The sequence below is a fragment of the Corvus hawaiiensis genome, chromosome 8 (assembly GCF_020740725.1).
Source record: "Corvus hawaiiensis isolate bCorHaw1 chromosome 8, bCorHaw1.pri.cur, whole genome shotgun sequence".
Taxonomy (NCBI): Eukaryota; Metazoa; Chordata; class Aves; order Passeriformes; family Corvidae; genus Corvus; species Corvus hawaiiensis.
This window is the reverse complement of record NC_063220.1, coordinates 4,757,737-5,029,015: the sequence shown is the minus strand read 5'-3', so window position 1 is coordinate 5,029,015 and position 271,279 is coordinate 4,757,737. Positions and strand designations below refer to the sequence as shown.

At 42.0% G+C, this 271,279-nt stretch overlaps 4 protein-coding genes across 21 annotated transcripts; 2 read left to right on the top strand and 2 right to left on the bottom strand.

The window, feature by feature from the left end:
* Window positions 1-39,104: 39,104 nt before the first annotated feature.
* ATE1 (arginyltransferase 1) lies at window positions 39,105-109,188 on the bottom strand. 6 transcript variants are annotated; one of them, XM_048310807.1, is made up of 12 exons: window positions 109,165-109,188; window positions 107,643-107,706; window positions 107,239-107,301; window positions 106,652-106,755; window positions 105,598-105,870; window positions 102,821-103,050; window positions 101,075-101,203; window positions 90,766-90,798; window positions 84,978-85,159; window positions 81,999-82,098; window positions 57,868-57,988; window positions 39,105-42,265 (listed from the first exon to the last, which is right to left on the bottom strand). In XM_048310807.1, exons 2-12 carry the CDS (start codon window positions 107,702-107,704, stop codon window positions 42,087-42,089), a joined length of 1,476 nt encoding a protein of 491 aa, XP_048166764.1. In that variant the 5' UTR covers window positions 107,705-107,706; window positions 109,165-109,188; the 3' UTR covers window positions 39,105-42,086. The 6 variants fall into 6 exon arrangements, with proteins under 6 accessions (XP_048166764.1, XP_048166760.1, XP_048166761.1 ...); XM_048310803.1 differs by lacking the exon at window positions 109,165-109,188 and adding an exon at window positions 108,935-109,157; XM_048310804.1 differs by lacking the exons at window positions 101,075-101,203; window positions 109,165-109,188 and adding exons at window positions 100,026-100,154; window positions 108,935-109,157.
* A 731-nt stretch (window positions 109,189-109,919) lies between these two features.
* NSMCE4A (NSE4 homolog A, SMC5-SMC6 complex component) lies at window positions 109,920-119,404 on the bottom strand. Of its 2 annotated transcripts, XM_048311646.1 has the most exons (11): window positions 118,794-119,403; window positions 117,516-117,596; window positions 116,850-116,980; window positions 115,692-115,840; window positions 115,271-115,370; window positions 113,296-113,386; window positions 112,738-112,832; window positions 111,911-111,959; window positions 111,158-111,249; window positions 110,515-110,606; window positions 109,920-110,014 (listed from the first exon to the last, which is right to left on the bottom strand). In XM_048311646.1, exons 1-10 carry the CDS (start codon window positions 118,984-118,986, stop codon window positions 110,523-110,525), a joined length of 1,065 nt encoding a protein of 354 aa, XP_048167603.1. In that variant the 5' UTR covers window positions 118,987-119,403; the 3' UTR covers window positions 109,920-110,014; window positions 110,515-110,522. The 2 variants fall into 2 exon arrangements, 1 of the variants encoding a protein (XP_048167603.1); XR_007205186.1 differs by lacking the exon at window positions 111,911-111,959 and having other exon boundaries at window positions 118,794-119,404.
* Window positions 119,405-123,397: 3,993 nt separating this feature from the next.
* TACC2 (transforming acidic coiled-coil containing protein 2) lies at window positions 123,398-253,140 on the top strand. Of its 12 annotated transcripts, none has more exons than XM_048311633.1 (24): window positions 123,398-123,828; window positions 137,554-137,631; window positions 148,821-148,993; window positions 156,589-162,282; window positions 177,801-177,926; window positions 183,496-183,627; window positions 213,193-213,359; window positions 219,931-221,239; window positions 224,748-224,783; window positions 226,253-226,313; window positions 227,333-227,540; window positions 231,313-231,374; window positions 232,191-232,306; window positions 233,086-233,257; window positions 233,381-233,521; window positions 234,432-234,512; window positions 240,415-240,558; window positions 240,957-241,033; window positions 245,116-245,159; window positions 247,744-247,752; window positions 250,326-250,486; window positions 250,842-250,948; window positions 251,681-251,801; window positions 252,582-253,140. In XM_048311633.1, exons 2-24 carry the CDS (start codon window positions 137,599-137,601, stop codon window positions 252,645-252,647), a joined length of 9,240 nt encoding a protein of 3,079 aa, XP_048167590.1. In that variant the 5' UTR covers window positions 123,398-123,828; window positions 137,554-137,598; the 3' UTR covers window positions 252,648-253,140. The 12 variants fall into 12 exon arrangements, with proteins under 12 accessions (XP_048167590.1, XP_048167595.1, XP_048167591.1 ...); XM_048311634.1 differs by lacking the exon at window positions 123,398-123,828 and adding an exon at window positions 134,764-134,889 and having other exon boundaries at window positions 232,194-232,306; XM_048311632.1 differs by lacking the exon at window positions 123,398-123,828 and adding an exon at window positions 134,765-134,889.
* A 361-nt stretch (window positions 253,141-253,501) lies between these two features.
* LOC125329518 (CD59 glycoprotein-like) lies at window positions 253,502-255,908 on the top strand. The gene is made up of 3 exons (XM_048311647.1): window positions 253,502-253,794; window positions 254,619-254,735; window positions 255,313-255,908. The coding sequence occupies exons 1-3, from the start codon at window positions 253,740-253,742 to the stop codon at window positions 255,516-255,518; spliced, it is 378 nt and encodes a 125-aa protein (XP_048167604.1). The 5' UTR covers window positions 253,502-253,739; the 3' UTR covers window positions 255,519-255,908.
* Window positions 255,909-271,279: the final 15,371 nt, after the last annotated feature.

The following is a 271,279-nucleotide window of genomic DNA, read 5'->3' as shown; positions in this document are numbered from 1 at the left end:
CCGGGTTGTATTTGTTTGAAATGTTAACTGTTTGATGAGACTTAACACCCAGCTAATGAGCTTTTAAAAGTAATTCCCACATGCAGCCACCTTCCTTTGCTCACAGAAGGGAAGCAGAGTGTCTGGCAATTGCCATGGCCATCAATCCAGGGCTAGCAGCTAATCCTATTTTATTACCACCATTAGCCAAATACATGGACCATCCACAGAGCAGCTACCTGCTCTTCCGCTTTCTCCCTCTCTTCCTCTCCCTGCTCTCCAACCTCTGCACCTCCACACACAAGATAATGCTGTCAGTTCACCCAGGTTACTTTCTCCAAGTGTTGCTTTTCTCCCCATTATCCATCCCACGGGAAAGGTGTTCAGCTAGCCTGGGTCCCTGCCTTCTGCTCCTGCACGTACACCTCCTCCACCTGGAGCTCCAGGAGGGGCTTTCCTACAGATGCATTTAGTTCTGAAGGCTAAACTCCATTTCCTGAGGCTGGATGTGGCCACTGTTCCCCCAAAACTGTTCCTCTGTGTCCAGCAGCTCCTACCTGGATTCACTCAGTCATCCTCGCTACTGCTCTTACACTTTGCCCTCTCCCAAATTCTCTGTGCAGATACCATTAAACTTGCACTAAAAGGGTGTAATATCAAAAAGTGCATATGAAAAAAATCCTCACAAAGTTTAAAATACAAAAGTCTAATAGAACCAAGAAGAGAGCATGTACAGCGTCTGCACTCAGGGGGAGTCCGTGGAGATTTGCAACACCTGAGAGGTGAAAATGTGCAAAGATCTATGCCAGGAAGCAAAACTGGGGAGAGTAATCCATGAACATTCATTTTAGGTTATTTCAGGGAGAGGTGAGGTGAATAAATGAAAACCATCGTTAGAGCCTTGCGTGAAACAGTCTGCAGATTTTATTTATTTAACTTTAGCTGGTCCTTGGACTTCTTTTTTTCCAAAAGGCATGTGTCCCTTCATTAAAAAAAGGTGGCTAAAGAATATTCTTCAGTACTGGAGTTATTTTACCTGCATGGCAAGGAGCAGGCAGGCTTCCTTCCAGCCTGCAGAAAGAAACAAAGACCGAGCTCACACCTGCGTCTCATGCCAAAGTAAGTAAACAAATGCACTGTGAGTTATGGGACCTTCATTCTCTCAGCTGCCTTTGCTTGTTTGCTTGCCCAGCTCCATTTCTTCATGGCAATGGGCCATTTAAAAAAAATTCTTTATCTGCTACTATTTACACTCAGATTTTGGTTTTACAAGGCGTGTCATGGAGAGCACAAACCAACATCTTCAAGCCCAGGTGCCTAATGCTGGGTTTCTCAGAGTATAAATCCTCATCAGGCCATTTTTTTCCTCAGGTGCGAGTTACCTTTCCTCCATTCTGAATGATTTAGGCCAGACCTCCAGTTTTGGATCCTTTCAAAGCCTGCCCAAGGTGAGCCACCCTGAAAATTTCTGGGTGTATTGATCCCTGGGCAATTGCCAGTTAACAGCTAACTGGGCCAGCACTGAGGCTGCTGTGGCAGGAATCCCACCATCCTCGTGCTGCCTGATAACCAGAAATATCACCAGATGAAAGGAGTAGAGTGGTCTTCTACCAGACTCTGGGGGCAGAAAAAGGGAACAGAGCAGAAAAAGCCATAAAATAACCTTACCACCATGATGTGCTAACTTAGCTGGCTACAAGCACTTTCTTTCTGCATTCTTCACCCGGCATCAAATGACAGAACCAATAACGTTATCATGTGCCAGCCTGCACAAGCCAAGCCTTGCTAATCTCTCCTCACTCATTCTCTCTGCGCCATGCCGCTGTATGCCATCCCAAAGAGCTGAACTGTCCCTTTGTCACATCAGGTACAGTCACTAGCCCTGGTACAAGCCCACCCCCCCCTCCCCAGAGTCCCCATTGTCCCTGGTTGTTTACTGTGGGTGCATTCGCTGTGGGACAGCTGGTGACTTGTGGCATTGGGCATTGTCCTGCTGCCCAGCATCCTCGGCAGGGCACCAAACAAAGGTCATCAGTGTCCCTTTGTACACCAGCATCTCAGATGAGGATGGACAAGATAAAGGAGGTTGCTGAAGCCGTGGCTTGTCTTGCATTTCCTTCATGGTATTGTAACCCCAGAGAGGAAAGCGCTGTCTCAGTGCAAGAAGTTCAGCTGCCTGCATCCTGCACTCCCCCAGGCACAAGAGATAAAGTGATGCTAATCCACGCAGCAGCTCTGAGCTCTGTTTGCAATATATATTCTCACGTCACATCGTGTAATTCAGTGATCCCAGGCCAAAACCCTAATTCAAAACAACCAGCGGGTGGGGGGGGTTGAATTAAAACAGAGTGGTGGGAAGAGTTTCAGACCCTCAGCAGTGGCTTCGATGCTGGTTGAGCCCCAGTTCCAGCACGAGGGTCTGTGATAAGGGACCAAGTACTTTGGAAATGTCCTACCAACCTTTCCTGCTTGGTGGAAAGATTTTCTGCAGCGCGTATTGTCCAATACGTAAAGAGGAGATGATGAAGGATCAAGGGAGAGACAGAGTATTTGGAGTTGCCAAGGAATGGGAGAAAGCAAAAGCAAATGAATAAACTGCTTTACTTTTACTTGCATGAGATAACTTTACAGACAGAGTTACAGGCATAGCCCTGAGGAGCAGCAGAACAAAACTCATGGCAGAGCAGGAAAAAGTATCAGGCAGAAAGGAAAATACTGAGAGATGAAAAGGTTAAAGAACTGGGTCGTTTCATCAGTAGGGCAAATCCATACCTTGAATTAACTGCATTTATGCAGTCTGTAGCAGTTTGTAATTATGTTTTGTAATTGTTTTATTCCTTATGGGTGGCATGATTGGAAACCACGTAGGAGTGACTGAGTCAGATCCATCCCACTTCCCATAGGACCAGCAGTGGATGCCTGGTCCTCCCAGCTCCTACCAACTGCCTGGGAGCTTTCTCAGCAGCTCTTTTCACCTGAGTCATTGCATTTCATAACAAGTGACAAATCCAGCCTTCATTCATTTTCTTAATTTAAAAAAATCATTTCTATTTCTGTCCTTCGCAATATCCTGCGGCAATGAGTCCCCATTAATTTTGTGGTGGGCTAAAATATTTTTTCCTTTACTTGCCTTGCCTGCTGCTTGATCTTTCTACTACTTATGTTTGTTTTTATTGTAGCAGTCAATAACCGTGGTCTAATTGCATCTGCCTTATGGATCTGATCAGGTTTTCCTCTCTCCTCCAGATCAGTAGGAGGGTTGTTCAGCAAACAGCTTTGGAGAGAGGATATTTCCTCAAGGAGTAGTCAGCAAGGAAGAAGGGGGGAAAAGAGACATTAAGAGCAACGTAACGGAAAGAGCAAGGCTGTGGGAATAGAAAAGGTGTGAGGCACGGCTTGGGGTTGAGTGATTGATGTGAGGTCTTAAAGCAAAGCCCAGAATGTGATGAGTTTCATTTTCATAAAAAACACTGCAGTCATTATGTGTGGCCAGGAGGCTGCACGGCACTAAATATTGCTGATGTTTAAGAGCTTCTTTTTAAGAGCTTGGACCTTAAAATATCACGGCACCAGCGAGCAGTTATTTGTGGTGAGTGGTTACCAATGGACAGAGAGCCCAGCTGCCATAAACATTGCAACTTTATTTTCTTCCTTTGTACTGCTATTCCCCAAAACGTGCCAAATAAAACACGTCCTCCCAAACAGACCCGCTCTTATTTTATGGTCTCGCCATGCTGGGTTGGAAATTGCAGTGTCATGAAAACATCCTTTAAATAAATAATAAAACATGATATTCCTAAGGCAGGGGATTTCATCTTGAAGGAGCCTGCACAGCCTCACAAACCCCCTGCTACATCCACTGCTGGGACAGGTAACAGCCTTCAGCAGCACTGCTCAGTGGTTCAGGCCAGCAAATGTGGAATAAATATTATATATGGCATTTAACAAGGCCTTTTCCAACCTAAATGATTCTATGAAGTACAAATTCCACTCCATTTCCATGCTCTGCCTTCATCTGCAGAAAAGGAGCTTTTCCCTGTGAGCACAGCAGTAGCCCATGAGAATACACGATGCGCCCTCTGCACCGTGGTTTGCTTATCACCATGGGTGTGTTTTTCTAGAAGTAAAGTTTCTGCCCCACAGGTTTCACAATCTGAATTGCAACAAGGCAAGGTAATGAAAACAAAAGGATGGAAAGAAGAAAATTGATCTCGAGATATAGAAATAAAAATGTGATTATGTCAAATGTACACGTGCTGCAGGTTCCAGAATGAAGGGCAAGATGGAGAGAACCAGAAGCATACCAAAAAGGATTCATGATAAGAGGTTTACAGAGTTTTTCCAGAGGAGGAAAAAGACTGCCCAACACAGTCAAATGAGTCAGGAAACAAAATAATAAAGCTCAATGCCCAGTTATATATAAAAAAAAAAAATCTAAATTTTTAGACTGGACACTGCATTAATCATGATCTAGACTAAGAAACGCCACTGAGAGCACAGCCCCAGAGCAAAATGCATCTCCCCCCCTGTGCCTGACTGTAAGTGATGCTTTCCTGGCATGGGCTGGCTTCTCTGGGGAAGTCTCCTGCCACCAGCCATGGTTGGTGTGTTTGGGTGTTGGGATCACTCCCAGACAACATTCACTTCCAGCTGGGAATCAGTCAGATCACTGAGATCACAGTCCCACAGGAGAGGGGAGAGGGCATCCAAAGCCTGATGAAGCATCAGTTGCTTCTGTGCAGAGACTTAATTTTTTCTTAATAAAATGAGACAGCACTTGTGAGAATCACAGACTTCAAGGTCCAATCATTTTGTTCCCCTGCACTTCATTCCATGAGTTAAATCCATCATTCTGTGGATGAAGTAGTTCAAATATGATGGGATCCAGCAGTAAACACAAATATCAGTGACTTACTGAAGGAGTAACCCAGCAAAAATACACCTTCTCCTTCCATACTTATTACATACACTTTGGAAAGAAAATGAAAAAGAAAACACATCTCTTTTTTTTTAGTTTTATTTCCCCGACTCTTTCTTTCAGCTGTGCAGTGACATTTCGGGTAAGGCAGCAAACCAGAGCACCATTTCCCCATCGTTATGCAGGGAACAGAGGGTGCAGTTTTAAAATTTATCTGCTTTTTTTGCACCAGTGACAACAAGAACAACCAGACCATGTCTTAAAGCTTCTCCATGCCCTCTTCCAAATTCTGCTGAAGCACAAATGCCAGTAAAAATAACAATTTTCTGCTGGGCTGTGAGGAGCAATGTTCTCCTGGAAGCGATGTTGAGGCTCTGGCTGCCCACAGGCACAGCTCCGAGCCATAGATGCTGCATGTGCTGCATACAAAATTTTCCTGAAGTTTGGATTTGGAAAATAAATAAATATGTTTTAAAGAATCCTCACTAAATGAAGTTGCGTTTTTGGAAGTGAGTGAGTTTGGGTGTTTTGTATAATGGTAACAACAACAATAATGCTAACAATAATTTCATTTGGAGCAGCATATCAGAGGACTTAATTTAGGAAAGCAGCCTATGATAAATGGGAAAGCTACAGGGAGCACTTTGAGATACCAAAGGAATGACCAGGAGATAAGGAGGACAGGAATCTGCTCACCCAGGATTTGTGCAGAGGACCCAATGCCTTTTAATGCTCTGCCCATAACTAGTGGTGGGAAAAGCTAAACACATTCAGACCTTTAATTACCTAACTGTTCTCTTGGACTGGGCAGGCAGCAAGCAAGAGGTGGTGTTAGTGCTGCAGCAGATGAGATCTGCAGGTCCCAGCTCACATCTGATTACGGGCTCAAATCTGTGGGTGCAAAATTAAAGGCTGAATTCCAACCAACTTTTAAAAGTTGCCTTTCAAGTGGTGAAACAAGAGCCTCCACCCATTCCCCAGCTGCCTGTGATTTATCTGGGCTGAAAGCTTGCCCAGCATCATTGGCAGGTAAAGAGGCCCTCAAGCCTGGTATTCGGGGCTAGAGAGAGTTAAGGGTACTTTTCCATGTAAAGTGGGTTTGGGAAAGGAATGCCTTGAATTTTGATGATATTGGCCTGGTTCTCAGCTCCAGGGCGGTAATGCAAAGCAGCACTACTGCATTCCAGTAGTGCTGAGGAGCAAGTGTTAACCACAAGTGAGCAGTGAAGGCAAGTGATTAAACAGCAGCGCTGCCCTCCTCGTCCCTCCCCAAGGAGGATGAACAATGATGCAAAAATGACAGGAAGGCTGCAACAGTCAGGCATAAGCTGAAACATTTTTTAAAAAATTATAAAATCACTTTTTTTTTTCTGGCCTAGGAGACTCAGGCAAAAACTGTTTCCTTCACACTGGATGAGCTCTGCAGGGTCATGTCCATAGCACGTATTTTCAGTGCCGTACTCCCATCAGTCAGCTTTTCCAAAACTGGGCCAGGACAATACCTGCCTATCCTAATCCTAACTGTGAGCTCCTTGCAGAAAGCAGGATGGCTTTGCACAATGTTCTGGGAAGGCTGGGCACAGCTGAGGGTCGGCAGAGGAGACTCAGCTTCTGGGCAGAAAGCTGTGAGGAGCTTTGCTCAGTGCTCAGTCTTTCCATTCAGAGGTCCAGGCCTGAATGCAGTGCCCAAATCCTCTCTCACCCTGCAGAGAGCCACTTGCTTGTTTTCCTGGGAAGGGATAACTCCAGAGGCTCTGGGATGGAAATGGTTCCTTAACTTAGCAGCTCAGATACTGCCTCATGGGCAGGGCTGGAGCTGGAGGAAGGTAGAAACTCTCTGTAATCAACTCCAAGGCTACATCCCAGGTTTTAAAACATAAGTAAGACCTAGAGGGAAGCCTGCCCCTGTCCCACATAATATCCTTGTGACTGTCAGCAGTTCTGCTGCTCAGTCCCCTCCTCTGCTGGCATTCACCCTGGATGAGTGCTGTGAGCTTGCTCACCACGTCAGGGGAAACCAAACCAGATAAACTGTTCATTCTGCCGAAAGGAGAGGAAACATCTCTCATCCCTTTGCCAGCAGCCAGCCATGCAGCTCCAGCAGACTTCTCCCACCAGCAGCCTCCACTGCAGCAAATCCAGCTCTGCTTCATCTCTGTAACCTGGCTCCACTCCATGGGAATAAGGCTTCTGCCCTGTTTGCTCTCCCAAGGAGATGGAGAGCACCTGGCAGAGGTCCCTGCAGCCATGTAAGGGACACTGTCGTCTGCAAGGTCTGCTCCATTACTGAGGACTATCTGAGATGCTGCTGAAAATCCCGAGGTAGCATTTGGCTCCACAGGCTTGAAACAGAACAACGAAAGCTGAGTGCCATTGACCCAGCACAGTCAGGAAATGCCTAATGTTTGGGGAGAAAAGGACTGGCCCATTCACTCCCTTCCCTGTGGAGAGATTCACCTGCTCACCCCCTAAATGCTTTTCAACCCTCTGACATCACCAATGAAGCCCTTATATAATCATAGAACCATGGAGTGGTTTGGATTGGGAGGGAAATTAAAGTCTATACAGTTCCAGCCCCCTGCCACGGGCAGTTATTTTCGTCTCCAAGTGATGAACACCAGAATAGACTTTTCCCTTTTCTCTTTCTCCTGTTGACATCACCACTTCAGACAAAGGCCAAGGTCTTTTGGGAACTAGCTCCTTTCCAGAGTTTAATCCTGATGACTCTTCAGTCTTCAGGAGCTTGAGACAGTCCCTGGAAAGCCTCACCCTCAAATCCTGCATTCTGATAATATTGTTCTCTTATATCAATACTCCTTCAGTTTTCCAGGTAGACACCTGTCCTGGGCTGCCAGCAGGCTGGGAATGCATCATCAGAGCTGGAGAGGAGAAGGCGATGACTGAGGCTGTGGGGAGAGAACCACGTCAGGACAGGACTCAGGAGGAGGAGTGGTCCCTCTGAGTCATTGCTTCCCCCTGGCAGGACGGATTTATCCCAAATCAGGCTCCAAAGACAACACTGCAGCCCAACACAAGCTCTCCTTCTGTTGTGCCCAATCCCTGTGCTACATCCCTCGCTGGACCTGTGCCATGCCCACATGGTCACATCACCTTTGCTTGTAGCCCAAAAGGAAGGAGGTGTCCTGGTGGCCACATTGGGGTGGCACTGAGCTGGCCCATGGCTGGCGATTTCACTGGCCACTTCCTTGATAGCCATTATGACTTGGATGACATTTCTCATTTCAAATCCTAATTTTAATTACATTTAATGACAGGTTTCTTTTTTCTCCCTGCTTTATGCCTAGTTACTCATGGTGAACTGAAGAGCCAAATTTCAAAATTAACTCCAGTTTCCAAATTGCCTTTCACACTTGCTGCTAATACCATTAGTACTTTACTTTTTTCCCAGAGATACATGACCAGGCAAACATACACAGTCCCTGCCCTGCAGAAATTTTGGTAGAGACTTGAGATGTGACAAGGAACAAGCCCTGACAGCGCGGGGGCTGGAGCGAATGAGGTAATGAGTCTGCAGGCACGTGCACAGCTCGGTGGATTTTTGCTGAGAGATTAAATAATTTTGTTGTTGTTGTTGTTGTTTATTTAATTATTAAACTCAGAAGAATTTCTAGCAATCTTCCAGGGGTCTGCAACCACGGTTTTGATTCAGATCTATTGCTTGTGTCTAAATTAAAAATGGAAAACAGATGGTGGGTTATTAGATGGCTGCAGCAGAAGCCGACAATCTGTTCTGTCCCTGCGTCGGCAGGGGAGTGAGTGCTACAATATGTGGAATCCATCCCTAGCTGTGTGTCACAGGTGTTGATCCAGTGTCTCTGCACAGAAAGGAAACAGCCAGACTTACATCCTCCAGCCAGACTGGCTCTGAAGGTTACTTACAAAGGAAAAGAAGATCAAAGGGTTTAGTTCATGTCCATCCTGAAGCTTCACCAAACCTAAAACCCCTCACTGCCGCCAGAATCAAAATCTGCTTTGTCTGTAGGAAATGGAAGCTGAGATATTTAATGTTTAAAACACCAATATATTAAAATGTTATCAAATCCTCTGTTTTGCTGTAACTGTGTTATCAACAGAACCAAAGAGGAGGCTGGTGATAAAAGACATAGGCTGAATGAAGAAATCAGTCTTCCAAGGAGCAACAAATAAATCAGGTTAACGCCCAGGAAAGGGCAGTATTGGACAATGCTTGTGAGAGGAGATGGTTACAACTTAGGTGTTCTTCTGCAGTGAAGGACAAGGAAAGGCTGAGCTACAAGGTTTTTTATACATGGATATGCAGTATCTCTTTAAACAGCTTAGGGAACAAAATATAGTGCCAAAATGATTTGTGAAATCATCCAGGTCACAGAAAATCAATATTGTACAATTCTGTTAAATACATGTACACACAACTCACCTTGGCAGCATTCATGCTTTGGGCTCCCTTTCAGACCAGTCACTCTTTTTGCAATCCCCATACCCCAGCTTCTCGTGTTGAGCATTTGACAGGTGCTTTAGATGTGACATAAATCCCTAGCCAGCACTGCATGGACAGCAATCCTTTGGGAAACCTCCCCCCAGCCTTCCCCCAGCCAGGCAGGAGCATTTCCTGGGCTAAGCAGACACAACTGCAAACCCTCAGGAGGATGTTGTCGATTTGGGTTTATTTAGCAGAAACCTTTGGAACAAGGGAAAGGAGTTATGATGCTGGTGAGGGTCTGGTAAGACCAAAGTTCAGAATTCATCTCTGCCCCACTGAGACACTGCACAAGACAATTAATTCTGCTTTTCAGGTCTTCTCTGTAAAAGAGGAGCAGTGGGATTCTTCCTCCCAAATGGAGGGAGATGCAACAGCCAGATCATCACCACATGGCAGATGCTGCACAAATGGGGACAGCAATTGCTACAGAGAAATGCTTTAAGGCATAAAGTCCAAAGACAAGAAGTTGAAGTCCTTCAAAGCTTTCTTAGCAAATGAAGGCTGAAATACACTGAAGGCTTGAGGAAATTTAATGCAGTATTTTCTAGAACTGTTTGTAGAGAGGGGTAGGATTGCAATCACCCCTTGCCCTCATCAGGGTAGAGCCTGCACCATGGATGCTGCAAAGCAGCAAAAGCTGCACATCCCTGTTCACTGCAGTGTGGAATTAAAAGAGATTTCTTGCACTTCAGGAATTGTGAACTTCAGCAGGCACTCCCTGCACTCTCAGCCTGCTGAATACCTGCCAAAAAAAGAAGCCTGTCATTTCTCTAACAGCATGCATCTTTTGTTTGCCATGGTATTTTTCAGGGGGAACATTGAATCTGCTTTAGTAAAAAATTAACATCTGGAGATTCTCAGTTTTGGAAGAGCAGGTGATGTGTTTGGCAAAGGACAAATCCATGACAAAGAATTTAATAAAAGAGGGAGACAGGATAGCTCATGGGACCATTACTTTAAAATTCCAACTGCAGTGTGAAATGGTGCTTACCTACAGTAAATGGTGGAGTACTGCTAAATGTTAATATCCTCTGCATCACACCAGTGTCCTCCTATTTACATATACATTAAAATGACCACGACTTCCCTGTTTGTGCTTCCTTGCTGGAAATGTTCTGGGGAAACAAGATTATTAATGGAAAATTCATAAAACCAAGGAATCATATGGAAATATTGGAGGGCATTTTTAAAATGTGAATTCCTGTCTCACAACCATTCCCATTTTGTCAGGAAATCTGTTCACAAGAGTTGCCTTTGTGACCAGTGTTGGGTGTTCACACAAATACACATGATATATCCACAGTGATCCATTGCCTGGCAGCACACAGGAGCCTGCAGGGAAGGGGAGTTCGAAAGTGTAAGCCTGCTGTAATAAATAAACAGCCAGCCAATCTAGAGATTTCTTTCCCTTAATGTATTCTTGCAAAAGGTATGACATATTCCATTTGCCTGCAGATAACATACATAGCAAATGAAAATTTCAGTTTTGAATTTCTGTTTTGTACTTGCTCTGGACAACTTAGTACCTTGGCCTTTTTAGCCACAGATTGTCTGGGACAACCCAAGAATCAGATCAGGCTCCTCCATCCCAAATACAGACAACTCCTTGTGCACTACAATGCCATAAATGTATTTTTACCACTCCTTTTGCAGATTCTTTGTGCTTTCAAAGGTTAGACTGGAGCAAAGCTTGTGTATTTAGGAGTCTTGAAAGCACCCGGGAGCTTAGGACATGCAATAAAGATTGTTTAAGGCTCATGGACCAAACTCATCCTGGCAGCTCCTGCCACAAGTCAGGAGATTTCCTTGGTGGATCCGTTTGGCTCCAGGTGCCTGCAGTCATTGCCATGTGCTGAAATGTGTCAAATCCACTCACACTCACCCATTTCCCATGGGCTCTTCCAACAGGACAATGGTCCAGTGGCCACCCTGCAAAGAGGCTGCTCATTTTCAGGGGCCATCACAGCAGAATCACACTTGCTGTTTGAAGGACAAGTGAAAGCAAAGAAATCAAAGTCAAGACTTCCCTTGTCAAAGGAAAAGGTAAGAACTACATTTTCTCTCTCCCCTTTTACCGGTTTGAGGGAGGAACAAATTAACTTGGGCTACAAAACTGCTCCTAAGCCTTGGAGACCATAGGGAAAGAGAAGGAACATGTTCTGTCATCTGAAAAACCAAATTAAGTGAAATGCTAAAACCACACGATTTGTTTACTACAGGAAGCACTTTCGTTTGCAGACCTGAGAGCAGTTTCTTCACAGCCCTGATTAAAATTACTCATCAAAACATTACACAGAATTAACTTCATTTCATACAGCGAACAATTATGCAGCTTGGGTGGAGTGGAAAATATCCAGCGTGTTATTAGTTGTGTTTAGCAGAAGCATGTGGTAAAATGTCTCCATTTTCCTGCCTTAGAGCTGTGTGCCAATGTAGACTTTTACCAAGAAAAGCAAAGGTGAGCGGGGATGGATAGGAGCTGGAAAAGCTCAGACTTTAAACCAGCAACACAGGAATGAAAAGCAGCAAAACAAAGAGTTTTTCAAAGACAAGTTTTGCTCCTTGTTCCTCCTATAAACCCATTTCAGAACCAAATCAGATAGAGAGAATAGGTTTTATAGTGCATGATAGAAATGGTTTATTACAGGACAAACAGCTCTTTTTTCACAAACACTCTTGGATGTTACAGAGCTGGTACAGGGTTTAGGTGAGCCCTTCTGTCCTCAGCTCCTGCCCATGGGATGATGAGCTTGTATGTGACAACCACATTTGAAAGAAAAACCACGGTTTTTGACTTTGATTAAGCTGATTAATGTGTCCTCCTCTAGCAAAGTCACAGGATGAGGTTCCTCACCATGCCTTTTAGTGGTGCTAAAGAAAGCTTGACAGGCAGCTCATTTGGGAAAGAAAAACACAGAAAATAGATCCAGTGCAAATTCAGCCATGGCTGGGACCTGACTGTTCTGGTGCTGCTTGTTTTAGTAGCACAGCTTGGACAGCTTGGGCACTACTTTTTGAGTGACTATTGAAATAGGGCACTATTTTTCTATTCTAGAGTGGATTAACATTTCACCTAAGGCATAAAGGCTTACTGTCATAAATCCATCACAAAATTACAGCAATTATAAATGAGAAATGCACTTCAAGAAAATGAACTTAGTTTAGGGGAGGAGGGAATATTTACTAGGGCACACAGCTGAAAAAACCTCATGCTGACAAAGCATGTTAAAGATTTCATGTAGAACTCTTATCATAGCCAGCTCATGTTTGCACAGCCTTTCAGTCAAATGGGTTTTACTAAAGGATATTTGAACAAGAAAAGAACCCTTGAATCGGGCAGACACCATGGATGAAAGACTCACAATTTTGACAAAGCTCACACATGCAAGCTTAAAACAAAAGCATGAAACTCCTCCAGCTTTATAGCCAACTTTATTCCTTTCATAGTACTGGCTTTCAAATACTTTGTGAAAAAATGTTGTCATAACAATAAAGCGTGAATAGGCAAATCCATGTATTCCCAGTTGTTGTCCCAAGCAAACAAGAAAAACATTTCACACTTCACGATTAATACAATGTCCCTTTGTCCCAACACATGAAAGAGCTATTTAAAACAAATAAATGAAGAGATAGCTACATTTTCAGGGAAGTCCGGAATTTTTAAAAATATTCAATGTATTTTCACATTTTGTTTTGCAATTGAATCCTTTCCACCAGCTCTGACCACACAATACCATCAGAAAATGCCAGAGGAGCTATAGCAGGGCAGTATGTTGTGTGCTGCAGTTGCTTGTCATCAACTGAGAATATATTAAGGCAATTAAAAACCCTGCTAGGAAACCCTGGGGCCTCTGCCCTCGAGTGGTGAAGACCAATGCCAATGCATTGACTGAAATAAAGCCCAGAATTTGCCCCAGGATGTCAATCTGTAAATAGTTATTGATATATGGCTTTATTGACAAACTGGTTCAGACAGGAACGGCTTCAGTCTCTTCCAGCTGGGCATTCCTGGTGCATCCACCACCACAACATCGCCCTAAGCAACACTTAAAAAGGTAATTTATGACTTCAGCTCGGTCTTTGGAAGACCAAGTGGTGACTGACATCCCTGAAATGCTTCCATCATTTCAGGCTGTGACCACCTGAGCTGCCACTTTCAGTGGTACTGAAAGCTGAACAAAGGAGATGGGAGCTGCAGTGGCTGAGGCTGGTGATGCCCAAAGGCTCTGCTGCAATCTCTGCTCTTGGCTGAACACAGAGATGGGCTCATCCCTGCGGGATTGGTGTGGGTTTTCCCTGGGCACCACCACAGGAATGCAGACCAAGATCCCCTTGTCTGAGGCAGCGCAGGGTGGTGGTGGGGATAGAAGTGGTCATGGTGGTGGTGGTGAATACCCTGGAAAAACGCAGCTCCTCTGTCCCAGGAGCAGCTGAAAACCTGTCAGGCAGCAGTTTGGAAACCTGAACATCCAAGTGCCCAACAAGGACAGACAGAGCTTGACTGGTTTCACAGGTGTTAGGCTTTTCTTCTTTCCACATACATTTAAATACAAGTTTTAGTGTTCCGTTAATAAATACACACTGTTCTTTTGTTATTACTCTGTAGCTAAGCCAAACATTGGAAGGTGGATTAGAAAAAAGGGATTCTGCATTTTTCTCCTACCTCTCCCTTTCTTTTGTGTCTTTGCAAAGCCAGTAGCAGTTTATACATAGTCACAGTGTAACTCACCTGAGTCACAACCAGTGCAGCCAGCTCTGTGTACAGAACACATCTCAATGCTGATTGTGTGCATTTCTCTGTCTGCTGTGTTGTTTCCTGATTTTAACATTTTAAGTATTCAGATTTTCTTCCTAAACTCACTCAGAATTTTGCAATAAAGATGATGTATGAGTACTGAGGAAAAAAAAAGGCTGCTTGATTTACTCATGTTCTCATTACCTGCCCCTATGGTCCTTACTTTTATGCTCTACTTTCATGCTTTATGCTGCCCAAAGTAGCCAGAAGTTACTATTGTGAAACTCCACAAGCAGGCAAAGATCAATATTGATACAAGTTTAGCCTGTATCAATTCTTCATTTTTCATCCATTATTTGCTTGCTTGATGCAACCATTTTCTTCCTGGGATATTACTCTTACTTTACTGTGTGGTTAGTGGCACACTGAGTCTTATAAGAATCCAGACTTTTCTCCTTGTTCCAACATTACATAACATTTAAAATAACTTGAGATTGCCCAGAGAAGCTGTCCCATCCCTGGAAGTGTCCAAGGCCAGGTTGGATGGGGTTTGGAGCAACCTGGGATGGTGGAAGTTGTCCTGCCCATGGGAGAGGGATGGAACAAGCTGACCTTTAAAAGGTCCCTTCCAACCCAAACCACCCTGTGATTCCATGATAACAAAAAACTCCATGAAGCAGCAGAGCTACAGCTTTTGGGACCATAAGACTTTATTATTATTATTCAACACATATTTCCCCCCCACCAATTCCAAGCACCACTCCACCTTCCCACAGCGTTCAGCTCTCCAGAGCTGCCTTAGGGGACTGACATTTGCACGGGGAGAAAGCATAAACTGAATTTTCAGTCTAGAACTCAGGGTCTGAGCCAGGGGGCTCTGCAGGAGGCAAAGCAAAGGTGCAATGGCTGTGGAAGCACAGGAAGATCCAGATGGAGGAGTTTAGTGCTAACATTGCTGTAGCTGGGATGAGCTGGCACTTTCTGCCCTGCCTGAGTCAGGTCTAAGGGCTTTTCTGTTCCTCCTATTTGAGACAGAAAGAGCATGAATTGCCAATTCTCTCCTCCTGCCCCTCAAGGAGCTGTTTATAGGATTACAGGCGCTTCCTCCAGACCCACTATCAGGCCCTCCTGCCCAGGCTGAAGCTTCTATGTGTTAATTAAGCCTCAGCACCCCAGAGCCCAGCCCCGATATGGGCAGCAGTGAAAGCCCAGCGCTCAATGAAGACACTGGGAGTTCTTAAGACATCTTTCGAAAGAGATTAAACAGACCCACATTGGATTAGAAAGATGATGCCTGACACATTTAGTTTCCGTTACCTTTTGTGTACCCGCTCAGTGCACAGACCTGTACCAAACACTGCATTATAATGCAGATTTCCCTGAATCTCTCTGGGATTTCACAGAATCCGTAAGACCTTCACAGCAGGAAACTCCATTCTTGCTCTCCCTGAACGTATCCTGCGTAAGCTGTGCCTAAGGGCCATCTAGAGGATGCTGAGCTACCAGAAAGCAGAGGGGTCAGGGGTTTGTGGTGAGAAAATGAACTTTAATCTCGGATGCCAGAAAGTGGGAGTGAGCAAAAGCGCCTCAGCATTCCTCAGTTTTCCCTATTCCTCCATCTGCTGAAGTATGTTGTGGAGTGAATTAGGAAAATTCCCAGGCTGAGTTGTGTGATTAGGAGAAGTTATTTGTTGCCAGAGGAATCACTTCATCTAAAAGTGACAAAGAATAGATAAGACTGAGCAAAACAACCCAATAAAATACTACAATGAAGTTCCCTTCAGCGAAAATATTTTAATATACTTCTTTTCTGCAGTGCAGGGAAAAGAAGGCTCTGGTGATATTTCCAAAAGAAATATGTATTTAATGGCTCTCATGCACTTCCTTGAAGGAAACCACTCAAAAATCTGAACCCTCTCTTTTAAAATGGGGCCGGGGAAAGAAATAATCACACTAATCATTTATCTCACATGTGCTGCGGAGAAGGAACAATTTCTGCCCTCAGCTCATGACCACAGAGTTATTTTGAGGGAGGTCTGCTATTCAAGCCATGCCGTTCTCTTATTTTTACTGGCACCAGGGAGGCAGGAGGTTGTGTGTGGAAGGGAAAGGCTTCTCTGCCTCGGCTGGAAGTGCCAGCGCTGCGGCTCGGCCGGGAGAGGAGACACGGCCGCCACGCAGGCTCCAGGCCCCGCTCCCACCCAGCCAGGCTGACATCCAGCCCTGGCCCAAGGAGCTGATCAAACTTCATTTTCTTCAACCAATACATGAAAAAGAAATAAATTAAAAGTCAACAGGCTGGCTAGATCCAAGCTTAACCCTCAGCATCCCCAAACTTTCTCCCCCAGGCCCCCTGCCCAGATGCTCCATAACCTTGCTGCTGAAGGTGCCAAAGCAAACAGGGAAGGGGGAGCTTTCAGGGCCCTCCCCACAAGCGTTGTGCAATGCAAACAGAAACAGGTCTTTCTACACACCTAAAAATCTTGCTTTTCAGACTTTCTACTATTCTTTCTTGCCCTTGATTCAGTTTCACGCTCCAAGAGACGCTGGCAGGTAGAAATGTTAGTTTAGCTGTCATGCCCTGCAGGAAAAAAAACAAAAAAAAAGAGGCAGAGTGGTTCCTTTTCTCTACTCAAGACGAAGAGACTTTGCCACAGACAAAACTTTAAAAATAAAGGAGTGGACAAAGCTTCATTTGTGTATTCAACTTTATTGACTACCATTAATTGAATTCAATGAGAAGTAGAGAAATTCATCTTTTAGAGCAAACCCTTCAAAGCCTAGGCAAAATCTGACAGAACAAAACAATCACAGATTTCAGTAGCTTTGTAAGGGACTCTCATTGCATCTTCATTTGTTGATCCTATTCCTTTTGTACACCTTCATACACCTATTCTGTGTTCCTCCTTGGCTACTTGGGTTTAGAGGCTCTTGACCCACTGAAACCTCAAATAAAACAAACAAAATTTAGGTGTAGTCTACAAGATGAATATAATCTCTTAGATAAGGCAGGGTTTGCATGCTGAGAAACAAAACATGCTGCGTCTCATACTTCTTGGCTGCCTTTAATAGGATGCCAATAAAATATAAAAAGATGGGAGGTAGAGAACGGAAGGTATTTCTGCTGAGCCAAAGAGGGACTGGAGGTCAGAAGACATCTATTACTGTATCTATAACCTCATGACCATGACCATTCCTGGAAGGAGATTCAGCACTGCCTTTGGTTGTACTGCCTTCCCATGCCCTCATAGAGTTCATGAAGGATCCTTGATGAAAAAGCATCATGCATTCACTTTATAATTGATACCAATATAGGTCCTGTGTAAAGATTTTCCTTTGATGTGTGTTTCTTTCTGGGTGACCGATCTTTGTGAATAACTCTTGTGAGACGTTGCCCTCCAAATGCGGATTTCGGTTTTTAAGCTATAGTACATTGCAAATTAACCCAGTGGAATTCACAAGGGGCTTACAGGAGGTGTCAAAAGCAGAGCTATTGTATCTGGGTTGATTTATGACCATCTTTAAGGCTCCACCTTGGCTGCACTCGGCTCAGGGAAACCTGCTGTAGCAGGGAATCAGACAAGGATGTGTGCAGAAACCAAAAAAACAAGAGTTGAGACCTAACCTTGATACACTTTACTCCCCACAAAATCAAATAACAAAATGTTCATGTGTGGAGGCTGGTTTTACTTGTAATTGCTGTGCAGGTACAGCAACAGCATCTGGGACTGAGTACAAAGCTTCTGCAGACAGCAAATCTTGCACTAAGCAGATACTGCCAAAAGGTACAAGTACTGGTATTTCATCCCCTCAAAGTGCTCAGTAGGATGGATAAATTATCCATATGAACATATCACCTGAACCATAAGTCACTTTTTCCATCAACATCCACAAGACCTTTCCAAGAGAAATCAAAATAAGCATCCACCTGTGACCTGCACGAAGAACCACTTGGCAAACCAGAAACGGAGGGTAGAGGACTCAGTAAGTGAGTCTGTGAAGTTCTCTGTGAAATTCAACAACACCACATCTCCCTTCCTACATTTAATTGAATCAGGGAAGCATAAGATGTTTCATACTGACTCCCTATGGAAGACTCCGTGTTCCTGAGCCCACACTCCAGGGCATCGTGGAGCTGTGCCAGGAGAGAGCAGAAGAGAGAGGGGAAGAGGAACAATGCCTTCCTGGGACAATGGCCAAGATTTATTTCTTACCCTGCCCAAAAGGCAGGAAGAAAACTCGCTGTAACCCAAGTGGGCAGTTCTGTGGGGACAAGGGACTTCTCCCTGTGGAGGGGACCAAACCAGGACGCCACAGTGTGCAACACAAATTCCAGTTTACCTGCTCAGTGATGCACATAACTACTGGTCAATTCACAGGGTTTACTATTTTCTCTTAAAAAACACTTTAAAATACAGTGACATCCGTCTGAATCCTATTTTAATTTTTAAATCCAAGCAGCGTGGTGGGAGAACAAAGGGCACCTTCATGGTCCAAGTACTGGGCAAACTGTCCCAGATCAATGGTCCAAGGAAGAATGTAGTTCCCTTTCTCTAACTATAACTCCATAGAAGACACCTACAGGAGCTCAAATTGGAGGGAAATGTTGCACTATCCATGCATTTTTAAGGCACATTTGTTTACTGCCAAGCTGGTCCTTTAAGGCACCATGTATGAAAGAAATACAAAGAAAGCTTTAGTCCAAATGGACTCTCGGGTTCACAGAATATGTCATATGTACATTACTATTTTAAGGCTTTTTTTTTCATAAATAAATTGCCCTGTGGGAAAGGCTGGCTGCAAGTCAACACCACAGAAACCTAATTTTAACTCCAATGAATACAACTATTTATAAGGCCCCCTTTCTGCAAAGGAAAAGCCCTGCCACTGCTGGCAGTTTTGATGTGATATGAACACATATTTCTAAGACATTCAGATGGACTGGCTTAACAAAATACAGTGTTTTTACTCATGCATCTTTAATGTTCAAACTGTTCTTGGCAGCTCCCAGTCAGAAGCACTGTCATTCAAAAGAAGAGAATGACAGACATTAATATGGAAACATTCAAGCTCTTAACTGAGCCGGAACAGTAATTATACCATCCAGTTTTATTCTGAAGAGTGTTGACCTCGGTCTCCATGAGCAGAAAAGATCCAAAAGACAAGAGATATAAAGAAGTGATTAGGAAGAGAGAAATAGAAGTTTTCTGAGCCTTGCAGAGCATCAGAACCCTTGTTTGAAGCTAAAAATATCATTTCAGGGGCTACCAGGGGATTCATGGCATGACACAACAGTGAATCAAGTCTTTACTACAGGAAACACTAAAGCTCTGAAAACACTGTGCTGACACGTCAAGGAAACAGCCATCGAGGGGGGAATTCAGCGTCGCACAACTTACACCACGCCTTCCCTAAACATAAATAAATTATGGGAACATATGCTCCCTACGCTGCTCCCAGATGCTGGAAGTGCAAAGACCAATAATGAGGAGCAATGCTAGCAGGGAAAATCTGTCCTGAAACACCACATTCAGGGAGCATGGAGGGGGAGCAGCCTTTAATGAAACAGCTAGGGCAGGTTGAGAAACGCCGACAGCAACAGCGAATGCTGGAGCTGAGGTGTCCAAATCTTCCCAGCCACGGGTAGAAGGAAAGGCCATAACCCCTTGCACACAATGAAACTGGGCTTTATAACACCTATAAAAGAGTGGAAGGTTTTTTTTCTGAGACAATAAACAGATGGTTGTCCTATGCTCAGAGGCAAATGGGATCAGGTTCTTTACTGCAGACATTGGATGCTGATGATATGATAAATTATGATGTATTTGTAGGAGGGTTTGGCCAGCCAGGGTTGTATCCCAGTGAAGAAGAACCTTGTGCAGCATCTGGGTGTCCCTCACACTCTCCTTCTCAAGAGGAAGAGGGAGAAGAAGGGGCAGGGGCATCCAACACGCAAAAGTAGCAAGGAAAAAAATATCAAAAACCATCAGAAAGATTATTTAAATTTGATTTTGATCACCTTTATGAAGATGATCTCCACTACACTTGCCTGGTCACACAGTCCAGTGAACTGTCTCAGCTTACCCCTACAATGCAGCCCTGAATGACAGCTGGTGGGTTTTTTAGCTAGTGCCAAGAGAGAAAAAAAGGCTTTCCATCAGCCTGAATTGGGCATTTGCAAACATCCTGCTACGTTTGTGGCCCTAGTGACCGACAGCCACCTTATAAACCATGAGGATAAATCCACGAGGTGAACCAAAGGGAATTTTCCCTCTGTGTGTGCATATGCTACTGCCTATGTGTGTGTACTTACACTGATGCAACAGAAATCTCTGTCAGGATCTGAATTCTATTTCCAAGTTGCAGCTCACATTAATTTGTCAGGATTTGGACGCAGGCACTCGTCTTGTCTAGACTAGACTATCGTAACTCTCTGACAAATGGCATTTTTTCCAGCTGCTTAAACAGCCTTCACAAAAGTCCTGTCTCCTCATGCTTTCCTCCATCTGAAACTTGAAAACACTTCTGTCTCTCCCCATTTCCTTCACTTTTAATCTTTTAATTTACAGACAGACACTTGAAATTGCCACACTAGCATATGTGTACAAGAAGATCACCAGGAGCCCTAATACTGAGTGTCTTTGTGCCTGGGCTTAACCTGCAGCACAGAAACAGCAGCATTTCCCTGAAGGACACTATTCATGCATTTAACATGATTAAGGATTTCCAGGATTGCAGCCTGAAGATGCAGCTTGTGCACAGGCTTTTATTTTTTTATCCACACACCCAAAAGAAACTCAGGAACTGCTGCTCAGAGAGGCTGTAGCAGAGCTGTCGTGGCACAGCAAGGCTGGGTGAGAAGAACCATAAAATCAAAGAAGGGACAGAATAATGACTGAGCCTTACTTGAGCTGACCTAAAATTTTTGGGAACCCCAGCCATGCCATGGTACAAGTTATCACTCTTTGGATCCACTCAGCTACCCCTGCTCTTTGCCAGCTCCCTGGAGAGTTGGTGGCATCCTCCAGGCGAGGCATTTCCAAGGCATCCTGGACAGGGTTTGGATGCAGGATGTGAGCAGAAGTCAATTTTCATGTCTGGAAGTCTCTCTGGAAAGGTTTCAAGTCACTGCCATTTTTTTCCCCAGACTGTCCTATCTCTAGGGAGTTTGAATAATTTCCTCATCATTTGCTAATTCAAATGCATTCTTTACCTTGATGTGCAGCCCCAGTGAAGTCTTCTCTGAATTCCTAAGTTCCTTTGAAGACATATCTCTGTAATCAGCCTAAAAAGTTTCCTGACTCCTCCATGAGATGACAAAGTTTTAAAATCAGCATTTCTGTCTGAGATCTCCATTGTAGCAAAGCTGGAAGGGAAAAGTCTTTGCAAACACCCCGGGAGCTTCCCATACCATAGGAATGCAGTCACCTTTTTAAATTTTTTTTCATTAGAAAAAACTTACCAGAGACAAACAAAACAGAGCTTCATCTTCTAGTAGGTGTGTAAAACAAGTACAAAACAAATACAGGCAGAAAAGGGGTTGAAGAGGAAGAAACAACATAGAAGAGTTTAGATTTGCAGGGTGGATAGCATTACTGCCTTTTGAGGAAAAAATCTGATTTTTTTGTCTGTAAGGTTGTACTCAACAATGCTATAGCAGTTTCTTCACAAAAGTTTTTCCCAAAAATCCCAGTTCTTAACGTGGTTTGGATTTGACCTGATTTGTTCATCAAATAATTCTTTATTACTGGCAAACAGCAGAAGCTGCAGGAGGTGGAGAGAAGCAGTATTTTTAAGGAATGGGCATCTAGCACCTCGCATAAAACCCTGCTAAAGCACCATTAAAGTTGTAATGCTGTGCAGAGCATCATAAAGTCGTGTGTTTGGAAGGGGCCTTAAAGATCACCCATTTTTCTGGGGATGGAGCAGCACAAACCCTTTGTCAGAGCCAGCTGTGTATCTGCCTTCCCTGCTGCTGAAAAGCACCCTGCTCCAGGAGAGGAAAGATCCTGCAGACATTCACAGATGGAAGTGCACAGAAAAAAAAACCCCTAACAAAACAAAAAACCAAAAAAAAGGTGCTTTAACACCTGCCTGTCTGTGCCAGTTTCTTTTTTCCCCTGGCCCCTCTGGCCTGCGTTTGGACACTTCCATTCTCCTGCGGGTGCCTGGATCCCTTGGCACGCATCCCGAGATAGGCAGCGAGGCCGCTTTCTGGGGAGGAGGACGGTAATTGGGGGAGATCCCGCTTTTGATGTGCAGGGCAATTAAATCCTCCGTGAATAGGGGAGAAAACGAGGCATTCGGTGTCACTTGAAAGCCGGGATGTGTGGTGCCATTTCTAGGCACCGGTGTGAAATACAGAGGGGCACAAGGGCAGCCCCGAGCCCTTTATGCGGCAGCCAGAGCCGCTCGCAGATGCCACGGCACAAGAGCCCATTCAGGGGGGAGGCTGCACAATAGGTCATGAGAAAAACCTGTTGCTGCTGATTAAGTTTGCAAATACTGTATCTGCAGGCATTCAGGGACGTGGCTGCACCAGATGAAAAGTCCCAACCGGAATTGGGGCGAGCAGCAATGCTGCGTCGCCACCGGGTCTGATTAAACTATTCCTTATATCCAGCAGCTCTCTTACTCCTCTGCACACATTATTCAATTACCATTCCGACAGGTTTTGGCTTACTTTTAAAGCAGCAGTTAAGAATATACCCTGAAACAATGTGTTCAATTAACTAAAAGAACACATTCACTCGAATATTCAAATTTTTTGCATCCAGTCTTATAAACGTTTCCAAGAAGAAAACAAACTACCTGGGATTCTTCCCACCTTCAAAAGATCTAATACGAAGGATTAGAGGAATGTTAGCAAATCTTGATGCTTTCTTAAATGCCACAGAAGCTTAGAGAACGGTGTTTAAGGAACAACTTACACAATGAACAGCAAGGAAAATGGGGGTGAAAATGGATAGGATTGTTACCCAGCTTCCACAACGTGGTATTTTAAGTTACTTGTCAAGCCCATGTGTGATTTGGCATCACAGGGCAGATGAGGTCTTTTGTAGGAAGTTATAATATGAAAGTCAGGATTATGCTACCTACAAAGAGGCCAAATTCAGGCTTAGGGCAAGCACAGTCTTTGGGAGGGAACATGGGACAGGTGAGGAGACCTGATTTTGGCATTTCTGATTTGAGTCTGATTTAAAAAAAAAGAAAGAAAAAACGAAACAAAAAATATTTTAAGTGTCTGACTGATTTAGGAGTGCAAATCCCATTCGTTTCCAACCACTGCATGCTTTCCCAAATCCTGCTCTGAACCATGAGCACTGCAGGAATATGAATGTGTCTCCCTGTAAGATCAGATTCCCAGTCAGATCCCCATAGTTCCAGCTATCCAGGTATACAAAGTTAAATGAATTTGCACTACCTGCCATGAAACACAGGATGTTGTAGCTCTCCTTTTGAAAACACTTCTCCAACACAGTCAGTTCTCACCGCACGACTCGTGCACAACTTGTTAACTCCATTTCTTTTTAAAGCTGCCTCCATCTGCATTGTTGGCTTTAGAAAAGCACCTGAATCTGTTTACAAGTCATGACAGAAAACCAGGCTGTGACTGTCACCTCACTGCAGTGGGAGCATCCTCATGGGGCAGGAACAGAGGACACTCAGCCCCATAGAAACACCTCTGGGAATCAGGGAACTGTTAAGGATTCATAAAGGTCATTTTAAATTGATGACTGTGTGACAGGAGAGCTGTGAAGGGTGAGGGGAGCAGAGGACACAGGTCCAGCCCGTCCTGCTCTCCCAGAGCAGAGATCCTCTTTGAGGGTCCATCGAAACCCGGGGCAGCTCCGAGGGGAGAGTCACAGGTGCCAAACTCCTGAGGTGGCTTTAAGTCAACACCAAACAAAGCTGCTTATATAGAAAGAGCCAATTCACTTAGCAGGAAGAAAAAAAGTATTTGTTCAATTCTATACAGATTGCAGAGTTTGGGCTTTTAAAGGTACATTAGCACTCTTACAGCAGCAAGTGTTTACTTTTCCTGTCCACCTCATTTTCGCTATTATTGAAGATCCCCAGAGTCTTATCTAGATCCCAGTGGGTTTATACATTAACTCTCAACATTCCATTTTAAGGCAGAGTTTTAAGAAGCCTCTCCACTCCTATACCAGACCCAGGGCCGTGAAGAAATGCAAGTGTAACTGCGTGAAAAAACATTGTGTCACAAAGACAACTTATTCCAGCTTCCTGGCCTATGAATTCGAATAAAATCCCATGTTGCATTTTGCTACAATAAACCACATTTCTTTATAACCTCTTGGGAAAAGGTTCCCTTTCTCTGAAGCATTGCTTTTCCAGTGCAGCCCAGGATTTTTCAGTCAAAAGCAATCAAGTAGTACTGTCCAAATCAGTTCCAATGCAAACTTCATGCTATGACTGTCATTCAGGAGCAGCACAACCTAAATTAAAATCAGTGCAATCAGACTGCTTGATTCATGTGCTATTGCATACCAGAAATGCAACATTCAATAATTTCATCTATGTACCACAATATTCAAGTAAAGCACATCATCCATGAGAACAGTGCCTAGAAAAATCACTGCAAATCCAGTATTTGGCAACATATTCTCCCCATTTCATATTTCCTTCCTTCCCTTATATCGTTCACAAGTGGTTCAATACTCAATAAACAGGAAATACAGATTGCAAAACCAGCTTGCTGTTCTCCATAACATTTTATCCATTAATCTGTTTAAAAACAGCAGAAAAATAATTCTTTATGATCTCATTTTCTACATCCAAAGTGACAGGCTTGTTGGCCTATTCCCTACAACCTACCTAAATTTTTCCTCTCAAGTATTGCCAAGGAGGTATTCATACTTTTCCAAGAGTGCACATCTCAGGCCTCTGACTGTATGGCTTCATGCACTGGTTGAATAAAATTAGAAACCCAGCTGAAAAGAAATCAAACATGTCACAGACATCTAGACATGATATTCCATTACAGAGATTACTTGGAAATGCTACAGTTTGATGCTATGGTTTCCTTCATTTAATTTAACATTACCTCAAGAATGTTAATCATCTCACAGCAGTAAATCCCAAGGGTTTTCCAGAAAACCTGGAACTCTTTGTTCATGCTGATTGGGATCTCCAGGGGATTAGGCGGTCTGTCAATAGAAAGGCAAAGGAGGGAGAACCATCCAAACCATTCTTTGAGGATCACAATGCCTCATAATCCATCATTAACAGCTTGAGGGGGAATCAGTAGTGAGGATTCACCCAGCATCACTTAGGCTGCTTTACCTGGATAGAGGTGTTGTAGTTATTGACTAGAAGTATCACCTGAGGGCTACAGCTGAGCCTGCCCCTCACAAGGTGCTGCACAAGCCTCTGGTAAAGCAGAGTCCCTGCCCTTGAGGGAGGGAACCCACCTTGCATGGGCGAGTTGGCCACGGTGGTCACGGAGTGGCCAAACTCCTCAGCTGCTGCTCGTGGTCAGCACTGGCTGGAGAAGGACATCCCACTGGATTGATAGAGCAGGACATCCCACTGGACTCCAGGGCATGATAACTCCCCACCAGCTGAGGTGCTACAGCTCATTGCACACGTATTTTATCCCACAGCAAAGGCAAAGTCATAAGCATGGGTGAAACACCTCTCAGTGCAGACCATGTCGAGAAGAATTGCACCGTTCCTGCAAGAGGTCAGGAGCAGAGGTGAGGCTTGTTCCCAACTCCCTGCTGACACAGGGAAATTGGATGGTGTGTTGGAGCTCTGGCTCTCCTGTGAGTCTGTGTGTTCAACTCTCAGTCTCTCTCTGGAGAAAAAGAAGCTGAAACTGGCCAAAAACTGACCGGGGAGCAGCAAGCTGGGGGCTTTCTCGCTCCCCTGCCACAGCTGGGAAACAAATTGCTATCTCTGTGTGACCTTGAACAAGCTGCAAACTGCTTTGAAAAAGTTTTGCTCAGTTTTTCCTTCCCCCTCTCAGGCTCAGTTTAGAGGCATAGAAAGGCACAAGAATTAATTTCTGGGCATAGGGCAGTGATATGGGATACACATCATAAAGTCACCCCAAGACATTGGTCTGTGAACGTGGACTTCCTTCTCACATCTGTCCCCCATCTCAGGGGTCACAGACACACAAGGATAGCAAAGGCTCCAACTATTTCATCTCATAAAGAAAACAGGTTTGGACTCAGCCATGTGGGCTCAGGCTGCCAAGGAACTGGAGTTTCCCGAGTAAAAACACTTGTGCAAGCAATGGAAGCAAGAATTGAGTCTGGCTTCACAGCTTACCAGGAGAGAAATAAAGAGGAGAAAAGGAAAGTAAAATTTCTTTCTATCTCACGAGGGAAAAGTGAAAAGAAGTGGATGATGTGCCACTGCCAGGATTAATGAGCTCTAGAACACCTAATAAAAGTGTTCAGGGACTTTTGCAATTTCAAACCGAAAGAGGCTGTAGAGAGATTTCACTCTTTTCACACATCCTACAGAAAAATCAGAAAGAAAAGAAGGGATGCATACTTGCACTGCAGAGCAAAACACTCTGGGGCTCCGTGTTTAATTTGGAAGACAAAACAGTTTGCCAAACAGGGGTGGGAGCATTCATAGGACACAGCTACAAACTGTCTTCAACGGAAGAGATTTTTAAGAGAAACTGTCCTAGGCTGAGAGAAAAGCTTCTGTACTGCAGTGGCAGCTGGGTGACACAGGAGGAGTGAGTGCCAGCAGCCGTCAGTGGGAACAAAGTATGGGGAGCTGGGATGGAGGTTTGTGGGATGGACACAGATGGAGCATGAGTATCATGTTCCAGTAGAAATAGTATTTCCAAAGTCACAGGAAGGGATATCCGACTTACAAAATCTGGTGGCTGCCAGAGCCATTTCACAGAATGAAGCACAGAGTGGTTTGGGATGGAAGGGACCTTAAAGCCCATCCAGTGCCACCCCTGCCATGGGCAGGGACACCTTCCACTATCCCAAATTGCTCCAAGCCCCAATGTCCAGCCTGGCCTTGGACACTGCCAGGGATCCAGGGGCAGCCCCAGCTGCTCTGGGCACCCTGTGCCAGGGCCTGCCCACCCTCACAGGGGGGAATTCCTTCCCAAAATCCCATCCCTGCCCTCTGGCAGTTTGAAGCCATTCCCCCTTGTCCTGTCACTCCATCCCTTGTCCCAAGTCCCTCTTCAGCTCTCTTGGAGCCCCTTTAGGCCCTGGAAGGGGCTCTGAAGTCTCCCCAGAGCCTTCTCTTCTCCAGGTGAACACACCCAGCTCTCCCCGAGCAGAGAGGTTTCAGCCCAAGGACTGGCTGCCTACTCCCATAACTGCACATCACAGGGGGAGGATCCAGGCAGCCCAACAGCACTTCACACTGAGCAGTAGAACAGTAAAGCATCTTCTGGATCCGGCCAAAATCCACCAAGTGCCACAAGAGGCATGAGGAGGGAGCAGCTGTACGTACGAGCCCAGATGTTGTTTGAAGGGATTTTACAGCAAGCTCAGCAGCTGAGAGAGCCAACCCCACGATGCAGAGACACCCCTCAAACCTGCAAGGAGCCAGAGGACTTGTCTGCTGGCCAAGCAGGTAAGAAGCAGAAAGTAGACGTGCAAAGGGCACCACGACTGACAGGAGGATGAGCCTGGGCAGCTTTAAAAAACGCAGCCCAAGGAAAAACCTGTTTGTTGGGATGGAGCCTGTTCATGCACTCATGACTCAAGGCAATGGCACAGGAGAACCAGCTGGAACATGAGTCACAGGAGACAGGTACCAACCCACAAAAACCAGTCAAGGCTGGCCAAAAGATGGCAGGAGGGGCAGGAGAGAAAAACCCAGCCCAGATGGCACAGAAGGAAAGAGTTAGAAGACACAGAGTGAGCTGCAGCTCCACAGGGAGTGGAGCTACACCATGGGAGCAAGGCCCACTGAGCAATCCAGGCAGCCCAGCCCAGCCAATTCTCCAGGAGAGGATAAAGAACTTTAAAAAAAAAATCATTTTCAATCCACTTCCAAAAAGTCCCTTTACATCTCAGTTAAAGCAAGTGCATCCCTCCTTGGCCCATAAGTTCTGGGAAATGAAAACAGCATTGTCATGTGAAATGGACTGTGTTTATATCTACATAACTGTGATGTTTTACATACAAAATGTCGAGAAAAATACAAGGGCTGAGAAAAACACATTGTCTACACTCCACCAATAGCAGGTGGCCACCTGACATTTCTGGAAATAATTTAATTGCACCTAATGCATTAAAAAAGCCTTGAGCTTGTTGTGCATCATGGCTGGGCCTCCCCTATAAAGAGGCATAAACCTCCCCAGTTTCCAGTTATTCAGCAGAAAAGAGCTACAGCGCGGCTAAACTGGCTTGTGTTCATTCCTGCCGACCTCACAGGGAGAATAAATACATTGAACATCAAGAGGAGTCCAGGTATTACTCTAAGCAGGCTCTATATAATTACTAAAAATAGATGCTATGGAAAATGCCTGTGCTTTAAGGCACTGCAGCTTTGGGCCAAATTCCAGAGGCTGTCACAGCTGACAATGTGCACGTTTGTTCAGCAGCAGCACAGGCCACATCAAGCTGATTGGGGACATTATAATGTATGTTTTACTAATGAGTTTTATGCCGGCCGTGCCAAATCAGCGAGTTTATTTGGGCACATTCCTGCAGATTGTACATCGACTTGGAGCAGAAAGGAAATTCTTCACTTTTCCAGCGCTGTGGAATAAAGGGGATGTGGTCTCCCAGTCGAGGAGCACATTTGGCACACTGAACAAGGGTCTTGAAGGCTTTGAGGAGGGTCTACTGCAGCATGATTAGAGTCTCTTGCATTTTGGAATGGACTTTTTGGGGGAGAAACTATTTTATCTGTCATATTTCCTATAAAATCGGGGGGGGGGGGGGCTGGTAAATAATAGAAAAATCATTTTTTCTCACAAGAAAATTAGTTTGGAGCCCAGTGTTGTGTTGTGTCCATTAAAGAAGCAGGAAAGAGAGTGCCTCCCACTGCTCCTGCCCGTCACTGCCCTCCTCTTCCAGCTGTGGCTGCAGGAGGTGAGTTCTCAGCACAGGATAAAAGGTGATTGTGTCAGTAAGGCTGCACTGGGAGCTCTGTATTGGGGCTCTCCTTAAAACTGGACAATGACCCTGCTCCCTTGGCTGCTTCCCATCTTTGCCCCTTTCCAAATATGCCTCTCCCTCTCCTGGATGGCTGCAGCCTTGCATTAAGCAAACCAGGGAAGCTCTCATTGCTCATCTCACCTGTGCTAGAGACAGGAAAATCCAGTAGTACCTGGGCGAGCAGAGATGAGCAGAGCAGGTATCTGCATTTACAGCTCTGCTCCATTCCCTCTCCGGGCTCTAAGAGCTTAGCCAAGAGAGAAAACACAAGTATTGTCAGGCTGGGAGAGGAGTCAGCATTTCCAAGTGGAAACTTGTCCCGTAGGCACAGTGCAAGCAGGGGAGAAAACCTCATTTCATACAATTTGTCACTCTCCTTTGATTAAGTCTTAAGTTTTCCACGTTTTCCACCCTCTGTGCTTCTCCATCCCTCTCTCCCCGCAAGCCGCCCAGTCGCCCCTCCACAATTCCCAGATTGTGCTTTAAACAACAATACCCCATCTGAAAGGCCATTATGCAGATCCATGAATACATAATTCAAAATCCAGCTACCACAACAGTCGCCCTTAACTTTTTTAACCCCATTGTGGGCCGGGTGGCGACGTTCAGCTGCGACAGCCGACGGGGGAAATATGACACACGCAGGTTTTCCCACAGCCTTTCGCCCCTTCTCCAGGCTAATCCCATTGAGAGCACAATCCATCCCCTGCACAATGCAGGGATCCCCGCCGCGGGCCGGGGACTGGCCGCAGCTCAGCCATCCTGTGCCAGGGGGATCCCCTGCCACGGCTTGGATTTGGGGTTTGGGGGGGCAGGAAGAGCCTCTGTGCAGGGATCCAAGCCTGGCTGTGGACAGTGGAGCCGCTGCGTGAGTTGGGGTGTGAGAAACATTCATTTGTGGCACGGCTGTGAGCAAAACTGTGACTCCAAAAGTGCTCGCTGTGAAATGAAACACCAGAAGAACCCTACTGAACGAACACCCCAGTGTTCACACTGCTTTGGTTCTGCCTGTTGCCTTCCTCCTGCCTTTCTAGAGAACGCTGAGAAACGAGCCTTTATAATCAGTGTCCACATGCCTCCAAACCAAAAGCAGCTCTTGTGGGGGTAACTGAGTGTATTTTGTCTTTGTAGCCCAGGTAGGCTGGCCCAGGGTGTCACTTGAAATCTGGCTCTGCACACTCTGCCACCCCATTAGCTTGCCCAACAGCCCAAACTCATCCTCAGTATCCATAGAACAGCCCCTCTAATTTAGCCCCTGAATGACCATTTCTGATTAATGCCAGCCCAGTTTAGTGTTCTCAGTGCTTTGCAGGGGTTTCCCAGGCAGCCCCATTCTCTGAAGAGCAAACAGTCTCCCCCAAGGTAATTTTGGCATTTAAATTAAACCACACAGTAGCTGTGAGGCATTTTTGCCTATTTGCAGACAACTGCAGTCAAAGCCAGTACAGCAACTCTGTGCCCTGTAAAGATCCCACACAAGAGAATGGGATAACCAACTCTTCAGCCAGTGGATTAACAGATTGTGAAAAGCCTGTCTCTAAAATTCACCACAAGCATTTCTAATGATCTATGGGCAATAGGCTGATCTTTATTGAGTTTCCCACAAAGGTGAATTAGTGTCTTTCACTATGGCAACGGCAATAAAAGGATATAGAATGAGTCCAAAAGGTCCTGGCTGCTGGGGAAATTGGTTGACATTCTGCAAGCCTATTCAACCAGGAAAGGGTTTCATTACATGCTCTTCCCTCACGTTGGTGGCTCCCATCATGTGTTCCCCTTCAGCCAACGGCTAGGAATGGGACAGGAAAGGTTCATCTTAGAATCTCAACCACAGAACTGGAGAATAATTGAGGTGGGAAGGGAGGACTTTCAGGGATCAGCTGGTCCAGGTGCCTGTTATCCAAACATTTCCATTCAACTGTGGTTTTCATTCATAAAAATTCTCTTGCAATTTGTCCTTGAGCTTCACTTTATCTGTCATTTGCTTGATGGAGCAACTCCTTGGTGGGCTTTACCCCACCCTGCAGCACTCTTTGCACTTACAGTCCCTTCATGGAATCACAGAATCATTGAGGCTGGAAAAGCCCTCTGAGATCATTGAGTCCATCCATCAAGCCAGCACTGCCAAGGCCACCACAAACCCATGTCCCCAGGTGCCACATCCACATGGCTTTTAAATCCCTCCAGGGATGAGGACTCCACCACTGCCCTAGGCAGATGTGTCAGAGCTGGACAACCTTTTCTGTGAAGAATTTTTTCCTAATATCCAATTGAAACCTCTCCTGACACAGCTTGAAGCTGTTTCTTCTTGTCCTGATCCTTGTGCCCTGGGAGGAGAGCCCAACCCCCCTGGCTGCCCCCTCCTGTCAGGGACTTGTGCAGAGCCACAAGGTCCCCCCTGAGCCTCCTTTGCTCCAGCCTGAGCCCCTTTCCCAGCTCCCTCAGCCACTCCTGGGGCTCCAGACCCTTCCCAGCTCCGTTCCCTTCCCTGGACATGAGCCCCTCAATGTCCTTGTCTGAGGATGTCCTGGCAAGGTTGATTAAATATCATCCTCTGTTTTTTCAGGAGGAGGAATGGTGCATCTGAATGATTTAGTGGCTCAGCACGTTCCTGTTGTCAGGCTTGGCCTGAACACAGCAAAATGGACCATCACAACAGCTCTGAGGAGCCTTCGCTGCCAAAGGGGAATCCAAGCTGCTTTGTCAGAGCAAACACCAGCAGTGAGGAGGGACCAAGGCAGGGAGAAGGAGCTGTAAGGAGTGCTTGAGGTCACAGTCTGAGAGCCCTAATCAATAAAAATAAATGGTAATCTTCCCCCAAGGAAATGTTCTGTACCTTTCAATCTCATTTCGTCTGGAGCTGATCTAAGCAGAGGGGAAAGGCATTGACTTCTGTTACTTTTATTTACCGAAATGCTCTGTACACTGACTGTCTCAGCTCTGACTCCACTGTCATCTTACCTTACTTCAAATTCTTCCAGCTTGATCAACGATTTGTGAAGTGGGCCGGTACCACTTCTTCCTTCTACAGCACCATCAATAGAATATGCTCTTAAAGCACAGATCCCCCAAACAGCAGGGGAAAAAAGCCTTTCAGGATAGCAGCTGCACACTGCATATGTTTATGAAAAGAGTAAACATGAAAAACAGACACATTTGGTTTCAATTCACTTTGACTGACCCAAGGAGTCCTCCCCAGAGATAATGCACAGGTCAGCACATAAATTTTCACGTAAAGTGTGCATGATTTTCGCTGTGTGTTAAAAAAGCCAGAAAGATGAGTGGGGAAGGATCTCTGAGTAAAGACACTGACACTAAACTGGTTTTATTCGTGGGCTAATTCAGAGCAGCCATCGTAGCAGTACTCACCATGGCACAGCTCAGCCCGTGGGAAACCTGCCCCTGGAGGAAGAAGTACCTCATATCACCAGAGGCAAGAGTCAGAGGCACAGACACAACACACGGAATAATCTCCTACCCTGCAAGGAGCCTCACTGCAGCCAACAGATGAAATCACGGGCTCAGATATCATTCAACACCGCTATCGCAACTTGATCCACGATTACAGCTTCTGGGAAAATGTTCCCACTTCTCCCATCCAGCCAATATTTAAGCGAGTTGAAGGAACTTTGTCACAGAAGAGCAAATTTTATATTAGTTTTATTTTATATTAGTCTTTTACAGCAACAAAAATCTGGAAGCTGATGCCAGAACACGGTCCTTTTAATTATAACCAAAATGCTGTAATGTTTTACGTCCTCTGCTGCAAGGCTGGACCACACTGTGGTGTCCTGGCTCTCGTGGAGTCCACCTCATCAAAACATTCCTTGAGGGCTTAGCCTTAAGCATCTGTTTATGTGTTGTGCTGAGCCCAAGCCCTGCAAGGCGACTGCTCCTTTTGTTGATAATGGTGATAATTTCAGTGCTTTTTAAAAAGAAGCTCAAGTGGCCCCCAATTCAATTCTCTTACACTGCTTTGAAATTTGTAAATCCCAAATTCACTTTCAACAGAGATGTAGCTGGAAGCACAGGAGGACAGCCCTGATGGCCACCAATTGATCTTAACTCTCCAAATTCAAGCCAACTGCTCTCAGCATTATTCCACTGAGGAGGTGATATTGATGAAACTCAGCCAAATATGAAGACAAAATCCCTTTTTTCAATTAGATTTTTTTTTTAACATCTCCAAAACAGAGTTCCACCATGTGACAACATCTTGAATTAATTGAGCTATGGGCAATCCTCGCTCTTTTTTGTGTACTATGAAATGTAGGAAACACAGATGCTGCCTGTTTAAACTGTCAAACAAGTTTCCTGATGGTAGCTCTCGTGTCTGCTACAAACTTGTTGGTTTAACAAACGTTGTGAATGCAAAGTTGGAACATGTGTGTAAAATATTCCAAGCTACAAACATCGGAACCATCAGAAACTCGGTGAAGGTTTGTACCAACTCTAACAGCTCCAAATTTTACCATTTTCTATTTCAAACACAACCACACTTAACTGTGAAAAACCTCGCCACCCAAAACAGACTTGCACAGAGCTGCAGGCAGCTAAGCAAATATTTGGCACACGAAAAGCCTTTCATTTTTCTTAGTTCAAGTTAACAACAAAAACAATACTGCAGGTAATTTATGGCCCTCCTTACCACTACAATCCTTGAAAAACAGGAGGATTAACTTGGTGAGACCATTGTGAAATCTCAGATAATGCACCTAATGGCCAGATACCATCTTTTCACACACATTTCCATAGGAAGAATTGCTGAGCAGTGTGCCAAGCATGAGCTCTTGATGGACCTGACACACCAAAGGGACCCGAGCAGGTGTGCAGCAGGAAAAGGGACAAGGCCACCGGTGAAAACTCTCAGAAAGGGGTGAAGTCACGAGAGATGTAGTTATTCTACTGAGCTTGTGATGTCAGAGGTAACACAATTAAGACAAACCATTGAGCTTATAAATTCATGTTCCACCCTAACTTCAACATTTTTTTGAAGGACAAGTGTTTACAGCTTGGCTATAGTACGTGGCTATGTCTCGATCCAGAGGATTTTTATTTCCAGTAAAAACAAGATGTATAAACAATCATTAGCTGTATTTTTAGTACCACCAGAAGGGTCAGGAGATTGTAAACCTGATTTTACTTACCATAAAATACAATAATGAACATTGGTACAGAGAGGTTTGAGAAGTATCCCAGATGTTGGCTGGGAGAGGAACTGGGGAACTGCTTTCTTCTTATGTCAGAGTCAAAATTATTAAATATCCAACTATTAATGTCAGAATTGAACTTTTTATTAAATACCCAGGTATTTCTACACATCACCAGTGATTGCAGGGCTTCTAATGAGGATGGACTGCTGACTTTTAAAGGCACCATGTCACTTGTGCTCGATGCAGAGTAAGAAAAAACGAACATGCTCACGGAGCCCATTCAGAAGCAGCTTGGTGAAGGCCAGATATGAGTGTATTTGACTTCCCCAGCCTCACTTTTAAGAAAAGTGGAGTTGCTTCTAAAGGCCTCAACAAATACAGAAGGAGAGGAAACCATTCCCACTCAGCTGCCTGGGTTTTAATCTCTTACCTGGCCCAGGGTTGCACTCAGGGACAGCGGTTCAGCCATGCTGGGAGACTTCAAAGTGCTCTCAAGAACCAGCAAATTAAAAAAGAAGGTTCCCATGGGGAGAGTCATGACATTGAGAAGCTGCAGCTCAGAGGCATTTTGGATCAATGTACAGTGTGCTGCTCATGGGGCTTAATGAAACAATTACAGCCCTGCTGCTGATTGCCTTTGTTTTGTCCCAGGAATCAATAGATTATCCACTGCAAATGTCAACGTGTTCCTGCTCTCCCAGGTCACTCTGCAAGGTAACGATGAACAGCACACAGCACTTGGCTACACTGCTTCTGAACTCCTGTTACAGATAAATGTATCCCTTTCTAAGAAGTCTAAAGAACTGAAAGATGCTCGAATGTGCAGAAGAAACACTGAGGGGACAGCAAAAACGCAAAGGGAGTGTGGATGGAAAAGCAGCTGTTAAAAAGTATCAGAATCTTCAGGCATACAAAGTGCATTCCTCTCTGCAAATGGGAGGTGTATTTTGACAACTTCACTCCTTTGGATTGATTGGGGGTTTTTTTAGGAGAGTTCTGTCTTTTCAGGAATGTCCATTTTTAATTTTAGCAAATCTCATTTTTCTATTTAATTGTTCTGCTTTTTCCCCACAGTGTAAATATGAACTATTTTTATTTTAAAATACAAGGCAATAAGAGAAAAAAAAAATTTAATGTATTAAAATCTGACCAAAAGAAGATGCAGAAGCTCCAATTTAATCATACTGCACTGGGTTCCTAGAATATCTCCATCCTATGAAACAGGGTGAATACAGGATTAAAACTTCCTGAATACAGGAGGTTTGAGAAGATCACCTGGATTGATTTGAGGTGAGGGGTGTCAGGAATGATCCAAGGCCAGGCTGGATAGGGCTTTGAGCAGCCTGGTCTAGTGGCAGATGTCCCTGCCCAGGAAAAGCAGTTTTTCACTCCCTTTACCACAGCCAGCTTAGTAAGGAGAATGTTCAAGACATCTCGGATTTTATGGACTGCAAAAATTTCAGGGATGAGGATAATTTTCAATTTGAGGACACACACAGCAGCTGCTGCAGCCAGGCCTCTTCCACGTTTCTGAGCACTGCAACAATGTATTTGTGTGAAAAAAAAAAAAATTAATTTAAATTTGGGAACCTTGCTTTTTCAGCTGATGTGCCTTTGTTTTCACCTTGAGCAACAGAGACAAATACATTCACAAAACAAATGGGTTGCAGTGCCTTTGGCAATGAAGTGTTGCAGTCTCCTGACCTCTTATTTCACTACTAGAAACTTTATTTCGACATCATTTTACTCCCTGCACAGGTGAGAAAGAAATCCTGGTATCAAAGTAAGGTTAAGGATGAAAGAGGGATAAGGAGAGAGCAGAAGAATAATGCACGTTAGACATTATGAATGCTCCAGCTGCACACAGTTTAGTTGGAACGTGGAAAGGAGCAGCACCAAAAGCATTTTGGGACTGGTAAATCTGCCAGCTGACCCCTCTGCAATTGTCCTATGGATCTTGATTTCAGTAACATACTGGTAGTATAACATATCTAATAAATTCAGTGTTATAAAAATCTAGATTATTTGTCTTGAAACAGCTTTTAATCCTGACTTTTAACGAAATTGTGCTTCAGTCAACTAAAACACCACTGAACTCTGTCAACCCCACCCGACAATTTTAATTTTTTTTTCTGGTAGACCCCAATTAAACGCAGACTAAAAAATTAAACTCAGAGTGAGACATTAAATAAAAGAGACTCAGAAAATTTGGATACCCAGACAAGAAATAACATTAATGCTACAATGACCTGCGCAGGCTGGAAATGCCATCTGGTGGTTGCAGGTTCAGAGCAGTTAAGGAGAGAAAAATTGTGTTTGCTGAGACAGTAAGGGTTGGTTCTCCACCATATTTTACTGAAGTGTGGTAGATACACAGCAAATAGAGATCTGTGTTAAACAGACAAATCAGTTAGGATAGTGACTGTAATTTGGAAACAATAACATTTATTTGCCAATGTGAAACACTGAAGTAATTATTGCTTCAATTACTGGAGCAGCTGGCACTAGGGCACTGCCCCAAAAAAGTGGATCAGTGGGGCAATACTTAAGAAAGCTCAATAAATCATCTTAAAACCACAAATTTTGGAAAGGTAATTGGGATCAATTTACAAAAAACACAGCAGGTTGAGCTGGCAACAGTCCCCCAAAAGGTCTGGTGCTGCTGCAAAGAGGAACCTCAGCGATGGCCCTGCACAGGCAGGACCAATCAAACCAGGGCCACTTGCAACCACAAGGATGAAAATTAGATAGAGGGTATTAAGAACTTTCAGTATTTACGTATTTGCTGCACAGAATCAGTCCAAGGAGCTTTGTTAGAGATGAATGCACACAGTGAGGGATCCTCTTGGGGTGGTGGATGTGTCCTTGCTCCGCTCCTGGAGGAGACAGGCGAGAAGCAACAAACACTTTCTGAAAGTCCCATGCAGCCTCCACTTTTTTCTTTGCAGACATGGAGTGAGAATTCCAACAAAATTCATGTGATTTCATTCCTTAACTCAAGCTTTCTGCCATAAACGCAGTGCACTGCCCTTAATTTATTTTTCTGTTCCACAATGCCCCATTGATTCTTCCTGCACAATGACAATCAGATGTCACAGACAAAGGGAAATGAATGAAATCTGACACATTTATTTAAGCCTGCAGCAGACTAAATTATAAATAAATCCTGCTTTTTCTGCAGCACAAAGGTTGCAGACTGAGTGTCCCTGTGGACTCTGCTCTCTTCTCACTACTTAACAGACTTTCCAACACTTTCTTTTGTCCTGATAGCAATCTCTCAGCAGGACTTTTGGCAGACACATGTATTATGTGTCAAAAACTGAAGTGGAAATAACTGATGGGAAGCACAAAAATCTGATGGGAATAGTTATAATAAGGAAATGAATAAACATCAAAACAGTAAAACATAACCAGAAAGAATACAGCCAGAAAGCTTCTGAGCTGCTACTTGTCTGAGATGAGCAGTAAGGCCATTTTCAGAGTTAAGATTGTTCTGTATTAATATAGCCAGCATTCATATATGCTGTACTTCGGTAGATATGTTAATTAATTTCATTTCCATTCTTGTTTTAATGCTGTTAGAAAACAAAGCTCTCACGAGATGAGCTTTAAATGTGCTATAAAATGCATATAGTAGATTAATTTCTAGAACACTTTCATTTAGAAACCCACTGAGCACAACTAGCTACACTGAGGATGAGTTACTATTGTACATCTGCTCCTATGGTCCATCACTTTAAATGACTTAAAAAACCCAAACCATGTGGCAAGTGGAAAAGTAATCCAGCTTTTTTACACTCAGTATTTAGGACTACATACAGGAGGCTCTGGAGGTGCAGCTTTATAAATATATTGGGTACAAGATGTGGCTACAATGCTTTGGGAAACGCTGATGATTCCCTGAAAAGTGATGATTTCTGCCCTAAAAATTGCCTCCACCCTTCCAAATGCAGACTCTTCTGTCCCTGTAGCAGGGCTGGGACAGAATGAGCAAGATTAGACATTAAGGCTTGAGTGGAGATGGAGAGTCTGATCAGGACAGCACTTAATACATGTCTGGAGGATTATCTGGGACAACCAGGATGAGAAGGAATTCTGAAATATGTGGCTGATCAGGCTGGAGCTTCAGAGCAATCACCTGGCAAAGACATTCACAGAACTTCAAAAAGATTGATGGATGTAGACTCCACAGGAGCAATGGAACAGAGAAAGTCCAACCAACATTTCAAGCCATGGTGGTGCTGGGCTGTGAGAAAAGTCTCATTCAGGAATCCAGAATTAGCTGGAATTCTGCCTCATTCAGTCAGAAAATGAAGCAATGTTTGGTTATCTTTATGCATACAATCCAAATTTCTGTGTTGCTGGTTTGGCTCTCTAATTCAGGACAGGTTTTTGTTCAACCAAGCTGAACTCAAATAAATAGCTACTCCTGTCTAGTCTCCATTTGTGAAAAGTCTCTTTATTTTATTTTATTCTACTCAGAAATTAATTATAAATTATATTTAATGCAATCTCTTCATTAACCTGGCTGGAACTAAAACTTAGTTCCAAAACAGGTCATGTGTGTTGAACATGATTTTAAACTTGCAGGTCCCCCTTCTAATCACTGCTACCCTTTGATGGATTCTTTGATTTTGCTGTTCACTGGACACTTGGTCAATCTCCAGGATAATGAAATTCCTACAGCCAAAGGCAGAAATCACATTCAGAGCTATTATTTCTTATAATAATTCACAGAGACTGGAAATAACTTTATTTTCTACACTTGCAAGTCAAACAGGCCTGCTAAAAAGCAATTACAAACTCAACATGCAGGTTCTTTTGCATTTACTGACATGTATTGATGCTGGAAATGTGTAAGCTTCTCATTTCTTTCCAATTAAAACAAAAAAATGGCATTTTTTTAGCACTGGTCACAACTCTGCATTCTCTTACCACCATCTTATGCTCATTTATCAACAGATGACAGAACAAGGCAACCTTACATTGGGGATTGACTCTCACAAACTAGCTACACTAAAAAAAAATCTTATAAAATAGTTTGTGCTAAGTTAAATATCTCTAAATTCAGTAATTGTCAATGACAATATATTAAACAAAACTGTAATAGTGGTGAATTTTCAGCTCCACTGAAGTCACAGGCAAAATTTACAGAACTTCATCCTCAGCCTCTGTCCCCCTTCTAAAAACAGGGATAGAGGTATCAGTCCACAAAAATACCGCACCAGTTTCCTTCAAAAATAACACTAAAGTGAGTCAGATCTCAGCAAACCACATCAGATGAACTCAGTCTTTGAGTTAATCTCAGTGTTGCCTGGTTTTGCATTTTAATATAAATCCATATTTGAGTTGAGTAAGAGCCAGGAGCCCAGTCTGCCGTGGTGCTGCAGCCCCAGTGGAGGTCAGAAAGTGAAAGCACCATTTCAGCCTCACAGGAAATGGTCATTTACCTCGAGTGCTCACACTAAGGACAACTTCAAGCTGTGCTCAGTTTTCAGGTTTATACTTCTCTCACTTTCCTTTAACTGCAGTCTTTAACAGCTCCCCAAGAGAAACAGAGCATCAGATAAAAGTCTAATCCAAGGCATATCAGTAACAAATACGGGCACAAGGAGATGGAGCTCTCCAGGAACTCTCAGTGGGGACATTAAGTCTGCTCCCTTGAAATTTAACAGAAACTTTAACTTCTCCAGGAGCTCAGCAAGGCCATCCTTAAATGGCTTTGATAACCTTTAAGGTTTTGCAATTCATAGTGAAATTCCTCAGTGCCTGTTAACTGATTTTATATCACATAAAGTTTTGCTCGTTTATTTTGGTTGCAAGCCATATGGACATCACCACTTTTCAGCATGTTGTGTGGGCAGAAAACTTTACACTGTTGGACAGAGGGGTACAAGCATTTTCTCCACAAAAAGGAACTCTTCATAATAATCTTCACAAGGATTATTTAGTGGTTCTCCCCATGGCAGCAGGCTGAGGTAAGGCATGGGCAAACTAGAAGGTACAGTGCAAAGAAACTTCTCAGTACCAGGCAACAGATAAACACACACCAGATATGATGCTGACATGAATGACCACTTCTGTTGCAGACTGGGAGTAGATCAATACTATACAGCCCAATTAGTAAAACATAAAATGACTTTTTAAAGTTGCTGTTGAAGCTGTGCTCTCTATCAATAATAGTACAATATTGCAGTAATTTCATATCAAACAGATATGAAAAAACAAAGTTAAATCTGCATTGCACTTGATTCCCCAAGTTCTTACATCTGCTCCACATTAAAATTAATGATTAATAATATTGGCCAAGTGTTTAAAATTAAATCAATGAACCCATGAATGATAGGAGATGTAACCCTCAGAAGGTAAAACTGAATTTGTTTCCTTTCTGGGGGAAAACCACCCATATATCCTTGAATGAGAATCTTTGTTCAAAGGCTAACAGGAAACTCCAAGTTGATTCAAGGTAAATACCAGCCCCTGTTATCCAAGGAGATAAGAAACACAAATGCATTGGTAATGTTACAATGCTGTAATACATTACTGAATTATACAACAGTGTTATTTCCCCAAATTCCTACAACTTGTATGACTTGATAGGGACACAGACAACGTTCATATAATAGATAGAGATAATAAAGTGCTTTCATAAAGGATCACAACTTCCTGTGTTTCCAACAGAAGTATTTACTAAAATGTTATTAAAGATGGTAACCCGTGAGCTGCTGCACCAGAAACAAAACAGTCAGTAAAAAAGCAGGAATATGATATTTAAGTCTTCCTGTAAAATTCTGCAGAAAAAAAGCACCTTCAACAAAACCCAGCAGTGGTACCTTATGTCTTTTTTTTGTTAGCATAGTTCTGAAATGTGCACTGAGAGCTCCAAGATAAACCTTCCGAGCTCTATTTCACATGAGCCATGTGCATTGAAATACCCACTCTTGTTAGACAAAGGATAAGGCTTATACCAAAAACCACTGTGCCACTTGGCTGCATATCTTTGGTATATTTATAGTGCAACTGTTCTGCTTCTTCTCTGAAGGGGAAAGTTTTCCAAAGCATTGCATCCCCTGCCACTGAGAACCTACCACGAACTCCTACACTCGCTAGGACCTCTGACACTGACTTGCTGCTTTAAACTAATGAAGAATGGGCAGTGAAAATTATTTCTTCCTGTTTTCTAACCATACTGCTGAAATAAAATTGTATCATGCCAGAAAGTAAGAGCAGGGTTCAGTTCTCTTGCAAGATTTTAGGAGTGTACAAATGCGAGCATGAATTTTACAGCAATTTTTAATGACAGATACCCAAGGTGCTATTTGAAAACATCTGTAATTTAATGATTGTTAATCTAGATTTAGTCAACCTTCGTCTCTACTGCAAAAAAAAAAAAAAAGACACCTGTTTTTCATTTTGCTTAGATACTTAGAATTATTCATAATGCATAGAAAGGCTAGAACTACTTAATTAAAATATACTGCAAGCGTGTTTCGCTAAACTTATATTGCTAAAGCCTTGCTGTACTGTAAGATTTACTGGAGTTGGCCTTTACACACAGTACCATGTATTGACATAAGCCTGGCTATACACCTGTGCTTCAGCCTGTCTGAGTGGGCACACCAGCACACGACTATGGTACAGATCATCCAGTGGCAGTGCAATGAAATGTGGCGCCATTGAAATGCCATTTCAGGGGCTCTCAACTCCTGAACAACAGCATTCTCTCTGAACACGTCTGTCCCACCAGACTTGCATATTGCTGAACGCTGGCTTCGTCACTTGGCCCCTTCCTCCTCTTCTTGTACACGTTGTAAGGCATCACGGTTCTCTTGTGGAGCACTCTCACCCTGCCCAGCTCCTTCAGGCGACCTTCATCGACTGCAGAGGCAATCAGAGAACACAAAAACCAGTTATTTATAGTGTCCACATCACCTTAATTTATGCCACTAACTCCAGTACGCATAATGAAAACCACATGAAGTGAGGAAAGTCATCTGCAGATGGAAGCAGAGCTGAGCTGCAGAGCGTTCTTGAATCGTGGCTGGAAACAAAACCCAGCCTGCAAAGGAACTGTGTTCACAATGAGTGAAAAGGTAAATTGTGCATCACACATTTCTAATGGTGATGGATGGCATTTCTAAAAACACCTCTACAGCTGTATTTAAAAATTCACATTCATTTAATGCTCCTAGAGCCAGAAGTCAAACTCTATCTGGGAAAGACTCAAACAGAACCGACCAGGAGAGACTTGTCATTACTGCACCCCTTGCAAAACCCACCAGCACCAACTGGAACAAACGTATTAAAACCAGCAAGAACCCTCCAGGCTGTTTCCTTAGCTAAGGCACCAGGCAATAAACCACCTTCCCAGGTGAAACTCCCTGGCCTTCCAGCCCCAATCTGTTTTTCCCTCATTCATAGTGGTTTCTGAGTTTCATTCTAGGAGTTACATGTCCCTACTTCAAGTCTGATCCCTGAGCTCTGCAGATCAACAGGGTGAGCAGTGTAAGCACTCCCTGGGTGGGTACAACACAATTCCTCTTCAAAGATACACACACCACAGTTAAACCTTATTACCTTCACATACACCTTGTGACTTAATTTATCCAGAGTCATACACATAAGAGTGTTGTTGAACAAGTTAAAACTTCCTTATTTTTATGAATCCCATTGATGTTCCTACTGCTGAATAATAATGTTATATAGCTGCTGTGTGTCAGAAAAATTTGCTCTACAGTGCTAGAAAACCCTTTAAAGAAACTCAGGGAATGTGCACATCTGAGGCCACTGCAGGATAAATTAATAAAATTATTACAAAACAGTAGGAAAAGAAATCTTGGACTTTTCTGAACTTTAGGTTCAAAAAGTCACCAAGAAGAGTAAACCCAGAATCTGAAACATAAGATTGGGAATAGAACCATATAAATTCCAGTAAGAATAGAGATGCTTACTGGAACACCAGTATTTTGGGACATAAACTATGCAAAGACTTACTTTTGGACCTTCTTTCTGCTTTTAATTAATGCTTCCTTATGTTTTAAGACAAAGGAGGTCATGAAATGCTTTTCTGTGCAAGACATTCTGAAGAATCTGCCCCCGTTCATGCAGAAATGGCCTATAAATTTTTTTCTGCTGATTGCAAGAATGTAGTATGTGAAACTTAACGAAGGCTGCTTTACCAAGTTTGGAATTACTTCATTACTTTTATCTGTGTTTTGGTTCCTGACATGAAAGCACAATGTGTTTCTTAAGACTTAACCAGGAAAACATGGTCTGAAGGAAGAAAATCTGAGTAGTACTTGCTAAGATTGTGCTCTCCACTAATTATGGTTGGCAATTGCTTTAGATAAACACCAAGTCAAAAATACTTTATGGCTTTCTCTCCCTCTTTGAAATCCATCAGGGTTTTGATGTGTGGCCAACACCTCCCTGATATCCCAATAGGTTGGTTTTACTACCAGCCCTTCTGCCTCTTCTGTTACATCCTCCTCCTTCCTGAGAGTTCACCAAGGAAAAAATTTGCAAGTTTAGCTTCTGGAGGTGACACAAGTGTAGTTATTTTAACTTCTTAAATTGGAAAGTTTCTATTTACTGCACCTCTAGGCTGACTCTCAGTCTGTGCCCCGAGAGGGATTTAGGCCAAGCTGAGCCCTCACAGCTCTGTGCCAAAAGCACTTTAGAGCTGTTCCCTACTCACTGTTTGATACTCATTGATTTCAAACGCTCCCAAAGCCTGATACTCTGGGTGAGTTCATCCTCTGGCTTGCAGTGCTGCTGGCCCCAGATTTGATTTTTTTGAGTGACTAAAGCTACTGTACCTTTGGTTTCACTGCAGCCTTCCTGGCTCAGCTGAAGTTCTTGCTGTTCTTGCTGCTCAGCATTTGTGCCCTTACTCCACTTTTCCTCGTTGCCTCCTTGCCATGAAAAATAACATTCCACATTTCTACAATGATTACCTGTTCTTCCACTGACTCCCCTCAAAATAAAAGCTTTAATAGCAAAAATAACCTTCTGTAAAGGTACTTAAATGTATGTAATTTAAACTCTATCTGAAAAAGAAACCTTTTACTGAGATCTTAAGTGTAAGTAAAATAATCTCAGGTACATAGTTAAGCTTTTAGACAAGGCAAATAGGAACTTGTGTCACCATCATAACAAATCTGAAAGTCAAAACTCAACCACCTTTCAGTTGCTTCTGGTCTGGAGGCAACACCATAGTAATTCAGGAAACTATTTCCTTTAAACACAATTTAAACATAAACAGAATAAATTTAAGATAATTTGATGGAAAATAAAAGCAGATTGGGCTCTGGAAAACTTTAACAAAGAAATTACTCTCCCAGTAAGAAAAATTAAGTATCTGCTCCTGTTGAGTGGCACGTGGTAAAATTTGCTTTCTATTCAAGATGATGCCAGTTGAATTCTAACAGGCCTTCCCCATGTGGCTGATGCTGGGATACAGCAGCAATCACAGTCCAAAATGAGACCAAATGCTTTATTAAATAAAGTTCCTTGCTGCAAATAAGAAAAAAACCATCCTATATTTCCAAGCTTTAGTAAAGAAATTTTATTTAGTGACTTCCATTTCTGGAAAGACCCTGACTGATCCGATAGTGGAACAGTGTGTTAGGGCAATTTTAGTCATTACTGTAATTACTGAATGCAGTACTTTTACCACTAAGAAGTTTTTTAAAAGGACTTATTTTTTCCTCCTCACATTTTCTCATTTTTCACCTCCTGAGCTGTTGATTTATTGTAGTCTACAGAAGAGACACTGTCATTTGACATAAAAAACATACAAGGTTTCATCCCTTAATTCAGTTACATCTATCAATATAGTCTGGATGTTAGATACACAAAATACAGAGCAATCAATTATATAGATTGGAAGTTCCTGTAATCTTAGGAAACTGGGCAACTGCAGCTGCCAACTGAAAAGAGAAATACTATCCTGTAAGTCTCAGAGCTAAAAATACAGGTGAATTCTTGTTGAATAAATTACCTGTCACTTCTTTCTTTTCTCCTCTATACTCCTAAAGCAGCGAATTATTTATGCTGCAGTTGTCTATTGAAATTTGAATATAGGAGAGATTTCACTCATAATTCAACCTTGCCACCTTGATCCCATAAAGACTGCACAGAGGTGTTAAAATGTTCTGTTCCCAGCCCCATACCACTGTTAAATGGAATTCACACATGGAGGATTTCCTTTCTGAAAACACAAAGCATATCAGATATGTTGCTAAGTACCAGCAGGAAACAAAGCAAGGAGTAGGAGTGATCCAAAGCCTCTCCACGCAATGGCGTGGCTTGGCAGGCACTGGTCTGGGTTCCTGACCCAGCTCACACATCCACCTTCACCAAAAGTGCTCAAAGGCAGCCTCAGCCTGCACTCACCCCAAAAAAGGCTTTTACACTCCAGGGATGAGGAGGAACGTGAGGAGCAGGAAGCCTGACAACCTCCTGTACAATCCAGTCCTTATTTCTTTGCACAACCCAAATCAACTTCCCCCTAAAACTACAAGCTCCCTCCTGAAACCAAAACATCATTTTCAAATGCTGATATGCATTCCTGCTGAAATGCCAGCACGAAACAAGGAGGAGTGATTTCACCTTTTTTATTCACAGCAACAGCAAGGTGGACAGCAGTGTGCTTTTTCAGAGAAATCCAGAATTTCATGGTCTGGATTTTTTTCTTACAGCTCAGGGGTGGATTAGCATTTTTCTAACATTATTTTGGGAAGCCCACATCCTAATATTTTTATTCTTCAAGTGCATTAACCTTTATTATTACTACCTAATATAATCTGAAGTGAAAACCAGCTCCATCTGGTCAGAAAGCTGGGTAAGCACATGCAAAGCTGGACAAGGGAGCCTTGGAGAGTGGAGAGTGAGCTCTGCAAGAGCCTGGGAGCCAACACCACGCTGAAAAAAGGGTGATGGCTCAAAGGTTTCTGTAGCAAATTATACTAAATCAGCTTTTTGGTGGTGGCTGTTGGGCCAAGCTGGTTTTGATCAACAGTAATGAGGAAGGGCAGCCTGAGCTGCAGCATCCTGTACTGCTCCTCTTCAGAGCCATGGTACCTCTTCCCTCCTCCCCTTGGAGAGACTCCTCACAAAAATGACATTTTAAGTTTTTCAGGGGTATAATCTAGAGAAGGAAGCAATCTAACTTTTTTTTTTAAAGTGCTTTTTTCCATTTACAGGAAAACAAGTGAAGAAATAATTAAAAACAAAGTGACAAATTTATTGACTTTCCTATTTTCTAAATAGGAGAAAGGACAACTGCCAATTTCCAAAACAACCCACATTAGTCACAGGAAAATATTTCTTACATTTTCTGTACTCAGAATGGACTCAGAATTAGTAAGAAGCCTTACTGAGGACTGGCATTTCTAACTCACAGAAAGAAATGTGGAACTCCTGCTAAACTCTGAAATGTTGCTGGTTTTGATCATAAGTTTCAGTTTCTTTATTTGCTCCTTCAACTCCCTGGAATAATGAAAGCATTTGGCCCTCTTCACTTTGTAATTCTGCATCCATACTAGGGATGGGCAAGAACCTGGATTTTTTTCCCCTACTATAGAAGGATAAAACAGTGAAAGAAAGAAAAGAAAAGGCAAAGAACCAACCCTAATTCAAAAATTAAAATGTTTAAACCTGTGCCATTAACTGAAACCTGTGATTCACTTTGAAAGCAGACACTGAAGGAAACTCACATTATAAATTAAGTTTTCATTTTGCTTAAAAATGGATTCTCAAAAGAATTATTTTTACCTCTAAGCATTAAATCCACAGAACAAGACGTATGAAGATAAACACTTGACAACTGCTGCATTTCCAGCCCATGGATGTGCTGGAGTTTTGATTTTGTTTCATGTTGCTTCTGGCTTTTAATTTTCAATTTTGAAGCAGTTAGGATTTGCACAGTTTTTAAAGATGAACAGAATGTTACCATTTTTATAACCAAAGAAAAAAAATAAAAATTCAATTTACAGGGAGATTAAAAGTTTCATGATACTCAAGCCTTCAAACTGAGGTGTAAAAATGATGAAAAGAAGCACCATCCCTTGCTGGTTGCACTATGGTGAAGTTAATTTATCTGAGAAACACTACAGCCTTGTCGAATTTTTTTTAAAGAAAAGCTACATCTGGTTTACATGACCTTGTCACAGTTAATGATCAATGATTTTAAAACAAAGAAACTGCAAAAGGAAGAAACACATTAACTTTTCAAATTTTATGACTGAAACATAGGAGATACTAATTACTGGAAATCGAAAATTATTCCACTGCAGTCAGAAGCCAGATCCTTCTGACCTTTGAATTTAAGCTCATTTCTTACTCAATTTAAAGCTTAATTTCTTTTGTTCACCAGCAAAGTATAGGATGTCATCCTCAAAAACAAAAGAGACAATCAGCAATACCCATGAATAGTCATATTTATATAAAACAGTGAGCTGAAATATGCTTTTTCTCATATTGCTTCTTTCAAACTAGACTCATACATTAAGGAATATTAAAGACCCCTATGCCTTGGGGTACAAAAATACTAACTCAAACCAAAATAAGAGTACAGTTAAAATGAAGCATAAACAACAACACACAAAAATTCAACGAAAAGAATTCTTAATTAAAACCAGAAAGCACAAGTCACAAAGGAAGTACAGTAAAATGCTCAGGATATTCTCAATCAGCCAAATCTTTGCAGTTACTCTAACAAAAAAAGGGAACTTTTGAAACCACTGTTCAAAAAGAACATGTTTGTAAGTGGAAAAAGGCACCTTGATCAAAACTTTACCGATGACCCTTAAAACAGGAGAATTGCAGTTTTACAGCTATGGGGATCCTTAAAATGGGCAAAGACAGGAAGTGGCAATGAGGGGAAATCCTGAAGGCATCTTCCAACCCAAAGCTTTGGGCTTTGTGCCTGGACTCCTACAACTGGTTTGTGATGTGCAGCTCCAGGCCGAGGAGCAGCAGCCGGATCGCGCGGCGGAACGCGCTCGCCCCGCTGCGCCGCGGAAACAATAACTCATTGTGCTGGGACTCCCGTTATTCCTGGAGTAAACATCAGCAGGGGCCAGTGGAAAACATTTCCTGTCAATGCAGCAACTCACAGCAGCTCGGGGGCTCAGCTGCAATTCACGGCTTCTGCCTTACCTGGAAACAATCCCTGACTGTGCTGCCCAGCACTAAAATCCAACTGGACACGTTTGGAAGAGATGCACATAAAACAGTATCTATAAAATTCCCAGTTTATTTGAGGAGCTCTCATAGAATGCAATTATTGTAGCCTACCTCAAAATATTATCCTGAAAAAAGGTGACTGGGAAATGGCTACTGAAGGGCAAGATTTAAATCATAGAATGACAGAATCATTCAAACTGGAAAAGCACTCTAAGACCATCAAGTCCATCCATTCCCCCAGCACTGCCAATCCCACCACTAATCCATGTTCCCAAATGCCACATCCACACAGCTTTTAAATCCCTCCAGGGATTGTGACTCCAGCACTGCCCTGGGCAGCTGTTTCAGTGCTGGACAACCCTTTCCATGAAGAAACTTCTCCTAATATCCAACCTGAACTTCCCTTGGCTCATGTTGGGGCCGTTTCCTCTTGTCCTGTCAAGGAGTGATAATGATGTTCCTCCAAGGACTTGCTTTTTAGGAATGCAGTGCAAGAAATCCTATTAATACCAGGGAAAATGTTAGTTAAATGAGACTGAACACTTCCCATGTGAAAACAGTATCCAGTGCCTCCAAAGCCAAAATACTATGACCAAAAAAAAAAAAAAAAAAAAAAAAATCTAGTTGATGGCAAGTTGACAAAGATAACTTTTTTACTTTTAGATGTTCTTCCAGAGGACAAAAGGAAGTTGTCACTTCAAAAGAAGTTGAACCTCTAACACTATTCTTGATGACTTCAGATACAAGAAATGAGAATGTGAACTGCCAATGAAGAATATTAACTGCACACCCAGGGCACTTTGGGGCTTCTTTTTCTTGTTTTTTTCCTGTTTTAACTACACTTTTTGCTTATCTAATCAACTTGCAGCCTTCAGCTTAAGTACACTGTGCAGACAAGGGCCAGAAGCAGAACCACAGCAGGTACAGCTCTGTTTTGAAGGAAGGGGCCCTGTGAGATGTTCTGTGATTCTCTCTCATTCCTGTGCACGCTCTCCCTACCCCAGGTTCCCTGACTGCAGCCTCCAGGCCCTCAGCAGTCTGCACAAGGCAGATTTGCAGATCAGAACTAGCAGAGTCAAAGCTTTACAGGCTCATTCATGACCTGACTCATTTCTGGTGGACCCCACAGGCATTTCTAACACCCAGCTCTGATTCTGGGGAGTTTTATTTGCTCAGAGTCAGCACTGGGGAGCCTGACCAAGCTTTCTGCTTCATCAGTGTGTGTCCTCCACATTTCTCAGAACCTTTGTTAGCTGAGCTTTCCTGTTCCTTGAAGTATCCCAGTTATTTAGAACAATACAGGAATGTTCTGCATTTTGAGTTATTCATTTCTCTTCAGAGACAGAAGGGGAAATCATGGTTAAAATCCAACAAGCACTTGGAAACAGCACATGAAAGCAACTCTAAGTTGCTGGCTAACAGGGAACAAAAACTGCACAGATATCTTTGAAGAGCCTTTAGCAAGGGACCTGTCATCTCAAGAACATAATCAGAAGTGACTCTGCTACTGGTGGGACAGAAACATCAAACACATTATTAAATCAGTGAATTAATGGTTGAAAATAGTAATGCACCTTACATGGGAAAGATCAGGGATGGTGACAGTGGTGGAGATGACAGGACAAGGGGGAATGGCTTAAAGCTGCAGGATGGTTGGATGTAGATGGGATTTTGGGAAGAAATTGTTCCCTGGGAGGGTGGGGAGGCCCTGGCACAGGGTGCCCAGAGAAGCTGTGGCTGCCCCTGGATCCCTGGAAGTGTCCAAGGCCAGGTTGGACAGGGCTTGGAAGAATCTGGGACAGTGGAAGATGTCCCTGCCCATGGCAGGGGGTGGCACTGGATGGGCTTTCAGATCTGTTCCAACCCAAACCATTCCATGATACCATTCTTCCATGAAATGCCAGTACAAAAGACAAAAGTCAGAGGTTATGCTTTAAGGAGTTACAGCTCCAAAACAATGGGAAGAAAACAGGAAAAAAAAATCTGAAGCAGCAAAAGAGTGAAATACTATTTATTAAAATATTTGAACTGCATAGAAGTGAACGTGGCAGAAAGTACCAAGAGGATCTTCCAGAAAGAAGGGCAAAGTCCTCATTAAGACTGATATGTGAGGAGGAAAAGAACCAGAGACGAGAGTCAAGCTGAGAATTACAAATGCAAACATTTCCACAGAATAGGAAAAATTGAAGCAATTGGCAGTAGCTTATCAGCTAAATAAATCAGATTACAGCAATCAATTTGCTGGCTAAAGTAATTAAAACATGGAATCAATTACGTTCTACGTGAGGAGCTGAGATGATGTCAGCAGAGCAGGGAGTGAACGAGGATCATTCCAGAAGGTCTGACCCTGGCACAGGTTTCCCTGGTGGATGTTGGAGTGTGGCTCAGCACATGCCTGTGGTGTCCCTTCCATGGCTGCTCTGTGCCTGTGCCTAATTACAGCTGTTAACTTTTATCACATTTGGAAACCAGTCCCACATGCTCATTGTCCTCAGCATGAAATAAAATCTGCATGATCGCTCTACTTGTCCCACATTACTGAACTTTTAATTCCTGCTCTTGTGCTCTTAACACCTTCTGAGCATGGAAAATGATTCCTACAAGACTTGGCAATCCTTGCCCTTCCCCACATTCCCCTGAATCTTCACCAAAAAGGAAAAAAAAAAAAAAAAGCAGAATTATTCTGCTAGAAAATCAAATATCACAACATTCAAAAGGTGAAAGAGTATCTTGAGCATAAACCCATCTAAGAGTCATCTCTTCAATGCAAAGAGAAATGAAGTATGCCAAGATATCTTCATTTTTCAAGCAAAGTCCTCAAAAAAAAAAAAAAGTAATTTCAAAACACATCCATTTTTTTCACAATCTCTATGATGGTCATCTTGGATTAACACATATTTTTGTGAATTTTCCAGTCCAAGCCACAGGTTTCATGAACCACACCAGATGTCAGACACTGGGTCAGTTGAGGGGCACTGGTTTAGTCTGCTACATGTATGTTATAAGCAGATATATTTAGAATATCAGTAAATACAAACTTTTAAATCACAAATATTTATTAAAGTTTGCTTTTACTAACCCACACACCAATTTATTCCATGGCTGTTGCTTAGAACCCACAAATTAAGAGAATAACATTTCCTTTTTATTACAGAAGCACTGCATATGAGGCTAAAACCCCACGCCCCAGTCATTTCAATTTAATCCAAACATACTAAAAAGTGAGGGGAAAATGTGCCTGGCTACACCTTATTGGCATTATCTTCATTGTTTAAACATCTTGTACAGTCAAGGATCACACTGGATTTAGAAATACGCATTCTGATGGCTCTAAGTCTTCAATAACTTAATGAGAAACAGAGAGAAACTTGCAAGATGTCTCCTCTAGAGGAGCTGCTAGAAAGAAGTGGTATATCTGTCTTTTTCTTGGTTACAGAACTCAAATTTATTACCTATGGCTCTGATAATAGTGGAAAGTTACCTCTTTAGAAGACTTTAGTTCATGATCTCTCAGTTTATTTAAACTGTTTCTGAACTCTCTGAAGGACACAACACTACCTTAAAAAATAAACCTAGAAGCAGCAGTTGTTTTAAAACAAAGCAGCAATTTCTCCCAAATCAGATGATTGCACAGTATTAAACAACTGGTTTAATGTTTTCCATCTGTGATAGTTTTGCGACCACATTTCATCGTCTCAAGAAGTTCAGTGCATTTATCCTTGTAAACATTAATCTGCATCACACCACCCTTACAAACATTAACATATCCTGGCCTTTGCATTAATCCCTCTGCCCACATCCAAATCCCTCTGCCTACATCCATCCTACACGGATACAGCCCTTTGCCAGGGATGTGAACTCTGAGATGGGACCAAATGGCAACCACAGTTCACTTTCAGGACATAAATATGTGATCGTGGCTTTTGTGTTCAAAACAGGAGGAGGATCAAGAGCAGTATCACACTAATTTACTAATTTTTTAAAATATACTGTAAAATTAAACACTCTCTGTACTGGATGGGGAAAAAAAAGTCAACAAAATACTTGTGTTCACAAACACAATAAATATAAAACGTTTGAATTACTCTTTAACAACAAAGTGCACTAAATTGTACATAAAATAAAATGTTTTAAAAACACAACATTAGAAATGATAGTTATTGAAATAATTGTGACAAATTATTTTTCTAGTGGAAGCATTACGCAAAAAAACATATATTTAAAATAAACAGAGTTTTGTATAACTGCACATGCCTGTAGATTTCTGGTTTTATTTAACTTTTATTTACTAGAACTAATAACACTCAGTTTCTTGCAAGAAGCATTAAGATACATAATGCAATCACTACTAAGAGGATTCAGAAGTTGTTAAATACTGGGATTGTTGTTTGCATTTTACTACTCTAGCTTACTATGAGCAGCAGCATAGATAAAAAATATATAGAAAGATGTATTTCTAAAGAAACAGTTTTTTCAGCTTATATTCCTATAAGTTTAAAAAAATCTGGTAAAAGCTTGTAATAAAAAGTTATAGGATTACCACAGAGAAAGACTGGAAATCTGAAGTAATTTTCTTTAGTTCAGTAAGTCAAAAACTAGTGATCTGCTATGAGGTGTTACATGGAATGGGTTTTTTAGTGTGATTCTTGTGAGTGTGAAGGGAGAGTTTTCTGACCTCTCCATAGCTTTGTGTAGTGTCCCAGGACTTTCTCCCAAGAAGGGAAGCTCAGGCACTGATTTTAGTGTTGTTTTGGGTCTATGTTTTGCTTTATTCTGATGGTTAAGGCTTACATGTGAGCACGAGGCAATTTTAAAGGCTTTTTGGATTTCTACATCTGTCCTTTGTGCAAGCACAGCCTTGCCCAGCTCCTGGGCAGCCACCGCCTGATCACTGGAAAGCCCAGAACAGACAAACCATCTCCTCTGGATTCCATTGCCTATCATCACTTAGGCTCACACCAGCTGGAAACAGTCTGAAGCCTGAGTTATTCTAAGGACTTCCACTCTGCTGGAAGAAGAAAGGCCTTTTCTGCTGTGCAGAGGTGGCAGATGCAAAGTCTGCTCTGCAGCAAGAACAAAGAGTGGAAGGTGGTTGCTGAATCATTTGGCTTTGTAATCTCTTTAGACGGTGTATCCAAATAACAGCCTCTTATTCACTGCTACAAATATCTACCAAGATGCTCAAGTTTGAATCCTACCACCACTTATTTCTACAGCTTGCTCTTGTCAAGTCCTCCTTCTCCTTGTTCTACCTCCATGAACTACTGGAAAATTCTTTCCCTGTCTTCCATCCACATCTCTGCCAGCTGCCCAAACCCTGATCACATCAGAGATCCCCACTTCTAAAGCTTCCCACACACTGCTTCACTCCATCTTCATTCCTAGCACCTGCAGGCAGTGAAGTTCTACCTCTGACTACAGGATCTTATCCCAGACAAATTTACTTCTTTTGAAGGAAACTGCTTTGTGTCTCCATATTCTTAATTTCTCCTACAACTCTCATACTGCAAAAGATTTCTCCAAAAACTCTGAAAGACACCTAAGATACTTCCTTAGATCCCTCTCTTTGAAACTCTCCTTCACAGTGATGTTTACAAAAGGGTCAGTTTAGTCTAATACTATTTAGTCTATTAATAGACTATAATTTAGTCTACTACTATAATTGACCAGGAAACCCAGAAGTGCCTCTCTCTCTCTTTATCCCACCCTTTTGCATCCATCATGGTTTGTGTTAACCATACCCTCTGGAGCAAAGAGTGTCTTGTCTCCAAGAACACACAAAGCAAAGGCAGAGGAGCCTCTGTTATGCCTTTGTTATGTGCAATTTTTCAACACTGAAGAAAATACTTTCATTTTAATTAATGTATTCCATTTGATGCCATTTTGATTTCACTCTATTATTAGATCTGCAGGAAGTTGAACAGATGTGTATTAGCTTAGCCAATTTATCAACTTCAGCAAATGAAATGGTTAAGACAGAAAAAGCACTGAAGTCCTTTTGAAGGGCAGCTCTAAAGCTCTGCTCACACAGCTTCTGCAGACACAGGAAGGTGGGAAGCAGCTTCCACCACTGGGATTGCTGTGGGCCATGCCTAAAAGTTTGGATAAAGCTTTTTCACTTGGGTAACAGCCCCATGTTCGCCCTGGCTGACACCATGTACACCCCGAATTATGTGACACAGTCATGTAACTATGAAGGTTTTGAAGCCACCACTCTTAGACTGGGATTGTATCTGTCCTCGTCTGAAGTTTCTTTTTAAAGGTCTTGGCAGTCCAGCACTGATAGAAAGATTTGAAGTTTCTCACTAACTTAATTACCATCCCAAAAGTAGATTTTCATAAAAATTTTGCTTCATGAAGACATTTTTCACAGACTTCTCCCAGAAGCAACAAACCGAAAACCTCAAGAGATGCTAGAAAGAGAGAAGACATGCCACTGAGTTAGTCTAGAAAATAGAAACTGGAAGGATAAGAATATTGCCAGGATATCAGTAAATTATTTATAATTCTTTCCATACTGCTCTTGTTTCATGGGTAAGGCTGCTAGTGAAGTTACCAATGGAGTAAAACCCTGAGGAGCAGTTTGGGAGGAGGAAGCTAATGAGTGCCCAGGAACATTTCAGCAAATGCTATCATGTGACTGACTTCTGCTCATCAGCTTGATGTGTTATCAAAGTCACTGACTGCAGAGCAACCTTTTAATTAACTTTGTCTTTCTTTAGCATATCTCCATCTGTACTTACAGCTAATGGCCATGAAATGAAGTTTAGCACTATCTCCATTTCCAGATTGCATCAGTATTCAAACCCTCTGTTAGTGCACCACCTCACTAACTACTTACTTAGCTCTGAATAAATGCCTGGCCACTGGTTAGTAATATCAGAATCTTCATAAATCTCTCTCATTTATAAGATGATGCCAGGTCGTCTACATTTTTCAAAGTGAACAGACAACAAAAATCAAGGATCTGTTTCAAGACATGAGTTATATAAATAAATATTTTCTTACACTTAAGAAAAAAAACAACCCACTTTTTATGAGCATCTTTTTATTTTTATTCCAGAAAAGTAAAAATAAATCTTATTTAGGAAGGAGCTCTGCAATGTAATGTGTATGAATACTCAAAAATCCTTTCCATATTACAGAGGTTTGAAAGGTCAAAGCACATAACACACTCTCCTGAACTGGAAATGGGTAAATTTACCTAATAAATTTTTAGATTTTTTTTTTCTAAAGGAGGGAAAACATGTTCAAAAACTCAGGAAAATTATGCACCCATGAGTTATGTCTCATACTAATTATGAAAAAGTTAGTATGAAATGATATTTCTGAAATTTTCTGACATTACACACAGTATTAGAAGATGACCATTGCCAGTGACTGCTTCATTGCCCCAGGCAGCAATGAAAGTCACATCATTTCTCCCAATTGTTTATTGGATCTGGTTATTGCTCTTGGTTTCAACGTTGGAAGTCCCACTCCTGATAAATCATGCCCTACTTAACCAACATAATTATGGACAGTGCTACAGAAAGCTGATTCAAGAGGAATAAAGCACACCATCATTTGTATTGCTTTTTAAAATTCACTGTAACGTCATTAAACTCGTATTAGTGACTGTTGGAGAACATAAAGAATGAGGAAGGGAACTGATTTCACTGGTGAGAAATGGCTTCCTTTGAGCAGCAACTCAAACCCCCGATGCCTACGAGCTCCCAGCAGGCCCAGAGCATCTCAACGTGCAGCTATGTTTTAATTTCCTTAAACCACAGGACACAAGTCACAGTTCCAGCAGTGTCTGGAGCGAGATATTCTGTGCTGATAACGACTCAAAGCTTTGTTTCCTGTGGTTTCCAAACGCCTGCTATGCCACAGGGATTTCACACCATCCAGAAGATGCTGCCCCTCTGCTTGCACGGGGTTAACACCTTCACAGGCACCAGTTTAGCACTCTCCTTTCTGAATACCAAGAGTATCCCAAATACCACTGGCCTCCAAAACCATTCCCTTCTTCCTTCTACTTTTGTAATTTTTTTCCAATTTCCCCTCATCAATCTAAGAACGATGTATTTACTTGAACCTTGCTTTGTAGTTCTTATAATTATTATTATTAGTAGTAGTAGTGTTCCTGTTGAGCAACCAAGTAACAGCCACAAGGTGAGGAAAAGCAAGGAACTCAACAGCATTTCCAGAACTCCACAGTCCTGCTTAAGCAGTCTTTTCAAATTCCTTTAATTTACCTACATCCTGCCCTTCAAACAGTTAACTGCCTAGGGAGTCCTACTAAACTACAGTAAAAAGTAAAAGGATCAAAAAGGAAAAATAAAGCAAAAAGTAAAAAGAGTAAAAAGAAAGAAGTAGTTGCTGAAGACTACTGAGACTCGGGTAAATCTGTGCTTTGGTGTCTAGAAACAGACCACAGTGTTACATGCTCTTGAGCTGAACAATACCACACACCTCTGAATAGTATCACAGCCACACTCATTTGTTACTCACAGGAGAAAGAAAACTTCAAGAAGAGGATATTCAACAAGTCGTAATTAATAACAAAAGTTATTCCCTTTCCCCCCAAGCACAACACCAAGCATCCTCTAACACAGCTCCCAGAGAGTCAGTAACTAAAGCAAATACATGGGGTTTTTTTTCCATTTGATTGCCTTGTTTTACATTAGCATCACTGTATTGTGTTCTGGTCAGTAATATTTTCAACCAGTCAATCCTGGTAAATCACTAAGTACCTATTTTACACAATGTGTAAAACTATGTCAAGATCTATGTCAAGATGTTTAAGGTGCTTCTGCTGTTTATTGTGTTCTTCACATCCACTGACTGTTAAACTGAATGTTTAACTGATTGTTAAACTAAATCTGACACTTTGTTTCTTAACAAAAGCACCTGACGCCTTTAAGCTTCTCCAGTTCTTCCACTTTCCTGTATTGATTCCAACTTAATTCCTTTATGCATTCACCCAACTGAAATGTAAGTGAGGAACAATTATTTGACTGGTTTTGTTCATGCCCAGAATAGCAAACATAATTTGAAAATAATCTGAAAGGCAGCAATATGTGTTAATTTTGAACTACTTATAGTCTACAGGACAGAATGTACTTAAAACGTGCATTGCTTAAAAGATAAAATTCTCTTTTACTAGTGTTTGCTGCAGGAGTTGTGGATTGTACCCTTTTCATCCTTTACAGGCAAGATTTCCATACTGCTTCAGCAGCAGATATAAAAGCAGCAGTTATAAAAAGACAGACAAATTACAGACACATCGTTCCTTGTAACCTTACCTGCTTTTCCATCCTGGTTGAAGCGGGAGTATTTGGAGTGCTCGAGCAAGGGCAGGCATTGCTCAATGGGTGTCCACACGTAGGTCTCTGGACACAGCAGGTCAGAGGGCCTGTACTGACCCTGGGAAGGGGAAAAGATGGAAAAAAAACCCAAAAAGAGAGCAGTCATATCAGTTGCACAAGAACACTCTGGCTACAATTTGATTTTCCAAAGAGCAAGGAATAGTTTTTAATCTAATCTACACCAAATGAGTGTTCAGTGAAATCACAGGCTTTAGTCATTTCAGCACCATCTCAGGAGCACAAACTCAACCTTGGCACGTGATGAAAATGTAAAATTAACATAACACACTTCCACGATATCCAAGATGAACTAGGAAAGTTTTGGCTTTGCTCACTGGAACTCTGTATTTAAGTTATCCTCTGGAGTTCTGCTGGGTTGGGGCCAACACTAAAAAACTCAGCACCTCCAAAAGCAGCTCATCTCAAGTGTTGGTAATTCTAGCAAATAAAGGAGACCAAAAAAAAAAAAAAATCTAATAAAAACCCCACTGAACAGTAAGCAGGAGGCTATTTTTATTACATTAGTGATGGAGCATTTCGTTCATTGCTGCTTAAATAGTAACACTTTAATTCATGGAGCTTTTCCTGGATTAGCTTACAGGTAATGATTGGTAAAATTCTACCAATTTTTTTTGCTGATTTATTAAGAAGATATTCTTTGCAGACATTCCCAGAAACTAAACAGCCTTAATTATTTTCCCTCCAGCTACACAGAAAGTCACCACCTCAGCAATAATAACCTCCCCTAATCAGATGTTCATTTGATTTAAAATAAGATTATTCAGCGGCCTATAACTTAAGTCAAAATTTTATCTTTGAGCCATTACTCATGCAACCCATACACTCTCAATGTTCAGAGCCATATGGTGGCAACAGCAAATTAATTTTTAACTTGCAAATTCATTACACATCTCAGCTTGAAAAACAGCCATACAGTAAAGAGAATGAAAAAATTTCAGGATACAAATTAAAAATTAAAAGACTGGGCATTATCAGAAGTCACACTGCAGTTGGTGCCATTAAGAGTCCTTCACATCAATTACATTAAATGGATAATTAAGATTATCATCTTGAGATGAAGCTGATTTACTGCCCAGTATCTGCTCTGATAAAAGGCAAAGAAGCCTAACATGAGGCTGAGCAACTGTTTGGGAAGGGACAATACCAAATTCCTGTGACTGCAGCCTAGAGATGAAGACATTCCTTTAGGGACACCCTTATGCAGTAACACCCAGTTTTGGAGAATCAGAACCACCAGGAATTCCCAATTCTTTTTATACTCTTACTGTTCAACTCTTCATATTTATGGAAAAATTAACTTTTTAAAATATATTTCCCAGCAACAGTAAATTGTTGAGAAGGAAATACAAGAATTATCTCTGATAAAAAGTCATCACTGTCCATGTAAAAGAGATAAAAATAACCAAGTTTCATATTGAACCTTGTCAAATACCTGAGGTACTTTTCTGAAAAGGTCTGTATGATTTATTTTCTCATTTGAAAAACAATTGGGATTGACTTGGAACTACCACTTTTGGTTTTGTTGGCTTTTTTTTTTAATTAAAGGCAAATTTTTGTATTAAATTAAAACAATATTCCTCCAATTCCATTTAGAAACTTAAACCTCAAGACCCCAGAAAACCCTCTAAAGCCAGAGGATGGAAGTGACATTTTTAAATAAACCACTTTGAAATGTTATGCTCGCTAAATAGAAATAGTTGAAAGCTGTGTGAAGGTAGTGTTTAGAGAACACTTTTAATCATCATTACTCAGATGAAACAGTTTAAGGACTTGGGGAAAAAATATGCCTTTTCAGTCATATTTTAAAAAAATTAGAACATAATTACTTGTTGATTTAAAGACATTTTCTCAACTGGCCAAGAAGGCAGAAATAGCCAAGGAACTGTCTTTCAGAGCTGTTGCTTAAGCACAGAAAATACAAGTGGCAAATTAATCTTTCCTAGTAGCATGAGCTTAACTCATGGTTGTAAGAAAAGACAGCCCTGACACTCAGTTTCCCTAGAAGACCCTGCTCCCACATCTTGAAATTTATCACATTTGTGAATCCCACACATGAAAATCACTATGCAGCCCTATTCCTACATTTCCCACTTACTTCTGTAACATTACAGTCTGTCATAAAATGGGATGTATAAAATTAACTGCATTGCAGCATTACTGGTTTGGTTATAATTAGAAGAACCCTTCTTTAGCACTGAGCAGCACAGCAAAGGGAAAAATTGATTATCCAACCCATCACTGTAGATTCAATATTTATTTTGGGCATCAAAATATCATAATTTGGAGAGGAAAGGGAAAAAATAGTTCTGACTTCCTTTAGATGTTTTCTTACCCCCCAATTTAGGAACTTGTTCATAAACTTCCCTGAAGGCACAGGAGGCTGCGGGGATGACACATCACTGACCCAGGACACTCAGTGGAATTAGAGGCAAAAATGAAAGAAGCCCTTGATTCTCTTTGATATCCTCCCTTCCCAGAAGTGTTTCCAAACACCCCAGAAGTAAGATAGCTCTCCTGTAAAGGTGTTTTATTTACACTGCTGGTCAAACCCACATCCCATGACTCACTCCACAGAGGAAGGGGGAACACAGGACGTACCCAGGTGAGCTTCCCAATGAACAGCATTTGCACTATGTCTATATTGACAGAATTAAAAAGGGAACCCACAGGACTTCATTAAATCAAATTAAATGATTTCTAAGGGCTTTTGCCTCCCCCCACCCTTTCCATAAGCACACACTCTCAATTTACTTACTTTCTTCAGAATATTTAAAACCTCAATATGAAAATAAACCACTATGAATCCACTTCCTACCTTTTTCCACTCTCCCTTTATTCCTGGACTGCAAAAACATCTAAACCTGAGAACCCACACAGACTATGCCTCATGTACACGAGCATCTGTACTTCAAGAAAAATGTTCAAATTTCATTACTCATTCTGAAATGATTACATCATCTAAATAAATTGCCTCTGAGCATACTATTTATATTCCTCCTTATTCTTAATACTGATTTACAGTATACACCCAACATAAATCCAAAATAGAAAGGGGATCTCCTAAAGGGAAGTGCTGCAGAGGGATTTATAACAGTAGAACTTAATCAGATTTGCAAAACTGATTTTGAAAATCATTTCTCTTTGGCTTCCGATTAAATCAGTATTCATTTCAGAAGTGATTCTGTCTACGGTAAGAGTTCACAACTGAAAATATTTTGCTTTCTCTTATCTCATTATACACAAGCTCTTGCACAGTAGAACTGTTTAAGTTGTCCAGACCATCTTGGGAATATTCAACTACAAGATTTTCAACAAAAAGTATCATCTTACAGACCATCCCTAAGCACTGTCTCAGGTTTCAGCTTCTCAAACCCAATACCACCTGCTGATGAAATGAATTCTGTCAATATCAAACAACTGCACATATTTCTCTCTCTGCATCTACATTTTGCCAAGAAATATCTGAGACATAAAATGTGGGTTTTTGGAAATGTTTTTGGGAATTAGGAAAAAAATGGTCGAGTGGAAGGTGTCCTTGCCCATGGCAGGGGGTGGGACTGGGTGATCTCTAAGGTCCTCTCCAGCCCAAACCATTCTGTGATTCCTCCATCAGACTGAAGGGAATTAAATTTTTTACAGCACCATGAGGTAAGGTATTCCATACCTTTAACCACCCCAGTCAACCCATCCTTTTTCCAATTTTGCTATTTCTTCTTTGAAAGAGGGGAAAGAGCCACGGCGGGGAAACCATTTAAATTGCATGGAGCAAGGAGTGTAACAGCCCAATGCATAATAAAGGTACAAATTAGATTAAAGATACAAATTAGATTAAAGATACAAACAGATTAGATAAACATACAAAAAAAGATAAATATCTGACTAATCTATCGAATGGCTTGACTAAAAAACAATACTGAAAATTAGTACGGCTAAGAAATTCCTGAGCACATGGTTCTTTCTACCAAGTCAACTCATTGCAACATAAATGTGACTGGTTTTTAATAAAAAATGATGTTTTTACTCAAGATGTTTTATTGTCACTAATGGTTGGGCCATTTTTCCTCCTATATCATATAAAAGAGAGAGCCTTCAAGGTGCTTTCCCTTATACAATTAGACATGCTGTATTTTAATTGGAAGCTTCTGGAAATAAATTTTACAGAGAGACTGCCGAGCCTAAATTAATACTTCACACCATGATGGTTTTTGTTTTACAGTTTTCGAATTACAATCAGCCAGAACTTCTCTGAACTTTTGTTCCACAGGAAGGGCACAGGTTTTAATGAGACTTTAGTCTGGAGATTACTTTTTAAATATTTTGCAAAATCTGAGGGATTTGTTAAGCACTTGAGATGAAAAACACCAGCAGAGTTTGTTTTTGTAGTCTAAGTAAATCTTAAAATGTAAAACTACCAGGAAAAACAATAGTCTCAAAAATGAAGGTCGAGCACCAGTAGCACTGAAAAAACAAAATAGGAAGGTTAAACTCACATTTAATTCTTTTATCAGGTACAGTTTACATCTGTATTCTATTTTTTCAAAATAAAACCATTGATCTTTTATTAAAAGTGAATTAAGACTGCCTTCATCTCCATTTCCAGCCAGCTGCTTAAAAAGAAGTGCTCTGGCTACACAAACAAAGCCACCCCAAATTGCCAACAGGGACCCATTAGAGCTGGGCAGCGCTGCCCGTGCAGCCAACCTCGGCTTTATTGAATTCAGCCTTTCCCCTGAAAGACAACCCCCTGGAATCCTCTCAGCAGAGTGCTGCAGCAGACCCCTGCTCCCTGATTTCATTACATAAACAGAAATAGAGTTTATGGATCCCCAGGAGAGCCCTTGGCCAGTAACTCGACCTGCCATGTTTTCCCAGGATGGCCATGCCAGCCCGGACAAAGAACTGCACATCCTAACCCTTCTGTTCTTCCAGACTCTCACAGGGCCTCCAGCTGTGCAAGGCCAAAAAGACTTCAGAAAAACAACAAAAAACCCCCCTGCCCCAAAACTACCTGCACAAATTCACTCCCACCTCGCAGTCACTGTTTTAAGCATCTTCTTAAACAAACAAAACCCCATAAGCAATAGGCAGAGAATGAAGCAAGCAGCTCTGTTTACCCAGGAGGGATGGCTGAAGACTTCACCTTTACCACCAAAAACTACTGAGCTTACAGCAAAGTATACACCAAAGAGGAGTTACATCACTGGGTCACTCAATTAACAACTTGGATTTCACCCGGCTGCCTGAAACTCCAGTGCCAGGATCAAACAAGCTGCTCTTGTCCAAGCTGCAAACTTTGAAATAATTATGGACTCCATACTTTTAGGATCCCAGAGTTGCATTCTTGAGAGCTTAGCCACCTTTCTGTTTCATTAAAGAATAATGTGTTGTAATCCTTAAATGATGTTATGAATAATAACCAAAATCTATTTGGTAACTCACAGAACTCAAGTACATGGAGTGCCAGTCCTTGCTCTTCAAAAAGATGTGTTTATTCTCATTTAATTACATCAGCACAGGCACAAAATCTGTGTTAAGGGAATTTTACAGGCAGCCAGGGAGCTGTAAGGTGCTTCCCAAGACACATCAAACATGGAAACTCAGAGCAAACACCCACCCTTCTCTCATATTCTTTGGTTTCCTGTAAGTGAAATGTAAATACAATTTGATGTTCTATTTCCAACAGAAATATGGACTCAGAGAATGGTTTGGGCTGGAAAGGACCTTTAAGGTCATCTAGTTCCAACCCTTATCTAGATCAGTTAATAATGTCATTACTTCTTTTAATTGTCTTTCTAAATATTCCTTAATGATGTTTAAACTGACTGTCCAAAGAAAATCTGTATATAATTTACCAACTTGCATCTCTTTTTTGTTTATTTCCCAAGTCCGTGTAATGTATTAAGAGAAATAACTAATGATAAACCCAAAGCAAAAATACTTCTGACACTTGTTTCTACATGTCAAACAAAATAATTTCCTACAAATACTGACTATATGTTCATACTTGGATGTACTTCACTAAATATAAAAAAAAAAAGCATTTCAGGAGGTTTTTATAGTGTCCCTCAGGTAAATAAAGTATTTCAGGTAAGCGTAAAACAGATTAAGACAATGAGTACAAGTCAAAAAGGAAAGCAGCCAAGTTTCCCATTCAATATCCTACAATTATCATGTAATTATTTGGCCATTAACTGCCTACATGCTCTTAACCCACTACAAAAGTGGAATTAAATTAAGTTTATCTTAAATTTCACTGAGATTTAAGGTAAATCTCAGTCCTTTATTTGCCTAGGGTGCTCTGCAAAGAAGTACTTTTAAAGAAATACTCCCCCTTCCCCTCAAAATACCTTCAGAAACTTTTACTGTTTCTCTGTTTTCCCAACACATGCTATTCCTAGCAATCCCCTGAATTTTTAGGATTCTGCTATCTTTGTAGCTTAGTGCACACTCCAAATAGCTGCTTTCCCCTTGTCCTCTTTCATAGAAATTATCTGAAATATTGAACACTTTCTAGCTTGTTTTTGATACTGGGAAACAGCCAACAGGTGTCTGAAAAGGCTCATGGGCTGCGAGAGAAAAAATTGCTTTCCTCTGAGGTGGAAAGGGAACATTTGGGACACATTTTGATTTTTTTTTTTCTTTTCCCCTTTAGTCTTCAAGTCTAAGCAGCTCCTCTTCCTCCTTTTTTATGCCAATGTTATCTTTCCCTCCCCTGACTGAATAGAACATGCCAAGGGAGGCTCTGGGTGTTTATGTTGAGCTTCAAGCTATGACCTGCTGCACATTAATATCTAAACACGCCATCCATAGGATCCAAGAAGCCAACAAAGCACTGCTTGAGATAAAGCACATCCATGACCACACTCCGACGGTTCTCCTCTCCAACACCACCGTATGAATCAATGAGATAATTCTGGTTTCAAGTTTTAAAGTCAGCACTAATTAGGACGGTTGAGAGCCTCAGAGAGGGCTGCTGCATCATCTCTGCCTTATCAGCTTGGGATGCAATTGTCCAGAGCTAAAGACAAGACACAGCCCTGGTCATCCTCTCACAGCCACTTTCAAGCACTGCTCTCTCCTCCAAGACTTCTTGCTAAGGGATTGTCCTTTCTCATTTATAAAGAGCAGTAAATGAGAGTTTTCCTTTTGATCTAACCAACTAAAGCCATTCTCTTTAGATAAAGTCACCATATCGAAGCCACTGTGTCTGCAATAAAGCCATGATCAGGATTGCACAAAAGAGGGAAAAAAAAAAAAGTGTATGTTCAGGAATTACATCATAAAAATTTGATGACTAGATAGACACACGCATATTAACATGAATACTTAGGAAAATTTAATTTAAAGATTTGCAGGGGGGCAGTTGTCAATCCTTTATATTCCTATTCTTTGCACTTAAGAGATTTACTCAAGCCAGTGGGTGTCCAGTGTAAGGTAACATCTCCAAACTCAGACACAGGACATGAAATATCTGTGCCTATTCCCACTCCATACCTCCTACTCTCAGCAAGAAAGATGGACAGATATATACATACAAATTCTACATTTGTGATTCTTAAGATTTCAGTAGCATTCACTGTTTAGATTAAACCTACCAGGCTGAATTTGCCCTGGAGATGGTGTTTCACACTGCAGAGCCAACAGTACCATTACAAAAAGGTCCCTTCAAGATCAATAAAGTGCATTATTTATCCTGAAATTGCTATTGTACCCTGGTTCCAGACCTTTGATGACAGCAACAGCAAATTTATGGATTCTGGACTGCCCCAGGGTGACTGTTTATCCAAAGCTGAAATAATAATATCCAAACGACAGACAAGCTTGAAGACAACTCTTGAAAATGAGAAACAAAGAGAAATACTACAGGTATGGAGCTTACAGAAAATTAGGACCACTTTTCAAGCGTATTTTCTAAGTAATTTTACACCACCAAACTATGATGTGTCTATTTTGCCTTCTTTACATTTCTCAAGGTTCCTTTCTCTTTTTTTCTTGTTTATATCTCCTAATCTGTGCATTTTATTAAAACAGACTACTGAAACCAAGATTGGCTTTCAGTGCTGTTACATAAACTTTGTGTTTGATGTACACAAAAAAAAGGAGATGCTGATATGAGATGGTACTTACAGGAAAACTCTACTGGATGGAATTCCAGAGACTGCCACCAGAATATTAAGAACATTAGAATATTAAGAACATTATTAAGAATACAAAAACTTTCCATATCTTCAAATATTGCCATTTTATCTCTCTCACATGCTAATATTTAGTATCAGTGACACTAAACTGGCAGAACAGCGACATCCACACGAGACTGAAATTCCAAGGAATGTTTCTAATTCAAAGCGTACTGGTGCACATTGAGAGACTGAGATCCCCTATGAACTCAAAGGGTTTGTGTGTTCAAAACATTTTACAGCAAAAATGGTTCTGTGATTGTAAATAAAATATATAAAATCAGCTAACATTTACTGGAAATTGCCACTTAAAATTCAGTTGGGAACAAGCTAATTAAAGATGGAACCACACAGTTGTTCTGGAGCTGGAAGCCAGTGTCTGTCTTGTCCATATAGAGGCTACTCAAGAATGCTAAAAAAACCAGCACAATTTGAGAAACTTAAGTGGAAAACAATAATAAAGAAGAGTTAAGCTTGTACATTTGAAGGCTATTAACTTACTTGAATTTTAGCCAATTTTTTCAACAACTTCATATTTTTAATTATATTACAGAAAAAAATATAATATGAATTTCCTTTTTACTGCAAAAAAATCAAAGAGTTTGGGGGAATAAAAATCATATGATTACTGAAATTGACCTTGTTTACTTTGAATCTGCAGCAGAAATTCTTAAGGAGACCCTAGCATTAAACTTGGAAAGGGAGATTAAAAAGAACTATGACAAAAAGATAAAACCCAAGTGGGGGCCTCGAGAGGAATTCTTCATTAGAGACACACCAACTCTGTTGACTTAGGTCTAGCTCAAAAGGAGTTTATTTTGGCAGCTGGGAGAAGCAAAAGAAGAGAAACAAAACAAAAAAAAAAAAAACCAAGAAAAAGAAGTGAGTGTTTCAATCATGTGGATCCCATATCTTTCTCTTGAAGGGTTGCCATAAACTGACAGTATTTTTTGAGTTCATTAAATTAAATGTATGAAATTAAAAGTTAAAGTTTGTTTTCTTATATTTTATGTAAGGTGAAATAATCACAGGAAAAATATGCACAGCCTAATAGATCATAGCCACGCTTTATCCTTCCAGACACAAAATTGTCACACTGATATCAAATAGCTTGAAACATTCATTAATACCTCACTAGCTGGAGTCACATCTAAAAGAACAGCTTTCATCTGTAGCTTATGGACATATGCCACACGAAAACTAAATTAATTCCCTGTCAAAGAGGCTTCTGCTATGTAGTTATCAAAGTAAAAACACCACACACCGTGTTTACTTAATAGAAAAAATAGATAAACAAAATTAAATTGAGAGAATTTAAATGAAAGTGAGCACGCTTTAATTTTTTTTTCTGTACAACTGCACAGTGAGAAGCAGAAAATTAAAATTCAACAGAATTAAAGCACCAGCATGATAGAAATGGGTGTCAGGGCAGAGTACACAATCTTTTATTTTCATTTTATAAAAGCATTGGCTGTGGTTATGATGTGCCAAACAGTGAACCAATGTAAATTAGTTTCTTCATCTTTTGCAATAACGACAAGAAATTATTTTGTGACATAAGACTCACTTCAAACTGGTTTTTCTCACCTTCTAAAGCAACAATCCTAAAGGACAACAAGAAGAAAGCAGGTATATTCTATATATCTTCTTTTCAGGTACCTATGAAGTCTCCATTTACTCATTTTATCCATGCACAACACACACATTGCTCTTGCAACTTAATACAACTGCACATCCCCAGCTCCTGGACAAAGTTGCTCAGACCTGTGCACCAACAGGCACATGGAAACCTGCTTTTCTTCCTGCCCAGTTTCTCTGGATTTCTGACATTTTTGACTCTTCTTTGCCTGCATGTCTACCTTCAGAGCTATTGTGTTCTGTGGTTACTTTCAAGCCCTTTTTCCCAGTGTCTATCAGTGTCCAAGCTTTCCCAGTGTCTCTGACTCTCTTCAGAGTGTTTTCCCCAGAGCCCCAAACCTTCCCTTCTCCCAGTTTTGGAGAAACTCAACCCTTCACCCCACTCAGAGCCCCTTTTCCAGCTCAGCTCTCCCTGTGTGACTGCCCAGACCATCACACACCACTGGGAACTCCTGTCCTGGACTTCCCCAATGTCCTGCTCCAGCCTCCAACAGGGTTCCAAAAAACCCAGCCAAAACCACACAGAACTTGCCAAAAATCCATCCAGACTCTGAGGGCAAGAAAATAAGACCTTCCCAAGGAAGTCTGGGCGAGGGTAGCCTTATACTGAATAAATAATTTCATGCTTCTCATGCCCAGCTACCGACTCAGCCTGTGGAATATTTCAAGACACAATAAATAACAGACTAATTGACAGCTTTGCCAGTTGTGGAACACTGATACTCACAAGTTGAAATATACCCCTAATTAAGAATTCAGATGCATGATGTTGGCTTTAGATTAAGATATGCTATGTGGGGTTTTCAAACTTTATGCAATTAGATCATGTTGAAAAACAAGGTCACTAAAATTTGTCAGTCTAGCTCTTTTCATTTCTAGTTGCTTTCATACATCTAAGAACAAGAAATAATATTCTGAAATCAGTAATTCAGAACAGTACAAGGTTTTTAACTTCAAGGCTTTCTACCAATACATGGTACACTAGACAAGTTTTTTTAAGACCAGCAATAAAAAATTTAGTAAAAGCCAAGTAATTTATCTTTAGTCATTCAACACTGAAATGGACACAGCCCAGTACTGAAGAAACAACCTCAAAACCAGCGGCACGTAAATGCAAATAGATGTTAACAGTAATTTTAGGGTAGAAGAAAAAGAGTAAAGTTGTAGGACAAAGGTAGACAACAGCACAGTCAAGTTCATAAGTACAAACTTCATTTTTGCAGGATCTTAAATAAGTAATATTGTGAAATTCATGGTAATGTATCCTTAATGCACACACAAAGATGTTATTCAGACTAAAAATCTGAAGGAGGAAAAAAGGCAGTGATAAATCTCAGTCTTTCAGTGTCTACAATTTGTATTACAAGGGTAGAGTAATGCACCTCTGCCAAAAAATCTAAACCCACTTGTCTCCCTTACATCTGCAGATTAAAAACTGAATAAATAAATAAAAAGGCTCACTTTACCAGTGTTCCAAGCATATGTTAGACCTTAAACCTTAACAGCAACCAAAGCAACAGCTATCTGCACAAAGGATCAACAAGTATCTGTACGAAAATTCTGGACCATCAAAACACGTGCGCTTTAGGAGAAGTTTCTTCTATTGTCCCTAAAAATGTTCATTTTCATAGTGAGTTTTCATTCATGAAACAAGCATTCTAATTTTAGGTCGGTTTTGTTTGTCGAGTGTTTGTTAAACAAGCCTGCTTTGTTTGCTGGGAGAGGGGAATTTGTAAACAAAGCCTCTGTGTTCTCCCAGGAGTCCCCTCTCAGCAGGAGAGCATCCGACCACCCTGGGACCATCCCGGCACGTGGAGCTCAAGCCACAGGCCTGAACTGCAGCCATCCCTGCAGCAGGCTCAGAACAGACAAAGCCTGTGGTGCAACAGCATCACCGTTTTGCCACCCCTGAAGAGATGGCTCGTGGTGTCCCAGGCTGGAAAACTGGGAAGTGAAGTGGGACCACATCCACCTCCAGCCCAAACATCTGTGAGAGGCAAGAGCCCCAATGCTGCAAGAAGCAGAATGTGAACTGCCACCACAGCCCCCACCAGCTTCCCATCATCTTGCAATCACAGGGCTATGGAATGGTTTGGGTTGGAAGCGACCTCAAAGCTCAGCTCATTCCACCCCCTGCCATGGGCAGGGACACCTTCCCCTGTCACAGGTTGCTCCAAGCCCCGTCCAGCCTGGCCTTGGGCACTGCCAGGGATCCAGGGGCAGCCCCAGCTGCACTGAGCAATCTGACAGCACCCTCACGGTAAAGAATTTCTTTCAATATCTCAAGTAACCCCACCCTCTGGCAGTGGGAAGCCATTCCCTGTGTCCAGTCCCTCCATCCCTTGTCCCAAGTCCCTCTCCAGTTCTCTTGGAGCCCTTTAGGCACTGGAAGGGCCTCTAAGGCCTCCCTAGAGCCCAGGACATGTTTGGTTTTCTTTTCTTCTCTTCTCTGCCTTAACACTCCAAACTGAAAACCAGGCTGCAGCTACATTAGCTGTCAGAAAAAACACTGAACTGAGAGAGCCCCAGGGCTTCAATGCACTCCCTCTGAGACCATGCTAAATAAAAGAAATTGATGAAAGAATACAAGAATAGGGACACTAAACAAATGTAGGAATAAGACACTGAAAACATGGCTAGACAGAGATGTATTGAATTTTTGTTAAGCTGTTTTGCAGGAAACAATAACTGCCTGAGGACACAATACAGTAAAAATAATTGTATCCTTTCAACATGTTCTTTTTACATTGACTTGTTTTCAAACTCCTCCTTACGTTATTAAACTCTGTCTCCTTAATTATAAACAAATATTAAACTTCTAATCCTGGAATTCTTGTCAAATAAGTTCATTTTTATCACACAAAGCTGAAAAAAATGAAATTATAGTGGGAGATTTTGTAGCAGTCATTCCTCATGCAGCTTTGCAGCCATTAAGCTCATGGCTCTGTAAAACTGCCCAACACTATTCTTTTAGTTGGGCAGAACATGTTCACCATTATGCTTCCATCTGAATTACTGCCATTTAAGGTACACAAATGTCTACTTGCATGTTTAGGAAAACAGACTGTTTAACATTATGTATCCCCAAAGTCTTTGAGCTGAAACATCAACACTTCAGTTTTCTCTTAATGCCAGATGTTTGGAAACTTTGCTTTATAAACACCTTCACATTAAAAAACAAGTTTGGCAGCAAATGGGCTGGAATTAGTAACTATACTATAGGCTGTATAAGTCCTGATCATTCCAAAACCTGGTAATTCAAGGGTGTATTAAACATCCACCCGAATATGGGATTAGGGGAGTATTAAATTAGAACTGCACTTACAGAAGTCTAGCACTTTGTTGCCATTCTAACAGTTTATAATCCCTGCTTTTCAAAATTAAAAATAATTAAAAATTGCCCAGGCAATCACCCTGCTTTATTTTAAAATCAATAAAGCTCCACCCAGTACTTATGTGCATGCATATCTTGAAACAAGAAGGCAGCTTCACACACTTCCCTGTACTTTTAACACACTTCTAAAATAGACAGCAAAGTGTTATAAACAGTTGTGTGCTTAGCATATATTATGTCAATATTTATTGCCATAATATAAGTTTAAATGACTAAAACTTTAATCAGTCTGAGTCAAACAAGTTTAGTTCAGATCTGCACATCTAAGGAACAGCAGCCAAAAATGTTTCTAAACATTTCTGTCTCTAAAAATATACTGTAACATCTCTACACCTTCCTCTTTTGCCCTGAATGGAAGGTAGTTAAAAGCAATTAACAACAAGCCACACAATGCCAACTGGTAAAGGCTAAAATGGAAAGAACATAAGAAAAAAAAAATCATTAAATAAATCATGGATATGTTGCCCATATAATCACTCAGCAGCCCTTGAGAGCACTAGCCCTAATAGCTGAAATAAATAAAAAAAAAGAAATCAATAGATCAGTGGAACAAAAAGCTCATCTTGTCTTCTGTCCATTCATAGAACAACAGTGCATTTGTGTTGGGACAAAGACAGATTTTGGGTCCTATGTACTTTTGCTCCACAGACCCATTCTTCTTCCATTAATTGACAATGGAGTCATTTTCATACCCTTTTTTTGTCACCCCATCTCAGTGTAATTTGTGAAAACGTTTTTATTCCAAACAAGAAAAGGGGAGGAAGCAAACAGTATCCCATGCTATTAAAAAAGACGATCTACTCCCTTGACACCTTTCTAGTAAGAATCTCCAAATTATCCAACACGTCTAACATTGCAAATAACTACTCTGAACAGTTTCAGTCCTTCCTTTTAGAACAACTGAACAAAGTTTTTGGCAGTGGTTAATTCTCACAGGACAAGCAGAAACCTCGGGGCAGTGTCTGAAAACACCAAGGGGGGCTTTGGGGTTGTTGATTTTTAGGGTTTTTTTTAATTTGTACTCAAAAAGACAACAACTCATCAAGCTCCCAGGTCTCCACAGTAAGGCAACCTTTGAAAGCCTTTGGGAACTGATTTTATTACATTAAGAAAAAACTTTAAAGAAGCTGTAACAATAATGTTTCACTTCTCCACTGACCCTCCTGCGTGGGGCCCTGCCCTGTGCAGCCTCTCAGAGCCCTCATGGATCTTTGGGAAAACTCAGCACCACCCAAGCGCCTGCCAAGCTCCACAAACTTCAACGACTGTCTCTAACACCAATTAAAGAGAGCACAGACTTGTTTTCAAATTACTTGCATCTAAATAATGGTGGTGGCTACCACAGGATAACATAAATTAATCTGCTCCCCTGCCAGGGACGTGCTGCTGGTGTGAAAATACAATTAATTACCATCATCTGAAACCCAGTACTATCATAGCCTTGCTCTAGGTTTTTATTCCTCATTTGTTACTTTGAGCTGTCACTTCAGGTATTTACCATAATACTATAAATAATAATTTACTACAATAAAGTAGTAAACTCATCCAGGAGATCTCCATAAGCACTGGAAGGGAAAACCATAAAACCCTCTCTGCCCTGTCAACTCACTTAATGCAATAGTCTTTCCTGAAAGAAAGAAAAATGCAAGTTTTAAAACAGATTTACCTAAAGCAGAATGGAGCACAGAGAAATTCAACAGCACACACACATTTGCTTTCACAGCCACATAGTCACAAACCCTGACACTAAAAATAACTCAGCCAACATCCCAATGCAGTCCATTCTGAAAACTTTGTAGTTGCACAATTCCCTTTTCCTCTCCTCCTTTCCACCCTTTCTCCTTGTCTCCAGAGGTTACTATCTTCTTTAGTACAATGAAGGCAGCAACTCATGTTATATAAACAAATGTTACAAGCTGACCTCAGCATCTGAGGGCCTAATTTTAGCCACCATTCTCTAGGACAAAAATACATTGGTTGACGAAAATCTTCTAGGATGGATAAAAAAAAATTACAAAAAAAGCTTAAATAATGAGACTTGGAGAGAAGAAGGAATTGAGGGGTATTTTTGGTGGATGGTTGATGGGGGTTTTTAGAGAAGCCCATGAAGAGAAATGTTGGTAGCCATCAGGTTTAAAAAGAAGGGTGCTGCAAAAAATCCTACAAAACCAAACACAACAACAAAAAGAAATAATACTTCTATTCTTTAGGAAGAAAAGCTTAGGTGAGACATGAAGAAAAAGAATTTCAGTGAGATGACCACTAAAGAACAAGAATATATAAGAATATATATTCTCATATACTCTCACCAAGGCAGAGAGAGGTGCATGAGTCTATCAAGGGAGGCCCTTGGCACGTATGTCCTACAGGTCTTAAAAGTTAACACAAATATAACTGAAGCTGTGTTGCAGTAAAGGGATGGACTACACCATCCATGATTCCACTTTTCCCTCCTGAAAATCCAAATCACTCACCTCTATAGGATTTTGGGACTCTCATTCCCATCCAAGTATTGATGTTGAACTTTTTGCAAACTAGACTGTTTAACATCAGGGTTGAGGATAAATAACAGAACCTCATTAATATACTTCTGCTCATTAATTACACTTTTACTTGCAGACTTGATACAGTTGGCAGCTAAACAAACTCAGACAAAGAAAATAATCATTCATAGTAATGAATTGTCCTCTAGATCACATGTAACACTTCAGAGAAGTGTACTGTGATACCCTGTAAAATTAATGAGGTCTTAGTTAAACCAGGCTTCATTAAAGTATCTCCCATTAAACCTTTCCTGGAAAATTGAAGAGAAAACATCTCTTGTGTTGATTAACTGGCTTGTCAGCCAGCTCCTACTGTAAAGGCCACAAGTGAAATATGGCAGAGCCAGGAAAAGCAGGAGTTGCAGGCTTTCAGACCAAATAAATTCCACTTGACAATATTGCCTAATTAAAGCTAATATAATCAGCAAAACAGCAAAAATAAGAGCAGCTGGATTTGGAGTTAAATGAGAGAGGCAATACTCCAAGTGTTGCCAGCTTCAATCAAAGTAGTGCACAGATAAAATTAACCAGTTTCAGTGACTCACACTTTGGTGACAGATTTGACTTTTCTGTAGGACACAAGAACTTTAATATTTTGCTCAACATCTGAAATCTGGCCTGGTTATGAACAGCTTCACACAGGGACTGTGTCAGGAAAAGTGAAGAGCATTATCTCAATACTTATGTTTTAACCTTTTCCACCACAGCACTGCACCATGTCCATCTCTGAATAGTCAAACCCAGTCACTTTTGGGAATTCCCACAAAGAGACATTTACAGAGACAAAATTCAGAAGGAAAGGGTGTTAAGTAGTGTTTGAGGACCGTCCAAAATGATTAAATCAACAAAAAATGAAGTGAAGCTGACGAAGCAGCACTGCATCAATTCATTTGCTCAATAGAAACCTTAAAAATACTCTTAATTCCATGCATTCTTACACTTACTAGCAAGGACTAATGGGTTTGTAGAACTACAATTGGAAAATTCTGAAATGGGAATTTTGACCTCATTCCTCAGATGAAGAAAAAAATTAAAGACACATGAATTGTGAAATATACTATTCCTCCTTAAAAAAATAATTAAAAACAAACAAACAAAAAACCCAAAAACACAAGAAAGCCACCCAAACAAAATCCACAGCTCTTTTGTCTCTGCAGTTCACAATTTACAGTTCTCACTTTAACTGCTAGTGGTTGCTATGGAGTCCCCAAATGAGCCTTCAACTAAAATTTAGTGTAAGTCAGAAATAAGCAGGGAATTTATGCTGAGCCATGAATTAGACATGATAAATTTCTACCAGCTACCATCATGCAGAAGATGGTTTGCCTCAGGTTTATTAACATGATCCTGCAAAAATCTTTTTAGCAGGTCCTTTTGACAGAGACAGGCAAGTTACCTCTAGTAACTCTGAAAACATCCACCAGTACAGAACTGGCCAACAATTTAACAAACTGTGCCTCTTACCCTTGGGTTTTTATGACAATAAGGTAGGATTTTCACTCACTTAAATCTTACACGAATTAGCAAAATCGTATTTATTGAAAAAAACCATTATAGTGAAGTGGTCCCAAACTAATAGAATTCCTGTAACAAGTAACAGGTGTAGAATGCATCCCTGCTGATGTGCAAATGTAGGTAGTTAATGCCACATTAATCACGTTTCTATGTTTATTCTTCACAACATCTGAACTGGGAATGCTGAACATACAGAATATTTTTAGGTTTTTTAAGGACCACATGAAAATAACTTGATCCAAACCCCGTTCATTTTCTCAAGGTGCAATAATGAAGAAGAAACTTGCTGACTTCAGAGGTCAGCTGAGACCTACAGAACAAACATCTTCTGCTCTGATAAAAGCTTAGAAATAATACAATCAAACACAAATACACATATGTCCATCTCATTTCTGCTACAAACTTCAGTCATTGTAAATTCCATAAACAACTAAAAAGTAACATGGATTTCTAACATTAGGAACATAAACATTTCTAACATTAGAAAAATAAATCCCCAGGGACATGTTCACTTCTCTCCCAAGGGAGTTCTAACTGACCAAAAAATTAAGTCCTCATTGAAAATATTTTACCAGGAAAAATAAAGTTAAGCAAAAAGACACAGCTGGGATCTGTGACTGTTTCTAGCAGAAAAATGGGATTGCAGAAAAATACTGTGTGAAATTCAGCACAGCTTCAACACCTGTACTGAGGAAAAACAGCAATAACTTACCAATCACATGCAGTAAAAACCAACAGTTTAGGGGGAAAAAAAAGTAATTGCATTCACTGTCTTTACCTGCAATGAAAACATGTAAATAAACATGGAAACTGATATCCTGCTGTAAACAATTATCCCCTGTCAGCATTCACTTATGGCTGTTGCTATCCAGAGTGGCGCATCTCTTTATTCCTGCCTGTTGATGCTCATAATAATGTGGTTTTCACAACCTCTCTACAAGTGTCTTAAAGAAAAAAAAACCTAGCAAGTGGCCTCAAACACTTTGTAAGAAGCTGTTAAAAGTAAATAAGAAAAGCTTTTAAATATTTATCACTAGCATGACATCAAGAACTAAAGAACGAATAATTTTTCACCCATGGTGTTTTTATTCTGTCCCACATTCCCATAGTTGTTTATCCCAACACGTTAAGTTCCATTTATTTGGTGCAGGCTTTCAGATAAGGAAAGGTGAAAGGACAAAGCTTTTATGGAAGGAAGAAGCAAAAGGAAAAAAGATTTTAAAAAGGGAGCAGCAAGCTGTAAGGGATTCTGCAGTCCTAAATAGAGCACCTGCCTTCTCACATCCAAAAACTAGACAGCCCTCCTAGTCAAAACACATTTGATAAAATACATGTTGAGAGATAAGGACTTTTGCACTAGGTACACCTTGAAGGAATATTAAAGCAGCTTGATTTCCAGAAGCATTTAACACATGTACATCAAATCAATCATCCAAAATCCTTTTGGAAGTCTTGGCCACTTTAAAAACTTCTCAAAACCGCTTTGGGTTTTAATGCCCAAACTGCAATAGAATTCAGAGTTGTCTTTCTCCTCAGGCACTAACCCAAACCATCAGAAAGAACAGCTGGGGTAAGCCCAGAGCTCTGAAGAAATCAATGTTCAAATTTAGCTGCTGATGCTCATGCAGAGGAGGATCCCAGCCAGTGGGGAAGTTCAGTGAGGACATGGAAGGAAGGCAGGAGGCAGATGAAAATGATGTTAATAAGACACACACAAAAGCAGGGATTACCTCCCAACTTGTGCAATTTATCATTCTCAGAGCTTTACTACTGTATGTTTTAGTCTTTATTATTTGCTGTTTGTTTTTAACAGTCTTGCAAAAAAACCCAAAACCACTGTGTTGCCGAAACTTTTATTGCCTTCTTAGAGTAAATAATGGTTTTACAATGCAGATACTTCATTTCTTTACTATCAAATGCTGCTGCAAGCAACAACTTGGCACTCTATAACAAGCACTGACTTTTCAGGATATTTAGTTGACTATTTATGACCTGTTCACATAAAAAGTTGTTTTGTACTAATTGCAATGCAGATTTATTCCTATAATCTAACAAAATTAATCCTGGAAAAGCCACTAGTTTTTTCAGGGCATCTCCAGTCCTCTAAACTACTCCCAGCTCATCATATTTTCCCATTTTAAGGTAAATAGTAATACCAGTGAGAAAAGGAGGCTGAATAAAAAGATGACATATGGATGTATAAAAGCACTAGCTCTTTTTGTGTGGAACTGGTGACACATTTAGCAAAACTTTTTGCTGCTCAGTGGCAGAACCATAACAAGCATGTGCTTACACCCCCAAAATCACAGAGGATTACATTAAGGCACGTCACATTAAATCTCCTTCTCCCACAAATTTCACTTTACACAGCAAATCCGAGCTTACTGAAAACATTAACTAAATTCCATAGTGAGACATGGTGAAAGAGTCTGGACAGGGGAAGATGAGCCAGACTCCTGTGGATCTTGTGGACGTGGACATGCAGGCTACCACTGGATGCATTTCACTGCTGCATGAGGAGTGATGCTGAAATTCCTGAAAGCAGCCAAAGAAATTGGCTCTCAAGTGCCATAAAATTCCAGGGGCACTGCTTACAACCACAGTCAGTCTGAGGTATTTAATTTAAGAATGATTAATCACAGTTGAATCAGCCTTTTGTTTCTTTTCTGACATTTCAGAGCCCTTTCTAGTATTCCATCTATCTGAAGTCTGGCCATGACTTGATACTGAAGGAGACTGTTTGAAATAATTCCATTTACTTTGGCCAGCATACAAGTCTGGATAAAGGTTTCAGTCAAAACACCTCTTCACATCATAGAATGGTCTTAAAATGGCACACAGAGATAACACGGCAAGAAGACATTAAATCTGCTGTGCACTTCAAAGTGCTCTGAGAGTTATTTACCAGCATCAGTGGGGTGGCCTCAGGGGAAGCACATCCTTGACCGAAACAAGTACTGATCCATGCTCCAACTGCAGCGTTTGCATGCAAACACCAACACTGAAAAAGCCTCACAAACCCCAGAACTAAGGAAACTCACGTAGAAAATGTCACCAACAAATCCCTCCCAACACGAGAACTTAGAGGAGAAAGGGATTTAAGGTCAACAGAGGCAAATGCAAGGCAGCAAATACACTTATTATTTATACCAGAAACACAACCTCAACATCTATTTAACGACCCTCACCACAGACTCAAAATCAGTATCAAAGGACTGCAATGGAAAGACAAGAAAGGACCTCAAAGAGTTCAGAAGTAATTGGAAAGTGGGAATTTAGTAAGGTAGAGCCACAGAGTGAATTTTACTTGAAGGATGCAGGATAAAACAGACAGAATATCAACACAGGAAGAAAATCCAAGGTCCTCTCAAGCATTCCTCTGATATGGCTGTTTGCTAAAGGTGCTTCTTTTGCTTCTGTAATTCCATAAATATGCTTGTTTATTACTGCATTTAACTGAAAACATTAACAAGTACACATGAGAAGCAACCCTGAGACCAACCTCATTTTCAAGTAAAATACTTTCTTATACTTAAAACTTTATCACATGCTCCAAAATGCATTTGGAAAAAGACTTTGCATTGCATGATTGTGGAAAATTTTCCAGGAGACTGCTTTCCAATGTGAGAACCACCACATCTAACAGAGCCTGAGAAGGTTTCCCACAAGGTCGTGAATTTCTTCAGAGAATCATTTTAAGCTTGTATTACCCTAACCTACCCAGAAAAAATGGAACAAAGCCATTGCTTAAGGATTTTCACTGGATTTTTCCATATTAACATAATAGGACTACAGGACTCCTTTTGTCTCAATTTAATGTAGATTTTATTTTACCAGTTTGTAAATATTAACCCATACATGGGAACAAATCTGAGAGAGACTGGGAACTAAAAGATATCCTAATATTGCAATTGAGTCCCTTCCCCCATTTTAAAGTAATTTCACTGGGACTCCACTGCTTTTAAATCACATTGCAATCAAATGTTGGCTGCTTGGGAACAAAAGGAATGGGAACAGTGAGTCAAAAGGGAGCTTTATTTTAAAAACCTCTGTAATTATGTCTGATCCATGGGTTAGTTGATACTCTAACCATTCATCTTCCTGCCTGAGAATCCAGAATTCTCCAACTCTGTTACTGTGCCAGAGGAATCCCAACTTCAGGATCTGCTTCCAGGACTTTCAGGCCTCCAGTCTTCCACTGGACTACACACTATCCATACACCAAATTGTACCATTTGTAGAACGAGAATCCTTCAGATGAAATGGCACACACTGACCCCCAATAACTGTTTCCCAAATCCTGTGCCTTCGGTGTAAATAAGTGCTTGTGTTCTCATAAAACACAGCTCATACAGAGAAGTGCTCCTGTGCTCAGTCTCCATTTCTGAACATCCCAGCACAAATAATGTGCAAAGAGAATGACAAGAAAAAGGCTAAAAACCCAGCAGAGAGCTTTCCAGCTCCTTCTCTTTCTTTCCTTCATTTAATTTCCTTACCTGACACCAGTTTAACAACAGTCACCCACAGCCTGTCACTCTTCCACAGCAATATCATTAAGGGAAGGGAGCCTCTAACATCTCTATTAAACTGCAATAAAGCAAAGTCTTCAACCTGTAATGCCTCTAAATCAACCAGGCATTACTGAAATTACTTAATCTGCAAAGTCAGGACTTCCCCACCCTACTTCACCACTCCCAATCACTTCACAAGAGCAGCAGCATTATCCAGATGCATTTCAGAGCTTAGTTTGATATTTTGGTTCCGGTGTTCTATTTCAGTGAGGGTAAAGTAGAACTACAGAATTAATGTCAACCTGATTTTCCATTCCATTACTTTTGTCTACTTCTGAAACAAATACACCCAGGAAAGAAATATAAAATAGAACAAAGGCCCTTGCAATTCATTTATTAGAATACTGCTGTCCCAACAGAGAGCATTGTGTGCATGTCTGTGTGTGTTCTAATCATACATGTACAGGCTTTCTTCTTATCCTCCCCAGTCCCTGCTCCAGCTTTAATTACCTAACACATTGACTTGTGTAGACTTCTGGAAGACTAGAATGTATATTCTACCAAACCACAGTCATATCAAATAGTCATTAATTCTAAGCAAGGGAAGAAAAAGAGCTTTTGTGAGCAAAACAAAATGTGAAATACTCCCACTACAATTTAATCAATTTCCATTATTTAAGAATGAAATCTAGGAGCATTGTGGAAGTTTTATATTCTTGATGCAATCATTTTCAAATTGCAGCACAGGCTCAACAGAACACAATAAATAATACAAAGAAATAGTGGTTCCTTTAATGCACTGCCTCATGTATAAGCTTTATTTAATCCGGGTACACAAAGTTCATGGTTTTAGTAAAACACTACAAGCAGCTGAACCAAAGTTTCTCATCCATGAAATCTTTCAGAACTGAGATGTTTTTTCCCTTATAGCCAGATTTGTTTCTTAAGTGCCCTGGTAAACTAAATCCATTCTTTTCACAAGTCTTGAACCATGCAGGTTGTAGAAGAGACAAGGGATGTTAAGTTGCAGTGTCTCAACACAAACAAATCACCCCAAACTTTTAAATCTCTCCAAAGAGTAGAAGAACTAATCAAAACCTTTGGTTCAACCTGGGGATGGGACAGCCTTTAAGATGATTCACATGACAGAGGGCAGTTTTTTCCAACTCACCCATTTGCTTGCCTCAAACTTAATATTCTCTTTGTTTGGCCAGCAGATGGACATGATAAATTCAAATTGGCAAAAGGGACACACACACACACACATCATCTAACAAAACAAGAGGGATTTGTTATTTTCAGAAGACTGAATCATCATGGTCACCTGTAGTGTAGGCCATAATTAAGATAAAATTCCTTCACAACCGTCACTTTAATGAGCCTCACAATTTTTTGGCTATTTGAAAACCAGCTGAAAACACTGCAGATTTTTTAACATATTTTGAGAGGGGGGGAAAAAAGGAAATGAAAACACCGCACCTCTTTCTCTAGGTTTTGTGAGCTTTTTATCCTTCCACATTATTAACAGATAAAAATGGCTATGTGTAAGTGTTCAGCAAATTGCTATCAAAGTTCAGTACTCTGAAACTGTATCATAATAATATCTGAAAGCAATGATACATTTAACGAGAAGAGGTAACACATTCACAAGATCTAAAAAACACAAGAGAAACACTCTTAGGCACTGAGGTCTCAACAAAGGTGAAGCCAACAGGGGTTACAAAGGAGTCAGAGCAGTTGCTGTAAATGTTCCGTGGATTCTCCTGATCCTCTCCTCAAAAATCTGCTCTGGCTCCAAATCGCTGCTCACCAAACTTCTCACTGGTTTCATGAGCAGAGCAAGTCCCCAAACTCTAACAAAAAATAAAGAGGAAAACCCAGCCAAGCCCAAGAAGACATGTTATCACTGCTTGGAGTCACTAAGCAACAGTTACAAATATGCCAACCTCAAAAAGGGAGAATTTTAGTGCATTGGAAGAGATACTGTAAACACGAGATAGCCAGGTAACCAAATGACAAACTACTATCTGACAGCCTTGGAAACCTCTCCTAAGCCAAGATGTAATAAATAGCACATGCAGCTAAATTGGAAAAAAAAAAAAAAAATAAAGCCCTAAGCCAAGTTAAATAGTAACCAACATTCAAATTTAACCATATAACGTCTACATTAAAATCCAAAATGACAATTACGAAATATTATATTACTATGAACACTGTCAAAAGCTTTGAATAATAGCACACTAAGGAAATAAGTGAAAACACACTTTACCTTGTATCTCATTTTGGGGCATGAATGAATGTAGAAACCCATATAATAAAAACAGAGATCAGGAGCTTTTTCATGAAGCTGTCTAGTAAAAGCAATTTCCCTGAGAGGGGAAAGAAAAGATTAATTACATTTGAATACAATTCTTACAGTCATTTTACCTCTTCATATTGAAATATTTTACAGTTACCTGGCTCTTGATCTATATAAAGGACTAGACTTCTATAATAAAGAATGAAGATCATAAACTCCAAACTAATCTTTTTAAAAATCTCAAACACAATAAACTGAAAATTAATACTTGGAAACCAAACAAACAAATCATCAAAATGCACAACACCATGTCAGGTGTAAAAGTACTTTCATTTTTGTGTTTTGGTCTGCCAACTGCCTGATTTGAAATTTTAATAAAAGGGACTAAGAGCCTCTACTTAATAGGTTTCTTGTTAATATTCATGTACATTGGAATTCTACAGAAACCTGGCCCAGCTATTGCATGCAGACTGGCTAACGTGGCTCAGGAAAACATCAGAGTGTTTTTAAAAAATAAGCTTCAAGGATAAGCCTCTTGTTTGTTCTATCATTTATGCTTCAGCGATTTGCATTGAAAAACATCCATCTTTATGCAACAGAAGGTATTTTTAACCATCCCATGATTGTTAGTATGATTTTCTCATTTATTCTGAAAGAAAAATGTCAATGTATTCCAAAAAAAGTTTGCTTTTTATTTTACTGGCACAAGGAAAGCACTGTTACTACAAAGACGCAGCCAGTGCTTCCTCTATAATGATCATTTTTACCGCATTTCTAACTGTGCAGATCACTTTTGTAACAAATCCCATAAAAAATGGATGCTGGTTCTTACTTTCTGTGTCAAAGGGATAAGAAGATGTCCCTGCTCACTGCAGGGGAGCTGGAATAGATGATCTTTAAAGGTCCCTTCCAACACAAACTATTCAAACTGTTCTCTGATCCAAGACACGACTATATACATATAGGAAGCATCTACAAATACTGGAGGTTCTTTATCACTTACAATTAAACTAGTATCACTCCGTATTTCTTGATTTTTTTTTTCCTTTGATAAAATTGGTATTTCCAAGCAGTTTCTTCCCCTCTTGTTCTCTACTTACATGCCTACATATCTCAAATGTTCCTCAAATCCCATCCTTTCTACAACTCAGCAGCAAAAATTCTCAGAGTGGCATGAAGTGGAAGTGACAGCAATGCAGTCCAACCTCCTTGGAGTAAAATTGGCAACAGCTTTGAAGGTATCAGATTCCTTTGCAACTTCCTAAGTCCTCCCTAACTCAACTTTTTTTTTTCCCTTTTTGAAAGAAGAACGAGGTTGGCTCCCTCCAGGACTGTTGGGAACTCATTTTTATTGCCGTAAATGCTGCAGAATTTACAAGCTGCTTTTTCACAAGTTGAGCCATGCACGCATGGTGCAGCGACAAAGCTTTAAATTTATTATGTAGAAAATTTAAAATAATTTAAAGAATTCGCAAGCATGGATTATGTCAATCTATTATTGCATAAAGTAATGTGATACATACAAATACTAAAAAACAGTTCTTAGGGGGACTTAGTGTTTTATGTTATATGTTCATCTTGCAAGGAAAAAATTAGGCTAATTCCAAGTATCCAGCATATGTAATGGAATAGTTCTAAAAATCTAGATCATTAGAGAAAAAAAGATCAATTCTAAGTCATAGGAGTGAGTTCCAACATTTTTCCACATTTGTTAATTCTGATTAATTCTATAAAATTGTCCGATCCTAATCAAAATCCAAACAAATTCAGATTAGACCTTTGAGATACTGAATTGCACATGGCTTATCACTTATAGCAAAAGTTTATTAACTAATTGTGCTAAGAATTTCCTAAAAGTGTTTGTGCTTCACACAGCTCAAGTCATGCCGTTTACCCACCCTGGTGGGTGACACTGAACCTGACACTGCAGCTGAGGAGCTGCACCTACAGAGAAGGTGCCTCTCACCAAGAGGCCTTGGAGAAAAGAGAAAGCTGGATCTCACAATTCCAGTGCTCCTTTTGCACCTGAGAGAGTGCAGTGAAAATCTCAACAGGTGAAAAGATTCATGCTACAGGCTTCTCAGACTCAAACTTGTAAACAGACATGTCTGGCATGAGGCTCCAACCCCGCTGCTTCATGAGCAGCTCCCTGGAAACATCACATTTGTCTGTGGCCAACGTACTTAATGCCAACAGAGAAGCGAAAAAGGTAAGAAAAAAATAGTTACACAAGTATTTCCACTCATTTGGGTGCAGGTTTTTTTCACTTATAATAACAATGGAATCATAAAATTGCCTATGGAAGAAAAACAGTAACTTGCAATTTCACATACAAGTTTCATTCACAGTGAAAAGCAATACCCACTATTCTTACTGTTTTGCAAGACCATGTTGGACAGTTAATTCAAGGCTTTAAAATTCATAGGATTACTCTCTCCATTAGCCTTTCTGAAAACTAAGATAATGAGATTAACATACCTGAAAAATATACTTAGTGCTAGTACAGCAGGAGACCACTAATTCAGAAGACAACGCTTTTTAGGTATTCTGTTATTTATGATCTCAATGTGCATAAAACTATAAAAGTGATTAATTTCATTTGGTGACTGGGCTAAGAAAAAGGTCAAAGGAAAAATTATTTCTATTCAAACAGAAAAGGGGCTTTTCCTGCTGGAACCAAGCAATACTAAATTATTTTCAGGGGCAATAAAAATGAGGCATTTTGTTTCTGAGTGTTATTTTATCTGTAAAAGTATTTAGCTAACTAGAAAGATACATCCCTAGTCAAGGATGACAATTAATTTATTTGGAAGGCAACCAACCCCACAGCTACTTTGCTAAAGGTAGTGTTACTAGTACATATTTAGACTAAAAATAAAAGCACAAGTTTAGAAACAAGTATCAATTCCTACCATTCCATCCAACCAGATAACAAAAACGTCCTCTTACCGTAATGCAGAGTAGACTCCCAAAGATAAGAAGGAAAAGTCTGGATCGTAGTACAGATAGACTGAGGACACACAGTAGGGCAGGATATCAATTACACCAACAGCAATTATCTTCCCATCCAGCCAATACTGCTGGTGGAAAGAGCCATAGCCACATTCCGGTCCGTTTGGGGCATGCTCTGCCTAAGCAAGAATAAGAGAGGGATTAACTCCCTGATGAACTTTCAGTACGAAAACAATTTTAAAGAGAATTTTAACACATAAGTAAGTACTGTAAAAATTTTTGCTGGCCATCTGTATTTAGAAAAAGGAAAAAAGGCATTTGAAAGGCAGGGAAAACGATGTTATTTACTGGATCTTTTGTGCCGTTTGCTGTACCCATGATGGGTATAACCCACATATTCACATCCCAAATGTGAATCTGATACAGCCTCTACCATCCAGCTCTTATGGTACTGACATGAAAACCAACGTGATTCATCAAGTTATTAATACATTAGCACATGCAAACAAATTCTGCAGACACCCTGTAACTTGTGGTCCAGCAAGAGGCAAAGCCGAGGGCAGGAAGCTGAATGCAGACACATCCCTGGGCTGGCCCTTCCCAAGGCTGGCAGTGGCTGCCTGGTGCCTCCAAAACTTCCAGCCACAGCAAGGACCCTCCAGATTCTCTCCTCCATGTCCCCAAGCACTGGAAGCACTTTATCCACAGAAACTGAGTTCCTCAGAGTGGCCATTAAATTTACATCACAGGAGCATTCATAAAAAAACCTGAACAGCTTATTCTTTATTTACGTGATGTTTACTCTCTGTAACTAACAAAACACCTTCTATCCAAGAACCTGAAACTGTGTGGCAACAAAATCTGTGGAACCTCTTCTCTGTCAGCCCACATCAGAGCAAATCCTGCAAAAACACCAAGGGACTGCCTATTGTTGTGTGCTGTGGTTTTGGATGTGCACTGAAGTTTGACTCTGGATGGGGTAAAGCACCTCGAGCCAGAAACTGATCCTTGAAGTTCAGAAGAAAATGATCTCCCTAATTTAAACTGTATTACACAACCAACTTTGGCATGCCATTTTCTCCCACGTCAAGTTTACTTTAATCCTGAATTCCACTGTGCTCAACTTAATTATCCATCTAGTCATGTTTTTCACTGCACTGCCAGGTCTTCAGAAAGCTGCTTCTCACTCAATAAATCTGACAATATTGCCTGCTATTACCAACTGTTCTGCATTACAACAGCAGAAGGTGGGTTTAATCAAGTATTTTGATACAGTAGCCCAGACTGAAGAGATGATAGGCAGAAGTTGCTCTAATTGGTACCACATGTGTCAAAAGAAATCAATCACGTGAACAAAAATAATTTCAACTGGCTTACCCAACCAGCAAGTCCCAAAATCAAGGCCACATAACAATATGTTTGCATTTTTATATAGTTACATAGCATAAAACTAGATGTGGAGCTACCAATACTCTAAAAGTGAAATGATAAAACATTTGAGAGCTCCATCTGCAGTATGTGAGGACATTAAACTCAGCTATAGTACACTAAAATGTGTTTCTCTTGTTCAAGTAAAGCACACTTATCCAACAGTTATGATTTCATTCAGCATCATCAACTTTTCAACAGACCCAAATGAAATCACATGGTCAGTGGTAAAATTTTAAGCAGGGACACAGTCAAGTAAAAGATGTTCTCTAAGGATTTCTCAGCACAGGTTAAGTTCCCTTCTCAGAGTGCAGTCAGTGACAGAAAAATGAAACATCTCAAAGCCACAGGGAAATGCGGTTGGTAACAGAACACAGACTTGCTTAAATAAGTTTCAGTTACAACAGATTTTCTCTTTGTCAAAAATTCATCACATAGGATTTAACGAATGTTAAAGAAGATAGTCTAAGCCACCATGGAAAACATTTTCACTCAAAGCAAAGTCTTCTGAAGTTAAACAAATGCTGTGTCTGTGTGTGACCCCAAACCTCCAAAGAGCAGCGCATGGGTTTGGTCACTGGACCTCTACAAAGTGAAGTATCAACATCAGTTAAAACTTCTGCCAAAGTACAACCTGCAGTTATTTCACTAATGCAATTACAGTGAAATGCCATGAACATAAGAGAGTCTATGTTCTGGAACAAACATAATGAGCACAGCACTGATTTCAGGCAGAACAGTCGGGGATCTCCATTACATTAAGCAAATAACATTTTAAAGAGAGCAAGACTTCCCTCCACCTTCAAAAATTCTCATACAATGTAATCCTTTGTAATGCTTGTCAGTATTACATTTTCTCCCATTTCTCAATGAATACTTGGCTCCTTTAACTTGATTTCCTGTGCACTATCCAGGCAATTTGACCTGAAACAGGTCTAGAATAAGAAACATTTTCCTGAAGCAGCTACACCATTTCACACCACTGACATCTCCATTGGAACCATGTTTGTCAAGGGTGATGCAAAATACACCAGTGACATCAGGGGAGCAAGCCCCACCAGAAAGGGCTTACCTTATCTACCCAAAATGATACATTAGCCCTGGAATCAATCTAGAGGGATTATTTAAAATATCAAGTTTATAGTCCTATTTCAATACAATGAATTATTATAATCTGATGATATTGAAAAAATCCAGGAAAAAATTGAAACCACAATTTTCAATGTTTAGACTGCCATGCATATGAAAATACAACATATTTCTTTACATGTTATTTCTCCCTGTCTTCATAACCTGCTAGCTAATGATTCCATGAACACATTTGACTGCTCACACTTTATAACCCATTATTAAAATTTAAATATTTAACAGAACTGGCATTACATATTGCCCAGTTAGTACCTCAGTGTACTAACTGCTTATGATTGAACTTCAATGATGGTGAGAGCACTCGAATTTCTTCAAAGCACATTGGTCTGTCTTTAATATTAAGAGATGTTTTGCTTATTATAATTAACAAAAATGGGTCCTGCCCATATGTACAATGCATGGTTATTTTTCTCTGGGAGGTTTAATGAAATTTCTTAGTTTCTACTTTTCCCTTTTACCCTCTGCTGTGCACGGAGGGAGGAGGAAGATATTAAATTTATGCTATCAAAGAAAAAAAAAAAAAAAAAGGCCAGGAAACCCATGACTTCTCCAGTCCAGTGGAAATTATTTGCAAAATAAGCAAAGTGATTAATTCCAGCAGTTCCTTTCCCGATGGCACACACACAAACCTGCCATATGGTAGATTTCTGTGTCTTGGTTAGCAACACATTTCCTTTCCAGAACTCCATCCTCCTTTCATTAGGGATTAGTAGGACACTCTTTACAGAGCCACATTCTGTGCTTGACTGGAAAAGTCTAGAATTTGAGCTACACTGTCAACTACTGAGTCAGGACAGGGACATTAAGCTTAAAATGCTGAAAGGATTAGTGAAGGCACAAGAGACTTCAGTCCCAAGAGGTGCTGAGTCCCATCATGGGGATGTCTACACGACTGCAAGGAAGAAAAAAGCAATTTGCCAAAGTCTCTAAATGTAATGAGTTTTGATTTAGTCCTGAGCAGTGCATCAAACGTGAGTAAAATACAAACCTTCTAAGAAGATGACCTGGGAGCTACAGACTTGTAATGATCTCACTTATTAGATCTCCTAAAAATTAAAGCTTATCAATAAACAAAATAATGCAAAGCAGAGGCTAATGTGCTTTTTAAAGCACAAAGGTCAAGATTCACAAACATCTTTCAGTTCTTTACAATTCAAAAGCATCTCAGCATGGTTAATAGGAGAAGAAATGATCATTTGCATAACAGAAAAAAGATCACTTTCCATCATGCTGCATCTATTACATTCTCCAGACTGGTAGGTGAATCAGTGAAGACTGAATGATCTGGCAGCAAACCAAGAAGATAATTCAGAAGTATTCAGGATGGTTAAAAAAGAACTGAATGTAAATAGCTCCAGAAAAATCCCATAATACTGAGTGATCAAAAAGGTAGAGGAGATACCAAATGTTCATAAATGCATGGAACGTAAATGCATGCTGGAAAACATATTGCTATAGGCACACCCAAAACAATGGGCATAAATCACCAGTTCTTTCAAAGAGATCATTTTGACAACAGTTTTATTAAATTGTCTGTTTTATGCCTAACATCAGTCAAGATGGGAAAAAAAAAGGCTAAGCAGCAATTAGACAATAATTTGAGAATAAAACAAAATTATCCCTCGACTGTGTAACGCCATGGCCCATCCGAGTGCTGAGGCTCAGTCCAGCTGCTGTTTCAGGACGACATGGAGCAACCTGGGCAGGACAAACACTGAGATGACCATCAGTGATGCTGACACAACTGGTCCACGACATCCCCCTCACTCACTGGGCACCAAAACCCAGGAATCACCCTCAGCAGTCTGGATTTTCCTTGGAACCTTCTTCCATGAGTCCTCCCACCTTGGCAAGAGCAGGGTCCCAGCCCACACTGTTCTGGCTGAGTCCTGCAGGCCATTCCCCTGTGCTGAACCATTACCACCATTCCACATCTGTCTGTGTGAACTGGCAAAATGGCAAATGGTTAAATGCAGCCTTGAAAAAGAAAGGATGAATAAAAAACCACCTCAAACAATTCACTTTACATTATGCTGTTGACTGCTAGAAAACTGCCTAGTTTTCTGCTACTACATACTGTATTTTTTTTTAAAGCATTCATTTTTTCTGTCAGAGCTCATAGCCAAAACAGAAACTAAACTGAATAATAAAATGAGGAAATAAAAAAGACAGGAAGAGTTTGGGTGTTCATACTATTTGCAGCTAATGATAACATTAAAAACTCTAAAAATTACGAATTGAAAACATGTAAGGTTTAAATTTTATTTTAAATTATTTTTGTTCAAAAGAGTAAACACACTACACACTGCTAGGTTTGCTTGTGGCAACTGTTTCAGAATAAAGAATTTCAAGAATCCCTTGGCCTCTGATATATAACCCCTTTTATTTAACTTCATCTAATTGAAGACATCTGTAGTGGTGCCACACAAAATTTAATTCAAGCTTCGAAATGTCAATAAAAAGTGTCTGTAAGAAACAATATGGGTATAAAGCTGGCAGGGTAGTGTGCATCAACATCTACACAGCCATACAAAATTAAGAATATAATGGCAGTCTGCTGCCCGAGCTGACAAGGTGATAAAAGCCCTTTTCCTATAAAGTCTAATGAGCTCTATTACTCTTCAGCTTTCAGGAATGCAAAGGCCAGTGGACTCAGCAGAGAAAAGCAACAAACTCTCCACACATGGATTCACTCAAACTGCGACATATCAAATTACCAGTGTAATTACTATAACCTGACAATTTCATTACAGTCACGCCGTCCTGAGCGCTTTAAGACGAACAAGAAAGACACTGCAAGGAATCCATGGCAGTTTGCTCACTTGAAATGAAGGAACAGCATCTCTCCTCAACTTTTACCTCAGATTGTAGTCAAATACAAGTTTAGCATGTTATTTAGTAATACATTCTTTTCTTTTCCTAGAAATAAATCAAAAACCAGGAAAGACATGGGGTTTTGTGCTTCTCTTAATGCAGTGCTATGAAATTCAGTGGTAGCTGATTATCTTGCAAAGAAGCCAACAGCCTCCTTTGGAAACAGAGCAGTATCTTCCTTACCAGTCAGTGGAGACAGAAGTTCTGTGCCAGCCACCTCCACCACCTCTAACAATGGTTGGCTGTGTACAGAGAGCGTAGAGGACACTCATACATTCATTAAATGAAATAAATTACATTAATTGCGAACTCCCCATCCTGAATGAATACATACCTCCAGAGGGGAATCACAGAGGAATCGTGTGAACTGCATCGAGGTGGGTTCATCAGGAACATGTGCCCAAGAAAACAGCCCAAATATGCAATGCAGAGAAAGAAAACTATTAGCAATGCTTTAGGATGCATTAGTAGTCAAATACACTCTTTCAAATCCATGTCTTTGAAAAGCATCACCAGACTTTGTTTATGGAAATTTCATTTAAACCTTAAACTCTCACATTCTGTTTAGTAGTACAAATAGATATAGTAATCAACTATGCAAAGTACTTGCTTTTCTATAAAACAGAAGATGGTTTTTAAAAATATGAAGTGAGGGAATTATCAGACCTGTAATACAGGTCTGTCTCTGGTGTCCTTTATTTTAAATCACGCATTACCCTCCTCTGTGGCTCCCTGCGACAGGGAGTCTTTTCCCACTGCTCCATTGGCACCTCCCCATCACCAAAGCAAATGGGCTGGGGCCCTCACACCGCTTAACAGAAATTAATTAATTTACATTCAAAAATCAAAAGCAAGCTCATTTTAAGTTTAAAGAAGAGGAAGGGAAAATAAAAGAATGAAAATCAACCTCCTGAAAGTGCAAGCATTTCAAACCTGGATTTTTGACTCAGTACAAAATGATGTGCTGCTGATAATTCGTCTAAAAGGCAATGTTTTAATGATCTGGAGCTTGCCCAAGATTCTTAGAGTAATGAAATACAATACTTATTTACTCACTATCATTTACTTACTTGATACAAATACTCCCTTATTAGTGGAGTCCACATTAAACACATTGCAAAGTTCTGGTATGTATTTAACCCCAAACATTCCCTTGTTAAATGAATAGTCTAATACACAGTTTAATTCCCCCTCTTGTAATGGCTGGGTGATTTAGAAATTCAGCAGTTCCCACACTGCAAAGTAATAGTAAATAGGAATTTTTAATTAAAAGTTAGATAAAAACAGTATATATAGACAGCTACAAAAACCTGACTGTTGTCAAGAATTTCATTAAGTTCTGAGATTAATTACAGGGGAATACAAAAAAATGGGGGGATTGTTTGTCAGCCATCCCATTTTTCCCAGGGAAGGGGAGGGGAGGAAGGCAGGCAACAATAAAAAGTGCCAACAGTGTAAGTTGCTGCCTCATCTTGCTTATCTTGTCCTGCTAATCTATGGATGGATGGGAAACCTTTGGACATAGACTTTATGGAAGAACACTGAATTTCTATATGCTGATGGTAAAGGGGATTGTACATTTCCTATAATTTACCATTTCAGATCTAGTCACTACCACTCTAAATTACTCAGAGTTTGGAACAGCAAATGACTGTGGTATCTTAATTAAATTGTAGAATTATTTTGGTTTGGTGGATAAGGAAAAAAACCACCAATAATACTTAAAGAGAAAAAAGGGAATTAAAAACTTGAATTATTGAGTTATTTTCCTGTAATAAAAACACAGAGTTACACATTCTTACACTGAGTGCATCAGTCCCTACAGCCAGCGGTTTTAGAAAGTGCAGGTTTCCGAAAAAATAAACCATGTGTTATTAATTTCCATGTCAGAAGACTCCCAATAGTTCCTAATCTGTAACTTTAGCTTTATAGTGCAAGTTAAACTCTATGGTGAGAAAACTGAGCCCACAACACTCTTCAAATAGTTTTATCTATTCTCCAGACCCTGCTCCCCAATCCCTGGGCTCTGAGGGTGACGGGGGACTTTTTAAGTGTACCTAAGCATAACTTCTGCTGTTACAGCTGCTAGGAAAAAAATTTTAACTGCACCTGAATTTGTATCACAATCTTAAGGGCAAAAAAACCACTATAAGTCTTGTTATAAATTATTCCACCTGATAATACCTGGTAAAGTTCAGAGGTTAGAAAATTTTCTTAAACTAGTCTAGACATTTATTTTAAAAGGGAAAACATTATATTCAGTTTCTAAATTAACAAACTCATCTAACACTGCAAGATTATTATGAACACAATTAAAAATTATCCAATAAACCAGGAAAGAAATACAGCCAAAAGCTGATGTTGCATGTAAAATAACTCAGTATGTCACATAAGCACAATTAAAATTCCCTTCACAAAGCCATGCTTTTCTAATTTTAATTTCTGATTTACATAAACTTTTAAAAGCTATATAATATGTAAGAAATCCACAACATATTTACTTTGGTGCAAACTAATTACAGCTGCCAGAAAGAATCAACTCAACAACAGGGAGTAAGTTTAAACATAATTAATAAAACTAAGAGAAGAAAAACATCACTGAGAATGAAATCAAAGGGAGAAAAAAGGCAGAAAATTAAAAGGTAGGTTGGGTTCAACCCAAAGCTATTTGCTGGAGTAAGAGCAGGTGCACAGCTTTAAAAAGATAATAAACCAGAGCATTAACACCTGCTCCCTTTCACACAGAAGGGAAGAGATTCAGGTGCTAAACCAGAATGGGTTTCACCTGGCAGCTCAGGAATTTCTGGAAGGGAAGGTTCCTGATGTCACACAGGGACACAGGTTTGCCTTCTCAGGAAACCTTCCAGGTGCCAGCAGCAGAACTGTCCAATTATCTGAGATCTTCCGCAAGGAGGCATCACAAAAAGCATTCATTTATCATTTCCCCTTTGACAGTATTAGAGTTTGCTCATATTTGCAATTCACTGTTAAGGAAAATTGAGTACTTGCCCTTTTTTTGGGGATACAGAAGGGATGGGATTTGGGCCTTCCTTCTTTTTGTTTTTTAAAATCCAATCCCTGAATGGTATTCAAATAAACCAAGGATTTTGGTCATGAGGGGTTCTTTGCTTTATTTTTCACAGAGGTGCCAGGCTCAAAATAAAAGATAATGATGACAAATCATAAAACCTACAAATCCAGTGCATCACCTCTGTGCTGCCATATTCTAATTGAAATAATCTTCCTTACCCAAGACAGACTAGAATCAATATTAACCATAAAGCTGTGCAGTGAAAAACTAGAAGTCAGTGTTTCAGTAAGGAGAGGAGAAGCTACTAACCCTCCCACTGAAAAGAAAACAACAAACCAAACAATAAAAACAAACTATCTAGGAAAACACATGGAAACTGAGCTGAAAAATGAATTAAATTCTTCAATTTCTTGTAAAAATCAAAAAAACGGGACAAAGTTTTTTGTCAGGAAATTTTTACAGGAAAAAATTGTGCCAAACCACCCTTGAACTTGGCAATAAACTAGAGCCCAGCAGAGGAATCAAAGATTTATCCCCAGGGTGGCTCTACTTAGCATTTTCAACAATTGCTTACAAAATACAGAAATGCTAAAAGAAGAGAGTTTCAGAGATATCCACAGACCTGAAGGTGAAGAGTGGGCCTTCAAAATATAGTGCTTAAGGAAAGTGGGGATTTAAAGTTTAAATGCATGTCTCAAATGTAGTTTTCAGTCGAAGAACTGGACTAATGAAATAACCACTGATACATTACAGTAACAATTTCAATTCCTTTATGCAGTGACAAAAGTCTCTGAGGCTTTCTTGCTCAGAAGAAACTTCCTCTCAGTATACTGGAGGTTTATCAGTATTACAGTAAAGATAATTTCATTTTATTTGGATTTACATAGAAAACACAGTGGGAAAATCAGGAAAAACAATATAAACTGAGATGCAAAACAACCTGAACTGATATGACTGTGGACAAGTTACTTAATTGTCTGGATGCCTAAATTCTTTGGCTGTTATAGGCATTTCATGACAAAATCCACAGCACTGCAGTCATGAGGGCCACACAAATAAACAGAAGGCATTAGGCTGATCTAGAAATACTTGTTCTAAGTCTTTAAGTCAGAGCTACCAGGATGCGAAATGCAAGTTCACTGCAGTGAGATGTTCTGCCATGGCTTCCAGGAGCTGCACAAAAATGTATAGAAGGCTAAAAATAACCACAAAGGCTATTGATTTCTCAGCATTCTCTCACTGGAATATAAAAGAGGAAGCTAGGTTAGAGAGACCTAGAAGTTTGCAACTGGCTGCTGATACCAGTTAGGAACTGATCAGAACGTGTTCCTTGGCATTTCCCAGACTACTTGCTCAGTTTTCTCTATTAGTTCAAGTGGATTCCTGGGAAGCAATTAAAAAAAAAAAAAGGGGGGGGTGGGGGGGGAGGGGTGAAAGAAAAACCCCACTATACGTATTTCAGTAATTTTTTGCACCTTTTCAAACAGTGTATCTTTTGTGTGTCCTGAAATTCTTTTCTTCCAAGACAAATATTTAGTTAAGCACAAAGCAAAGAGAGAGTCCAGCTACTTTCACAGAGGGAACAGACAGATACTGTTTTTCTACAAGTTTGTCATTATGAAGCCCTTGTGAAAAGTTAAATAAAACGTTTGCTTCAGGAGGTCTAAACAGCAATAAACTGTTCATTCTTGCTCTTTCTGGAAACTACTGTAGAATTTTTGTGATCTTTTATGGAAATGTTTTCTAGCTTGTGGAGCTGCCACATAGCTTGTTTCAGTTACCCTTCAGCTGTGTTTCTTAAAGACAAAGACTGCTATGAAAGACTTGAGGATTCTGACAGTGGGTCAGAAATGTGATGCCTCTGATGAGAAGATACTTCATTAAGAAGAACTGCCAGAGACACCCTCTATTCTATCCAAATTAGCCATTATTTCATTGGGATCACAAAATTTCCTTCTCGAGATGAAAAGGTAAAAAAATGTTTTGACTGTATTTGTTTCACCTAAAAGCTTTGCCTCTAGACCCCCACAGTTCCACACCTGTACCCATCATTTCACCTATCATATCGCTTCATCTAAAACACACAGGATTCAGGTGGCAAAATGTTCTGAAATAGCTCCAGATATTTTACAGTTCATCCTGAAGCTGGGGTAGAGTTGGATCACAGCATCTCCCAGGTGATTTGTATTCTGCAAGGCCTTCCTTGCATTTCTTACCCAGAAACAGGGATTTTTGCTGCTGAGCAAGAGTTAAAATATTTGCAGATAAGGATTGCTCTTAGCAAAGCACAGATAAGCCATTACACAGCTTCCACAAATCCAATGGAACTGGATCATCCAAAGAGGCAAATCTTGGGATTATACAAGACACAAGTTCATTCTTCTTATTCTTAGATCACCCTTCCATATATTAATCTACACATTTTCTCCCAAAAATGTAATTAAATACTACTAAAAGTCAGTCAAAAAAATAAAATACAGGCTCCAAACCTGTATTCATGCATTTCTCTGTGCAGGAGTTATTACAACAAAGCTGTATTAGCATTTATTATTTTTCTTATGACAAATGAAGAAAAAAAGGTGGACAAACCCTCACCCACACGATTTTTTTGCATAATTATTTTACTCTTGATATGCTGATCAGCTCAATAATTTATGCTACAACTGATCTTTCACTGATAGTACAGGGAGCTAAGGTTTTTTCAATGTAAGGATGCTCAACCTACTCTCATCTCTCTGTCCATTAGTGGTCTCCATTTCCAAGTTTTTCCAAGCTTTCCTGAGTACAATTTCTTTTCCTTACAGCTTGACTCATTTCACAAAATAAATACAACTGCCACTAAAACAGGAAATAACCCAAACAAATAAATCCCTGCAATTGATTACATTTGTGGGCGTTTTGTATGTTACAGACACTGCTCCTCATTCTAAGCACGATTACTAAGCATCTTCCACTACGTTAAAAGCAATGCAACAAACAAGAAAACAACAAAACCAAAAAAGCTAATGAGTAACAGCTCTATTATACTGGGAATGGGACGTGGAGACCGTCATTTTCGACCTGAGACAAAGGCCCACACAAAGCACTTTCATAAAGGGTCAGAAGAAATGCAAAGAATGGGACAAACACTAAACCAGATTGTTTTCATAGCTTCCAAAAATGAGCAGTTCAGGAACTATGCTAATTCAAGAGTAGCCTTGGATAAACTTCTCCAATAGGCAGGGATACACCTATTTTCCTATGTTCCATGATTCTATCTTGATTCATTCATAGCTATTTATACTTTAACTACACAATCTGTTCAGGTTCCCCCTAATTCATCTCATTTTCTCCAACGACTGTAATAAGAATACATCTATTCCTCCAACAGGGGATGGCCATGCATTTACACAGCAGCTTAATAAAGTTTTGTGCTCCCACAGAGGAAAACTGAAAAACCAATTCTTCCTCAGCACTATTTAAGAGCAAGTATTATGAAGAAACCTTTAATAAGAAAATTGTCTGCTTTATTTTTCCTCAGGACACCAATTCCATACAATAAAAACATGCTGACATAAACATTCTTAAGTGCCAACAAGTTTGTGTAACATCAGGAATTGACTCCACTCCAAAGCACAGAGACAACCAGGTCAGTTTTGAAGCTGAATTCCTGCAGCAAGTGATCAGAAGTTCTTGAGAGGGGTGAGAGGATTTCCAGGGTAAATTCAACTTATACCAGACAAACTAAGAAAAAATGGCATAATGAATATTTTAAAAGACTATGGAGAAAATAGTTGTGGCTTTTATGCCAAGATAAAAACAGATTTGAATTTTTTTCTCTTGCAAGCTAAATTGGTTTTAATTCCAGGAGCAAGGAAATACTTCAAACTGTTCCTAGAATATTAACTTATTTGGCAGAGAGATAATATATTTCTACTTTACCCAATCCTCTCCTTGCCAGTGAAAGATGAACAGAAGATTGTGATGATGCTTCCATAGAAAGGCAGGTTTCACCACTACTCTGGAACTTGGAAAAAGTTGATTTCACAATGAAGTTTCCACCTTTCTTTTTATTAGAACAGAAGTCACTGCCTCACTCAGGAATCAGTACTGCACCATCAAAATGTGCTGCAGGACTCTCCCCAGCAAAATCTCCAATTATTTTAATGAACACAGTGTAATTAGTGCTGTGCAGTCTTCAGCAGGGAACCAGAAGAAGGAAAGGAGGAAAAGGCAAAATTTACAAAGACTCAGCATCACAAAGGGCACTGAAACACCAATAATCACTGGTCTCAAACTGGCATTAACCAGAGAGTGTCCAGAAGTTCAATTCCACTGACTCGCTGCCCTGAAAATCCTCTATTCTCCCTCCTCACATAAACTTTTGATGGAAAGCTACATTTACATTACAGAGGTGCAAAGAGGCCCTCTCCACACTCACTGAGCAATATTCAGCTTCATTGTTCACATGCTTTTATTACTACTGTGAATATTTTTATAGTTTTTCACCTTAGTGTTATTCTCAAATAACCAACAAAATTCTACATTGATTCTTAGAATTGCCTTTTAATATAGTAAGGTTAATATTAAACTAGTCTAGCAACAGATAGTATATTGTAATGCCAACAATCTAAGAACTTATTCCCAAAAGAAGTTAATATGTCCCATAATAATCTTTGTTGGATTCTGAATTTAAATATAGGCAGGTTTCTAAATATGAAGTGTTCAGCTAAATATAAAGCTAAAAACTCTTCCTAAACTACAAACTTTCCAAACACAAAAGTGTGCAGGATTCTCCCTGAAAAAAACCTTCAACAACCTCGCAGAGTAGTTTGCACAAATTAAAAGTGAAAACATCCTGGATATTTGCCAGTTTAAACCTCAAAGCAGCTTCTTACTATCCTGAGAAAAAGCCCTGTGTACAGGACAGAATTTTATTCTCTTTACTTAAGAAACTCCATGGTTCCATAATGTCTGTATGATATATTAAAAAGTCTGAAAAAGAGGAAGAAGAAAAAGTTTTGAGGTCTTTCAAGTAGCATTTTCCATTCTTCCTGTCAATAACTTGGATCAATTTTACCCTACTTGGTATCTTAAAAGTGACTCAGATAAGTCTCTTCCCACACAAATTCAGTATTTTAAAAAGGCTTCTAAACTACATGAAAATACATTTCTACGTAAAACATTCTTCAGTTTACTTCCTGCACAGATCAAATACAAAATGTTGATTGAAGTGACAGAGTATTAGCTCCTAATTGTGAATAAAAAACCTTCTTGGCCAGGCAGTCCCATGGACACAGAATATGATTTACCAAGGCTGAAAAAGAACCTAAATTCAAACCCATCAGCATCAGACCAAGTTTTTACATTCAGTAGATGCTTCAGGGAAGGTTTTATGTCTCCCCTGGAATTATCTAAGCCTGCACAAACATGAGGCCAAAGAGAGGAGATAAATGCAAAGTAGGGAAACCTCTATGGCAAGTAACAAGGAAAAAGAGGATAAAAATCTGTTACACTATTAGCAGGGTACAGTGAACAGAAATCCATCTCCTTCCTATTCAGCAGCAATTCCCAGGACAGCCTTTACACCTTCAGGTGGTGGAAACCTGACTGTCCCTAACACATCTTTCTAGGCTGAAATACTTCCATCACAGCAGAAAAATCAAGACTCTAATCAGACCAGGTAATGCTTGGCACAAATCTAGTAAATAGCTCAGTCTCTCTTGGCATGCCTCCAAATTTTATATTATTATAATTAAACCCATTTATGTCAGCAATTATAAAAAGGGCAGAGACTACTACTTATTGTTATGAGACCTATTATTTTACAAAACAAAGTGAAATGGTTTTTATAGCTTTCCAGAGTAGCATTACAGACACGTCACCAAAAAAAAAAGCTCTCCTTACACTCTTTTGAACTGAAGCCAAAAATTATGATGTGGTTTTACAATTCTACCTGGAAAACAGCCCCAGTTTACAAGGTTTCATTTCTGCAGGTAGTTCACTCTCAGGAACAGAAAAGACTGATTAGCTGACCAATATTAAAATTGCACATCTGCAGTAGATAGAAATGAGAGATCTGAGGTAGCAATTTCATTAATTCTGCCAATGACGAGCTTGTGCCACCTGCCAGAGAAATGGAGAACTGCTGCTTGTTCAGAACCCCACGAGTATTTTTAATTATTTTTAACTTATTAGATTAGGATTATCCTCCTGTAAACACCCTTCTGAGAGGAGAGTTTATCCATATGCAATGGACTCTCATCAAGCCTCAGAGGATCAGCTGGTGAGATATTTTAGCACTATTCCTACTGCAAAGGTGAGCTCCAGTGTGCTTAGCAATGCAACGGGAATAAAACTGGGCTTTTTAAAACCTTCACCTGTTAAGTTAAGCAATATCACAAAAAATTAGGGATTAACATAGAAAAGGTACCAAAGAACTTTAAGGAAGAAGATGATTTTGCCATCAAAAAACCTCAGAAATGGCAATTTCAACATTTTACTACTTAGAGACACCATTTCTCACTGTTTAGCTGTGCATTTTAAGAAGCTATTTTCAGAAAGGTGCATGCAGTGAACTGTACCTCATTTTCCCCACAGTCAGAAGGTGTGTCCTTGTGTACAGACATCTGATACTTGGCAAATAAAGTGGCAGATTGGTTGAAGGATGATTTGAACTGGGGGTCCTCAAAGGAGACAGGTACTAACCTCACCTTCAGAGCAAGGGAAATACAAGCATTCTGTTTTGAGTGCATAGCATCAGATAATCTGCTTCTGAAGGTCAGGCTAGTGAAAGATCTCCTCCTATCCACTTCAAAGCCTCTGAAGTCAGTTGTCTACCTTAATAATAAGACAACTTCCTACTTTTACTAATATCTAACAAATCAACTACAAATTTTAGTTTCACTGCACAGTCTCAAGGACTTATAAAATGTTTCATTTTTAATGGCACATCACGCTTTGATTGCCCTGGTTCAACACTTACTTATTCTTGCTACGTATACTGTTGCTCCAAACTCAGGATGGTTTTTTTCCTTACAGTAGTAGAGATGTAACACATCTGACAGCTCACCCTTACACCCCACCTGGTCATTGCAAGAAGCAGCAACGACATGTAACTTAGATGGAGTGCACAGATTACTTTTTAAAGACTTAAATTGAAACTGAAGAGACTTACTGAATTCTGGTGAACCTCAAGCCAATAATTTGTGTGTGTGATAAATTTTTGCACACATCTTGGCACTGATCATTGCATCCTTCTTATGGAAACATTCAAACCAAAGCCAACGAGGCCAATTATCAGGCTGAGTGTCCAGCTGCATTTAGTATTTATGGGATTAGTATTTTTAAGGCCCATCTCTATCTCCAAGAGCCTCACCCTCTCCATTTCTTCCCCAACAGCATCCCCTTGTAGCATCCATAACTTTTCTGCCTGCAACTAAAACCAAGTATTTGTGGCACTCACAAAGAAGTATCAAGAGTTTGCACTTTCAGGATGTCGATTTTATTGGATACAGTATTTTACAAGCTCCTGAATATACAATGGATATAAAATCCACATTTGTTTCTCCTAGAAACAGGACACGTAAAATGGAGGGGAAGCTTTGCATAATATTAAATTTGGCCTTCTGACCTGATTTATGGTTGGTTTATCAGGTGGGTCCTTGTGAATAACCATCTGGTAACGTTTATAGACCTGGTAAGACTCCTGAAATGTGGCTTTGAACTGTGAACTTGGTGGAGATGATCTCACCACCCTCACCTTCAGAAGAAGTTAAACACATTTATTATTAAAATATCATGCAATAACTACACATTTATACACAATACAAACACCACAACAGAAATGTTAACCTCCTGCATAAGGGCCATCACAATTTAATTACTATTAGGCAATAGTCTTCTAATTCTCCAGCTCAATTTATGCTACTGAAGGCTTTTATATTTACAATGAATAACATAAAAGCTTTTCAAACTGCAAATTAACTAAAATGCCTAGAGAAGAACAACACAATTTTCAGGAAATAATACCAACAAATGGTATGCAGATCATCATTTTAAAGACATTTTCTGTGCTACTTAAAATATTCTCTTGTAGTCTCACACTACACTGAAAAATACTTGAAAGACTTGGAAGACTCAAATATCTGCTCTTCATCCAAAGGTTATGTTTTTATGGCAATAATCCCAAGGGGATTTCGTGGTATTTTTGAAATTGAAAGAGGAAGATGAAGCAGTGTTTCCATACTCAATTATGAGTTAACCATAATAAGGAGTTATCAGTCTTCACATCATCACCCTTAAAGACACAAAAATAATTAAGAAAAATAATCTATAAATTAAAAATTCTTCTTAGTAAAAATGATTGCTCCCTAAGCAAAAGAATGCTACCACATAAGCAGCAGTGCATGTCTTTTCAAACATATTTAAGATATACTAATTTCAAAAAAACTATGTAATTTTCAGAATGGTTTTATTTTCACAAAGAGCAATTTTTTTTTAATCCTTCTAATTCTCCCTGCATCTTCCAAATGAAGATGTTCAGACAAAGCCATCATGCTTCTGTTAAACAACTCCTCAGAAAATGTGAAGGAGTTAGGGAGATGGATCAATTTCATGGCTTCTAGTCAGTCAATTTCATTTCTAGTACCATCATGGAAAATGATCAGGGGAAATACTCATACTCAGTTAGTTTTCCAGCTTATAGAAAAAATAACAATACATACGGTTTTATGATTAACAAATGTTAGAAAGTCCAAAAGTCTTCCAGATTACTGTCTCTAATACATGTAGTGGCAACCAGTGTATTAAACAAACTTTTCTACCCTCATTTTCACAGCTTTCAAAGACATCAACACACACCAATGATGTGTATAAAGAGCAACTATCTTATCTGTTTAATTTCATGAAGTTGCTGCTTCCTTGTTAAGTTTCCTTAGCTTAGATAGTTTAAGTATTTACATACTGTAGACCTAAATACTGAATTTCTCTCATCATTCAATACTCAATTCAAAGACTTTCATTTTCAAGTCACACTGTATGAAATTAATTTGCAAGTTATTTTAGTAACTGAACTGGCCTCTGCTAGGACTGACTGCAGTGCAAGAGTACCCTCCTGTGGTTAACAGAGCTCAGCTGCACCACAGGTGTGTAATTTATATCTATATATCTATATATCTATCTATATATATACGCACACACACCTCCCTATGATGCACATCTATAAAAATATAAACATACACCATTCAGTACCATATATATTTCAAGATTTAAACCACAACTACTCCATAAAATCATAAATACAGACCTAAGCTTTTGAAAAACTCCTTAACTAGACTTTTCCTTCATCTGCTTCCAACAACAGTGAACAAGATATTACCTCTAATTTGTGTAGTGCATCATCAGGTAAAGGGGCAAAAACAAAGTCTTCAATGTTTTTAGGCTGGTTTGTTTTAGGTTTAGAGTTTTGCAAGAAGAAAGCTTGATCTCCTTGAAGTTGAGAGCCTTCTAACGTGCCCATCTGACTCTGCAGGAGCTTCTGTAGTTTTCTCTCTTTCCTTATGTCCTTTGCCTTCCGACACAGGGGCTTGCTCAAATCAGCCCCTTTCCCTACAAGGGCACAGGCAAAGTGTTAAACACCACATCTGACACCAAACAAGCAGTTCTTACCTAATCACCAAAAAGAAATGGCTAAAACCACCCTTTATTGCAGACTGTGGTCTGAACTCAACATGGCCTTTCACATTTACAACTACCAACACGGATGCCAAGCTAATGCAGTGATTCTTCCACAGCCATTTAATGCAGCACTTTAATCTGGAATCACCTTGACCATTTCACCCCAAAGCCAAGGGTGTATTTAAAAACTTGAAGTACTGAAGGACAAAAATACAGCCACAAAATCACAGAGCATTTTGCTTCTGCATTCGAAGCCCACGTGGCTACACCACAGACTCCTGTAGGAGACACACACCCCAAAACAAAGCATTTGTTTTTTCTCACATGGAATCCACAGACAGGATGCTGAATGCTGCCAGTGCTACTGTGATCATGTAATGGAAGAGTAAAAGGCCACAGAAGTTTGCATCTTTGCTTAAAATTATCTTCAGATTGTCTGTTTTAACTAACAAATTCACTTTTTGCAGTTTCCCTCTACCTTTAACAGATCAGCCATTTATAGAATTCTATTTGTGAAATGGCATTTGCTAAGGAGAGAAGTGAAACCGAAGCACTATTTCCCATCTTGATCCATTTGTTTTTTACTAATACTAGAACTGCAAGTTGTAAAGCAACACAAATCCAAAGACACGAGGGAATTACAGACATGATGTGCCCTGTCCTCAGGCAAACAAGTCAGAGGAAGAGGTTATTTCAAACACTCATGATACATTTGAAGAACGAGTACTTCATCTGTATCGGGATCTGTTTTGTGTCTCGTCTCTTCTGTTAGCTGTAAATTAGCAAGAAAAACTTCTTAAAGCAGTGAGTGTGCCTACACAGACATAAGCAAACCTTCTTTTCTATCTGAAACTGTGCAGAAACAGACCATTATTCCCAGAGGACAATGACCTGTTTTGTTTATAAAGGAATAAAAATGCAATTAAACAATCTTATTACAGACTAAGTCTACATTTTCCAAGATGAAAACTAAACATCTTCCTATCTGGAAAATTTTAAACTAAATTTGACCTGTGACACCAGCTAGCACAGAAAAAAAAATTAAATAAGCTTTCTGATGCACTTATTATTCACTTTTAGATTTCCTTTAAAATCTCCAGAAAGAGGCACACAAATGAATATTTCTGTTCTGTAAAAGTAAACCCTCTTTTTCTGAAATGCACTACAATGTTGCTTATCTGCATTTCCAGTGTTTAAAGACTGACTCAAAGCTATTCTTAACCCAACTGAAGACCTTACCTCACCTTATCCAAAGCATTGGCAGGTTTTTACACTCCTATTCTTTACCCAAGTCTGCCATCTGCTGTCAACAACCACTTCCTTTCTTTCCAATACTAAGTTTACACACAGGCCAAAGTTTTTCATTTATTATTTAAAAACAACAGAGCTTTGAAAATTTGCACACTAAAAGTCATATGAACAATAAACTATGTAAGGGCTATAAAGTTTTTTATAAGATCAAAATCTAAAATACAGTTTTAAAAAATCTGTAATAGTTCTATGCAACACAACTGGTTTTCTGATCTAGCATTTCTGAAAACTTTCCTTTTATTTAGATGCAAAAATTGCTTATTAAGCTGTGGAAAATCAGATCCAATAGGGATGAGTGTTTATTCAGGAAAAAACATTATTTTATTTGAAATCAGTCATGCTATAGATAGAGACAGAAGTACTTTGTTCTCCTGAATACTGGCACAACATGCAACAGGTGAGTGGAATCAGGAATTAGTAGGATGGCCCAACACAGGCAGAAACTCTAAAGACACAAGTTGCCACTAGAATTTTCTGTACCATCACTCACCATGTACCAGTAAACCACAATTCAGAAAATTCCCTTTATTTTCCAGTACAGCCTACACAAAATGGGAAACACGATCTGTAAGACAAGGCTGTCTTATCTGCAGCCTCTGGGCCACAATGTGTGTGTCAGCAATTCTACCTTAAATTAATTATTCTGGCAATAATCCACTCACCCTTACTACCTTCCTTCCAGGAATCACCCATGTCCCAAAAGAAGGCAGCCATTGAATCACAGAATGGTTGGGGTTGGAAGAGACCTTCAAAGGGACACCTTCCACAATCCCAGGATGCTCCAAACCCCATCCAACCTGGCCTTGGACACTCTGAGGATGGGGCAGCCACAGCTTCTCTGGGCAACCTGCGCCAGGGCCTCACCACTCTCATCATAAAAAATTTCTAATGTGAATCTCCCCTCTTTAGAGTTTCAGATCCAAGAGATTCAGTCTTAATTAAGATGAGAATAAGAGGATAAATATAACTTTTTAATATAACAAAATATAAATTACATTATTACAAGTAACACCCAGCACCTCCCAGTTTTTATGGTGTAATTCCATAAACTGGGAGGAGCAAAGGGAATAAAACAAAAATATTAATTTACTAAGCAACATAAAAAAAAAAGGGATTCAAGAAGATGAGAAATGATGACAGCATATTCCAGTTACTACCAGAAATTACCTGGCTTAGGTGGTGCATGAACAGCTTTAGCTGAATGTGATGGCTCTGCAGGGACTGGTATGTCTTTGTCTGTACAGATCTGAACAGAATCTGATTCCACCTTCTGCACATTCCCCTCTTCTTTTGTTTCTCCTGAATCCTTATCTTCATTCTCCACCCTCTCAGCATGATCCACAGCCAAGGGAGTCAGTTCAGACTGACTGACTTGAGACTCACTTTTGTATGGAAAATCACACGCGGCCACATCCTCTATATGGGAATCCATCGGCTCTTCTGCCAATAATTAAAACCTGCATGAGTTTCTCTCTGTACAACCACAGCTCACACCTTGCACAATTAAAATTAATACTAAATTAACTTGTTTCCAACTTCACAAGTGTTTTCCAACAGATAAAGTGACTGTTGCAGTAGCCTGAAAACAAAGTTTCCTTTATGACCCCGAATTACGAACACCAACTCATTTATGAGAACAGTTTTATTTTCTCCATTAAAATTTACTTAAAAAGTCAACTTTTTCAGGCCATAACTTCAAACAAATAAAAACAAACCAACCTAGCATACCACACACACAAAAGAGGCAAATTAAAATGATTCAGAACCAATATAAGTTTCACCACCACGAAGAATCACTGGGTTTGGTGCTGGATAAACAGAGGGTGACTGTTCAGTCACGTGGAAAAACTCTCTTTGCTCTTCCTTTTCTCTGTCACCAGCTGCTCTGGTTAGTCCTGTCCAGATTATCAGTTTCATAATAGAAGTAAAACCAGTATCTAATTCTCTACAGCACCCAGCTAGAAAGTAAAGATATGCTCAGTAAAATAAGCTGATCTACGGAAAAAGTAAGGAAATATTTTCTTCAATAACCCAAGTCACCTGCACAATTTGGCCTCTGGGCTACTGGATTGCTCTTGATTCAAAACACTGCCAAGACACAACCCAGCCAGGGGTCTACACACAGAACTCAAAGCCCATCTGCCATTTGACCACTCAAGCAGGTATTTAAATCCTCCTTCCATGCATCAGTATTGGTTTTCAAACACTCAGAGTTTCTTACCTTCACTCACTACTTTCAAAACATTCCCTTTGGAAATAAATTTCAACATTTTCTTCAGAACTTTCTTGTGGGACTTGGAGGCCTGAAAATGCAAAGCCTGGCACCTAAAAAAGAAAAAAAGGACCATTTCTTTTGCAAAAGATTGTTTCAGAAAAAAAATTTAAGGAACCACTTGTAAGAATTATGTTGTAATTTCTATTTATTTCTTAGTTTCCCTATATTGTGGTCAAATGTTTTATCAACGCTTTTGAGTTAATGAAATTATGTTGTCTTGTACTGAATAATATCAGTCCCTATGGCATGTTTGTCTGTGTACCTGTATATTCACTAAAATAGGAGTGTAAGCTTTTCTTATTTGGGCTACTAAAGCAGTGTTTGTGGGTTAGAGACAAGGCTCCTTACAGGGAAATATCCCAGAGCAGCTGATGTGCCTATGCACAAACCCAAGAGCATATATTTACTATTCAAAGTATCATTAAAAGTTGTTAAACTTTTGAAGTATGATGTATTTCAAGCCGTAAACACAAATGGTGGAACATATTTGAAATGGTCAAATCCCTTATAAAAGTGTATTTTGAGTTTCTTACCTTATTGTGTATTGAGGACAACACGTTTGATTCATGATAGGTTTGTAGACATATTTTCCACTTCTGAAAAGAGTAATACATATGCATTGAATTTTTCTTGTTTATACTACAAAATAAATGCAGAAGCTTTTTTATTAAAATCACATCAAAATACTACATGATCAGTAACAAAAGTCAAAGAGCAAGTTCTTCAGCTCTTTGCTGATAGTACCATATTATCCTTCTAAAATCACTGAATATTTTCCTGTTTGACAGTGTCATGTTACAAAAGGTCACAGAGCACTGGACAAATAGTTCAATTACTAATGGATATATAAGTGTTTCTGCATATCTAAATTTTAAATGTGGATTCTAACTTTTATCTCAACTGACAACATGGCTCTGTATTTTCTTTTCCAATTTACCTTCGCCATCCTCTGTCTATGAGATCCTGGTAATCTTGAACTGTCATTGAATGTGCCCACATACCTGAAATAAATAACACAGCAACACACTTGACTGACCACGGTTTGGCTTTAAAATGCAACAAGTTCTGCAGAACTGGCTGGAGCCCCTCTGCTCTGGGACAGGCTGAAGAGCTGGGGGTGTTCACCTGGAGAAGAGAAGGCTCTGGGGAGACCTCAGAGCTCCTTCCGTGCCTAAAGGGACTCCAGGAGAGCTGGAGAGGGACTTTGGACAAGGGGTGGAGAGACAGGACACGGGGAATGGCTTCCCACGGCCAGAGGGCAGGGATGGACGGGATATTGGGAAGGAATTGTTCCCTGGGAGGGTGGGCAGGCCCTGGCACAGGGTGCCCAGAGCAGCTGGGGCTGCCCCTGGATCCCTAGCAGTGCCCAAGGCCAGGTTGGACATTGGGGCTTGGAGCAGCCTGGGACAGTGGAAGGTGTCCCTGCCCATGGCAGGGGGTGGCATTGGATGAGCTTTAAGGTCCCTTCCAACCCAAACCACTCCGTGATTACTGCAAATCCGAGCAGCTAACGGCCGCTTATGCAGAGATGTCTTACAAGGATTTAGCATATTCTTAAATACATAACTACTGATTTCAATAACCACATTAAGTGCAAAAACCCCAAGCCCAACACAAATCTTGGGATGCAATCAACTGTATTTCTGTGACCATGCAAGCGCTAAGTTCCCCTCTGCACCTCCCACCTCTCCAGAAATACACACGAAAAACAACACGAAATTGCTGCTTAGTTCTGTTACACTCATTCGGTACCACCGGGCCATAGGAGCCGTTCCGAGCTCCCGGCCGGGCAGGCGGGGGCTGCCGCCGAGCCGCCACCTGTCCCCGCCGCCCTCCCCGGCCCCGCGCCCGCAGCCGCCGCTTCTCGGCCAGCCCCGGGCGGCCCGCCCGCGGCCCCGTTCCCAGCTCGCCCCGCCCGCACCGTGCGAGACGTTGCCGGTGTCGCTCCTGCAGTAGCCGCAGCGGTAGCCATCCTCCCCGCCGAAAAACTCGACGATACTCGGGGAGCCGCCGCCCGCCGCCATCCCCGCGGCGCCCGCCCGCCTCAGGTCAGCGCCCCGAGCCGCCCGGAAGCAGCGCCCGCCGCCATCTTTGCTCCGGGCAGCGCGCGGGCGGCGCGCACAGGAAGCGGCGGCGCCGCCATGTTCCGCGCGGGCAGCGCGGCGCGGCCGGAGGAGCCCCGAGGCCCGGCCCGGCCCGGCCCGGCCGCCCCGCCCCGGCCCCGCTCACCCGCGGACACCTTGCCCCGCGCCGCGCCGCAGTAGCCGCAGCCGTAGCCCTCCTTCCAGCCCTTGTACTCCACCACGGCGGCGGGCATGGCGCCGGCGGCCCCGCAGCCTCGCAGCGCCCCCGCCCAGCCGCAGCCGCCGCCGCGCCCGGCCCGGCCTCCCCCGCGGGCGGATTGGCGATAAAACATCGCTCCCGGTTCTGCGGGATCCTCGCACCGTGTCCCCGCACACCTTCATGGCCAGACCAGCTTCTCACCCCCACAAACACGTTCTAACAGGCCTTCCAGGGGGAACGGATCCCTTTGTATCCACCCCGAGCTGCTACAGCAGGAAAAAAGGATGGAAGAAATCCTGAACTCCTCCTTGGGAGTGTTTTCTGGAAATGGAACAAGACTTCATGTATTTTTAATAAAATAATGTCGTGGCCCCATAGAGCCGGCCTGCCCAACTTACCAAACAAATACAGGAGGAGTTTGGAATAGAGAAAGGGGCGATTTCTATCTCTAGCTGAGACCAAATTTCCAAACTCAAACCTTTATTTCCAGAACAGTAAGAACAGCAGAGCAGTATCAATTCTGCAGCACCCAAAATCATGTAGGATAGCAAGGTTATCCCAGCAGGGATGTTTAACCATGTGAATTCCACTTGCTGCTGCTGGGAGAGACAAGGGAGGAAAGAAGGGACACAGTGTTTCCTTTTTACTAAGAAAGTTCATAAGTGCCAGTAAACTTTACTACTTTGTATAAAGTAGTAAAGTAAGCCATAGTAGAAAAAAAACCCTGTAACAAGTCTACACTTCCTCAAGTTACCCAGAGAAGCTGTGGCTGCCCTAGAAGTGTCCAAGGCCAGGTTGGATGGGGCTTGGAGCAACCTAGTCCTGTGGAAGGTTTCCCTGCCCACTGCAGGGGCTAGAACAAGAGGATCTTTAAGGTCCCTTCCAACCCAACCCATTCCATGGTTCTAAACAAAGCAGCTCATAGAAAGTGTTGAGATGTTCCAGAAAAAATAAATTTAATTTTACAACATATACATGTAAAACAAATGTTGAAACAAATGTTTTGAAGTATTTTCTTTAAGGCACCTAAGGGGAGAAAAAAAAAAGAGAAGGCAGTAAGACAGTGTGCATTAAGATCTGGAACTTACCAAACAACTGTGACAGTAAAGGAATTCAGTCCTATCATTGAAAGAATTTTATGGAAGCAGAAGGGAAGACAGCCTGGCTCCCTCTAAGTCCTTCTTCAGACTACTTTATTAACAACATCAGCTGTCAGGATGTTAAGAAACCAAACACAAAAAGCTATGATTCTTTCCAACAGTGCATTCTGAGTATAAAGTTCCAAAAAATAACTCATCCCTTAACTGACCATCAAACGCAAAAATAAAGGGGTTTTTTCCAGTTAATCACTGCATACAAGGCTAGATAACATTTTGTTTCATGAAGAGGGCAAGAACACAGCAATTCCAAATGTTACAGTCACCCTGCTTACAGTTCTTCTGCATTTGTAAGTCGCACATAGTTTCCCTGAAGTTCTTCTACATGCATAAGGACCTTACTGAGTTTGATTCAGTAAAAGAACTTACTTGAATAGTTACTCTGTCTCCATTTCCTCTTCACTGCTCTGAGAAAGAGGGGTAATCATGGCTTCTCTTATCTGAAATGTTTCTATGATCTCCTGGTTAGAGATAACAGCAGAATGTCAGTCGCCAGAGCTGAACTATTTCAATTTTATTACTACCAAGCAAGTAATAAAGTTCCTTATACTAAAGCAGTATTTCAAATTACTACATTTCTCCTGCACATTCTGAGTGAGGGACAAAGGAGAAGAGCCGTATGTGTGCCCAAAACTACTTTTTGTCTAGGGTTTATTACAAACAGTGAGGAAATTGAATGGAGAACTTCCCCTCCAGAAACAAGTAAGGGAAAAAACAGATTCCATATTTACCCAGGCCTTGTGTAAAGCAGTAAAGGCAAGTCAGTGCACAGCTTAAATGCACCTAAACTGACCAGGCTTCAAGAATCAAAGATGGAATCACTACCCCGATTCTCAGTTTTCTTGCAACTACAGACATCCCTTAGATCTGTGACTGTTCTGGCATCCATGAGGTCAAATGCAGTGTGACTGTACACAGAACATCTGCCCTCCCCAGAGCAGGTAACAGCACAGCTCTCAGAGGCTTAAATAAAAAAGAACTAATCCCAAGTATCAAGTGCTCTCTGTGGTACCTTCCATTCTCTCTGGTCCAGACTTATGACAACCTGGTTCCGTGCTCCAGCTCTGTTCTCCTCCTCCCCTCTCCCGCTGGGTTTTGTAGGCTCTGATCAAAACACAGCATTTTCAGGATTTACACCTGCAAAGTCAGTTTCCACCAGGAACACAAAAGCTCCACAAAAATCACGTCAATTCTACATGTCCCACCCAGTTAGTCTCTATCAACAACCTGTACCACATACTGCTCAAGATACTTCCTTAGCCTCACCTCCTAAAAATTTAGGAACTAACTTTTTACAGAAGGACCTAAGTATTTTATTCCTTATGAAATCCCACCAAAGTCCTAACCCCACTGACATCCTGTGGGAATGAAAGCCGACCTCGTATGTAGGATGGCATTTTCTTTCCAATTGTTTTGAAGCTGCAGCAGTTCCCAACTCTGAGACAAGAGAGTTCTTACACCCAAAAATACCTTTTTTCAGCTAAGTGTAACAATGTTCCTGTACTTACTAGCAAAAATATAACTTAAAAGGAAAGGTAATAACCTTTGATTTCTATTAATAGAATTAATTTGTATAAATCAGCATAATGGTCTTTTTCCATACACTGATATTTGAAAAGACTCAATCCTTGCTCAGAAATCTCTTCATGCCTTCAATTACACTCACTGCATATCCCCAGTTAAAAATATACCTAAAACTTTGTGAACACGTAACATGTAATGTTGTTACAAAAACCAGTTAGAGTACTTTAAAGCTAGATTTTACCTATTGTTGGCAATTTGTCTTCATCCAGCTTTATTTTTGCAAGACCATCCTAAACAACAGTGGGATTTAAAGTTTCGTAACTTAGAACTTTCCAGTTAGGATAATGCACTGAAATTTCTTATGTTTTACTTATTACATAATCATGAACAGGTACATATACTGATGAAGAATCTTCACTGGCATATCACATAAGAAAAAACTATTTTAACACAGCACTTATGCATAAAGAAGGAGCCCATATAGCACATAGTGTGTAAACTGTTGGATTAGAGAACTTTTGCTTTATTAAAATTGTTATTATTCTCGAAATATACTTAAGCTAAGTATAATTCATAATAACATTTCTATTCAATATAAAACCTGGATTAGTCAAAATATCCTTGTCAGTTTTTGTCTTTTCCAGAATTAATTTTATTTATTAGACAAACTAAGGATAGTTTTGAAGTGCAAATCCATGGATTCAAAAAGAATATATAACTTTGACATAACATTGTTTTCTACAGCCTCAGTAACTCTTCTATACTCTATGAGAACTTTTCTACATCTAAAATGTGAGCCAGAATCTTTTTTGAAAAGCATATTGACTGCAAAAATATCACCACTGCTTTGTTGGTTGCAGTACAAAAACTGATTGCACTACAAAAAAACAAGCCTAGTCAACTCTGTTTCCTTTTCTATTTGACTACCAAAATATCACAGATTGTTTGCAGAAAATAAATTCGTATTTCTCATATTTAAATCTTAATTCTTCAATATTGAAGCCAGGTCAGTATTTCTATGTAATTCTAGTATCTAAAGTGATATTTCAAGAACATGCCATGCCTTACCCTGATAAGGAAGGACACATGAAACATGTTTTCCACAGTGTGTGCAAATGAGTTCGGATCAATCACAAAATCAAAGAAGGAAATAGGTGTATTAGCTGGGGATGCAAATGTAGCTTTGTTAAATCAAACAAACAAACAGGCAGTATACACAGAGCTAACAGATGTAAACACAAACTTAAGAGAGCCAATACTCCTTTCAAAAGCTAAAGGGATATTTGTCAACTTAGCTGAATTCCCAGCTGCCTGCAAAAACAAATGTTCTATAAAGCATATTATTTTCTTCCATCTTTTCCCCCCCACAGATCCATATACAGTGACTATTCGACTGCCTTCTAAAAACAGCAGGCTTTAATCAGGGGAGAGGATTTACATTTACTCCGCAGGCAAACAACAGCTGATTAGTGTTAATAAAAAATACATAGTTGGTATATGTTCTTCAACAAAAATTTCTACTTGCAAACTTCAACTCATTTTGTCTCTGTAGTTTTACCACTCCCAACTGTAGAAGACAAAGAATATTCATTTTCTCCAGTTAATGCTTAATTTAATTATACTTACGATCATTTTCAAAATGAGTTTGCAGTATTCTCAAGATCCTTTCTACTTCTTTTTCTGTAGCTTCTTGATGAGACTCCTGCATTTCTTTTAACTGGGAAAAAGAAACAGAGCTTCACCTCAAATAATGGTTGTTGAATTACCAGAATATGCAAACGGCTTCTTTTGAACATAACATAAAACTTGAATTTTTCTCCCTACATGCAACATAACAAACACACTTAGGCAAACATGAGACAACATTGAAGACCTTTAGGGTTTAATTCCCAACTTACAGAATCAATATGAAAGGCCATGGCTTGTATGTTTTGAGCCTGTGTACAGGTGTACACTTACTTTTCAGTACCTCTGGGCAGTTGGGTTACACAGTGCTATAGTCTGTGAGTTTAATGAAGATGATCATTTATAAGCAACCCAGAAACCCTTCAGCTCCTTCCCAGTACAGACTGTAACAAATCCTTTCTATCACTATTTGGATTGAGTAGGCTGCCTTTAAAAAAACAATGATCAACTATTTGCCCCTATATCCCAGCATTAACACAGCCTGAGCTTCCGTGTAACAACATGGTTTATGTTTGCAAAGTTTCAGATGTAAGCCTCTCTCAGTATTCCCAGACTTATGCCTTTCTGCCAGTGTATGACACAAAGAATAAGTAAACAGAAAGCAGAAACAATAGTAGCTATGTGATGTAATTAGTTTTTTGCCATTAACCACATTTCAGTGCAAATGCAACACCCTGTTAGACACTTTTAAAAGAAAAATGGGAACCAGGCTAATGTAAAGAAGTTTCTTTTTTGTTTCCTTTCAAAGCAAAAGGCAACAGAACATGTAAGCTCATAACTTGAAAATTGTAAACCCTATTTCTGAAAATGAAATTGGTCTGTCAGGGGGTTTGCACCCAGCATGCCAACAAAGATGAGCCCGGAGGTCTAGGCTGCAACCCCTCTGGAAGGCGGCACACACAAAAAGGAGCGAAGAGCTCCTCACTCGGGGGAGCAATCTTCCCTGAGGCAGCTGGGAGGGCACACAGGTGGAGGCAAAGAAGAAGAGAGGGACTCTCTGTATGGACTCCACGCTGAGGCTTATTCACATGAACGGACAGGGACAAATATCCAAATTTCTGGCAGCACCCAGGGATTTTATAGTGGGGATGGGAAGGCGGGGAAAGGGATTCCAGCCAATGAGATAAGGGGAAGTAGGCGGGGTTAGCAGTGAGGGAACCAATGGGAACAACACCTAGGAGGGACTTGGGGAAGGAACCAATGGGGTGTCGAGTACTGCAGAAGCTTCTAGAACTAATACATACCAACTAAGGGAAATGAATATACTTCGACTTTTACATAAAACCGGGAAGGGAAAACATGAACCAATCGTAGGGAAACATGCACATCATAGAACTGGGCGATTGTGGGTTCTCACCCTCCCCACGGAGTGAGCTGCTTTAGACCTCAGTGCCATCCTCAGTGGTTAGAGTAGTTGGGGCTACTTACACTGCCACAGGTCTGTAAATCCTATTTTCTTCTACTCAGTGAAATACTGCAGCCCACACAAAGCAAATCAAGAAGCCTAATAATGAAATCTGAATCCTTTAGTAGAAGCTCAGAAGAAACAGGGCTGATGTGTGTTTCTCCAACTCCAGCTGGATGGCTGTGGAGCCAACCAAGGATTGTTGGCTTACCAGCCAAGGAATGCTGGTAATAACCCACTCTGAGAAAGAACAGGATATAAGTGGAGAAAGAGCCATATGGAGGTAAGGAAGCACTTTTCTGGGACATACGTCCTTGTTCTGGCTCCTGGAGATAAGCACAGCACAAGCATCTATGAATCTTGGGTACTCCCTCCCCCTTAAAGGTAGAATGTCAGAAGTACTACACAGTTCAGAATTACAAAACCCAAAACAACACATATTGAAAGATTTAGAAGTCACTTGTTATAACTGCCAGAACAAATGGTAAATAAAGGCAACACTTTACAAACCTGAGCAGGCATTGCCCGTTCTGCTTTTCCTCTGCTAGCTTTCTTCTGCCTCTCAATCCGTTGCTTTGGTACAGGAGGCTCAGACTTGAAAGATCCCATCCTAACCAAAATACAAAGAACACATACATGCAAATCTGGTGTACACTGTATGTTCAGGAATCTTTATACTGAGCAGTGGATTTCCTCAAGAAAGTGCAAGGTGCTGACTGATACCTAAAGATAAAGCTTCATCACATTTAGAGATTTCTGGAAAGAACCAGCCCCAAAAGTTGCTCCCAGTATGTTGACAGCCTCATACCTTGTCAACACTCTGCTGTGACCTCAGATTAAACTCAACTCAAGCCCAGGGCATCAAAGATAAAAATCAATTAAAGCCATTATCTTGAGCTGCAGTACATACTGTTTCCTATAAGAAACTTACATGTAGTGAAAAGTAGGTGCTCTTCTAAAGTACTTGGGTGCTTCTTCTCCCATTGTCTGCCAGGCATCACTAGGTAAAAAACCGCCTGGAACATCCTCAGAGTCATCAGTTTCTTCTACTTCTGTGCGATTTATACCCATGAAGGTCAGCTACAAAAGAAAAAAAGCTGCAATAAAAATTCACTTAAGAGGTAAAGCACTAGATACATTCATGGTGAAACATTGTATTGTGGTGTTTGCCTGACAAATTACCATTAAATACCACTGCCTAAGAACTTTGACTTTCCTGAGGGTACTATGAAAACAGATGAACACTCAAATTCGCCCTTGTGTTCAGCAAGCAATGAAAGAAAGTCACAGGTAAACAAAACTGCTTAGATTCCAACACATTTTCAATGACATACAAAGTAGCAGAACATCACTTTTATTGCACTTTAGAGCTCAAATGTTTCACAGTTTTTGAACACCACACACTCCCAGGAAGCCCAGCCCCTCAAACACCATAGAATTTATCTGGCGTATCCCTGCACCCACCAGTCCACACTAACCCAAGAAAAACTTCATATTGAACTTAATGTTTTTTACAGACTTGAGCAAACACTCAAGATTCCTTGTTGATCTGCTGTAACAAAAGAGAGCAAAAAGCCAACAGCCTGCTTAAGAGCTGTTCTGAACTGACTCTTCCACCCAGTCACAGTACAAAGAGACAAACTGTCCAGTCTGAAACCATTCAAATCATCCAAAGTCCCGTTTTATGTCAGTGACACAGGGCCTCAAGAACTCTATCCAAAAACATAGAAACCAGTGGACAGGATAAAGAAACTACTTTTCTACTGAGAAACTACAGAACAGTGGCTGAAAAAAGTGCAGAAGACTTTCAGAGCATGAACTGACTGAATTGCCATAAAGCAGCAGCAGTGCAATAGTGGGGGGTTGTCTGCATTTTAAGTTAGATTTTCCCCTACTGCAAATGCTTAATACATAGTTTAAGACAATTAACAACAGTAACCAGAAAGTTAATCAAAGAAATTCATAGGAAAAGCATTAAATTCCATCAGAAATGCCACGTACTGCCTGACAATCTGAGGCTTTATGGTTCTGTAACAAACAGGGCAAACCTCCAGCAGAAATGTTGGCAAATTCAGAGCCTGGAACTTACCAAGTCTTCTGCAAATGCTGTTGAATCAAATGCTGACATCTCCGAGTGTAACTCATTGGCCTTCTCCTTCCCTATATTGGATGCTATAACAAGAAACTGGGCATCCAGTGCAGCCTCTCGTGCACGGCAAACTGTTACAGAAAAGATTTTACGGTAATTAACATGAAATTGTCACAAATCCAATAATCAGATTCAGCATAGGGACTATCCTGGCTTTAGCACTTTGGAAATGGTTTTATTACAGTGACCTCTATCCTTACAATAATATTTGCATTTTAAAAAAAGGAAAGAATGACAAACCATGGAAAAGTAACATGTGATCTTGAAGAACAAATGCATTTTTTAATCAACATGTTTTCCACCTTTCCAAGTGAAATGAACCCCTCTACACCGATATTTTTTATGTGTACTACTTACATACATTGTTCCAGTGAATCAAAATAAAGCAGGGAGTATTTCTAAGAGCAAATACACTGTAATGACATCTATTTTCTCACATCAACTTACTCAACCAATCTTCAACTTAACACATCTATTTTAAGTTATATAAAAATTCTGATGAAGTACTTGCACCTCAACTTCACTCTTGCCCTCTCTTGTTTGCAAGGCATCATCGCCTCACGCTTGGCCAAACGTATTGATTAAAAAGCACAGAATTTGTTTTACCTCCATCAAAAAGTTTATTGGCTTCTTCCAAAGCTTCTGTCAGCCTGTTGCTTTTTGAATTCAGCATAGCTTCTCGATTTTCTGTGGGAAAAGACACAAAGGAAATCCTGAATTACTTGAACATAGAAGCACTGAGAAACACTGCACTTGTTTGATCTCAACTGGAGGCCAGGTGCCCATCAAAGCTCCATCACTCCCCTCCTCAGCTGGACCAGGGAGAGAAAATAGAACAAAAAACTCATGGGTCTAGATAAGAGCAGGGAGAGATCACTCACCACTTACTGTCACAGGCAAAACAGGCTTGACTTGGGGAAATTAGTGGCATTTTCCATGAAAGAAACAAACCAGCCCCCAAAACTATATGCTTGGTCACTTCTATAAACAGGCTGGGTCCCCCATAACCTGCGCTGTAGCCTCTTGTAAAACAACTGCACAAATTTATCAAGTATTCAGAGAACAACTAATTCCACGTGTTGCTCAGCTTGGCAGTGCTACTCACACAACCATGGCCACGTTTCTGTGAGGAAAACAGCACAACTCAAATGCATATAGCAGAAGGACTCACACACCTGTCTGGAGATACTAAAAACTACACAGCATTTTTTGGAAGGCCCAAGAATAACTTTCCAGTCCAGGCACATAATGGTACCTGCAGTTTCAAACTAAAGCTCAGACACCACGAAAGCAAAATTAAAGAATTTCGGTGCATGTCTAGGTCTAAAGCTGACAGCTGACAGTTCCCCTGCACCAGTGTATGCACCACATGTGGGCTAGTGCAGCCAAATCCCTTGTAACCTCGCTATCCCTGGGGATGCAGGAGACGGCCTTTCCACAGGACAAGGGGGAATGGCCTCACACTGAAGGAGAGTAGGTTTAGATATCAGGAAGAAATTCTTCCCTGTAAGGGTGGGGAGGCCGTGGTACAGGTTGTCCAGAGAAGCTGTCGCTGCCCCATCTCTGGAAGTGTCCAGGGCCAGGTTAGACAGAGTTTGGAGCAACCTGGGACAGTGGAAGGTGCCCCTGACGCGGTTGGAACGAGAATACCTGTAAGGTCCCCTCCAACCAATCCATGATTTTGCAATTCCACGCTTCCTGGGAGTCGAATTTCGATCTAAGTACAAACCCAAAGTATCGGCAGCTCAAGGAACCCGGAGTTTCCAGGAACGCTCCCACAGCTCCCCACACGCCCAGGACAGGCCGCCGGCCCCAGAGGCCCCCCCGGCCTCCAGCCCAGACACCCCACCCGCATCCCCGGAGCTCCCCCCGCTGCCTCCTTACGCTGCACGGTGGAGATGAGCTCCCGATACTGGCTACGGATCATCCTGTTATGCTCCCTGTCGTCGCCCTCGCCGATGTTCAGCTGCCGGAGCCTCTCGCCCGCCGCCGCCGTGTCCTCCCGGGCGCGCGGCGTCCGGGACCGGCGGTCCCGCGAGGCGGGGGAGGACTCGCCGCTGTCGCTGGTCTGCGACATGGCGGGTGCGCGGCCGCGGGAGCTGTCACCCACAACCGCGGGATGCGGCGGGGATGACCCCGCCTCACGTGTGTGCCGGGCTCCCCGGGATACGCGCACCGAGTCGAGCCTGCGCAGTTCGCCTCAAAGGATCTTTGTGGAGGGGTCTTCGGGCACCGCCGGTGGTCGTTGAGCCGCTGCACGCTGATCGCGATCTTCCATACTGGTGCTGTCTTCCGCCCCGGTTCTGCAGGCTGCGCAGTCTGTTCCTCAGCAAATCGGGTTGGGCCTTTCTGACTCGCCGCAGAGGTGGTAACGGAGCTCTCACCGTTCCTCTAACACGTACTTACTTCCTCGTAAGCCCTTCACGGCCGCGCACGGGTCGCTCGCTGCCCGAGGCCGAGCGCTGTGGGCGGCGCAGGGCGGTGCGTGAAGCCCGGCGCGGGCGGGGCCGCGCTCCGCTGCCTCGGGAGGGCGCTGCGGGCGTGGAGACCCGCGGGGCGGGAGGAGGGAGGCGGAGACAGCCAGCATCTGAGGGGAACGCGGGGTAAATGAGAGATAAAGGGACGCTGCACTTGTCCCAGCGCCTTTAGTACATGGATTTGTCCATAGAAATGCCTGCCTTAGGTACTGAGCAGGGATCTGTGCACTGGCAAATGAAATAAGTCAAAGAGCCTTAGAATGGTTTGGGTTGCAAGGGACTTTAAAGATCATCTAGTTAGAATCATGGAATCATCAGGGCTGGAAGAGACCTTCAGGACCATCCAGTCCAAATGTCTACCCAGCACTGCCGCTGTAACCCCTAAACCACAAACCACATCACCCAGCTCCTCTTGAACACCTCCAGGGATGGTGACTCCACCACCTCCCTGGACAAGCTATTCCCAATGCCTGAGCACCTAAACAGTGAAAAAAAAAAAATCTGATCTCTAATCTGAATGTCCCCCATCTCAGTGTAAAGCCATTTCCTCTGGTCCTCTCACTGCAGGCACGGCAGAGACTGGTCCCACCTCACTGCATCCTCCTCCAAGTCAGGGACTTGTGCACAGCAATGAAGTCCCCCCTGAGCATCCTTTTCTTCAGACTAAAAGCCCCCAGCTCCCTAAACCATTCCTCAGAAGAGTTCTCTGGGAACTCTCCAGCACCTCCATGTCCTTTTTATAGGGCCCAAAACTGAATGCACCACTCAAGGTGTGGCCTCACCAATGCCAAGAACAGGGGGACAATCACTTCCCTGGTCCTGCTGGCCACACTATTCTCCATACAGAGGATTCAAATGAATCCCGGAAAATATAAATCATCACACTTAGCCCTTCATTGCTGATTAATACTATTATGTTGTTTTAATTATTGTGGTGGGTTCTTTAAGGTATTTTTGGGAGTATTTTCTAAAACATCTTCATAGGTTGGCTTGATTCAGTGTATAGACATGGATCTACTTCGGCTTCCCCAAACCAGTACTTCAGCTAGACTACAGAACTGCAACTATGCACAAGCTATCTTTCAAAATATATGTCTAAAATATGTAATACTTCAGGAGAACATTAAGGAATGATATTTGAACTCTTGAACAATTTTCCGTTCTTTGTGTGACTAGTAGAGTGCTGTCAAATTTGCATTGCAAATTCAATATGAGTAATTCGCTTTTGAATGCTGACAGAGAAAGGCTCGTGAGAGGATCCAAACAAGACTGGGGCCCATTGTACCCTGCAGTACACAAACATATGGTAAAAAATATTCAGGATGCAAATACAGGCTTAGCAAATGTGAGTTACAATTTTTTACTGTCATCTCACTATGCTTAATAGGAACTCAAGATTCTGCAATATTGCAAGACATTGCCCTGCATTTTTATTTCGAGACTTCTGCTTGTCCAGAAGATCAGATGTCTGCTTTTCTGGCTATTATTTTGTCTCTATGTCAATTGTTACCGTCAACAGTGAAAATGGTAAGTGAAGAAAATGTCCTACATGCCATTGATTGAAAGATTTTCCAATTATCTTTACTCACCAAGGCTATTTTTTGTCTGATGTTCATTCAGTTCTCATCCATGCATGTCCATAAAACTTTATTCTCATTGAAAGGAGAAGACTCACATAGAGGAATCCTAAAATAAACATTTCAGATCTGTTAGGCGAGTTTCACTGTGTGCAGATTTCACCATTCCCTCTTTTGATCCTCTCAGAGTGCAGAAATGAATGTAGAGTTTCTGGCATTTAGCAGTGGATGTCCAAATGAATTCTAATTCCTAGTGTTGTACACCTTGTATATACCATGATCATACAGGTACTGTATTTCAGCAAGCAAAACACAATCTCCATTGTCATCAAATACAGAGCAATAATCTGGGTTTTTTGTGGTGCTGAGCAGTGAATTACAAGTGGGGCTCGCAGTGCATCTCAGCTTGGGTATTGCCCAGCACACTGCTGCTCTTACCTAGAGCCCTTAAAATGTGGATCTGCCATTATTCCATTTACTATCAAACCTAATCACTTGTCTAGCTCTGAAAATTGGCCTCCTGATGTGAATGTCCCTGATTTGCTAGCAGATGTTCCCAGGCATTAATGGAAAAAAGTTGTCTTTAAATGAGACAATTTAGTCACTGCCCAGGAGTGTTGCTTGTGATTTTAAAGCACAAACCTTTTGCATTTCCCTTGAATACACCAAAATAAATGCTCCTGTTCAGGATGAAAAGATAAAGCAAGAGATTAGTTGTCTAAAAACATGACAACATAAGACCTGTTGCCCAGTGATGGCTGTTCCTGATATAAAGTTAATCCTGGTGATCTGAAATGGGGCCTGGACTAATTGAAAACATCAGAAATAACACATCTGAGATACTTGGCATTCAGCTGCCAGCTCTGCAAGCAAACACAGATGAGGGGAAACTCTTTTAATGAGTGTAGCTAATTTAAAAATTTTGTTTTAGCAATGTAGAAGTGTAAATTTGTATACTTGGTTCTTGAAGCAGCTTTTATTTCTGTATTTACAGATAATCCTGTGGGAGGTGAAAATCTGTCACCAGTTATTCCCTCAGCAACATGGATTAGGTTACAGCCCATCTCATCAGTGCCTGTCTAAGAAGGTATTTTCAGAGGAATATGAAAGAACAATTATTAATAGAACTATGAAAAAAACTGGGGCCCAGTTTGGTGGGATGTCAAGGAAAAAATCCTGGTAGGATCAAACCTTCACTGGCACCAGAAACCCTTTCCTATTAAGGACTTGGAAGGTTTCATTACATGAAAGACTTGACACCAGGTTGCTACAAAAACATACGAAGGTCATGCTGCTGGAGACCAAAATACTGAAAACCTTCCACTTTTTCCCTACAATTAAACAGCAATATAGAAAAATAGAATAAAATAAAATAATAAAATCTTTGCAAGAAGGAGCAGGAAATATATACATATATCAATGATGCCTCAGAGTGGAGAATAGCCAGACAGCTGCAGCCTTGGTGGTCCATCCAGCACATTTTGAACAGAGGAACAAACAAATTAAAAGCAAATGTGGAACAATGTCAGATTTTTGCAAAAGCAGAAAGCCAATTAGCGTTCTAGAGATTTGTGCACATATTTTACATGGCAATTTTTTGGACATAAAAATTTTAATATGCTAATAATTTCTGTATTCACAGAAAAACCATGAATTCACTACTTCTTATAGCAGTCTCTAGAAACTGTCACCTCTTAGACATTGCCAACACCATGCAAACAACTGACTTAAGCCTAAGCACTTCTGTGATAGGTTTAATCCTATCCCAGCAATCATTTCTTCATAGCTTGTGCTGATGTGGATATATTTATGTTTTTAAAGGCCTGTAACTCACAACCTCTTATGAAAGCAATGTTTTTTCCTTTCTGAACTAGTGTATTCCAAGGGAGGATTTTCCAAAAGTACCACGTAACTGAAAACATGCTCTGCTTAAGACATTTCTGTGATTGGTGCGGGTTTCCTATTGCAGTGATGCACTTTGGGGGGTTATGGTTGAGACAACTCTCTGCTGAAGTGACATGGGTTGATTCCCGGATAGGCTCACACAAAAATACCCTCTAACTTCAACCACTCCGTTCAAACCAGTGGGCTGAAAGCTCCATCTCATCCCATATGGGAAGAGACAAAGCTGCATTCCCTCTTTTCTGCCCATGGGGGCAAGAGAAAACTGAACACAGGCAAAGAGATGAAGAATGGAACAGAGGCAGAAGACTTCCTTTTCCTTCTCTCCATCCTGCCAGGTAATCTGCTAGCATTCCTAGGCTTTGAAAGTTTATCCTGAGCTCCAGCAAGGCATTCCTTAGGAAATCTGCGGAGCAGCGCTGACTTGCAGTGGTTGCCTTAAGGCAGCTGTCACTTTCAGCAGTGCTGTTGTTATTTACATTTGTCACATGCTAAGTTGATCCATTTTCCCAGCCTTTGCTTGGGAGGTCAAAGGGACAGCCTGATACGTGGAAGTTACAGTTCTGGAGTGAAAAGCCAGAGAGTAAAATTCCAGTTACATTGGTTTAACATGGAACTCACCTCCCTGCCTTAAGTAATCTATATCCCAACAACAACGACAGTGCCAACGTGCTGCACCTAGTTTACAGGACCTGTCCCGTGTCATTCCCATCCAGCAACTGAGAATTCCTGTGAAGAACAGATGTGTCATAGCCCCACAGCTCCCTGGGTCAGATTCCTTACACTTCATAGCTCTCCAGCATAGTGTTCTCAAACATCAGCCAATTCACATTAATAGAACACTTTCATGTGATCCAGGGAGAAAGGGGATCCACACACCAGCTAGGAGTGAAGGAGTGCAGAAGGTTATAAAAATCAGGGACAGAGTGGTGCATTTTCATTTTTAGTCTAGAGGAAGATTGGGTAAGTAATTTTTTATTAGTTCTTTAAATTTAAAAATGTCTAGACTCAAAACAGTTTACTAATTATGTTTTAGACATTACAAAAAGGCAAAGGGAGTGCCTGACAAGTAAAAGAATTTTCTTCTCTGTACCAGAAGAAAAGAGTTTCTGCTTTGAGGTTCTATAGTTTCATGATCTCTTGTATAACTCGTTTCACAATCCCATACCCTATATAGTACGTCTACAGGATGATGTCTTGTTTAGTCAGTATATCTCTAAGACCAAGAGACTGATCATTAAATGTGCATGTCCTAAAATAGCTGATTTAAAAACAAGTTACAACATTACAGACTGTCATAACGATTTGCAAATGCTGGAGTTGTTAAATGTGGCTCTCTTCCACTTGTTCTTTTTTTTTTTTTTGCAGAAACAGTTCTAAGGGTTTGTGTCAGAAAGGATTGCTTGTTTTTAAGTTGCCATGTAACAACAAGAATGTGTGTTTCTCATGCAGAATTTCAGGGATGAAATGAGCTGGCTGCTCACTACACAGATTATGCAGATGTTTGATGATGTTCTTAAGTGGGAACTGTCTACGATGTTTTGCCCTTTCATGCATAGCAAAGTTTGTTTCAGGCCGTAAAACACAACACTGAGCAGTTGTAGGTACAGTATTGCCTCTGGTGATCCAAAACTTACAGATCTTCAGGTAGCTGAAGTCACTTCTAGTCTTACCCACTAGGAAAACTAATTAGATCAAAATAAGATTAGCAAAAATTTGATTATGTTAGTGTTTTTAACACTGACGACATTATATTGAAATCCCTTGTCAGTGTGCCATGACCACTTCAGTTATTTCTGGATTTTATATTGAACAGGGTTTATATTATCAAAATGTTTTGGAAACTGTTTTCCAAGTTAAAAAAAATAGGTTTAGCTTCAGGCAAAACTAACAATCTCACTGACAGCAACAGGATGACAATGGCAGGCATGCTTCTATCTGTATTATGAAGCAGGTATTTCCTACAAAATCTGACCTTATCTAAAAAATAGAGTTTTGTCCTCATGATTCAGCTATTCACAATCAAGCTGCTAACTACCTAGGAGTAGACTTTTTTCCCTTTACACAGTCCAAAAGACAGGTTAGAAACCTGCTATACATGTAGGAGTTAAAAAAAAATTCCATCCCTTCATGCCAAAATGCTTTCATTATAGATTCAAAGACTAATTAAATGTTAATACATCAAATCTATAAATCTTGTTTTAAAGGGATTTTGGACAGGAAAAAGTGCTGGTAGTTGAGCAGAAAAGTCAGATGGGCCTATGGGTGGATGACCTAATCCTCATTGGCTTAGTTTTAAGTAACCTGACATCTGCATCTGCATCACATCCAGTCATTTTTCCATCTCTAAGGCAGAGTCCTGTGACAATGACAGGCTTGGTATCCTGGCCTAAGGAGATCAGTAAGCACTTTGCACATGCTCCTGAATTACCTAGTTAGTGTTTTTCATCAAGCGTTTTAACAATCTGTGGGAAGCAACCTAGTCTGGGAAGTAGCCAATCTAAGCTGATCTAAGCTACATTATAGTTGGGTTTTTATCACTAAAGTCCATAACAAGTCTGAAAAGAGTAACAATTTACCCTACTTCTATGATCTAGGCTTAAAGCTAAATGAATAGCTTAAGTGCAGTTAATTGATTCCACATTTAATTGCAGAAACTAATGGTTTGAAGAGCTGCACTGCTGACAGCCAGGATAAGAGCAGAGCCATCAGAGATTATAGTTTTTATTTTTCTTGACATAATCCTTTTTAAGTACTGTGTTCTAAAAATCACATGGTGAAACAAAGTTTGATTTAAGTTTTGTATGTTTGCATTAGAAGCTCTTTAATGCAGGATCCTATGAAAATACAGCAGTTGGTCAAGATCCATACACAGAATATACAAGCCTCAGCAAGCTTGACAAAATACTGAACTATATATTCTTGCCAAGTTAAATTTGTCATTAAATGCTAGTTAGAACTTGACAGACTCATTTACTTCCCTGGTTTCCCAGCAAGCATAAGATCCAGCCAGCATTCTTTTTTCTTGGTCAAACCCAAGGTTCCGCCAGCTTTGAGTCCTTGCAAATGGATTCGGATATTTATATTTATTTGCTTTATGTGTAAACAGTAGTGTGCTGCAGGGAGTTTTGTAGGACTTTAATGGGTCTGTGCATAAATAAAAGGTAAGAATGATTTATTTTATTATCTAGATGAAATCTGCTTTTCTGAGTATAAGTAATCAGAGAAGATTTGCTGGTTCATGGCAACCTGACTGGGTGAAAAGAGGTTTTCTCGCTACCAAAACATAATGTGATTAATGCTGTGCTAATATTTTTGTTTTGATATGAGCAGCTGCTATATTTTCTACAGGAATATTTTAGAAGGGAACATGACCAGTATAATTGTGAGTAAGAAAGTAGGATGATGAGATAATCTCCCTAGAAACAATGAAATAAACCAGAAAACTTCATCAGTGGACCAACACTATAGATGTTTCTGCAGAATAGATCTGAGGAACTGACCAACTTAGACAAAGGAATTCTTTGGTAAATATGATTTCAGAACATTATGTCCCATTCCCAAAATGTGTCTCCTCCAGCAGACCTGTAAAAAATATACCTCTTTTGGGGAGATATTAAAATAGGGAAGGATTTGTTCCTCAGCTCTGTTTTCTGTGATTCTGTGAAGTGTCAGCCAAACAGCACCATTTCTGTGCACTGAAGGTTCACTGTCAGATTTTCACAAACCCTCCAAAAGAGGCAGAGAGGATCCTTTTAGATCTTCTGAAGCACAAACAGTTTTTATGTTGACAAACTGACATCATGAGCAAGTCCTGGTTGAAGCCAGAAACACAAAGATTGCTCCAGTAAGGGAAGGGGGAAAAAAAGTATGAAGAAGCTGTTCATGAATATCAAAATCCCAGTTTTTACAGCACAGCTTAATAAATCTGCAGGTTTTGACCTCATCTGCCTACATTTTAATGTGCTCTGTTTTGTTTTTAGCATGAATTCTCCAGCACTTCAGGGGATGTATGTGCTCCATTATGCAAAGCTGTCAGTTCTAATACAACTGTGATTTGAGCTATTGCCTACATTTCTGTACATGTGTCTGTGTTTTATAGCTACAGCATATCGATACCATTGAAACTACAGTAATTACTAGTATTTGCTGGGATAAGTTGCATGCCTACTTTTTACACTGCCTGTTACTCACAGTTTCCATCCAACTTGCAACTGTAAAATGAAAATTACACTTAACCACTTTCTTGATGAGAAAGACCTGATTTTACCCACACATTTGGAGCATTGCACATTTTTATTGAACCCATATGAAAATCTCTTCATGATACAAGGGGCAGGAGGTTTAAATTCATGGTCTACATAAAGTGTGTGTGGGGTTCAGTTTCTGTGGTAGGCTCTTAAATCATTGCAATGCTCACACCAAGGGGTGAAATGTGTAAGGATCACTGACCATGGAAATATCCTTGCATTCTAATAAACGAGTCTTAACATTTCTTAATTGTCGTATGTGCAATATTTAGTTCCTGCATGAAGACTCACCAGCCCAAAACAAATATTTCAGTCATGGCACTAATAAATCATTTCTACTGGTAAAAAGTTCAAGAGTTTTGGAAATTATGCTTAAGCCTTTTGCACTAATATATCTCATAATATGATTTTGTGGCAAGTTCTGTTCTTACATATGAAGTTTAAAGAAGCTTGAGTCAATCTATGGGTTATCACATTTCAGAGAAAAGTATTACTCGTTTCTAGATGCACAGGAGTTCACCAATTAATCCTTAAGAGTTTACTCGTACAAGAAGATTCACATTGGGTAGAAGAAGAAACCAATCTTTATCCACATGAACCTTAAGTGGGACAAACAATTGTAGGCCTTATTTTGTGCTCATTCCACTGACTTGAAATAAGGTTAAAATCCACTTTTTACTAGTGACTGGTATTTAGTTGCCTACATGCTGTCATGGTTTCCTGTTTAAAGTAGAAATTTTATATATTCAGTGTTACAATCCCTGCTTAAAAGTGCCAGTGTAGTGCATAATTATGTATAACAACTGGTTTGTGAGTCTGGTTTCCAGGGAACCCTCCCCAAACCAAAACCGAGATTGAGTTAAGGTACTGTAAAGCCTGCAACTAACATATTCCTTAATGATGATGAAATGCCGATGAAAAAGTACACCTGTAAATTAAGAGTGAACTTCTGAAACTGGATATTGTTCATATTAGTGGAAAGTGAGAACATGAATATAAATAGTGGAGACCCAGCTGGAGAAGGCAATAAGTTATAAGAGTTTAAATCTGTCATTAGGTGAAGCTGATTAGGTTTAGGTCTGTCAGAAGGATGAAGAGTTGTGCCATCTGTAACAACAGTGAGCAGCTTAAGTAACTTTATCTCTACCAACCACCAGGGATCACTAGGACCACTTCCCACCAGCACAGCATTAGATCATCTTCTAAAAAAGCCACTGCCACAAAGGCAAACATTAAACTCAGTCTAGAGGGGAGTAAATCAGTTCAGGCACCATTTGTTGTCACCAGGTCATCATAAATACCTGAAGGACTGGCTTTAACTGACTTCTCTCAACCTTGTTTTGCAATCCTGCTTAGTTGAATCAAAGGAATCAGGGAGAAAATAGGCTTATAATTTACATTCAGCTTAAATATTAATTCATTACATTAGTTTTAAACATTGAAACAGGTATGAAACTATGGTAATGTCAGTAAGGAAGCATTCTCATTACTACACAATTATTATCCTTTGGAAAAAAAGCACATAAAATTATTTTCACCTTACTGTTGTTTTGTTGGGGGTTTTTTTATGATATCTTTGAGGATACCTCTGTGATGTTACTCTGCACAAAACTGTTCTTGGCTGACCTTACAAATAAACCTGAGGAAGCATTTTGGTCCTGATTAGCCTTGAAATGTGATGGAGTCTTTTTGTTCAGGGCTAGATCAGTGCAACATGCTTAGAAAAGTCCATAATCCAGGCCGTATTTCACGTAAAATATAATCTGTTCTTTTAGAACAGCGATGCCAAATCAAACCAGTAATCATCTTCATTCTGTATTGTTATTTTGAGGGCTGAACACCAGCTGTACTTACCTGCTTAGCCTAGGATTACACAACATTTTAATGGCCTGATCACTCAACTCCCCTGTGCTTCAATTTCTGCTTTTCTAAAATGTCAGCAGCATTCTCCTGCTTTGTGATTCAGTGGGGAACTTGTACAAGTAATCCAACTAAATGCTTACAGTACATCTAAGTGTTGTGCTTACTTTATATAATACTTATTATAAAAAATAATTTTCAAGCTGCAGAAGACTGAAGAAACTCAACAAATTTAGTTTCAAAGTAAATACTTTCTCAGCCAAACATGGGAATCTTTGGAAACAAGGATTCATGCCTTTATGAGCACTACAGTTTCAGAGGTCAGTGACTCAGTTCCCAGAGTTAGTCCTGCAAAAACCTAATATACTTGCTTGGCTAGAATCTGAAATCTAACCCCTGTCTGGCTGTTAACATGTTGTCTTGATGTGCAGCTCTCCTGAGAGATTTATTTTCACAGCCTGCTCTCACTACTGATAAAACACAATATTTCTGGAGTTAGAGTATTGATCACTGCTCGATATACAGTAGCTGAGTTTATTACCATCTAATTTATTCTCACCCATTGATCAAACAACTATCATGAAATTACAGAAAACAGCCTCAGGCTAAATGGCCTCTAACTGAGGATGAAGGATATAATCTGCATAAGACATCTGCATTGATATATAAGTAATATGTAATATATGCATGGGTATATATGTGTGACTGCGTGGTACATGGTTATGTACCTGTGTTGTGTCAGCAGACAGAAAACCCATAAACATCCTCCCCTCAGCCCAAGGAGAGTCTCTGAGTGCTGGAGGCTTTCCAGGAGCCCGAGAACAAGTCCTCCTCTCCTGGAATATATGTGTGGGCATGGGAGGGTGTGTTAGCACAAAGCCCAGAAAGCAGCTGCAACCTGCCAACTCTGACATGTCAACACACACCTCAGGCCAGGAAAGTGGGAGATGAAACACCACTGCCATGCACAGTTAGGGAGAGACAGTTGCTGACAGCTGGTTCAGACCCCACAGCTAAAGCAGAACAAACAGGAAGGAGCCCCTTCCCCCCAAGCAGCTTTAGATCTGCCTCTTCCCTGCCATTCCCATCAGCTCTCAGAAAACCAGACCTTGTGGCAACTCTGCTCTCCCTTGTATTTCCACTGAATCTCCTGGATAAAGGGAGGAGAAAAAGAGGAATGCACAAACAGAAGAAACAGGTAAACTCAGAGGGGAAAGCAAGAAAAATAGTTTGAAGGAAGAAGGACCTGAAAAGAGGCAAGAAATAATTCATGTTGCGATGCATTCTTCCCAGGCCCTACATGTGCCTCTAGACACGTTAAGCCAACTGATGCCCACCCTGTTTCCTCCTCTGTCTCACATAACATGGATTTTTGTCTCTCTGAGTTGTGTCCCACCATTCCCAGTGCTGAGACGGGACACCAGAGCAGGCAGACCAGCTGGAGGAGCAGAGAGCATCTTCTGAAAATCCACCCCTCACATCAGACCTCCTACCACTGCTTCCAGAATTTATCCCCGAGTCAGAGTTATGTTCTTCCTGCCTCAGCTGTGAGATTTAGGATCAGGAATTCCTCACTTTGAGGGAATGACTGTTTGCATTTAGAGTGTGAAAACACATGTAAACTTTGTCAAGTTGGCTATGGACCTGAATTATACAGTCATACGTGTCTCATAATACAAGCATGGGGGAGATACTGTTCATAAATCATCATCAGCTGTTTATAAAAGGCCAGCAGTAATAATAAGGAAACATTTTGCAGTCCTGCACAATGATAGGCACAGATTGACCAGGTGAGCTATGTAGGTCAGCCTCCCTGATAGCTCCCGAGGCCTATTAACTGGTTGTGGTGTTCAGAACTTTAACAGGAGTCTGTATCCAGCTCTCCAGAGTTGGAATGTGCATGTGGACATGGGGAGAGGGCCACTGCCACTGCACAGAGCTCTGTGTTTCATCTGAATCCACAGCCTCCCCACTGACTGAAGCGCTGCATATGGAATCTGGTGAAAAACTGCTGGTATAAATGTGGTTTGGAAAGGGAAATGTTCCAGTACTTGGATATTCCTATTTGGATCATATATATTTTATGAAAAACTTTTGGCATCACTTTTAAGGACTAAGCTCTATGCAGTACTTTGACATCTGCAACCAGTGCAGCAGAAGGGAATGTACGTGACCTGAAAACATTTAACGCTCAACACACCAGGGAAAGATTCTTGAGATCCACAGACGTAGGCATTGAGCACCATTTTACACACCCTGAGGTGGTCATGACCCCCTCATGGGACTGGCAGATAAAACACAAAATTTATCTGAGATTCGTCTTCCAGAGAGGCAGTTAAGTAGGATACAACAGAATTACACTTAAGATTCCCATAATCACTTTTATTTATTATTGTTTGAAACTATATAGTATTAGGAAAGTTCTGTTAAGAGCTGAAATGACAGACTTTCCTTTTTAAGCTGGGAAAATATTACTAGATAGAAAGTAAAACAAAATTGTTTAGCACCCCCGTGGTTCCTTAGGAAGGGCACCTCCTCATGGAGGTTCCAGTAACATTAACTCACATTCCAGCATAGTCTGGTAACTGGAGCACGCTGAAGAAGCCACTGCTGACATCCTAGCTCTGCCACTTGGTGAGCTTTTTAACCTTAGGCAAATCCATTAATCTCCAAAGAAATATGTGTCTTCTTCTGCACTTTTTGTGCCGTAAAACATAACTTAAACATCTGAAGGATGCAGGAGTGCCCTGAAGTGCCACATGGGGCTCATTAGAAGCAATGGAATTATGCCATCAACTGGATTTTTCCAGGCCAGGTTGTCAGCCTGACTGAAAATTAGCCAGAAATGGGAAGAATAATTTTTAACTTTCATTATCTGTCTTTTAAAACATGCTTTAGTCTCTTAGTGCCAGGTACTCAGTGTCCCTGTTTCTTTTCTGTCACACTTGTACATTAAGTGGGACACATCAGCCAAGGCTGGGCTGCATCCTCTGCTGTCCTGTAAATCTGAGTCCTACATGGGCTCAGTGATGTGATCCCCACAGGCACTTTCTGGTATTCTTGGGGGAAGGGCATGAAAATACTATTTCACAATTCTCACAAAAATCCAGCTCAGCTTTCTGTTGCCAAGCGACATCACGGTTTTACAGCAGATCCAGCTGCTGATGTTACTAAGCAACATCTTTCCCATCAAGTTGTGCACTTGAAAAGCATTACTTGTTTATTAATTCTATCATGGGTTATGGTTTCCCCCCAGATCTTGGTATTTGCTCTTGTAGGATTTGTGAGAAAGCAAAAGCCGAAGGACAGTCATAGGTCAGTCATTCTTGCAGATCTCTGTGATATTGCTGGAATATGCAGAAATTAAGAATGGTTTTGCACTATTATATCAAGATCAGAGTAAGATTGTGAACACCTCCCCTTTTTTCTCTTTCCTATGGGAAAAGCTGGTGTGTAATAGTGTGCTCAGTGCTTAGCAGAGCTTTGAAATGCTTTATACGTAGTATCAATCGTGAAAGTAAGGAACACAAAACATTTTGTCTTATTTTGGTGGTATTTGTACCATAAAGTAAAATGACCTCAAACTAAATTGTCTTATATAAATACCTAAGGTAGCATGTCACCAATATACAAGAACCTAACATACCTGTGTGGTGAGTGGTTGGTAAGTGTACCCAATACTGTACATACTGGGATTAAATTTGATCACTCATGGCAAATTATTTGGATCTTACTGAAATACCTTATTAACCCACTACATAGCTTACCTTTAAGTCTGAGCTGTATCTTCCCCTAGTTTGAGTCTTCCAGTCCTCCTGGGTTAAATTCTGTTCTGATCAAGAAAAGACAATCTCTCCCTGGATGAGCATGAAGAGTGGATGAGGGAACCACAGGGGAAATTCCAGCAAACAACAGCAAAGTGGCCCGATGTGAGTATTTCTTCTCCCACCAGTTCCATCATAAAATCAAAGAGAATAAATAAAAACATCAGAGCATGTGGAATTCTCTCCGAGCTGGTGGTTTACGCTTCATACTGGAACATAGCAGGAGATCAGCATCTGCAAAGGTGGGAACAGCTTGGGATAGCCGGGACAGGACCTGAGTGAATCCTAATTTAGACACAAGAGTGGGGCAGAAAACTGACCCAAAGGTACAATGCCAGTGTTGTCAGTCAGTGTCGTTGTAGGCCCAGAGATCAGAGCACAGGGTGGCTGTGTTGGTGTGTGTCACTGCCCTCATTTCACAGGGCTCATGCTTCTGGCACCGGTGCAGGAGTTGCCTGTGTGGCTTTGCAAACCTTACACAACTTAGCCAAACAGAGGGATTCTGCTTTGCACGTGTGTTGATAAAAGTGCACAATCAGAAATCATGGTCTACTGATTACTGAAGGTCGTTTCCCCCAAAGTTTCTGCCAGACAATTGTTTTGCAAGGCAGCTTCTTCACTTTCACTTTGTGGCATTTTCTGGCCTTAGCTTAGAAATGGAATAGCCCCAAATGTGAGTTCAGTTTGCTTTTATGAGGAAATAATGCAGCTACCAGAAGTGAGGATGTATTACCAGGCTTGTGTTTTCCTGAGCTCCCACAGGATCCCTGCTCTTAAATTCATGGCAGAAAGCCTAAACAAAAAATATTGCATAGTTTGTTGTATATAAAACAATCAATTGTGCAATGCCCCTGCTTTGTTTTCTAAGGAAGAACACACTAAAAGTTTGAATTGATGAACTTCACATTTACTGGATTTTGAATTGGGCTGGAGAGACCAGAGAATGCTGGATCACCAACTTCATAAAAAAAAAAAAAATATTTAAAAGGCAGGGCTATTCATGTAGCTCTTGATCTTGCAACTGTGCATTTCAGCTCTTCACAGGCTTTATGTTTCCAAGTCAGGAGTTTGTAGACCAAGACTTTGTGGAAAAAAAGTCAGCAGACAACATGTGGCTGCCCTATGAAATCCTGCCTTTTATTCATGTCAGATATGACTTTTCCATGCTGGATTCAGCAATGCTGCCTCACACTCTTCGAGGTGCAATAAACCCACAGTGGACCATTTCCTTGGTTTGTGGCACCAGAAAGCACCACTGGTGTTTACAGAAACTCATTAATCCCTTGGCGTTTATGATAAATACTCTGTCTTTGGTTACCAGCTGTGTTTCTCAGCACCCCTTTGTGGAAGCATTGCTGGAATGGACAATCAGAGTTAATAATAACAATTAGCTCGCCCATAAACCAGTACTTCTTGCAACATCACATTTCAAAGCGTTTTTGTCACGTCTCCACCCTTCAGGATGATTAAATGGGAAATTATTTCACCATAACCTGAACAGGCACATCAACATTTGGTAGCAGGTATTTCTGACAGCTTTCAAGGGCAATACGAGAAAATGAAAAATGAGCTTAAACACATAAACAAACCTGAAAACAAAATGCAGAATAGATATTCCCCCCAATACCAATTTTCCCTTGAAAACAACACACGCATAATTCCAGTATATTATTGACACAGTTTCACTGAAAAAATTCTGCAGTGCAAGAAGTACTGCTTATACCACAAGCCAAGAAACGGTAGAAGTGAAATATGTTTGACCCAAAACTGATGTTCTCTGGGGTTGCTTTTGTGAAAAACATTAGCACTGGATTTACGGCATGCAGAGAGCCTCAGCAGCCTGGCAGGAGCAGGGGGAGGCCGGGCCGAGGAGGTGTAACTTGTTTTCTTTCTCGCCTGGGGTGGAGGCAAGTTGGTTGTTGAGCAGGTTATGAAGGTGGGTCTCGGAGAGAAAGCCTACATTTCATGAGTCTGAGGAGAAGTAGGAGGAAAATCAGGCGAAAACTGGTGAGGTGAAGATGGAAGGAATGGTTTGAAGGCACGCTCTAAAAGCGTCGGTGAAGCCAAAGGTGCCAGATAAATCCTGGAATGTAAGTGCAACATTAAACATCCTCTTGTTTGCTTTCAGGAAAGCAGTTGTTCAGCTCAAAAGTCTCTGCAGGCTGAACAAACCAATTTGGTACCATTGAGCTGTTTTCAAAATATGTAGTGTTCAAATAATTTCAATAATGACATGTAAATTGTGAGAGATACTATAGAAGGTGATGAAGATTATCTTTTGGTTAACCTATGTTTATTTAATGGATGGATTTTTAGCATGTTTGTAATGTTGATTTGAAATTCTATACATATGATAAAGCACTTGTAGTTTGCAACCTAAGTAATGCTCGTGCATTGAATGATTTAAAAATAATGTATGTAAAAAGGATTACAGTAACACTGTAATCTAAAAAATTACCTTAGCACTCTGCAATGTAATGCACAATTTATTATTATTATCACTTGTTTCATTATTGGAGAATCTGCAACGTCTTTATTTCCTATTTATGACATTTATCTTCATTATTAAGCAGATGGTAATGTGAGAATTGTGTGAAAATTGGGAAATTTCATGCTCTAGGGAAAGAAAAGAGTGGGTAGACAATATGATACGATGTGTTAGTGGAGATTTTCAACAGCTGGCACTTCTGCTGTGCTCTTGTCATTTTCTACTCTGATTCCTGTGCATTTTAATAAAAAGCTGTAAATAAAGCATTGTTATCTTTCAACTCAATATTAGAACTTTGGCCTCTATCAGCAGTTGCTGTCCTTAACAGTCAGTATGGCTGAGCTGGTGCAGAAATGTTGATGGTATATTATGCACCAGAGTGAATATACTCTAAAATAAATAGGACAACATTATGACATACATTGGCTAATCTATTTAAGAACTTGATAAGCAAAATTTGCATTTTACACAATTACGTACAAGACCCCACCCCAATTAACTGAACAACTGCATGGGGATCTGGGAGAGTTTCATTCATTCATTCCCCCGTTTATGTTATTACTGCAAGTGCTTGTGAGGGGACACTTTAGAGAGCTCTAACTCTCTAGGTATTTTCACATGATGTCTGTAGGGACAGAAAAAGATTTGGGAAGAGAAAAGCTCAGCAGGTCAGGGGAACAGAAATGCCACTATATTCACTCTTAAAGAATTGTGCTGGCTGCTGACGGAAGCATATCTCTATAGTGGAGTTATTCTTTCCCTCCTATGCATTTAAACCTTACTCAGCAGCTCTAACAGTGTGAGAATGTTTTATTATATCAATACATACTTAAAATATTGTAATCTTAATGTGTTGTCTTGGAACACTTCACTGGGCTGAGCCTGGAAAGATTTGTGTGTGTGCATTTATCCATGATGGAGTACTTCATACTTGGGGAACAGTGATTTTGAAAATGTTACATCCAGTCTTCAGCATAGCTCAGAACTGTTTTAAAACAGGACAGGACTTGGCAGCAACCCCAGCAGATAAAACCTCACGTTGCTAATTAATCACTGAAAGTGCAATCCTGGTCCCAGTGATTTCAACAGCAGCAAGTTCAAGCACTGCTGTATCCCCTGCAGACAATCAAGTTTAAACAGAACAAAGCTTAGGGGCACAACACCAAACTTCTCTCTGTCTCTCCAAGCCTCCTGTGAAGTAAAATAATATTTCAAGTTAAAAAATGTACTGTAGTAATAAGTAACAACATTCCTTAAAAGCTTGTATGGTTTCTTTGGCGTTTAAAGTGCAATCTCTCTTTTACAGACTTCGAAGTGCAATCTCTCTTTTGACTTTAATGGAGTTTTTCTTGACACATGCTGCAGACCAATCCCAAAGTCTTTGGGAAAAAAACCTGAAGACACTGTGTAATTTTCACCTATTCAGTAATTGAATAAATACAGTGAGTTTCAATGCATGAGCCCCCAAATAAAATGTCTAGAGCAAGAAGTGAGTGCCTATAAGTGAATCTCTGGTGTGTACTTCTACTATTGAGTACCCTTTCCAAAAAAAATACAGAAATGAACAATGCCTGGGGAGACACTTAACTCTAGAACTGCTCAGAGGATTTTTTTGAAATTAAATAATTAGAGCTGAACTAGTATAAAACCAGCAGTAATTATGGCAGGCAGATCCTGTTAAGTCTAAAGAATGTGTTTAGAACACAACACTGTAACAGAATAATGCCTAAGAAGAGCAGGGAACGATGCCAGTGATCAGGATAAAAAATCCATTTACTCTTTCTCTGAGTGCGTTTTTGAAACTTGTTTGTTTCAGTGACAGTCAGGTTTAATCCCTTGGTTCTGACAATGTGAGCAGGCAGCTCGGTCCAGGAATTTCAAGAAATAAAAGTGGTTTGATTACAGTTAAAACAACAAGGTTTTCCTCTGGGCTGTCCATCCCAAGTGACCTCGGCAAGGAAAATGTCTTTCTGCTCAAATGTCTTGGAATAATCCAGAAACAGAGTAACAGAGCTGAGTTTCAAGGACTGTCTTTCAGCATAAGTGGAACCAGTGTGGGGAAGACAGCAGAGAGACATTAGGAAATAAAAGCGTTCAGAGTTCTTTTCCCCAATTTATGCCTTAGAATCATTGTAAGGCTGAACGTCAGGAGGGGCAGCTGACACGGTGACTGAGATGACACCCCTCCAAAATTTCCAGGGGTTTTTGTTGTTTTATTTTAGTTTGGTTTTTCACAGCCCATTAAGAGCTTTTTCTTTTCTTCCAGTGATCTTTCTTTAATTGCTGTGTGATCCTGGACATCCGAGTCGAGATGGGCAATGAGAACAGCAGTGCAGAGAATGAGGTGAGTGTGGCAGGGCAATTGCTTTTCCTCCCCTCCTAGCCTAGAGCAAACCTTACAGAAATTGCTTCCACGGGCCACTTACCCCACATTTACCTTCTGCTCCCCGCTACACTCATATTTAAGTGTCATCAGTGGTAATTGAAAGCAACTTTGTCTGGTTTTTTCCTTTGACAGTGACAGTGCTCCAAAGCATCAGGGCACAGCGCTGGCGGCTGTTCCCTGGGGGACAGGATCCCTGGGGGATCCCCGTGGGATGAGCAGGGCTGGCTCATCCCAGCATCCCAGCACCCCAGCCTGGGAGCAGGGCAGTGCCTGTGGTGGCCCCAGAGCCCTGGCACCCAGCAGCTCCTCCTTGCTCAGAAATGACCTTGCACTGCGTGTGTCCCGATCCCGGACTTTACGCCCGTGTTCCCAGGGTGTGTTGCTAATGCACGGTGGTGTTTGGTGGTTTATTTTTAGATTTTTGAAATGAAGGCAATGACATGCTATGGCTACTGGTGTACAATTACATTAGAAGTTACTATGCTGATACAAGTTGGAATAAAAGTTGTCATTCACTCATTTCAACAATTAAAACACCTGTATATATTTTATCCTCTCCTCTTCCATATGTTATGGTAGATGCTAAAATGGGTTAGGATTCATTTTGCTTCCACTTCAGGTCTCAGCAAACCTGCTGCACCTTGTGCATTGCAAAGTGGACCCCCTCAAGGCCATCAGAATTACAACTATTACAGACTTTTTCATAAATAATTTTTAGAAGAAAAATCTTCCACAGTTCTTGATTATTCTTACCAAGTTTTATTGTTAGCCCAGGATTTGGTCCCAACTTTTATCAAGGTTTGGGAACAGTAGAATATGTTAATTTCTATAAGTAATGAGGATTTCTCTTCCATTGTGTACAGCTTCCACTCAGGAAGCTTTTGGAAGTCAAATATATTTGTTCAGGAGTCATCCTGAGGCTGAGAAGACTTTACTTTAAAACTACTGAATTTATTAAGAAATGTGGTAAAAAAAAAAGGAAATGAAGCTTCTGATCTCCTTTCCAGACTGTAAAAACCAAAACAAATGACACCTCTCCCCACTCCAACCCCTCCAAAAAAAAAGGCACCAAAAAACAACCAAACAACCGAAGCAAAACAAAATATGCTAAGAATCCAAATTATTTTAAAAAATACTATTAACAGAGAAATAACAAGAAGTAGCAATAAAATTTATATATTTTAATTTTCAGTCAGAAATTCCCCAATGCCAATAAAGCCATCCTTATACCACCAAGCCAAGGAGCACAGCAGGTAGTGGATGATGAAACTGGTTTGCATGGTTTGCAGTCGAAATGTTAGCACCAGGCTTGGCTGCTCTTTTTCTTCTGCATCTGCTTCTGGCTTTTGGGTTTTGTGACACTGACTGCTCATTTGCAAGGCAGCTACATTTAAGTTTTCAGCAAGTTGTAAAAAAATTCTGGTTTCTTTTAACTTTTTTTTCTCTGGTAGCAATCTATGCTTTAGAGAAACACCCTGTACTTGACCCCCTTTGCTGGCTGCCTTTCCTTCCAACCCTAACACCATTGAAATAGCTCTGTTGGTGTTGTTCTTTCGCTCAGAACCAGTTGATCAGAGTTGTTTTTGTTTATGTGTTTATCAGAGAACACCATTGCACAGCTCATGCTCTCAGTGAGTCATTTGGAAGCCTCGCACATGGTTTGCATTAAAGCTGGGACAGCCTGTGCTAAGTTTAGAACTCATTTAATGAGTAGAAAGATCTGTGGAATAAATGTGCTACTAGGAGGAATGCAGTAGACACTTAGAGAAAAAGTAAATACCCAATCTGTCTTGTAAAGACCAGCCTCTGAGGAGAATATCATCTAAATTTAGTGGAAATGGGCGAAGATGATGCTTGGGTAAAACAAGGCTGGGGCCAGCAGTATATTTAACAAACTGATTTCACATATACAAACCATGTTCTGTTTTGCTGTAAAACACGCAAAGTCCAAGCTGCTGAGAGATTTTAGGATTGTGCCCTGCCCTGTTACAGTGGCACACCTTGTTGGTCTTATGCTGAATTAAACATAAGCTGGTTTTGGGATGCACTTTCCTTGAAAAGTAAAATTCTCCATGAAGAGGTCTTTAAATTGAAAAAGAAGCATTCTGGAAGGACAGATATTTTGATTTAGAACAGTTTGATGCTTGAGATCCAGCCTTTAGCTGGCAAAATACAGGTGAAGCAAGGGAGGTGTTCCTTAATGGGAAGCTGTGGAAAGTACTGCACTTTATGGAACTGCAGAAGGTCTCAGCTGTTGTGCTGCCCATGAAACAGATCTTTCTTAATCCAGCCAAATGAACAGGGTATCATGGAGGAATGACATTGTCTTCTTTTCCTTGACTTTTCTGGATGGCTAAATCTCCAAAAATCATCTACATGGCCTTAATAAAAGGAAAACACTCATAGTTTCACAGAGGCTGATGTAACTGTGCACTTCCTTAGCCCTGCACCTCTAGATAGTCTGGGCTCCACCTAAGAAAGCCACACTTAGAAATGAGACCAATCTGAGCAGGACCAACAAATCTGCCACCTAAAAAGTCAGCAAGAGTGAGGCACATGCTCTGTGGGATGGAGAGTGATCCTAGACATTGTCTCTGCAGCCCAGCTTCGTCCACGCTGCTCCAGGGGGTTGTGCAGAGAGCTCAGGGACAGCTCCCAAAGTGACTGCACATTACAGGGTTATTATTAACTTCCCTGATTGTTTTTTATCTTGGGCTCCCATCTACTGGAATGCTGCCATTACCAGGGCATCTTTGCTCTCATTTTAAAGGGGTGGGTGGAGGATGTTAAAAACAGAAAGAGTTCATAATTGGAGGCATGAGCATAAAATTTTGTAAAGCTTGAATAGGCTGGGTTTTCTAATATGGAATACTTTTAACTCAGGTTTTTAATTCTTGCTGTTCAGAGTTCTGAAGGGGAACACTGTCATATGCCACAGCCTTTCTCACAAGTACAGAAAAATAAAAGTTACCAAGTACTTGTACAGCTCTTTGAAGGTGAAAACTGCTGCTGAATTGAAGTTCTAGCAATGCATCTTTTGCCCCAGAGTTGGAGAGGGAATTTCAAAGTCAAGTTACATAGAAGTTATTTCTACATATTTTGCTTTATCCTTTCTTCCTCTTTTCTGAATAAGCAAAAAAGCAAACAAATCTGGTTATTCCACACGTCTGTAATCGTTCATTTCTCTTTAAACATACATCTTAATGTGTGGTTATCCTTTTGTCCCTGTTTTCTGCTGTGAAATGTGTAAGACAGGCAACACTTGCCAGATGGGCCACAACTTCTCCAGGGTCTGGTGGTTGTCTGAAGTGTCATGTTGTGATCCTGCTCAGATTTCTCCATTTGTTTCCTACGAACAAATCTGACTGCTGAGCATCCTGCAGTTAATATTCTGCATTATTACTTTTCCCATCTTTCAACTTATTTCAGTCTCTCTGAACTGATGGCTCTTGTTGATTGCCATGGTTCTCCCTTCAGATCCCGATGTTACAGGGATCAGCAGAGGACGTGCTGGGCTCATCAGCAGCACTGTCCCGGCATTCTGCCTCCATTCCCTCAGATGAGAACTGGGCAAATCCCTCTGAGCTCTGGGGCTCACACTGGGTGTTTACATACTTTTTGAATAGTGCAAGAACATCTGTATACATTCCATTGTTAGTGTTCAGCTGGGAACAAAAATGCATTCCCAGTTTTCTGCACGGTAGTTTTGCCTACAGCATTTTAATGCGATTCACTGTTACCCTACACGGGCTCTTCTCAGTTGTGGCCACTGGCATTCACAACTTTTACTCCCGGAATTACAACTCCCTTTCACTTTCCTTCCATTTCATCCAGTGCACATCAGGATGTCTCTGTCAGTTGGCTACAGTCCATTCCTGATGCTCACAAAGTCCTAGCATATCTCCAATCACCACATTCATTAACTCTTACTTCCAGTGATAATTACTGCTGGTCCAATATTCTATGGTAAATAATGTCAAGTATTTCTTTGAGTTTACTCAAAAAGAACATTGTGTGTTTTCAGAGAATTATATGTCCTTTTATGCAAATGCAGCAAATTCTGGGTCACTCCTCACTGCAATGAATAATTATTATTCACATTATTATTTACATCTTTACTGTGAGTGAAGGAGAGGGGATGAAAGAAGAAGATGCAAAGTTGTGGCAGAGTTCTTAATTTGAAAGTATAGTGAAAAGGAAGTTGGAAGACTGGTCCTTCTCTTCTGTATTAATGGTTAAAGCTTCCTTCACAACTGTAAAGCCATCATCATTTCTCATGGGACATGTGACTTTATGGGTAGAGATGAAAAGGAAAAATATTTTATATTTATAAAGTTCCTCTGTAATTATTTACTACATTTCTCCATTTAAGAAATAGTGTGAAAATGTTGGACCTGCATTTTCCACAGCTATGAAATTACTGGGCAGGCAAACACTGTTGACTGGGAAGCATGCCAGAGTTTGGGACTCAATTTGGAGATTATTTTCCTAATAGTACTTCATTTGAGCCTAACAGCTTCTTCTCAAGTCATTTATTGTCAGGCTGCTGAGGACCACTCAGCAGAAAGCTGCTTTAGCTAAAACTAGAGTGACTGAAAATTGCGAGTTATGGGATGAAGATTTGCTTCCCAAGATCATCACCTTTATCCTCTCTCTCACCATGTCTCATACACACCTCCCATCCTTAAGAAAATAATACAGGCCTTCACCAACATCAGGAAAGGGACAAAGGAAAACTACTGCAGCCAGAGTAGTGAAAATGCAAAGATAAATGTGAATTTTCCTTTGCTTGCTGACCACAGATCACTTTAAACGTGTGGAAGGATGAAGTTAACAAGAGCCATGAAGGAGTTACACAGCCAAGCTTCATTTAGTCAGTGCATATTCCTCCAATATAGCAAGGCTTCCTAGGTTGTTGAGAAGACGCCCATGTTGGCATTCCAAGAACCTAAAGACAAACAATTTGGTGCCCTCAGTGGACTGGAAGAGTCATAAAAACAAGCACTGAAGCCTGAAGGTTTGAATTGTTCCTGTTGTGGCTGAGAGGAGGTTGTGTATTCTGGGAAAAAAGCTAAATCAAGGATGAGATGGTGACTATAAATATATAAGTATACACACACCCCCCTACACACACCAGTGGTTTTTTTTGTGCTCACAGCCAGAGCCATTTCAGTAGGTGTTTCTCAGGAGGAAAAGCAGCCTTTTATCTCTAAGAGAAGGTTGTAGGTACGAAAAATCAAAAGCTGTAGTCAGAATTTTTCAAATACCATTGTTACCATATCACAGTTTTCTTTGCTTTTTCTATTTGTGAGAAGCAAATTAAATTAAATGAGAAGCAAATGCCAATTTTTGCATTCCTGCCCCTTTGAGGGTTTTAATTAGACTAGGTATGAACTAAAAATTCTACTCCCGTGAGAGACAAATAAACCACGCCAGGAGCAATAGCAAATGACAGCATTACTGATTAAAGAAAAAATCTACTGTAATTGCAAAATTCTATACAGAGAGTCCCTTAAGGATAGAGTCTGCTCTTCCTATCTGATCATATCTGATCATAATTACATCCAACTGATTAAGTAGTCATGATGTTTGGCAAGAAAAACAAGAAGTGGTCAGGACAGGCATCCTCTCCAAACTGCTGTACCCCAGCCACTCTCAAAAAGGGGTAGTAATGCACCTGTAGTTTGCTAAAATCACATTTAGCTCCCCTGCAAGGTGATAAAACTGAGTTTTAGTGTAATTCTTCAGATCTAAAGTGTCATGTGGAGCTCAAGCTTGGCTCAATATACTTGTTACTTTCCTGTGATGGATCACTGGTTTTGCTGACCAGAGTTTGCTGATTTGATTGCAAAGTTCCAGTTGTTAAAGCAATATCCACTCACTGTCTACTTATTTATTTTGGTACCATTTCTCCAAACAAGGAAGAGACAAGGACTCTCCAAAAATATGAAGTTTTAGAACTCTAACTTACTACTTGGTTACTGTTCCTGCAGAACAACAACAAAAGCCAGAAGAGTGAAAAGGTGACTCCAAAAAAAACCTGTTCTGTCTTAAAATATTTCAAGAGCCATGTAAAAACCCTGATTTCCCAACCATGTGAACAACCTCTAGCAGGCAGACTTTTTTAAAAAAAAAACTATTAACCCCCCGCCCCAGCTTGTAATGGAAGACATGGAGAAAAAGGAAAGGCAATTTCTGGTTTATTGATTGAGATTTGCAAAGGCTTGCTCCAGCTTCCCCTCCACTAAACCAGAGGGAGTTAGTGGGAATGGAAATCTAATGTAACTCTTCGAAGATTACTCTGAGCACTCAGAGCTCTGGCATGTTCCAGCAACTGCTATAAAAGGATGGGCTTAATGGAGGAATGTGGCAGAGGGCAGATGGAAGAGGAAGCAACTTTTAGTGAGGGAAAGGAGGAAGGGGAGCCAAAGCAAGTTCACCTATTTGAGGAGTTGAGTGGGAATGCCGGGTGCTGGAGGCAGAGCTTGTTGTGCTCTTGACTTGGTGCTGTGCTGGGAGACTCGAGGCTTTGGGGTGGCTGGAACACAAGGCTGTGGCTGTGCCTCATGGCTTTGAACTGGGAGAGTCAGGGTTTTGGGAGCTGGGCTCTCCACAGGCTCCCAGGCAGCATTAGAGGAATTTCTTTCTGGTATGATAACTTCAGTGCAGCAGTGCACAGAATACTTTTGGCTACAGTGTTAATGAAGTTCTCTTTCTTTTTTCATTTTTTCCAGCATCCTGTTCAAAGTCATTGGGAAAATAAAGTGATCCTGTAGATTTACTTTGTGTTCTTGTTACTGCAGTGCTTCTGGAAGGGTTTAATGCAAATTACAGTGCATATTTCAGGAGAATCAATTGTATTTGTTTAAATATTCTGCTGCCTTAAAGGGGAAAAAAAGTATGGGCTGTTTAGTTTTCCTCCTGATGTTTGTACACTCTCTGAGACAAACCTGGTTGGTTTGTTGTTGGGTTTTTTAAATTATCTTAGACTTAAAATTGCTGAGAACCTCTGTGTTCTGGTTTTTATTATAATTATTTAGGTCTTTCAGTTAACTAACTCTTTGTAATGAGAATCCTTTTCAAACAGGAGTATGGTACACTGGAAACAAATACAGAACAAATTTAGCTGTAAGCTTCTGTAGTCAATCACTTCAGAGGCTGCATGTATTGAAACTCAAAAGTAATTTATTTAACTGCAGCTTTCTGATGATACTTGTGAACAAACCATAGTCTTCCTAATTGTTTTCACACATGTTAATTAAAAACATAAAAAAACACGCTTTGCAAAGCTAGTTCAGCACCTGATTTGCATAACTAGGCTAAATTTAAAAAATTTAATCGAAAAATTGAATTATGTTTTTCTGCTGTCTGGCTTAGAGTCACAAAGCATGTTCTTTTGTGATGATTACATGAATACATTAAATGTAGAAACCCAATATATAAAGATTTTCTGCATCTTGGCATATTAGTAGTTCATTTTACATGTAAACATCTACATTAAGATTTATTTTAGATTATTTGCTAAATTACTCTTCTGAGATTCTTTTGAACACGTGTGCTTTTGCCTTACGAGGTAACAGGGGAATTTTGCTTTTTGATCAAACACCTGACGGCCTAGAAAGAAAGAAAAAAAAAGCATCCACAGTTCAAACTCCTCTCTGCTCCAACAGAGCCTGTGCTGCTAAGATTGTTTTAATACGTGTTAAATTTGGTAATGAACTGGAAAAACAATAGTCAGATTTTTCTGTGGCCAATGTCAGTCACTTATGGGCTGAACTATAACTTCTTAAACATTAGTTCCCTGAAACCACAGAACTACTTAAAACCAAAAAAAGTCAAAATCAATCAAGCCAACAAAAAAACCCACCAGTGCCCTGACCCCAAACAACCTACAGAAAATGTTAAGTGTAGCCTTCAAATGTGTGCACATAAATGACGTGGTTTGTTGTGATCTTCCTCTCTTCTGAATCTGCCCCTCCCAGTGCTTTTGTTTGGATATTAAGTCCAAATTTTGGTGTAACAGCTGATAAAATCAGGGATGTGGGCCCTTCTCTGTGTCTTAATAGGGAAACACCCTAATTCTGATGAGGTGGGGTGTTCAGGTATAGTAGGCACATAAATGTCTACATCCTGCAGGTCACTTGTGAGTTCTGGAGATGAGCAGCAACAGCAAACTTCTACCAAAATTATTCTGGCCCCAGAGCGTTCTATGACTCAGGGAGTCAATGACAAATTATCCTGACTCCATGTTAAGGTTCAGAGGGTCCTCAAACAGCTGTACTGCTGCTTGGAGGTCTCCTCACATTTGTTAGTGCTCTGTAAGCCTCGGTAGCAATGAGCTGTTGTGTTTGTGATGTGACAGGCTGGTGGGGAGTGTTTCCTTCTGTGCCACAAATGAGCCCACAGGGAGGTTAGCCCCTGGTTATCACATGGTTCATGGGATTTGTGACTCTGGATGACAATCCAAAGGATCCTCGTTCTCTGCAAAGGAAGTTTGTGTGCAGGAGGCATCCCCATCGTGCTGTGGCTGCAAAAGTGGGATGGCTGCAGGTCAGCAGAACCGAGCATTGTAACCTAAAGGAGCCTTTTGGGTTAAGTGGCTGATCTTGTGAAGGAGAGACTAATGAGAAGCAATGTGTGGCTACCGAGACTGCTCTGTGTAAATAAGTTAATGACTTAATTGCTGTGTATTTTCTGCTCTGGAACATGACAGAGGCTTTAGGAGAAGGAGACAAAACATGAGGCTCTTCATCATCTCAGGGGAGATGTGAGGTGTTCATCCCGGCCTGGCACCCAAAGCAGCTGAAGAAAATTTGAGAAGGTAGCAGAAGAAAGGAGGAAAAACAAATAATTAGTTCTCACTGCACTTGCTGGCTGCTGGAGGCATCTGGACAATTTTATAAATTGGCCTAATTTCTTGGGAGAGGAGAGGAGAGGAGAGGAGAGGAGAGGAGAGGAGAGGAGAGGAGAGGAGAGGAGAGGAGAGGAGAGGAGAGGAGAGGAGAGGAGAGGAGAGGAGAGGAAAGGAAAGGAAAGGAAAGGAAAGGAAAGGAAAGGAAAGGAAAGGAAAGGAAAGGAAAGGATGTCATTTCTCTCTGCAAGGGGCCTGAAAATTATTTTTTAATTTGGCTGCTACTGTGAGGCATTTGTTTGTGGCCCAGCTCTGGGTCTGACCCACTGTACCTCTCAAGATAAGACATGATACATGGACTAGGTAAGAGCAGGGCATGTGTCTGCCTCACCTGGCTTGGTGGGAGTTTACCCACTCACTGATTGGGGGTTTTTCCTGATAATTAATTTAATAACAAATTTTTTCACAGCTCTTTCTCTCTGCATGCTGAAATAAAGTCTCCATGCAGATTTCTCTTGCAAACAAAAGCAGGGCTGCCCAAAACACTGCATCAAAAGCAAAACAGAGCCCTGTAAGCTAACTCAGCTCTATTTTTTTTTTTTTCCCCTGGATGGAAGAAACAAATTTCTTTGTATAATTCTTGATGGTTTAGTATTTTTTTTGCCATATACTCTGGGTTTGCAGCCAAAATATATGCTTAGATAAATATTCTAAATGCCAGATGTCAGCACATGCTGGGTAAGTGCTTCACAATCATGAAACCAAGAGCCCTTAGTCTCTCCCAGTGGAAAGTGGGGAGATAAAGGAGACTCCTGCAAACAAAGCTGTAGTGAAGGGATTCCTCCAGGGAAAGGCAAAGGATGTGAGAGTTAATCAAATTTGTCTTAAGTATAAAGGAAGTCTTTTTGTATTTTCAGTATGCCCTGACCTTTTCAATCGCTCATTACACGGGCTTTGCTCGTCCGCTGGGTGTCTCATTCCTGGCTCTGAGCTCGAGAAGCTTTTGTCTGTGTGGGAGCACACCGTGTTCACACAGAGCAGTGTAATTCTCTGAACAACAGCTCTCCGCTCTCTCTACGGCTGGAATAAAATAAACATTAAAATTGAGTGCAAAAAAACGCAAGAAATGAGTTGGAATTGTGCACTGTGCTTTTAATCTCTCTGGTGTCACCCTGCAGTAGTTCTGCCATCAGTAATACACTTATGTGTCCTTAGGTTGAGTGTGCCTTAGGCTTTTCATAGCTACAATTAAGAATTAAAACAACAGTGATTTTATGTTAAGGGTGATTTGATGAAGCAGCTTTCCTTCTTTTTAACTATTGCTTGATGTGCCACAGGATTTGAAAAAGGCCTTCATTTAGACTTTTTTGCTTTTCACTTGATTGTTTCTCTCCATTACTCCAGTTCTTTTGCTATGCTCCAAGAACAACCTCAGCTACTGTTCAGAGCAGCCCTTTCCAGCTCTTCTTCACCTTTTAAGGATGCTTCTTCAAAAAAAAAAAATCAGTAGGAAGGTGCCACTACCTGTTGTAACCCTGGTGCTTGCACAGGCCTCTCTTCCTCCCTGCAGCAAAACCAATAGTTTGCAATAAAAACAAAACAAAAAAATCCACTCATGTAAAGGCATATCTCCATGGATGAAGATCCCAGGTAATTATTTGCCTTTGAGAAGAGGTGATGCAGCATAGCCACAGTTCTGTAATAGTATTTCTAGCTGTCACTACAGAAACTCCAGCATTTCCTGTAGCTGTTATCAGAGAAGGACAGCCTGGTGAAGAATCAAGCCCTCTGTTTCAGTTCAGAGGCATTCTGAGCTCTGTTGAAGTGGGAGGGAAGGAATCTGGACTTGGATTCAAGTGCTGGGTCTTGAATGACATTGGCTTAACTCTAACTTAACTCCAAATATACTGCTAATATTATGAATGTCCAAGTTTATAGCCTGTTTCCATCCTCTCTCATTTTAAACTTGCTTAGCAAGGAAGCATTTGCCAGGCTTGGAAAAAGAGAAGATGATACCCTCCTTGGGTCAGTAAAGGCCCTGGCTGCTTTAGAACAATTGCTGCATTCTTCTCTCCCTCTTCTCTTCCTAGCACTTATTTTTGGCTCAACCACTTCCTTCTGCTTTTCTGCTGTTAGGAAAGTAAATGGCTTGGCTTTAGAACCTACAAGTTCCATCAAAGTAGTGAAAGCCACCGCAGAGGTTGTCTGGTAGTAGGCAGAACAAAACCCCTTAAGCTTATGTGTTCTCCAAAATAGAAGCACTATTTAAATTGTTCTCTTTTTTTTTTTGTTCTAGAACACTCCACAAGATCCAGAATTAGGCCAACCTCCTGGTAATGGCCACAATTTAAAAAGGAGCCCCCAGAAAAACAGCCCAGAAAAGTCTGGAGGTCAGAACATCTCAGATCCTCTTGCTGCTGCTGTGCCACTGGCTGACAGCTTATCCCCATCTAGTCCAGGACCTACAAGGTGAGACAAGAAGCTTCTTCCTGTGAATAGCCCTGATGCTGTTGTTGGTTCTATTCATGTGTAACTGATTTTTCAAGATCCGTCATCCTGATGGATGATGACGATGACAATGATGATGATGCAGTCCTCAAAATAACCTGACACCACCAGACTACTCACTCTTCACCAAACTGACTTTCTTGCCTTACTGCATAACTCTAAATCAGGCTCCAGCTGTTGTAATAACCCTTGACCCAAACCTTCTATGCTTTTTGCTTGTACTAATAAATTCTCATCTGAGACAGAGCAACATTGAAGAGTCTTTAACTTTTGGTCAGCCCTGAAGCGCTCAGGCAGCTGGATCATAGTGGGTTCCTTCCAATATCCTATCCTATCCTATCCTATTCTATTCTATTCTATTCCAATCTAGTCTATTTTAAAATTATTGACATTAGGCAACAGTCTGTGGCAGTTGAAGTCCATTTAGGTATTAAATAGGATAATCATTGACCACACTGGGGACATTTCAGGGAAGTTCAGACACATGACATAATCTAAAAAGGATTTACTAAAAAAGAGCAGCTTGTTTTCCAGAAGGGACAGTTTGGCTGTGCTGTGGAGCTCTTACATTTCAGTACTCACACAGGAGGACATTTGCTATTAATTCTATCTCTTCTGACTGTCACTAGCACATCTTAATTATCTGCTGAAAATAATAGAGTCTGAGCAAGACTAAGACTGCTAAGTCAGTTTACAATGATAAAGGTATTTAGGCATGAAGTTTAAAGAGATAAAAGGTTGTACTTCTCTCCTAGACATGCATGGCTTGTGTAACCCAGCATCACTCTACTGTTGAGCACCAGGTCTATACATGAAACAGCTTTTTCTTGGATGAATTTCTCCTGTCTTTGAGTGCCTCTAATGAGGGAATCCGTAGACGCCATTCCCAGTAGCTAGAAAAAAAATCAATTTTTGGAGTAATGATGTAAAATTGGACAGGATGAGGTTTTTAATACGTATTTTATTTGTTTGTTATTTCAGTTAACAAATACCACATGTATCCTTTAGTTTGTAGTTTTTCCTGATCGTATTGTGCATAACCACTGTATTGTGTGTGACCATGCTGTCCCACTGAAGAAAACACAATTTTTTTTATAAACTAGTAAGCTACTTAAAAACAACGATGCATTCTGATTTGTGACAGCAGAACACTAATTTTCTGCTATTCTAATCAGTATGCAGGTTATGGGAAGGGGGGGAAAGGGAGGAAATGATGAGTACTGCTAAGTGCTGATATTTACAGTAGACCTGTCGTGACTAACCTTCCTGCAAATTGGAGTTGTTGTTGGAACTTCACAATAACAGACAACATTTGTACCAGCATCCACCTGGTACAGTGAAGACTCTTATCTTGGGCAAGAATATTTGTGGCTTGCCTGCAGCAAGTACTGTCTTGCTTTAATTTTTTTTAACATTAGCATAGTAACTTTATCCTATCCTGTAACTAATTCGCATTTTAAAAAAAAACAAGTGGTGTTCAAAAACGGCATAAAAGCAATTTTGTAGGGGTTCCTTTTCAAAATGGGAGCGCTTAGAACATTTAGGTTTATGTTCAAGCTGGCTAAAACAGCTTTGCACTGCAGCATGCAAAATTCTGACTCGTGGGAGATGAATGTTACATGGATGAGTCAGCTTGAAAGGATTCATAGGATTCTTGTTTCAGGAAACTTATTAGATGGGCGGGAGCTCAGGCAATTACTTGTTATTTGGCCTTACTCCTGAAACTGCTGGCACATGCCTGTTTTGGGTGTCTTTTAAGTTACATCCTGCCAAAATAGAAACAAAGACAATAAACGGAAAATCTTTGAAGTTCCACATTCCAGCTGTTTATTTTTAACTCGCTCCCCTGTGCTGCTTTGAACACATCTTTTCCACCCCGAAGTGAACTCTGAGAGTCTTAAGAGCGTGTGACCTGCCACCCTCGGATGGAGGATCTCTGGGTGGAAAATTACCACGTTTGCTTTTCCTCTGGGTGGCTTTCTTCTATCCTCCACAAATTCTCACAAGTCGTTTCAGTCGCTTTTAAATTCTTGTCTTTTGGAGCTCAAAATGTCTGTGGCTCTAGCTCTAGAATAGTCTGTTTCAGCCCAGTTTTTTCTTACCTGTTACTCGCCAGTCCTGTGTGCAGAAAGTAAGATCATCAGTAATTTATCGGTGAACTTTCCACGTGGAATAAAAATGCTGAAGAGCCAGGACAGTTAGGAAGCCTCGGGCTTTGCAGTGGTGGCCATGTGAGGTGTAACCATGCCTTTCTCCTGGGGAATCCTCAGCTCGACAGCTCTGCCCCAGAGGCGCTTTTCCCAGCCGGTTTAGGAAGAAGCGGACGCATCGAATTGAAAGATGCACACCCAGAAAGAGTTCAGGGAAATAAGCGCTCTTTGTGGATGACCTTGGCTGCTCTCCCACCCGGAGTGCAGCGCTCAGATCCTGTGGGACCCGCAGAGCCACTGTGGGGTGACAAAGCTGCCACGCATCCTGTGGGACAGCCTGGCAGTGCCACGCTTCCTGCTGATGCTCCGGATAGCTCAGACGGAGACCGGGAGCCGCTCCTGGAACTGGAACTGGAGATCTGGCCGTGCTTGCTTGCTGCAGCAGCAGTGCAGCTGACCTCTTTAATGTTAGAATAATTTCGTTTGGTCATACTTAAGATACTGCAGGGCCTGCGTTTTATTCTGTGTGTGGAACAAGGAGGTGAAAAGTGACCGGGGGTGGGGGAGAAGGGGAGGACGGCTCCCCAGAGGATCATTATTCCTGCTTCACTTTTTCCTGAAAGCTTAGATGCACAGGGAGGGTGGGGGAGCCTGGCTGCTGTTAGCAGCCCTTTAGCGATGATGGATTTCTCATGTGTTTGTTTACACTGAAAAGTTCAAACAGTGAATTGTTCTGTCTCTAAAACTGTCACTTGTTTTCTTTTGTTTTGTTTCTGAAAGGGAATATGGAAATGAATTCCATGTTCCTCGTTAACTTTCAGTACCTGTTAGGGATGGATTAAAATGCGAGATTCCTTAACTCAAGTCCTCCAGCACACTGTGTCCAAATGCATAAACTCAAAATGTAGGCACTGATCTCTCATGTGTCAGTGGACGGAGAACAGAAACACTTGAGAGGCAGCTATACATATGCTGTGGTTGCAGAGCTGGCTGTGCATTTGTTTCCCTCAGTGCCTTCTAAATTCATCCTCACATTTCAGGCTCCTGCTCCTGGGAATATAATCACTCAGGCTCAGAGTTACATCAGTGTGGATGGCAACCGTATGTGACCTCTGGGATCCAGAGGCTTTGGCACTTGATGTTTTTCCCTCACAAGTGTGACTGGGTTGGGAGGGCTGCCCGTCCTTTCAACAACTACTGCATGTTGTAAAAGGGGAGAAGAGGAATTAGAAATGGAAATTCTAAATTACCTACAATTTTCTGTTGTGGTATCTTCGCTTCTTGTTGTTTATCAAGTACACTTATCATATCTGGGCATCTGTAACCCCCCTCCACACACACTCCCACTCAGAGAGTAAATGCTAAATGCCAGAGATTTTGTCTGGCTGCTGCTGGTTTTATCTCCTGGCCCTTTGTCCTTGCTGTGGATGACAAAACAGGGAGACAAAAGAATGGGAGTTGTGATTTCAAGTGTTTATGGCTGGTAGATTGGGTATGGCTCTTAATCTGGAAGTATTTATGGGATGTGCACCAAAAGTCATCGATTTCTTAACATCCTTTATAGCTTCACACCCTAAACACAGACCAGGCAGTTCTCTCCTACAAAACATCTTAGTAACTGGGCAGGACTCCTAAATCTTTCCAGAAAAATTCAGACTTGCCACAGCATCTTCTGATGGTGGAAGAGGTTAACTGCAGGTATTAAAAAATAATTGCTAAATTGACAATGCACTTCCAAACAAGCAAATTGTCAATAATTATTTATGCAAACCCAACATTTTAGGCATGTGAAGATTTAACTCATTTGATGTTGTAACTGGAAGCACAGTATTCATATGCTCAGAATGTTAGGGCCTTGAAATAGCAAATCTTAACTGTGTGCTTAACCTCTAAGATGAGGGGAAAGTTCCCTTTGGTAACTCTTGAGTGCAGTGGGACACACATATTTCAAGCTACAGATGCACCTATGTCTTTGCATGACTGCATTTTCCTTTTTTTAACATCATCAGTCACATGCAGCAATTACTCATAGCAAAATGACTTTTTCTGCCCTAAACTCTACATGAACTATGAGGAACTTGAATACTCTTCCATGCTTTGTCGTTTGCATGTTTTGTTTTAAATATTAATGAATTTTCTTCTTAATAATATTGAGATAGGTCCGATTACCCACAAAAGCCAACATACTTTATTTTCCTGTGTTTAAAAATACCAACTTTTAGGGTCATAGCTTTATGTTGATTGTATTAAATGGGTTGTCTAAAAATACATGTCCCCTGCAAGTAATTATTGATTTACTGTAGATTGGGTTTTACTCAGGGGAATTATCCTCAGCATGTGGTGTAATTTCCCAGTAGTGTTATTCCCTTTAAAAAGAGTGGAAGATAATGGGACTAGGTGTGACCTTAAGAGGTCATCCAGTCCATCCTTCGGCCCTAAAGCAGGATCAACTGTGCTTAAGGCATTCCCAACAGATGTTTGTCTAACCCCAGCACATCTCTCAGACAGAAAAGCAAGATCACAAATAATGAAAAGGAAGATGTAGGATATGTTCCCTGCATACTTCTCCTTGTTAGTTCCATCAGGGGGAGAAACATGAACAGAGATATCCAAGCAGGTCAGTGTGGGCCTATCCTAGTGACTGAAAACTCAAACCTTTCAGTTCTGTTATGTCCTGAATAAAACATTGGAGTGAGCTGCAGCAGCACAGATAATGAATCTGTGCTTCTCCACTCTGGCAGTGATAGTTTAACTCGCTGTCACAGCCTGTGCCAGCACTGCCATTTTAATTCTGTTCAGCATACATTAATTGCAAACTTGTCCCAATTCCTTCATCTGCTCCTGAATAAAATGAACAACTTTTCAGCATTATTGAATACCAGAAAAATTGTTTTGATTGATCTAGAATGCTGAACTTAGTTCATAGGATTGTCATGTCCCTCAAACCTGCTAAGTCACATTTCTATGGCTCTTGACAAAGTTGCTACCAGCATGGCAGTAGATAGTTCATGGGTTTAGAAATTGTAGTCAAGAATATTAACTTCAGACATGTTTGGAACTGTTTCATATTTAATAGCTGCAAACAGAAATCTAATGTAACAAAGAAGATGTGTGTTAAAGTCTTAGAGAAAATTCAGTCAGATGAAATCTGAAAAATGCAAATATATGATCATGAATGTTCTATATAGTGAACCTTACCAACATGTCCATCCCAGATTTATTATTGTGCATTTTCCAGCTCTGTTGGCAGATGGGATTAATGATAAGTAAACAATCAGAGATTTAAGATAAATGATAAGGAGCAATTATAACTGTAGATGGTGTTTTCTACTTCTTCCAGCTTCAGTTTCACAGAGGTTAGAGGGGTTCCCCCCCCCTCAACCTCCACTCAGTTTTGTTCTCCTCCTGATCACAGTATCTCTGACAGGAGCTTGCTTCCAGGGTGAAGAACCCTGGGCACAAAACTGCTAATGAGCAATTTAGTCAGTAAGAAGATAGACCTGCAACACAGCAAAAAGCCAGAATAATTGACTCCCACTTCTCCACCCCCTCCCCAGTTCCGTGTTGCCGTTTCTGTCCCTCCTCTTCTAATTAAGCTTCCCTGTGTGCAAAATTAATGTCAATAATAAAGTGTATTCCTTGCTTAGGGAAAGCCTCTTGGCGTGTCCCTGCTGTTTGCTCATGTCCTGTCATGCCCCATGTTGTCAGTGATCCAGCAGATACCAAGTACTGTATTGCCATCTCTGGTATTCCCAGTGTCAGTAAGTTTTATATGGATGTTTCCAGTGTGCTAGGGAAAGAAAAATTCCTCTGGGCAAAACCATTTTCTGAAAGTTTAAATAAAAGTTACTGGTGTTATGCATTAAATGTTCGAACCCACGCCAAGCATTGCTGAAACTTGTTTAAACTACATATGAAGTGTAAGTTACAGATATTTTACCTTAGATTTGAGGCTTAGCCTTAATACAGGCAAATTCCAGTGGCTCTTTAAAGACTAGTTTATTTTCCACTGCAATGACTCTGAGGTATGTTTTTAGGACCTAAGACAGACTCATATTCAGCTTTAGGTGCAGCTTTCCCTAAAGAAATATTTTGTCGGGCAGTTCTCAGTACAAGGAGTGGGTTTGGCCGCACCTGGAAGTGCATTTTGTGCATGGTAGCACAGCCCAAGAGGCTGTGTTTGCATAACAGAAACCTAATCTGTAGGGAGCCCAGAGCTGGTCACTGACTCACTTCTCCATCAAGTATTTCGTGTGTAAAACTTGGACAGAGAAGCAGAGAGAGGCTTCTCAGATTTCTGGAGATTACTTGAAATCCAATCTATGCTTGGCCTCGCAGAAGGCGTTTTAAGCATCTTTTCTAGCTCCAGTCTAAAGAGGAATTGGAATTTCTGAAATGTAACCTGTCACTGCTAAGCTGAGGCAAAGCTGCAGCAATGGACTCTGAGCCACCTCCCCCTGTGCAGCTCTGCACTGGCCACCCAGCACTTGGCAGTGTGTTATCTGTGTCCTGCTTTGCTTGGGATTCATTATTTCATGTCAAGTAAACACTGCCCCTTGCTCCTCTGTACAATCCTACATTCAGTTTCAAAGAGATGTTTCTCTCCATGCCCAGGCATGGAAAGTGAGAGAGAGAACAAGGGTAACCCATTTCATCAGCTACAAATCTCAGTGTGGAAAACTGAGGTCCACACAGTGAAAAATACTTAAAATAACTTTTCCTTCTCGCAGTTAGTCATCTCTGAGTCCATTTTTTCCTATCTTATCTTTAATGCGTGGAGAAAGAGATCACACCAAGGGCTGTAGCTTAGATGCACTGAAATCAAACACTGCAATTAAATGACCTCATCGGGTGTGGATCGTGGCACAGCAGCATCCCACGTTCGGCAAGGTGAGCCCTTTGACCTTTTGGTGAGAATCAACTGTGCTGATTAGTTGGAGAAAACATTCAGCAGATGGGCCCTCCTTAATCTTCTGCTACACACTCGAGTACAGCCAGATAACAGCACTTACTGCGTAGCTTTGGCAAAGTAGTCTCTTAGAAGCAGAAACAAAATGCCTTTCTTTGAGGTACTGCGGGTTTTCCCAGTATTATTTTTTTCCTCTGTTGCTCCTTTAGTCTGTCAGATGTGTGTCCCCTCTCCTCACACTCACCTAAGGTTTTGGAATGGTTAAAATGCATGCCATGAGCACGGTGGCTCTCAGGTAAGACTGGGAACTTTGCAGAGTAATGAGCATTTAAATCACTGTGTCTGATGGTTTAACTCCTGAAAGCAGATTATCAGCTTCTCAGTGCATGCACTGCATGGCTTTGAAACATCAGTGGCACAAAACGGTTTTATTCTTTGCTTCTTATTCTTTGCTTCTTTATTGACATGAAACAAATAAACGTTTCCATTGTTGGCAGCATCGATAATGAAGGCATCAGTAGCCGCAGTGCTGAAGAGCTATCCAACCCAAATTCCAGCACAGTGTCTTCAGAGGGGACAGGACAGAGCACTGCCTTGCAAGAGCAAGTAGGACAAACAGACTCTGATTCCTTAAAGCACTCTGCCGAAGCAGGGGAGAGAAGCCTGCCTGCCTCAGTGCCTCTTGCAGACTGTGCCAGAGAACCCATCATAGGCAGCAGTGACAAATTACACCCCTCAGACTGCAACAGAGCACGGCCATCACCAGGTCCAGTGAATGACAAAGAGGAGGGATCGGCACATGCCCAATCTGTGGACAATATTGCTGCCTCCTCTACCAGAACCAGTGAGAATGAGCCCAGAATCCCATGCCTGGAGCCCAGCCCTGCAGCAGCACTCACAGAAATGCAAGGAGCCACACAAATGAGTTTGAGTGAATTAGGATCGCTCAGGCAGGATGAGCAGCTGGGTGGCATGAGGGAGCCACATGTCAGCATGTTTCCACAGGGTAAAGCAGCAGGAGATTATTTTACTGCTCAGGAGGCCAAGCAGGAGAGAGGAGTTTTGGAAGTAGGTCAGCTGCAGGCAGTAATGCAGCAAGGTAGACAGAACACAGATGGTGGAGAGGGTCTGCTAATGAAAAAGGAAACCTTAATCCCAAATTATCCAGCAACAGGAGGCTCAGACAGTGAAAAATTTGGAGCAATTGTGAATGCTCAGCGCTTCATTGAGATCTGTAATCTACAGATGGATGCTGAAACAACAGCTAAAGGGAATGAGGCAAATCCAGCTCTATCTGGAAGCAGAAGGAAGCAATCAGAACCCTGTACTTTAATGTCAGAGTTGCCTTCTAGCTCTCCAAATCTCTTCCTGCTACCAAAGCCTGAAGAGCCTTCGAGGGAATATGTGCCTGGAAATGGCTCTGAAGATCCACCGAGGAGTGAAGCAGTGAAAACAGCCTCTGAAAAAAACAAACCCCTTTTTCAAAGAGAGCTTCAAAAGGAGGATGAGCTTGTTAGTGCCGAGCATTTCAGTGTGCCTTTATCATTTGAGAGAGAGGAGGAAGAAGAAAAATCAGCTGTCACAACTGAAAGCCCAAAAGAAGTCAATAGCGATAAAATTATAAAAGTTGATGATGTGTCTAGAGAAAGCACCACACTTTCTGAAACAGAAAGCATTATCAGTCCCACCAAGGAAAATTCAGTGGTAGATAAAAGATTAGTACTGGAAGAATATGCATTAAGTACTTCTTTGAGCAGATCCACAGAACTGCATCAAAAAGAAATGGGGGCGGATGTAACAGGAAGAATAAATGGAATCAGAACAGAGGATGCACAAGTGTCAGAAACCAGTGAATTACCTGAGGGCTCAAGTGAGGCAGAAAGAAAACTATTGAGCTCTGTTAGTAGCTACCACCAGGACATGGAAAATACTCACTTGAAACATGATCCTGAAAATTTCAATCTTTGTGAAAACACTTCAACAGGTGACCTGGGGGAAGCAGGTGGGGGAAAGCCTCTGAATTTAGACAGTAACTCTAAATCACCCAAAGGCAATTCCCAGTCTCGTGGTTGTGAACCTGAACAACAAATGAGCAAAGAGAAAACAGCTGCCCCAGATGGCCTGGAGAAAAAACTCATGGCTTCACCACAGTTAGCAAGGGAGCAATGCCCACAGAATTTTGATTGCTTTAACACTGAGGCAGAAGGCAGAACTTGGGACCAGTCAGGCTGTAACAGGACTGAAAAGGTTTGTTTAGATGGTGCACACAGTTCACTGCCCCTCCACCCTGAGAACAATAATATTAAGCAGAGTAAGCAAGATGAGTCCTGGGAAAAGGCTTTTGCTAGAGAAACTGTGTTGGAATCTGAACACAAAGCTGAGAGTCAAGAAAAGCCTGAGAGCTCCAGCAAGTCAGGAGAAAGCGCAAGAATGCCCAAATTAAAACTCAGTCTCCAGGGCTTAAATGAGTTGGCAGAGACTGTGGGACAAACCAAGGAGGCCTCACAGGCCCTGGAAACCAAAGAACAGGACGGTCACATCACTGAAGCATCTCGCAGAGATCCAGAGCAGGAACCTGCAGCTGCACACAGCAGTGCTGGGGATGGAAATCAAAATGACGGTATTCAACCAGAGAAGCACCACACAGCAGTGAAAAGTTCTGAGGAGGATGAAGCTTTGGCTCGGAAAAGTGAATGCAAATCAGATGTGCAAGCTCAGCTGGAGCAAGTGGCTGCAGAAAGTCACAGAAATACACAGATAGCTCACCCAGAACCCCCCAAAACTGCAGCCAGCACTTCAGGACTTACTGATTACCAAGTTCACATGGAGCAAGGGGGTGACAGCCACGTCCCTGCAAACAACTGCCCCTCTGAGAGGGACACGTGCAGCTCTTCGGAGCTCCTGGAGTGCAGCGGCCAAGAGGCGCAGGAAAATGCAGGTGTTCCAACAGCTCCTCCCCAAGCAGAGCAAGCAGAGCAGTCGCTGTCTGTTGCTGGTGACAATGGCTGGAGTTCAAATACAGGACTTGAACAACAGGAGCACCAAAGCAGCCTGACAGCTGTCAGGAGAGCAGATGGTCAGGAGCACGAAGGAAGGGCACTACAACCTGAGCGGCCACCGGACCGAGATAATCACAGCAACATACCAGAAATACCTCTGGATGTTTCAAACAACCCTGATAAACAATCTTCTGTGCCAGGTCCAGCACCGCCCCAGTGTGGGTCTGAGAGGCCAAAAGAACAGGACAAGGACGACAGCAGTGCTGAGGATGTGAGCGGCAGCAAACACGGGCAGAACACGTCTGGTGTGAGCACGCTTAATTTGCAAGATTGCAACGAGCAAAACAAAACCGATCTCGAGGCAGAAGAAAAGTGCTGCAGTAAGCAAAACTCAAGCAAGCCCGAGCAGGGTGATAATTCTTTGATCTCAGCGAGGCAGCATGAAGCAGCATGTCAGAGAGACACGTTTTGTAAAGAACTTGAAAAGAATGAGCAGCCAGGCAGCATGTGCAGGAGAGAGGATGATACTGGTGAAAGCTGTGCCGCTGCTATAAACACTCTTCCAGGGACACAGGATTCAGCAAGTGCCACTAACATATCACAGGCTTCTCCAAGTGATACAGAAATAGCACATACTTCTGATAATTCTGAGAAAAATGATCCCCAAATATCTCGTCCAGAAACTCAAAGGAAAATGCCATTAATGGCAAAAAACTCAGAAAATATTCTGACTGCTGACGGGGGAATCATCCAGAAAGATGGAAACACGGAGATGAGTTGTGAGGACAGTGCTTCTGTCAGAGAAACAAGCAATATAAAGCCTGATACAAGTCCAGGGGCACAAGGATCTCCTTCACCTTTACAGGCACACGGGGAAGTAATTCCTACTGATAACTCACATAAATCCAGCTGCACTCAAAATGCAACAGAGCAGCCTGGTTATTGTCAAGCAGATTTTACAGCCCTCTCTACCCAGACCTCTGCACTCAGCCATCCCAGCCAGCAACCTGGAAACAACACGGACAAGGGTACAGGGGGGGAATCACTAAATAATGAGTGGGAAGTTGTAGCATCCCAAAACACCTTAGAAGGTAACTCTAATTTGCAGGGTCCCCCATGTCCTCCAGTGCCAGCACCCTTAGGTTCTTCACTTAGGGAAAGTACAGGTAAAGCAGAAAATTCAGAAAACAGCTCTGCCAGGAATATTTGTGTGAGTGAAAAAGACTGTCCAGACCAAAGTTTTCAGGGTGATGGAGACAGAAGTTTCACCCTGCCAGAGACTTTGAATGTAGAGCAGAGAACTGGAAACTTATCACAGTTCAATTCTGAGAAGCTGAAGAAAGAGATCTCTGCAATTAAATCCAAAAAAACAAAAAGTGAGCTAAACTTCAAAGAACAGCAAAGTGACAGTTCAGCAGAGTCTCTGTTAGCACTCCCTACTCCAGAAGAGAAGCTGCTGAGCCTTTCATCATCACAAGAAGTCTGTAATGAGGAAATTGCAACCAATATCTGTGTAGATGACAAGTATGGTAAGATCTTAGAGAAACCTGGGAATTCAGAAAAAATGGAAGAGCTTTCAAAAGAGAATAATAACATAACCAGGGCAGACATCAGTGTTTCCGAACAGTCTGCAGAGAACTCTGGAAGGGAGCATGAGGCTCTGACTTGCAGCTCTCTGGACATTGGCTCCAGCATCCCAGACTTCAGGGAACACATCAGCCAGATTTTTAAAAAAACTGTCCACAGCACACTGAGTGCTGAATTACCCCAACTTTTGTCTGAAAACCATGTCGGCTTCAAGCAGAGTCCAGTGGCCAAGGACACAGCAGAACTCTGTGGTGCTGAGAACTTTTCAGAACCAAACAAGGCGGGCAAAGGTGCTCCCGAGGGCACTTCAGAAGCAGAGGGGCAAGAGCTGTCTTTAGCTACTGAGACTTCCCGCAAAGCTGCAGAGGGCAAATCTCTGCAACGAGAAAACACAGTGGCAGAGCTGCCACCAGCAAGTCTCCAGGACCCTGAGGAAAGCAGGCAGCCCGCTGGCTGTTTAGAAATGGTCCCTAGCTTGGATGGCGCTCCATCTGCTGAACGCGCTCCGGAAAATCTGCAAAAGCCAGGCAAACCCACTGAGAGCGGTGAGATGGAAAGAGAGGAAGGCGTGTGTGCTGGTGGCGTTGATCCTGAATCGCTAATAGGCTTAGAGATAAAGAAGCAAGGACCAGCTTCATTTGATGGGGCAGCAGCTGAGAACTTCCCTGCGTATTCTGACAGCCAGCAGCAAGCCACTGGAGCTGTTATCTCTGCAGGCGATGTACAGGGGAGGGATGTAGAAGATGCTGCTGCCACAGAGGGAAATAACTTAATTACAGAGTGTAGTGCAGAACCAGTTTCCTCTGAAGAGGATGTAAGTCTTCCTACTGCACAGTGCCAGGATCCTAAGCCAAATGAACAGGAGAAAAGTGAGTACGGTGATCCAGACATTGCCAAGAGCATGGCAGCCTCAACGCTCGTCCCGGGAGGATCTTACAATCATGAAAAATTGCCAGACAATTTCAATGTGTCACCTGAGGAAGATCAGGAGACACACATTCACAGCAATTTTCTGCATGACATTAGGTCTCAGAATGACATGCAGACGATACAGGACGAAGCAGTAAACAGGAAACACTTGGAAACATCGGGAAATTCTCAAGATGCACAGCAAGAGAAAAAGGTGACCGTGCATGGGTTAATAGATTACTTAAAAACTGAAGTAAGCCAGGATGATTGCTTGCAAACTGACTGTAAACTAGAATCTGGCAGCATGACTAAGGGAGACGTGAAAGAGAACAGTGACACAGTGTTAAGCACGGCAAGGACAGGTAAGGAAAAAAGTGGAGACATCCCTGAAACTGGTACTGCAAGGATGTTAGTCACTGCTGAGGGAGACGTAGCTATAAACACGGGCACTGCAGAGCAGGAGGCAGACCTGTACAAAAATCCCTCTCCAGCCCTCCCTGTGATGGAGCAGGGTGAGCATTCTGCACGTGCAGGTCTCGCTGTTGCTGAAAATCAGCCAAGCAAGATGAATTCAGAACACGAAAGCTCCCTCCAGGATGCCAAAGGAAAGCTATCACCGCTTGCATTAACTGAGCCTAAGAACCTTGACCTCAGTGAACTTCAAGACGTGGCTGTGGCAGGATTACCCACTGAAAGGTATTTACTTTGAATTACTACGTGAAATGGTTGGCAGGAGCCCGGGGCTGGAGAGGGGTGCAATTTTCCAGGCAGATGCCCGTTGTCTGGGCGGTTTGGGAGGGCAGGTCACTTACCCTGTTCTTAAACTTATCTTAAGTATATGTTGCTTCTAAATGTGGATTGCGTGAAAAAAACACTAATATTCATAAGGACAGAGAGGTCCTAAAAGCTGAGGAGCACAGTTCTGAGCTGTTCCATCTGCTGGGCCACATTCCTGTCCTTACCTGTGTGGATTTGCTTATGCTTCCCAGTGTTCACACCTCGTAGCCTGAAGTTATGCATACAAATCACACTTCCTAGCCTTAAGTTAGGAGACTTTTGCCTCAGTTTTGGTGACCCAGTTAAATGAGACCTGCAGCATTCACATGGTGGAGTGCAGTGTTTAAAAACAAGCCTACGGAGTAACCCAATTACTCACAGTTAGTTGTCTGGGCCTCCCTCTTATCCTCCCGTACAATATAATTGCACTGACAGTGCCTTTGATCACCGTGTTATTCAGTGTTTCTAATGACATGGAGTTGTTTCAGATGTGAATTCTTCTGAGCTGGGACTTGTGGAGCCTCAGAGCTGCTTTTTTGGTTTTATTTCTTTGTATTTTCCACACCTAGCAGTAACTGCTTTAATAAAGTTAAGACTTTTTTTTTTTCTTTTTTAATGAGCTTCTACTTTGCCGTTTGAATTCCTAGTTTGATGTGCAGTTAATTCAGGATAATTACGATCTTAGAACAGGTGATTTCCCTTTATCTAGTCATGTCACTGCTTCCTCTGTAACCTCACAACTCCCTGGCACACTGTCCCTCTCCTTTCTGTATCAGAGGAGGCAGCGATAGACAGAGACAGAGCACAGGGCAACAGGGAAAAGCTAAACTGTATCAGATGATCCAATAATTGGTCTGCAGAGATGGAATCTAAGTAATCCCAAAAACGTAGATGGCACTAACTGATCAATGAGGGAAAATGTTTCAGTGCCACATTCCTTCAAGGTTGAGGTGATAAAACCATATTGTAAGTGAACATACCTCAAGTGTTTCTGTTGTGGTGAGAATGTGGGGGAGTTCTTCCTTCTGTATGTGTGCCGGGGATGGAGGCTGAATGGGAACTAATTCTGTGAGCAGAATGTACTTTAGAAAAATATTAGAAGTGTTGGAAACCAGGACAGCTATATGATTTTCTTTTGAAGGATTTGTCTATAAAACGACAAGGAAATTAGACCCTGTTATTTCTCTTGAGGTCCTTTCTTTTCTGTTTGCTTCCCTTTATACGATGGGAAGCTTCACAGTGAGTAGCTTTGAAATTCCCAAACAAATTGCTGGCATGGGCTGGCTCAGGAGCCATAAGGCACTCTGGGCAGTGCATGTGTCTGTGCATGTGCTTCATATCAGGGCGGGTATCATACTTTAAATAGATACCTGTGGCAGGCAGGGCAGGGCTCTTGAAACAGCTGCTGACAATTCACAGAGTAGTTGCTTAATGCTTGCATATGCTTCAAGAATTCATTATCACCTGTTTTTCCAGCGTGAGGGTTTGCATCAACAGGCAGCTGCTCATTTTGGACTGTGGCTGTCCAAAAGGCTGAAACACTGGGGACTCTCAGAGGTACAGAGGAAACCCTGCTCTTGTCAGGCTCGTTTTTAGAGCAATATGCATTTATATCACAAAAAAGAAGCAGAGAGCATTAGCTGAGCTGGCTGGTCTGTCTTCATCAAGTACAATACACTGACCAATTCAGTTTTCATCTGAGGTTAAAACTGGATTTGTATCATTAAATTTCAAGGTGTGTTCCATATGCTGTGTACATCAGCCACAAAGCTCAGAGTGCTTTGCAGTGGTTTATTGCCCTGTCATTCTTACAGAGGATAAACTACTACAGCCACGCAAAATGAGGTGCACATTTCTAAGAGCTGACTGTGAGGATATGGACCTGATATAGGGAACTCCAGGGAGAAAGATTCCTCCCCAGCTCTCAAAACAAATATCAGTAACAAGTAAATTATGTTTAGGAGAAAGAAATAGTTCTGAGAACCATTCAGAACCTTCTTTCTCAGAGGGAGAAGGTTCTGAATGGTTTCAGCTTTGTTTCCTCCCCTTCCACTGCTTCTCTGTAATTCCCTCTCTTACAAGATCCCATATGTTGAAACCCCACTGAATTGTGCATGAGGGGGTAAAGTTGAGTAATCTGACTCTTAAATCCTTGTTAGGAGTTCTTCCTGGAGAGGAAATAGATGAATTTCTTCCCTTTGTGGCTATGCCCTGAGAGGAGGCTGGTCTTGAGATGAACAGTGAATCCAAGTGCTGCCTGGAGTGATTCCTGCTCCCACCTCCTTTAGGGAGGCAACTCTGGGCAACTGATAAGGAGAGTCCTTATGTCTGCAGGCAGTAGTACAGCACCAGTCACTTCCCTTCAAATCTTCAGTAAAAAGGAAGTCATTTTTGGAAAGGAGATTGTGGCTGAAGCCACACTTCCTTGTGGAAGTACAGCTGTGCCACCAGCAGAAGCAGGGAAGAGCTGGATTTTGGCAAACCTGTCTGTCAGCATTGAAACAGACTGAAAAAAACCTCAATTTGTTTTGATGTTTTTAACTCTCTTTACCAAGCCAATAACTAAAAACCTGTATTCCTAATGGCCACATTTGGGCATCAAAAACGTCATTTTTCCTACTTATTGGGCATCTGATTGCCTCATTTTCTGTCCGAGGTTTACTCGGAAAGAAAGATCAGGACTTGAGTTGGTTTTTCTGTTTTTTTCTCCTCTTGCAGTGGATACTCACAGATCTGTAATGTAACCCACACTTCATCTTTCTTTCATGGAGAATGGAGGTTCCTGTACATACAGGGAGCCCTCAAGTCCCTGAAATGCTCCTGTCTGCATCATGGACTGTGACAGATGTTGAGCAGAGTGTGGAATAAACTTGGAAATGATGGCAAAATTTTCGGGATGTTCAGAGGTGGGATGGATTTTTTGATAAGCTGTTGTAATTCAAATGGCACATGCAAGCTGCCATTGTCTCTTGGAAAAGGTACTGAGGGAGCTTTTAGAGGGGGAGGCTGTGAAGTGATTCCCAAATGTGCAGGTACAGAGAACACATTGCATGTGTTGGCTGATTTGTTGGTTTGGCAAAACACTGGGTTTGTTCACAGGCCTCTGGGTGTTGCAGGCTCACAAAGATGCTCAGGGGCTCAGCTGGGCTGGCTGTGCAGTCAGGGAAGAGCACAGGGAGCTGTAAACACACTGCAAGCAGTGACACCCATGCTCTTAGAGAACGCAGAGGTCTGCTGTACTGACTCCCATCACGCACCACTCAAAACAGTATTTTTATGTGGCAAGTACATGGCAGCAGTTGGGAGTCAGCAAAACTACTTGAAAAACACTCCTTATGTCCTCTGCATAGGTCAGACAAGATCTCTAAAGTTGGTCCAGATATACTTTTGGAATTGCTTCATTCTTTGTTCTTGCCATCAAAAATTGGCGAGTTCAGTAACTCCAAAAAGAATGTTCACTCCTTAATAAATATGACTTGGTCTTTTTTTGTCTCCATGACAAACAGTATTAAATATTTTAACAGTCTTGCTGGATGAGGTGGGGAATGTAGAACTGCTTTTCAGATCAGGCAAGTGGGTTTTGAGCACTAAGGCTTTGTGTTGTTAGCATCTGAAAACAAGAGTTTGCAGTTAAAAGGAAACTTGTCAAAACACTGATAATGCAGGTCTTTAATTCCCTATTTTTTAACCTCAAAATTGATTCAGGTGTGTAGCATCTCAGGATCACAAAGCAAAGGGAAAAATAGCTGGAGGTGATTTACACATAAATGAAAGGCACAAAATCAATCTGGTTATTTATCCCTCCTGCTCTTCTTTCTTTATATCTGAATTCTTTCTCTTTATTTACCTCCCTTCTTACTGTCATTGTTACCCTCAGTAGGTGCAGCTGTTAGTACAGTTGTGCCTTTGGACATGCCTCCAGTTCTGAACTAAATTAATAGGATGGGCAGTTCAGTGGGAATTTCATCTGTGTGAAGTCTGAGATATTTAATTTTGGTATTTTTCTATTCACAGCAGAGTAAAATTAAGATACCTTTGCTCTTACCCAACAGACATCTCCCATTGCTTTCTAGGAAGTGAAAGGGAGTTTTGCCAACTACTCTCATGGATTCCATTGACCATGGAATGGTCAATGACCTCTGGTTTAGGCAGCATCTAAGTATTTATTAAATTTGTAAAGTATTTATAAAATGCTGATTGGATAGTATGCCCTGCTGTATTCAAAAAACATTCCAGTGAAAAGCCAGGTATGTGAGATCATGACACACATTGTAAGGTAGGTACTGACATGGATGGGTGGTAGATGAGCTGCTGTTTTCACACATCCTTCTGTGTTTCTCAAGACTTTACATTTATTTAATCAAATACAGGCATTTGCTAAAGAAATCCAGCACAGACACTGCCATACTTTGTCCAATGTCTGCACGGGAAGTTTAGCATCATTTTCAGTCTTCTTTCCTCATTAAATAAAAATTACTTTCAGATTACTTTTTTCCCCCCTAATTAGATTTCCCCAGATGTATTTTTCAACCTGTTTTCTCAAAATAATTTCTGCATCTTACAGATCCCCTGTTCTCCCTATTCCAACACTGTATCTTCTGGCTTCTTGGAAAATTGGGTACCGTGGAGCTTTGTCCATGGTCCCTACTTCTAATAGAATATACGAAGTAGGATTAGCCCCAGCTTTGAACCCGGTGGAGGCCATCTCTGAAAACAGCAATTACAGACACACAGATGTGTCTGAAGAGCTACAACTCCACAGATCTTGCAATACCCTTTTCTTTCTGTTTTTCCTCTTATCTTTTATGTTGATTCTTTGGAGCCCATCTTATCAATACTGGTCCAGGTGCATGGAAATCCACAGATGCATTGCTAAAAAAAAGAGGGGAGTTTTTAGTTATTGCAATTCCTTAACATTTGGGTACTCTGGAAAAATAAAAAAATGTTATATGGATCCGTTGGGGCCTGTCCATCTACACTCACCTCACAGGTTAATTCTTACAGTGGAGTGTCTTTGGAGTGTCTGTAAGAAGTACTTCTTCTCAAATTGCAGTAATAAGTGCAGAAATGCTAATTGCTGCAATCAAAGGCGTACTTGTTCTGGATTCTAAGGTCCCTGTGAAATGCTGATTGCCACCATTCTGCGCTGCAGGGAAGGACCAGCCCTAGAATGTTGCAGTAATCTTGTTCTCCTCGCTGGAATGTGCTTGGCACCTCCTCTTTGTTCAGCCAGGCTTAATCCTTCCTCTTCCCCACTGCCCCTGTTTGGTATCCTCAGTAAAATAACCAGCTGTCCAAAAGTGCCCCAGGACTCCACAAGGTTGTTTCCAATTTAATTTCACTAATTGACTTTCTTTCCCTCTTGGTACATTCCTTTCAAGGCAGCTGTGTGAGAGGCTGCAGCCTGCCCTTGGAGGGCGTAAATGCTGGCCCAAAAATCTCTGCTCCATTGGAGTGATCCCAGCAAAGGACTTGGCCCTGAGCCTCTGGCAGGTGAGCCAGGGAGAATTCTGCCCTGTCCTGTGATCCTTTTCCACCCAGACCATCCTACAAGCACTATACCCACAGTTGTCCTGCTCTGCTTTAATAAGAGGGGTGTCTAGTTGTTTCAACAGATTAAAAAAATCAAATTAGGAAGACAGGCTGTATGTAGACAAGTAGGATTTAAATGATTCATTGGCCTGGTGTTTTCCAGCCTCCAACCTGTCAATCTTGGCTTCTCTTTGTCCATGGTGCTCTGAAAAACATGGAGCACATGCTCCATGAAACTCATCAAACTGCTTTTTTAAAATTCTTCTCCAGAATGTTTTTCCTAGCTGCTTTGGCTAATGAAACACAAACAGTGTAATCAATAAAGCCCTTTTTTTTTTTTTTTCTTAAGGCACTCAAGAGCTTATGTAAAATCTTTGGAATTTGTAACCATGATAACATTGTTATGCTCTCCTAGCTGATAGAAATATCAAAGCCAGCTAAGAATAACTCTGCAGCAGACAGAGAAGATTGGATTTGTTTCCTGGAATGGAAGCTAAAAGCATGAATACATTGCTCAGTTACTAACAACTACGGAAAAAAATGAATAGACACCTAAAACTTCCATTTCCCCTTCCTAACAACGTCATTAAATGACTCAAAATATAGAATTAGTTTTGCTGAATATTTAAAGTCTCCAAGATTTTTCATGTCTTATCTTTTTTTTCTTTTTTGAGTGTTGTGATGGTACATGAAACTTATGTTACATCTACCATTCTCCAAATCTTGTTTTTCTGGTAGAAACTCCAGATAAACTTGGTTTGCTAGAGAAGTTACCATTGGAATTTGTGAGGCTTCGAGTCTAGCCTAGGGTTTTCTAAAAACCAATCTTACTTAATTGGAAATTTGTAAAATGGCAGTTTCCCATCACTTTTATCCTGCAAGCTGTAATGGGTTAACATTAAACTTTGCTTCAGATTAAGGTGAAAGTCTGGGAATTTAAAGAGACAGCCATCCCAAAGCCTTGCCAGTAAAAATTGCTGGGAAATGCACAACCTAATTTTCAGCCACCACAAATGATGGCTGTGGGTAATTTGTATGTGGAAAGTAGCAGAAGTATAAAGTTCAGGTGTTTGTTACAGAACTTGGCTTGGTATCTCAGCCAGGCTGCTCTGCAGTTAATTGGGTCTGTGGTTTTGCAGAGTGAATGATTGTGAGCCTCTGGTTAGGAAATGCAAACAAGAAGCTCCTCTTTTACTCTAAACAAACTGAAGTACATTTCTATGGATTTGTTGTAAAACGGGCACCAAGTTTTCACAAAGAACAATTTAAAATCACATATGCATTTTTCAGAAGGCCATATAGTGATAGGCCAAGGGAGAATGGCTTTAAAATGAAAGAGGGCAGGACTAGATTTGATATAGGGAAGAAACTCTTCCCTGTGAGGGTGGGCAGGCCCTGGCACAGGGTGCCCAGAGCAGCTGGGGCTGCCCCTGGATCCCTGGAAGTGTCCAAGGCCAGGCTGGACATTGGGGCTTGGAGCAGCCTGGGACAGTGGAAGGTGTCCCTGCCCATGGCAGGGGATGGCACTGGATGAGTCCCTTCCAGCCCAAACCACTCCGTGATTCCATGATCTACGTTTTTAAAAGTGTCCCCCCCTTAGTTTGTGCCATCCTGATGCTTTCTGGATTTTCCTCGCAGGGAGCCAGGGGAAGGCCTGGGCTCTGGCACAGCCATCCTGTGGGATGTCTCCTGCTCCCCATCCCTCTCATCAGCCACTCGCCACTCCAGCCCAGCTGTGGCCTCCGGAGAAATCTTTTGCAAGGCTTTCCTTGGCGGCTCTTTGATCTGCCCCAGCCAGCCTGGCCCTGCTGCACCCTGACAGCCACCCCTACTCTGTCATTGTCTGCTGGGAGCTTGCTTATCTCTTGTTTCCCTGTTGCTTTCAGCTGGTTCCCTCTGTCCTGCCCAAGCCTTCTGTTAAGGTAGCTCAGGCACACCTGAGCTTTTCCCTGGAGTTTCAGCCTATCAGGTTCCCATGGTTAAGTAGCAGAAGGCACTGGGAGACAATTGGAAATGTTTCTGTCACAAAGGTGGGTTGAAATTGCTTCACAGTTGGTCCAAAGGTTTTGGCACAGCAAAAGGCTAAGGAATAAACACGGAGAGGTATGTTGTTTGAGAAAAATGACCATTTATTCCAAAAATGTTCGATTTGGTTCTGTTAGCAGGAACATGGCTTGTCTGTGGCCACGGCTTTGAGCCAGACTGAAGTGCTGCTTGCAAAGAAAATAAAAATTTATTTTAATGAATCTTCCTCTTTCCAGGGTTTCCCTCCCCCTCAGGGCAGTTATACCTGCAGAAGCTATTTGTGAAATGGCTTCCAGATGGCAAAAGAGGTTAATTCCCCCCAAAATGAGAGGGGGACTGGATCCTTGTACCTGTATCAAAAATCACAGTAAATTTTTCCATGGCTGGTTTCCTACTGCTTGGGAAGCAGGATATGAGAGAGACACTCTCCCAAGAAAGTTTTAACTCTGAGACTCATCTTAATTCTTGCTGTCAGAGTGGGTGCTACTGGCTCCCAGTGCTGCAACCAAGTGGGTTCTCCCCATACCATTCACAGTGTTGGCCCCATGAAAAGCCATACCCTGCAGCCCAGATGATGGTGGCAGTCTACATGTTTTTCAGCATTTTAAGCCATTACAGTGCCTGATTTGGTGTCTGGGGATCATTTGGTGTAGCCTTCTAGTTCCTGTACAGCTATCTGAATTGTTAAAAGCAGCAATGAGCACATGGAGGGGAAATCCCTGTCTTCTGCTTTCAGACTAGATGGGAAAGTTCTCCTCTAACACAAAATTCACCTGAACAAAAATCTGTTGCCTCCTTTTGCTTATAGAAGATCAGACAAGAGCTAGAAGTAGGAACTGTCCAAGAGTTAAAAAATTAAAAACTGATTAATATATTTCCCCCCCTGCAGCCCAGTTCTGAATTGATGCTTTGAGGAGTCCCCCAGGTATCATTACTGTACCTTAATATTAAAAGGAGATGCACAGTCCTGCTAGGGGCTGGACTGAGTTCTGAAGAAGAGGAAGTGTCAGTTTTATCACCCAAGATGTGGCTGGCAGCACAGTTGAAGAGTTTGGAGACAGGGAGTCAGCTGGGAAACTAACTCAGCTAAATTGAGTCTCTGTAGTCCCAGCATTTCATCTGAAGTATCTTGATTGCTTACCAAATGCCCAATCTACCAACTCTCTTGCTGTGGGATAGATATCATAAAGCTTATAGTTATTGTATGGCATGTTATAAACATGATAATGATCTCCCTGGGGAGAGACTCAGTTAATTCCTTGGGTGCTGGCAGCTCGTATATGCAATTTGGTGTATCCCCATCCAGACTTAATTACCTGTAAAGCCATTCTTTTGTGTTGTAATAAACCCATAGGAAACCTAAGAGATTAATAAGGGCATGTAACTAATTAAAACTGCCCCATTTTCTTAGAGGTAAAGAAACCTGTAAGAAAGCAGGTAAAAACCTATGGAAAGAAAGAAACTCATAAGAAAGCAGGTAAAGAAACAAGAAGGCAGGTAAAGAAACCCATAAGAAAGATTGAAAAATAAGATTAACCTATAAGAAGGCAGGTAAAGAAACCTATGAGAAAACCTGGGTGACTTTAGGAGCTGGAATTTAACACAACAATTCAGCTAGGATTAAAAATGGCTTGGTTTAGATTTAAGAAAATGTTATTTGTTATGCTAGAAACACATAATGCTTCTGTGAAAGGTGTTAAAAACTTTACATCCTGAAACCATTTAAAAAAGTTTTATTTAAGGTTGGGCAAAACACCATTCCTGCGGCCTGAAACTTGGGGGGAAAAAAAAAAAAAAAAAGTTGCCAAACACCATCAATTAAACCAGGCTCTTCTTAAGTGGCTTTTAAAACATTGGGAGCTATCTGTGTGTGCTTTAAGCGTTACACACACCGTAATTTAATCTCTCCACATCCCCCCCCCTCCAGCGGATGCAAACTCCGAAATTCCACCGTAAAACCGAGGGGGGGGGGGGGGGGGGGGGGGAATAAAAACTTAAAAAAAAAAGAGAAGACAACCCACGTGTGAGGCGGTCAGTGGGGCTGGCGTTGGTGGTTTCGCTCCTTTGTTGCGGGAGCCCCAGCCCTGCCCCGCCGGGCTCCGATGCCCCGGGGCGGCGGCAGCGCCGGAGCCGGCGGGGGAGGACCCGGGCGCGGCATCGCGGCCGCTCCGGCCTTTCCTCGGGGAGCCTCATGGGAGGAGCCTGCGAGCAGCAGCTCCGGGCTCCTATTCCTCGGCCTTTTGTACGCTCCCGGAGCTCGCCCGGAGAAGCGGCGGGGAGCGGGGTTCGGCGGAGGCGCGGTGCCCGCCCGGGATGGTGGGAGCGCCGGGGAGCGGCGGCCGGGCGAGGGGCTGTGCCGGGGGGCTGTGCTGCCGGCGAGGATGACTGCGACTAGGAACGCTGCTGATTATTTCCTGGCGTTGGTAAGTAGGCACTTGTGAGTGGGAAAGTTTTTGTTTTTTTCCCTCTTGGGGTTTTTTGTTTGTTTTGTTTTGTTTTGTTTTTTTTCCCTTTTGAAAAACTTTTGGAAACTCTCCCGCTGCCGCAGCGCTGCTTCCAGCTCTGGGTGAGGAGTAACTCTCCTTTCCCCCCCCCCCCCCCCCAAAAAAAAAAAAAAAAAAACAAGGAGTGGATGGTTTTGTGGCTCTTGCTCTGGTTTCTGGCTGGGTTTGGGGTTTGTGCTCGAGCGAGGAGGAGACTCTGTGTGTGGTGTTTGCACTGAGGAACTTCTGCTTCAGGTTTACTAACTGGGAACTTCGGAACTCTGAAATCCTGCTCCAATGACATCAGGACGTGACCGAGAGCCCTTCCGAGGCTCTAAAAGCTGCTCCGTGGTGACGTGATTGGCTTTTTTTAATGGTTGACAGTTATTACAGCAAATATGCTTATTCATCCTGTGATTTATACTTCTGATACTTTTATGTGGCTTTCTGCTGTCCCTCTTTTAGCTTGCGACGGAAGTAGTGCTGTAACACATTTCAGTCCCTTTAAGTGTTTTAGTCTAACATAATTGTGTTTGCTTAATGTAGCAACTCATCCTAAGTTTTAATGCGAGCACAGTAATGCGGCACACTCAGGAAAAAAAACCCCAAAATTCTGTTTTATTGTTACATCTGATCAGTCAATGATCAATCTGGGTACACGTGTTAAGAAATAAAGGGATTTCTAAGCAGGGAGGGTTGGGTGAGAGAGGAAGTGCAGGCCCTCAGGTAACGTGTGACTAAACACCATCCCCTGCCAAGATAACTCCTCTATCTTCTCAGGGTTTCCACAACCAGTGCCAGAAATGTACAATTTCTGAGAATGCCTCTGCGTGGTCCCTGACAGCGATAGCGCTCTGCTCCCACCCAGCAGAACGCCGGGACTCACCTGCAGGGATTGCCAGCTGCTGCACAGCTGGGCTTGCTTTCCACAGGTGGGGAATTGCCTTCAGGAAGTCTTGTAAAAAATGCTTTAATGTCTCCAGAACGCAGCTCCTGCGTTTGCTTGCCTTCCTTGTGTTGTTAGGATGGGATTGTGCAGGGAGAGAAGGGACTCACTGCCCCGTTGCTGGAAGCACAGCCTTGTGTCCGGAGCTGGGCATGTTCCCGCATGGAGCGTGGCCAGCCAGGGTGATGGCAGGGCTCTCCCTTGGGGACAGGTGTGCCTCAGTGCTGCTCCAGCCTGGCCTGGGCTGGCTCTCCCCGGGCGCTGCAGGCACTGTCACCCAGCACCCAGACCTGTTCTGCTGATTCCTCGAGTCCCGCTCAGAGGAACACCATGTAAATCCCAGGCACTGGAATAATTCCGCCAGAGGCCAGTTCTGGTGTCTTGATGATAAGTGTAGTTACGCTGCCATGCGCTGGGCATCAGACTTGTGTTTCCCATGTGTGACAGGGGTTTTCTTTGCTTTTAATTAACACATGCCAGGTCATCTCTTGGATACCTTTATTACTGTGTTTGCACAGCCCTGGCTCAGCAGGACTCAGCTTGGTCGAGCCTAAATACAAAGTGCTGGTGCAAGGCACTTAAGGCACAGTTTCTTCTTCAGAGGAGTATGGAATTTGAGAGATTTTTCCAAAATAACATATTTAAATGGATAAGTAGGTCTTTTGTTGGGTTTACAAAAGGCAGTGTATTTCCCAAAACTTGAACTTTTGCCTGTGTGTTTTTAGCTTGTAAAAGTAAAACCCTGGCTATATCTAAGCACAGTGACCAGCAAAAGTGACCCCCAGTCATTGTTGTGTCTGAGCTTTTAAGCTGTTGCTGGTGTATGGACTTGTCCTGTGAGGATGGATGTTCCCTTAGTTCCTTGGGAAATAAAGCCACACTTTCCATTTTAATCTTAGAATCTCATATTTTTCCTGAAATGCTGTTGATATTTAAATGGGTTTTAAATTGGTTCATAAGTAGTAGTACAGGAGGGGAAGAAAAGAGGGGCTTGTTTGTTTTTAATGCTTTGCTTGTATCTTATGCAGCAGTTCTGAGCTGTTCCATAAACAAGTTTAGTTTTAGTTAGTGATATCTGTAATGTTGATTTCTAATATAAGAAATAACTTCCTATTTCCTTCTTTGCTGAAACATTGACAGGAGTCCCAGTAATCATGAAAATACTTTTAAAGAACAGCAATGCCAAAGTTGCTTAGAGTTACTATAGCAGGTTATTGTTGGATTTTCTAAACACCAAATTTATTTCAGTGAATGTGGCTAATGTATGAGATAAGCTACAAACTAAAGTGCAAGAAGGTAAAAATACTGTGAAGGAATTAATAAAATGGAACAAATTTTATGAGGTATGGTGTGTTTGAATGAATGAATTTTAAACTGATGTAGATCTTCTTCCTTTCCAAAGAATTGCAGTGTAAGAACTTACCAACAGTAAATTCTCTCAATATTTTTCTGGGATTGATCAATACTTTTTATGGATGGGTAAAATGAGGGTCAAAAAATGACTCTTTGGCCTAAGATATTAGAAAGCCAAGTATGAAATCTAGAGGATTTTGTCTGTCAGCCTTGCTGTACCCAACGAGAACATCTTGTGTCCTGAAGAAAACAAAACAGTGGGTGATGAGAGCACTCAGAGCTCGGTCCTGCCTTGTGGTTGTTGGTGCCATTTTCCAGAGATTTCTGGGGTAAGAGCAGGATCCATAAATCTTGCTGTTATCTCTTTAAAAGCAACCAAATGTTTGGGACTGGGAGATAGCAGAGTTTGAAATGCTTATTGGTTTCCCTTGGAGTAAACTTGGAGCTATTGTTGACTGTTCAAAGCGAGCCACATCCAGCTCTCCTGATTGGAAAAACATGGACAGGGAGTAAATGCCAAGACCCATAGCTGCCTTCTGTCTCCAGCACCAGTGTCAAAGCGTTTTATAACTTTCCTATGAAGTTAGGGGTTTAAGGTCTGCATCTCAGGGATGTCAGGAGAAGAGCAGCAAACAGACCCACCAGAGCACCCAGCACTCGCTGCTCCATGTCCTCGTGTGCCAAGTTGTGCCCCTGTATGTATTTTAATTTTCTGCCTTGGTTCGAAACCTTTCTACATAGACAGAGGTAAGACCTGCTGTGTTTAAACAGAAGAAATTACACAGCTTTATGGAGTTATTTCTCATTCATTCATTGATATTTAATTACTACTGTGGGTCAAGCTTTGCCTGAAACTTGTTATTTGCATACCTGCCTTCTAACAGTGACTTGGAAAATTTCTTTCCAAGGCTAAGTAGAGGCCTTAAAAGTGAAATTGTGAAACTCAAGAGCCTAAGGACACCTGATGGGCAGTGTCTTTCTCTTGTGACACACTAATAACAGTCTGAACCCCATGGTCTTTGGGCTGAGGTTAGTGTGCTCGCTGCAGCTGTTGGTAAGCAACTGCTTGTTAAACTGTGAGGTATTTCCCTTTGCAAACTATTTCAGTCATGCTTGTCATAAGTAGAATTTGGAAGCAGTTTTATGTAGATTCTCTTCCAGGCTCGACCCAGAACAGAGGCAACAGAGTGGAAAAAGCTCATGGCCTTTTCGTGGAGTTCAATTCTTGGAACAAATTGGCCTTAAAGGCTGGTGGCTGCAAGAGGCCTGACAGCAGGGACCTGGTGGCAGGCGCCTGGAGAGCCAAAGGCAGTTGTGATGCCGGGGAATGTCACTTTGTGGAACTCGTTTGAGCAGCTTATGGATGGCTTCATTGTTTGTGTGGCACAGAGCAGGGTGGCTTGGCAAGGAGCAGCTTCGCCATCGCCTCCCCAAGCCTGAGTTTCAGGTTACTTTGTCCATGAACTATGAAACTCCCTGTCCAGGAGTTGGCTGTGCAGGAAACGTGAGTGGTGAGGAGCAAATGCTTCTCACCAGACTGGGGCACAGCAGCTTCAGTTGCAGTTTGGGTTTGTGCTGTGCTGCCTGTATATTCACTGGGAATAGCCTTAGTGCTCTGCCACAGCCACAACAAAGCCTGCCCATCTCCTCATTTTACTCACTATGTACATAAAAAAGAAATTGTCAAGTGCTGTTGTCAAAACCTGCCTTCTAAACACTCATCTGAAGGCAAAGCAGAGGGGACTCCCCAGTTTGTGCAGCATCTACGACTCAGCAGTGAATGAAAACCAGTCCCTTTATGCTAATAAGCCGGAGGACTTTGGAACCTGTAAACACCTTCGCTCAAAGTTCCCTACAACAGGCAGAGCCCTCAGGTGTGGTTGAACCAGAGAACTTGTGGGCAGTTAATTGCTCAGAGTTGTAATTAGTTTTCCCACATGAACATGTTACAGAATCGTTTAGATAAAATATAGGAAATGTGTGTACATTCAGATGGCAGCCTTCAGTCATTACCAGAATAACACTGACATTGTTATAGTAAAGTTTAACTGTTTGTCATAGTTTTGGATTCCAAATTAAACTACAGTAGAGAATCGTCCCGTATCTCTGGAGTTGAAGTGAGATAAGGAAGTAATCATTTAGAGTTAAAGCTGAGTTATCTGATTTAGAGCTTTTTATTTATAAGCTGGAATTGCAAATGCTGAGTGACGGTTTTGAGTTCACGCACCTCAAACCCATCTGTGTATGGTACCATCCCTGTGTGTTCAGTGCTGTGTTCACTTGGTAGGTACAGGAAACAACATGGACAGAAGGGGTTCAGGGCAGCATGAAATTGCATCAGCACTTTAAGGTCACACTTTACAAATAACTTGAGGATTTTGGTGAATTTTAGGGAAAAGTGATGCTTCCTCGGTCCTGATCTCTGGGTGGTCACATGGCAAGGTCAGGTTGAAGTAGGCAACAAAAATGTTGTTTTCAGGGGGTTCCCCATGGTTTGGTGTCTCATAAAAATAAACAAAATCCCTTTTACAGCAAGGCTCCTTTCCTTACTGATTCAGCAGTGTGTTTCCAAATTGTTTTCTTGAGCCACAAGCTGCTGGTACTCCGTGGCACTCTGCTTTTCCCAGGAATGGGACAAGGCTGGATGTCTTCCTGTGTGTGTTCCCCACAACACCTGGACCCCTTTGACTCTGTGCCCCCCTCCCCCACTGATGAGCCCCCCCAGCTCAAGTGAAAGCCAACATTCAGCTCCTTGTGTTTTATGTGATTTCTGAGCAAGGAAAGCTTGTCATTTCTCTTGTTCAAGCAGCAGCTTCATTTCTCATTTGTTTTTCACAATCAGAAGCACGATGGGGTTAATATGCTGTTGTATTGTACTATCTCATTGCTCCTGCAGTTGTAACTCAGACAAAAATCCAGAGGCTTCAGTCCTGTGGGAACAAAAGCAACTTAGATTAAAAATGCCAACTTTTTCTGCCTCCCCTAACACACAAGTTAGCTCGTTCATGCTCAAGTCCAGAAATTCAGACAGGCAAACAACATTCTGTGATAACTCAGACATCTAAGGCTGCCTTTCTCTCTGTCTTTTCTCTCCACAGCCCTCCTGGGCCAGGTGATGCTAATCAGTTGGCTTCTCCCCTCGATCTCTGTGAGCATCCCTTAGCTGTGCCTGCAGCCCTTGGAAATGCTGTCCCCGTGGGAGCTGCTGAGCTGACTGCAGCAAGGTACTGTCCAGAGCCGTGCCCTGGGGCAGGGGCAGTGGCTGCTCCCTGGTGTGGGAGGGTGTAGGCTGGCTGAGGAACTGCTGTCACCCTCCTTGGATGGATAAATGTCTGGTAGGGCCAGTTGCTGATGGGTTTGCTGAGTCTGCCTGTATCTGTCAGCAGAGATCTGTACCAGAGTTTAAATCTCCCCTTGTGAAAACTTTCAAAGTAAGATGCTGTCTGAGATTCTGCCACTTCAGCACATAGGAGGGCCATGACACTTGAAGGTGTAATGTATGGCCTATGTCTTTTCCGTCCTTATATATGTATTTTTTTTTTTAGTAGTATAAGGTAACTAATCCCTTGGGCATTTTCTTTGAGAAGTTCTTTAACAGTATAATGTTAATTATAAAGCATTCAGGTGTCTCTGTTGGACTCTGGCCTTTTTGTCTGCCTTTGCTTGCACTGAGAGGGGAAACTGTCGCTTTATTTGTGCTGGTGGTAGTAGGGTTGTCAGGATCTTCGGGCATATAAATTTGTCTTAACAATAGAGGAAGCCTTGTAGGGTGTGTGTACCCTTCAATCACCAGGAGTTCAGTGGAGTGTAAACACACACAGTATATTTAAGCTAGCATTAAAGTTGTTAGCTGAAGTCACAATAATACACCATCAAAGGCAGAAGGGACCTTGTGTGGTTTGCTCAATCCTCCTTAAAAGCTGGGTGACTTTGCTGTTTAGCCCATCCTGGTCTGCCACCAGTCCCCAAGCTGGTTAGTCACTAATGCTGGCTGAGTGAGTCTGTGAGAAACAAACTTTTTCCTACAGTCTGAGTAAGATGATCTAGAGAAGTGGGAAGCTAATGATGTGGATTTCTTCCAGTTCTTGTGAGTTTTTTTACTCAAAAGAGTTGTGTTTCTTTGTTTTTAACAAATGTAATTGGGTTACTGATGGGTTTTTTGTGGATTCTGTTTCTTGCTAATGAATTGTTGGCCATAGTAGTGAGGCAATTAGAAAAGAGTGAGCATTAACTGAGGTGGAGCTGTGAACTACTTTCTTAATGTGGAGGCATGAAAAAAGACTAACACCGAAAGTGCGAGGAAGATTTGTATATGGTCTTTGGACTACAGTCTGGAACAGAGGATTGTGTGCCCTTGGGGCGATAATTTGCTGTTTGCAGGGAAAAAGGCACACAAGCTATGATTAAACATTTAGGGAGAGCAGTCTTAGAGTGTTTTAACTCACTGTTTCTTGTAAACCTCATGAATTCACTCTGTTTGCATTCTCATCTGAATCCGGAATTTCGAGTTAATTATATTTTACCTTTTCTTTTGATCTGCTTCATAACTTGTGCCTTTAAAATGTTTTTATTGTTGATGTCTGAAGGTTGTCTCGGGGTTCCTTGCTCCATCCCAGCTGTGCAGGCTGTGCTGGTGCTGAGCTGTGGTTGCCCCATCCAGGGTGGCTGAGCCCAGTAGGGGTGAGGGCACACAGACTGTGCAGCAACCACAGGATCTGCCTGGTGTTCCAAATCCTGACCTTGAGGGAGCTGCAAGGATTTTTGCAAGGGTTCAGCACTAAAAAGTTGCAAACCAGGGGTATTTCACGTTGGATGTAGGTGGTTTTCCAGTTCCTGAAACAGAGGAAACTGACAGAGAAATACACTGTGGTCAGCTGCAGTCAAGCTGGCTGTGAGTGGTTCTTCTGTGTTTGTTGGTTTTAACTCTTTTGTTTATATTTTTTTAAAATGCTGCACAAGTTAACTCTTGTCAGTGTTGTTTGTTTTTCTTTCTCCTTTAATTTGCATCTCTGTGCAGCTTTGGATATAAAAGCCTACCTGTTCTTCTTCACCTGTCTTTCCTGTCCAGGTTGTTGTCACTCGCCAGCTTCTCTGTGAGCCTTGCAGAGGGGTTTCCTGCTGTCCCGGCATGGAAAACTCAAAGGCTGCCACTGTTCCCACCCCCAGGTGCTGCTGGTTGGCAGAAGAGGGGTTAAATCAATGCATCTGCACCCCTGCTTTAGCTCCTGTGGGTTCAGTCATGGTGCAGCTCCTCCTGCAGCAGCAGCTCTGCTGACTTCCTTGGGGTTTAGTCCTGAGCTGATAACAACATGATGTTAGTAGCAAATGAAAGTATTGCTCTTAAAACACATGTGATCATGCTCACAGCCAGGATCAGTAATAGCAGGACTGGGCTTTTCTTAGCTGAGGGAAGAGCCTTGATGATGTTTTTTCTTTTATGTCATTGCCTTATCCATCATCAACAATTCACCTGTGTCATGGAGCAGATTATTGCCCATATAAGTAAGATAATCTTATTAAAGTCTCTGCTTTTTTGGCATTTTATGTAGAAGCACTGCACCCCTGCATTTTAGTATGACTGGGTACAGCTCTCTAATGCACCTGCATGTGGTGTCTCTGTGATGCCTGCTGGGTACCTCTGCAACATGGAAATGTTACAAGGGCTCCTGAATGGCGTGGTGTTATTCCAGTCTGTCTGCAGCAAGGTGCAATCATAAAGTGTTTTCCCCCAAAACATTTAGTTACTTACTAAATGTACTTTCGTTTCCATGTGTTTCCCCATCAGGGGTGTCACATAATGCAGATGGTATCATTTGACAGGGAAAAATAATGGTACATATAGGGTGGGGGTCAGTTTGTGCTAAATGGCATCCAGATGGCCAGGCAGAGTAAGAGATCAGGTTGTCCTTCCATCTGTTCAGTCAGGAAACTCTATTTTTGTTTTGCTTCTTGAGGGTGATTGACTGCCTCTCTCCTGCTGATGCCATATTGATCAGGGACAACCTGCTATCATCTGCTCAGTAAAATTTTATTTACTCTATCTACGGAGAAGTGCCCTGAAAAGAATTAGGTAAAAAGTTCACTGGCGGTTCTGCCAAGCATTTTTGTTTAGTAGTGGAAGGCCAAGTTCACTCTGATTTGCCAGTACATATTGCACTAGAAGTTTTGGCCAGACACAGCTTTCTCCTTACTCTGCAGGTGCAGAGCTCTGCAACAGGACTTCTGTGTTGTATGAGGAATGTTTGGGTTGGAAAGGCAGAGAAGGCAAATAAGTGCCCTGGCTGTACAAGACCACAGCTTAGCTGGGCTCCAGGTTAGAGGTGAGAAACACTTCTGAGCAGTGTCTGTTCCCTGCAGCTTCTTTCCTGCCTTGTGGGGAGAAAAAAACCCCAAACCTGCAAATGTCCAGGAAAAAACGACCAATTAGAAAGCACTTCCTGTATGAGTTTTGTTTAGGGTTGTACTTCTTAGTGTTGGCAGCACAAGCAGGCAGGAGTACCCAGGTTTGTCTGTGCACACAGATAGTCAGAAAGTGATTTTTGAGGTTTACTTAAAAGAGATGGTGCTTGAAAATGCTTGTTCTCTGATCAGCTCTACTCCACAGGATAAATACTGGTCAATGTATAGTTTACTGTGCACTGAGAAGACTTGGGCCTTTTGGTAGTATTCTAGCTACAACCATTAAAATACTATGAGTTGAGAAATAAGTTTAGTGGAAAATCTTGTTTTAATAATAGCTGTGGAGAGGTTTTAATGTAGCCACTTCATGTCTGAGGTGATAAAAGTACCGTGAGTTGACACACACATGCAAGTTGATGCAGTGTTAGGCTGGAGAGTTTAGAGTGGACAGAAAGTCTGTATTTTGGACAGGGTTGCTGTTCTGTGCTCCCCTGCCTCAATTTGTGCAGTCTGTCAGAGCAGGAGGAGGAGTGGAGGCAGGGCTTTGTGAAGGGCAGGGAGCAGAGCTCTTCTAGAAATCCATGTGTGTCGATGGCAAGCTTTGCTTTAGTGTTGGGAATGACACTCATTAGTCAAAGTGTCTCTGAAAATTGTTTCATTTGATGTGGGAAGACTTAAAGGGGGAAGCTGAAGGGCTGCAGATGGCCATTTGGGCCTGTCTGAAGAAGTGTGGGTGAATCAGGTGCTACTGTAAGCAGGTAGGGCTTTGTGTGTCCGTAACACCAGGGCCATAATTTTATGTGCCTTTGGTGCTCTTGTTTGGCTGAGCCCTCTTGTGAATTGTTTGGGTTTTGCAACTCTTTGTTTCCTCTCCAAACAGATGTTCAGCACTCACTTATTTTTAGTAGTTCACTTTTTTCTGCTTTAAAAATCTTACTTTCGCTGCTCTCCGTGTGCCCCTATATAGTCACAGCGCCTTGGTATAGAGGGGATGCTGTTACTATATTAGGACAGAGACATTTTTAGCCAAGGACAAAGGCCTTTGCATGAAAAAGGAAGCAGCCTGCTTTTTAATCGTTATTTATTTATTTATTTGTATTAACTTGATGGGGCTGAAGATTTAGGGTGTCTGTGTCAGCGTCAGGCCAGTTTGGACAACCCAAAGGAAGGAAAGGAAGGAAGGAGTGAGGAAAGCAGAGGTAATTTCTTAGAAGTAGCAGGGCAGTTATCCCATATGGGACAAAGCAGCTCCGTGGATATAAGCTAATCAAGGTAAACTACACTCACAGAGAGCTTTGGGGATCTCAGTAACTGAGTGGACAAGTGGGAAATGGCTGTTCTCATGCTCCTACATACTGTGACTGAAGTTAGGGCTGTGCTTTAGGTTTGTCCTTTGTATACATGCACCAAAGAAGGGAACAGCCTGTTCCTGGACCTTACTAACTCTTAATCAGTAACACAATTTAATCTGCTGCCTACAGTTCCAGTGTAATTACTGGGGGAAGAGGAGAGAAATTTTTAAAAGGAATGACTAAGATAGCTGTTTATATTTAGTTCAGGAAACCTGTAAGAAGCTTCTCAGCCACGTCCTGTCTCCATCAACATTTCCATCAACATTTGTGTTGTATCTCTGGAAGCAGCAGCCGGCAGGAGGGGAGGCTGTTTGTGTGTGGCTGCTACCCCAGGACATTTGTGTCCCTCTGGTGTGTCTGAGGTGCCCTGGAAGGGACAGTGTGGCGTGACAAGACCTTAAACTGCTCCTGCTTTTGAGACATGAAGTCATTGGTTATGTAGTTCCTTTTCTGTCAGTGGTTTAATGAGTGTGGCTGAGAGCAGGGGGAGTTGTGTGGTTACTGCACTGCTCCTGAGCTTGTGGGGCTTTGCTGAGCAGAGGGACTTAACATCCATGTAATGAGTTCTGGGATTACTGTGTTTAGCTTTACAGCCTAGGGAGGGCTTTTAAAGTAAGAGAATGCTTTAGTCCCTGTTTTTAGGGTTTTTTCCTAAAACACAGATCACTTAATCAAATGTTTATGCTGTACACTGGGGAGAAAGGGCTGTGTGAGAGCAGCAAAGCTGTCATTAGTGATTTATTTACTATACTGATTTCATATATGCTTAAATTCCTCTGGCACTTAATGTTACGGTCTGTAAGAGCTGTCAAGACTTTGCAATATTACTGATTATGTGGTCAGCTGAGAAGTTAAGTGAAATAATGTTTGTAGGAAGAAGTAATTTGTGGGAGGTGGGAGAGAGAGGGAATTCAGGAGGGGATGATGTGGTCCTTATAGCTCCTTGTAGATCCAGCCAAAGTTCATCCTATGAAGAGACTTCATTAAAGCTTCATGGGCATTTCTGATATTTGTCAGCTTATTTTCAATAATTGTTTTGCAGCACTTCCAAGCCTGATAGCTGCAAAGAAGTTGATAACCACGTTTCTGAGGATGTACCTTTGGCTGTGGCCCCTGGTGATGGTGTAGAGCTGCCTGCTCAAGAAACTGAAGGTTTCACAAGGGAAAAAAAGAGGTATTGTGTGATTTCAATTGTTACAAGACTTTTCCATGTCTTTACATCTTTTGCTTAAGAAATGTTACTAGTGTGAAAGAGGCTGACTAAGTTTGACAGGTGTTTTGTCTAAGTTACATGAACACTTCGCTGCTAGATCTTGAATCCAAATGTTAGATTTATCAAGACCTGGCTAATCCAGTATATTTACTCCAAAATACCAGAAGAGGGAGCTTAGGCTACACTGCTTACTACTATGCTGATCTTTCCTTCTGTTTTTAAATTAACATTTTTTAGGTTTTTTTCCCCAATATTTTTCTTTCTCAAAGTTTAAGTTTGTTTGTTTTGTTTTGTTTTTGTGTGTGGAACTATGCAAGTTCAGGTCTATTTAAGAGGAACGTTCTGCTCATTCCCCTTCAGATGCTGCCAGCAACTTACCCACCCCACATCTGATTTGCATTGTCACTGTCAGTAGTGAAGGAAGAAGTTGTTCAGCTTGGTTTCGCTCCTGCTGAGTAAATGTTACCTTGGTTTCAAAGTGAAACGTTTCACTGCCTCAGATTTACACTGATTGTTGCATAATGTTTTGATAGGAGGCCCAGCACATTTTTTGCTTTGAAAACCCCCAAACTGAGCCATAGACTTGTGGAATGATTTGGGTTGGAAGGAAAGATCATGTCGTTCCAACCATCCTATCTCAAATATAGTTGAGACATGTGCTTGGATATTCCTGTCAGAGCTTCAGCTGACGCCTGTCTGAGGCTGATTAACCAGTCTGCTCTTGTGGCTCAGCAATCAAGGCCTGCCCTTATTGTGACATCTATTAATGGAAAAGGTCACAGCACAGCTGAGAATATGAAATGGGCACTCCCTGGAGAGCAGCGCTCCCCACCCCACCAATACAGACTGGCAGGTTGTGACAAGTGGGATACAAGACAGGAGACACCACAGGAAACACAGTTATGCCACTAAAGCTCAGTTCAGAAATGTCAAAAGATGCTGCTGCCAGCAGGAGGATACTCTGAATTATGAATTAAAATGTACACAATAGACATGTTCTGCTGTGGAACAGTGCTCAAGTAGCTATTAGCAAATGCTGCTGAAAAAACTGTTGACTATAATATCTAGGAAATGTTGATTAATAATTTCTTCTAAACTTCTGATTATTTCAATCAGAAAAATGGTTTCGTCACTTTTAGTGAATGTGCTGCTGAAGCACAGTTAGGCCAAGTCTTTGTAGTTTTCTTCCATGACACTGCACTGGACCCACATGTTTTAGCCTGTGAGCCACTGATGGAGAACAGAAGTGTTTCGTACCAGTATGCAATTTCTGTCAGCTGGAGAGGATTTTCGGAATTGTAGGGTAGATACTGTGGTTATCCTCTAAAAATGGAGAGAAGTGGGCAGGTGAGATTTTAAGTTAGAAAATACTCACCCCAAGATGTTGGCTCTTTCCAGAGAATCATCCAAAATTGTTTGAACTGTATGAATACCCAGAATTTCGCTTTCTGGGAGTGCTGGAGTGTAGTCACAGATGACTGTTGTTTACAAATCCAAATCAGAACCACTAAAACATGAGGATTTTCTTTTCCTTTTCACCAGAATTCAGCTTCAAAGACAGGAGAAATAATTTTAGAGCTCAGCAGGCAAGCAGAGCTGCTGTGCTCACATACTTAGATTGGCTTGTGCCTCTGAAGTTCCTGTTTTGTTTTGATATTGATGTAGTGTGTTCATTAATGTAAGTGTCTGTGTGTACGAAACTCTTGGATGGGGTAAACAGTGGTGTAATTAAGTAGAATCATGGAATGATTTGGATTGGAAAGGACATTAAAGCTCATCCAGTTCTACCCCTGCCATGAGGTAGAGGTTCCACTATCCCAGGTTGCTCCAAGCCCTGTCCAACCTGGCCTTGGACACTTCCAGGGATGGGGAGTCCACAACCTCTTCAGGCAACATGTTCTATCAGTACAACTTAACTTAATGTAGAATCAAAATCCAGCCTAGGATTCCAGCAGCCCAAATGGGCACTCCCAGCATCGTCATTGTTCCTTGAGAATAGTGATCCTGTCACCCACAGCTTCTTTCTCCAAAGCTGAACTCATGTGTTTGTATCTTAATGCAAATTAAGATGCACAGAGGTGAGAGTTAGAGTTGTCTGTGGGACAAAAGATCATTCTTGCATCCTCTTGAAAAGCAAATACGTTACTGTCCAAACTGCTGTCTGCTGCTGTAATCAGCCCTTATGTAAGTACTTCTGAGACTACCTTGCATTTTTATGTGATTCCTGTGTATCAAGTCAAATCAGCCATGGAAAATAATAGCCTGCAAATTGGGTTGTGTTTCACTTTGTCACATTTATGGCAAGTGCCTGCCAAGGTGCTGAACTTGTGCAACTGCTGGGCCCCACTGCATGATTTTCTGCACAATAGATCCTTGAGGCGTTTCAGTCTCCTCTGTGATTATGATGGTCACATTATGAACTCTGTCAAGACACTTCATAATTTGAGAGAAGTGCTGAAATATTGCTAGAGAGTGGCTGATTCTTTATGGAAGCCCTACGGACAGAGCTGGGAAGTCTCTGAGGAGCTGATCCATCCCTTTGTCCTGCGAGGAAGAGATGGGTATGATTTGTTCTGGAGAACAAAAACCAAGTGCTGGTTTTGAGCATGTCCCTACTTGGAGCCTCATTACCTGCTTTGAAAACTGCACCTGTGATATTCTGTGTGGCTGATGGGAATGGAGAGCTGGGTCCTCCTTGTTGTCAGATACAGGGTCAGTTTTCTTTCAACAGCTAAAGCAGGCTGGAGTCAGATCATTTTGAGAGACTTTGGATAGACAGGGAATGTCTGTTGATCTCTGAATCTCTGAAATTAAATACACATTTCTGTCTTACCTAATTTTCCTGAAATGAGCCTGGAACCAATTGGAAGCACAGCAGCAAATCTCTCTGAAAGCAGAAAGTCACAACAGCGTTTACACAAAGCTCTGCTCTCTGTGTTGTTGGTTTCCAAAATGTTTCATAATGCTTCCCTGGGAGGAAACAAAGCTGAATAAGTGGTGTAGGCAGAAAAACAGGATAAGCTGTATGACTTCTGGGTTTTATTTGCTTGATTGTATGTTGAAAACAAGTTTTCTCCTTTTGCCCACCTTCAGAGAGGCTTGGTGTAAAACTAAGGAAATAAAAATTGATGTATTGCCTTCATTTTTGACCAACACTGATAATCCTAGACTGAGTTGCTTTTAATGATGTTTTCAAAACCAAGAAGGGATTAAATGGGATTCAAAAACTCACGTTTTTTTTCCCTTGAGTGAATTTAACCCTTTGGAAAGGAATGTGTTACAACCTTTTAAGTTTACAAGTGCTCTGAGCAAGGAAGAGATGAGAAGTACAAGTGAGGGATACAAACGCCTCTTTCTTTCCAAATGTGGGAGTTTGCAGGATTTTTTGGGTTTGGGCATTTTTTTGGTGGGGAAGGAGGGTGTAGTTTTGTATGTTTGTCATGTGAACTGGATGGTAGTAGTGTGTGTCTGGACTGTGGTGCACAAGTGAAGTGATGCTTTTTTTAGGATAGCAACAGAATGAAGGCATTGAAACGAAGTTGTTTAGATCTTGTAAACTAACCCCGAGGATTGTTGAGGCTTTGTGGCTGATACCATGAAAATCATTTACCATCTCCTGAAAAACAGCATAAAAAATAAGATATCTTCCACATAACCAGCCAGCTTGTAAAAAATGGACAGGAGTGAACCACAGTGCTGCTCTTCATCCATTTCCACCATTCCAGGTTTTTAAAGGGGGTTGTTTCCTGAGTGGTGTGTTCAGAACTGCTCAGCCCTAGGCAGGAGGATGCTTTGTGTAGATGTCTTCAATTTATTACCAAGTAACAGCATCAAAGTCTGGGATGTCTGCTGTGTTCCAAGCCCCAAATGTTGTGGATTAAGTGCATTTTCTTGTAGCTGGGTGTGGGACTGGTGTGGTGGGGTTATCTGGGTGAGCCCATGATTTGGGGGGACAGTCCTGAGTGTTTGATGGGCAGGGTGCCCAGAGACCCCCTTGGTGTGTGCTGGCAGAAACAGCTTCCATCAGCCAGCAGCAATTCAACAAATAGCTGCCAGTAGCTTCATTTTTAGAAGGCAGAGCATTAATGGGTGCTTGACACAAGTGGGAAATGTCACCTGTTTTCTAGCCATATGGTGGCTGGGAATTTGGGCTCTCTGGGGTGTTCTGCCTGCAGGTTTGCTCAAAGAGAGCAATTATTTGTGTGTCTTGTGAAGCTGCTCTCAGTCTGAGGCAGTGGACAAAAGGGTGATGAAGGCCCTCTGTTCGCCTGTTATTCCTGTGTATTTTACAGGTTCCCTCAGGCGATTTATGGTAATTTCCTTGCTGCTAGAACAGGTTCAGCAGCATGAAAATGAGTATGTTGTTACACTAATTAAACCATCCAGGAGGAGCTTTAGAACAGCATTGATCATTCTGCATCCTACAAAAGCATGGAAGTACAGATTAAGAGATTACACACCTGGCTTGGGATGCTGTTCCATGGCACTGTGACACCTGGTGACAGCTCCTGACACTGCCAGGAGGGTGGAGGACTTGTAGGGGATCGCCTCTTGTCCTAGAGCAGGTAATACATGGGCTAAAACTGTTGAGTCAGGTGTATTTTGTATTTCTAAATAATCGCTGTTACGCTAGAATATGGCCTGTACTTTTGGGGCACCCTACCCTTAATGCTAAATCTTCTAAAAACAAAAGCTTAAAGAAACCATTGAAACATACTAGGCATACTTCAGACCAATTTTGTGTTAACTCTCATGAAATCAAATTGAAGCTGTAAGCTGGCTTCTTTAAGGCAGTCACTTGACCGCCCATCCTTAGCAGCCACAGCAAAGCATTGCACCAGGGGGGAGTACTGTTCTTGTCTGGTTTCTTCATCCTGCATTTTCATAATCTAATTCTTTACTTAGGCCCTGAGGCCAAGAGGCCTTTGGATTCTGCTTGCTGAAATCTCCTGCAACAAGGTGCCCCCGGGAGAGCTTTATCAGCAGTGATCTTGTCAGCTGAGGGCAGGTGCATGAAAGCCCTTAAAAATGTCAGTCCCCTCCTGGCATTAGGCAGCTCCTTTCCTAACAAGCCTGGCTCCAGCTGCCTTAGGGATCTTACACCTCGGGATGTTTAGAGGCTTAGAAAGAAGCATGGAAACAAGATGAGCTCCTGTCGTCTGTGATGATGTTTCTGCAATTCTGGTGTTCGGAAATGTCAGCAGAACCTGGGCATTTGGCTTGTGGACATGGTCTGCAGAGGCATATTCAGCAGCAGAACAAACTCCCTCCTTTGGTGTGGTGATGCTTGTGGTCCCAGGCCAGAAATGTGGTAAATAGGAGTTTAAAGTTTTGTTTGTGATCCAAGGAATTCAGGCTTGGCTCTTACAGTAGTAGTGTGATAGAGCCCAGAATCTGAAACTGAAGCATCTGTGCCTTGGCAGGAGGGGAAAGCAAAGGAGCAAATGAGAGGCCAGAGGCTGCACGAAGTGAGGTGTGAGCTCTGCACAGGGGTTTGGCCGCCCTGACCCTTAACTCCTGTCTCCTCTGTAGGTCTGTGTGGGGCAGAGCCCTCGCTCCTGTGGGGGATCCTGCACAGCCCGGGCAAGGAAGGAGGGAAGCGCCCAAACTCGGGGGTGTGCTCAGCTCTGGGAAACCTAATCTCCCTCTTTGTGTGGCTCCTCAATTTCATAGAAGGCTTTTGAACGTGGAATCTTGTGGGGTGTTCAGTTCTCACGTTGCTGATCGTAATTCACCGCCAGCCTCTGAAAGCCCAGAGCCCCCCCAGCATCCCGAGCAGCACCATGCAGGGCCCCTTTTGTTATCTTTCCTCTGGGTTTCCCATGCTGGAAATTTCAATAACTAAGCAGGCATCTTGGTTATTCATAACTCTTAATGCCATTAATCTCACTTGCAATTTAGATTAAGCAGTGACCTTAACAACCAAACAGTGATCAGTGGGGAGGGGGCACAATTATTTATGTTTTTTCTTATTTTTATTTTTACTTTTATTTGATGTTTGTTTCTTGTCAGCTGCAGTGTCCATCCTGGCTGCATCATCACTGGTCACTTCTATTTTCTTGGAATTAGCAGATGGGAATTCTGTCAGTGTGCTCAGGCTTAAAACTCTGAGACATTGTGTGTTTTCATGAAGAGTGTATCAATGCAAATAAAGCACTCACACTGTGTTAATCTAGGTAAGTGGTGGAGCACACAATGTGTCTATCAAAGTATTTGATCTGTAAGAGCTAGTTAAATCTGTGAAGCCTTACACCTAGGATCTCCTTGTGTTATTTGGTGGTGTATAATTTTGTGCCATGGTGACACAGATAGGGTTGTGTTGTGCCAAGTGATGTGCAGAGGCAATCGAACAAATTGCTTCTGTTTTCCTTGAAAACTATATTGAAAATATCCCACTGCTTTAACACTCCGTAATTATTTTACTGCTCAGATTTCATTTATGCTCTCCATTTGTGAATCAGTGCCCCACTCTTAGACCATTAAAAGATAAATGCTGAGAAAAAACTAACCCAAAACCTACAGCTAACAAAAACCCACTAAACCTATGGTTTCAATCGGAGGGTCTGTCGCTCTCCATGTAGGGCTGAGTTTCTCATTTAGCTGTACTGGAATGGAATTAAGTTAAGGATAGCTGGATTTTAGAAGGATGGCAATGAATGTGTCTTTAAATGGCTAATTATAGACTATAATAATATCTTAATTATACTGTGGCTATAAACTGCAGTACATGTCTATTTATTAGGTACTACTAAAGCATAGATGTTACCATTTGTGTTAACCTCTCATTGGTTTTTGCCAGTAAACTGAAATGGGATAAATTTGTTGCGCATTTCAGCTAACTTTTCATACTTGTTCTTTTATCTGTAGCACAAAGGTGCTCATAAAATTAAGGGAGACAAAGAAATTTGCTTTTCTTTCCCTGCTCTTGCTACCTGATAGCAGCAAGAGGTCCCAGCTTGGCCCTCCAGGAGGTAGTTTACTTAGGTTTCCTCTTTGGGTTATCATCTTATAAAATAATAAGGGTTTTTAATTTTAAATTATGGTCTGCTCACATACAATACTGCGGTGTCCTGGTTTTGGCTGGAATAGAGTTAATTTTCTTCTATTCCCTGAAGCAAAAAAAAATGGAATCACATCTCTGGAGAGAAAGATTGAAAAGGGGTTTGGTTGGGTTTCTGTGCTTAGCTGTGACTTTCTGAAGGAGGCAATGGCAGCACCAGTGTTAAGTGTTGTCCCTGTCCCACAGCAGTACAGGTGGTGAGCTGGGTCATGGAGTGACCTGGCGGGGAAAAAACAACCCATGATGGATGTGGTCTCACAAAGATTCCTTGTGGCACATCTCTGGGCATGACATAGGATTGGAGTCAGCAAGAAAACGTGAAGAAAACCAAAGGAAGGGTAGCAAATGCCTTGCAGCAGCTTCAGCTCCTTGAGGAGGAATTTTAAGTGACTCTCCTTTAGGGAAGTGGAAATTATAAGATACATCCTCTATTGCTCTCTTTAGAGAGGGAGATGAGACTAAGGAGCAAAAGTCGGGCTACAGGTGCAAGAAAGTCTGGTTTGCAGACTAAAAACGAAGGAAAAAGAAACAAAGGTGTCCCAGGACTGACAAAATGCACGGTGAGCAAAGGAGCACAGAAATATGCACAACATGTCTAGACCTATGTATTTTTGTGCAGCCTACAGTGAAGAATGCTTGAATTCTTTAAAAGCCTGTCAGCTGCCTACTGTATAACCCTTAGAAAGATGAACTCTGAACCTGAGTGCCCACATGGCTGAAAACAGCCTGCTTGACCTTCCCTGGAACACAAAGATGACGCTGGTCCCAGGAGACCTGGATTTTGGGAAGGACTTGGCAGACACAGTCAGATCAGCAGAGGCCAAGGAGGGCTGGTGCTCCTGCAGGGCTTTAGAGCACGGGAGTCTCCAGCCTTGGGTGTCCTAAAAGGGCTGTCACCACTGCACTTCAAAAGATGTCAGTGCCTTTATGTGCTAATGTGCTCTCTAAGGCAGCCAGCCTCCCCAGGCACTGGTTTGCTTTGCCACTCTGTCCATCCAGAGTCAGTTTTTTCGAGCAGTTTGGTCCTTTTAGTCCTTTAGGAAAGATGTTGCTGTTCCTTAGCAGTCTGATATTATGGATAGCCTTGCCATAAACCCTTCGAAAACACCAGGCAGCCTACAAATAAGGGAGGCTTTGGGGTAAAAACTTCTTTCCAGGCTGCATTCAAGGCTTTGGGGTCCAAAGGCAGTATCATTTAAAAAAAAAAAAATTATTTATATATATAGATATATAGATATAAAGTTTTTGAGGGGGAGAATTATGTTTAAGCAATAATCTGTTTTTAAAAACATTTCCCCATCTTTGGTTTTTTTGTAGGCAGTACACTGTTCCTTAGAGCTGTGGTGGCAGTGTTCAGATACCAGAGAAATCCCTTTTTGCTTGGGATGTTTGGTTTTGCTCTGTCTTTGCATTTTCTTTTATATGGTGTTCGTTTCTGCACAGCACCTCGGTAATGCATTGCAGCTAGGAGGTACAGCTTAATATTCAGCACTCCTTCCCGAGGGGATTGATGTGTGAGGGAGGCTTTTGTTTCAGCAGGCTCTTTGATGTTCCTGTGTGCGTGTATGTGTGGTCATGTTTATAACTTGTGTAAATGCCTGGCACGATGGACACTGAAGCCAAGAGCAAAGAAACAGAACATAAATTTCAGTATCTCAAACCTTATCACAGTCCTGCTCAGCATTGTTTTTTGATGGAAGCCAAAAAATTTCAAATTGGGTGCAAGTGACCCAAGTCTGAATTTATATGTAAACATGAAATGGAATAAGACCAAATATTTAGGAGTCTGTACAGTGTTTTAAACAACTAATCAGTGGACATCCAGTTTCAATAAAACATTAATTTAGCAGAGGCCAAAATATACCTCTTAAATGGGTGAAAGAGGCAGAAAGAGAAGATGATTAATTTTAAAGGTTGATACTGAATACTTAAATAGTCTTTTCAGCAGTGGGATCACAATAAGTTGTTACATGTCTTTTAATCCCTAGGCTGAAGTGCCTGGGGCATCCTTAAATCCTTTGAAGCTACAGTGGGATTTTTTTTTTTTTCCTTTTTGAGCTACATCTGTGTGTTTTTCAGGTTCCAGAAAATGTACTCAGAGTGTCAACACAATTCTTGTATTTTTAAAAGCCCGCACTAAATTTAGTACTAAGTTGATGCTTCTTGGCAGGCCTAAAGGGTGAACTGGGGCCAGGCAGGAGAGGGAGAGCTCCCCTCTCATCTGAGGTATTTCTTACCAGTCAGGATGGGCTGCAGCTTTGTAGTGTAACAGATTTTATGGCCAAATCAGAAGTAAATCTACAGTTTGGCTTCTTGCACGGGCTGGCCAGAGACATCAGTCTAGTATTTGTTATTGCATCCCGTAGGCAACAAACTCTCTCCAGTCCAAGGCTCAGTTACAGCACACCTTTTTTTGAAAGACCGTGGCCATCAGGAGTTCATGTTGCTGTAGCTGAGCTGCTTGGATGGTTATTTTTCAAAGGGAAGAGTGAAATCCTGTCCCCTTTATGAGCAGGAGCAGCTTAGAGGCAGTGAGCCGTCCTCTGATGAAATCTCTGAGGTGTGCCATGAGCTGTGCACAGGAACTGGGGTGAGAGCGAGGGGAGAAAGAGGCAATGCCTTGCCTGTGATGCCCCTCACCATAACCCAGAGGCCCCTGTAACCCAGACAGAATGTGCCAAGTGGCCAGGGCCATGGCTGGGCTCCAAAGGCTGATGCCCTTCATCCTGCAGGTTGCCAAGACCTGCGTTTCTAGTGCAATTTGAATGTTTGTTGTGTAGAAACATTGGAGAATGGGGAAAAAAAAACTCTCTCCACTGTACAGCTCCTGAAAGGACCATGCTGCCTGCCTCAGAATAGGATTCAATCCAAGCCTTCTTTTATTGGGCCTTTGTTTATTTAATAAATGTGCACGTGAAACTTGAAGGACTTGACACAGGCATTTTAAGTGTATTCTTTGCACTTGTTAGGAGTGTCCCTGTTTTCCTCACTGTCAGGACAGTGTCCCTGTTTTCCTCGCTGTGAGGACAAACAGTGCCTGTGTTCTCCCTCTTGGCTTCCAGGTACCTGGTAGGGCTTTACTTAATATGGGGTTTGCCTTTCTAAGGGTTTTTCTTTTCTCTGAGACTTCCTTTTCTCTGTAACAAATGAAATCCAGCAGGGAGCTGTTATGATGTTCAAAGACCAGTCCTCTGTAGCTCAGCAGAGTTACCACACACTAAAGTGAAGCTGAGCTGTAACCTCAGCCTAACAGGGACTCTGGATACAGACATGTAATTTTACTCTGTTGGCTGGTATACCATTGATTTCCCATATTGGATGGAAATCCTGGAGTTAATAACCATTTCAAATCTACTGCCAAAGAGCATATAGGAGTGTTTAATACACTTTCTTCACTTTCTCTGTGTTCTTTACTTGTGAATGGCAAAAACAGAGGGTGCAGTGAGCTGCCACCACCTTGGCAAAAGAAGATCAGAGCTGGGCACTGCTGCAGAGTTTGGGGGTCAGTTGTGGCTCAGGCGCCCAACCCTGCTCCAGAAATTCTGGAGCTCAGTCCCTGAGTGAGGCGGTGCTGCTGCTTCTCTGGTGGAGTTGGGATGAATCTTGAGCAATGAGATGCTAGAAATGAGGGTTTGGCTTTTATCAGAATCAAAACAGCCCCAAAATTACATCTTGCTTGGAAGTTTGTGGCTGAACAAAGTGCTGGCTCACAGGCTTTCCCCCATAGTTTAAAAAAAGTAGAGAAAGATGTCATTTATTTTGATAGTGTTCATAAAACAGAATTTAATTTTAGCAGCCCTTGGAAATGAAAAGTTCTTCATCTTCTCTAAACATCCTTGTTTCCTCTTACCTCAAGAACAGTTTGTTGTGGATGCACCTGGAGACAGAACCTTGCGTGTGTAGTCAGCATTCTGTAAAGCAAGCAAACCCAACTGGATTTCTATTTATGCAAGCAGAGAAAAAAAAAATCCCAAAACTACTGGAAGTGTGAGCCTAATGAGGCCTGCACTGGAATATAAAAGCTGTGCTGTGATAGGTGCTTGAAGTCAGTATATTTTAATATTTTCGTTAAATTTATCTGGTTCTTTTGATCTCTCTGCTCTGTGATGTATCCAGAATTGTTACATAGGTCCAAGCCATTTGTATCCCTAGAGTTTAATTCCTGGTAGAGGCAGCAGTGCAACTGAAGGGGGTTTTTTGTTTTTTGTTTTTTTTTGCTCTTTTAATGATGTGAAACTCGGCTTGTGTGTGAATCATCTGTTGTTTGCCAAAGACAGGGATGTGGAGAGCGATGGTGCCCATCCTTTTCAGCATCTTAGAGTTCCCAATGCCCTGCTACCTCCACAGTGGCAAAAGGATAAGCTGATTTGTAGGGTTACGAATGCTGTAGTTTGTGGGTTTAAAGATCCTCCCCGTCTATATTAAGCATCCCCAGCTCGCTGTCCAGCAAGGGGGTCTGTGCAGGCAGGAGCAGAATGGTTAAAGTGCCCCAGCGCTGGATGGAGCTGCTGGTCGGCTCCCACATTGGCTTGTTTACCTTGGCTGCTCATGATATTCTCCCTACGTTCCTCACGGAAGATTCCATTTGTTTTTTTGCAAGAGGGGATGAGCTCGTTCGTGAAAATGAAAAGAAAGCAGCCGTTCTGCGTATTAATCCTGTGCGCCAGCGTCCCGATGCGCACAGCTTGGCAGTTCTGAGGGGGAAATGTATGCGCGGCACCCAGTGCACACGTGCATTTGCATTTCAAATCGGCTGAGTCAACACAATATAATGGTCCTGCCTGTAGGTCCTTAGAGAGCCACAGTAGCTGACAATGTGTGCTTAAAGGGAGGGTCTGCTTTTCTTCGTCGTCTTTTTTTTTTTTTTTTAATTTTTTTTTTTTTTTTTAAAGCCAGTTTCCATAGCCAATAGTCCCGCGTTCCAGGCGCCTGCACCGGAGCTGTTTGGACCACTGATGTTTAGCAGATGATTACCCTGTCACAGTGGCCGGGATTTTGTTTTATTTTATAAATACCGTTCATCTGGACAGAAAAAAAAAAAAAACAAAACAAAAACCCACAAAACCAAACAACAACCCACCACCAAAACTGGCAACAGTTCAGAGAAGAGAAGCTGCCGAAGTGTTCCTGCTTGTGCTGCCACTGATGCGAGCAGCTGTTTCCATCTGCACTGCAGCACTGCAGCCTCCACAGAGCCAGAGCTGCCGGGGCTCCTCGCCGGTGGGATTCCGGAGGAAGCCGGCCCTGCTCTCGCCTAGCTCCGAGCCCAGGGCACGCTGAGGATGGGAGGCTCGCAGTCCCTGCAGCAGGCACAGACAGGTGGCCTGGTCCGGGAGCCGTCTGAGGCCATGTAAGTGCGGATCCCTTCGCTGTCCCCGTCCCCCTGCGCTGCCCTGAGCCTGAGCGCTGCGGTCGGGGCTGGCTGGGGGGCCCGAGGCCTTTGTTCAGCGCTCGCTGCGGGCGCTGCGGGGGCAGAGTTGGGGTCTGGCTGGGTGTGGGTGAGGTCTTCTGCCGCTGCCCAGTGCCAGGGCACCTCGGTCGGTGTGTGTGCAGCAGTGCCTGGGAGCCATATGTTTTGTCTTTTCGTGTTTCGGGTGCATGATCAATCAAACACAATGACCATTCCCAGCGAACAAAAACCCAGCCCCTTCCCCCTTCCCAAACCCACCACCTCTGCGTTTTTGATTTAAAATGCACAGCGTGGAGCTCCGTTTCGCTGTGCTTTTTTCGGTGGTTCTTTTTGCTTTTCTCTGCACAGATACTGCTGCTCAGGTCACCATCACCCTTGTCAGCATCCATCCCTGTCATGGTATTATATCCTGTGATGAAGCATAAGCAAGGTGTCCTTAGATCTCTCCTCACCGAAGGCCAACTCGGAAAGATGTGCTGGGGGAGGGAAGAAAAAGCAGACAATTTGTGCTTGTTCAGAGCGACTTAGCACTTTTTTTGGTGGTTAAATCATATATGAAAGTACACGGATGTGTATGTGTGTGCAGAAATAGCAGCATCATTTCCCATTTGTAAATAGGATTTTGTAGTTTATTGGTAGAGGATTTATCAGTTTACTTAGCCAACAGTCTTTTCTCCTTAACCCTCCGCCCCAGACTGCTAAGCTGGAATGCTAGACCATGGACCTTACCTCTGAATGGATTGTAGAAGGATTGCCTTGTCTCCTTTTGTCATTAGAGTTATATAAATCACATTTATCTTAACATGTCTGACTACTGCATTCATTACTGAATATGTATCTTACTACGTTTTAGGTATTTATCCACTAGGGCTGGTCTACAAATTAACCTCGTATAGGTGTCTACCTTTTTTTTTTTTTAATGTAAAGTGTGCTTGTTAAGGTAGCTCTGATTATGGTTGAGGCATCATTTGTGCGTTTGAGATAAGTGCTTCAGAGCCATTGGGGAATGATAGAGCAGTAACTGATAGTTTTGCCTCTGTAATAGGCCTTACAAGTAGGTGTATGCTCCCTATTGTCATTTTCCAGTATATCAGCAGATAGCTTTGCTTGAGAGTGTCTTCTTGTATTTGTAAGATACAGGCCTAACAGCATTTCTGCATCCTTTGTTCTTTTGATGTGTAGCTTCAGCAATTAATTTTTTTTTCTCTATAGTTCCATCTGACATTCCTATAGAAAGCATCTATTTTAATAATATGGTGGAATAAATGGATGCTTCATTGTCTTTAAAGCACTACAAGTTGCATTTTCATCTTCACAAACTGGTGTTGATTTTTAACAGTGATCCAAGGACCAGGCAATAAAAGACATGTTGCTAAAACAATGTTCAGGGTTTTTAATCTACAATTTTCACAACCTTTTAAGAATCCATTCTGTTGGATGAACGTATTGATCAAGGTGTATGTGTATATATTTATACATTTTGGGGGCACTTGAGTAAATTATATTGTCATTTCTCTCAGTGACTCCTTTTATATATAAACATACTCGTCTTTTGCATTAAGTCATTCCTGTAGGGTTTCAAGATGATCTTTTAAGGCCTGACAAAATCAACAGATACAGTTTTAGCATAGGCATCATTCAGTAACTGTCGATGTCCTTGGGAAGAGTTTGTGGAAGGTATTCCTAATCTTGTATTAAATAAATCACCAAGAGATTGTGCTGCTTTCTTCAACTAAATACTCTTTAAAATGAGATAAGAATGGAGGTATCTCTTTATCCTTGAGAAAACACAGGCTTGTTTTATGAAACAAGAACATCCTCATAGGATGTCATGGTCATCAGTTCTGGTCTGAGGTTCTGACTTTATACCCTTATCACTGTATCTTTTACCAGTGCTTTTTAATGAGGTTGCATTTGACTTGCTTTGCACACGTAAGCAAATTCCTTAATGGCAGAGATGGCTCAGAGGCAGAAACATCTGGCCATGTCCCAGGCAAGTTGGGCAGCTGCCCACGCAGTTACAGCATCCCTGAAAGTCATCATTTCTGCCATCAGCAGAGGCTGATTGCCCTAAGGAGAGCTGCTCCACAGAGGGAGAGCAGGGTTGGATTTGGCTGCCCTGAGTTCATTAGAGTAGGGGGGTGTCAATCAGGAATCATTACTGGAGCAGAGTAGTGTCAGAAAAAGCACAGAGGCAAACAAATTCCTTAAATAGCTGCTGCTTTCCGAGTTCCTCCAAAGTATCCTATGATGGATTACTCATTAACACTAGGAAAAGTTGTAGAAATAACTTGGTGTTAGAATCCATGCTGAAAAGGGGTCTAGGTTAAGATTTTAGAGTATATCTATGATTAAATATGCCCTTTTTGCATATGTATGCCAAATTCCTAATTTTAATGTAAATTTGTTTCAGCCAGGATAAAAGTATTTGTAATACACCCACTATTGGTACTGACAGCCCCGGGTATTCTGTTGCTCATAGTGGATTGTTAGCACTTAGTGGCAGCAGACAATTGCCCTTGTATTTGAAGAAGAAAGAAAAGTCAATTTGGAATGATAAAAAAGGGAAAGCCCAAGGGAAGCCCCTGACAATAAAAGTTAACTGCAGATGAAAGTGGGGTGGTTCAGACCTCGCTGTTGACGTTATGAGCGCTGTCATGTGCTTTGCAAATCGCAGCAGGCACCCTGGTGGTCACAGATTGAGCTCAATCGGGGGCACGTTTCCATCAGATAATAGGAGTGGGCTCTGCTGAAATAAAATCCAGTGACAGTGAGATGATGTTCAGTGTGCACGGATTTATTGCACACACACATCTGGCGGCGGTGACCTTGCGTGCGCTGTCTGAGATGCCAGTGCTGCCTTGCTGAGGGTGTGAGCAGAAATCACCTTGCCACGTGCGGCCACCTTCATCTTTAGTGCTTTTATTTGTAATAGCAATGTATTTCTGACTCTTGGTAATGTTTTTTAAGTATTAGCAAACTGGAAACGTTGCTAGGGTTTTAAAAGTTGGGAGCTCTTAGGCAGTCGTCATCTCTGAATCATGTTTTTTCTCCAGTGGAAAGGGTTCCTTTCTCCTGAGCACAAACCACACCTTGCTTTTGCGGGGCATTATGGTTGCTATCCTTGCAGCAACTGGGCAGGATTTACATTCAGAGCCCATTTCTTGATTAGCCAAAGGGCTGCTGATGTGTTATTTCCTCCCATCAGGAGCTCTACGTGCTGCGTCTCTAATATTTGCATCCCTTGCCAATCCAAGAGGAAAGTGACTGAAGCCTGAGCCAGCTCCCACTGAAGTTGATAGTGAAATGCCCACTGACTTCAGTGGGAGCTGGAGCAGGCTCCAAGAAAGAAATTGAATGTCACTGATCATTGGTAGTGGGCCAAGATGTTGGTGTCCCGGTGGGTTGTTTTTCAATGTTTCTTCTGCTGCATGATCTTTTCTTTTGTTTGTTGGTTACTGGAGAGACTCAGAAAAATTTCAACTGGATAATCTTAGCCTTCTGCACAGGAGATGTGAGCAGTTTTCTGTGTGTAAGGGTGTATATACACATGTATTTATAAAAGTTATCTCTCCACCTGTGTAAAAACACAGCCCTTGCTTGCCACCACATTTTTTATTTTTCTGTCTTTTAAACCTGGAAGAATCCATTGTGTGGCTCTTAAAAGTTTGAAAGAAATTAGTCTGGTGAAATATTTGCACAATTTAATATCCTCAGACACAGGAAAATTACCCAAATAAATATATATACATGGAAGAGTGGGATATGTATAATTAGAAAATACTGAAAGAATTTGGGTCTTGGGAGGAGGAGAAGCTGCTATTACTGAATTGATATTTAGTCTGAGTTAATCCTTTGACAGATAATTCTGCCTACTGTCAGCTTATTATGTAGAGACATAAATTTGTTTTCTTCTTCCTCTTACTGACAGCCTTCAGTGAGCATCCCCAGCAGTAATTAGAGGATGCTCAGGATGCTCTATCTGCTAGCTTTGTCTGCTAAACAGGGTGAGTTGCTGGAAGCCACGGGGATGTTTTACTTAAGATGTACCAGAAGTAACAAGGAGATTCTTCTGTCAAGCTTCCCTGTCTTTTATTCCAGCCTCCCTTATTTGAGCCCAAAGGATCTCATCTCTGAAGTCAATGACAGCACTCCCTTTGATATGAGAGGTGGTTACATCAACCACTTCTTCTGTCGCTGGAAGTAGGCAGGTCACATTTAGACTTGAAAACAAAATGAAAAGACCCCAGCCTCCTTCACCCCTCTATTAACAAGGCACAGCACACGTCTGGCAAACCCATGTGTGCTCTAAAGCTCTCCATACGGAGTGGGGTGCCCTATGCCATGTGTAATGGAGCTGCTGTCATCTATTATGTATTATGACATGCAGGCAAATTGGAAAATACAAACTGATGGGAGGTGGTAAAAACATGAATGAAAAGGCATTTCGTGCACATGCATTGTGGCTGTCATTTACCAGCAGAGCTGTTTCCCTGGCTGCGTTTGCTTTTTTGCTTTTTGCTTTCCTTGACCCAGCAGTCAGAGGAACTGATTGTTAGATTTAAATCAAAGATGCTCTTCAGCTCTCTGTGTTTCAAGAGGTAGTAGTCTGGGTGCTTTTAATGTTTCCCTAACATGATTAGAGCACCCAGAAAAGCAGTTCTCTCTGTTACAAGCACATTTCCTTTGTTTTAAGACCATACACCTATAGTTTTTATATTTGCTTATGTCCTGGATGTAATTTCCTTATCCATCTCTGATGCTTTGTAAGGATTTAGCCATGTACCAAGCTTCTTATGTAGTCCAGGTAAACAGGCTTTTCAATGGCAAGAGGCAGAGTTGTAATTACAGCTAGAAATCCAACGCAGTTTGCATTCTCTTGGAGAAGGTGGGCGGGTTTGCTGTAAGAAGCAAACAAGCAAATATATTTTTTACTATGGAAAAGCTAAGGAGAAAAAAAAGGTGTAATTTCTCTTCAGCTCCTTAAATGCTCTGAAGAAACCATTTGAATTCAGTAGGAGGCTGTGGATACCCTGTTTTCTATTCCCATTAGAACCAGCTTAATGGGAAAAAAATTGAATTATTTTACTTTTTCCGCCACAGTCTAAATTTCTTGTAAGGCAGGTTTTGGCCTGAGAGCCTTCATTGATGGTGATACAAGACAAGATAGTGAGATCCCTCCTTGGCTCTGGAAACCAAATTGGAGTTTGCATGTGAACTGAATTTTAGCTGAAGCAACTGTGGCTACATCTGAGACAGACCTCCAGGGAACTGTAGAGCTCTATTTTTTGTTTGTTGCTTCCCTGCAGTATTGTTTGCTACAGCTCCTCTCCCTCTGCTGCGAGGAATGATTCAGGGGATGAATGGATGCTTGGGAAACCTCTTCAGGAGGAAGAACCGGGGCTGTTGGTCCTGTTGGGGCAAATATGTAAGCTTTGAGAAAATCTGTGTCTTTCCATTTTAAGCTTATTTGATTTTGATTAATCGGAATCCTTAGAGTTATGTCCAAATTTACATGATACGGTTTTCCTAAACAAAAGCAGCTTGTTTCTAGGGCTTAATGTAAACCAGGTTGTATCTGACACAGGGTGCAGTTACAATCACATAAGCTCCTGCTCCTTTAGAGCTCTGATTTCCTTCAGCAGAAAAACCTGTATTTATTGGTCTTGTTAATAGCAGCCCATTGCTCTCCTTAGAAATGAGTCCAGCATTGTGCCAGGAAAAAGGTTTGGTTGCTAAAGGAGGGGAAAGATGAGCAAGGAATTCGAATCCCTTTGTTTAAGTTCCCAAGTGCAGGACCAAAGCGGGAGCTTGGGAAGGGAAGGTTCAGCACCTTGCTTTTCACCTGGCAGAGCTGTGGGTGCCAGCTGGGTGCCAGCTGCTGAAATGCCACTGGAGAGCAGGGATTTGCGTTTTCCATCACACTGTGGTGCTGAGTCGGCGCTTCCTGAGCCGGGCGTTCCCGCAGCACCAACGGGAAGGGAAGGGATGGTTTCCCTGAGAGCTGGAGCAGCTCCGAGTGTGCCCCTGGGTAGGGTAAAAGAAGTCAATGGGAAACCTTCCCAAGTTGCACTGGGCTGGAGTGGCAGCAGAGGGATCACACCCACCCAAGGCAGGAGATGCAACGAGTAGAGCCCAAGCAGAGATTTTGTTGTTGTTAAGAGATTGAAATGTATTTTTTTTTTTGTTCTTTGCTCCTATTACTCGCTGGCTGTGTTTCTGTCCATGCAGCTGCTTTATGTGTTGAAGTAGAGGAATAAGGGTTAGAGAGGATCTTGCAAAGCTCTTTAGGGAATCTGTGCAGGGGCCAAAAAGGCAAAATATGGAGCAGGTTGAAGGCAGAGGATCTCTTCTCCTCTCTTTTCTTTTTAGTGAAGGTTCTCCCCACCTCTCTTCTCCACGCCTGTGTAAACCTTGTCTCCTTTCCGAAAGGAAGGGCCATCCATGGGCATTACAGGAGCACAGCCTTCTTTCCACATCTCAGTGTTTCCAGCAATCTCCGTGCTCCCAGGATGAGCCGGTCCCCGGGGATGGCGGGTGTCACACATCCATCCTCGCACCTCACAGCCGCTGTTGTGTCCCCAAGTCCTGCTTCTGAGCTGTGTGGCAGAGCTGAGATGTGGCTCTGCAAAGCCTTGTTGCATTTAAAAGGTAGTTCCAGTAAACAAAGCAATTCCTAACCTGTGGCTCTGGCTCCCGGTGAATTATTGATTGGTTTCTCATTGATGATGCTGTGTAGCAGGAGCACAGGATGCTTCATGAGGGGACAGTTCACACGATGATGTTTCATGGATTAAAATTTTAGACCCTGGGACTAAAAGAAGAGGAAAGATACCTGCCAGGGGTATTAAATATTTGAACATCAGCCACTGATTCGAACACCAACCCCTAACCCACTAGGGTGAGCAAAGTGCATCACTGGCAGGGATTATTATGTATTAACTGGTTATATTTATTTTAAGTATTTTCCACCTTTGATATTGGGGTAACCTGCCTCTTTTACTGTTTCTGAAGAGATTTATGTGGTTGAATATTCAGCAGCCTCTGGTGACTGAGGAACACGTTAGTATATTTGCAGTTGTGATGTCTGAAGATGAGTGCCTTTAATTAAATGGCTTTTTCCTGTTGTACCTCTGAGAATAAAGCATCTGCCTGAGAAGAGCATAGGGATTTAAAAAACAATTTCAATTCTGAGTCCTGTTTCTGTGGTGTAGATATTTTCATTATTCAGGCTGAAGCCAGTAAAAGAGAAAGCAGCCTGGCCAGATAGGATGGGGGATTGTTTTATTATTCATTTATATCAGTGGTGTTGAAAAACATACCCTGCTAGATCTCAGGAAAAGCAATAAAAAGGAAAAATTTAACATGATTTAAAGCAATATGGGGACGTTCTTGCTAATCAGTTAGAAAAATGATTTAAGTAGATTGAAGTGCTGCTGTAAGTGTGCCATGTTATATCCCGCAGTCTTTTTTCCTTCAGATGTGGTTTCCCACAGCTTGAGACATTTCTCTCTCGTTGCTGTGTGAAAGCAGGAAATGGCTTTCGTTGGGGGAGTGGGAATTTGGCTTCTGCACAAAATGTGCTCAAAATTGCTGAATAAACAAGGAGAAAAAGCAGGAAAAAATAATTCCATCTTCCCATTTCAGTTATGGTAGGAAGATTGCTTATAGGACAATAGGCTAAAAACCAAAATTAAACATTATTTTTAAGATGATAATGCCCTTTGAGTTCTCCTCTACTGCAGTTCTAATCCTGTTCTCTAAATATAGCCATCCTGTGAGGAAAAACTGGCCTTTTTATAGCAAGTGATTAATGTTTAAGGTATTCTTAAGTTTCTTTTTGCAATCTGTAGAAGACACATTTCCAAACTGATCTGTGTGGCTTGGATAACACACAAGGTATTATTGTCCCTTGCTGAAGTCCCACATAAAGATCCGAAAGGGGAAGCCATAGCATTTTATTTCTGTTATCTCACCTATGTAAAAAAAGAAGATCCAGATTCTTGTCTCTCAGCTCAGACGCTGAGTTATGCCAGGACTCCAGGTTGGAAGCCTGGTTACTGGAAGAGCAGAGAAGTGACTCGGTAGCATTAGATCAGCAGCAGTGTGTGACCATATTCACCCCTTCACACCAAATTTACACTGCTGCCAATCATTGACACTTCAGCTGAGCTGTCTGAGGTGCTCTGGGGCAGCAGAGGATTTTACAGCGTTTGGGCTCGGGGTGAGGGGAGGCACAGAACTGCTCAGGGCAGGGAAATGAGTCTGGCTGCAGGATCATCTTCCTCCTTGTGTCCTGAAATTCAACCTTGTGCCTCTCACGACACAACCGTGTGGGCTGGCAAGTACCACCTTTGTTGTAATCATGGTTATTTTTCTGGGGAGCTGTGTTTTCTTTGGGAATATTTATGCTGAAATAATATTAAAATCCTCCTCTGGAGGGGAGCTCCTGCCCTGCTTTCTCCACACATCCCTGTCCATATGAGCTCTCGTGCAGTTGTCGTTCCGGTGGAATGGGATTTATTTGATAAAAGCTTTATTCATAAGTGAGAACTGCAAAGGATGTTTCTCTGCTGCTTCATAGCTCAGGCCATAAAATGAACATGTGATGTTATCCTGCTCTTGGGTTGAGCAGAAAGCCTCTGCTGAGGAAGAAGCTGCAGATGATTTTGTGGAATATTACTTAGAATGCAAAACATAATTTCTGTTTAAACCTCCCCAGCTTTGATTGTTTGTGTTCTTTCACAAAAACCATTTTTTAAAAATGGCCCTCTCTTTCTCTGTCCTACAGCATTGTTTTTAATTAGTGTTTTAATGCATCAGAGAGATAGCAGGATAAAAAATGAAGATACCAAGGAAATTTACCTCATCCCAGTTCATGGATTTCTTCTATAAAATTATTTTAAATTGCTGTGATTAAAGAAGCTGGAGTTGTACTTTTCATTGAGCCATCTCCAGTTTTAAAGTAAAAAGAAAAGAGAGATCTGGTGACTCAGCAGTGGTGACTGTTATAAAGTAAGACTAAAATTATTCTCCAGCATTATTGTTTAAAATGATCCTGTGATGAAATTACGGCTTTGTTTTGGTGGTCAGACTTTGCAAGGCAGAAACTGTGGAATATGGCACCAGTGTTGCAGCGAGTAGCTCACGGTGTGATTGCCTTTTCTGTACACATGATACATGTTCTGTATATGTGTCATACATACCAGCTAGCAGACTGAAGGATTCCCCTGTAAGGTGATGGCACTTTCTCAGTGCAGACTCAGCATTAGAAATCTCTGAATTCCCACTGACTTCTGGTCAGTGGTCTGGGGCATTTTGCGCATCGCTGGAGCAGGCTCTCAGAGCCCACTACCCTCTAGTTTTCCTGTGTCTACCTTGCAGGTACCAAACATAATTTTATTATATTCTTTTATTTATTCTCATCCTGTGTGTGCACATCAGTAGGAATGTTCCTGTGGGACAATGGTGTCACACCTGTGGGAGCAGGATGTGAGTTGAAGGAAGACTTGGTGATCTGTTTCCTTCCCAACATCATCATCTTGTGACCCATTTTGTGGTTGGTCTCCTCACAGTATGGGCTTGTTGTGGATTTATTTAATCCTTGGATGGATGATCTTGTCACTTTGCCCTACAGTAGTGTGAGAGAGGTCCATTAATAGTTAATGGTCAGAAATGTGTCCCTAAAGGAACTGTATTGTAAATGGAGTGTGGTGACACGTAAGTGACATGCTGGTACCTCCCCCAGCTCCGGGCTCAATATAAACATCAGATCCAGCACTGGGAACATTCCCCAGGGGGCAGAGGCAGCAGGACAGGTGGCTTTCCATGGTCCCTGAAGTGTCACCCACCCTTCAGCTCCGGCAGGCTGGGCTGAGGTTACTGGCTCTGGGCAAAAGGTTTTCACAGAATCACAGAGTGGTTGGGGTTGGAAGGGATCTCTGGAGATCATCTGGTCCAACCCCCAGAGAGGGTACAGAATTCCTCTGAGACCCTCTCTAATTGCAAAAGCATATTTTATTAGAGAAAAGGGAAATACTGTTTGTGATGTTTTTATGCCTCTCACCATCTGTGTTTGTGTTGTTTTTTAAAACCATGCATTTAAGAGATCTGCGAATGCTTGGTTTGATAGGTAGACTAATTCGAATTTGGTAGACACCAAATATGAATACCTAAAATAACCAGATAACTCTACCATTGCATCTCTGTTTACTGTGGGTTTTTAAAATCTGTAGGGATGTTTCATATTCAAAGCATGTAATAGCTAACAATCATAATGTTAAAACAAGCTAATTATTGGGGGATGTCATGTTAGCTGCAAGTCACTGTGAAGGCAAATACTATGCAAAAATCACAGCATAGAAAGTTGGCGCATCTTTGATATTATCCTAACCTAGTGCTGGGATTAACAAAATGACCTTCTGTTGTAGCTGTAGAATATTCTTGGTCCTCATGAGTATGCCCTGGGGTCAGCTACTGGCTGCTGGCCTAAAGTGGTAACTTGATCTCCAGGAAAGGAATTACTGTTTGGGCTCTCCTGATGATTTTGAATTATGATCCAGGGCTGTGTTTGTAAGAGCTTGAAGGAAAAAAAAAAAAAGAGAAAAGACTGTATGTGTCTCTGTATTAGATTTGTGTAACTGTACCACAAGTGATACCACAAGATGAATTATGAGAGATTGTCAGTTATTTAATTTTATATAAACAAAATGAGAAGAAGCCCTCAAATGTCATAAGAAGTCATTTTCCCCCCTCTGGACTCTGCATACATTTACAGCAAGAAGCTGTTCATGCTGTGAAAAGGTCCCAGCCTGAGTGGATAAGGCAGACTTGAACTGAACTGACCAAGACCACTGAACTCTGTGAACTTCAAAGGTCCCTTCCAGCCCAAACTATTTTATGATTCTGTGTATGTGCAGCAGTTCGGAGGCAGAGTTGAGAGCAGGATTGGTCTTCATCTGGAGAGATGTTTTGCTGAAATATCCTGCCTCAGTGTTCTTTTTTTGTTGTCCCTTGCTTGGTTTTGGGGGATTTTTAAGAGCCATATGGGAAAATCAGTTTAACCGTTGAAAATGGCATCAAGAAATCTGAAAAGGTTTTATCAGATCTTTACAGTGAATAAGCTTTGACTGAAATTAATGCACATCTCTGATTGCCTTGTCTCTCTGGCTTTAGAAACTCTAAAGCTTGGAGTTACTGAGTGTCTTTCCAAATCTGTCAGCCTGGGTGGCCCTTGCCACTGCAGTAAAAGTGCCTGCTTAAGTAACACGCAATCAGATTGACCTCAGAAGGATACAGCCACTCCTGCATCGTTGGTTCTGGGCTCATCAGTAAACCACACCTGAATTATTCATGCAGACTTTATGAGGATCATCTCTAAAAATGATCGATGGAGGTGAAACTACAGAACTCATTCCTCCTTTTTATTTCCAGCTCGTCTCCCAGTGGGAGATACCAAGAATGAAAGCCAAAATTAATCTTCAACACTAAATTGAACATTTTAAGAAGTTGTGTTTTTTTTTTTTTTTCTTTTTCTCTGTGATTGAGTTTCCTCTCTTAGTGCATGATAAATTGTTCAGTAAATACTCGTGAACTTTATACCTTAACTTTATGATATAACAGCGGCAGATGCTTTGGAGGGCCAGGCCTGATGGAATCTGTTTCCTTTAGGTCTTGCCACAGATAGTGCTTTTGCATTAGCACTGCAGTGTTTGCTCATCTGGGCCCTTCATGCCATGGCTTTGGACTCTGTGTTTGCCTCAGATTCCTGCCAGTACCTAGTACAGGAACTGAGCACTGTGTGATGATGCCCTGGTGGCAGATTCCTTGTTTGAGTCCTAAGGCTCAGGAAACAGGTCTGCAGAGGACTTTAATGTGGATTTACGTTTCCTAGAGGCGATGGATGTACTTGGACAGACATTTTCCACTTGAGCTGCAGCTCTAGCCAGCTGTAAAGAACATGTGGATCTAAAGATGAGACAGGGGACAAAAAAAAAGACAAAATACCCATTTCTGTCTCCTCCCCCTCAGGGAGCCCAGCTGTACCTCAAGAAAAGACTGTAGGAGTTACTACCAGTTAAAACTGGTCAGGGAGGAATTGCTCATCTTCTGAGTCCTCAGTTTCTCTGTACACTTCCAAATGGCCCTCACACTACAATTAGAGGTCAGTCTGCAAACAACAGCATCCAATAAACCTTTGCAGTTGTTGCTTTCATTGCATTACGTGCTGAGCACTCTTGGGTGGCACAGTTTGGTTTTGTTGTTGTTGTGTGCATGTTGTAGGATTGCCTGGTTTATTTCCTCCCAATATCTCCTATTTCCAAATACACCATGAGAATGAAGTTGTTGTATCAATAGAGACAAAATAATTGGTGAGTTTTTTGAGTAGCAGTGAGGAAGCTGAGTTTATAGAGTGCTGGCAGGGCATCAGTGATATTGCTGACAGGTAGGAGAGACGTCATTTAATCCAGGACACGTTCCACTAATTAGGGAACCAAAACGTACTTTTTCCTAACTGCAAAGTTTGGAAGGAAATGTACAAACTGAAATAGAGGCTGTTCACCTTAGCTTTTGTGGAGCAGATGCCCCTGAAGCCAGTCTTCATGTTGTTACTTGTGATTCCACAACCCTGGCTGATGGAGAGCACCTCCTTTGGCTCCGTCCCGCTCTCCCCACTCCCAGCACAGGCAGAACTTCTCAGTAATGCAGCTCCAACTCCTGGCTTCAAAATTTCATCGTATCACCCCGCATTTCCTCTCCAGATTGTTCATATTGCACACCAATAGATCAGTACTCCATGAAGTAGTCAGGCATGGTTTTTTTTCCTGAAGTAGGCTGTACACTAAATAAAAACTCTATATAGATTTACCATTAAATGAAGTAACTCTGCAAAAGCCTGTGGAGCTCCCTTGGCACATCGCAGTTCCAGTTCTGCTCCCTTGAGCCCCTCCATTGGAGGCGGTGCTGCTGAGCTCAGTCCTCATGTCAAAGTCCTGCTTTTAAGTTTCTTTTATATTCTCTTTCACTGCTGTGAAATGGAACCAGGGAGCACAGTGGTGCTGGCTGTGCTGCTGCAGTGTAAATATTGGAGGAACCCAAGGCAGATGGCAGGGTTCCCGACACAGCCCAAGGCCACAGCTCTGTTGAAAGCTACTTTTTAATGAATTGAGTTTCCGTGTGGCAACTGGGGTGATCTCACTCACTTGAGGGGCTGTGTCTGCCTGACGAGGGCAGGCAGCGAGGAGAGGCAGGGGAATGAAGAAATCTCATTCTTGCTTCCTGACTGCTTTCCAGCTGCACTGACAAAAAGGCAATTTTTCATTCTGAAATCAGGGAGGATTTAAATTGTAAGAGCCTGTGGTTTACAAAAAAAGGTAATGTAACTTATGAGGCTGGGTTTCCACACGGCCAGAGGTGAGGAAGAGAGGTCAGCCCTGGTGACTGCTTTCAGTATTTCCTCCAGAGATTTATGTAGCAGGCTGGGCAAGGGCTCAGACTTCCCAGATGAGAGTGGGAGTGCTCAGGCTCCACAAGTTGATGCAGTGTTACCAGATTTGGTTGATCTAGTCTGATTCTGGGATTTCCCTGTTCTCCCTTGCTACTGAGCCCCATCTGTATGTGTTGTATTTACTGTTTACTGGCTCTTTCAAGAAGGAACATGAAAGAGACAGACTGAAAGAATATTTTGTGACTTCTACAATCCCTATTTTTTTTTGCCTGTTGTGTACAAATCCAAAGGATACAGATGGAAAGATCCGTATGACATCTTATAAAAGTAAGCTCCCACTAATTTCCCAGGCTGGCTAAACAGATGCATGAATGTGTGTTCCTTCCTGTAGCTCCCAATTCATCACTGCCCCACAAACAAGTCCTACAGGGGACTCACCCTCTGCTCTTTGCTTCATCCTTGGCTGGAGCATCAGAATCATCTTCTAGATGATCAAGACTCTTCCTTTGCTGAGAACCTGCCCACAGCTGGACCCGTGGTGGCTGCTCCTTGTGCAGCTTTGAATTGGTGCCTATTCTCAGGGTGTATCATAATTTGGCAATCTTGTTTTATGCTAAGAACTGTGCGGCAGCATTATTTCTTTTTGTTCCACGTGCTCCCTGACTTTCTCAGAAAAAAGGCGTTGTGAATTGAACTGGCTGAAATATGTAATTTCCTTTTCACAGGAAATCCTGTTGTTCTGGGAAAATCTTTTCTTATAGTTTGAACGTAGGACTGTAGTCTTAAAAAAAATATCCCACATAAGAGGGATCGTCCATATTTTCTTTCACTAGGGAAAACTGAACACAAGATTTAGTATTTCCAGGATGCATGTTGACTTTGGAGCATAGTACTGGAATGTGCTTCCAGGCTTTATGCCTTTGCCCAGATCCCAGGCCATGACAGAGAAGGTTTTTCTGGTATTAAACTTCCTTTCATGTTTCTTTGTTAAATACAATTTTCTTTGTGAGCACAATTGCTTCCCAAAACAAGCTTGTCAGGATTTGAGTTATGGTTAAGACAGTTCTTACTTGATTGTAATAGCTGAAAATCAGGAGTGTTGCATCGGAATCTTTTGGGAATTATTAAATATTAGCAAAACAAAGCCTTTTTCTGGAGCTCAGGCACCTCAACTGTCTGTCCACAGACTCGAGAGGTTTTCCAGAGTGGAAACTCATGCAGTGAACAAACAAGAACGAGTATTTCTCTTTACTTCAAATGCTTATGCCCAGCTCATCCAAGGAAGAGACCAAGCAAACAAAAGGAGCTCCTTTAAAAGGGAGATAAACAGGCACCAATTCTTTCCGTAATTTAACTAAAGGAGGACACAGAACTTCTCAATCAGGGCAGTTCAACAGTGCAGTTACTGCTTTGAGTAGGGTATGAAAATAGAGGGGTTTTTTTCCTGTTCCAGTTACTGCGTATGGTACGTGGCTATACAGACAGTTTGGAAAAAAGGAGTCTAAACATTATTGTTTGAGTATTACAGAGCAAGACTTCGAGTTCATATCGTAGAGGGTGAAACATTAATTAAGCACAGCACAATGAAAAACTGTGTGAAAGCCTGAGAGATATGAATTACTTCTCATTTTGTTGGTTTAGATGATAACTTCCTGGGTTTATTTTTATGACACTGGGAAAATATCACACAACTCTGTTTCTCTTTGATTCTTCTACTTTAAAGTTTCCTGAACCAGCTCCACGGAGGGAGGAGAAAGCTTTTGTTGTTGTTGTTGTTGAATACCTATTGTGAAGCTTTATTTACAGAAGCCCTTTGTTTGCAGCTGTTCTTTAAGCTTAAAACATGTAGAGCTTAAAACCTGGTGCATCTTTGTAGGGATATAATTTAAAATTATGCAGTGTGCCTGTTCCAGTTTGACTGTTCTGTGGCCTGAGGAATGAGCATGGTTAAAGAAGTGACACGAAGAAGGTTTTTTGAGGGGCTGTGACAACAGATACAATGGAAAGCCAGACACGGTGGTTTTGAGCTGTGTAAGTTTGAGGAGGAAAAAAAAATAAATATCCAAACATCCAAAGTTATCACCTAGTAGAACTCCTTTTGCTTCAGGAGTAGGGGTGATGAGCCAGGAGTTGGTTGGCACAGGGTCATGATGTGCACCCTGGTTCTGTGGGGGGAGGTGGAAGCTCTCACTGGGATGCTGCAGAGAAGAGGGAGAGGGAAGATTAGGACCACTGTGCTCCTCGAGCTGTAAGGGGTGACAGTGGGGTCTCTTCTTCCCCAGCTCTCCGAAGGCTTTATGCTGTGATGGATTTAGACAAATGAATGCAAATCCTGTATTTGTACTTCTCCTGACATGGAGCTGCTTGAAATAATTACGAGTCTCAGGAAACCAAACAGAATCTGGCAGCTCAGAGTTCTCTTCTAACTTGAGTAAAATGAGAGGAGTCCTTGATTTGGGGCGGCTTGTGGAGTGCTTCTGGGGGATGAAATGGCTTCTCATTTTATGGCAACACAGATTCACTGGGAAGGGGCAAATCAGTCCTGTCCTCTAGCAAACTGCCATGTTCAATTCACTTTATTACAGACCAACAGTCCAAAGCTGCGTCTGACCAACAGAAATGCTTATTGAATGTATATTGAACATTTGTTCAGTGCATATTGAGTATGACACCATTATTACTGCATTCCTTGCTCCCAAAGGATGAAATGTTTATGATTTGGTCTCAGTTTAAGAACAAGTATGATCTACTGTTTCCAGACCTAGAAGGACAGTTTCTTACGGCTGTACACCTCTAAGAGCAGATGATGTGTCCTTCAGTGGTTTAGATCTTTGCTTAATGTTCATGTTACTCATAATTTTGTAGAAGTGCTCCCTTTCAAGCTTGTGTTTCACTTGAATTACTCAATTTTGGGTGCTGCTGTTTCCTTCCTGGGCTGGCACCAGCCCATTGTGGTCCCTATGGTTTTTGTGTCCCTGTGAGCACATGGTGCCACAGAAGGATTATTGGAAATACCAGGGTTCCATGCATTTTATAGGCTGTCTTACCTTGTGTCACAAGGTCTGTTCGGAAAGGGCTCTGGTAAAACTCTGCTGAGAATAGAATGTAGTATTTCTCTGGGAGGAGGATGCCCAAGGGTTTGCTGCACCTCAGATAACTTCATGTCTGCTCTCACCCTTAAGAGCACACAAAGAAATTTGGTGGTATTTTAGATGTTTGGGGGTTTTTTATGAAGCTGGGAAATTCTCTTGAGAGGATCTATTTTATTTATATTTTTTAGTTAATTTAGGTGTGCTTGTGCCAAGGAGTAACACAGGGTTGTTGGTCTGAGTGGCTGAGCCGCCCTCACGCTGGGAAGCAGGCTTTGCAGGATGGATTTATTTCCAAGTGTGTAAGACAAATGACATAAATACTTGTCTAGGGGAGAAGACCACAGCCATGACATCCTGCTCTGGAAACCATCCTGGAATGTCAAATCTCCTTTGGGAGATGCAGAGGTAGCCTGAGAGCTGAGGTCTGTGCCACCAGCTCAGGAAGCCCAGCGTTCCCAAGCCTGACCTGCAAACGTGAATCTCACTGTGCTCACCAGTCTGCTTTGATTTTCCCCAGGAGCTCTGACTCTGAAGAAGCATTTGAGACCCCGGAGTCCACTACACCTGTCAAGGCACCACCTTCACCTCCACAGCCACCCCCTGAAGCGGCAGCAGCAGCAGCAGCAGTTGTTGCAGACGTAGCAGAGCAAGAAATAAAGCCTCAGCTGCCTGTGGAAGATACAGGTAATGAGTGGGACACATTACTGAGGGAGGTGAATATGCAGAGAGCTGTTTCTCTAAGCACAGGCAAGGAATTAATGCTAATAAATTGGCTTCTGGAATATTAATTAATTACCCATGGAGAGAGGAAAATCCCTGTTGCCTCTTGGAATAAAGTATTGGAGAATCTGTCCATAACGTTTGAAAAATTTTAAAGAAAAGAGGAGCTTTGTAGAAAAGAACTTAATTCCTTTTGAATCAAGCTTCTTTTTTGTAGGGCCTATAGAGAGTCAGAGGAGTAGAAAAAGGAGATGTGAGTTGCAGATGCAGGTACCCTGTGTAAGCACTGTTAACTGTGACAAGTAACAAAATGCCTTTTTCAAATGTGTTACCTGAAACAGGAGGTGATCAAAAAGCTCGTTAGAATAACAGAAGTACTGATTTTATTGGAGGAACACAGGGCTATGTATGAACGTATGTATGGTATATATATATGTGAAAATTGGTACATACTGGGAAAATAAAATCTTTAAAAAGGCAGAACTGTGTTTAAAACCCAAAGAAATTCGTTCCACAAAGAAGTGTTCTTTGTACTCCAGATTGAGTAATGGAATATGAGGGAGTAGAAAGCATGCTATTAGCCCAAAATAACTTTGTTTGGGCTGTCGGATGACAGCTCAACAGTTTGAGAATGAATTCCCCATTATGCTGTCTTTTTTCCCATCTGAAAGTCAAGTCATCTTGATCACCTGGCTAAACTGTATGCAGATAATATTTCTCCCAGCAGTCTAAAGCTCACTTGTGTTGCGTTTGGAAAGAGTTGTAGCGTCCCACTAAAGGTCTCAAGCCACCTAAAGCATTTCTGGGAGTTATTCATTAAGCAATGCTCTTTAAGATCATGATTTATGATACAAGTTTTTAAGAAGCTTCAAGGATTTTCAACAAACCTATTTCACAAAATAAAAATTAAATACTGAGGCATCCTGATGCTATTTACTTTCTGCTGTTAGAGTTCCCTCATCATTGTACCAAAAGTTATTCATTCTGCATCTTCTTTCCTTTTTTTAAATCTTTGGCAATCCAGTGAGTACAAAATAAGTGCTCGGAGAACAAAAGAACAGACATGCTGAACAGGATTGGAGTGTGCTTTTAATTACTGCAGTAGATTATCTTCAAGCCCTTGATTACACATGTGCTTCCCTGGCACATGTGATTCTTGTCTCCTTCCGTCCCAGTTCTCCCCCTCCTTTCTTTTGCATCTTTCTGAAGAAAAGTGGCAAACTGAATATATCTATTCATAGCCAGTGTGAACTTCATTGAAGGCCATTGGATGGCAGAGAGGAAACCACTTCATTTGCAAATCAGATTGTCCATGGGAGGCAAGTTACAGCAAAGTGACAGAGCTATGTTCAGTGTTCCAAAAGGATGCAAAACACAGTTATACAACAGGGGAATTTATTGGAGGGGAAGAAGACGCGTAATGCGGAAAAAATCCAAATGTGGGAGGGCAACACAAAGCATTCATTTGTTTTGGAAATCTTTAGGAGAAATAAATAATACTAAGACTATAGTTTAGGTGTTTAGAAATGAGAAAAGTTAAACATTTTGTACTTTATAAACCACTTGAGTGTCTTGTAGTTTATTTATTTCCTAAGTTATGCATGTGGCTGCGCACAAAGAGAGCGAGTCCCTTCCTCAGGGCTCACAGGCATTGAAGCAGAGTTCCTGGATGGTACCATAAAGCTTAAAGAACAGGTTTCAGTAAAGGAGGAGTGAGGAATATGGGCAGCTGGAGAGCCTGGCACAGGCGTAGGGAGAGGCAGCACTGTCCTGCTGGGTTCCTGGTTCAGCAGCCACATGGCTTTATCTTCCACATGGGATGGGTGACAGAGCCTGTGTTTGGGTGCAAGGAGGGAGCACAGTAAGTGTTTAAAAGATTATTTCATCTATAGCTGACAATAATTGCTTATGCAGATGGCTGTAGTTGTGCTGAGTGATATCATTAGCACAGCAGCTGGACCCCACTGCCGGAAAGCCAAGAGGAGAGTTTTTAATTAGGTTGACTTCAGTGGTAGTTTCATAAATATGATGAAAGTGAACTAAGCTGGACTCATGCTGGGTTTGTGCTAGCTCCTGATGGGGCAAAACCTGCTGCATGGCTCTGGTCCATCAGCAGCAGAGCAGAGGAGGGGAGTCAGTCTGAGGGCAAGTCTGGAGGGGAAGAGGAACAACAGAGCAAGTATGGAAACTACCCCTGGGCCCCTGGAAGTGCCGCCAATGAGCCCTTCCATTCCTCCCTAAATAAATTGTGGGAAACATGGGTTATAATCTCGAGGCAAATTGGAGAGTTTGAGGTTGCATTTACTAGGTTTTGTCATTATTTTAAATTATTGTTGCGTGTCTCCTCAGCTTCTCAGAGCAATGTCCTCTTGTCCCTTGTTTCATCCATCTGAGTACCAGAATGTCCCCCAAGCCCATTCTCCCAAATACCCTGGTTTTGGCCAGGAATTCCTGCCTAGGAATTTTCTGTCACCCCTACTGCCTTCCCCAGCTGAGTATTGAATTTGGATTGTATTTACAGGGGAGCCGTGAAAGCTGGAGTCCCCTGTGTGTATTACAGCCCAACAATCAGGATATGGGGCACCTGTATTTGAGTCTTTCTGGTGCCAGGGAAATTTGAGGTCAGGCTTTCCAGTAGAGACATTACAGTCCAGACAAAAACAAACTAAATTTTTGGTATGGAAAGCGTTCTTCTTCAGTGTTTTTCCTCTTGAAGCCTGACACGTAAAATTTGAGAAGAAACTTTTGTATACAAAGTTTTCTCTCAGAATAAATGACAAAAGTATTTTTACAGAACCTTAAAAAAGTGGTACTAATTGATTTCCTGACATCAAAGGGTTGTCATAACAAGAAGAAACTTGAAATAAACTGTGTTTCAAAATTTCTAGTGTTAGGTAATTCCAATTCTTACATGCTTTTGGCATTTTTTCCTCATAGCGTAGTACAGTGCTTGCTGTATGCATTTTCCAGACGTTTGCCTTTGTTTGCTTTTTCTCTAGAAAACAGAACTGGAATTTAATTTTTGCTGTATTTGCTTATAATATCTGTTCAAATTTTATTGCTAAGCCTGTCAGAATAGTGTTTCATTTTGTTTCCAGCTCAGCATGTTAAGGCCTATTTTCGGTCTATTGGGGTTCCCTCTGCTTTAGAGATGCTTCAGCATCTTGCCTTGCCTACTTCTGTAAAGGAGCAATCGAAAATTGTTTTGTTTATTAATGCACACAGTCTTACAATATCTTATTTAAGCCCTCAGGCACAGGGTGGGATTCTTGGGTCTGTCCTGTGCAGGGCCAGGAGTTGGACTTCAGTGATCTTTGTGGGTCCCTTCCAACTCAGGATATTCTGTGACTTTCTAGGGACTTCTGGTTCTGCCATAACAGGTGCCAGATGAAAATGCCCAATGTTAAATATTCCATGTAGCTCTAATATTTAGGTCTCATCACCTGGATACAAGAAGTCTGAGTTTTATGTTGTTGGGGTTGGGTTTGGGTTTTTCACAGTTGATCCAGTCAAAATTTATCTGAAATCAGGGGAATTTCCTAGTGGAAGGAGCAGAACTTGGACCTTTTTTTTTTTTAATGAATGAAATGAGAGAGTTTGAGGAGCTTGCCTGGTTTTTTTATTGCAGTGTAAGTTCCCCAGCTATCCTCCACATTCTTGGAGTGCTTTATAAAACTTAATATCTACACCTGTGGGCATGTGGGTGACTCAGTGCCAATAAAAGGCATAAACCTGACTGAAAACCTTGTGCTGGCCTCTCTCTGGGGCAAGTCCTGCCTTAATTCCCATAGCTTGTGTCGTAGTATGTTCCTTTGTGATCAAACTGCATTTTAATAAAATACTGTAGTGATACTGATTGGCTTCATTTTGTGTTGTAAAAGAACAAATGTCACTGCTCTCTGAACAGGCTGTTAATGTCAGGAAAGAATGGTCTTCATGTCCCTTTGTAGTGATAAAGCGTTGAGTACCATTTGTATCTCCTGCCCCAGCAATTCTGCTGTTACCAGGAGTGAGCCAGTCCTGTCGTAAAGCCAGAAGAGGCTGACAGCAGCATTTCACTTCTGTCAATAGCCGTGTTTTCTGAGGCAGTTTCACACCTTGTTTCATAAAGAAACAGTAAAAATATCGAGCAACACTCTGCAGAAATCCGTATTCTTGAGTAAAAAGGATTTGATGAGGAGGAAGTCGTGAAATAAGCAGTTAAAGGAGATTAAAGCCCTGCACTGTGTGGAGCACACAGAATTTAAGTGCTGGTTTGTTGAGAGTAGCTTGCACGCTCCCTTTGCGTGATGCATCCCAAACCTCAGCCTCTTATTTACAGTCCAAGTCCTGCGGGGCAGTGGTTTATTTTATTTTATTTTACTTTGTTTTAATGCCTGTTTATACTGCTTTGAACCGGGGCCTCGGTGCTGTTGAGGGCTTTGACGCAGGCTGGAATGAAAACAGTGCATAACTGCAAACGATTCCTTGTTCAGATCCCACTTCCATTTCACGCTGACCTACATTTGTACTCCGCTGACATCCCAGTGTTTATTGTGATGTGTTCCCCTGAAGTGCCTTCCATTCTCCTTTCAGGGTGAAAGGGACAGATTAGGCTAATGCTGGAGGTTTATGGCACTCTCTGAGTGCCCTTAACAGGAGTCCCATCAGTGTCACAAAGTGATGTGTGTGTGAAGTGAGCTGGTTCGACTGGCAAACGAAGCCTAATTAATGACTCCTCAGCCAGGCTGAAACCAAGCCCAAACCAGTGGGGATTAAGGAGAAAAATAAACTGTTCTGAGGTATTGCCGCGCTATTAGCATTCATTTAGCAGAAAAACACATTAGAATATTATTTTAATTGATGTAGCCTAGTGAACTTTCACAGTCTTGAAAGAGAAACTGCATAGCTGTCATCCCTCTGACAGTCTCTGGAAGTACATGGTGCCACTTTGGGAAATGTGTCCAATTCCCTTAAATCCTTTTCTGTCCTCTACACCCATAAATAATAATTCTTGCAGTCTCTGAGCAGGCATACAATTTCTTCTGAAACAAAGGAAAATTTTTTCCCCTGTTCTTAATCCATTCATAGCTTCTCACTAAAATAATAATTGTCTGTATTGCTTTTATGAACACTGTTAATGAATGTGGCGGGGCAAAATGAGAGTTATTTTGCAAAACATGTCAGGGTTGGTATGAAAAGGATGAGCGGAAATGTCTCTGAAATCGTTTAGGGTTGAGCAAAGCATTCATTTTTGTATGACTGTTTTTCTTTATAATTGCATAATTTTAAAAAAAATGACAACGTGAAGAAGGCTGTGTTGCTTCAACAGGAAACACGGGGGCATTCTGTTCCTCGGTGAGAGCTGAGAGCAGCTGGCTGAGCCCAGCCTGAACTGGGAGCTGGGGAGAGCTGTCCCAGGTCTCTGGTACCCCACAGAGACACACAGGGACAGAGGTGACCGTGGTACATTCACATCAGTGTAGTACAGTCACAGCAGGAGCAAACCATATGCAGGATTTGTAAAACATTTGGATTATCAGCCTAACGAGCTGGAGGGCAGCAAGGACCTTCACCTTCATGCTTTGCTACCTATAGATTTTCTGGTTTTTTGTTATGCACTCTTGTCTTTTTCTACTTTGTCCAATAGAGTTGTTATATCCCGGGTGAAGAGACTTCTATAAATCATTTTAGGGTTCCATTCAATAAGAAAACCTTTAATTGCAATGGAAAGCTGCTTGGATTAAGAGTATTAACATATAAATCTCTCTACAAAATTTTCTTTTCATCAACAAGTTAGAACTACATTTGGAAAAACCTGGTTTAAATAATCTGTAGGGAGCTTCTAGCTTTTTAAAGGAAGATTTTTCAACTGAAAATATTTGTGGAGTTCTCTAAATGAATTTTTTTTTTTTTACCTTTACCATAATTTATTTCATACTAAGTTCTCAATTATTCATCTCTTATTATAAACTTGTAATTATGAGGTCAGAGTAGAGTATATTGAGTGCTTGGGGCAGATAGAGGAGCAGTATTGATGAGTTGTGGAGAGGAAGCCATTTTCCTCTGGGTAAATTGGTAAAAATAGCGCATGGGAAACAAAACTTAAGGTCAACATGTAATTACCGAAGCACCAGTCAATTTACAGAGCATAAGAGCTCTGACATGATTGTGTGAGTCTTTGTAGTAGTAGAAAATGGGAGTAAAAAAGTGCTTTATGTGCAGTTTTTCTGGTATTTGGAATATTTAGTGCATTATGGTGATACCCATCTCTATAAGTGATAGTTTAGAAGAGGTGCTTTAGAGGCTGTTGCAAATATGTATTCTGTCTTTTTGTGACACTTGCCTTGAATCCTGTACTGGGGAAAACAGATCTATTTTTTCCCCTAATCTAGTTCATATATTGGATAAGTCACTTCGGTTTGCTTAGTGAATTTGTATGATTTTAATGCCTTTTTCTTTTACTTGCAGTAATATTAGATTGTAACAAAACTTCCTAAGCCCCAGTTGTAAAAATGTGTTTGAAGTCCGCTGAGTTTTCTGTGTGTTCCCACAGGACTGTGTTCAGAAGCTGAACCCGTAACCGATGTGTCACACAGTGAACCAGTTCAAGAGAGCCCTTTCCGTCCCCCTCCCCATTCTTTCTCCACTGTCTTCGACGAGGACAAGCCCATAGCCAGCAGTGGAACCTACAACTTGGACTTTGATAACATCGAGCTGGTCGATTCTCTCCATGCCTTAGGAACGAGCTCTGCAGAGCCGAAGAATCGTGACCCCAAAGCAAATGTCCGGAGAAAATCCACGGATTCAGTCCCAGTTTCCAAATCCACGTTGTCTCGATCTCTCAGCCTGCAGGCCAGTGATTTTGATGGAGCATCTTACCTTGGCAACAGTGAGACGTTAGCACCGTCAGCAGATGTGTACGGTACTGGTTCGAGCAGTGCTTCCAGTACCCTCAAGAGAACGAAAAAACCCAGACCAGCTTCCTTAAAAAAGAAGCAGTCAGCGAAAAAACCTCTGGATGCTCCCCTGGTGAAGGAAACCCCACAAGAACCTCCTGAGCTTGGCCACGCAGCTTGTGAGGATAAAGCATCTGAGGTGAAGGCTGACTCAGCAAAGCCCGAATGTACTGAACCTTCCAAAATCTCTGCTGAGAAAGAGGAGGCCCCGCCTGTGCCTGAAGGATCCGACCCTTCGGATCCGGACCGTTTCGAAGGGATTAGTGCATTTAGCTCCGGAGGTGACAAGGTGCAGAACTCTCCCCCTGCCAGCAGGAAAACACTACCTCTAACAACGGCCCCCGAGGCTGTGGAGGTGACTCCGCCGGACACCGGGGGACAGGAGGACCCTCCCGTCAAAGGCGTTGCGTTGAGGCTGGAGTTCGATTACTCTGAGGAGAAAGGGGGGAGCGAAGACCAGCAGGAGAGCACTCCTCCTCCCAAAAAAGCAGGGAAAAAGCCTGGTGCTAAAATGCCGCTACGGAGGCCAAAGACTAAAAAACCGGTGGAGAAGCTTGACAATGCTCCAACCACCCCGACCAAGTCGCCCACTGACCCAAATGAAATCCCCATCACAAAAGGCTCTTACACTTTTGATATCGACAAGTGGGATGATCCCAATTTCAACCCCTTCTCATCCAGTACAAAAATGCAGGAATCGCCCAAACTGCCCCAACAAACGTACAGCTTCGAGCCAGACATGTGTGAGGACTCCATTGACCCTTTCAAGTCGTCTTCTAAGATAGCCAGCTCACCCTCCAAATCTCCAGCTTCCTTTGAGATACCAGCCAGTGCCAACGAAACAAATGGAACGGAAGGAGACAGCCTGAACAAACCTGCCAAGAAGAAGAAGACGCCACTAAAAACGTAAGTTAAAGGGCAGAGACGTTTCTAGAATAGAAGCAGCCCATTCCTCCCCCTTAGCACAGTTACACAGGATTTATATTTGAATAGAGAGAGGAAGATGACCGTGGATGTTGGTGGTCACAGCTGGAGTCAACGCTGGGAGGCTGTTCCTGCTCTCCCTCAACCTGTTTCCTCAATAATTTGATATTTCCAGAGCTACCAACCCACATTAGGCAGCGGTGTTTTTTAAGTCTTTGGACTCCGTGTAGTTTTGAACCTGGTTAAATTGTAATTTTATCAGGTTCGTACCCAATTTTCTGTGATCTCATCCTGGGAAATCGATGCTGTTTAAGATGATCAAAGTAATCACGCCAGCACAACTATTTCATGAATCATTGTTTTTGAGCGTGGGATGTGAAACAGTAAGGCAGTGACAAATCTCATACTGCAAACAGCAGGAAAATGGTTTTATCCAGTGATTTATGGTATTTAAAAGAAAATAAACTGAAACAGAAGAGTGCAGTATTGAAATGTTTTCTTTTTTACATACACAACTAAAAAATGTGAAAAAATTCCTTTTTGTGAGAGAGCTTACAGTTGTGCAGAAAGTTTAAAATCTCCAAAACTGCTACATGTTAGGGAAATATTCAGCTTTTAAACATAGGTGACAAATTCCAGGATAAATTTTCTACATTGCTGGTTTTAGATATTTGGTTAAAAATCCCTGTGGCTGGTTGCTGATTTGCATGTTGCTTTATTTGTTCAGATATGGTTATTTTGAGTTGGTGACCACTTAAGTTTATATCCCATATATCTGAAATTGATCTCCTGTGTGTATCTATAAGACAGTATCTCAGTTCATGTCCCTTTATGGTTTAAATGTTCCAGCTAGCTAACAAAAATGGGAGCAAAAATTTTAAATGCCAATTTAAGATAAGAAGATAACATGCTTCATGTAAAGCAGTACAAAAGCTGACCTCCTGTGCAGGGTGAGATGGAGGTTATTCAGATTTTTCTGAACAGCCTCCTGCCTTCTAAGCTTCTAATTCAATTCCCTTGTCAGATTTGAGGAAGCTTGTGCCATTATTTTCTTCCTAGGGGCATTTCTGATTTATGGGTAGTTTAGACCACTGTGAAGTTGAGTTGTGTTCTTTGAGAGAGGAGCCTGTTTTTTTCTGGTATTGCTTCTTTTTGAGGTATACCTGAAATTTAGTGGTAAATGACACATTTTCCAAACCTGCAGTCCAAACTGGTTTGGTCCAAACCAAGAAGATTTAAAAGTCTGACAGCAAGAGCAGAACAATTTGAATCTTACTGGGGAAGTGTAGAGAGGAATTTAACATCACCAGATCCTTAAGTTTTTGCAACCAGCTGGAGTCTCCTTGTGTCTTCCAGTAGCTGGAGTTGACAGACCCCCAGTGTGGGCCTCTTGGGTTCTCCCATCTGCTTTGAATGTTGGACAGAATTCCAAAGTTATTAATTTAGGGGCAAAATGAGTTTACAGAGAGTTTGCTAAGCCACATTTGTCCTTGGGAAAATGAATCACAGGAAAACCCCATCCTAGAATCACAAAGTTCACTGCTGGTCTTTATCATGGGGGAGAAGTGAATCTTCCCCAGCTCAGGGCTCACAAGTTCTTGGGTCAGGAGGGCTGCAGGAATTCCCAGCCTGTGCTTGGCACTGCTTTCACTGTGTTGTGTTGTGTGTTGCTCACTGCAGCCCCATAACCTGCTTTTGCAAGTGTTCTTTGGTTTGTTTTTTTTTTTACGGAGAGGAGACTCTGCATATTAATAACACATTGCAGCCTGCAGCTGTGGTACTTTCTAGAAGAAAATTACCCTAAGGCTTGTTAGGGGATGCCAGGGGAGGCAGTGGCAGGAGGGATTATTAGCACTGTTGAGGGGTGCAGAAATCAAACCCTATGGACCAGTTTGAAAATGAGTTCCTCATGTGGAAGGCAGTGATTTCTAGATTAGAGGTGAGGAAGCCAGGCATGAGTTTAAGCCTTTGCTTAAGCCTTGCACTACTTTGAATCTGAGCCATGTGCTCAGTCTAATGTGTCAAATCAATAAAAATTAGCCATTTTTGTTCTTGAATGAAACCTGCAGTAGTCTAAGCATTGTGAAAAGATGAGGTTTTTAGAAGAGGTGTCAGCTTGATACAAATTGCTCTCTGGTCGTCTACCTGAGTGCTGAGCTGCTTGGAGACAAATCACATTGCTCAGGTGATGCTGAGCATCAGCCACCCCCTGAAGCGGCAGCAGCAGCAGCAGCAGTTGTTGCAGACGTAGCAGAGCAAGAAATAAAGCCTCAGCTGCCTGTGGAAGATACAGGTAATGAGTGGGACACATTACTGAGGGAGGTGAATATGCAGAGAGCTGTTTCTCTAAGCACAGGCAAGGAATTAATGCTAATAAATTGGCTTCTGGAATATTAATTAATTACCCATGGAGAGAAGAAAATCCCTGTTGCCTCTTGGAATAAAGTATTGGAGAATCTGTCCATAACGTTTGAAAAATTTTAAAGAAAAGAGGAGCTTTGTAGAAAAGAACTTAATTCCTTTTGAATCAAGCTTCTTTTTGTAGGGCCTTTAGAGAGTCAGAGGAGTAGAAAAAGGAGATGTGAGTTGCAGATGCAGGTACCCTGTGTAAGCACTGTTAACTGTGACAAGTAACAAAATGCCTTTTTCAAATGTGTTACCTGAAACAGGAGGTGATCAAAAAGCCTCCCCAGTGCCAGCTCACAGTGATGAGTAAAAATAGGTGTTTTGGAGAGACACTGCTTGTGCAGGCATTGCTCTGGAAGCTCTTGGATGGCTGGAGGCTGTTTAAAAATGGAAGGTGCCAGCTGTTGTGACCATTGCACATGAGGAGAGATGAGCAGAAGCTGCTAAGCTTATAAGTAAATGAGAACTTTTCCTAGCCTAAGCTGTTTGGCAAGGTTTGATTCTGGTTTGGGAGATACCAGTTTGCTCTGTCAGAACACCAGGTTAGGTTTTGGAGAGAACCAAAACAGCTGAGATTTAAAGAAATGTCATTTTCCATCCTGACCTGGGTAGATGGTTTGAAATGGTCAAGTAGCTTTTTCTGTGCTGTCACAACACATCAGCAAACATGACAAAACCAGGAATAACCGTGCCCTCTCCTTAAGCTTAGCTGCCATTCAGGAACAGTTTTGCATCTCATATAATAACAAATACTGTGTTTTGAAAAGCAAGCAGGTGGCCTCCATCACGAAGGCAAGGACAGTTAGTGTGTTGAAAGGAAGTTGAAGGTGTCAGCTTTGAAAAATGTGTTCTATAAGATGAAAGCGTGTCAGAAGTATAGCATTGAACTGGAAAACACTGAAGGACTTGATGAATATTTTTTTTCTCCTCATGTATTTCACAATAAGAAGTAGGGGTTAAGATTATACAGGTAGAAAATATGCATGATCAGATTGCCTTAACACATTAACAGAGTATTTGTAGGTTAATCTTTTTTGTCAGTTCCTTCTGTCTGTCTCTCTTTTCTTTGTCTTATTTGTCTTAGGATGGTAGAAGATGTGATGTCTGTATGTTCTCTGTTGTAAGTAATTCTAAGCTAACAATTCAAATTTCCTCTTTGATTTATGGGCTTTTTAATTTTACTTATTTATTTTGCAGCATGATCAGTTATTATTCAGCATGAAGCTTTTATGTTAATGATTTCACTTCACTTGCACATATGAAAGCTATTTTAAGTAAGATGCCTGACTGTGAATGAGTTTGAGGAATCTGTTGCCTCATTATCTGTTGCCTATCAAAGAAGATCCTCATTTAAAAACTATAGAGATTTTGTATCCTTGAGCTAAAATATGGAAGTTTTATTTCTACCATTGAACAACGTTGCACAGTCAGTTCTTTGTAACTACTGCATAAAGTGCTTGTCCTTCTTAAAGGAAAAAGTTATCCTTATTAATTCTGTCATCATAACTGGATAATTAATGGCATTGAACACACCAATATTCAGCTGCCCAATTTATTTTTCCCTCTAGAAGTGGTATTGATTTACCCTCTGCCAACTGAAACCCACCATTAGAATTTCTAGTGACAACCTTGCCATCATTGCTTAGGGATGAGCTTGTGGGCACTAATTTTTGCCACTGCATCTCAGTTCAAACATAAAGTCTTTTTCAGTGAGTTTGCTGTGGTATTTTTCTCCCTCTTGTAGCTCATAACATAAATGGTTTTGAATAACTCTGGCAATGTGCATCAAGAGAACAGATAGAGAATTAGTTTATTTCTGGTTAGAAAATATTTTAGCCAATTGTGAATAAACATAAAGGCAACATTCATAATTATCCACCATCATGACATAATGTGTGTTCTTCATTCCTTTTGCTTGATTGAAACCTGTGGGATTTTGGAGGGCTACAGTGTTCATGCTCCCAGTCTGCACTGTGAGGTGTTGGGGGAACTGGAAGCAGAATTGCCATATTTCTTGTTGTATTTGTTTTTAAAAACATTGTTATGCCCACTTGTAATGATACAGGTTGTTCTGGCATCTGGGGAACAGCATCTGCATCAGATGGTTTTATTCTGTTCATTTAAAGCAGACCAGGTTTTTTCTTCATGGTTTTTGGGGTCATTGGAGCCTAAGTTTATCAGAGTTTTAATTCTCAGGTAAAGGTGTGGGTTAGACCTAATTTTTGGATGGGAAACTGAAGCAGACAGAAGCCAGATCATTTCCACAGGGCCCCAGAGGGTGCCTGTGGTGGAGCAGGGATTTGAACTGCAGCCGAGCAGTAACTCTGCCCTGTGAATGTGTGAGGAGTTAGCATGAAAAATATGGCAATCCTGCTGTTCTCAGCTTTTGGGGAATCAAGGCCTGTTCCAAGTGCATGACAGAAATATGTACCCATGGCATGTTTGTCTGTGGTGCTGCTGCCTAATGGATGGGATTTTAATGCAGAAGGGCTTACAGAGGTTGCATTGTCTGTGCTGTCTCTTGCTAAGTGTGAAGTGACCTGATTCTTGCTGCTATTACCATATTAACAGTGTGACCTTTATTTTCAGTGATACATTTAGGGTGAAAAAGTCACCAAAAAGATCCCCGCTGTCAGATCCTCCTTCTCAGGTAAAGTGCTGCTTTGTTTTGATGCATGTAATTTGTGTTCTTGAAGGGGCAAAAAAGGGGGAATTTAATTAATTTAGTTGTGGAATTGTACATTTGGTAACAGAAGAGAGTTTTGTTTATTGGTGTCCACGTATAGTGCATTAAGCTATAACCATAAGGCATTAACCTTTTGGTCTCTAGAAGTGTGTATACAACATAGATCTAGTATTTGCCCTGGGAATTCCAGTTAGAGTATTAGCAAATGTATTTTGGAAAGCCCTGAGTTAAGATGGAGCAAGGATAGGAATAAATATGTTCAGTCAGTTGTCTGAAAAACGAGACATCACTATCCACCCTGGAATTTTAAGATTAGGAAGTAAGAAACTAAACGCACCAAATTGGTGGGCTGGAAAGGAAACAGAAATAAACCAAGTGGGCTGATCTACCAGGAACATGTGCTTGGATAATTTGATTCCATATTGTAAACTGCTGGCAGGTGGTTTTCTTGGAAGAGAAGTTAACAAAAGCTGCTCTTCTACAAAGGCCTGACTGCTTTGATGTGGCACAGCTCCTTCCACGCTGCTGTTCCTCTTCCTGTTATCCATCCTGCCCTTTTATTTGTGTTGCTTGACAACGTAGAAGTGAAGAAAGGGGAAAGGGTTCGTGACCTCGTGGACCTAGGAAGGTTTGCTCCTATGAGGGAAGCCTACAAAGTCAGTTTTGGTAGTCAGAGACTTCAGTGATGGATGATGTGTGCCACTTGTGTCAAGTGCCTAACAGATTTCAACAGCTCTGGATCTTCTTTCTTCCCTGTTATCAAAGCAGCTTTGCAATGCAAGTATATCATCAAAGAGCTTAGTTATACTGGGAAAACTTGCTGCTGGTAGAGTTGGTATTTTCCATTAGGTATTTTACACAGAGCTGCAGCAGAGATTATGGAATTAAAAAGATGGCTCAGGCGGTGCAGAGGAATTCAGAGATTGAGCTGTTCCGTGTGTTAGTGAAAGATAATGGAATTAATTGGCTCTTGTTTGCTGCAGGACCCTACTCCACTGCCAACTCCAGAAACACCTCCTGTCATCTCCACAGTGGTTCATGCCACGGATGAGGAGAAACTGGCGTCCTCCGTGACGGGTCAGAAGTGGACCTGCATGACTGTGGACCTGAACACGGACAAGCAGGACTACCCACAGCCCTCTGACCTGTCCACCTTCGTCAACGAGACCAAGTTCAGCTCTCCCACAGAGGGTACTGTCTGCTCCAGCCAGGGGGATGTTTACTGAGAGAGGGGGTTTGGTTAGGCTGAGGATGTTGGCCTGTACTCTGCTGAATGCAGACTCTTTATTAGGGAACCCTACAAATGCTGCTCTCTGGGCCATTCTGGGGAACGTGGCAATTATGGGGAGCTGAATATAAGACCCCAGTAGTCCAACGTTGAGTTTTCAGGGCAGAGAAGATGCTTAAAGGGAAACAAGAGGGGACTTCAGAGAAAGGCTTTTGCTTCCTTTGTGTGATTAATTGTTCTTCTCTGCATGCAATGTATTCTCTGAGTGCCTTCACAGGAGACTGGGGTCTGATACTGCTCCAGAGTCACTGAGCTACTGATTCTGCCTGAGCCTGTTCCTTAACCTGGATGGGAGAAGGTCCCATGTCAAAATTCTGCTCGAATTTTCTGTATTGCATTAATACCCTTAACATTCCATCTCTCCTCCAGCTTCCTGGGCTCCAGGTATCTTTATGCATAAGGATGTCCAGGATATCCCCTGCATAAGATAGTTACCATTCATATTTCCAGATAAAATTCCCTACTAGATCAGCCTATTAATGTTTTTCCTGCCATACCTTCCTGTAAACATTTGTGAGCTAAAGGTGGAAGTTTCTGTTTAGAGAACTGTCATTCCAGGTCTGTGAAATGTGGAAGAGACAGAATTAAGAAAATTTGTGTGTGGCCTTCCTTGGGGCTACCGAAGGGAATTCTGCTTTGCAACATCTGCTCCAAAGGCAGATGTTCAGCTTTGTGGGTGGAAGCATGTTTGAGTTTAACTTGGCTTAAACTTTTTCTTCTTGATCAGAATTCATGTTTTTTCCCCTAACCTTTCAGTCCCTGTCCCAGTCTGCCATTAAATTTCCTTTATGCCATTTTAGGCTGGGTCTAAATTTATGACTGATTAAGAACTGCTAAACTTGTAGGTCAAGGTGTTTGACATCAAAAACAACAACAATCACAGTGCTTTTGTTCATATGCATGTGCTCGTGTACCCTAGGCTTTTTGGAAATCTGTCGAGTCTTCTTCTGAACAGATAAGTATTTCAGTCTAGATGAATTCATTTGGCTTCGTTGTCAAATTATAAATTTTAGACACTGACTTCCCCGTTTTTATTTTAAATTTAAATTTTAAAAAATAACTTAAAGAAACACCTTTTAGAAAATAAGCCCCCCTAAATCTGGGAAAATGGAAACTATATGGAAGGAAATGGAGCAAAAGAATACAGAGACACTCTGAAACAATCATTTTAGCTTTCCAAGTGGGTAGAAGAAAGTGAGCAAAGCTCCTAATTAAATGGTAATTGTCCTGTCTCGTGTGTGCTGCATGGTACAGTCGGGGTTTCAGATTGCATGCTCATTATAATCAACCATGCTTCCGCTTTTCACATCTCTTAAAAATAATAATTTTTTCCCCTTCACAGTCTTGCTCCTGCAGCTTTGAGAAGTTTCTGAGTAATTTGAGGGCTGTTTCTCAGTGCAGGTATTTTTACCTCTCCCAGACACCCGTGTAAGTGTTACCCTGTAACACAACACTGCTTTGGTACAGATACAGCCCAGCTCCTGAATCAGCCCGTGCATCCAGCCCTCATCTGTTTCAGGCACTGCCTATAGCTGCTGCCATTTTCCTGTTGCACAGACCCGAAATAAGCCGTAATTGTTAGCAGAAAATTCTGATGTAATCTTGCAGCTATTTGTAGGAGGAGTTGGAGGACATCACTTAGTAAGTCTGTTGTACGTGTTTATAAAAGATAATTATCTTGCTTCGTGGGATAGCCTGGGCTTTTCTAATGTTGAATGTGTAGAGATAACCAGAGCCTGAGATTTTGGAGGGGAGATAATGTCTGAGAGGAGAGGAGAGAGAGGAATTATGCTGGAGACTCCTGAGAGCAGTGAGACGAAACAAACTGCGTTTAGCCAGCCGCGTTACTCCTTTTGTTTCTACTTGGACTATTTCCATCTGTGTCCTGCCTTTTTGGGTTTTTTTTTCTCAGCAGTAAAGTTAAATCTGTGTTGTCCCAGCAGTCAGTTTGGACAGGGATTGCAGAGCTGCTGGCAGTGCTGCAGGCAGGTGGAGGATCCCTGTGGCTGTGCCAGCAGAGGACAGTGCCGGAACGTCTGCTGCCCGTGAGCCTGCCTGGACACTCGGATTGCTCTTTGGAGCATAAAGCTGCTCCATAAATGCTCCTGATGCACCTCACTGGGCTGCTTGGAGATAAATGGGATACAGAAAGGCAGTTTCTAAACGCTGCTGTTACCTGGGATTTCAGGCTTTATCCTGCAGTTCAGCTCCTCGTAGAGGGTTTGAATTCATCCTTCCAGTTTGGGTTTTGCTTTCACTGGGAAGAAGAGTGAGTGGGATAGGATATCGCTGGTATCTGACACCAGGAGGTTGTCCATCTTGCCTGGCTCCCTATTACCACTTTAAACATATGGTGCTAGGAATTTAAATGTGAGGAGCCTGCTATTACAGCTTTCTCTTCACTTGCAAGGTTTACTGTGAATATCCCCAACAAGTACTAGAGTTGGTGGCTCTTCCTCTTCAGTGGTTGTTTGACAAAAGACATAACTTGTGGAATTACAGTCCTTGTGCACTGCTTTTTATTATTAAAAAACATAAATCAAGCATTGTAAAATCACAATGAACCCTCTAAAACTCTTTTAATCAACAAAACAGGCAAGAGATTACCTTCAGGGTTGTTTGTTTTTAAATATCAAACATTTCAGTGATGGTCATCATCTTCCTAATGCAAGCCCTACTTTTCAAAAGCTGTCCAAATCTAGATGGATTTAAGCACATGATTTTATCATAATGCAAATGCTATTGTGCCATTCCTTAGGATTTCTTTACAATGGAAATCAAGTTATGCAAGTGGTTTATTGAATTAAGTCATGGAAACAGAATAAAGTACAGCATTTGGACAAATTAATTATGCTTTTAATTCTTAAATTAGGTTGTCATTGTAGGAAGTTTGCTTTTATTTGAGTGCAGGAAGGTATGATCTCTTTTCCTGTGTTAGATCTCTCAGTTGCTGTATCAGCTACTGGGTGACCATGGGTTGGGAAGAAATGCTGTGTTATTCCCTCCAGTGTAACTGGGAGATTAGAAACAGAGAAGCAGTTAAGATTTGCATTTTTATTAAATTTTAGACTTAGGGTTCTTTGTAAACTTTCCTGCCTTAGACTCTTTCTCTGAAAATAAAATGTGAGAACAGCCCAGTAAGCTGGGCGGGTGACTCACCCCCGGTCCATGAGCATTCAGGTGTTTTAGGTATCTTTTTCTTAAGTGATATCACAGTAGTTGGTTGTAATTAAGAATTGTGTGATAAACATGAAGAAATAGAAATTAATTAATTTCTCAACGGCTGTTAAATTTTTTTTTTTAAGGAAATTGGCATCAGCACTGCCAATTATTGAAAAAATGTGTTTTCTGTGATAAGATAACATGATGGGTTAAAGTTGTCTGTACTCTGAAATGACTCTGAAACTTTCTTAACATTCTGGTCCCTGGGGCAAATTGAAAAGCTGATTTTTTTTCTGGCAAGATGATTTGCTTGAAATGTGTCATAGGTTCATTGTTGAAAATCAGTGACTATCAGTGCACCTTCTGTTTTCTCTCTGTATTTCCTATTTTTAATATGTCATTGGAAGGTATTGAGCAGAGTGGGAGTGGCCCTTGTCAATGAGATCTCATTTACTTCTGCAAAAATCATGGCATGGCATGTATTAACACCACTTTTTCTTGTTTCTGTTGCAGAATTGGAATATGGCAACTCATATGAAATAGAATATATGGAGAAAATAGGCTCCTCTGTGCCTGTAAGTTCTCACCTCCATTTCCATTCATTTGCATTCCCTTGTCATAATATACCATCCTGATAATGCCCTCAGCATCACCACCCTTTAAATTAATTATGATGTGCCTGCAGCAAATTTGCAAAACCAGTTCCTTGAAATTGGCATAACTGGGGTAAATTGCCTGTGCTCTGTTGTCCTGTGTCCTGTAAATCTTGTTCCATTTTATGTTTTTATTTTAAAGCTAGCATCATAGTAGTTCTTTCAGGAGATTCAAAGCCAATCAGTATTTCCAGCAGTGCAGAATGCAGAGCTGTCTGCACCAACTATTGAACTATTTAAGAAACTGAGAGTAAAACTTTGAAGAAGCTGGAGGGAATCAGGAGAGAAACAGAATTAGTGTGAAGTATGGAATGCAGAACTATACATTATTATTTCTTTCACCTTCTTTTTAATCCATGGATTTGATAGCTTGACTGGATCCAATGAGGGGATATTCACTGGGGAAGTTAGGAAAATCAGGCATGTATGCCAGGTACTTAAACCAATGAGAATTTTCAATGAATATTTTAGTAACCTCAGCCAAGGGATGCCTCCTGCCTGACAGGACCAGAGAAATCTGATTAACCCCAAAGTGGGAGGAGAGCCACTACAAAGAGTGAACTGTTTAGGTTTTGTCCTTTGATGGTTTCTTCCTGAAAGGGTCCATCTCAGTATCAGCATTACAACCCTGTATTATTAGTTTTCTGTCATTTGCTCACTGAAGGCTTCAGTGACCTGAATTAGCTTTAATGGAGAATGGGTGAATTGCTTAATGAGTTTCTCTTTCCCTGTCGCCAGCAGGATGATAGCACCCCGAAGAAACAGTCCTTGTACCTAATGTTTGATGCACAGCAGGAGAGCCCAGTGAAATCACCTCCCATCAGATTGTCTGACTCCACAACTCCCTGCTCAGGGTAGGTCACTGCCAGCAGTGGAAGAGGGTGTCAGGGGAGTGCGTTACCCTCAGAGCACGTACACAGGCACTTCTTCCTCTCCCTGCCTCTGTGTTGCCAAGTTATTTGTTTAAAAATAGATCCCCATCTGTGTGCACATATGATAGAGAACAGAGGGCAAAGATGCACAAGTTTCATGATGCGAGGGAGTAAGGACATCTATTTCTCCTTCACGTTCTAACTAAATAGAGTCACAGTGGCAACTGTTTCACTGGACAGTGGCCTCCTACATAAAGCTTTTTCCTCAGATACTGAGGCAATTTTCATGTTAATCTAGAAATTTGTTAATTGCAATTTTTCACTTGGCTTTTCCTGGTTACATTTTCTGAACAAGGACTCTTGTTCATAAGACCAGGATGTGGGAGTTGTTTTTACTTCCAATAATTTTGCTAGTCAAGGACATCTGTTCTTGTTAGTAAGAGTTGTGTTTTGGGAGAGAGGTAGGTTACAATGAGAAGGGCTAAAAAGGCAAGTGAGAAATGTTGAAGGAATGTGACATTTCTGATGGAACTGGTTTTATTTAGCAGTCTCCAGTGCATTGTTTTGAAAGGATATTGCAAAGTGTTATGAGATATAACGATGTCAAATTGAGTTGAAACAATGTGTGTATCTATATATATGTATTTATATATTTATATATACATGAAAGTGATGAAGAGGACTTGCTCAGCTGTTACTAGAATCAGAATTGTGAAGGCCTTGTGCTCCACCCTGAAAACACGTACACAATCTTTTTCCAGGTCAAGTTTTGAAGACCCTGAAGCCCAGCAGTCCTCTGGCATGAAAATACCACACCCAGCTTCCCGAGTCCTAGCTGCCAGCCAGGAGGCACACTTACAGTCCCCTGACAAGGCCAAGCAGAAAGACCTAGAGCCCATGACTCTAGGAACAACTCCAGAGGCTATTGAAATAGTAAGTCCTGTATGATAAGAGTTTGGGAATCATTTTCGTGCAGAAATTTTGCATTTTGCTTTTGGCCTGAACTCCTTGGGCAAAAACCTCTCTTGCTTATTTAGTCTCCTCTTTACCCTCCAGACATCTCCTGAAGACTCCTTTGTGTCTGCTGATGCTCTTCTCAATAGGATATCTAAGAAAGCCTCAATATGTGATCAGCCTGAATATCTAGACCCTGACCTAGCAGAAAAGAACCCCCCAGTATTTGCTCAGAAACTTCAGGTTTGTAGAAGAAATATAAATGTCATTCTTCTTTCTGTTTCTCCTTACACAGGCAGAGGAATGCTTTGCCTCATCTGAAAGGGGTGGAAGGAGGCTTGAAGGGGATGTAGAAAAGAATTAAAATAATTATTTGATTCTTCTCAAAGTAACTCTTCTCTTTCAAAGTCTTAAGGAGCAAAGATACTTTCACTTAACTCACGTAATTCATATAATACATAAGCTTAAATTTCATCAGCACCTATCCTGTACCTCTAAGGTATCTATTTTCCAGAAGTCTTTCTAAAGCAAAATTTTTTAAGCTTGAGCACAGGACTTGATGTCTGGAGAGTAGTCTTGACACCTGGCCTTAGTGCAAAGATTCATTTTTTGAGATTCAGGACTTAATTCTGCTGAAATGAAAATCAGGCTTTGTTTTTCTAGAAATCTCTCCAATGCAGAATTTGGCATGGTTTCTTCTAGGAAAAACAAATTAATATGCAGACCAGTTGTGTATGTCAGGACATATTTTCTGGAATATTTATAGTGAAATTTTTAAGCAAAGGTTGAGAGGTTTATGCCACATGAGACCAGCATGTGGCATAAATTCACATAAAATGGAAATGACAGGGGAGGAATCTGTGATAAAACAGCTTTACCTTCAGAAAACATTGCTTTTACATGAAGTATTGTTCATACTGATCACCTAATAAAAGTTATATTTCTGTACAGCTATCTCAAAACTAACCAACCCCTGGATTTTTGTATCACTGTCCTCATCCTGAGGGGAATTTGGGGTGTGTTTGTCACCCAGAAATTGTCTGAATTACACGTTAAAATCTAACATTTCATTTTTGAGTACATCAACCATTTTTACCATGTTCTTACTACATTTTTTTCCCTGTGGGGGCCTCCCCACCAAACCCTTTGACAGGAGGAGTTAGAGTTTGCTGCCATGAGGATAGAAGCGCTGAAGTTAGCCAGGCAGATTGCCCTCTCCTCTTTGCGCTCCAAGGTACCTGGTTTGTGCCTGCCCTGTGTGTGTGAGTGTGCCCAGCCTGGGGAGCCGAGTGCTGCTTTTCCTGGAGCAGGGACTGGGGCGCCCTGGGGGGACACCCAGGAGCATGCTGGCAGCAGAGCTGACACAAAAACGCTGTCACCCACCCCACTCACACCCCAATTAACAACAGGCAAGAAGCAGCAGTGTTCCTTCCGCAGGAGATGGATTCTGCGGTCCAGGTTTGTCATTCCTCTGCAGCAAGATTTGTCCTAAAGTATTTGATGGTGAAGAATACCAGGTCTGCTTTGGCCACAAGGACATTTTGTCTTTCGTTGGTATTTTCAGCTTGAAGTCAGATACCTTTGACCCTCAAAGTTTAGAAGTGAGGAATTCAGTCAACCTTGCCCTCAGGCATCTGAAGAAAGGGACTGCAGCAGGGTTGGAAGGGCTACAGAGCTCCCAAGGAGAAAAGGCCTCCCAACACAATGTGTCTTTATTCATAAAGATCTAAATCTTATTTTTTCATTGCTACTTCCAGCTCATGCTGGCTGGTTGTGCCTGAGTGATGCTTTGCACTGCTGTTGTAGGGATGCACGTGGAACTCGCTGTGTTTGGAAAGCCGAAGAAGTCATTCCATAAATGTGACTTTCTTGGGGAAGGGTATCAGCTGATTGGGATTCTGAGGGGATGGCAGTGTCCTGCTGCAGTGAGACATTTCCAGTCACCTGCCTCCTCTTGTACTGTCCGTTAATAAGTCAGCAGAAAGTCCTTTGCCCAATCCTAAATCATATCAAGTTCATTGCATCACAACAGCATTTGGACTGGTTACAGGGTAGGATTTCTTTATAACTGATCTTTAAAGATCAGTTATTAAGTAGCTACTTCATAAAGATTTTTTTTTTTAAGGTTAACTGTACTCTTCTGAAAAAACAGTGATCATATGTGATTTATTTCATATACCTTAAATAGCCCACGAGCCACCTCGTTTCTGTTGTGCACATACATTTACTAAGGTAAACACGTTCCTCACAGATTTAAGAGTATTTTAAGATTTTAAGACTATGTGGCTACAATCTTGTATTTAATTAAGAAAAAGATGCTCTTGTCTTCATTAGAAGGACTAAGCAGGCCTACAATTAATAATAAGGAACATAAAGAACAAAGGAGGAAAAACAAAAATAATTTTCCTGTGTGTGACTGTGTCCACTTGCTCTGCTCCCCTGAGTGTCAGGTGTTGGAAGAGAACGAGGTCTCTAGATCCTCTCTACCTCCTTATTCTCTCTCAAATTCCTTGTCCTCCCAACACTTTGCTAGAACATGCAGGATTCAGGCCCTCCAGCATCAGGAAACACCTGAGATGAAGCACAAAATATTAGATGCTCTTCATGGGTTATGCAAAAAACTTCTATTAAAAATCTGCATTTTTGCAACCAGCCAACGATTTAGAAACTCACAGATTGTAGCATTTTAGACTGAAGAGAATGGTTTTGTGTGTTTGTGATTACTTGTGAGCTACCCAGGAGAGATTCTGAGCTGCAAAAATGTTACAGAATGTGAAGTTACATTTGAAAGATGCTGTTTAACATCTTCACAGCATCCTGTTTATCTAGAACAAGTTTTGAACTCCTTAGAGCTTAGAAATAGGAAATGCATTTCATGTGACTTTTTAGAAAATGTCATTAATCTGTGTAACGAAGATAACAAAATGATAAGCAGAGGTAAGGAGAGAACAACAGGCAAAACTCCCATCTCTGACAGAGAATTGGCAGCAGGTTAATGATGACAAAAGCCCCATGTTGGTCCAGTTACATCAGTGCTTGTAGACAAATACCATGGGTGTCATGTTAGGCTGGGAAGGACTTTTGTCCTTGTGTAACTTTGCTATTTCAGTGGGAGGTTGCTGGTGTTAAATTAGCCTATGATGACACTCCTTGTGACCTACAGTGACTGATGGCCTGGATTAAGTAGAATAGAAACCAGCAGATGACTGCAGTGACTTAAATTTGGATGCTCCTGGCAGAATTCCCTTCTGGATGGCTGGCCTCTGTTCTTTTCTGAGTGCTGTATAATTACATTTAACATTTGCTAAACCATTCCTGGATGGGTAACAAGAATAAGTTGATAAATAAAGACAGAAGCACTTGTTATGACAAATTAGGTCACCTAAAATAAAGATTAAATATGAGCGTTTTGTGCTACTACTAGGAGTAAGAATAAGGGTGTGAGTTTGTTGTTCTCAGGCAGAGGGAAGGTATTTGGCTACTCCCAAAATTCTTCTCACAGACTTCAACAACAGCAGGACCAGTCATCTGCTTTTACATTGCCAAATATTTCTGTTTTCCAGCATTGAGGTGAATTAACACTTTTCTACTGAACAGTCTTCCTTTGGATGTCGTGAGGTAATTTTTTAATAGGTGCAGCTTGAGTAGGGTTTGTGTCCAGCACCCTGTGGATGCTGAGGTGATGGAGAGTTGGGTGTTTCAGTCCAAGAAAAAAGACTGAAAGGAAAGGCGTGGGCAAAAATGGGATTAGTGCATCACAGCCTTGGGGTCTCTCATGGTAGTGAAGGAGGAATATTTCCTTCAAGCAGCAGTGCCATTGATTTTAGCAAAACTTTCCAGGCTTGGGTTTTACTTGCCTTTCCATGTATTTGCAAGCACAAGTAGGTTCTCACTTTGCCTGCATTGACCTGTCTGCTCACACATCAGTTGGTTAAAGAGTCCATTATTCCGTGCACACCCAGGCAGCATTTCAGTGCTTGGAAAGGGCAGCCTCATTTTCAGCAGGGCTAAACACACATTCCTTTAATGGCTATGATAAAAACTAGTTTTCATTTTCATGCCATTTCTCTATTTTCTTCCACTTTGACCTCCTGGAAGTGAGATAACTGCAGCTGGTTAATAGATGTGCATCTGCTCCCCTCCTGGTCAGATACCTGGTTTCTGTGAAAGGTGCTGGGAAGAGAAGCATATTGAGCTCTCAAATATTTACACTAAGATTGCAGTGACCTACATTTTGTAGTAATTCCCCTGAAGACTCTAATCTTTCTGTGCGAGGTTTAGTGACTTACAAATCCCTGTGCTGATTATTACCCCAATTAACTGCTTACCTTCTCAGCAGTTAGGTGTTAAAGCATTATTATTGGGTTATTTTGGGTAATACTATCATCCTGTTGGTCAGGTTCTGTTATTTTCTCGGGGTAGGAATATTCTTCAGGCAGCAAATAACAGTTTCTGAGTTCTGCATCAGTTAGGAGCTGTGTAAAATTAGCTTTGGAAGTAAAACCATGATGACTTTTACTGGTTACTTCTGCCAGGGAGCCCAGTTGGGGACTTGTGCACAGTGTTTCCAGAGGGCAGTACTGGTTGGGTCACTGCCACAAGCATTTCTGCTCAGTGCTTAAATCCCAAGAGTTTTTATAGTCATTTTTGGAAATTTTAAGCTGTTTTGCATGTCCTTATTGCTATTGTTTTGTACAGTTTACTCAAATGCAAAGAGAACTAGAGAAAACATACCTGTAGTAATGAGGTGTTGTGCACTATATAAAAACAGCTGTGTGTATTAAATGCTTTAAATGTCTCTTTCTTTAAAAATTGTCATCCTCCCAGAAGTTCCTTTGACATGTTTTTATATGAACTTGAGGAAATTTGTGGGGTTTTTGGCACAATGAGTATTTTCCAGCAATCTCTTTATGAGATCCAGCAAATTAAGCTGCAGGAAGCTTTTGAAATGTGACAGATGCAGTTCAGCAGATCGATCTGAGGGATGGCCTGTCTTTGGAGGACAGCTTTGATGATCTAATGGCTCATTTTTATCTCCCAGTTATTCTTGCCTTGTGATTGAGGAGGGACTAAAGTACATTTTTTGTATTTATTCATTTACAGACATATCCGAGCTTGTGTCCCAGGTGTATTTATTCCTATGTAGTTGTTGTACACTTGGAGATACTTTCAAGAGCACAGGCTATGCAGTTTTGATAAATCCTGGAATGCTTTTTCTCTGGTAGGAAAATCCATGGGGTTTGAGGTTGCACCTCCTAATTCTGCTGGAATTGATCATTATTTTGGGTGTTCATGTTAAAGGCAGCAAAAACAGAGAAGGGATATCCTGCTCCATAAATCCTAGAAGTAAGAGTCAATTGACTCCCAGGTTTAAAAACAAAAAGTACCAAGCAAATTAGTGAGAGTCTCCTATAAATGAAGATGGCAGTGAGGTGTTCTGTAAGTACTGTTTAGGTTATTCTTGCTCTAATTAAATTTTCTTGGCTAGTCTTGTAATGTTGTTTGTGTTTCTTCATGTTCTCTTCAGATGTGGTATCCAGAACATCTGGTCCTGTGTGCATTGTATGCAATTTTTAATACAGCTTCTTCAGTCAGGTGTGATATGAGATCTCACAAGGGATTACAACAGAATTAACAGTGGGTTTGGATCATTTCTGTGATCCTGGGCAGTGTGAGAAGAACTCTGAGGAAATGAATGTTTTATGGAATAGCATCTGGCAAAATTTCCTTTACCAGTGTTGAGACAAGAATATGTGATGTTGAAATTAATGAGGGCTGAACCTTCATCCAGACATTATGTACTCCCTTTTGCATTCCTGTGCTTCAGTCAGTAGAGTGTGACGCTGCTATTCTGTTTTAAAAAAATCCAAACAAAACAACTAAAACCAAACCACACCACCCTCTTTTGCAATAATATATAGGAAAATATTTTTTTCTCTTTCATGTAAAAAAGTAATTGAAAAACTGTTGATTACTACTCTTAATTACTGCAGGTAAAGCCTGAAGACTTAGGTACTGCATTAGTGAACTCAGAGGAACAGGATGTATTATTTTATGCACAGAGTTAACAAGCAAATGGGAAAAATACATTATCCCCTTTCCAGCAGCAAGGAAATGCTACACCAGAAAAACAGGATGTGAATATCCATTTGCATCAGTGGATGGGAAAAGGCATTGATCAGCCTGACTCTCCTCTCCACTCATGGTCCAGCCCTCTCTGTGGCTTCCTGTGGCTTGGTGGAGGGGGCTTGGCAGTGCCCGGAGAAGCTGTGGCCACCCCATCCCTGGAAGTGCCCAAGGCCGGGTTGGACGGGGCTTGGAGCACCCTGGGATAGTGGAAGGTGTCCCTGCCCATGGCAGGGGGTGGGACTTGATGAGCTTTAAGGTGTCTCCCAGCCCAAACCCTTCTGAGGTTCTGTGAACTGTCCTTTGTCATCTCCTCAGTTTTAATGTGCTATAGCCTGGGTTGTTTGCCTCGAAAGTTGTTTGTGAGACATCTCCTGCATCTCAGTGTCACGTACCTGTTCTTTGCTCTCCTCATTACACATGCTGCTCTCCCCTCTTTAATCTGGGCTGCTGACATGAGCAAAATTGACAGCTGCAAAAAAAAGCCTCATTTAACTGACTAATCGCATGCTGGACACCAGTGAGGCAGCAGTGTCACTGCATATTCACACTTCCCATGTGGTATTCTTTGTGATAGGTACCATGTACTGACAGGTCAGACCTAAGAAAGTGAGCTGTCCTCTTGCTTCTGGTTTCTTGATTTATTGTTATGGAAGCAGAATTCCCCTTAACAAGCTCTCTGCCTTCAGATCTGATTCCTTCTGCTGATGTGCATTTCTTGTGGATGTTTTGGTGAAAAGCCGTACGTTTTCTAAGAGAAGACTTTAAAATATTGATGGCAGTGCTGTCTTTATTTTCTCTGCATAAGGGTATCACGGCCCTTCTGGTGTTTCTTAGGGATCCTAAATGTGTATTTTATGATCGCTAAGTTCAGAGCTCCTTGTCAGTGTTAACAACTGTTGTAATTTAGAGGTGCACAGAATTCTAGTCCTAGCACCACACCCAGAAAACATGAGCTAAACACCTATTTAATGGTTCATTTCTTTGTGTTTAAAAAAACAAACACACAGAGAGAACCTGCTATCCCAGCAGATGTTTCCATCTCCAAAAGTGCACTGTACTCCCGCATCGGCGCCTCGGATGCAGAGAGCACCACGGCTCTGCTCTACCCCCAGCAGGACTTGGACTCTGCACTGCGGCTCGCCAGAGCAGAGGTAACTGTCTCCAGGATTTGGGAAAGGAAAAACATGCTGCTTGTTGTTCCCTTCTTTCCTGTGTTCTCCCAAATGCTTTGCATTTTGGACCTCTTGTTCTGTTCTTGGAACTGTCCTCAGCCACTCTATAGCACAAGGTGCTACACTGCAAGTTTTACTTGTTTTACGTAAGTGAAAAGCAGATATGATATAAAAATAAATCTTTTATGTTTTTAGCTCTCAAGTGTACTCTGTGCATCTTAACATTGCTATATAATTATATAAAAATGGTAAGATGCTTGAAATAGGAGTAAAATGTGTTTTACAAATCTATGTACCATATTAGTCTGGCTAGTAATAGCAATTAAGAAATGGGTATAATCCACTGAGGTTTTTTCCCTTTGTTTTCTTTGTTTCAGATTGTGGCCAAGGAAAGGGAAGTATCTGAGTGGAAAGAGAAATATGAAGAAAGCAGAAGGGAAGTGATGGAGATGAGGTGGGTTATTAACTTGGTCACTCTGTCAGAGTCTCATCTCAGCCTGTGGGTAGTACACAGAGTGCCATGCTCATATGATTGTTTTGCTTAGCTGAATTTGCTTCACTATTTTTAATTTCAGGCTTTGGGTCGATCCTGAACTGATAGTTAGTCTTTTCTCTGTATGGTGGGCACCCCCGTTCAGGGTAATCACTGAAAACTTCTGTGTTGCTAATGTCATTCACATCCTCAGAATACCGAGATAGGAGAGGTTTTACTCCAGATTAATGTCAGGGAAGGATTTTCTCTGGTTTGTGTGGGAATTCTCACATGGATTGCATAGTGAGGTTCCTGTTGCAGACTGGCTGAGGTGCCTGCCGAGCTGGTAGGGGGATGCACATAGCAGTGGTAAATTCACTCTTCACAAGTAGTTTTACTTGGAAAAAGGAAAGAATGTAGGAAAGAATGTGCAGATCTGTAGATAGTTACGAGTTGTACAGGCTCCCTCCAGGATTGTAAATGGTTGTTTAACAATAGAAATCAAACGACAGTGTCAGTACAAAAGCATTTCTTGTAAAGGAACCACTCTGAATGTTGGCTTTTAAGGAGATTCTACACCCTTTTCTTTGAACTAAGATGATATTTTAATTGCTGCACACACGAAGGTTGATTTTAGTTAAGCAATAGTTCTCTTGGCCTTTGCTTTCTTGTTCCATTGGAGAGCTGACAGAAGGACCCTGAGCTTTTCAGTTTGTTCTGGTTGTATCTGTTCTATTTTACTTCTCTTGCAAACCTGCCTCTATTACATTAAATATCTGTATACTGGAACATGGTTTGACCTTCCTTTCCAGCCCAGGTCCTACCACTTGCAAAGATGACAACAGAATCCCTGTAGTGGATGATGTGAGCTCCAGGGAGCACTGATGCCTCCCATTCAGTCAGTTGAAAGGTTCAGCTTTTCTCTTTCTTTGCAGTTGGTAGGACCATAAGAAGGACAAAGCAATGAGCTTGGCCTGCTCATTGATCTGAGTCTGAGAAAGTCATCAATTGCAAGAGAGAATGTATAAAAATACTTCATGGAGTTTTAAAGCTTACTATTTTCTACCTTCAAAAACCAGAAAAAATGGTCCCCCTCTTAACTAATAAAAGGAAACTGTCAGATTATTTTGCATCCCTCCTTTAAGTAATAACTTACACAATCACTTCTGAGACTGAATTTTCTTTAAAATCTCTTCTGTTCTAGCACCAGCTTCTTGCCAAAATGAAGAGTCTCAGTGATTTAAAGCTAAACTCTGTATCTAGTGATGACCTACATAAGCAATTGCTGCTTATATCCAGGAAAACTGTACTTAGGGAGGGAGAGTAGAAGGGAACTGCAGTGCAGAGCTCCACAAACCCTTGCATGGATGCCAGGAATTGCACATGGCAGATTGGAATAGTGGCAGCACAGGGCTCTGAGCCAAAGCATCTTAAGAGAAGCGTCTGCAAAAGGCAAGGGCAGCCTCTTTATTTCTTTTTTGCCACCTCCCGGTGCCCAGCTGAGTTCTCTCACCTCCCTTGTGCTCTGTTGGGAAGGGGAACAAAGCTCTGGCATAACCCTGAAATGCTTAATGAGGAGAAACAGAACGCAGTGGCTGTGAGCAGTCAAACTGAGGGAGCAAAACAAGGAGGGAACAAAATGAGGGATTGTAAGGAATGTCTCAGTGTGCAGCTCACACTCAAGTGTGGTGCTTGGTCTGTTCTGTGTCGGGGTGCACGTGTCTGCTGGCTGCCAGTGGGCACTGCCAGCCTTTTCCCTCATGGAAGGAGAGCCAGGGGTGACACAGAGCAGCTGGCACACCGTGGATCTGCACCTTCCTCTTCCACACAGTAATTTGCTTGTGTGTGTCTCCACTCTCCATAAAGTCTGATTTGAAAAAAAAACCCACACTAACCAAGCCAAATTTCCCACAGGCACATGCCTGGAACGCATGGATGAAAAGAAAAAAAAGTCTGGCTAATACCGTCACAAAATGATAAATACACATATGTGCACAAAGAAAGATTTCTCTTGGAAGTTTAAATGTTCAAGCAGTCCATGTGTGGTAAATTAGAGATGCAGCAGTGAGATATGACATGATGATAAGCAGGGAGTGAAGGGATTATTTAGAGTTGCAGGCACAAAAGCATCACTTCCCAGAGAAGAAGCAGTGTTCCTGCATACTGTAGCTGGAATATCCTGAATTTGTCTAAATTTCCAGGAAAACATCAGTCTGGAGGAAATTCCACTCCGGAGAACAGAAGCCAAAAAGAGAAGGTTTAATAATGCAGTAGTCATCTAAGAGCTAAACCACAGTGGGCTGTACCATAATCCAAGAGTCTAACCAGAGGCAGGCAAGAAATACTTAATTATGGTTATTTGGAGGTCTGATTGATTATGACTCTGTAAGGGGAGTCAAGCAGATGACTTCTGAGACCCTTTGTAGCCCTGGATTCTGGTGTTTCTATGACTTACAAATGTGCAGTCAGTGAATAGACTGAATGTCTGAAATAGCAACATTTAAAGCCTATGTAATGTGTCAGCCTGGGGTTACGATGTGCCCTCCCAAAGAGGAATGATGTGGCAGCATCCTTTGGTTCCTTGGCTGTAATGACCATTATTTAGGCTCTTGACTGAGAGAGGCCTTTGACATGAACCTGGAGCAAATTGTTCCCTGGGAAGTGCTGCAGTGTTGTGATGTTGTGTTCCTTACCCTCAGTACCCTCTGAGTCCTTGGTTTCATTTCTTGGATGACGAAACTTCCTAAAGGTGCTTTGTGTCACAAGGATATGAGAAAGCTTTGAAATCCTCATTGCTTACAGCAGCCTTTTGAGGTAATCTTCTTTGGACATGAAACCAAACCCTTCCTTTTAGGGGAAAATCCTTGCTGTTATCTTTGCTCTCCAAAGTGTCATTTATAGTTGAAAGGAAAAATCCCAGTGCTCAGGGGTAGAGCCCCTTGCTCTCTGAGTGCTCTGCAGGACCAGGGGAGATGCTGCTGACCTTAGGGCCAGGTGGCCTTCTCAGAGCTCTCGGCTCTGTCTGTGATTCAGATTTGAGGCAGTTCTGGAGTTACTGCAATAGTTTTTTGGGAGCTCTGCAAGTTTCTCCTTTCCTTACTGACTTTTGTCTCAGGATTTTCCCACATCCTTTCTGTAACCTCACCAACTGCAGCAGAGCTCTAAAAATGGAGCAAGTGAAAGTGAGTTTCAAAAGAGGTGTATTCAAACTCCTGTGAGCTGTTTTGAATATCCACTTCAGATGAAGTGTGGGGTAATTCTGTATTTTGTAGACGGTCCTGCGTGGCTCGTGAATCAAAGCACAGATCAAGCTAGTCTCATTTCATTAGCTTTATTTGGCTCTGGGAAGGGATGGATCATCTTTCTAAATCACATTTAATCTGCTTATTTTGGCTAACCTCTTTTCAAGAAGGAATTTCAAAGCCTACCGTGAGTATACGAAATAAAACAGTCTTAAAAGTAACATTTTGCCACCTCTGCTTCAAAAACAGATTTGGGAAATGGAATATGATGGATTTTGTGCTACATAGTTGAATATTTTGATCTTGTTGTTTTAAGTGGTAGTGAATCATTTAGTCATGAGAAGATTCATTTAGAAGATGAGATACATTTTGGGTGATGGCCAGCACTACTCCTGTTAGGTTTATGTGCTACCAGTTACAAGTTTACTTAAAGTTTACATTAAAAATAAAACAACACAAATATGGACAAGAGGGAAGAAAGTAATGGAAAAGTCAGGCTCTTTGTAATTCTTGAGCTAGACCAGTGTGATTATGTTTGTAATCATGATGGGTGATGTTTCAAAAAACAGAATCTGTTTCAAAGCAATCTCTTCTTCCTTCCCTCACCTTTATTGATTTCCATGGAGAATTAAAAATCAGGTGCAGTGGTAAAATTATCAGTTTTATTTGTTATTTGGGCAATAAAGAACATATAAAAGGGTGGTGGGGTTCTGTATCTCTTAAAAACACCACAGTTCACTTGCTGATAGTGTTATTTGCTAAGTAAGCATGAGCAATGATGTTGTTTGCCAAAAGATTTTCTTTTTTTTTCCCCTCTTACAGAAAAATAGTTTCGGAATATGAGAAGACGATTGCTCAGATGATAGGTAGGTGTTCCTACTGTGCAAGATGCTCCCTGGTTGAAGTCTGTGGGCTTCATTTTGATGCTGGCTGCATCTGCTGATGCTGCAGGGAATTGTGAATGCATCTGAGGACGCCAGAAAAGGAAAAGTCAGGGCCTTGCTTCATAGCCAGCAGCCCCCAGGCAGTTCAGGTAACACAGAAGGCTTAGGGCTTTCCCTTCTGAGCAAACTGGCCTATAGGAAACAGGTTCAAATTCTTGGGTTTCTCCAGGAGAGACTTCCAGTGACCTAAAAACCCCTTAGGCATCAGCTCCCAGCTGTTTAATGGCAGATTCCAAACTTAGCTCTTCACAACAACAGGGATTATCTGTGCTAAATGCATCGATCAGACCAAAACCGAGATTAACTTCAATCCCAGCTGGGAGGTTACGAGTGGCCAATCCACTCCCCCCCAGTTGATTACTGACACAGGGGTCTCCTTTAAGGTCTAAATTATGACAAGTTTTGTCTCTCAGTAATTAAAAATCACCTTTGCTAACAGCACATGCCACAAATCAAAGACTTGACGCTTAGTAGCACTTCAAACCCAAAGGTTGCAGGGCTCATGTGGTTCCTTGGCGTGGGAGGTCTGGCCCTTGGGATGTGATTTTAAAGCCTCTTGTAAGATTTCTAAAGCTCTTTTTATCAGTCTGGCTATAGAAAGCACCAGTGGCTTGTGCTGCCTTGTACTGCTTCAGCTCGAGCCGTGGGATTGGCTGAGTGGGATTTTGGGCTCTCCAAGGCCAAAACTGCTGGGAAGAGCACCAATGTCTGGTGCTTCTGCTGCCTTTCTGGATTCCCTGGCCATTGGGAGACATCCCACCCTCCTTTCAAGTGAACGCTAAAATGGACCTACAAATAATTAAATTCTTTGAGAATGACAACTATAATAAATAAGTAATTAATGAAATATATATAATAATGATTAATAAACACTAATAATACACCAGGCTTCATTTTCTCTGGTGTTATGCCTCCATTGCCTTTTGTATGTACAAACTGAGACAACTCGTTTGCTTCTGACATGGTGTCTGTCATTGTCATCCTGCAGGTGTTAAAGTAGGAGTGACCAGAGTATGCAAAGAACTTAACTTCATTTTGGTTTATGTACATTTTGGTTAAACATACTCTGGTGTGGCTTCCACGCTTAACCTGGCCAGTGATATGGACACACAAAGGACCTGTCCTTTGCTTCTGAGCTGTGGCTACAGTTAGCAGCAGAAGTTTCTTTTTGATAACAAATTCAAATTCTGTTCTTGAGAAACAGATTTAGAAAAAAAAAAAAAATTCTGAGACTGCAGTGCAGCAATTAGATACAGAATAGGAGTCCTGAGGCAGAGGCACAGCCTTGGTGTACACAGTACATTCCATCAGTGCCACTTCCTCTTGTTGCAAAGAACAAAGGATAATTTAAGCACTGGGCCATTGGCTATGAGTAAATAGATCTTTAAACTTCAGGTTCAGAGTATCAGAGCATCTCAGATGCTCTATGGTGAGTTTTTAAGGGCTGTGGCTATAAGTAATTTAATTTGCTGTCCATTTGCAAAGGAACTGAACCAACAGCAGCAACACAGAAAACATCCTTTCTGTGTTAATTAGAGCAGTATGCAAATCCTACAGCATGGTAATATGTTAAATGTGAGGCTTCTCCCTGCATTTAACTTAAATTTTTGATCTAATTGTCCCTCCTGAACTATTTGTACAGCCCTGTTAGAAGGGCACTGCACGTAAACCAATTTCACCAAACCCTTTGATGAATATTCGATGAAGTTGATGGGTCCTGCTGAGCTTTTTGTAGGTTGGCATGTGTGTGTATAATGAATACTGAAAATACCTCATATTAAGAATATATGACTGCCTATGTTTGCCTCTAAAGGCACTGAAAATCCTGCATTGCAAACAGCGATTGCCTTTGATTTCAAGGGCTATGGAAGGTTTAGTATTTGCTGTTATATGTATATGGAACTCAATATTACCCAGCTTAGCTGCTGTGATTAGTTCATGCCACACTCTGTGTAGCCAGAGCTTGCAAGCTGTCAGTGTGGAGATCCCTGTTAGTGTCACTTGGCACATTTTTTAACTGGTGCTCTATCTTTTTTTTTCTTTTTTTCTTACACTTGCCTCAACCCCTAACACATTTTAGTTTCCACTGAGGGATGGGGGAGAAGAAACACCAGGTTTTCCAGGCCAGCCTGCTGCTTGTGCTGCTGCTTTGTGCCTGGTGCCCGTGTTTGCTCTGACAGCCACGGAGCAGAGCCTCGGTGACCCCAGTGCTCCCTGCACCCCGCCCTCCCCACACCTGGGTCACAGCCAAAATCCCCATCCCAATTCCTTTTCACTGACAGATTTCTAATGTTGGTTTGGGGTTTCTTTCCTGTTAAAAATGTGTCCTTATACTTTACATTTGAATACATTATGATCTCCTCCTTGTGAAAAACAAACAGATGTTATGCTTTGTGCATTACGGGTTGTTGCATTACTTATTTGCTGCTTTCCTAACAATTCCCGATTTTTCTATTTTGCTTCCGTTTTCGTTGCTTCTTGCTATTTGCTTGCAAAAACAAAACAGGCAAGCCTGGTAAGTAAAGCTTTTCACCAACTTTCACACCAGCATTTTGCATCTTTAGTTTCTTTTGCTTTTGTTCTCTGTTTGCTGCATTCCCATTAAGTCATGTGAGTAGTAGTGAGCTGAGCCTGAAAGCGGATCTGCTGGTGCTGCTCTGATTCTGTCAATTTGGATAGTGTTAGTCCTGAGCATACTGCTGTTATTGTTGGTGAGCCCTGGGCAGGGTGTGTTGCAGACGTGGAAGTAATTTAATTAAAATATTTCAATCACATGATCTCGTAAATATATTTAGAATTAAGTATGTGTACCTGCTTATCTAAGATTCGACTGGCAGGCTGTTACCAGCACATATTATTGAAACTAAATCATAGTCTTGGAAAATAGAAGGAACTTCCAACCCAAGCCATTCTACAATTTTCTGAAAATATCACATAAAACTCTAGTCCCCCTCCAGCCAAGTTTCTGGTTTTTTGTAGCATTTAACCACTTTGGTTTGGGAGCATCACTTGGACAGGGCTTGGAGCCACGTGCTCTAAGAGTGGGAGGTGTCCCTGCCCATCGCAGGGGGGTGGAACTACGTGAGCTTTGAGGTGCCTTCCAACCCAACTCTGTGATTCTGTAGCACTTGCCCCAGTTTCCCATGAGCAAGTTTAAATGGTGCTGGGGATCAAGTATTAGAGGAGCTGATCCAGCTGAGGAGAGAGGAGGGCCTGTGATGCACTGGGAGGAAGAGGAGTGAGTGTGACATGAATTGTCAACTTTCTGATTGCCCTAGAAACAAGTCAGGAAGTTGCTAAAATACCTCAGACAGCAGTCTCACAAAAAGTGAAGATGTGACATTAAATACATTAAAGTATTTTGGATGATCATGTGAAGGGATCTCTTACCCTGCCTGGAGTTGCAGTGACAGAAGTGTTGCCAGAGAACAGGATCCCGCCAGGAAGGGGTTTGGAATTATCTGGTCAGGGTGTAATCTCCAGCATGATTAAACAAATCTAGTGCTGGAACACAAGTAGACAGCTTCTCAGGTTTAGAAAAATAAAAAAATGACAGCAAAAGGTTTTTTAATTTAATTGAGAACACATTGGTTTTGACATTATGGAGGAATACAGGGTGTCTCTGAGAAAGCAAAACAGAAAAGAATGTTTATTTAAAATAAAGTGTTAAACATATCCAAGTGATATGGTATTACAGGGCTCTGGCCTTCTCTGCCATGTCAAAGGTGTTTGTTCACCAGTAAAATAAAGGTGTTACAAGCAGGTCCTGAGAGCCTCTCTGGTTCTTTTGATCTTCTGTATCACACAGAGCAGAATAAGCTCAGGTCAGCTCTGCTCACCCAGCCCGGTGCTGTCAGGGTGAGCAGAGGAGCCCAGACTGTAGCCCAGGAGCTGATGCACAGCATGGCATCATCCCTGCTCTGGCCTTGGTCAGGCCTGCAGGAATGTGTATTTTTTGGATGGAATACGCAAAAGGAAGAGATTAATCTCCGTTTGGGAATTGACAGTATCAGCTTTGGCATTTCAGAGCTGACCACTATAAATATGAAAACTTCTGAAAAAATAGTTTTCTGATGAAAACTTCTGTTCAAATAAAAAACCCAAACTTGTTTAGTTCTTTGTTTCCAAATATAAAGGCCCAAATTAAAAGTTGTACATTGTGAAATGCCCCGTGCTTTTTTCCACAGGAGAACTTCTTACCTTATTTTAGTTTCTATCATAGATGAAGGAAAATGGTGATACAGAGCTGCTGTGTTCTGTGGGTGGGTTTTCCCTTCAGTATTGTTCAAAGTAGCCCTTAAAACATGGATACAGGAATCACAGTTTAGGATATGAAGGAAACGATGCAGTATTTTGGAAGACAATGCCAGACCTTTTCTTCCAGTGTTATGTGGATATTCCAGCTTATTATGAGATCAATTCCCTTGAAAATTTCTCCTCCATATGGATTTGGATTCCTGTTACGTTCTTCCCACCATCCCTGACTCAAATGTAACTATACCCAGGAGGATCTTGGCAGATGTTTTTTGCAGTTTTTTACACTTAGGAAGTCTGTCTACTGTTAGATTTCCTTTCTGCCACTTGCTACAGTAATCCTGAGAGCTGGCAAAACACTGCTTTTCCAAGGGAAGAATTGAATTCCACTGGACAAAGTGCCTTGTTTGTTCAGGATTGGAAGATGCCAGCAGATGACAAGCATATATCAGCAATGGCAAATAATTGGTGGCCACTGCTAGGAACATGCACAAATGTCCTTTCCTTCAGCTAGTGCATCTGCAGGCAAATGGGAAATCCAACACCTGCCTTTCCATGGGAACGGCCGAGCTCAGGGTGAAGAAATCATCAGTACAGAGATACATTCACATTTTCCCCCAACATCAAAATTCTTAAATATCACTGGTTTTAGCAACTGTTTTCCAAAACAGGCTTGTGTCTTTATATAAATCTGACTTTTTTGGATCCTATAAACTTACTATTACACAAATAGAGCAGAGTACAGTAGAAACTGTAGATGACAGTGAAATCAGTGTTCTTACTACTGTTACCCTTCTGAAAATCTCTCTTTTCCCTACTACTCTCTTCTTTCAGAGGATGAACAGAGAGAGAAATCTGTCTCCCACCACACTGTTCAGCAGCTGATTGTGGAGAAGGAGCAAGCTTTGGCTGACCTGAACTCGGTGGAGAAATCCCTGGCGGATCTTTTCAGGAGATACGAGAAAATGAAAGAAGTCCTGGAGGGGTTTCGGAAGGTGAATCCCGTTAACATCTCCTTTAAAGAGCAGAGCTGAGCGGGGTCTGTGTACCAGTGCTGCTGAACAGAAGGCAGGACTTGTGTTTCCAGCTAATTCCCATGTCCTGCATTGGGTCTAAAGTGCATGACAGACCATAATCCTCAGGTGAAAGGTTGCAGCCAGCTATCAAACGCAACCAGAAAAATTGTAAAGCTTTTTGCATTGTGTAATATTCTCCTTCTGATGGCCTCTGTCTGTGGGTGTCAGTGCTGGACTGCAGCCCTTCAGACAGCTGTGTGTGACTCCCACAAACAGGTGCCTGTTCTGCATTTTAACCTCTTGGGTTAAATTTGATGTCATCTTCTCTTTTAAGAACGAAGAAGTGTTGAAGAAATGTGCGCAGGAATATTTGTCACGAGTAAAGAAGGAAGAACAGAGGTATCAGGCACTCAAAATTCATGCTGAGGAAAAACTGGACAGGTAATTGAGTCATGGATTCACAGAATGATTGGAAGGAGTCTTAAAGAACATTTGTTTCCATGGGCAGGGACGCCTTCCACTAGACCAGGTTGCTCCAAGCCCCATCCAGCCTCGTCTTGGACACTTCCAGGGATGGTGCATGGATTGTACACATATTTTTTCAGGAGTTCATGCTGCAGGGGGATTCCCGTGGCTGGACTTCACATCCTGAACTGCTCCTGCAGTATGCAAGGCACGGGCTGCTCTGTGATAGAGGCTGGAAAAAAATGCCATAATTAGAATTTCTGTGATGTGCTGGTCCATACAGAGCACCTTAAATTTCAATGTTTATCTAGTGTCTTTATGTTTCTTTAATGTGTTTCCTTGAGAAGATCAAAAAGGAAGCCATTAGCCAGTTTCTTTTTTCTAGATTTCCATGTAATGACCAATTAAGCCTTTCTAGGAGTCACATTCAGGACTCACAGTACAGTCCCCTGAACTGGAGATCAGGTTTAGAAACTGCCAGAAGACACTTCTACCTGAGTCATATTTGTGACCTCGGCACAGATATCTGAGAGAAGCAGGAGAGGGAGTTGTGAAAAGTCTCTAGGGACAAGTCTGAGAATATATCCAAGATGTGCAGAAGGCAGCCCTGCCCTCTTCCCCCATTTCTTAAGGTGCTGTCCACCCTTGGGCACCCTCTCCCCTTTCCTGTAGAGAACTTTATGTGACCAAAACCTGTGTTTTTTGCAGAGCCAATGCTGAAATTGCACAAGTGAGAGGCAAGGCCCAGCAGGAGCAGGCAGCATACCAGGCCAGCCTTCGGAAGGAGCAGCTCAAAGTAGATGCCTTGGAGAGAACACTGGAACAAAAGGTAAATCAGGAGTCTGCTCTCCCTGGAGCCAAGCTCTGCCTGAGGATTGTCCTGCAGCTCCCTGGCCCCGGGGACAGCAGCATTGCCCAAATTTTAGGACAAACCGCCCCCCTATGTGCACCAGCTGGACCCAGGTTTGATCTGAGCCCAAGTGCTCGGGGCTGGCTCAGCCTCAGCCAGAGCTCGGGGTGCACCTCTGCAGCCCAGGCCTTGGTTTGCTTCAGTTCTGAGGTTTCAGACCTTGCTTTAGTTCTTCTCTCAGGTTCTGTTTCCCTTTTTAGTGCTAGCTGTAATTCCAGTGCTAATTCCAAAGTGTCTGTAGGAAATGCCTATTTATATCTCTGTGTTCTCTAGCTCAGCCAAGGGAGCTTGCTTTGGCATAGTACAGCTCGTCCTTGCTTGCAGCTCTGCAAGACAGGCTGAAAATAATGAAAAAAAATAGAAAAGTGCAGCCTAGAAACAAAATTCCTCTATGTATTATTGTGGTGTGCTGGGAATGACTGCTATAAAGCTGTCTGCTTTGGTGCTAAATTTGATTTATTGTATTTGGAAAAAAGGAAGTGTTTTTTTGAATGCATATATAGTTGTACTGTGGATACAAACACTTAGTTGTGCTATATATGCACGTGTATCTGTACATATAGATACCCTGTTCTCAGCACTGGAGAAAAGTGAATTTTCCCACACTTCTCCCAAAAGTTAGATAATATTAAAATTAAAAAACCCCTCATCTTAACGCAGCACAATAATTTTCATAATACTTCATGTTTTATTTTCCAGAATAAAGAGATAGAAGAGCTAACGAAGATTTGTGATGAACTGATTGCCAAAATGGGGAAAAGCTAACTTTTAACCAAATTTCTGGACTTCGATATTGAGTGCAATATGACCATTGGCACACTGATGTCCATACATTTATGTGGACAGGTTATATTTTCACTTTTTCGTATGCACTACTGTATTTTCTTTCTAAATAAAGTTGATTTAATTGTATGCAGTACTAAGATGACTATCAGAATTTCTTGCTATTGTTTGCATTTTCATAGTATAATTCATAGCAAGTTGATCTCAAAGTTCCTGTATCAGGGAGATTGTCAAGTTCTCTAAGAAATTACAAATTGCTGATCCTAGCCTTCCCTTTGTACATGAGTTCCCATGTTGGATGTCTTTTGGATTTAATATAAACATGTATTACTTGCATGGGGACTCTTGCCTTAAGGAATGTAAACTTTATCTGCATTTGCTGATTTGTAAAATAAAATTAAAAAAAAAAAAAAGGAAAATGCATGTCACAAATGAAATTCTCTATTGTAAATAAATTTTTTCGTTGAAAGTTGAAGATAAGTATGGCTCTGTTTTATGTCCTTCACTTGCTTATTTCAGCACCAGATGCTCTTGGGAATTAATTCCTTCACAGAAAGCACTTCGTGGGTCACTGCTTGGAACACTTTGTGGGTCACAAGAGTATGCTGCTTATGTGCACATATCTAGGTCTATATCTTACTGTCTCTCTAAATATATATATATATGTGTGTGTGTGTTGGATTTGGACCACTCAAGTCTCAAGCATGGGCTTAATCCAAAATATTTAATGCTCTGACCCTGATCCAGCAAATCCCATGGGCAAACGTAATGAGGCTGTTGGAGGAGTCGAGGCTGTGGCATGTGGTGACGGGATGGTTTTTAAGCATGTCTGGCACTGAAAGGTGAATACATTGGCTCCTTCCTGCTCCTGGAAGAGTTTGCCTGCAGGGCTCGTGGAGATGAGGTTCGTGTGATTAGAGGTGCAACCGGAATAAGCTCGATAAGTAGCACTCTGCACACCTCTTTATCCTGTAAGTTATCCTCTGCAGAGGATTAGGGATGTAAGAGAAGCATTAAGGCTTTAATAGCAAACAAACTGCTTTCTTTGGCTAATGGTGCATCTCTTGGATCTCCATGATGTGGACAGTCTTCAGCCTGGTTCTTGTCAGCTCCCTTTTTGTCCTCAAAAGTAAGTCAACTCCTTTTTCTTTCCTTTTGTACTTCATTTGCATTTCCTACCTCAGGCATGGCTGAGCCTCTTTGCTGTTCTGGGCTGCTCTCCTGGGTTGGGTTGGTTTCAGGTCATTTTGTGTGTGTGGTTAGCAGCACAGAACTGCACCTCTGTAAAGATAAATATGACTGCTAACAAGCTCAAATGTCCCTAGTGACAGGAAGGGGGGGATTTCTGCTCTGCGAGCTCCAAGTGTGGTATTTTAAATACCTTTCAAACTCGTGCTTGCTTTTGAAAATACCATGTAGTTTGAACCAAGGGAAAGAGAGAGGATTGAGTTATGGTTGTAATGTTTAAAGAGCAGAACTCAAGATACACTGTTGTGCTTTCCAGCTGAATTGATACTTCAGAAGAAAAGGAAAATTGGATAGTTGTAAGATTTTATGTGCATAGAATGTGCTTTTTCATGGTACTGTGAACCAAAGATCATGATGGAGGGGGAAAAAAACAACTTGTGGGCTCTGCTCTGAAAATGTTACCTGAAGATGTGGGGGCAGTTACAGAACATCAGATGGTTTTTGTATTATTTTAAGTGCAGATTGTAACAAATAATCTCTGGTTGATTTTTTTTTTTTAACCAGTTTTTTTTTTTTAACCAGTATCTGAACCATTTCTAAAAAAGAACCATTGATAAGATTTGCAGAATCTTTGGATTTTCTAAAACTTCTTCACAATTTTTTTTGTGTGTGCTCGAAACAACATTAGAAAGGCTGATATTTTTAAATACTTTTTGTAAACCCTAAACAGTCCTGCTCTGAGTGGTGTCTTCTCCCTTCACCCAGGTGAAGCACTGCAGTGTTACACCTGTGTAGGTTCTAGTGATGACGACTGCAACAGACAAGGAAGTCAGCAGTGTCCAGGCCATGCAGATGCCTGTGCAGTCATTAGAGGACAAGCAAGTAAGTGTCACAAACAGGTCAGACTCGTTACATCTGTCATAAATAAATAATCAGTGTTGGAAAGAGAAGAATGCATAGTAAGTTAAGGAGCAAACCAAAAGTAAATGTCTCCTCTCAAAATAAACCTCACTAATAAATCGCAATCCTAATTTTGTTGTATCTGCAATGTGACACAAAATCCCACTGGGAATGATTTGTTGGTGTGCCACGATGAGCTGCACCCACTCTGTGTGAAAGCTGGAAAGGCATTTTAAGCATTGGCCACTTTTTACTTAAGTGACTTACCTGGAAATTAGGATATGGAAAAGAAGCTGATGAGCCCCTGCACTCGGGGCTATCCAAATATCTATCCAAAGATATTTGAGCTGCCCTAATTGCCTCTAAGATAAATTAAGAGTTATTTAAGTGGGAGCTTGTGGTGTGCTGCCGTGCGTTGGGATCGTACCATTTATTTGTGCAGATCAGCCAAACCCAAGGTTGTTGCTCAGTGCTGGGTGGTCAGGCTGGTCCTGAGGGATGCAGGTGGGAGCAGGTGACCACTTGCAGCCCCTCTGGGCTCACTGTGGCTCTGTTCCAGGTGGCATCATGAAGTCCTGCTCGTTCAGGTCCTTCTGCGAGCGGGCGAGGAGGGACGGCTCGAGGGCGCCCGGCGTGAGCGTCCACTGCTGCTACTCCAACAACTGCAACGCCAGGAGTCAGGCTCCCAGAGTCACCAGCTCCAGCAGCTATTTCTCCCTCCTCGTCTTCACACTGCTCTGGCACCCCTTGTTGAAGCTGACATGAGGGGAGAAAGAAAAAAAAAGAGTATGCTGAAGCAACAATTCTGCCTTCTTAGCAAGGGATGATAATATTTCCTAATCACATTGCTCCATATATCTCACTAGGCAAAAAGCTGTAGGAAGGCCTGGCAGATGTTTAGATAAAAGTTGTTTCATCTGCTAAATAGGCCTTGATCTCTGTGTAAGAAATGCTGCCCTGTTGTTTATCCTGAGGGGTTGATTGTGCAAATACGTAACATTTTCCTGCAATTTAGATAAGGAGAAATCTTTGCTGCAGGTAGCCTGGTAGTAAGGTAAAAGGCAAGTGTCTGCCAAATGCTGTTTACTGTTGGCAGACATTCAAAAGCAAGCTAAAATTTTCAAGCACAAAGTGACTGAAAATTCTAGCAAGCAAGTTAATCTTTCAGAGAGCATTGGCATACTGAACAAAGCCAGGAAACTTGAAATACAGATGATTTAGTATTAATGCAAACTGGTAAGAGAAGGTCATTAAGGGAATAATGCAGGGAGGTATATTGTATTGTATTGTATATTATATCCCTGTCAGTGTCCAAGGCCAGGTTGGAAGGGGTTTGGAGCAACCTGGGATAGTGGAAGGTGTCCCTGCCCCTGGCAGTGGGGTTGGGACTGGATGGTCTTTAAGGTCCCTTCCAACCCAAACCATTCTATGGTTCTATGCTCATATTTCCTGGGAGAAAAACACCTTCCAGTCTTCTCTTTTGTGTTCCTTTGAGAATCTTACCACAGCACTGAAAGAAGAAGAAAGAAGAGCTTGGAAGTTGTTTTTGAACTGGCAAACTCCATCCAAAGATTGGCTCAATCTATCTCCCCTGCTGGTTTTAAAAACAAGTGGTTAATCCCTGTCTTGTAGGCAAATTATAACTTGAGTTTATAATTCTTCTTGAGGTTTCAATTATGTAGATAATTCTCCACTGTCCTAAACTTCAGTCTTTGAGAGTGAGAGTGTGTGTGTATATATATATATTTATCTATCTTCCCCTTCAGTGATGTGTTTCAGTTGAGGTGGTTTATGTATCCTGTTCATTTTGCAAGGTGAATTAAATTACTTGGAGGTCTTTAGAGGCATAAGGGACTAAATCAATATTTTTAATAATCCCTCTCATGGCAGTTTTACCAAGTAAATGATCCAGAAAGGGTCACATAGTAGAAGAAATTGTGCATCACTACCTCCTTTGATCCAAAACTCAGAACACCAGGCAAGCAGATGAGTGATACTTGTAGATTTTAATGTCCAGCTGTGATGATCTCGTCCAAGCCCCTGGCACACAACATGCACAGGATTGGCTTAAAGTCCAGCTGGTGTAACTGAAGTAGGGGTGATCTTTCCAGTTCTAGTTTTAGTTGCCTAGTAGGAAGAAGGTTAGGTCATCAAATTTATGGAACTCACAAAATACGTGGCAAAGTAGTTTTTCCACTAGCTTTGTGTTGTGACTTTTTTCAGTATAATTCTTTGAAAAATCAGTTCCAGGTGGTGAGTCGTAGCATTCTTCACATTGACCAAAATTTTATTAAGGTTGCAAACTCTAGAGAGCTGCTTCAAGGTAAGCCAGTGAACCCTCCCTGTAGAGTGTAACCCTTGCCTGCCTTGTAGCTGCTGCCTGTCACAGGGGCCGAGCTGTCTCCTTGTTTTACTGAGCTGTTTTCCCAGTGTGGATCCTTCCATCATCTTGTGTAGATTGTGGCTTCAGACTGGCTGGATTCTCCTGGGGTTTTGTTCAGATGGGCTCAGACAAGGCAGTTCTGCTCTATTTTTAGTCTCTAGGCACCAGTCTGATAAAGCTGTTGACTATAAAGATTGCAACAATGCAGCAGATCTTGGCTGAGAATGTTAATTTGGACTCCAGTGTCTCATCTGTATAAAAATCACTTAAATTGGTGTAAATGTTTTTCATTTCATTCTCAGTTTGAAACAGTTCCTTCAATCTCTTCTGCTACGGGCAGCAGGTATTGATTGTATCTTTATCTTCATATGGCTCTGTAATGATAAATCTGTATTGAATGTAATCTCTGTATGTGCTCAGTGCATTTCCTTAATGAGTAAATAAATTACATGCAATGGCTGACATTGTCTCTTGATAAACACAACTGCTTCTTTTAATTGGGATTTCCAGCTGCATCTGGCGCTCTGTTTTCCTGCAGGAATCCTGTTGGGCTTTGTTGTTTTGGTTTTTTTTTTTTCATGTGGGATACATTTCTTAAATCTATTGGATAAAATAGTGAATGTTGATAGTGTTCTTGCTGCTGTATTTCTATGGTAAAATAAGAAGGTAAATCTCTTGACAAACACCATCTGTCGTTCCTGACGGCAGCCAGGACCGGGATCTTCAGGCAGCTCCCACCGCCTCCGTCCGATCCTTTCTCCCAGCACATCACGGGCCCTGCTTTGCTTTTTACAGCAAAAAAAGGACATTTTTTCCTGCCTAATTATGACCCTGAAGTGTGCCTGCATGTGGGTATCTAGGAAGGATAAACCACTTTTGTGAATTGGTGTTTTCAGAGCAGTTTCACGATGGTTCTTGGCATAAGCGTTGACAGAAAGAAAAGCACAGAGAAAAAAAAAAGAAAATAGAAGGAATATTTTTTAAACACCATTAAAAATGCAAAAAATATTTTAAAGTTTTCATTGCCATGACTCTGCAGAGTTATTCCCAGTCACAGGGAAAAGAGAAGGTTGGTTGTTCTGAGGTGTAATTCCTGGGGCAGCTGCGGGCTCCTTCTCCCTTCCTTAGATGCTGAAATCCCTTCTGCTGCAACTCAGAATGACAGGACTTCTTTTTCATCTGTTATGTCAGCTGGATTTTTGTAGGCACTCAGTTGGGTAAGTGTAACTCTGCCCTCTCACCTGCAGGGAAGGAGATTCATGATTTCTAAGTGAGAGAAACTTCCAGTTCTAACTAAAGCCCCAAATCACAATTTCCATTATTCCTTTCTATCCTCTTGTTTTGGGCAGTACAAACAGCATTCTCTTATTTTCCTAGTCTTCTCTAGGGCAGCAAGGGGCTCTGGGACCTCCCAGGAGGGCACAGCTGAGCAGAGTGCCTTCAGCTCTCCGTAAGAGTGAGAATTTACCATTTAATTTTGTCAGTGTTCATCCACACCTGACTTTTCCACAGTGAGTGCAAGGTACCAAGTTATCCCTTGTTCTTGGCGAGGAATAAGCAATTCTTGTGGCCTTTAAAATCTAGATCAGAGAAGATCAGCTCAGTACTGGTTGTGCAATTTGATGAAAGTTTGAAGTACATCTTGGCATCACAAACCACAGTTTATTTTTTAACCTTTTTTCCTCACATGAAATTTTTGTCATGCATCTCTGTCCAGTAGGGATTAAACAAAAAACATGCTGGCAGCCAGTGTTACCATGTCTTTATGTGCAAAGAAAGCCCAGCTGTGACAGATTTACATTGTGAGCATCACTCCAAAGGGTCTCGACCTTTCTGGACCTGCAGATGTTTAGGACATAGCCTGGAGCTGTTGGCTGTGGCTGGTAACATGCCCTGGGGGAAGAGTTTTATGCTTCTGAAATCAGAATTCCTGACTACAATTCCTGGAGCCCAAGGTTATCACCCTGCATACACATCCACTCCCTCTTATCACCCACAGCCAGCAGTGCACGGGGTGGTTTTAATTGGTAAATTTGTGACATGCTCAGATGTGGCATAGTTACTCACACCAGAGTGGGGAAAATGATAACAGTGTTAATCCCTAAAGAGTGTAGCAAGAAATTCGCCGTGTTGGCGGTGTAGGTACAAGTAAACTTTCTTAGCATCTGAGGAAAAAAAAAACCCACAACTGAAAAGCCAGTGTGGGATTGAGTTTGGAAAGAAGCAGCTCGTGGTGCTTGGCAGGGTGGCTTTATGGAAAGTAGGTCTTGTCAAAAACATCTCATTTGAGGTTACAGATTTCTGCTGATAGAGGCAAATACATGGATTTTGCAACACATTTCAGATAAAATTGCAGTCGTGATACACAGACTGAGAATTCAAGAGCCAGGAGAGTGAAAGACTGCAAAAACAAGTTCTCAGTGGAAAATCTTCCAAGTGGTGTCTTGACACAGGCGAGCTCCCATCATCTCTCCAACAACCTCGGGATGGTGCCATAAGAAGTGTCACAGAAAGAAGGGGCTGTCAGAGCTCTGTCATGTCTGCTTGGAGATTTTCCTGCATGTTGCCATAGGGACGGGTTTCCAAGGGAGACAGGTGATGCACTTTTCTGGAACAAAACTAAAGCAGAGGAACGGGAGTGGGAGGATGGGGCTGAGCATTTATCATAGAATCACAGGATGGTTTGGGCCGGAAGGGACCTTAAAAATCATCCCCTTTTACTCCTTGCCCTTCCACTATCCCAGGTTGCTCCAAGCCCTGTCCAACCTGGCCTTGGACACTGCCAGGGATGGAGCAGCCACAGCTGCTCTGGGGTACCCTGTGCCAGAGCCTCCCCACCCGCACCCTCACAGGGAGGAATTTCTTCCCAATTTCGCATCCAATCCTGCCCTCTTTTTTAGCCACCCAACCCTCCTTCCTTCCACACCTAGCACAAGTAATCCATTAAGGATTAGCACATTTCCTAAAATTACTTACACCTTTTATAGCAACCTGACTTAGCCCCACAGGCAATATTTCTATCAGAATGACCCTTTTAGCTGCAAGCCCAAAAGACTTGCAAGTATGAGATAATGTTTGACAGGTGAAGGGGAATTTCTCTCTTGAAGTTATTTCTCTTCTCTGAGGACTTCCTGCCTTTCATCCTCACCAAAATGGTTCTAATTTTTTCCTTTAAATGCTCAGGGGGGGAAGGTATTTGGAACACTGGCAGAGACTCAGCCAAAAAAACAAGGCTGGTGTCCAAATCACTGATTGCTACTGCCTTCATTGGAGACATTCAAAGTCTTGTTTTAAGCAATGCCAGTCACCCTCAGTTTCTGATTTTCAGTGAAAAAAAAACCAGTGTCTGCAGATCTGGAGCTCAGGGGGACTGGCTGGTGTCTCTTCAGCCGGGTCAGAGCTTGGTTTTCCCCAAAGGAACTTCTGATTCGTGGGTTTGCTCCTGTGCTCTCCCAACCTTCAGAGAGCTTTTGCAACACATTCTTGAGATCCTGAGGATGTTCATCTCCTTTTAGCAACTTTTCTTTAACCCCTTTTACAATTTTTGGAGGGATTTCCAATGCAAATACAATCTCCACAAGTGTGTGTATTAAATTCAAGTTCTCATCTCATTGCACGTGTCACTGCAATGACATTCCTAATAGGAGGATAATCTCTGAATTAATTGCCTCTTCACACTCTGGTGATTACCAGCCCTTATCAGCACGGTATGTTTTGCTCTATTTTACTTTGTGCTGAGCATTTGAAGACTCAATGGCCAAAGCTCATATGAGCCAGCTCCAGAGGAAATTTCCTGCCCCACTGGTGCCTGCCAGGGCCCCAGGCTCTGAGTGTAACACAGGATCCCTTCAAATCACAGTTGGGGCTGCAGAGCTGGGGCTCAGGACACACTTTTGAAGAAATCTGCTGTCACAGAGGGGAAATGAGCACCTTTGCAGTATCCAGTGGGCTCAGGGAGTTTTTGGGTCTCACTTCTGATGCACTGCATCTGTGAGAGCCAGGCACGGATGGGGGGAGAGCAGGAAGGGACAAGCCCTGCCTTTATCTCATTTAGTCCTTCCATGGGTTAAGGTTCACTTTTTGGAGCTGTCTTTTTGGGCATCTCTTTTGCACTGTACCATTAGCAGTGCTCATGAGTACTTGGCAGTCTCCATCACTTGTTTCCACATTCTCCCAGCCAACTGTGACTCCTTATATTGGATAAACACGTCTGGTTTTGTTAAATATTCTGTTTCAGTGATTAGGACTCTGGAAAGAGCAAATCAGTTACTGAGATGAAGCAAATCCATGAGTGGGGAAGTGAACTGAGCCAGGAAAAAATGTTCATGGGGAAATCATCCGAGCAGGGCTGTGCCTGGGGGGCATTGGCAGAGGTTTATCAGCATTCCTGTAATCAGGGGTATGAGGAGGAGGGATCTGCCAGGCTGCTTTGCATTGGTGATGTTTGTGCAGTAGCTGAAAAGGAGATGCCCCTGGATTGGTTTTGTTCACTCACCCCAAGGCTCACGACAAGAGGGCCCTCCCCTAAAGCCTCTTCCCAACACCTTCCAACCCATTTTTGCTAGATTTAGTCGATTTTTCTCCTGAGTCCCAGCATATGTATGTCTGGTGCTCTTTAAGTGAGGAGGGGTTTGCAGAGTTCCATCAGCTGCTGGTGATTTCAGCTGTGATATATGAGGGATTGTGCAAGCCAGGAGGATTTTTGGAGCTGGCCTCGATGGGACTCTTCTGAGGATGATGACAAGCAGGGGAAAAAACCCCACTTTGATTTGACACCTCCTGTTAACATCAGAGAGAAGCAGTCCCTGGAAAACCCATCTCCTCAAAAGTCAGGATCCCTTGTGGAAACTGAGAACAATACTTTGCTCATGAGCGATCAGCAGTCAAGTGATCTCATCTGACCTTTGCTTTAATAGGGCTTATCCAAAGCTTTTTATGCTTATCCAAACCTTGGCTCCAGCCTGCACTGTGAACCCAGGCTATTCGGGGCAAATCCTGGTGACATCTCCTTCAGCTGGCTCTCCTCAGGAGAATGAAGAGGGGATTACTGCCCATGGATGGGTGTCCTGAGCCAGCAAATAAAACACTCCTGCCCATCTTGGAGCTGATTTCTAAGTCGTGGTGTGCTCGAGGATCTGTCTGTGCCCAGTCTCAGAGACCAGTTCTCCAGGAGACAGATGGCCTGTGGGCTGCTCTGGTCCCAAGAAATACAGTCAGTCACAGGCTTAAAATAGTTCTTTTTAAATTTTTTTTTTCCTATCTTAAACACATTTGCTCTGGATTTTCCCAGCACCTACAGAAGTATTTTCATTCCTGTTATTTCCATACCTGGGACACTGAGGTCAAGGTGGCCACGAGCCCCAGACAGGCAGAGGAGTTGGGATTGGAGCCAGTGGCTGGAAGTGGGACAACGTTTGGTGGTTGGTGGCACTGGAAGGTTGTCCTGCCTGCAGACAGACACTGACCCTCAGGTGTCCCAGCCTGTCCCAGCTCCAGGTCCCCTCCCAGAGCTGCCTGTCTGGATGTCAGCTTTGTCCCCCTTCCCTGCTGGTTGCTGCTGGGAATTTGGATGCATTTTAAATCAGATTAGACTCCCCTAGTTCTGCATGAAAAGCCTGAAGAGGCTGCAGTGCCAAGTCAGGGCTCATTGAAGGAGTTTTCATGGAGCATCAGTGCTCTTGTTCTTTATTGTTTCTGCACTAAAATCACCTGCATTTCTTTGCTGCATAATTCCACTATCCCAGGGTGTTCCAAGCCCCATCCAGCCTGGCCTTGGACACTGCCAGGGATCCAGGGGCAGCCACAGCTTCTCTGGGCACCCTGTGCCAGGGCCTGCCCACCCTCCCAGGGAAGAATTCCTTCCCAAAATCCCATCTGTCCCTGCTCTCTGGCAGTGGGAAGCCATTCCCCTTGTCCTGTCACTCCATCCCTTGTCCCAAGTCCCTCTTCAGCTTTCCTGGAGCCCCTTTAGGCACTGGAAGGGGCTCTAATTTCTCCCTGGAGCCTTCTCCAGGTGAACACCCCCAGGCAGGAGGGGTGATCCAGAATCTGCAGCTCTTACAGACCACGGTCAGGGCTTCCAGACAGGAGAGAATGGAAACAGCTTTCAGCCACGCTGGCTCTGGTGAATTCATGGAGCTCTCAGGAAGAGCTGTTTGTTTTGTAGCATATTTTTGCTGCAAAATAGAATTCAAACACGCCCACTTGAACTAGAGTGGCATCTCTCAGCGGAGTCAAACCGGCCACAGTGAGCTGGGGGTAACCATCTTGATTAGCTGAGGCTCCTGGGAACGTGCTGTGCAATCTCTCAGCTTTTTAATTGCTTTCAAGACCAGCAGCATGTACAGAGGTGTTAACCCTTGAAAAGTCAGATGGTCTCACTGGTGGCCAGGGAACAGCACACACACGCCCAAAGAGGGACGTTTATGGCAGCAATGACCAGTTTTCACTTGCCCTCCACCGTGCTGGGGCTGGCAGGCAGCAGGAGCTGTGCAGGCCATTCATTTGCTGCTCAGCATCCCTGAAATGCCTTTGGCTGGACCAGCTCCTAGCAATGCCTGCAATTCTGCATCCAAGCTGTTCTCTCAAGACAGCTGGAGCAGATAATCCTATATACACTGTGATAAAGCCCAGCTCTGCTGTGTGGTTTGAGCCATCCCAGGAACAAAAGCAGTGTACAGTACTACAGTGTACAGGAAAAGAAACCCCTGCCATAGTGTCTGCTCCTCTCATCATCTTATTCCCTGAATTGTAGACATGAAATATCTTGTTTCTGAGAGCTGGGGAGCTTCTGAATTAAAAAACGCTTGAGTTAAATAAAAAAATTGTGATTGCAACTTAAAATTGATAGTAAGTGGGAGGAGTAGAAGAAGAATCTGCATTTTGTCAGAGTAATTTGATTTAAAGTAATTATGTCAAGCACAAGGCAGGGGATGAGCTGATCTACAGTGTGCAGGTATCAGTGGAAACTGCTTCTGTGCACTCTGAATCCAGCGAGCAGATTCAGATAAAGCTTTGGACTTTCAGCTTATCTTAATGCCTGAATTAGTTTCAGAATGAGCCTATTTTTGTGTAGCTTATCATGAGAGCATCTGCAGAACTCCTTGCTGGGCTGAAGAACAGTGGAGTCATCGAGGAAGGAGCCTGTCACAGGAGTGGGGGTTGCTTTTCAACATAACCACATAAATCCAAGGGAGTGTGATCAGTATTTATCTGATATTTGAGTTGTCACAGCTCCTCCAGCTGAATACAGGAGGCTGCAAATTTGGTCCCCATCACACACATGGCCCTCTGTAGGCCTTGCTGTCCCCAAAGTCAGCCTCTGTGCTGCTGATTACTCACAGCAGTGCCCTTGGTTTTCCTTTCCTTTCCTTTCCTTTCCTTTCCTTTCCTTTCCTTTCCTTTCCTTTCCTTTCCTTTCCTTTCCTTTCCTTTCCTTTCCTTTCCTTTCCTTTCCTTTCCTTTCCTTTCCTTTCCTTTCCTTTCCTTTCCTTTCCTTTCCTTTCCTTTCCTTCCCTTCCCTTCCCTTCCCTTCCCTTCCCTTCCCTTCCCTTCCCTTCCCTTCCCTTCCCTTCCCTTCCCTTCCCTTCCCTTCCCTTCCCTTCCCTTCCCTTCCCTTCCCTTCCCTTCCCTTCCCTTCCCTTCCCTTCCCTTCCCTTCCCTTCCCTTCCCTTCCCTTCCCTTCCCTTCCCTTCCCTTCCCTTCCCTTCCCTTCCCTTCCCTTCCCTTCCCTTCCCTTCCCTTCCCTTCCCTTCCCTTCCCTTCCCTTCCCTTCCCTTCCCTTCCCTTCCCTTCCCTTCCCTTCCCTTCCCTTCCCTTCCCTTCCCTTCCCTTCCCTTCCCTTCCCTTCCCTTCCCTTCCCTTCCCTTCCCTTCCCTTCCCTTCCCTTCCCTTCCCTTCCCTTCCCTATTAACTAAACGATTTAAACTAAAAGCAATGCAGAAATAGTTAAAATTTTAGTGTTTTTCTTGAATTATCAGAGTACAAAATCCTCTTGGCAAGCAGCAACCAGATAAACTCTTACACACAGGAATATACACCTGTGTTTGTATACAATTTGTTCATCCTTCTTGTCTGAAAAACTCGTCTTTGCACATCCAAAGTAATGACAGCAATGACAGTGATTGACAGCAGTGTTGAAAATTAAGATTCAAAGCCACTACAGTTTCATCTGCAGCCCCCTTCTGTTAATATTTGAGTGTCTTTAAATTGCATTTAATTTGTGCAATTCCTGATTTGTTGCTTTGATGGAGCAAGATATCAAACAGCACTAGAGAACTGATGGGTTAGGATGATCAGAGTCACTTCTTTTTGGCTCAGTAAGTTACTTCAGAGCTGCCTGATGTTCTCCAAACTGACACCACCCAACAGGCTGCAGACCCAGAGTGCATTACCTTTTCTTGCTGATGAAAAGGAGATTGAGGAAATAAGCACTGACGAGACCAAACCCAAATGATTTCTTAGAAACAAGGTTATACAAAAATGAAAGACCATTTCCTCTGAGGATTTGGATTCCATTCAGACCTCGCTCCCAGCTCAGACCTCCTGTTTTCCCAGGGATTGTGGACGGCATTAGCAGCTGTCCTGTTCTGGAGCACTGCAGCTCCTCCCTCTCCCCAGCTCCTCTCTTGGTACCCCTGGTCACTCTGGTCTGTTCAGAACCACTAAAACATCCTTTTTACCCCTCCATATACTAAAATAATCACTTATTCATGTTTCTGTCACCCCAACTCAACTTCAAATTCCTTCTGAAACCTCCTTTTTCCTTGGGAGTTTTTTCTTCCTTCCAATTGGCAACAGTTCTTGGGCACTTCTCAACTGTTCCCCAGCTGCTGCCTGTGCTTGGCTGGGCATCTGGCTCCCACGCAGGGCACCGAGATTCCCAGGCTGTTCTTACAATAATAGGAAACTTAACACCCATTCTGAGGACCGCTAATGTGAAAAGATCTTTTGAGCTTTCCTCAAAGAAAATGCCAGAGAATGTTCTACTGGCAAACAGCTGTTAGCGACCAGAGTCCTCACCCCACTCCAGTTTAACTGTTAAAACGGCCTTTTAGACTCACTTCTTTTGATTTTTCATACAAAATTGAGGTATTTCTTCCTGTACACTTTAAAAATATTATTTTCTTTTTTATCACAAGTGTCACGAAACCTGGAGTTTGCCAAGGTGCATCTGTAGCTGCTGGCCAGAGATAGAGACAGCTCTGAGGCCTGGGGACATTCCCTGGGGTAGGGAGTCTCAAAGTGACTAAACTGGGGACTGGTTCAGGAACTTCCAAACTGCTGATGGACACCTCAGGACTTTTGGGAAAAACATCTGCATGCACTGAGTTGTATAAAGCATCACTGTACATGGCTTTGTGTTGTGTTAGTTGATAAAAATTGGGCTTGAAATCAGTGAACTCTGGCACCTACACAAATTTGAGATGCTGATTAATTTGCCCATTGATTTAGGTCAATTTATCAGATCATAGAATCATAGAGTGCTTTGGGCTGGAAGAGACCTAAGACTCATCTTGCTCCCAGGGACACCTTCCCCTGTTCCAGGCTGCTCCCAGCCCTGTCCAGCCTGGCCTTGGACACTTCCAGGGATCCAGGGGCAGCCACAGCTTCTCTGGGCACCCTGTGCCAGGGCCTCCCCACCCTCCCAGGGAAGAATTCCTTCCCAAAATCTCATCTATCCCTGCCCTCTGTCAGTTTGAAGCCATTTGTCTGTCATTCCATGCCCTTGCAAAAACTCCTCCAGCTCTCTTGTAGAATTTTTCAGACAGTTCATTTACCCTCTGCGGGGTTTTAGAGGCATGAATGACGTGATGAACCCGGCCTGACACCAGGATCCTGTTTGTTAAGCTCCCACCGGCCGTGGACAACGCTCTGAGACCCGGGTGATGCTCCCAGCGCTGCTCCATCCTCAGAGTCCCAGATGATGCTCCCAGCCCCCGTCCCTGCTCCATCCCCGTCCCTGCTCCACCCCTGTCCCTGCTCCATCCCCGTCCCTGCTCCACCCCTGTCCCTGCTCCATCCCCGTCCCTGCTCCATCCCCGTCCCTGCTCCATCCCCGTCCCTTCTCCACCCCTGTCCCTGCTCCATCCTCGTCCCTGCTCCATCCCCATCCCTGCTCCACCCCTGTCCCTGCTCCATCCCCGTCCCTGCTCCATCCCCGTCCCTGCTCCATCCCCGTCCCTGCTCCATCCCCGTCCCTTCTCCACCCCTGTCCCTGCTCCATTCCCGTCCCTGCTCCATCCCCATCCCTGCTCCATCCCCGTCCCTGCTCCATCCCCGTCCCTGCTTCATCCCTGTCCCTGCTCCATCCCCATCCCTGCTCCATCCCCGTCCCTGCTCCATCCCCGTCCCTGCTCCATCCCTGTCCCTGCTCCATCCCTGTCCCTGCTCCATCCCCGTCCCTGCTCCATCCCCGTCCCTGCTCCATCCCCGTCCCTTCTCCACCCCTGTCCCTGCTCCATTCCCGTCCCTGCTCCATCCCCATCCCTGCTCCATCCCCGTCCCTGCTCCATCCCCGTCCCTGCTTCATCCCTGTCCCTGCTTCATCCCTGTCCCTGCTCCATCCCCATCCCTGCTCCACCCCTGTCCCTTCTCCATCCCTGTCCCTTCTCCATCCCCGTCCCTGCTCCACCCCTGTCCCTGCTCCATCCCTGTCCCTGCTCCATCCCCATCCCTGCTCCACCCCTGTCCCTGCTCCATCCCCATCCCTGCTCCATCCCCATCCCTGCTCCACCCCTGTCCCTGCTCCATCCCCATCCCTGCTCCACCCCTGTCCCTGCTCCACCCTCGTCCCTGCTCCACCCCCGTCCCTGCTCCATCCCTGTCCCTGCTCCATCCCCGTCCCTGCTCCATCCCCGTCCCTGCTCCATCCCCATCCCTGCTCCATCCCCATCCCTGCTCCACCCCTGTCCCTGCTCCATCCCCGTCCCTGCTCCACCCCTGTCCCTGCTCCATCCCCGTCCCTGCTCCACCCCTGTCCCTGCTCCATCCCCGTCCCTGCTCCATCCCCGTCCCTGCTCCATCCCTGTCCCTGCTCCATCCCCGTCCCTGCTCCATCCCTGTCCCTGCTCCATCCCTGTCCCTGCTCCATCCCCATCCCTGCTCCATCCCCGTCCCTGCTCCATCCCCATCCCTGCTCCATCCCCATCCCTGCTCCATCCCCATCCCTGCTCCACCCCTGTCCCTTCTCCACCCCTGTCCCTTCTCCATCCCCGTCCCTGCTCCATCCCCGTCCCTGCTCCACCCCTGTCCCTGCTCCATCCCTGTCCCTGCTCCATCCCTGTCCCTTCTCCATCCCCGTCCCTGCTCCATCCCCGTCCCTGCTCCACCCCTGTCCCTGCTCCATTCCCGTCCCTGCTCCATCCCCATCCCTGCTCCATCCCCGTCCCTGCTCCATCCCTGTCCCTGCTCCATCCCTGTCCCTGCTCCATCCCCGTCCCTGCTCCACCCCTGTCCCTGCTCCATCCCCGTCCCTGCTCCATCCCCGTCCCTTCTCCATCCCCGTCCCTTCTCCACCCCTGTCCCTGCTCCATTCCCGTCCCTGCTCCATCCCCATCCCTGCTCCATCCCCATCCCTGCTCCACCCCTGTCCCTTCTCCACCCCTGTCCCTTCTCCATCCCCGTCCCTGCTCCATCCCCGTCCCTGCTCCACCCCTGTCCCTGCTCCATCCCCGTCCCTGCTCCATCCCTGTCCCTGCTCCATCCCTGTCCCTGCTGCCGCCCGTCCCGCACTGCTCCCGCCCGCCAGCAGATGGTACCCGGCATTTACGAACAGCTCCGCTCTGTGTTTAACCAGCGAACAGAGCCCATTTCAAGGGCAGCTCCATCCCACCCTATTCCTCAACTCTCCCGACCCGGGAATCCCCCGATGCTCAGAGCCCTGCGTGCTCCCTGCCTAGGCGGGACAGGATGGCAGGTCACCCTTCTCTAGGTGTGACATTATGGGACAGGATGGCAGGTCTCCCTTCTCTAGGTGTGACATGATTTTACCGTCCTCCAAAAAGCTCTTCCAGCTGCATCCATCAGCACTGGCCGCTCCTGTGAGTCCTGTGACAGCGAGCTGGAGCTGAGGAATCATCGCAGCCATCGCCAGCCCGAGAGGAGCCGGGCACATGAAGAAGTCTCCAGTTCAACCCGGGCCGAATTCGGGAGATAGATCCCCGTGTACGGTGCATTTCTATACACACACACACACACACACAGAGTCCTAAAATACATTTGTATGTGTTCATGCTTTTTAGGAGGATGGTCATAACCTTATCAATGACAGTAACGTCACAAATCGAACGATTTCGTGTCCTTGGATCACCAAGCACCCTCATAAAAGTTAAACAAAAGATCTGTTTCCCAAACCATGTGCCTGCAGGTTTGTTTTTATTCGTAGAATCACAGAACAGTTTGGTTTGGAAGGGACCTTAAAGAACATCTCATTCCACCCCCTGCCACAGGCAGGGACACCTTCCACTGTCCCAGGCTGCTCCAAGCCCCATCCAACCTGGCCTTGGACACTGCCAGGGATCCAGGGGCAGCCACAGCTTCTCTGTGCCAGGGCCTCAGCACCCCCACAAGGAAGAATTTTTCCCAATATCCCATCTAAACCTCCTCTCTTTCAGTTTAAAACTATTCCCCCGTGTCCTGTCGCTCTCCGCACAGGTAAAAAGCTGCTCCCTTGCCAGATCTCCCTATGTGCAAACCCTGGATCTGCCAGCCACCGTTCCCAGTGCAGCTCCCTGCCCCCAGGACAGACAGGACAGTGTTTCTCCGGGGATGCAGCTGGGAAGCTCAGGAGCAGCACTGTGAGCACCTTTCCCGTTGGATGAGTACAGACTTGTGAGCTTTGTCCTGCTCCTTTTTGGAATTTCTGCTCTCTGCAGAGACACCAGGCTGGTGTCTGGACTAGTTACGCTCTAGTTTTTCACTTACACAGAATGACTTCATCTTTATGCCAGTGCATTAAGGCAGAATCAGGCAAATACACTGCTGAATGGCCAAAAAAAAAAAAAAAAAAAAATCAATATATAAGACCAGTGTAATGCATTGTACTCTAAGTAAGAACTCTTACACTGAATACAGACTGTAATAAAATCACCTAAAAAAACCCCATAATATTAAAACCTCTTTTTTATCCAGATCTATTTCAAACTCCTGCAAATATTCTGTGTGACATTGGCATCATTAAGAGTTTACTTGTTATGAAGGCTCTGAAGTTCATGATCATGATCTTCCAGCTACAGGCACAACCATAAAAAAAAAATTCCAGATCTACCCTGTAAATATGACCACAGTGACCCAGAGCAGAGGGAAGGCTGGTGGGATGAGGCTCTGAACTGAACATCAGTCTTTTACACCCAGATACATAAATAGCTGCTTTTTAAAAGATAGCTAAATGTTTCCCCACAGATATATAAACATTCTTCCGTGTCTGGAAACACTGTGTTGTAACCCAGCATACCATGGCCACCAGTGGAGCAGAGCATTTTAAAACAAACAAACAGCAAAGAAATGACGATGGGCACGAAAACATGAAAGCAAATTTTCTGGAAGGTTTGTTGTTGCTGCCCTTTTGAAATGAAACACTCTGGGGATTTGTCAGAAGGTTCAAAATATTGACAGTCTCACCTCCCCACTTTTGTTTCTAAGCCCTTCCACCTTCAGCTGCACTGCAATTTTTTGATATTAAGCGTAGTTTCTCTCCAATCCCATCCAGTTAATTATGTTTTAATTAGAAAGAAACCTCAAATTTAATGAAAGTTAGAAATAATTAGAGAGTGCCACAGCCTACTCAGTGCAAACACTGACTTGGTAGAAATGTGATGAAGGGCTCTTCCCCTGCAGGTTCGTGGTTGTAATATCTAATGAGGATCTGAAAGTCAGTTAAATGAGAATAGCCCTGATAGACAAAAAAAGTTGATGCTGTGCTAACAAAGAGCCACCCCTAATCCATGCAATATTCTCATTACTGTTAATTAACTTGAAATGAAAGAGTAGGCTGCAAAACTTTAACAGAACTATCATAGAGATGCTCATAGACTTCTCGGTGGTGCCTCAGTGAGGGCTGGTGCTGAGGCAGAGTTGGCTCCTTCACTCATGCCATCTCTCGTTGCTGTGTTGTTCTGCTGTGCTCAGGGCTGTGGGTGTCCCA

What these genes read in the sequence shown, in the direction of transcription:
- ATE1 (XM_048310803.1), bottom strand. Translation starts at nt 109,121, where the DNA reads ATGTTTTATCGCCAATCCGCCCGCGGGGGAGGCCGGGCCGGGCGCGGC. An exon ending in ATAGACAGAGGATGGCGAAG is followed by an intron (nt 107,302 to 107,642) that starts GTAAATTGGAAA and finishes TACTCTTTTCAG; the next exon opens with AAGTGGAAAATATGTCTACA. An exon ending in ATGCACTACACAAATTAGAG is followed by an intron (nt 101,204 to 102,820) that starts GTAATATCTTGT and finishes CTTCTTCTGAAG; the next exon opens with GTGAGGGTGGTGAGATCATC.
- TACC2 (XM_048311633.1), top strand. Translation starts at nt 137,599, where the DNA reads ATGGGCAATGAGAACAGCAGTGCAGAGAATGAG. An exon ending in ATGTCTGTATGTTCTCTGTT is followed by an intron (nt 224,784 to 226,252) that starts GTAAGTAATTCT and finishes CTTTATTTTCAG; the next exon opens with TGATACATTTAGGGTGAAAA. An exon ending in GCTGAGGAAAAACTGGACAG is followed by an intron (nt 250,949 to 251,680) that starts GTAATTGAGTCA and finishes TGTTTTTTGCAG; the next exon opens with AGCCAATGCTGAAATTGCAC.
- LOC125329518 (XM_048311647.1), top strand. Translation starts at nt 253,740, where the DNA reads ATGATGTGGACAGTCTTCAGCCTGGTTCTTGTCAGCTCCCTTTTTGTC. An exon ending in CTCCCTTTTTGTCCTCAAAA is followed by an intron (nt 253,795 to 254,618) that starts GTAAGTCAACTC and finishes CCCTTCACCCAG; the next exon opens with GTGAAGCACTGCAGTGTTAC. An exon ending in AGTCATTAGAGGACAAGCAA is followed by an intron (nt 254,736 to 255,312) that starts GTAAGTGTCACA and finishes GCTCTGTTCCAG; the next exon opens with GTGGCATCATGAAGTCCTGC.
- NSMCE4A (XM_048311646.1), bottom strand. Translation starts at nt 118,986, where the DNA reads ATGTCGCAGACCAGCGACAGCGGCGAGTCCTCCCCCGCCTCGCGGGAC. An exon ending in AACTCATTTTGAAAATGATC is followed by an intron (nt 112,833 to 113,295) that starts GTAAGTATAATT and finishes TTGCATCCCCAG; the next exon opens with CTAATACACCTATTTCCTTC. An exon ending in AGACAAATTGCCAACAATAG is followed by an intron (nt 111,250 to 111,910) that starts GTAAAATCTAGC and finishes TGTTTTGATCAG; the next exon opens with AGCCTACAAAACCCAGCGGG.